The sequence below is a fragment of the Bombus bifarius genome, unplaced genomic scaffold (assembly GCF_011952205.1).
Source record: "Bombus bifarius isolate JDL3187 unplaced genomic scaffold, Bbif_JDL3187 scf7180000008019, whole genome shotgun sequence".
Classification (NCBI taxonomy): Eukaryota; Metazoa; Arthropoda; class Insecta; order Hymenoptera; family Apidae; genus Bombus; species Bombus bifarius.
Window position 1 is genome coordinate 64052 of NW_022884392.1, and position 218458 is coordinate 282509.

The window sequence follows — 218458 nt, forward strand, 5'->3', positions numbered from 1 at the left end:
TTTTCATTAAAGCGTTGCGATTTCTCAAGAATCTATGAGACTCGCGGTGTTTAGATTGGCTGTTCACCGGGTTCGATCGGAATTTTGGATACAAGCGAAAGTGTAACGATTGCTATCGCGAAAGCGGCGCTAATTAAAAATAGTGCGGCCAGGTTATCGTAATTAGATTGCGATAAATTGACCGCGGCCATTGACTCGCGGATCCCAACTCGTTCCTTTCCGTTTTTTACATTTCTTTTGTCGTTCTCGGTTCTCTGACGAACATCGTGTAAAATTGAAAATAAAACGGAACAAAAACTATTATAAAAAAAGGTCAACTCGATTTACTTTCGCACGATTACAACAAATTTATTTTCTTCTATTTCTTGCACAACCGCTGTACGATGTCCCATCGTACTGTCTGTGTAGCAAAATGCTTTTGCCATACCAATTACGAGTTAACATACTGTACGCGAGTGAATTGTGTAAATCAAACGGACAATTTGCCCCAATTTTTCATCGTGTGTACACAACATGGGCGGAGTATAGACATATAAATTCTTTCTCTCTTTTTTTGAAATATTTTCACAGCGGCCAGTGGTCGTTTGTTCGAATCAGCGGACTATTAAATTCCGCTAACTTCTGTTATCCACGGAACGAACGGACGAACGTACGAATTGGAGCATGAAGGGAGAGAAGTGAAGCATACGAACGGTATACGTATAGCAGAGGTAGATGTAACGTTGCGGAAAAGCTGTTTTAGTACGTAATTGATTAATTTCGAGCTGTTTTGGCTGGTTAGAGGAAACCATCCTGCGAGGCAGGAACCCAGGAGGCTGCAAGATGCAACGATGAAAGCCTCTAAAATTCATTAGCCACGCTGGATTATGCGTCTGTTGGCTATAGTTTCTATTGTAGAAAGTGTAAGACCGTTTAACGAACGATTAAGAATTATTATTGGCAATTATTGTTAACGTCAATCTATAAAAATTAATTAATCTCTAATAAATTGGTACAAACTAATACGTCATTAATTATATACAGAGAAATACTATTAATTTCTTGATGGCATTTGAATTATAGTTGCGTATATAACGTTGAGCGTATACAGTTTTCATAAATATATCGGTAAGAAGTAATTATTAGACAAATTTATATTATAAAAAGATAGAACCGAGGCAGAGATTTATTAAAATTAAAATAAAGTGCATTTTTGCATTCTTAAATTGTCAATACTCGCGTAAAAATCCGCAATCTGCTCGTGATTTCCACCTTCTCCGTGTTTCACTTCGATACTTTTTATACGGATATATTTTCTATAGAACCTAGAGACGTATAATTCATGAAAACTGTAGATCATGAAGAGATTATATAAACTGCAAAATTATCTTCGCTTACCTAATATATCATTTATCGTAATTGCGCTTGATGGAGATTATAATTTATTACCATATCGCTGTATCTTTTACGTTCCTCGTCATTTTCTAAATTCTACGTAACCGCGCAATTCTCGAGCATCAAAGATTAATTGGCATGGTGGAAATGAAAGTTCGTCGCGGAGCTCGAGCTGCCTCTAAATTCTAAACAGCATCGTAGAAAGCAGGGACGGTGAACAACCGCGATCGATTTCTCGATGCTCGCAACGAAGGCATTTCGCGCTTCGCGATTAATTAGCCACGGAGAGTTTCGCCTGAGCAGCTCCTCCTCGTTCGTCGTTTCGCTTCTGTCTATAGTCCGTGGATACTTTCAACTTTGCCGAACGACCTATAAATCGTCGCTATCCAACCCTTTGGCTCTCCCTTAATTCTCTTGACATTGAGTCTATTAGACTGTGTAATAATTACTCGTAAAAAACAGTTGTTCAAATATTGAAACAATTAATATTTCAATATTAGAAGTGCAATAAATGTTGGGCATTATTTGCCTAAAATGAAAAAATATATAAATTTCAAAAATAAAGAAAGAGAAGACAATAATTTTCTTAATCATTAATAATTGAATGTAATAATAATATACAAGTATCACTTAATTTGTTGAACTCATATTGCTAAAAATAAAAACCTGGCGGACTCGTTGCATTAACCTTGCGATGTATCGCCCATTCGGCCAACGTCTCTTCCGTTCTTTTGAATGAACTTCTTGGTTGAAGAAAGGCAATTGCCTTACGATTACGAGAGAAATGAAAGAATATTCGACTGAAATCATAAATCCGAGATTTATCTAATCAAATAGATAGTCTTTGAACGCGTTAAAATTGTGAAAACTTCGAAATTAGATTAATATGCGCTCGCCAGGTTTTTATTTTTAATAACATGAATTCAACAATTGAGTGACACCGTATTATACGATTACTTCGTATACTCGACATATATAGGTTTTATTACATTCAATGACTTAATGATACCCGATTAAGAAAATTATTCCTTTTTCTTTTTAGTACATTTTTAAATAAAAATTATTGTTAACGAATTTTTTAAATCTGTATATTTTATTTTTTACTTTTTAATCTTGAAAATTTCAGTTTTCTAGCTGTTCGAAAAATGGATGAAATTCCGCCTAGAAAATGCCATTCAGACAAACAGATAGACAGAACAATAAGCTAAATAAAAACCATTAAAAATTGTCCTCCAATTCCTCAAGAGCGATAATCACTTTGTGCAAACAATCGTTGTGCGTGTCAAACATCCAATCGGCACGATACAATACGTGAGATCGATAAACACGAGGGTATGCGCTATGGTCCCGGCACATAGGCACAATCTGTTCGTTTTGCTGCACGATATCTGCGTTGGATGGCCAACAACCACGGTTGCATCACCTGCGCAAACTGAACGATACAAGCTACTGTTACGAAATTTGTCTCGCGCTCGACTTCCCTCGATTCTGTTCATCGGCGTTGCTTCTCTAAAAGTGGTCTGCACGTTCTGCAACACGTTACGATGCACGTATCAACACAGGGGTTTCATGAAACGAATATCAGTTGCAACTAGTACGCGAAACCCGTATAATTTATGAAATAGAAATATAGATAAATATAAAAACGATACTTATGGTTCTAGATCTGTACGCTTTTTAATTTATGAACAAAATTGTGCAATCGAAAATTCATTTCTCAAATACCATCGTAACGAGAAGAATAGAACTCAAAGGTTCACACATAGTACTCGAATCAACGATAAAAATTTCTTCATTTTTTAAATTTTACTCATAACGATAATATCGAAAATCTTCCAGTTCTTCCTGATCAATTGGGTTGGCAACTAAGTGACTGCGGATTTTGTCATTAGGTGGCATCGACAAGATCCGCAAATGCTTAGTTGCCAACCCAATACAGCCAGAGTAGTTGTCATATTATGCTCATTCGCTGCGTCTTCCACACGCTCTGTATCAATACCGCGTACTTACACATTGAAATCTATAGATTTTGCCAATACCACCTAATGACAAAGTCCGCAATCACTTAGTTGCCAATCCAATTGATCAGTAAAGAGTAAAATCAGAAAAAGGAGAAATTTTCTTTCCTTCGTTGATTTGAGTACTATGTGTGAATCTTTAAGTCCTATTCTTTTCGTTAGGAAGGTGTTTGAGAAATGCATTTTCGATTGCACAATTTTGTTCATAAATTAAAAAGCGTACAGATCTAGCACCTTAAGTATCGTTTTTATATTTATTTATATTTCTATCTTACAAATTATACGGGTTTCACTGGTTGTATTGGATTGCCAACTAAGTGATTGCGGATTTTGTCATTAGGTGGCATCGACAAATCACGGCAATCACTTAGTTGCCAACCCAATACAGCCAGAGTAGTTGTCATATTATGCTCATTCGCTGCGTCTTCCACACGCTCTGTATCAATACCGCGTACTTACGCATTGAAATCTACAACGATCATCGTTATAGCAGTTAGTATCCTGCGTCAGTAGAAAGCAGACCCTACTCGCTAATTAAGGTAGCAATACTAATCGCTGCGTCGATGCAAATCACGATCGATACCGAGAGACTGATCTACACGTATTGCAGTTTGCATGGTGAAACCTCAAAGTCGATACATGGGTCGCAATATGTTTGGACGCGCGTAGGCGTCTTCTCGCGTCGTGATAATATGTGTATTTGCTGGCGCGAAAGTATAAACAACTTTCGTATGGCACATGGTAGCGGAGCGGCAGCTGTGAAAGCAGAAACTTTTTAGTTTCGACTCACGCAGACATAACAAGAGAGCTTAAGCTCCGCGCGTTTCGACCAACACCGTTTCACGGAGGGGTAGATATTGTTTGCCACATGAAATTGCCTCCATTCTTTGTTTGTACACTCTCTATATTCTGTCGGTTGCACGGCATGATAACAGAGTTTGTGTTGTGTTTGCGTCGTGTATGTTGCAAGTGATGTTTCCAATTGTACGTTACAAGTGATATCGTAAAGGGTGGTGGGAGTGGATGAATTCTTGATTTTTATTTTCGCCTGGAATACAGATGGAACGCAGAGGAATGGAAAGATAATAGAAACTTAGAGTATGAAAGCTTTTTTCAAAACATTAAAACGACATAAAAGAATCGTTGCTGATATGTATTCTTCATTTTTTAATGTTGACAAAATATAAAAAGATCGTTACAGGGATATATATTGTTTTTCTTAAAACGTTAGAAGGATAGAAAAATATCGTTATTAATACGCTGAAGTTTTTCTTAAAACATTGCAGATCTTTTCACGTGTCGGGATAAAAACGAAATTGAAATACCTATGAAAGTTAAAAAATCGCAGCGAAATTAAGTTTCAATATGGAACCCATATGGCTTCGAATTCCGGGGCGCAGCAACCTGTTCCCTCGGTCGACAGGTATCACGCAACGTAATTGCAGTGAAACGGGGCCAAGACCAAGGTAATTACACATCTACTAACTGCGATCGATTATGTTATCGTTGGATAAATAAACTAGACACGGAGGACGATTAACGATGCCAATCATTACCAATGGACTGTTTCAAATGATTCTACGCCTGGCAATTACGCCTGTAGAATAATTCGTATGCACGGCACGGTTAGCGGCTGCCGTGTAGCAATGCTTAAGTATATCACTATGCGTCGTAATGTAGCATTAACTGCCTCGAGCTACTCGAACGTGATATTTACATTGAACACAATAATTACTACACTGGTCGTTACTTGTACCTAAATTCCGTACTTAACGTTTCAATTTACGCGATGTACCGATTACCTGTGATAAAGTACACCGTTGATCGCTTCATTCATTTATCATTAAGGGGCAAAAGTATAAAAGACGAATCGAACAGAATTGAAAAAGAACATTACAAAGAGCGAAAGGGTACGTAGATAGTGATGTCATTGTATCCTTGGACGATACTAAATGTTATTTATACTGTTTAAAAATATTTGCACAGTTCCAAATATACTTCATACATACTAGCAAAGTATACGTGAAATATATGTCATCGCCATTGACATAACGAAATAAAAATACAACGACTGAATAGAATATTACGTGTTCCACGAAACAGCCCTAAAACGACAAAGCGTAGCGTCTAGCCCAGGTCAGTGGACAGAATGAACGAACACGGACGGTAGGATCGATATTTCTCGATGAAGTTCTCAAAACATTGCGTGTCTATGGAAGAATACGTTCATCAGGTGTGCCAGGGTGTAAAGTCGGCGTTTCGCGGAGCAAGGGGAATCTGCATACATTGGTTCCATGCGGGGATGAAATTACAATGGGCCACATACCTGTACCTGCCGTACGAAGAATGCAGGGTATTTCTCTTTTTTTTTCCTTTCTGTGACTCTACTCTCCTTCCGTCAGCTTTTCTTCTCGCGACACAACAGCCAGTTCCATTAACAGCTTTCTTTCTCTCTCTCTCCCTCTCTCTCTCTCTCTCGTTTTCTTTTCGCGAAGAAAACTACGAAAAGTTGGACAAAGTGAACCAAGCGGTTGGTGGTATCAGTTGAAAGCAAGAAAATGCCCAGTTTTCTCGTGCCTACCGACTCGTTTTTGTAAGGAGAAACAAAAGTTGTTTGAGGGACAATGCCATGGACTAAAGGAACTGTAAATACGATGATTACACTCTTGCTTTCTAGAAATCGGATTTTTAGTACAGAGATTTCTTTTTTTCCAATTTTATTACGGATGTAATTGATTAGCGTGGATTAAAAATGTCGAAATATTATTTACCCTAACAGTTATACCTTTGGCTTCGACGAAACTTTGGCAGCTATATATCGTTGGTTCTAACAGGTCCTGTCTACTTTCAGCTACTTTATATTAAAACATTCCATTTTCCAGTCATACAATGACATCAAAATAAAAATTAACAAAAATATGTTTCCTTTTCTCCCGTGACCTTCGCTTATAACCAACAACGTACATCTTCTACGATTATTACCATTATTTCCGCGTCAAGCGAATCCACCCTCGCGTATTCTCCCTTCACGTGGTCTCCAGACAGCATCCATCAGCAGTTGCTGTAGCGTTACCACCCCATCCAGCTCCCGGCAAGGAACCATCCCGGACTCCAATCACAATTAGCCTCGTACTCGGCAGAAGGTGGTTGTCAGAAGTCTTCGAAGACGTTCGAACGAACGAGACGGTGAACTACGCTGTGAACTCACGAATATCGAAGAGAGATGGGACGAAGGGTGGCGCAGAGGACGCAGATGGTAGAAATCTCGGGGAATAATGGCGAGGGGGCTACGGAGCGGAGTACGGAGAAGGTTTTTTCGAAGACGACGATGGGGAGACACGGAAGGTGGGTAGCACCTGGTGGTCGTCAGGGCCGGTGGTAGTGATGGTGCCTTCTGGTGGTAAGGCCAATGATGGTGGTGGTGGTGGTGGTGGTGTCGAAGCACGATGCAACAGATGCTACGAGAGAAGGCGCTCTTTCTCTCTGCATGTGCTATCATTTCGGATGGTACGAACTTCTTACGTCGTATCTGGAACACATACAGGTTTTTTCTGCGACACAGCCTCCTCTATTCTCCTGGGCCCGGAAATAATCTCTGGAGATTATCGACGAACCTGGGGCGCGGTTTAGTCAGCGGAACCAGCAGGATGATGGCGAAATGTACTTGTTAATGTTCAAAGGGGAAGAGCAGTAGGTGGGAGCTCCTTTTCTCTAGCTTGCTTCTCCATCCATGATTTTGTATGGTTCGTGATGAATAGTGTAGCAATTTCTATGGATCGAATTTGAAGGTACAGAAATTTATAAAATATAGATAATATGCAGGAATACCAGCTATTTTGTAGTTAAATTTGATTTTCTTGATTATGTCGATGGAAATATGAGTTTACATAAATAACTGTAATCTACTCGTCAGTATTTCGACAACCGAGGAAATTTTGTTTTAATAGTGAATGTGACACGTACGAATATACAATAGACTATAACACACAGCAATTTGAAGGAAGGTGGATCAAATACGATTTGTAAAGTGGTGGAAAGGTAAATCGAAGTACTGACATCTTTTTCTGTGATTCTCATGAAACGTTGATCGGCAATGATCGAAACAAGATAGGTACGACAGAAAGAAGAAAGGGAAGAATTATTTGCGGTTGAAAGCGAATCGAGGACTGCGAACCTTTTTCACAGGTATCCTGAAAACTGATGCTCGTGGAAAATTCGTGCTTCGAATCAGCTTCGATGTTGCGTATGTTTGAACAATGGTCAGTGGAAGGTAAATTCTGCAAATAGATTCTGTAAACTTACTTGCGGATGTCCTTTCACCTTTCGTTATCCTACCGGAACACCATGCGGGTGCTTTGTATGATTTTCGAATCATGATATATCCTCTACGAAAAATAAAATGGAAAATAATAGAGGAAAATATATAAAAAATTGAAACTAGAAACATATTAAAGATATTAAAATATCGGAACATAAAAGTGGAAAATGAAAAATATTTTAACAGTATTGCAACATCGAAATAGCGTAAATAAAAGATTAAAACTGACAAATAGAGAATGTCAGAAATATTAAAAATTGAAGATATAAAGCACAAAAAAAGTGAAAAATTTGGTTTTCAATTGTATTTTCATATACGCAAAAATCACATAATCTTTAGGCGTTGCCTTTGACGAGCCTCACCCAGCAAGGTCAACGATTTCAATCCATTTAGCGAGCAATTCCGAGAGTTCAATCGATTCACGGATTCCTTGGAAGCGTTCCCGTGCTGCAAGCCCGCCAGACGGATATAGAAGCAGGAAAACGAAAGTGGAAAGGTCGTAAACTATACGAGGACTGGCGTCTTCCTGGGGAAAGGGTTGCCAGGATTTCTTCCCCCTTTTTACAGCACGCCGTCTGGCACTGAGAATAAGTCTCTGGAGCTTAATAAAGAAGGTTCGTATAGGGTTGTTCAACCCTCCCCTACTTCTGGCACGACGTGAGATTTCTGAAGTTTCTTCGTCCCTATTTTTCCGTCTTTTCCCTTTTTTTTTCGCTTCTCCAGTTTCATCGTTCGCCGCATCCTGTGCTTCCAAGGAGGTGTGGTCGATACGCAAGAAAAGGGTGAAAGAAATTTGTCAAGCTTAAAAAGGATATTTGTCACTCGTCATGGACGTGTGTTGTTTAAAAATAAGTTCTTTCTATCTTATTTGTTCTTGGTTGATGATAGGTCTACGATCATATTGGATATACCTGATATTGGTTAGTTTCTTTCCGAAACGAAAGTAACTAACTATAAAAACCGAAAACAAAAATTCAGGATACGAAGCGGGGCATGAGAATTATAATTTTTGATCGTTATCGTTGACCATAAATCTTGCAAATTATTTTATTGCTTTCTTAGGCTCACTGTAGACAGAATATTCAAGCAATACTGCTTTCCTTGATATGCAGAATAGATTGTTTGAAATACGTTATTACGAATAAAAATACATTTATATTCCTCCCAAATCGTTACGAATTTTTCTCAAGATCCATGAGATTTCGTCCAGAAAACAGCCCATATCTACGATCTTCCCTTCTAAGGGTTACGTAATAGGAAGGTGGGAGGGATTGAGAGGAGGAAGAAATGGTCGGAACGTGGTGGAGAGATTTGGCAAAGGATTCGACAAAGATTCCCGAAGGATCGAGGAGGGCGTAAAGACGACAGATTGCTGGCTTCGATCGAGACAGCAATCGAAGAGTTTGCCAGCCGGTCGACTCGTTTCTTTCATTGCCTTTCGTTTACTCCGCTTCACGACTGACTCCTTTCTGTCGGCGAGCTTTCCACCCAGCAAGACCTTCTGGGCCAACAGAAGGCCTTCATCATCCTCTTGCTTCTCCTCCCATTGCTCTTTGCTCCTTCACACGCTGCTCCCTTATTCGATCTCGCAATTGCACATTTTTTCAAACAAATTTTATTAAAATCCGAAGCTTCATTTTGGGCTGCACAATTTTTTGACTTGTGAGTCAAAGAAGCGAGCTAGAGAAGAGTTTCCATTTATTTCTCCCAATTGTGGTTTACTTTGCTTCCTGATTTATCGATGTTCTTCGGACACGCATGCAAACTATGTTATGCAGATAAACAGGCCGAACGGACGGATCAAAGACACGGGAGAATTTGAAGCAAACAACAACTTATTGTCCAAATTGTCCCGACCAAACTCAGCTTGGTATACAATGCTTCAAAGTTTTGCGTTCTAAATAATTTTCCTATAAACCATTTTCGTATTACTTTTATAACAATTCGATAGTTTTATTACTTCCTGTGGAATATCTTTTCAAATACCTACGACGATCCTTCACAAGTAGTGAAATCGACCCTATCAGAAACTTTGCTGTCACCCGAATATGGCTGACGTGACAGTCAACGTGTTAAACCACCGAAACTAAATTCTACAAATGCTATTCTTCGACTTGAGAATTTTCATGATATTTTAGTCTTCTCAGGACTCAAGTTGTCTTATCACGTTCCATCCCCTTCCGTTCTTTTTCCAGCCGCATAACTCTCAATCTAATCACGTTTTGATGGATATCGTTGACCGTAAGTGTTACAAATTATTTTATTGCTTTCATCTTCCATCTTCCATGCTTTCATCTTCTGCAACACGAGAACCACCTTAACCTGCCTCTGTTGAAGAATCCTACCATCGTAAAGGGTCATAAATAATGCCTGAATCATGTGCCTGTCTAAAATTTTGAAAATCTCGATACCAGTTTCGAGAACGACGAATGGACGAAAGGATACGAATGGGTGCGTTTTCCCGATGCTTCGCCCTCTATTACTATAGAACTTTGATCGAGTACTTAGATGGAGGAAATTTGGTGCTTCTGCACGACTCGCAGATAAGAAAGAAGATGGTCGGAGGAACGGTAGCGAAAGTCAGGGAGGTAGAGGGCGAGGAACAGCTGCAAGACACCCCAAAGGTACGGAGAATCTTTTGAATCACTGCCTCGGTTCCTACCTCTTGTCTTCCCCTGATCTTCTTCTTCGTCATCGCCGCTGACAGCGCAACGGTCGTTTCTAACTTGAGGAGCAGAAGGAACCCCGTTTCGAATCGATTTGCGTTTAGGATAAACTTTGGCTCACGATAGGGGACGTTTCTCAAATAGCACATTGCTCCACGAGGAAAAATTGAGAAATATATACATACGTCATGTGGTCGTTGGTATTTTTAGACTGACCATGTGTCTTCTTGTGATTATTAGAGATTATGGTATTTTTACTTTACTTTGGAGAATCGCAATTTTTCATTTTCGCAGACTCCGCATTGCAAAAATATCTTTTCCGTAAATTTTTGCCTTTCTTAACTTGCCTTTTTCTCGAATTTCAATGCGTCCTTTGGATCATTTCAGACACGATCGTGTGCTTCAGTGTCAAGGAATCTCTCGTGTTAGAGATCCGTTCTATCCACTAAATAGTATGAGTGTTTCTTTTCGATATTTTATACATTTTTCCGCACTAAATTTCCCGCTACTGCGTATACATCCTGCACAATTTAATGACCGTTTTTCCAACGTTCTTCGTCCAAACAACACTCATCTTTCCTAATCCCCATAATCCATAATTCCAGGATTTTTGCCACTTTTCTCTCCCTAACATTATAACTCATGACCAAGCTAAAATCGTTTGTCCCTTTCTCTATGTCACATCGTTCTACCGACACCTGCTCGTACCTTGATTCTCTAGCTGGTTTCAGTTGACCCAGTCCTATTCGTTGTACGGCCGTTGCAAAATTTCACCGGATCGTTTGCGTAAGGAGGAAGATTTATACAAGGGGCAGTGAATCGTATAGGGAAGCAGGATCGCGTACGAAAAGATCCTGAAAGGTTTTTAGGGATGTTTATGTACGCGAACAATGGAAAAGACATAAAAGATGGTATTCATCAAACGGTAACAACGTCAAGTCCCTTCGATTTCCGTAATCGACGGATTGAAAATTATTTGTAGAGGTGTAAGTCATGATTTTGAGAATTTGAACTTACTTTCAGTCTAAAAAGCATTGTCTTAGTTTCGTAATATGTTATAACGATAAACCTATAGTATAGTATAACATCCATCTTTGCAACATTTATTCGATGAATTTGTAATAGAAATATACAGGGTGATTGGTAACTGGTGATACAAGCGGGAAGGGGGTGATTCTACGCGAAAAAAGAAGTCGAAAATATAGAATAAAAATTTTTCGTTCGAGGCTTTGTTTTCGAGAAAATCGACTTTGAATTTTCGCTCGGTACGCGTGCACTTTATCACGTCTCGTTATAACGGATCTCACTGTAGATCGTTGTCTCGACGGAAAAATTAAAAAAAAAAATTAAAAAAGAATTTTTATTCTATACTTTTGGCTTCTTTTTTCGCGTAGAATCACCCCCTTTCCGCTTGTACCACCAGTTACCAACCACCCTGTATATTGAAGTAAGGATAAGTACAGGTATAGTGTATGCTGATGGAGATCTTCACTCTAGCAGTGTTACATTACGATAGGAGTTGATAGGAAACACGTTGATACATTTATAGTAAAGGACATTACCAAGAAATTAATTTTGGTGTGTAACTCTAGCTGAAAGATACAAGAAACAGCAATAAAAATCTATTTATAACTCTTTTGTTTCTAGACCTTGTAACCCAAAAACAACATTCATATTCAAGGGCACAATAATATGGCCTTCTCCTTTTTCTTTTTAATTTTTTTTGCTCCACTAAATTCCATTTTCTTCGTAACGGCGGTGTCCAGATCACGAGTATACAAAAGAAAAAGATAAAGAGTTTTCCTAGAAGTAATTACTTCAAGACTTATAAAGCTATAGAATACTATATAATAATTATATTATACTAAATTATATTATATTAAAAGAACAGTGTTTTGTGAGAAATAGACTTACACCTCTATGATTCTCAATTAAAGTAATTAACCTCTTGGTCGTAAGATCGGAATTTAACGTACAGTGTAATAAACCCATAGTATAATATAATATTCATCTTTTTAAGGTTTATAAAGCTATGAAATACTATATAATAATTGTATTATACTAAATTATATTATATTAAAAGAACAGCATTTTATGAGAAATAGACTTACAGCTTTATGATTCTCAATCAAACTAATTAATCTCTTGGTCGTGACATCGGAATTTAACGTACAGTGTAATAAACCTATAGTATAGTATAATATTCATCTTTTTAAGGTTTATAAAGCTATGAAATGCTATATAATAATTATATTATATTAAATTATATTATATTAAAAGAACAGTGTTTTGTGAGAAATAGACTTACACCTCTATGATTCTCAATTAAAGTAATTAATTTCTTGGTCGTGAGATCGGAATTTAACGTACAATGTAATAAACCTATAGTACAGTATAATATTCATCTTTTTAAGATTTATAAAGCTATGAAATACTATATAATAATTATATTACATTAAATTATATTATATTAAAAGGACAGTGTTTTGTGAGAAATAGACTTACACCTCTATGATTCTCAATTAAAGTAATTAATCTCTTGGTCGTGAGATCGGAATTTAACGTACAGTGTAATAAACCCATAGTACAGTATAATATTCATCTTTTCAAGATTTATAAAGCTATGAAATACTATATAATAATTATATTATATTAAATTATATTATATTAAAAGAACAGCATTTTATGAGAAATAGACTTACAGCTTTATGATTCTCAATCAAACTAATTAATCTCTTGGTCGTAAGATCGGAATTTAACGTACAGTGTAATAAACCCATAGTACAGTATAATATTCATCTCTTCAAGATTTATAAAGCTATGAAATACTATATAATAATTATATTATATTAAATTATATTATATTAAAAGAACAGTGTTTTGTGAGAAATAGACTTACACCTCTATGATTCTCAATTAAAGTAATTAATCTCTTGGTCGTGAGATCGGAATTTAACGTACAGTGTAATAAACCTATAGTATAATATAATATTCATCTTTTTAAGATTTATAAAGCTATGAAATACTATATAATAATTATATTATATTAAATTATATTATATTAAAAGAACAGTGTTTTGTGAGAAATAGACTTACACCTCTATGATTCTCAATTAAAGTAATTAATCTCTTGGTCGTGAGATCGGAATTTAACGTACAGTGTAATAAACCTATAGTATAATATAATATTCATCTTTTTAAGATTTATAAAGCTATGAAATACTATATAATAATTATATTATATTAAATTATATTATATTAAAAGAACAGTGTTTTGTGAGAAATAGACTTACACCTCTATGATTCTCAATTAAAGTAATTAATCTCTTGGTCGTAAGATAGGAATTTATTCGAACTGATCAATGGTTACTTGCCAGAAAATAGTAAAGACGCGCAAAAGAAACGCTGTGGCATTACTCGCTCAATTATCGTGTTATTACGACGCCTTGTTTATTACCAAATAATGTCTGCCTTTCACTTTGCCAATGAAGCTTGATTATGCAGCGGCGTATTTTCGTCGGTACTCGATCTTGCCAGTCCATGTTCGTATATACGTGCTTCTCCTGATCTTCATCTAACATCGCCACTTTATTTGACTCGCACTTTCTCGTTCTTGTAACGAATACTTAATTTTTCTGCCAAGATAACTGCGTCGATGTTCCGTTTCTCCGTTATTTTCTGCATAATTATCTCGCCCACTTAAACAAGCTTCAATAAGAATTAAAGAAAATCACTTTCTGCATTATTGCCATTCTGTGTTATTCTGGGAATTGAGGTCTTCGAGTATAATTCGTTTTATACGTTCAAATAATTTTCTACTTTAAAGATTAAGGTTTGTTATCGAATAGAGTGATTAATTATTGATGAATTCTTGCTTCATTTTTATTCGTACGGACTCGCTTGTTTTAAGATTTAAAAAAGTAAAATCAATGAAACATTTTATTAGTGATTTCTATCAAAGTACTCTATATACAAATAAAAAACAAAATTGCCTGTGTCAAGAGACAAAGAATCATGATTCGTTTGTTCTTGAATTAACCGTTCGTGTAACTTCTTTTTTAATAAAAATTGTAGAAATAAATTAATTATAGACTACAATATATATGTAACAAAATAAATAATAAAAATTATAGAAATATATTAATGATAGATTATAAAAAATTATAGATTATATATGAATCACAGCTTATAAATATCTTTAATTTTTTTAATTTAGAAATAAATATTATAATACGACACATCGAAATAAAAAGTTCTTGAGTGGTCTTACAGATATTAGACTCACTGAGATACCAAATCCTTGAGCCAAGTCTATTAAATTAAGATATAGCTATGTACAATGTATCAAAATTTGATTCAACAACAGGTTAATAGATAATACTGACGTAGCTGATACTAAATGGTATTTGCCGCGTCGAAAAAAGCAAAGGATCCTGCACCGAACCCGACGAATTAACATTTCCAGTTTTTTGGTCATAAATCGTAATCGCTTTATTACATGTAATATTTGAAACAAAATGTAACGTGCAACACTAATGTAGCTTGATGTTAAGTCCTGATGGCCATTGTAATCAATCATACACTGTACATTATAAGTTTCAATAATGACGGATGATGAAACCCCGGAAGAACGATTATTAATGAATAATTGGACGGCCTCTTTAATGAACGGGTTAGTAATGACAATGTTAAACAGACTGTATTTTGTCCAATTTCGCCGAACATTTCTCACGTGACAGCTGTGACACTGACATTCAACAACGATCTGCAGTTTTTTCCTAAAGTGACGAGTAAACTGTGACAAATCGTAAATAAGCACGATGTGGTGAATTTCTCGAACGAAACGATGCGACATTGGCGAATTCAACGATTAACTTTGTTCATCGTAAACGAAGATTTTCGATAAAGCAATACCTTTTCTATTAGCTCTCCTTGACTTTTTTCTTAATCACATATTATGCAAAATGTTGAAAATTTGTTACCTGGGTGTTTATCACTTTGCCATAAGCGAGCCCCTAACTCGTAACTTGCAGCATGTGTCTTCATTGAGAAAAGCTTCAATTGAAATCAATTTCGCATGTACAATATGTCGACGGCATCAATGTCATTAACTAAATCAATGTGTCCTGGTGCAACTCGTCGTCGTTTCGTTCGCCACCAGAATTTCGAAAATGATTCGTTTGTTCTACTGTTTAAGGCATCTCTGACTCTGTAATCAATAGTTTTCACTTTAATAAGCGTGTTATGTATCTGCAACGAGGACTTCACACGAGAAACGAGAATTCATACGCGTGTTCACCTGCGGCCGATCAGTCAACCTGTAATTAGGTGGAAATTGACGTATTATTAAATTGTAATTATCGTTAGCTCGAGGATCCAGTGCACAACAATGTGCGTAGTAGCGGAAAACGGTGAACGTCGATCGTCCGTTGTTAAAAACGCCTGTCACTTCTTCGCGACACGCTTGGAAAAATTAGCTCTCGCTACGCCGATTATCATCATTTGCGTTAAAATACACGCTTCGTACGCGTCTCGTGTGACAGGTGATTGGACATATGTATCGTGTGATCGAATTTGACTGATGGAACGGCGCGCTCCTGGGCATCGTTATTTCTTCACCGCTCTCATTCCGCATCTTCCTTCAACGTTGCAATCTTCCACCCTTTTCATATGCTTCTGTATCTTCAGCTTTCATATTTTTTCACACGTTCAGCTCTTAGCCTACAGACTATACGCGCGAAAACTTGACCTCTCTGGTAAATTGTATCTTTCGCAGCAGAAAATCGTTCATTTTAGAACGTAGAAGTATCGTTGCTGCGATCAACAGTGTTAGTTCTTTCGAAGATAAAAATCGGATTTTCTCAAAACAGGGGAATTATTTTTCCCGGAGCTGCGAAAAGAATTTACATGTCGCTTTGAGACGGACAGCTAATTCCAGGTATGAACGTTTTCGAGATTGTTCTAAAAGAAATTGCCAATCCTCCGGATTCTTTTGCAAGATGGAAAATTCAAAATCAGGAAAATCGAAAGCGTGGATGAAACCTTTGTTTGGAAGCTTCCTGACCTACGTGTACCAGAGAATGGAACATTCGCGGAAATCCGACGTTAATCCATGGGTTTAGGAAGTCAGGGAATAAAAGTGGAAGCTAACCCGTGGAACAAACCCTGGGCATTGGTTTGGCGAGCTGTTAATCGGTTTAAGACTACGAGAAAGCGTTGCACGGCCGGATTTTCATCGATCGACGAGAAATCAATTTTTTCTGACCACATTCATTGGCCTCTCTTCCCGTTTTTCAACGCTAGAGAAGCCGATAGCTGAGGATCACTTCCGCGCCGAGGGTGAACAGCTGCCAAGGGTGTCTTCGACGAGGGTTTCCTCGGACTGCAAAGGAAATGATGGAAAAAACTCTATTACCGTACGCATCGGTGTGAAAAAATAGCAAGATGCAAAAAAGGTAGAAAACGAGGAAACGGAGGAAGAGGAGGGTCTCGTGAAATCGAAAATCACAGTATCGTTAGTTCCTTTTCGTACGGTTTGACGAGAAAAAATTTGTCTAACTATCGGATGAAGAACAAATCGGATTTAATATTATTAAATAAGAAAGATAATTAAACAAGAAAATTATTAAATAAGAAACATAAGACGAATAAGGAAACTGAAAATCTTATTCTTTATTATAATTTATTGTAAAACGTTATGTTAGCAAAATTATGTCTTTCAATCGCTTAAACTCTACTTTTATCTATTTTCACGATTCATGTACATTTCACGTATACATTTACAATACGTTTCATGTATCGACGTTACGTGGAAAAATGTTAATTGCATATGAGGTTGTGCATAGCTGTACCGTAGTATTACAGAGTCAAGATCATTTGTGAAAATAAAGTTCCTATACTCTGAAGATACCCTCAGGATTCTCACCTTTCTAATTTATTTAACTTTTCCATTACATTTTGAATTTACAATTACAGTTTGAATTTCAATTTATGTAACTCACAATATTTTCAACTGTATGCTGTCGTAATAAAATTAAACGAAACTTCAAGCTGCATTGGTCCATTAAGCCAACGAACCAGGAAAGAGCACGAGCGATCCAATGGAACGAAAGTGGCTGGCAAATTCTTATTGAGTGGCCATCTCGACCGCGTGTAAAGTATAAAACGTCATTGATAAATTAATTGCGCAGCTACGCACATTTAATTAGCATCGTTTCTCCGTTTCTCCATTGGCATAACCGTGGTACCCAGCGTGGCGATACGTAGCGGATCAGACTGCAGGAGGATTGGTGATTTCATTCAAAATATTGGCCGAGAGCAAGAAAGCAAGAACGATGATAGACAGCGACAGTGGTGGTGGGCACGTGGCACCTGCCGGCACCGTTATTGGCCTCGTTAAAGCGACAGGCTTGGTTCTAACGAATCGAGAACATTTTCCAAAACCGGCAGAACCTCGGCCTTCCACGGAGACTCAGTGTTTTTCTGCTTCCATTCACCTTGTAATCCATCTCCATCGATGATACGGAAAGAGATCCTTATTGGTCTGTTTCAGGTTGTTGCGACAACCTGGTTTTAGTTCTGAAGCAGATGTAAACTTCAATTCCTGCAGGTCGATTGAGAACTCAATTTGTCAACGATTTCTAAGCGTTTGGTCGGCTACGGATTCTCTAAACTTATAAATAATTTCTATAGGGCTATCTTGACAGGATCGAGACTTCGCAACACATAGATAACTTCTGTCCATGTTTGTCTTCATTCGTAGCAGCAAAATAATGTCATTTCTTATTTTTGTTCAATAGCACGCGTTAGATTATTCAAACACATTGTTAAGGAAAGATTTTTAACTGATCTTCATCCTTCCTCCCCCTTTAACGATTCTTGAGAAATTACGTGTTGTTTGGTTATTGGTAAAGGTTTCTTGACGTATCACGGTACAGCGATTCAATGTCAATCTCGTATGGAAATTATGGTTGTTTGAACGTTCGAACGGTGGAATATCGATTATTGCACGAATGGTAAAGGTTGATGCGCGACGCGCAAGGGTAATTTATTGGCGTCGAAGATCGTTAACGAAGAGACGCCCCTATTCTTCCCTCGCCAGAAAAATACAACGCGGAGGGAATGGGACTGCGGTTGATTAAGATTATATCCGATGATGAAGCAATCTGCAGTCATAGATGTTTTAAAGATAGCACTTAATGACAGGTCGTTAGGGGCATTCTATCAACAAGTCTACCTGCAAAAGATCCACGGAAGGTCCGACTGCATAATTTAAACGGTAATCAACGTTCTGTCCTGTCGATTTATAATCAATTGAACATTTTGTTGATTATATAACTAAGAACTTTGCATCTAACTTTCAGACAGCCACTGTTCGCGTCTACGTCCTATCCGACGTCGAATGCCTCTTCGTTTCATCCTGTCATTATTATTCAAGGCAGAATTTTTATATCGAGTTTAAGAATTTGTTGTATTTTTTATTTTTCATCTTGACATTCAACGACTGTTACAGTATTATTACATTCTTATCAAATTCTCTCTACAAATTCCAACAATTATCATCCACATCAACGTGCAAAATCTTGTTTTCCATTAATAGCAACATTCAGTCAACTTTCATGTAATTTGACATTTTAGATTCTGCCCTTTATTGGTACGATCAGCTCACGAGCTGATGACCTGACAGGCGGATGAGACGAATGTTAGAGATGCACCCAGCTCAGTTAGCAGGTATGGGCCATTTACGTACAGTAGGATAGGTACAGGCGACAAAAGCATATTTGGACTGCTGGTGCTGTGCCAGATGTACTGTACACCAGAGAAAAGCGAGAGGGAGGGTGGAACGGAGACGAGCAGATTCGCTCTAGAACTTTCAACGTCGAGAGATTAGCGGCCCTACGATCCCCCGGACACCTTTCTCGCCCGATTTCGTGGCACCAGGGTGATACCTGGCTTCCGAATATACCTGGCAGCGAATAGGAGCTTCCGAATATACCTGGCAGCGAACATGAGCTTCCGAATATACCTGGCGGCGAATATGAGCTTCTGAGCTCTCGGCGATTATGAATGGCGATTTCACAAAGTTTACGGATTCTCTGGTTGATTTCTCAAAATATCTTTCGTCGTTTAAAAAAAATGTCATATAGACGCATTAATTAGTTACGTTAGTTTGATACGTTAGCTTAGTTAGTTTCATGAGTTTAATTAATTTAATGACATGTTAGCTTAATAAGGAGTAATTGAGATCTCAAGTGCATTGGTAATCCTTATAAAGTGTATGTATACGATAAGTATGAGTAGAATTCTACCAATATACATAAAATTCTAAAATGTTCCCTACAATATCTACAATATATTCGTAAAAAATGTAAGCTTTCGTCAGCTGCTGTGTACACAATCTTCATAAGATCTTAAACTTTCATTTGTCCATTCTTCGACTTGTTCGGTCGTAAATAATCGAACTAAAATAGAGCAGCTGATACGGTAACAAGCGTATAATTTTTATTGAAATGTAATAGACGCGTAATACTATACAATATCTTTATTCGTATATTTTAACGTCTGGTAAGAACGTAATTTGGTAAGTTGCCGTTCTCGGAATCCTTTAGCGTAGGGGAAGATTCGAGGCCGCGATTTGCGGTAGCTCGATTTCATAAGGGTAATAAAATCTTTCGGGGGGCAATCAAGGTGGAATAGGGAGTGCACATTAAAGGAGGAACCTCGATCGGAAATCCGAGTTCCTCCTTACCTTCACTCTACATCTGGCACGATCGAGCCGCGATCAGGAAGACCCCCTTCTTTTTTCACCTTTCCCTTTCTTGTCTGTACGAGTTTCTGACAGAGACAGAAATGCTCGGGATTCGTCGCAGAATGTCTCCATATTTATATCGTCCATAAATTTCACAAAGAAAGAGAAAAATAATTAATTAATCTTCTCGAAAGAATAGATTTCTTAAATTCTTCGTCAAAGTATTATACAGGGTGGTTGATAACTGGTGGTACAAGCGGAAAGAGGGTGATTCTACGCGAAAAAAGAAGTCGAAAATATAGAATAAAAATTTTATTTTTAATTTTTTTTTTAATTTTTCCATCGAGACAACGATCTACAGTGAGATCCGTTATTAGGAGACGTGATAAAGCGCACGCGTACCGAGCGAAAATTCAAAGTCGATTTTCTCGAAAACAAAGCCTCGAACGAAAAACTTTTATTCTATATTTTCGACTTCTTTTTCGCGTAGAATCACCCCCTTTCCGCTTGTACCGCCAGTTACCAACCACCCTGTATAAATAAATAAAAATAAGCACATGTCACTAACATAAAGCTGTTTTGCGTACGATATACGCATACACCAATTCAACAAAAAATGTACCTTACGCTTGAACTCCCACTCGAGACTTTCAAATTCGAGATGGCCCACGGTGCCCCCTCGATCATTGTACTGGCTTACAATGGGGCCACGTCGTGCATGACGAGCTTAAGATCGCGACGGATTTCCTTGTCGCAAGATACAAAGGATAATCGAGAAGGAAGAGAAGATCGGGGAGGTGGCAGCGAGCACGTGCGCATCTGCAAAGATCGAGAATCGAAAGTCGACGTGGGGGGAAGTGACTGGTGGCACGAGCCCGACGAACATAATGGAAAAGCTGCATCTGCGAAGGAGGAAAAATGGTAGGTGAAGAAAGAAAAATCGTGGAAGGAGAACCGGTGTGTCAGACATTAAGAAGGATCACAGGTCGAAATTTTGCTAAATAAAGAGCATTTGTCGTCGAAGATCTGTCGTCCTTAGTATACATCTGCCGTATGCTACAGAAAAAATGTGCAAACTATCGTGGAACACGAATAATTTTATACGAAATGTCAGGACAAAGACACCTAATAACAATGACATCTTCCATAATATGGCAAAAATGGTTACAGCTTCGTATTACTACAGTTTATTACATGTAGTCCATACAATGATCTTTAACGTTTTTCCCACAACTTGATATATTCAAGCTTCTATTTTTTCCTCTCAAAAGTCTACAAACCCTCCACCCCGAAAAACATTAATTTCTTCTTATCGCCATCCCTCGCTTCTTCGTAGCCCCTAACATCGCTAAAAAAACGAATGCACCCCATTCCCTCGACTATCCTCCTTCCACACTGTCAACGCCACTGGAATAGCCACTTACCCCTACCTTCCCCTTCATCACAGCTCTCACTCACCCCCTAGGAGATTCTTTTCCAAAGCAGGCATCGGAGCGCGTGCTTGCTTTAAGGGTAAGAGATAAGTCACGCCGCCTTCTGCGGAATCTGTTATCTCAGTAGACAGTAGAAAAAAGGCAAATTGGTATCGATATCTGGTACGAGAATAGATATTACGTGTATATTCTGTATCAGTGCAGCCACGTGGTTGCATATATGCAAACACGGCGGATCGCAGAGGAGGAAGGAGAACAAGGTGAAGAAGAAGGAGGGTGAGGTCGAAGGGGAAGACGAAGAAGGGGCAGATGGTAGCGTCTTCTTCGCAGCCAAGTGGCAGCGGGCACGCGCCAACCGGGTCGAAACATCTGCCGCTACTTCCCAGGAGTACAAGAGAACCACCGACTCGCAGGCAACAGGCCATCTTCTAACAACCAGTCAGTCAGCCCGAGTTCCTATGCCTTTTTTCACCTACCACCTACTTCACGACCACACGTCTAACTTCTCCCTCCGCTCTGTTTTCCTTTCGTTCGTTCTCCTTTGCTTTTCTCATCGCTACTTTTCGATGTAGTCGTCTTTCTCCCGCGAAAGCGGTTTCCTTTCAGTTTTCACAGATGCTGTATGGGATCTTCTGGATGCGGCTGAGCAAAAGAGGGATGACGAATGGTGGAACAATCGCTGCGTTGATATTTCGCTTGGAAAAGGTGGTTGGCAGACGGTGGTTCTTGAGCAGAGGAGCCTAAGGACGCTTTCATCTATCAATTTTCTTAACCATTGGCACGTGCTACTGTGGGATATTCTTTAGCAAAGTTTCAAAGAAGTTTCCATTCTTTGTAACAAAAAAAAAAAAAAGAAAATAAAAGAGGGGATATGTGAATATCGAAAATGAAAATGATTTAAAATTCTTGAACGACGAAGCGAAACTCGTATGATTTTATCGTTGCAGAAAATTAAATAAAATATATGAATTTCAAAAATGAAAGAATCTACTTTATTTTAAAATCCACTAAAATGAAGAAAATAATTATCTTAATCTGGTATCATTAAGTAATTGAATGTAGTAATAATATGCTATCACTCGATTGTTGAACTCGTGTTACTAAAAATAAAAAAACTCGTTGCATTAACATTGCGATGCATCCCCCGCTCGGACAATGTCTCTTCTGTTCTTTTGAATGAACTTTTTGGTTCAAGAAATTTCTAACAAAGATAAGAAAGATAAGGTTCCCTTACGATTACGGGAGGAATGAAAGAGCATTCGACTGAAATCATAAATCCGAGATTTATCTAATCCAATAGATAGTCTTTGATGGTGTTAGAATTGTGAAAACTTCGGAATTAGATTAATAATATCAACAATTGAGTGACACCCTTTTATACGATTACTTCGTGTACTCAACATATACAGGTTCCCCTGTATATTATTATTCCATTCAATGACTCAATGATACCTGACTAAGAAAATGATTTTCTTCTTTTTAGCACATTTTTAAAGGAAGACCATATTTTTGTAATTTTTTAGATTTATGTATTTTACTTTTTATTTTTTACTCTTTAACTGCCATCCGATGATACACGTTGGATCGTATTGTGCGATGAAAAGATTTTTTCACATTTCACCTCAGCTAACCAGACAATTATTACCAGTGACTACATTGTTAATTTTTTTTTGAAATAATACTGTACTGACATCGGAAACGAGTGTACGTTCCAAATTTCCGCTTTCTATCCGGTCGAGAAGTGGGTGAAATTTCGCTCAAAAAATTTCACCAAGACAAACAGATAAACAGAAAAGTAAGCTAAATAAAAACCATTAAAACAGAAACACATTGCACTGTACGCGCCAGTTACGATCCTCGAGCGCAAGGTGGTCGTCAATTTCGAATGTCCGTGATGGTAGAAAACCACAAGGACGAGATATCGATCGGAGTAATCGAAAACTTCGACAAATCCGACACCAGGGGATCGTTATCATCGGGTTATTGTAGTCAGGCAAGAGTCCCTCGAATTGAGATCGATCGATTCCGCGTTATTCCCCCGTCTAATTTTACAGTCGCGGTCGTTTACTCGAATTTACACGGAACCAACATCGAACGTCTCGCGTTTCCCGCCAAGTTTTGCTGAATGAATCTCGTTATCAATGGAGAAAACGATAGGTTGCTGACTAGCCGCGAAGAAACTGGAGATCCCGAACGACGCGGCCATTTTTTAATCCATTTCAAACAACACGGTGCCTTTTTTCCTTTCTTTTTTTTAATACCATCGTGTAAAACGATTCTGAAGACGTTGACGTTGATCAATTGTGATAAATAATGGTAAATAATCGATGATACGATATACATATATATTGAGTATATTGATTATTATTTAAATTATTAATTTTTAATCGTAGAAGTATTATTAACGTCAAAAACAGATATTTTCTCATGTTTATATATCGTTTTGATATTCTTCTCGCGTAGTCTTTCTACGCAATCGCAACGACATGTCACAATCGATGTACCCAACAGCTGTTGGAACTTGAACGTCTCACGGATGCGTCGCATCCCGCGGCATTTTTGGAATGTCCGACAACGCTGGTAACTTTAAACCATGTAAGTACATATACAGGAGTTGGATGGAGGTTGGCACGCGAGCGGCGCAGAAGGTTCCCCGATAAAATACCGGAAAAGAATTCGTTCGAAGTGGGCCAGCGGGCTCAGTTTCCAGGCCGTGAGTAGCAACAGATGGCACCGACCTTGCGGATGCTGCGTTCGACGGGACGCGTTTTTCTTTGTACCGTGGCACGTGCCACGCTTCTTTGCCGCCACCGATCCGCGGCCAATGTTTCGCCGACCATATTGAACCGGATCAGGCTAAGCCGGATCATGTCTCCACTTTCCTTCTTCTACCGGCAGAAATGATTTTTCTTTTCTGGTCGATTGAAAAAATGAAAAGGGAGAAGGAAAGAAGAAAAGCTGCGTCGACATCTGTGCTTGGTAGATGAACGACGAGACGTGGCTTGGTTTATTCGCAGCATAGAAATCCTTACCTGATCCACCGAGCCAGCATTCGACGCGCGCATTCGCTTCGCCTTCTGTCGTCTACGAATACGAAAGCAATTATAGACCGCCGCTTTTTACGGAGACCTTATGCTACTCTCAGTTGGATGATTTTCGAAGGAGCTTTGAACATGGAAAAATGTAAATTAGAATTTATCGAAACTTAGAGACTTGGTAAAGGTTGAATAGATTTTTGGGATTTGACTTTCTTTCGATGATAAGGATGGAACGCGATTGTTTATCCATGAATTTAGCGATGAATATATCCAGTGTTCCACTATTTGGTTTTCAATCTCTCGTAGATGTTTGGTGGTTAGTTTTTAGCTTTCAGATTCTCTTTGGTATTTTAAAAAGAAGAAAGCTGATGAAACAGGGTCATAAATCAAGATCCGCTCTTAAAGTCAGACAATTAAAACCATAAGCGTTTGTGCAACGATGCATCTAGCCGGACGCAGCATCCGTGAAGCCAGAGAGCAAGAACCATCTGCCGCTGGCTTCTGACCTTTTTCTCGATTCGGTGGTTGAATTTCACGCAGGCTAAACTTTTGGCGCGTAAGAAGCTCGCGTTTCCTAGTTATTCGCGAAATCATCTTTGCGTCAAATTTCCGCGACAAGCGTTCGCTCGGTTTGAAGCTGCGTCAGATTGCCATCAGCTTGTCTCCTCTTCTTTCCTTCGTGCTATTCCTTGCACAGGTATTGGCACCTGTTTTGTGAATCAACCAGTTTACGCACACATATGAGCCAGAAATTTCTCGAATACCAAAGACTCGTGTTACCAGAGCAGTCATTCGCATGATCTTCCATTCGATAATGTTAACACAACGTGTACTGTTTTTTCCATCGCTTTAGTTTCTTCAACTATTTCATATTAAAGTACATCTTTTTAGCAACTGAGCGACGGAGGTTGGAAAACCAACAAAAATTGACCATCATAGTTTTCTCATATGATCTCCATACATAATCCTTCGGTCCCTCTCTACATGGTCTGCATGTAAAACTTTCTTATTTTCATTAATCGCTCTCCGATTAAAGATGCGTTTAATTAGCAATATATATTCACCTCGATCCGAGACAATTTCGTTGATCAAATATTACAAAATCGCGTAAACTCGCGGTAGCGCCAGCTGGTTTTGGTCCTCGAACGTGTCCCATCGCAAGGCACAGAATTTGAGCAATTTTTGGTAAAGGTGGCCTGACAGGTGTAATACGCAGGCCTCTTACGCGTCATTAAGTATGGTGAGGTAACATCAAGAAATTCTGCCATAGCGGTATATACGGTTCGAATACATATTTGAGTATGATACCGTGGATGGTGTAGAATTCGAGCGTGGTCCTCTTGTGGACACGGGCCAACAGCTGCCGCTATGCGTGCAGCATCGTTAGTTACGTAGTGTCGTTGTAAAGTGGCGAAGGACTTAAGGAACTAGCTGCAGCCTCCTCGAATATTTGAGCACGATACGCTTCCATCAGTCGGATAAATTTCCAGCTTCAGCTATGGCAGCTGCAAAATGTGCGTATAAACTCGCGATAAGGAATTCGTGAAATGTTGAAATAAGATATCCATCGCAAGCGTGTAGAACTTAAGTAGCAGCTAAATGCAATCGCTTGTTTGCACTTGCTTGTTCGGAAAGTTTTGTCGCCAGATTTCGCTTCAATATCTGTAACTTCATTCGGTGATTTCCACGAATCTACACTACCGCACAAAAGTATCCGGACATTTGCTTATTTTTGATAATATTCCGTCTTCTGACAATATTATTATATTAAACATTTTGTAATTTAAGTAACGACGGTCGATATACATTGCCGTCGAAAAGATTACAATCACTTTTACTACCAATTAATGCTGCAGGTATTGATAATAATTTAACGAAAGACTTCCCTAGGATAACAGAAGTTTAAGTTGAACTCTTGCTTGAGTTCCACAGAACACGTAGTGATTCCAAATTCCAAACTTTTCACTGCTAGTATATATAATATGTATATACAATTCCGTGGCCACGTGTTTTAATTAATTGGCCGGTTGCGTCACAGCGAAGCGAAATCACGGCCTGTCGATCGAACAAATCGGAATCCGGCAATCAGTGCGAACTTTCCTTTCGTGCGAAATCCTGGTCAAGGATCCTCGGTCGGTGTATTCCGAATTGGAACAGGTGCTCGCCAGGGATGTCGCGGGTAAAGAAGAATTTCAGGCAAACAGCCGTGATTGGTTCGTCGTGTGGGCAGCTGTTCGTAGCCTCCAATTAAGTAAGTGTTGTGTCGTAACAGGTGTCGCATGATTATCAGATACCAGAAGATCGGCCAATAAATATCGTTTGCAATATTCTAAATAATGAGTCGTAGGCTCGTCTACAGGCTACCTTTAAAACAATTTTCCGTTGTTTTGTAAATGAAATTGATTAATTAACAATAGTCGATCAAAATGAAATTAATTGATACACGACGAACAATATTGCCTTGAGGGATAATCGATTAACCAATGATCTTAGTAAATCCGCTACTCATCGCGTTTCATTCAGATCTTTAACTCGAGCGAATCTGGACTAATGTCCGGTATTAGGCATCGTATTTATCTCGTGATTGATATCGAAATTCGAAAAGTCGATGTTTCTTAATTATTAATGCAGATTTCATTGATCGTTTGCAATTAAAACATTTTAAACTCGATAAAATTCTTCTGATGGTTTTCTGGACGCGGATCTGATCACGTGCATGCCCGCCACCGATACAGCATTGGCCGTCAACCAAGTTTCTGTAGAAGCACCTGCGGATTTCTACTAAATTAATAACGCCAGGCGTGCGGATGCATGATCAGATAAGGACATCTTCGATTCGCTGAAGATTTAATTATCGAACCGACGGACGAAAAATTATTTTATCTATTAAGCCTGCTATATGCTACGCCTAAGAAATCGGTGGCTAAATTATTTTGCTACTTCCCTTAACCCTATGCAAAAAAGTTAATCGAGATTAATAGCACATAAGTGAACAAAATTCAAGATTACAATTTTCCTAGTTTTCATTGCTTGGGCTAATCGTTTGTTAATTATAATACGTCCGCTGATGTCGCGTAAAGGAAAGAAGGCACATAAAACTCAGACGGTGTAAAATTGCAAAATCAGAGACCACCTTGAGAGGGAATTAACAGCCCGAAAAGGAAAACTTGTATAGAGTTCATGCCACGAAGGGAGACACGCATGCATGCACGATCGTACCCCTTCCTGGCGATACCTGGTGCTTGTATACACCTCCTATTCAAAGAGTCGGTGCATAACACCTTCTTCCGATCAACCCAGCAACCTAGCAACCTTTGTCGGTCGGTTTTCCGTACGAGCAAAACGGAATCGTAGCACGTGCTATCCACTCACTCCGCCTGTGATCCAAATCAAACAATTCGGAAGATAAACCGATCAACTCTACCTTTCCAAATTTTTCAATTCGGAGAAAAGCAAAATATACGATTGGCGTTTAATTTCCTACGAAATCCGGACGGTTCATTCCAATAGAAGTGATTCTATGTGACTGAATTGGAAGAATTCGATACAAGCTAATTGTTTCAGAATTTTCAAACAAGCTCTTGCTAAATTTGAGTATGTTAAATTAAATGTTAAATTTCAGTGCGTAACGGCATCTGTTAAGAAGCATCTGCATACAGAGAATTGAGTTCGTCAAGTATTGAGAATTAAACCGTCGAAGGGATCATTGTCATCTCGGAAAGTAGAGAAAAAAGCATCTTCAACCGTAGCTCAATTGTTGCTGGAAGAATGGAAGACTAGGAAGGTTCACGATGAATTTGAATAGGAAAAGAAATAAAACGTAGCACGTGCAAAGATCACCGGAACACGCACGAAAATACTCGGCTCATGCCGGATACCTGGATCGTATTCAGTCACACAGGGCCGGTGTATAACACCTACCTACATATCTACCAAGCAACCTACCAACCTCGGCTATCTAAGACGAGGTTCATCGTGGCAGCACGGTGGTAGCACGTGCTCAAATCCGAGCAGCTGCCTGTTTGCTGCCCCGGCAGGAAGGATATTCGCTTTCGACCCCCTCCGCCACTTCCTTCCCATCTCGTTCTCCTGGCTGCAAGGGCCCTCCTTTTTCTTTTCCTCCTTGTCCCTTTTCGGTTTTCACGCCAGTTCTACCGATACCAAAGTGGAAGGGATACCGGTAATGCTTGCGGGTTCGTTATTCTGATTTCATCCTGGTTTCACGAATATATACGTAAATATAGATGGGTCAAGTTGAAAGGAATTATGAAAAAGAAAAGTTTACAGAGGCTTCCAACGGAGGATCGATGTACAACGCTTAAAATTATATGCACGCTTGCTCGTATTTTCTAAGATATATTTTAATTATGAAATCAAACGACAATGATGTCTGTAATGGCAATCATAGCTACACAGCTACGTATAATAGAATATCATAACGTGAAAGTTAATGCTACAATACAGTGGACATTTGTAATTGTTTATTCTTTCATAATACATACGAGGAATTTAACGTTTTTTCTTGTACCATATTTTTATAAACTATTTCATCATGGCAGAATCGAGCGGAGTTCGAATCACATACTGCGCTAATATTACACAATATAGAAAGCTGAAATATGCATTTTAGATTGTCTAGACTAAATATAGTTTATTCAATTTTTATTTTCATATAATTCATTCAATTATAAATACAGTTTTATAACTTCTATTAAGATCATAATATGTGTTTATTCAAATTTCAATGTGGCTGCTAAATATGATACTATGTACATATTTAAAATATAATAGATATTACAGAATCGTATTCAAATGTTTCATATTGTAAATTTAATCAAACCCATTCATAGTAAATGTTATATAACTATGTCCTTGTACGTAAAGATACATTGCATGCAATATATTCTCAAGATTGCGTAAACTAAAGATTTAATTCGTATATTTCGCGGGAATTATGTACAACCTATGTAAAGCAAGCGTGTGTACTTATTTAGCAAGTATATACAATGCAACGCGCCGCGTGTAATAGATGGAATTATGATAAAATTGTATAGCAACAGTTGTTTTCCATAGTTCTCCATTCATTTAACGTATGAATTTTCATAGTCTTTGCAAATGTAAAAAAATCACTATTGAAATTACAAAACCCCTAACGTAAGTATATCGACGATTGTATATAACATAACCTCAAGGCCCTTTAATTCTATGCACATTGAACATATTCCACGTAACTATAAAACTATTTGTTGATAAAACATTATTTTTATCTAGAATAAATTCGTTATTTTACTGTGGATTCATAATGATAAAACAGTAAGTAAATAAATAATGAGTGCGACTCCGCCTTACGTGAGTTTAATTTGGCGGGAAAAGGAAAATGCTACGATGCTTATCGCGCGATTTCTACGTCTTCGCTTGAAGATTAAACGTGGCAACAATTTCTGGATGTGAGAATCAACTGTTTTAAGGTATAATAAACAAGCTGCATGAGAAACATGTAAGTTACATAATTATATTTATCTTGTCAGAATTGTTTTTCCTCTTAAGAAATTACTGCACTCTTATTTTCCAATTATTAAAATGCTATGTATCTTCGATAAAAACAGCACGAACAAGTTTTCTGCGCTTATTATAAAACATTTGTAATTAACATTTTTACTACCGACGGGACGATGTTATGTGTAATTCTTTTCATTCATGAATTCAAAATGCTTACTAGTGTTTCATATTGCATCAAAAACCTTTAATTATAATTGAAATTATATCATATATTATATCTTCCATAAGCATTCTCAAATTTCCAGAAGAAAATAGAAGAGAAGCACTGGGAAAAGTGAGGGAAAAAATAGTCTATTACGATTCCTACATCCATAATTTCCGTTCGTTTAAACAGTTTGCATTTTTGCAGTATTCCTTCTCGACATGAACCTTCAAGAACTTTCGTAATAAACCTTGTTAGTATCATCACGCAATCTAATTATGTTTGTCGCAGTTATTCAATTCAGCTTAACCTCTCGTGATTACCTCTATCACAGCGAGCGCAGTTCGAAGTAAACCTATCATTAAAACTTCCTTTATCTTGTACAAGAATGAAGAAACTAAAACTACAGCGCACTTGGGAAACATAAAACGTCCCGAATTTTAATAAAAATCACGCGAAACGAAATCTTTAGATATCCGTCATACTTGAATTATCGATCAAAGTAGGTACAATGGCGCGAGTGTAATGTTGCAAGAAAGTGTTTAATTGACGTTGCTTCAACAAAATTTCGCAAGTGACAAATGGGAAAAATAATTGATACACGGCAGTACCACCAGTGAACACCAAATGCCAACGTTGTATTGGTCAGTGTGTGTACCTGCTCGGCTCTCTCGAAAAACCGCGAGGAAAAGCAAAAGAGGGCAGAGTGGCGGAGGTGCAGCAGCTGGCTTCACCGCAACATCTGGCGGCATCCGATACTTATTCGGCAGTGCCACGCGCCACTTCCACTTCTCCGCCTTTCTTTTCTTTCTTTCTTCACTCGCTTCCTCTTCCTATTTTCGCGCTTTTCCGGCCGCGACCCGCCTGTCGCACGACATCGAACACCACTTCGTCCAACTCTCTAGACATCCTTCTCGTTTCCGGCTCGATCGTCCGAACAATGCTCCATTGACTCATTTATTCATCCTCGTCCAACAATATGCTGCTTGTTGTAAGTCTTTAAAATCGAAGGCAACTGCATTATCGATATTGCTGCCACCTATCATTGATATTGATAATTATTGGACCAATGGTATTAACGACGGTACTAGACAATTGCATTACCGAGGATGCAACGTTAAAAGTGCTCGTTATTGACAACTTTAAAGTGGCTTTTATACAAAAATTTCTTTATTTATCTCTAGTTCATCTCTAGTTCTTGTGAGATATCTCGTAAATTTTGCTAGGAACTTTTCGAACAATCCAGTGGAATAAGAGGCTACGATTGTATCGATGCATATGAGTAACAACGGTGCCAACATTACAAAGCCAACAAGAGGGCCAGCTTTCGGTGAAATAACCCTCTGGAGAGTTCGTACGACGGATTCGACCGTGAATCGTTAATTCCCGTAACGAAGTATAAGGTTAACTGAACGATCTCGAAACGACCGGTGCTTGCACGCCCAGGAAGCAGGAAGGAGAAGAAGGAGGATGCAACGATAAAATCATTCGAGTCGTTGCCCGAAAACGGGCAGTCGAAAGCACCGGGAGACTTCGTGATGTGAATTGTGCACATGCAGCCGAGCCAAGGGAAAGTCATTAAACCACATCATTAACTCGATTCTTATCTTCTTGATTCGCGGAATTGTTCTTACAAATTCGTATCTTCCTACTATCTTACTGGTCAACAATAAATTTGATTACTTTATTTTCACGCTCTTTTCAATTGTATAGATACTTTTAGCTAATTTAGCTTTTTACCTTGCTCGCACTCGTTGTCCTGCTTTACACAAGTAAACATGGGCGTGTCGTGTTCTTTATTTTGACGTTGCAACTATAATCCTCGTTCTTAACGGGTTAATTGCTTCGTGCGATTGTTATTTTGAAACACCCCGTAGAAATGCACCTTACAATACAACTGTTCCCTTTTGATAATCTCGGTTAAGAGTCCAAACTCATGTGAAATTCAAACTTACAAAAGGCAGACGAAATTTTTTACAAAAAGAATGTGACAGTAAGTGTTATGACACCGAACAAGCGCTGAAAATTTGAGGCCGATCTAATCTTTTCCTGCACCGTTTTGAATGCAAGATAGGACATACATATTGCACCGAGTTCACACTACTTCTTTCGTCTGCGACACCAGACTAACTCTCACAATTGTCTCGAACAATATAGATCCTACACAACTAGCGTTTACGTTTTTTTTCCATTCTTGTAACCGTTCCTTTTCATTCAGCTATTTTTAATCTACTAAATTTTTTCACAGTAACGCAATCGTCGTTTTCCAACGACGAGACGAGGTCGACTTCGATCAAAGACCAAAGGTAACACTTGTTTCTAACATTTTTACGAAAAAGTTCATCGAAGAAAAGCTAATTCTTATCTAAATGGAAAAATCAACGAATAAGTTCTTATACTATAAGTTTCTTAGTTTGCGTTATACCGGTTATGATCTGTGACTGGAATCGAACGAAAACGACGCCAGAGCCAGTCGTGTTCTTATAAAACGCGATACAGGGTGCGCACATTCCCATGACAGGAAGACTGAAATTAGGTTTCCTGCCGAGTGCACGGACCGAAAGATAATTCCTTTCCGAGCCACAAAGTCGTACGAACAAGGAATTATTCTTTCTCTTATCACACTACTCGTTCTTGCTCTTTTCCCGACCAAGTTTCACGGGTATTAAAGGCTAGAGAAAGTTTCCCTTTGAACCAGGCGACCCATTTTCATCTTCCTCTTCCTACTTCTTAATCTAGATCGATCTACGATTGAAAACTTGGGTGCAATGCGCAACGCTTCAAAAAGTTTATCCATTACGATCAGGATTATCAGATTTCCCCGAGTTCTATTTTAATTCACCCGTGAATCTTCATTAGAGAAATCAGGTCTCTTCTTTTATTTATTGGAACGAAGTTTCTACCGTAACAATGTATTCGTTGGAGAAACGAGACTTTTCGCCATTTCTAATTACCGGACTCTTACACAAGTAAATTTCAAGTTAATTAAAATTTAGGAATTCATAGTTATATAATTTCTTCAGGGACGAATTTTTTAAAACCAGTAAAGGATTAAATGTTTCCACTGTATTTGAAGAACATAGGCAAAGACCATGACAAATCACATTCCCATATTTTGTAAAAAAAAACTGTTTAAAAATTCTATCATACTGTCGACTAATTTCGAAATTGTGCCATATTTAGTTTTAAGGATCAAGTAGCTGCTTTTGCCAGCCTCCTGAGCATTTCGAAAATATCGAATTATAAGCTTAAGTGTATAATATTCTACGGTTATAAGCAAACATTGCTTTTGGTCATTAGTTTGTTGTTATTATTTGTTGCATATTATTAATTAATGGTATTAGTGAGCAGCAGCGTATGCAGCACAATACACCTAATAGTGCTTGAATGGAACTCAATGTGTCAGCGTTCCTCAAGAGGTTAATGAATTTTATGAAAAAGATTCGTCGTTTAATGAGAAGGACAAAAAAGATATCGCGTGTCAAATAACGATTCCAATCATGGGTTAAGACAACATCGAAGCTGGATGAACTTTAATAGCGGCTACCAAGGAAATTCAATTTCTCATTTATATCGTCCGGATGTACGGTTGAAGCCACCTTCGTGGCATTCCCCTTCGTTCTATATTCATGCCCGTAGTAAAGTAACCAGTTAACGTTAACGAGCCGCCATCAAAGTGGAAAATCAAGAGGAACTCGGACGTCGATCGATTCAAATCATTTTTCATTTTCTGACATCATCTTCCTCCCTAAAGATCACGTTGATTCATAAAACTGATATACTCAAGCCTTATACTATACTTTGCCAACGCTCGTAACACGTTACGCCTGATGAATAAAAATTGCCTCAAAATACGAACTTCGACAGTCCATGTACCTTCTCCTGTGCCCTCTATTTCCCATCTTTTAATTTCTTTCTAATTAATTCCTACAAAATTTCATAGCATCTATATGCATTTTCAGATTAGTTTGAAATTTTACCAATACAATTACGACAGCCGTACCTGGTTGCAGTAAGAATGAAATTTGAAAATGTTTGTATAACATACATCCCAAATGTATACATAAAAGTTTTCTATGATAGGTGTTCAAATGCTTTCGAAAGTCAGTGTATCTATATACGATAAAATTGGCGTGAAATGCTCGGAAGAATTACAAAATCATTTAAACATTAATCGCCAACTAAATAGAAAGACAACTCGTTTAACGAAATAAAGTTTCTTTCTAAAAATTGTTATTTGAAGTTATAAAATATAGTCTCTGGTCTGGCCTGCTTCAAGAATTCCGTAAATAATGATAAAATTCCAAGGGATAGATTACGGTTACAGAAAAATTCATCCGCGGCTTCTGTTATGTATAAAAATTCAGCGTTGCCGCCTTATGTCTGCGCTGTATTAATTAAGCCACATAACTCCACGATACTCTTTATCTCGCCACGTGATCTCACGATGGTATGAAAATTTCATCATATTTTGGAATTTTTCGCCAGTCACTCGTGACATAATAGAAAATGGGCATTTCTCTTTACATTGGTATTGAGAGACGAAACGAGTGACAAATTCGAATGTTTCGATCAAATCGTAAAGAGACTAAATAAATATTTCGTAGCTCGTGGATAGGTCTAAGGACGCAAAGTCGACGTCGATGGCGGCGACGCACTGAGCGTGCTTCCTGCCGCTTGACCGGAAGTCGCGAGTCAGAGGCTCGGCTCTACGTAGGCGTTACGCTTCCTTACGCGTATCTACACCGTCTCGCTACCCAGTTTCTCCTCTGCCTCGTTGCTGCTCTCCGTGGAAGGCCCTTCGGCGCTCCTCGCTCGAGGAACCTTCTTCCAAGGTCATTCTATCCGGGCCAACCTTTCCTCCGTTTTCACACCATCCTCTTCTCTTTCGTTCCTTTTTCATTTCCTCCTTGATTTAGAAAAAAAAAAAGAAAGAACAATGTATAGTATTTACAAGATGAAACATTTAATCGCATCTATAAACATAGTTTCGCTTTACTTATGATCGTGTAAAGAATTATTCTTACCAGAAATTAACATATTGATTTCTATCAAAATAGGAATATCATGTAAAGAGCATAGACACGCTCAATTATAATCACTGTAACGAATTAACACTGACATATTATGTGTTTTACAAATAGCTGAAAAAGTACACGCTTACTTATCAGTTTCATCTTTCTCGATGGTCCACTTACCTTAATTGCCCTATGTGATATACAATATTGGATATCACATATTGGATCTTGGTCTTACTGGAACGACTACCTTCTTTAATTAACTCTTAATGGAGGTTAACTTCTCCATCTTCTGTTCTCCAATCTCTATTCTAACAGCCTAACACGCACCTGTACAAGCAGCTGAGGCACGACGTGCAGAAACGGAAAGCGAAAGTGTACCATCGAAAGTGTATCAAAGAGACAACGTATCATCTGATGAACTCGAGTAGAAGCTATCATCCATTCGAATTTATTACCTGCTACTACCTTCGCGTAACCAGGGAGGAAGACAAAAATAAAACGAAGAGAAACAATGGAGAACGTGTTATTACGATGTCTGTTAGAAATCTCTTACGAATCTCACTAGAAAGTGAACTCCGCTGATCGTTGGGCCGAGTTGATCTTACAGCTTCTACTTATTAAATAATTCACGATAAGAAGAGCGTATACGTTGTTCCATTTCTTTCGGTGAAATCCTTCTCGCGATTACGAACAAGTCACGCCGCTTAACGATGCCGTTAATTGACCCGCACGCAAAGACTACCTCCCATTTCTCTCCCTCTTCCTCGAGTTTTATTTCTCTTTCTCTCTCTCTCTCTCTTTCTTTCTCTCTCGCTTCATTCGCCGCGAAATCTACGCAATAGAGTATTTATTCTATGATCGTAGACGAGCCTCGCGACTTAACGACATCGTTTATTGTCCCCGTGGAGAGACAACGAGTTCACGAAAGCTTTCTGTCAAACGTAACCACGTTAAACCTGTTCTGTGCTACGAACGCGTAACTGTATTCTACCTAGCCAGCTAGGTAGATGTCTAGGGAAATGGATCAACTCCGCTGCAAAAACCCTATGACTAGCCACTGACGATGGCTCGAAGAACAAACTTTATCGTCCTATTAATAATCATTTTATTAATAAATTGCTAAATCCTAAAGCCATAGTGTATACTTATACATAATTGGCCAAGGATTTGGGATCACTTTCTCAGTTGTATGTACAGTGACTCTTGTTGATATTTGTGCTATATCACGCTGTTTGACAGACATTTGTATAACATTTCTATTTATAATTGTGTTATCGAATTAATTTGTATCTTGGAAAACATCTATATAAGCCTTAAGAAACGGACAAGAAAAGACTTGTCACATGTTAATTGGATGGGTTCTTGTTGGCGTATGCAGCTGGATGAACAGTGATGGAATATTTATTACAACGAAGAGAACGAATTTCATAATAATACAAGATAAGCAAATTTATAGCGAATATTCAGTTTTTTCATGCGACTCACGATACAGCAATCACACGATGATATCGCCACGGTCAGCCCTCGTATCGAACGATATGCTTTCCGCTTCTTCGACGCTAATTGGCCGCGTTAAAATCTTGCATCTGGCATATCAATAATCTCACGCGATAGCGGTAGCCCTATAATTACCGAATGATTAATTATAATTGGAGTACGATAATCCTCTTTTGTTTCTCGCTACTTTCCTACCTTTCTCTGCTCCCTTTTGGGACATTGTTAATTCGCCGGATAGTATCATCGGCCTTATTACTTACGTTCTGCTTCTCTTGACTTCTTCCATTTGTATTACGATAGGATCATTTGGGTCACCTAAGTTTCAGTTTTCCTAAACTTCGTTCTCGTGCTTTCCGTAGAATAATCAAACTTTAATATACCAACGAAGGAATGAGAAAACATCGTGTACTTTAGGTGCAGCTGGACAAAATATCAAAAATCAGAAAACTCTATGCTATTGGATTTTACTATGATACCGCCAATTTGGCAAAGTTCGAATCGTTCGAAATACGCAGTCCGTCGAGAAACAAAAAGCCGCGTTTCACGTATTCGCGTTACGGTCGAACGTAAAAGAGGAACGAGTGGAACGATGCATATGCAAATATCGGGGCGAAGCCGTGTTCTAAACGCAGCGAAGGCCGACATCACGGTACGACTTCCTTCCTCGAATCGGTGTCTCGCTGGATCATCGCGTTGAACATGACCATAGGGCGGTTAGGTATACCGTTTCACTCCGCTAATTTCGTGGCTTCACCCCATCTTTCCGACTCTTTTTTCTTTTCTTTTCCTTCGTCCGCACACCGAAATAAAAGCTTCGATTCGTCAGTGTGGTTCGCCACAACAGACAGAAGAGCGTAATTGCCAAGCGAAGAAGTGCGGCGGAACCATGGCACACAACGGCTCACCGACTTTTGATGCGATCAACACCGGCATGGACACAGTATCCACCGTTGTATCGCCACCCTAATTATAATTAGTCGACCGATAATTGCGCCCTGAATTCTAATGCGACCGAACAGCGCCGAAATTTCGTAACTGGCCGGTATCTCGACGGTTGCCGTACGTTGGAACTAACGGCGATCCTCATCTCCTTTTTTCTTTTTTTAGAGTCACAGATAGTTAGATATCTACTATGGTTGCGCAGCCCTTAGTCTGAACTAGAGCAATTATAGTCGGTGGGAAAGATGTAGTGAGAGATAGAACAAAGATCGTGTTATATACAAATGTTACTATAGCATTATGTGAAAGTTGTCGAAATTTCATTGACATTGTGTCGAGACACGATTATCGCAATTATATTGATAAAATTTCCAATCAATTCGTAAATATATATAAAGGATAAAAGATATCTATCAAATTATTACACGGTATGACAATGTTTAGTGAGACTATCTTTATCTAATTGAGATCACTATTCAGTGATAAATAGAGCTTGAAATAAATAGCTTGTAACGTCTTGTAAAAGTCGTACAATAGAAGCATAGATGGAGAGTTATAGTTTAAACGCAGTAGATTTAATGACTCAGTTTGGTTGTTGAATACTGAAGCGTAAGAAAGTGGTTGGATGTTACAGCTCCTTCTTAATTGATTTTTTACCAGTTCATCGTGATATCCTGCGCAGTTAGGCTGCTATGTACTGATTAAAGACTGAATGTTGATGAAGAATTCATTTCATCGAACAATCGGCACACTTTTTTAAATATCCATTCTATAAAATATTATTTCTTTTTATTTTTTTATCAGACACGTTTTATCAACAATACTAATTTTCATACTTCAACAGCTAGAAGAGAATATATTTTTTTAAAAATGAAACTGATCTTAAAAATTATATTACAATACGTTCCTTCTATCTTTTCCTACCAGTCGAATGGGGCTGAAGCGCGCCAGCATTCCGCCGACCAAAATTTAATCACTCACCGACGATCGTTGTCTCTGTAATTGGCTGAATTTTAGTTAAACACGGCGACCGAGGGATATTTCTGTTACGAGACGATTCACCTGTTGATTCCTGTCCAGAATCCAGAGGATTATTTCCTGTCTGTTCACGAAAACGCGTCTTTTCGAAGTGGGTATACTCAGCTAACTCGTAAATCTGTTGTTAGTCTTTCCAATTCTTTTAACCATATCAAAACTCTTCACTTTTACGCAACAATCTCTCTAAATCTCTACAAGACTAACTGCATAATCTTTTCAATTTCTTTTTTTCTTCTTGAAATTTCAATTTCTCAATAAAATTTTCAATTTCGATAAAAGGAAGAAACTAATATTACGTATGTGAATTAGTTCGGTAGATTTTTAAATAAAATTAGAATTTTACCTTCGGCGTTACGATATTCTTCGTACATTATTCAACTAACAAATTGTAAGTCTCGTGAAGTTATATGAACGCAGATCGCTCTCAATCAGAATGTTTCTCATAATGTTAGACCGGGGAAAATTCAAATCTAAAATAAGGAAGTTAGTAAATCAATTCACACATCTAATAAAATACCCAACTTTTAAACAGCGTGTTCGATCATTTACAATTTTTATAGACTATGGAATATTTCTCGGATAATCGGTTGGAGATTCCTGCATCAATTCTTAATGGCAACTCTTCATATAAAGTACCAAAACTACAATACTCATTGTAATATTTAGGAATAAGAAGAAAGAAACCACCGTTCAGGTTCCATTTCTTTGACTGTGATCTTAAATAGGAATTTACATAAATATTCGTGGTCTATGAATGCCGCTCGATAGATCGGCGTTATGAGCAGGCAAGAAAGACGTCGTTCAAAAGCACGTTGAACTTGTAACTTATCCATTGAATGGACAGGCAATTAACGTTGAAAAAAGTTCCGACTTGATCGAGGAGCAACGTTTGGAATTAATCTGTACCAGGAGAACGAACTGTTCGTTAGTTGGAAGGCCGGAAATTCAGAAATATTTAGCCGGTAACCTTCGAGAAACGAAGAGAATTATTCGCCACCGAATCGAACACCTGTCAGTCGTGGTTGCAACGTGTCCTCGATGAGATCGTGAATCGATTGCACCTCCGCTGGTTAAATAACCAATCGGACTGTTCGTGGAATTTGAAAGAGTGTCGCCAAGCGTTGTATGGCTAATTGCTGCCCTCACGGATCTGAAAACCTGTCAGTTTATGACTCTTGTACTTCAATAATTGATATTTCTCTTGATAAACCGTTCAACCGATAAATGGCTAAAGTGTTTATCGAGAATGAGATATTAATTTGTCGTAATTGGAAGTCCAATCTCTTCGATATATGTTACTGTTTAGAAGTGTCCGGTCGTATATAATAAAAAAAGATTTTCCTTTCTGATCCATTTCTTGTATCCAACGAAATAATGTATAAATAGTATTATTCAATAAACGCGATGGCGCAAGGTCTGCGAGAATCGCGGCATTTTTGCCACGAAGGAACCGTTTCACCGTTGCTCGGCTCGCGTTTTACTATCGTAGGAATTATTAAAATACCGCAGTTACAGCCATACATATTAATGAACCGGTTTCTATTCGTCACGCTTTTAATTTACAGGATCGTTACATTGTCCCGTACGTGTTTTCGTGCTTTCTATCTCTCACCGCGTTTGACACAGATTTTTCTCTTACCTTAAACGCTGGAATATTCAGCGACTGAAAAATGTAGTACTTTCTTCTTTATAACGTCTCCCTTTAAAATCTGCAATTCCGTTGTCCAATTCGACACGATCAACTGGACTTTGGTTCACGAAAGATACGATTCATTAAGAAGCAAACAGTAGTGTAATAAGTTCGTTTATATTTCTTTGAAACAGCACTGAAAGCTATTATTTTACAGAAGGTCTATTTAATCAACGACGTATGTTTCTTTTTCTATTATCCTTGCCAAGCAAATCCTTTCCGATTATTCCAAGATTCTGTTGATCAATAAACGAAACGAATATCTCATATTTCTAACACTTTCTGCAGACTTCTAGAAAACAATAAAACTCAATTCGTATAACGAAAAACCCTATCGTTGCGAAAACCGTCAATCTAGTTCTGCCATCTCGAAGTACAGTAAACAGACTTTCGTTGGCCGAGAAGTAGACCCACACGGATTCCGAAGCACCTGGCCATCGAATCCACGTTACGTCGTTATCCGAAAATAACCCGGCCGATAAAATGATCGACACCTTAATCGCTGGAAATTTCTGCATCAAAGACGAACGAAGGGCACGAATGTCTTAAAGAGCCATCGAATCTCCTAGATAGTCGTGGCTGACCAACGCTCGACCATGAAATCTTTAACCGAGAATTAACATGGTCGATCGGCTCTCGTACATTCACTGGCAATATTCGAAATGTAAGATTGGTCTCTGCGAGCTACGAGAACAGGAAAGAACGAAAGGAAGAACGAAAAGATGCGAAAAGATGGAAGAAAGATGAAGAAAAGATGCATTGCACGCGCGAATGGAAGGTGTGGACTGGAGGTGTACAGCTAAGAGCAGGTGCATCGCAAGATCTCGGTCCTCTCGTTGCTTCTTCTTTCTCTCTCGTGCCACTGTCGGACAATCGATCGATCTGAGGGACATAAAATTGATCGGGTCCGGTTCGTCGATCCTGCCATTCGTCTCTCGCTCCTTTTCTGCCCAGACTTTCCTCTTGGCTGACCGATTGGAAAATTAAACATCGGAGCGCAGACCGCTGCTGCTATTCGAACCAGTTTGCGCGATGACCGATTCGATGCTAGAATTTCGGTAAGTCGATTGTCTTTCCCTTTCGATTTAGAGAAAGAAGAGGCACTCTTGTGGATAATTCGGTGCTTTGTGTGATACATAGCTGGAATTTCGTATTCGCCGAGTTTTGTCGCGTTTGCTTCGTTCACTGAATCGCAATGCATGGAGTTTCTTTCTTGGTTTCAGGAATATGCAACGCTGATTTTCATTTTTATTCTTCGTGTTAGTTCGGTATTTTTCACTTGCTTTAGCTTCGTTTTTAACACGTTAAACATGCTAATATAGCGTAGGGTAAAATTCAACAAATTTTCTATTCGTTGCCCTAAGTGCAAAATAATCGTAGTTTACTGTTTTAGAATTTCTGTGGAATTAATCTACCGTGCAACGTGAGAGAATCTGCTTTCTTGCGATCTCTACAACACGATGCACTTTCGGTGCGACACATACATTGACCGTGTAAGGTGGAATAATTCGCAGTTGTTTTTCGGAATGTAAAGTCCGTCGATTTTCTTCTTTCTGCGTCCCCGCGACCTTCGAGAATTCGCAGTCTGCATAACGCATGCGGGCACCTTAATTGTATGTGTGTATTTTTCATTTACGATCATTAATAGTCCATGCATTAAAAGATCTACGAGGAAAGATGCTGGTATCGAATACTCCTGAAAACTCGTCCTTTTATGTTCGCAATTCTCACAAGTGAATTTGCTAGTGTTTTCCACCGTCGGATATTTACGACTTCTGTCGATTATTTTTAGCATTTTAATACTATAATGATCCTATTGGAGTGATCAAAGGGGCCAATAAGTTCTCATAGAAACTTTATGGACTTGCAGTGGTGTATTTTGAAGGATTTCGACGACTTTTCGTAAAATATGCATTGTATTCGCAGGTATACGCGATATCGAGCGCGAAACGTAATCAAGTAATTAAATTAAATAAAAAAAAAAAACAGGAGATGTGCAAGGAAGGAAGGAGAGGAAAGTTTTATAAAGAGGATATAATAGGCGCAAATTTGAAATCACTTAAACAATATCAAGCATCAAAGGGCTAATTTAAACACTTGTATTTCGATCAAATAACAAACAATAGAAGATATATAAGCGAAGAACAATGGGAGAAGATGCATTTAAATTCGACGAATCACGATCACGCAGCAATCGTTTACTCTACCAGGTGTGACGGTAATTCGTCGCTTACGGAGGCTTTCATTTCATCGACAGCCGACTGGGCTTTACAGAATCGAAAATGAGGGGGCGTGAAAACGGAAACGTAATAATCGTGGAGTGACCAAGTGGTTGGGGCGTAAATCGAGTGGTACGGGGGGCGGTGTATGATCGGGAACCGAAACGCGTTGGCCCATTTCAACTGTTGGTTCCTTGAGTATCGAACCAGCGAGAATGATCGCCACCGAAGGCAATCACACAGACGATGACGCGACTACAGCAAGCAGCTGCTTGCTTCGCGTCGATGATCACCGCCCTCGGCTTTCAGCCGTGCGTCTGTCGTGTTCTGCCGTCTTTGATTATACAGCAATCTCATTTTCAAAGAATTTCTTGCTTCTTTCGCGTAATTACGTGCGAATCGACGATCATAAGACGACAATGGCCTTTTCGTTTCGCTGCAGAATTTGGAATTTTACGGGTTCCTCTGCCTAGTGGGTGAGATCTCTAAAAAATTCACATGAAGAATAAATAGATATACATATTACATAGGATGAATATTTAATAGATTGAACGGAAGGTTGCTGCGTTTTTGAAGAGATTTCTTCGTGCTGTTCCGCTATGAAATTACCAACTTTTGCCATTAAACCAGACCAGATTAATTCAGCAATTTATCGCGAACTATTGCAACCAATGCTTGACGATAGATCGGCCACATCTCGTCAATAGGAAAGAAGACATTTTCCATCAGGATGATTGTAAACTAAAAAATATCTGTCGTACTGCACCGATTTCGCACCATCTGGGTATCGAATGTTCAGGTTGTTGAAGAATTATCTGAATGGCAAAAGGTTCAGAACTTATGAAGAATTCAACGACACCCTCGAAGAATGTTCCTCGTCCAAGCCACAAAAATTCTAACAATTGGTATTAATAAAATCGTGGAACGATGGGAGATGCTAATATGCAGAGACTAATGGAAACTGTATCGTTGATTAAATAAATCGATTCTTACAAAAACAATCCAGTGGGATATCGTGGAATGAAAACGTATGGACTTTCCGGCCGTTTGGTCTGTTTCATTTTATTTTATCGTTTGGAATATTTAGAAAAAATGAAAATTGTAAGTGACAAATGTTTATATAGAATCGGCATACTTATGAGTGACAGTGTATACGAGTTTCTTCGTGACGGTGTAAAGAGTCAGTAAAAGAATTGCAACTGGCTCTTTAAATCACTGTCAAACCAGCTCGTTTCCCTTTATTATTAACGTTCGATTAGGGAGTATGATTTAAGAGGACCGACGAAAGGGGACGGAACTGATAATTCCGTGGTAACTGAATTATGGGTTTCCCCGTATCGCGTGCTATTTTCTCGACGCACGTAAATAAGCGTAGAAAGCGGCAAAATAGCAGAAATCGTATCGCAATTTGTCCTGTGCAGTCTGGCCGTGTCTGCAATTTCGATTCGTAACCATGTAACGATCCAAGATCATTTTCTGTTCCTCTTTATCACGATCCATCGAATCAGCGTGCAACACTTAAAATACCCGGCTGTCTGACTTTCTCTCGACATCTTCTACTGTCAACGATAGGTCTGCGGAGTTCGTAAATTCCAGCTACACAGAAACAAACTGATTAAGATCGAGTTTAAACGTTTGCTTCTTGGAAAATTAAACGCTAATCATATATTCAGGGCTCTCTTACGCTTCTATACTAATCACCAGTATACTTTATCTTGGTCACGCTGCACGTTCCTGCTTATATTACTTTTTTTCAACTAACATTGCTGTTTATTGCTGTTAATAATCAGAGAAAAAAAATGATAAATAAAAAAATATTCGATCGTAAAATCTTTAAATATTACCTTTTTGAATTACTAACGATGGTTTGGTCGATGATAAGCTGAATTTAAATGGCATTTCACGATGTTGATGTAGAGATGAGTGTGCGCTAAAAGCAAGAAGCGAATAACGCTCGTCCGTACGTCGGTGACACTAGCATCGGTTCATCCATTATTCACCGTTCATCCATTTACTTCATTTACCTCGTTCACTTGGTTGTATCGCCACAAAAACCAGTAACCGGACACTCGTAACGCGCACGTCACGATTCAAGGAATGTGCCGTGGAAAATAAACGCAACAACACAGAAATCCCATTCCTGAGAAAGACCCTTTCTTCTTCATCTTTATTTTTTCATTGCTTTAGAAACTATTTTTCCCTTTTATCTTCTACTCACGAGTGAAGTCGGTTGAAGAAACCAGTTGTTTCTCAATTTTCAGTTATTTTAAAATATAAAATAAATTTTATTTCTACTAATATATAACCGGGTTAATATAATACAAATTTTAACAAAATACACATTTCTTGAAAGATTTACCCAACTATCAAGAACTATTTATTTATCGTTCATTGTATAACATATTGACAATAATAATGATAATAATTTAAAGGCACCAAAGTCTTCGGAAAACGGAGAAAGGTTCGGTATAAAATAAACTTCGACAATTAGTGGCCATTTGAATCGTTTATTGCTAATATAAATACCATTCTTTTACAGATCGAATCGACCCAATGACGGTCCATAATGCGCATAAAAAATATCGTCTAACCGAGTCTAACGATGGAATAATGCTACTGAGTTTGACAAGTTGTAATACGCTGAGAGGAATGGAGAAAAAGAAAGACCGAGTCAGACAGAGATAAAGGAGAGAAAGAGAGAGAGAGAGAGACAGAGAGAGAAAGAGAGAGAGAGAGAAAGAGTCAGAAGAAGAGAGACAAGAGAAAAAAGTGAAAGAACGAGGACTGCGACGAAGAATGTTCTCTTTTTCTTCTCAACCTTCACTTCGTCGAACAATCGTTTTATCGATCATCGAAAAAAAAAAAAGAAAATATATGATATATAATACATTTCCTTTATCGATCGCTGCACGAACATCCTCGTATTTTTATTCGTTTCAAATTCCTGGCTATATTTCGACGTTTTTATCGTGTAGATCGAACGATTCTATATACGGCAATTAACTAATCATAAAATAAAATCTAAAAGCTATTCCACGTTGCTGTTTCGACGCTTTGTTCGTTTTCACGTTTCTTCGTTTTCCGTTTCGAGAAAGTGCAAAGAACTTCCTTGGCAAGTCTTCCGGTAATAACCGTGTCTTGAATCGGTCGACTTTTGTCTACTTGTATTTCCTAACGTACTTTCTTACTCTTCTTTTTTTTTTTTTTTTGCTTCTTCTCTTTTCGGCTACTGTTTTCTCTTTACTTTAGTTCTTCGTTGAATTTCCTTGTCATTTGCTTCTAATCGAGCAAGTTCAAACTTGTTTCATTAAGTACCTAATAACGAGTGGCACGATTAATTTGTACAAATTGCCTAAAGGACAGCGCGCGTGTTGAAAAAATTCAAGACTACCTTTTATTTATCTTATTCGACCATTTTTCCCTTTCTTAAGAAGATACGCACGAGATTGTTAATTGTTCCTTAATGATTTATTTAAATATGGACAAGTTATCTTAATTTTATACATACTTTACACACGGCTCGAGAATTTTATACCAGCACTTCTCGAAATCGCTTAAAATACAGGAAGGTTGCGATCGATAAAATTCCTTTATTTCTTAATTAATCGACTTCGGTTCTGAAACATCGCTTCGATACGATGAATTCAAACGTCGAATTATCGAAATCACGTGATAAAAATCCTTTCGTCGAAGACGGAAAGATCTGGGTGACTGGAATCACTTCCGTGTTGTTCGCTGTACCATCTAATTGGATCTAACTTCACTAACGCAGGCTAATTTCATTCGCGAACGGAGAACGTCGCTGTAAACAAACACTGGATGTATTTCTTTAAAAGATTTCCATTGCACTATTTGAGCGTAAGATTCTCGCGAGTAAAGTCTATCACCGTAAATCAAGTCCAGGATTTTTAACAAAGAAAACTTACATAGATATATCTGCTATGTATGTACTTTTGTGTATAAGAAAACAGCAACGAGAGAATAACGATTGCATTCTCGCTACTGGTCACTGAACACATTTTTAGAAGCTTCTTTTAAAAATCCTTCTAACCATTCGACGAAATCAGAATTGATCCGTCAAAGAATGCACAATGTCTCTATGTTTAAATAAGTAAGAATTGCTTACTATAAAATTAGCGTAGAAGCGATTGAATCCTCGAGGTTCATAAAAGTTCAAAATTCCTTTGGATCCAAGTATCTTCCCTTTCATTTAAATTAATTAAAATGTTATTCAGAAATTAGCAAAGAAACGGTCTCGTCTTGCAAAAATTTCAGACGAACGCGATTCAATTGCATTTTAGGCAACACTTCACGAAGATTGTCGAGTTCTGATAGTTCAGGAATCTCCTTCGAGGATCACTCTAAGGAACTCTCCCTGCGGAAGCTAGGACGATCCGCGCGGTTGTTGCGGTTGTTGCTGTTGTTGTTGCGTGTAGAATCCGAATGGCCTAGATTCTGCTGTCGTCGGAGAAAACGATGCACCGGTGTTCATCGACGAAGAAGAAATGGATGGACCAGATCCTGAGGCTCGATGCGCTGAGGATTTCTGTTGATTCACACTCGCGATCGTCTGTTGGGATCTAAGAGGAACCGGAAGTGGCCGTTGGACTTTCCGACCGTGATGATGACCGGTAGTACGATATCCTTGGTGACTGGGACCCGTTGGTCTTAACCGAGGTCGTCCTGGACCGCGTCGAATCGTTGGTGCTCCTCCTCTGCCTGGAAGATGGCCCAATGTTCCCACTGATCCCAATGGACCTACCGAACTGGGACCATCACCTTCTGTTGAACCGGAAGTACCTTGTACCCCTATAACATCAAATAATCATCTTTAAAATGTTACCTTTTACGTTATTCGTTTACATACACTGCAGAGTCTGGTAACTGTAAAACTATTCAAAGATATTCAATTCTTGCACACTATTTAATCGACGACGACGTCTATTTTATTTTGTTCTATTAGCTTCTGTAAATTAAGTAGCTTGTCGTCAAGTACAAACAAATACAAACGATATTTATCCATACTATGATGTTCATCCGCCAAAGCTGCTATAAATAACATTTCTATACCGCCTCACAAAATACAACTAAATCAAACAAAGTCCATAACTCAATATAGATAAAAGGAGAAAGATTCAGAAGAAGAAGTTGAAGAAGATTGCCGAGGTCGAATTTCTTAAATACGAAGAGCCCCACGTTTCCAGAACTGCAATCATCAGAGACCACACGTCGAATCGATGAAAGGTTATCGTACGCAAGGAACGTTCTCAATGCACCGTAGAGAATCGATTGGAAGTTTGTTGGCGCGAAGATCACCGGAGAAAATCGGCGTGCTCGACGCGCGATGGAGACGATAGGTCGCAAGGTAACAAGCGAGATGCCTTAGAGGTACGAATTTCGCGGAAAAGAGGACGCGAACACCACGCGGGCTCCTGCAACTTTTCACGATTATAATGGCAGATGCAGGGTACGAACAGGGCCCTCCATTTAACGTGGAGTGGTCTGACCAGTTAATCGGTTATTCACCGGTACACCGCGGCACGGTACGAAGACAAACTCGAGGATCGTGTCACGGTATCTATTCGACTGATGGTAAGCGCAGGAGCCGGCCACGAGGACGAGCACGCGGGGCCAGGAGAGGGTAGAAGAATTTAATGAGATAGCGAGAGAGAAAAATTCTGGCTAGCGGAGGAGGAGGGTGAGTGACAGGGTCGGAGGTCAGTAGCCGAGCAAGGATGTACAAGAGGACGTTTTCTCTCTCTTTCCAGCTATTTCTCTCCCTTCTTTTCTTTCTTTCCATCCTTCCTTCTCTCTCTCTCTCTCTCTCTCTTTCCTTTTTCCCTTTCTTCCTTCCTTCCTTTCCTTTCGCCTATTCTTTTTCCCTTTTTCCCATTCGCACACAGGCTTCGCGCTCGTTCGACTCGTCGACATTCCTTGGCACGTTTTCGATCCTTTCAGGAGACGCTCTTCAGCCACCTCGGCGAAAGAGAGGAAGTTGAAGTGGCCACTCGGCAACAAAAGGCTGAAGAAGGTAGGAAAAGCACGAGGGACTCGTTTTCTCATTATAGCAGGCGCGCTTTTCTGGTTTTCCGTGCGCTCGATTCTAACGAGATTTCCAAGCAGCGCTTCTGCATGCGGATCCTCGAACGCGTACGCCAGTTCCTTCGGATAACAAAGAGCGTCCTGGAGGTGTACTTGGTGCTGCTGACGCGATCGCAGTTTGCAGAGCGTTGAACCACTTCTAAAGGAAGTAGTAAGGGGGAAATGGTAAAAGAAAAGTAAGGGCGTTGAACGTTTTCGTACAAATGTAAAAGATGTTCGCCGTGATTGAAGAGAAACAACCGTTTACGGTGTCGTTAATTTTGTGTGTTTGCCGCCGTCAGTAGTGAATAAAAAGAATTATGCACATGGTATCGTTTGAAAATGTCAAGGTGAGTTTTAACCTTTTACTAAATCAAACATTCTTTGACCATGTTATAATTGAAGAACATTTGTTTCGTCTGCAAGGAATATTTAACGCTTTCAAGACTGAGCGTTGGGAGAAAATTCGTTTATTGATTATCAATAGCAATAAATAACAATTTTGGTTCAGGAAAAGTAGTATGCACAGGAAAGTTTAACGCGAGAGAATTAGTATATCAATGTGTTTCTAAAATTAAAAACTAACTATTTTAATATCCAGAATAAGATTAACGAAAAACCAAGTGAACGAAAAATGTTGAAAACTTTTAGCAAATCCTAACTCGACATTCAGTCTACCATAACATGATCGTTCAACGAAAACCTAAAGGGAGAAACGAAGAAAGAGGGGAAAATGAAGGGGGAGCGGATGCCTAATTGGTTTAATATTCAACCTAGAGCGAAATCTGAAGGGAAGAAAGAACACCGAGGGGTCGGTTAAAATATTTTCGCATATCGAGGGTCCCGCGATTCCCGCGAGAAGCACGCGTGGGTTAGATCCGTGGCGGGAGATAGAGTTTGGTGTACGCGTACGAAGAGGAGGGTTCTCGAGAAGTTTCGAGGTAGCTGGAAGGACGAATGGAACGCGAGGATCCGCGGAATGTCGACCGTCCGGCTGGCAATATCCTTGCCCCGTCCTATCTTCCCGCATTATCCTGCCGTATCTCAGCCGTACAGCACACAGCCAAACTCTCATTCCCTGCCCCTTTTCGTCCTTTGCCATGGCGCGGCTTCTTTCGCGGTGTCTCGAGATGCTCTCTCGCCTCGAGCATCCTGGAACCGGAGAAAATTATTGCATTCTAAAGCAGAAGACAGTGAAATAGTTTTGCCGCTACCCTCCGGCTAAACGACCGTCGTTCCTGCCCAATGAGGATAATGAATCGTCAGATTCTCGTTATCGTAATGCCGACGAATGGCCTCTCAACTAAGGGAAGGTGTTTTGATGTCCCTGAGAGAGAGAAAGAGAGGGAGAGAAAGAGAGGAGTTTTCGGTGATTCTGAAAGGACTGGATTATCGGAACATTTCGAAATGATCCTTTGAGGTACGATACACTAGCGTGTACAAGTATTTGAACGTTGACTTTCCAAATTCTTCTCGTACGATGAACAAAAATAAATGATTAACTGGCTAAATGTTAAACGTAAGTATTTTTAGCAGGATTGCCTTTCATCAATAATCGAGAAAAATACATTTTTCGAAAAGTTTGATAAAAACTCGGTACCGAGGGGCTCAAGAGCAATTACATTCTACGTCTGATAACATTTCAGAGAGAAAGAACAATTGGATTGAATGGTAAGTAGCTGAATCATCGCGGAAGTAGGAAGCTCGTAGCTACAGAGGTTGTCTCAACCACTCGAACTGGTTGGAATTACTTTCCGTTACATGACACGGAAATATGATGAAAGCAATGCGGACGAACAAGATGACACGGTACGGTACGGTACGGTGAGGTACGGCACGAATCCACAAAATCCAACCCTCTTAGACCCCTATTCTCGATGCAAGCAGGACTACCTACTCGTGGCGAAAAATTATGCAAACGGTTACTCGAACGACGAACACGTCGATGCCTGGATATTTGTAATTTAACTAACGAAATTTGATCGACTCTGGGGAACGAAGATCGAACGAGATTCGATGAAAACCGTTGATTTCGTTACATTTGTAGATATGTTAACGAGAATGGGTTTCTTCGAGAAGTATAGTGCGAGCAGAATTTTAGAAACGCTGATGAGAAAAGAGAACGTCTCGCGGAGAAGAGTGCGCGTTATATCGCTTACTTTCGTGGATGCATCGATCGATATGTCTTGCTGTTATTCGCAAAATATATCTGAAACGGAATCTTTTATCGTCTCGCGATACGAAAGGACAGAAGATAATGTATTTTCATTAGAGTTCAAAGAAATCAGAAAATGCAGTGTCGTCTTTTGTTGTGCATTTTAAATTACCAATTGTAAGATAAGGTCAAATAACCAGTGCGTGAAAACCTATAATCAGCAAATAAAGTTAATAGAATAATATTGACAGAAATGATCGATACTAACGAGACAGAATCATATATCAGACTAATGAGGCATTGTTTCGTCGCACGCGGGATAAAAGCGACATTACACAAAATAATAGGAATACATTTTTTCCTTAGTGACAAATCCAAAGATTTTTATAAAAGATATAATAACGCAATATCTATATACGTAGATGGACAGTGTAAATTGAATTTGTAGAAGATATACTTTAGTTGGCAGAACTTATGCAGTTATTTAATACTAAAAAAGAATCACCGATGGAAATAATCCACGGAAACTGTAAAGCGAAAGAAACATAAGGAAAATGAATAGAGGAGAGGAAAAAACGAGGCAAAAGAAAGGGGGCAGAGTAACGAAGTGATAGTCGAAAGGGGAAGGTAGAAAAGATGGAGAGGGGTGCGAGCGAGTTCCAAAAACCTAAGAAGAACATCATCGATCGCAGCTGTCGCGTTCGCTCCGCACCTGCTATTGTCCGCTCGCCTTCCAGTCGACGACAAGTGAGAGAGGGAACGACCCCTTTCCTTTCCGTATATATAACACGAAATAGCGTACGAGCGAGCGCGCGTGCATGAAGGTGGCGTGTACGTTGCCCGCGTAAACTTCGGTCCACGTGTCGTTGCGTGAGGGCCACCTAAGTGCGGCTCGCTTTCGTCGGGCCCTCTTCTCGCTCCTCTTTTTCTCCTTCGCTTCTATCTCTCTCTATCTTGCTTACTCGTGGAACTTTCTTTCCTCTCCTTCTTTGTCGTTCGAAACTTGCATCTCGCACGACACAATGCGTTATGCAACGATAGGATCGCGGCACCGAATTAATCTTCCAAATAGTCGACGATCAAAATAACGTTTCAAATATAATTTGAAGTAGCTTGACACGAACCGTTCCGTAGCTTGGAATAACTTCAAATAGTTTCGAATAAATAATTAATAAAAATAATTATAGAAAATGTGTAAATGTATAGAAATATCATTCAGTTATCTTCGGTAAAAAATTTGCAAGGACTACTTACAAGATTTAATGTTATTATATGTCTAGAACTTTCAATCTTCTCAAGCACATTCACCCGTCAATAATCATCACGTATATACACATGTAACCTAATAACGAAAAAGAGAAAACAAAACCAGAATAAAGAGCCCCAAGTCCATCTAAACCCGTCATCCTCGTCAATTCAAACCACACTTCATTCTTGCAAAACAGAACATGACCACTGACCAACTAACAAAAAAACCAAGATATCCCCGTCCCAGAAGACGCTACATAGTACTTGAACGTATGAAAACTGCGGGCGAAAGAGTGAGTCACAAAGAGGGTGGATATCTCCAAGGGTAAATCGCGTACCCTTAGGAAGAGCGCCAACTGTTCGTCGCAACACTTGCGCGCACATGTAACCGCGAGGGAATTTCGGTGGATTTCACGTCAGTCAAGGGATATTCGCGATGCCCAGGGGTGTTTTCTTTTCGCACCGAGACCAAAATCCCATGAGAACTGAACCAAGTGGTGCAGTAGATGCAAAGGGGGGCTCTGGATCTATGAAAGAGTCAGTCGGGATTAACGGTGTATCGATTTGAGGGTGCGTCACGAAAAGTCATTTGGATCAGGCAAGGGGGACATTTCGAGTCGGCCCCCGAAAGTTCTTGCTTAATCCTCTTAGCCGTATCGTCCAATACTCTACCAGAGTCAGCATGCGTTTCTCAGCGATTTAAGCTCGAGTTTCAAAGGTGAATGTTGTTGAACCGCTTGAAATCTAACTGTGTTCATAGAAAATTCTCTTCCCGAACGTATTACGCATTCTGCAGTGTACAAATAGGGATATTAGATAATTGTTAATCTCGTTGATAATCTTCATTATTCGTGGTAACGGATTACGAGTAATGCATATTTTATATTAATGAACTCGTTGCGTTACGTCCAAAGTGCATGCTTAAATATTCATTAGGAGACATTATACAATTTCGCGTATCGGCGATGAATCTACTCATTCAACTGGATTAAGTGATCTAATCTATATTTCTGTACGTTCCTGTGAAAAATCCTTGGCACGAATTATTATACAGCTACTAATACACTTTAATTTTTTAATAGGTTTTAGCCTATGATGCTATCCACCATCAACGATAGTGGATACTCCTGCCTTTTAAGCGACAAATCTAACATACTGAATACTTGCCATGTTGTAGAGTGTGATCGTTAGCTGTACCACTACTGGTCGGAGATAAAGATACCGGTGATTGAGGACTGCCACCAAGACCTTTGGACGGTGGATGAAGCAAAAGGAGGCCTCGACCCTTTCCTCCAACGGGCCCTCCTCTACGAGAACCACGAGGTCTTCCCCTCTTGCTAGTACCACGAATCGTAGGCCTCATCCGAACGCTACTTCCGCTGCTGAAAGACATGTGATGATCGAGACGGTTGACTTTTCCAGGATCTGCAAACTGACCCGCTCGAGATTGTCGACTGTCGCCAGAAGATACTCCCACTGGACCATCCACATCGACAACCAGGCCATCGTTGCTCGTCTCGTCCTGAACATATTAAAGTATTTCGGATTTATTAATTCTATTATATTATCATTTTTGACAGATCTAATGCATCGTCAATTCTTGAACAGTACTGACACATACCTCTGATTTAACAGGACTGGTTGGTACGCTATAGTCGTCTGCGTTATCGAGGATCTGTTGATGATTATTAATCTGATATGATGGAACACCACCACTGACTAGAGTGCTTTCATTGGAATTAGCTTGAACAATGTCGCCAATCTTGTCACCGTTAGCATCAGACAGACAAGGCTTCTTTACATCACTCTGATAAAAAATCAGAAAAAAATAAGAATAAAAAGATAGAAATTAAGGAAAAATAAGAAACATTCCATTAATAATGGGAAAAATTGAGGATGAAAAAGAAAATAGCGGCACTAAGGGCGCCAGGCTTACCTTGACCGGAAGCGCGGTTAACTTCCTTTTCCGGTCCCTCTCCTTGTGGTATAAGTTCGACTCAAGTCGGGTATCCTCCGCGTGCTGCTTTCTTTCCTCGCTCCGTTGGCTGTCTGAAATATACGGACAGGCTTATATACGGGGACGTTCGTTACTTCTTTTCTTATTATTATTCGTTATTAGAGCATTAGCATAACCTAACGAGCATAATGTAATTGCATCCACGCTCTTTCCTTCCCCTATCTTCTCTCTTTCCCTTTCTCTCTATCTTATTGTGTGCCAGCTTGCGTCCCGGTACGAGAATACAACTGAAATCGCGCTTCAGCAAGCAAAAATGCAGTATAGTATTCTTTATTTACATTCAAACTTTCATTCAGCAAGATTATAGAGTTGCTTGTTTTATAATATCCTTGGCTATTCATTTTACCCATTCACACTTCAATAATTGTAAACATGTCGTAACAATGTAATAAATTAAATTGTAAAAAATCGTTAATAAATCAATTAACGCTCGAATAAAAATTAAATAAAAATATTCACATTTGGCTTCGATTTCCTCGTCGTCTAACAAAAGAGAAACGACTTCCTTGGGCTTCAGTGTGTCTGGTTTGAAATTTCCTCCACTAATTACCATACGTTGTATCTGCAAAAATTTTAAAATTACATTTCCTTTACTATTAAAAAATTTAATCTTTCGAGGATGATTCTGATGTAAATTTTCAATTTTGAATTAAGTGTACCTCGCTCTTTTCTCGAGCACGTTGCAGTATCCTTTCCTCGATAGTTCCCTTGCAAATTAATCGATATACTGTAACCTGTTTCGTTTGACCCAGCCTATGGGCTCGATCCATAGCTTGCTGATCCACCGTAGGATTCCAGTCGCTATCGTAAAAGATTACCTGTGAAATAAGATTTATTTCTATTGCAGTTAAATCATCATTCATGAAAAAATGTGTACAACTGCTTTCGTGGTAAAAAATACCATCTTTTAATACAAAAATTAATGATTGAAATTCAGATCATATTTATATATCATACGCGACGCTCTAAATAAGGACACTTCTCTTTCCACTCGATATTCGAACGAGGGCATATGCAAATCGTAGGCTTCGCTAAATTAATGCCTGCAGTCTATGTTCGTGCACTTTCGTACTTAACAGAATGTAGTTTCGGCAATGCAGGAGAACGACCCTGACTAAAGATTCTTATCGATTCTACCATTAATCTGTGGTATCACTTTATTTGTAATCAAGATATACGATCTACCGTCACAGTTTCTTTGGACAGAGGAGAAACTTATGCGAGTAAAATTATGTTGTAATTAAAATCACAATAGACTGTCTCATCGATGAATACGTTCTTGCAGGAAAAGACCAGTTTATTCAATTATTCTATCAGCAAATCGTAATGATATAGTTTTATATATGATCTAAGAATTTTCTATAAATCTTTATCTATCATGTGTATTTGTACTTTTTTAAAGTGTTTTCATGTATCACGCAAAACGATATTAGATTATGTAGGATATCAGCCTTGTTAAATCGATGATGGCAAAGTTGAATAGTGAAAGCCAATGCATATCGTGATTAAACGTTATCTCGATAAAAAAATAGAATCGCCATTTCTCACGCTATGCTCCTTCGTTTTCGATCAATTACAATCGTTCCCTAAGTTTCGTGCTATTTGTCCTGGACGTCGAAAGAAAAAACAAAAGGCGAACGCCCGACTTTGTGAAATCGTAAGGTGAATACGTACAAGGTACGAACCGATAAAGCATAGTATAAGATTACTAACCGTATCTGCTGCAGTAAGGTTTATTCCCAGGCCCCCGGCTCGAGTACTCAGCAAAAAGACGAATATGTCCGCCCTGAAACACGAAACAGTCCATGTAGATCGAACAGTCGAGTACGACACGTTTTGCATGTAAATTAATTCGGTACGCTGGTGGTGCACTTAGAGGATTTCCAGTATGAAATATATAAGCTGAATATGTTTTATCGCTTTCAAGATTTCCATGATCCGATTGTAATTTTGATAATTGGAAACATAGGTGAAAGGATATTACATTTTTCTTCTTTGCTTTTTCGAAATTCAACTCAAGTTTGAAATAGAATATGTTAACAGATAATGACATGGCTAAAATGGCATTCATGGCGGGCAGCCAAAGCTGTAGCTGTCTACAAGACAGGACCGATTCGCCAATTAATTCGCGTGTTAGTTATGCGCAAGTGAACAAAGGAATGACATGCTAAGAGGCAGCGCCTTATACATGCAACATGATGCGTAGTTGATATATATTTTAAGCAGCACTAAGAAAAAATTCATTCGGTTTATTAATGATATATTCTCATTAAATTAATAGACGACGCTCGTTTCGATCAATAGGTATTACAACTTTTAACCGGCATAAAATTACATGCGAAATATTTACGAATTTCCACAAAATAATCTAAAATTCTATGTTATCCAAAAATTAAGAAAGAAATATAACAGTTACCTTTTTTGAAAGTCTGCAACCATATCTCGTCGATCTGAGATTTTAGAAGAACCGTCTAATCTCATAAAAGTATGTTTCCTATGATACATGTACTCCTGCAATGAAGACATGATATAAAATCTTGTAATGACTATTTCTTCAAAGATCCAGATTAAGTAAAAATACCTCTAACAAATCGATCATTTTTGTCATCTGAGAGTAAATAAGGACTCGATGGCCTTGTTCTTTAAGACGACGTAAAAGACTATCCAAAACAGAAAGTTTTCCAGCATCTGTTACTAAAGTTTGCTTATCTATAACAATATTAAAAATAAAAAGAATGTTGTATTAAAATGCATATGAAAAATCTACTACAAATCAAAAAAAATTCTTACCCGGTACTATAATATTTGACCATCCATTTATAGGAGTACATGCAGAAATTCCACCATGCGGTTCTACAGAAAATGTTGACGTCATCTGTGTTAAACGAAAGCTCGAGTTCTCTTGTGACGCTGTAATAGAAAAAGCTCGTTCACAGCCAAGCCAAAGAAGTCGTTGACCAAACTTCCCACCGCATTCTTCGTGCCTTCTCCATGCGCACGCTGCGGAACTATTACTAACGTATAATTTTCGAGGACTAGCTTGTACCTGAAATTAATATTCATTAATTATATTAGATTTTCCATTGTTTTAATTTTGAATTGATTTATTGTATCAATTTAAAAACCTTAGGAAAAGTATCGCAAATAAATGGTGGAATGGTGGTCTGTTGACAATGTCTCATTATTGGTGGCCTAGGAAAATGGGGATGCTCCGGTAACAAAGTCACTTTTGAGTCTTCTTGTTCAGCTTTGGTAGAAGGAAGTATTCTCTGCAATATATACATATATATACCTTAATTGGATTAACCCATCAAATAAATATAAGAAAGAAGAAATAATATTAATTCTATACCTTCAATAATTGATTAGCAACTTTTTTACTGCTACGTAAAATTCGATGAGCGACAGTCTCGGGCATTGAATGAATAACATGAGTTGTATGCGTATATACAGGTTCTCCTTCAATTATCTTTCTTGTGAATATTAAATCCTGCAATGTATTCGTTGATGAGTCGATTTTTCTAGATAAAAGGAACATCTGGTTCATAGGTATCTCTGTTCTCTCGTCAGCATTCCAATCCTCCCAGTAATGCATCATTTTTATTCTCCTTTCCATTATAGTTGCGAGACACAATCTAAGCGTAAATGATAAAATAAATATTGTAAAATGTAGTATACTATATACAAGGTCATAAAAGAAAAGATTCATTACTTCTAGGGTAGATAATACCCTACCCTAATATGACCAAATGATGAAAAAGTGTCCTAATAAATATGGGTCAAAAAATTAATATTTTCAAAATTATAAACAATTTTTTATTTCGGTTGAGCGACATTTTCATTTAAGGAGCTGCCATATCATGTGGAAACAAAGGGTTGTCGTTATCATTTCTTCTTTTCTTGGTTACAGAATATTTTTTAACATATTCTTCTTCCATTTCCACAAACGCTTGACATTTTCCTACCTGAAAATTGTGTACTCTTTCAAAAAATCCTAGACATGTTCTAGCTATTTCACTGGCATTTTGTATTTTCCGATGTATTTGGTCTATGTTATTGATTATTGAAGAGTACACTATAAGAAAATCATCCACTTTAACCGAAACAAAAAATTGTTTGTAACTTTAAAAATATTAATTTTTTGAGCCAAATTTGTTCGGACTCTTTTTCATCATTTGGAGAGTATGATCTACCTTAGACGTAATGAGTCCTTTTTTTTAATTACTCCGTATTTAACATAAAGTGTTATGTACCTGAATATAATACCAACGATAAACACTTTATTCATTTCCATTGGGGACAAATTTATAAATCTACTAAAAGAAAAAGAATTTTGAGAAAAGCTTCCATTGCCATCATGAAGAGTCCGATGTATATATTCAGTAGCAAATATAAATAGCTTATTATACAACAAGTAATCTTTAGATGGCAATGAGAGGTGCCTCAATCCTTCTGTATATAATAATGCAGGCATTTCATAATATTCAGTGTGCATGAAAAATGGAGATTTTGCATCTCTACGCTCAAAGAGTTCTGGATGATTGCAAACCTAAAATTAATGAAATAGATATTAATATGGCGTGTGGATAACATCAAGAATATGTTAAATTCTAAATATATCGATTATTACCTTTCGGAATTGCATGACTAGATTCATAAGATTTGATGTGAAATTTTTATCATTGGATGCAGTGTCACCACCACCCACTGTATAGTGTAAGAGATCTTCTATCCTAATCTTCTTTTTCAATGCTGTCCAAAAAATACATTATGATTTTTTAATACTATAAAAAACGTAAACTCCTAATATGTAAAAACATTACATTCTTACCTGAATAAAGTAACTTTTGACGAGTAGTAAGAGGACAATATACCATCACTTCAATTTTATCAGACAATTCATTCTCTACATCTTTCTTTATTCGACGTAACATGAAAGGCTTCAAAATCATATGTAATCTTGATAAATGCTCTAAATATAAGGAAAAAGTATTAGTGAAATATTATTTTACTATATCATTAAATAAGAAATATACAACAAAAATATATTACTCTCGTCAATCCCCGTTTTATTTTCTGCATGACTCTCGATATCTTTAGAAAACCATTCGTTAAATTCATCGTGAGAATCAAATAAGGTAGGCATTATAAAATGTAACAAAGCCCATAATTCTGCCATGCTGTTTTGAATAGGTGTGCCGCTAAGTAACAATCTATTGCGACAGCTGAATCCAAGCAATAATTTCCATCTCATACTGTAAAATAGATATTATAATATCATTCCTATAAAATATAAATAAACATTCGAGTAAACACCAACCTGCTGGTACTTTTTATAGCTTGTGCTTCATCTAGGATCATATATTGCCATTTTATTCTATTGAAATACTTGTAATCAGTAATAACTAATTGATAACTCGTTATCACTACATGAAATGAAGCTTCTTTCGTATGTAGATCTTTAGTATCCCAAAACTGTCTTAGTATTTTACGCTCTTGTGGATTGCCCCAATAAGGAACTACTTTAAACATTGGGACAAATCGTGCCATTTCTTGCTGCCAATTATGTAACGTCGAAGCCGGTGATATGATTAAAAATGGTCCCCATACAGCTACCAAAAAGTAAATTCATTATATTACAATAAACAGTTTTAAATATTTTTGAAGTACACAGATTTGAGTATTTATTAAGTAACTTACAATATTTTTCAGCGACATGACACAAAAATGCTATGGATTGTACAGTTTTTCCTAAACCCATTTCATCTGCCAAAATTCCACTAATACCCTAAAGAAAATGTCAAGAATATTTACATAAATACATTTCTGATATTGCATTATATATTACAAGAATTTAATACGTGCACCAACCTGATCATACAAATTAGCTAACCAATTCATTCCTTTCAGTTGATAACCTTTAAGGTTTCCTTTAAAAATCGAAGGTTGTGGATGTTCTAAATTTTCGGGTGTATCGCTAAGCCGTAGTTCCTGAGATGCGGTTGCCGTATCGAACTGTTTTGCCCGAGCTTTTTCATTGTCAAATGCTTCTGTAGCATTCTTTTTTGCTTTTTGTTTCATAGCTTCACTGTTTGTACATACATCAAAACATGCCAATATATAACATATATTTGTTTACCAGTATGTATAAAAAAAATAACAAATTTACCTATCGTAATCATCAATTCCAACAAGTCTTGGATTTTTTTCTTCGTCTAATTGATTTAAAATCCGCAGTTGCTCTTCAGGAGAAGCTTTCCCCAATTTTCGAGACATAAAATGTGCATAAAGTTCAGTTTGTGTAATAAGAAAATTTAATTTCCTTTGTTGTCGTTTCGCCTAAATTGTGAAATAAGATAAATAAAGTGTATTTGCGTTTTGCGTTATAAATAAAACATACTATATAAATATAACCAGTGTTAATCACCTCAATAAGCTCTACATCCATTTTTCGCTGTTCTTCAGCTTCCTTCTCTAATCTTCTTCTTGTTTCACGTTCAACTCGATCATAACGTTTCCAGTAAGATTGCATTTCTCTTGTGAGGCGTTTAGCTCTCCATATAGTTTCTTTCATATTCTTTTGAGACTGTAAAATGTAAAAAAATAAATTGTTTCAAAAAATGATTTTGCATATAAACAAATAACAATGAATATAGTAATACACACTTGCATAGCTTTTTGTCTCCAATATTTCATACAATGCTGTGCTACTTTTTTACAACTAATTAATATTTCCTTATGATTATTGGTTTTTGCCCTTTGTACTTTTCCCAGTTCTTTTTTGGACATCATTACCCAAATTTTTCTTCTTCTCATAGCCATCACTTCTGGACTTTTATTGTTATGCTTTTTTCTGCCACGCTGGCGTGGTTGATGGCGCATTATTGCTTCCAATTCAGCTTCATCTAATTCTTCTTCTCTAGGAATTGTACGATCCCATTCATCATCTGGATAATCGCCTTCCTAAAATATTTATAACAGCATTTTATTTCTGAAATACATTGTATCAATTTTTATTCTACATACAGGATAATCTTCCAAAGATCTATGGCGCGGTAATTTTTCCTTTTTTATTTTCATAACTTTTTTTTCTGGCTTCTTCTCTTTTTTCTTTTTATTCCCAACTATTAATTTTTGATGTTCTAAGAACCTATCGTAATTGGATAATAATCCAGCACTATAATATTGATATTGAATATTCTAAAAACAAAAATTTTATAATATTAACAATTCTATATGTATATTTTGCTGATTTTAATTTAAACTTTAATTTCACCTCTGGTTTTTGGTAAAAACGTGCTTGATATTTTTTTCTAAGTATGTGAAACTTTAACATTTCCTGAAAATCTTCTTCTGTAATGGGGCTATCTGTATCAGATCCTGAAGCTGAGCTATCCGATGAGTCACTTAATAGGATATCCTGCAACCAACGACGTTCTTCTCCCACACTTGACATGTTATATAGCCTCAGTTTATTAATTCGTTCCTCTGTAAAATTAATAGTTATGAAATTATTTGTACAAAGTGTAGAATGACCTTTTATAAAATACTAAAAAAAATCTACAAACCTTCTTTTCGAATCAGAACATTATCGAGATAATTATCTGATCCTTCAGAAGATTCCGATGATACGGATTTATCATCCTCACTATAAATATCAACAAAGTAACAATTTTTTATAAGATTCCTTATAATTCTTACTTCATAAAATATAAAAAAGAAGCTACCTAGTAGGGTCTTGAAACAATTCATTAATTTGCCTTAAAAAGGGCTGTACATTAAGACTACGCTCCAATCTTTGCAGATGCAAAGGAGCAGCCATTTCCGCTTCCAACCTCATTGTGTTTGCTCTATCTGTCATTACCAGTTTGTATAAAATTCAACAACCTACAATAATGAAAGCATATCGTCAGTAATAGATATTGGAATCTCTTATTAGTATAAAAGAATCAATCTCTATCGTATCTTTTATAACATATCATATTCAGTAGATCTAATAGCAAAAAGAACTATTCAAAGTTGCAAGCTTCATTTAATGAATCACTCAATGAAATTTATTAAAAATATTAGTATTAGTGAGCCCGTTGTCAAGGAAACAAATATTTTATCTGTAATAGTACGAACCTAATATGACCCTGTGGTTATTTGACATTTCATAAAACATATTAAATGATTTTGGTGATACATGTTACATAGACAACAGGAAATTTTTTTTTACGTAATTCGTACGCAGCATGTAGCAAAATAAAAACATCTATCTTGCGTTTTGTATTAGTAAAGCATATAGGATTTTGCTGCTTACTGCATTGCCACAATGCTAGATTGTTTATTTTGTGTTTCCTGTAACGGGCAATACATGTTAAAGGCATGTAACCGCCGTATGGAATTGTATGTAACCAATTACATTATATAAGGTGAATGACACGATGAATCGAGCTGGTGCGGTTATAATTTCGCGAAATTATTCGATAGTTTTGGATCACCTTCGGTTTGGTTAGAAGTAGCCCCACTTATTTAGCACGTAAGATAGGGTCGACCGCGAGGAAATGATTCCCTTTGTTCACATCGAAATTGGGTGTATCAGACGGAGGGAAATACATAGTAGAAAGAAGCCTAGAGAACGCAGACATTTGGCGTGCCATAAAACCAGGGCAGGGATAGGGCATATTGTTGGCCACCATTTTTGTTTTCAGTAGGTGGCGCCAGCTTAACCAACGTATAGGAGAACCATAGCTCTGTCCATAGCTTTACCAACGTTTATTGCCACGACCTAATAATTTTATTGTTTATTTAAATTTAATATCATACATATTGTTGTATCTCATAATATTTCATACATGTTATTTTAATGTCTTAATGCAATTTGCTGTCAAAAATTTCTTTTATTGTATACCATCGGCTTAAAAGAAATTATAACGATAAACAATTGTAATTTAATTTTATGATAAAATAAAATTTCATTTATATTTGATTTTGTAATATTTGAATTATATAAAAAAAATAAGTATTTTTTTCATAGTATTCTGTATTAAAATATACAAAACTTACTTCAAAAATAACATTACATATTTAGACATTGTTGTCATCTAATATGGTCGTTTGAATATCGCGCTCTACATTGCTGCGTATACTACCCCGAATACAAATTGTATTTAGGATGCATTTATATCGGTCCGCCAGTCTGATAAAAATTATTATCAGCTATACATATATTACGATATTAAGTAAAAATGGGATACAATGAATAAATATAAACTTTATTGTTTTAAACGTAGTAAATGCGTAACCTATCTATAAATAAATTTTTTGTTAAGGTGGGGATAGTGAATTATAGTAAAACATATTAAGAAATATAATTTTATGTTATATATTAAAATTAAAATTATTATCTTATTGATGGATAATAATCTTATATTATTGCTTAGAATTCGTAAAATTTATTTAAAAATGTGTTGCATTTCTGCTACTAGGCGTCTGTTATCGAGGCTTGGCAAGCCAGCGACTTTGTTCTTCACTGTGTGAACCCCGTTCTGTTTCCGTTATTGCAGCGAGCCATTTTACTTCAGACGCCGATCATTACTTCTAGTAATTTGAGTGGTGCTGTATCGTGAAAGCAGACCTCGACAAATAAAGCAACCTATTTTTACGTATAATCAGGTAAGTTTGTAAACATATATTTCCTTATAATACTAAATATGCATTAAAAAAGTGATTTGTTCTCAAATACTTTATTTTACGGATGGAACGGCCGCGTTTCATGATAAGTACCCTCGACATATCACATCATGATGGTTTAACGATAATTCATCGATGATACAAATTTTTCAATTGCATTTCTCATAATTAAAAAAATTCATTTATTGTATTATTTGTTTATTTTTAAATTGTACGTTAATGACGTGGCAGAAGCGATCCGAATGCTACGTCATATGGATGCTCGCTCACAAGACCTTCTAGAATTAATTACAATGGATATGCGCACGTCGCAATTAATCGTTTTTCTTAGATAGCTATTATATATATAGTCTAGATATTATGTATATTGTTCCATAAATTCCATCTTAGCGTTATCGTTATCGTTAATTCGCACATCATACTGATAATTTTCGAGAGGTTCCCGCAACTAAAAAAATAATATTTCGCAATAGATATAATTATTTTATATAATCGTAACATGTTTTTATAAATACAGTTATCACATTTTTATCCGCATATAATCGTGTAAATTACGTAGCAGAAAAGGAGGACGATAAGCAATCACACGACCGCCATTTTATGAAACGAGTGCCCACTAAAAACATGGTTTGTCGCTGGAGTTTGAAATATGTATTACACTCTTTATATTAAGTCACACTTACTTAGTTACTTAAACATGAATCAAAAAGCAAGTTAAAATTTGGACAAAAGGAAAAGGATTGTAGAGCTCTTTTAATCGTAGAAAGAAATTGTAATAGGCGAAGGAGGGAAAATAATTCGACCCGTGTATCATGTATTAGTACATATGTATTGATACGTTGTCGTAAAGTACAGTCAAAATCTCGCAATAAAAGTAGAAAACTATCCTTTTAACACCACGAATGAGTATACTCTATAAGCTTATATCGTAGCTTAAAAATCAGTGCTCAGATGGTAAATATTTATGCAGCATATTGAAAATTAAGTTTCATAAATCGAAAATTGTTTTACATATTTGCCATTCCTAATTGTTTACAACATCAGACGAGTTCGGTACGTATAGTAAATTTACCGCTTTGCATTGTTTCTCCTATTCAGAATAATTAATTGTAAATACCGAACACGGCTAATGTTCATACTTCCTTAATACTTGCGTAAACTTTTTGGCTGAGTAAGCATGAAAATGAATATCGTAGTAATATTAAATCATATTTTATCTCAATGTGCAAATTATTAAAACACTTTTTATTTAGTTATACATAGACAAAGAATGTTTTATGTTATCCACAAGTGCATGAGATGTGCTTAATCTAGTTGTAAATATTCAGTCTTGTTTTTTTGCTTGAAAATAAATAATAAACTTAATATTCAGTAAGTTGTCATTTTTAGATTATTATATATCACTTAATGTTGTTAAATTCATTAGATTATGCAACTATAGATATTAATGCTTCTCAGAATTTTTTTTTAACATGCAATAAATCATATGGCTTCAAATCATATATTTGTTACATATTTGTATATAATTTATAGCATGTAACCCAATGTGAATTATATTTATACTCAAGTTATATATAAACATGAGTATTGAAGTATAATTTTTGCTTTATTTATTAATGAATTTTTATTTGTACATTAACTTAATATACGTGTGAAGTTTTACATGTTTTGTTAGTAAATATAACTTTTATTTCTGTAATTAAAAACAACCCTGTGTGATTGTTATAAAAGAATGTATGCTGAAGTACTATATTTATCGACTACATGGAATGTTAGGTTTGGAAGCAAATTTCATAGTTTTGTATTACAATAGCACCTCTATATTGCACTTGTGACCTATTGCCGTCAGTTTAATAGGCACAAATTTAACTGGTAAAGCTTTCTTTGACATAAATTTTTAAAGTTTCGACAGAAGTATAAAGTAAACTCACCAATGTCAATTTTATTAAGTTGCATTGCCATTCTCAGCCAGAATATTGGAAATTAACGTAACAGTTCTTATGTTGTCATGTGACTAAATGGCAGGTTCTTAAAGTAGCCTGTTATGTATGGTGTTTTTATATTTTCCTTTAAGAATGAGCACCCGAGTATTCGTTGGCGGATTAACATACCGGGTGAGAGAGCGCGACCTTGAGAAGTTCTTCCGGAAATATGGTAGAATCAAGGAGGTCGCTATGAAGAATGGATTTGCCTTTGTGGTAAGTCTAATGTGGTTCAATTGTTTTTTTTACAGTATGGTAGGGACAAGGGTCTATGTCGGTGGGCTTCCATACGGCACCAGGGAAAGAGACCTTGAGAGATTTTTCAGAGGCTACGGTCGATTCCGTGATGTCCTCATCAAGAACGGTTACGGCTTTGTTGTAAGTACCTAAATCAAATTTTATACACATACCCAACACTTTACTCTACTCAATTTGGTCTTGTTATTTAGTAATAGAAAGTGTAGAAACCGTTTCTACACTTTTTTGTTGCTTCATAGAAAAATTGTGAATTATTTTATTATTTCATTTGTGACCAACATGTGTAGAGGGTGAAGTGTTTTACTTAAAAAATAACTTGAACTCGTGAGTTGATCTGACCTACCTTGAGCCCTGAACACATTGGTACTGTGGCTGCTTAATGGAACTGTGTGCTGGTTTTCATCGATTAATCTACAAAATGTTTGTAAGTTACGTATTATCAAAGGGGAATCGTGTTACTTATATCAAATATTTAATTACTATTTACTTTTGTGACAAAATACCAATTATAAAATTAAAGGCCATAAAATTACAAAATTAAACAATTCCTTAAAAAATTTTGCATTACTAAATCAAAATTATTTAAATTGTTAAATTATTAATTGAATCTTCTCCCTGTATAGATTATTACTCCACTTTGTTAGTATGCACTGGTGGAATATTTCTGAATATTAATAGCTGCAGGTTCATGTATGTGTGTTACACACTAGCTGTACTTTATGAATTAATAAGGTGTATTGAATAACATGAATAATACAATATAATACTGCATGTAAAAATTGGAACTGACAAGTTTCCCCCTTATTGTGATTTGTAATAAATCTATTTTGTTTACAGGAGTTTGATGACTATAGGGATGCAGATGATGCAGTCTATGAGCTCAATGGAAAGGAGCTTCTAGGAGAAAGGTAATATATATTACATATTTGTTATACATATTTTATACATACAAATATATTAGAAGTATGAAGAATGGTGTAGGTAGCATGTTTTGCATGATTAGTTTGTTCACTATTAAGTTTTGTTTTATACATTCACATTTATATATTAAAACTTGTAATTTTCAATTGCACAGTTTGCAAAATATAATGATTATTGGAAATTACAAGAGTTCATTCCTTTTTTATATTACAAAATTACTGATAATCTCTGTCATTTATTTATTATTATATTTTAAATATATATTAAAAATGTAACATTAACCTGTTTGATTATAGTATTAAAAACTTTGATTTAATGGACATATATTTAAGCATTTTTTAAAAGATTTGGAGATTAAAATAACTTTGTTAATGTTATGTAAAATAGGTAGGATTATACATGAGAAGCAATAGCATTGATATTTATTTTACTTTAATAACCTTTTATGCGTTATTGGATAATAGTTTCGTTCTAGAAGTTTCCTAGTTATTTGCGATTAGAGGCAAAGTAGAATTCTTGGCTATAAGGGAAAAGAGTTGAATATTAAATACCTTTGTATGTAAAAAAAGTCGGTATTATTTTTGGGAATAAAGCATTTGCAAATTGAAAATCATAAATAATTGCGCTTTTAAAGTCTTATTTTACTTTTGTTTATGTTCAAGTTTTTAGATATTTTTAATGTTTTTTAAAGTATTTTGAATTCTATCTTATTGACATACTAATCTGCTGTTGCTTCTGTATAATTGCAACATATATAAAAAAAATTTTTTTTGATTATTATCTTTAAGTTTAATAAAACGGCGTCTGTCCTCCAAATTATTGATTGGGTTTGTTCTGCAATAAAAGTGCATCTTACTTAAATAGCCGATATGACTTGCCGCCATTTTGAACTACTTCCATCAATTCCCCGATATATGTGTTAAAGAGACTATATTGATATACTTTATAACGAATGCCTCAGAATTTTATATAATGTATATTGCTTCTTTGACAAAAGTTGTTTAACAAACAAAACGAGAGAAAAATACAAATATGTATCTTTCGTAATGCGTTTTCATAATTCTCTGGTGATCATGAACAATTTTTTTGTCTAATTCCTCGAAGTGGTAAAAGAACGAAGCTAAGAGGTGTAAAAGAAAAGGATGAATACAAAGTGATCCCAGTTAATTATGAGAAAGCCTAGAGCAATTTTATACGAATGTATAACTTAGATTAATGAATAAGTTGCGAATTATAAGTGGACAGCAACTAGAAAAATTAGAGAGGGGATGAAGAGACAAATACGATGATGAGGGGACAGCGCCTCAATGGCTGGACTTTGTAGATAAAGAACGAGGCGGATGATATTTGAACGGATTTCGAGAGCAGGCTGAGGAATGGAAAAGAAAATGGAAAGAAGGATGGAGGGAAGGAAGCAGCTTTAGAGTAAGAATTAGTCGAGGACTTAGGCGGGGTTTTGTTGGGTGTGTTTCAGAGTGGCGGTGGAGATAGCACGGGGTGTTTCAGGGAGGCGAGGCGACCGTGGCTACGGACGCTCACGCTCCTGGAGAGACAAGTAAGCATATCCAATGTGTCTTGTTACAGAATTACTGTAGAGAGGGCCAGGGGGACACCTAGGGGTAGTGACCAGTGGCGCTATGGTGACTCCCGTGGTGGTTATGGGGACTCGAGGCGATCTGCGTAAGACACGCTATCCTTTTTTTTATTTTATCAGAGCGATCATTATCCCCTCCTCCCCTGCAGGCAATTAAATTGAGATATGCAAAATCTTGAATGAATTTTTTCGAGTTAACTTCTATACTTTTTTTGATATTTGAATAAAATGTTCTCTTTGAATGTACATTCAATTCGATTGTATGTAATGAAAAATGATTTTACATATCGCCCGTACAGGGAAGAACGTAACCTTGGATATGATAAGCTCTAAAATAGAAAGAGAGAGAGAGAGAGAGAGAGAGAAAGAGTATGAAAGAGAGTGTGAAAGAGAACGAAAGAGAACGAGTGAATGTTGTAAAGCTTGCCAATTTGCATACGATGAAAGTTCGTCTAGGCACCGGCGAATTCTAATTAGTTTGAATTGGTTGTCTTGGATTTGACTGCTCTCCCGAGTACGTCGAATTAATGGAAGTCTTAAAAAACTCTCACTAGCTGAGAAATCTAACACATAATAGTATATTATAATGCCTAGTGAATACCCTCCCAGACATTATGTTTATTACTGGTAGATGAGAGAGGTGGATCGATGTAATTGGCGACTAATAGATGTGTGGTATTGTGTTTGTTACAGCCGAGACGATATGCGGCACGACAGGTACGCTATTGCTGCATTTTGAGTAGATTTGATTCGATTGGAACAGGTGATTGATTGTGTGCCTGAGCAATGAGTGCAGATCTGTAGTTATTTGCTGAAGGTTTAACCAACAATCCGTTATTTCTGTTCACATGACATCCCTTTTTGCAGAGATAGTGTGAACAGAAACACGAGGACTGCATCTAGCTACAAGCAATCATTGCCCAGGTACATACATCCAATGTTACGCTCTAACGATACATCTTATAATTTATTCTTCTAAATAATTACAATATTGAATATTACAACTCAAGTTTTCGTTTCCATTCTTAGAGTTTCGCTATTGTTACGTATAAAGTCAGGTCCAAGACAAACCTGCTTCTATTGAAATAATACAAAGTAGATAACATCCGTACTTTTCCCTTTGTAGATACGGACCACCAACACGCACCGAATACCGGCTCACTGTGGAGAATCTCTCGAGTCGCGTTAGCTGGCAGGTAAGTAATATCTGTACCCTTGGCTTCGCACTTACAATACGTCCGATAGCTTTTTCGTGAGTTTGATTGCTACTCGAGGTTTCCAGAATGACTACGATATGCGAATATTCTATCGAAAATGTGCGCGGGTAACCGATCCCTATATATTTTCTCGCTAGCGTTCGATCGTTCCGCATTTCGTGTTTTCCCCGAGTTGAACCAAACTTACACGCGCGGCATTTTTAGCATTAATGTTTTTATTCGATTTTTCTTTCGTCATTTTTAAGTTCGTTTATGCATATCTGAAACTCTAATCCGAGTTTACAAAAAAAGATGTACATTTTGATCAAGTAAGTCTATGGCATATTTTCGAAACAAAATTTTTTATCCTAATTACTTTCGCTCGGTGGTGAGCAGAAGTGAAAACGTACGGAAAAAGAGAAAGTACCAGACGAAAGGTGCAGAAACATAGAGGGATGAATATGGAAAATACACAACCCCCATGATATTGAAAAGAACAGGCATGTGAATCACTTGAATATCACGTATAATGTGTGTTGCACATTGATTCCTGAGTAAAAGTTAAAATGACACAGAAATCGGATCGTGCTACTTTGTGCGTACTATTTGGAAGAAGAGGTGTGTACGTTTTGAAGACGTCGAGCAAATGAACAGTGGAGAGGAAGACACGAGATAGACCAATCGGAAGGGCAATCTTGGGAAAACAATGGGAAATGCGAACTATGTGGGAAATACCAGGACGCACTCCATTTTTAGAAATCTCTGATCTTTAAAAAAAGAGATGTATATACGTATACATCTGTGTACACAAAACTCTAAATATCCATGCCAACGAATTAAAAAAAAGAGACAGAAATAGAGATCCTTTGTGTGCATGTGGACCAAGTCTTACTTGATCAATATACATTGCATATATATATATAAACATATATATCCTCTAATCGTACTTTTCGGATGATTGGTTGTCTTTTGATGAAAAAAAGTATACTTATCTATGAATTTCTCTCGCTCAATCAATTCTTCGACGTTCCTTTTTCAATTTATTATTTCATTTACGTTCGGCCAACAGTTGAGAAAAACAATAAAATTGATGTTCTTTCCGAAGAGCCATGTCCTCTTCGCCGAGGAGGGGCGACCGGTAGGGCCAATAGACTGATGATGTGCGATGATAAAGATGACGATGCACGCGATGGGCCCGCCTTAAGGTCAAGTGGCACCAGGTTGGTTTCTGAGGTGTCCCGGGTGAGAGAGATAGCCGCGTGGCACTGGGTACACCTACTACCTACCACCTTCTACTACTTGCGCAGTGATACGTGGTGAAACCCAGTGATGAGATAGGTTCTTACGTATCTGCGATCTTCTCATCGTGATCGCTGGGAGAGAAAAACGTCGTCTGCCTTCTACGATCATCAATGACTCTGACCTGTATCTTTGCCTGGATGTGTTACAACAACAATCACCACTATTTTACTCTCTCATTATATTTCCATACTTCCCTCCCACCATTACCATTGTTACCACATATTCTCTATCTGTTATATCCTTTATGAAATATTTCGTCATCATCATCACCACTCTTTGATCCTTCTGCATTACATTTATACTCTTGACATCTTATTACTCAACTTTATTATTGACCCTTTATATTACTCTTCATAATGAACAACCCACAATATAACTACTACTACTACTGTTACTACTACTGCCACCATCACCACCACCACCACCACCACCACCACCACTATTACTACTACTACTACTACTACTACTACTATTACTACTACTTATTACTACTACTACTACTACTACTACTACTACTACTACTACTACTACTACTGCTATCACTATCACATTTGTTACTACACCACGACTGTTACTGCTACTGGTACGTCACCAACCTAGCCATCTAGTAAGTCAGGCAGCGGCCACCCATGAGGGCATACACGGGCCGAAACCCGAACCATCCGCGACTACGCCACACAGATCCGTTCGACCCAACCAAGCGCCGTTGTGTCTGGCCTTTCTCTCTGTCCGTAAGCAAGGTGGTGCCTGGGCCCAAGGTAAATGCGTCACCTTAACCGAGTGTACTCTTTAGATATATACATTATATCTATTATATATCTTATATACACTTACACACTTTTGTAACTTGTTCTCTTATTTATTGATATCTTTTTAAGATATATATTATATATCTATTAACTGTGCACCATAGTTCAGGTGTTTTATGTGTGTATATTTATACACATCCTCTATATCAATATAGATCTCTACTGAGAATGTTCAGCGAGCTTGGAGCCGTGCACACGCAATAAAAAAAACCAATACCGGAAATAGGGAATCAGCTTAACAAATTACCTCTATGATATATATTAGATATATATCATATATATATTTATATATATATGATATATATCAGATATATATATATATATATTAAGTGTGCTCGAAATTAGGCATCCGTCCGTTTAATAACGATATATGTAGTAGTTGGTTTATTTTTCTGTACTTTGTGTATATATTCGTTGGTCATTATAAATCATGATTTTTAAATAACTCAGCGTTTACGTTTTTCATGAAACGGACGCTTTTTACGTGTCTTTTGAATGAGAACAAAAAACAACTTTTCTTTATGCAAGGCAATTTATTTCTTTTCGTAAAATTCAGTTTCCTTCTCTCTTTTGGGTTTGTGTATAAAACATACAAAGGAGACATTTCAGTCGTCAAGTGTCGTTGCAGGCTATCCATTAAAGGAAAACAGTTTGGTGTATCGACATGATTCCTATTGTTACGCTTTACTATGCACACAGGATACAAGAACAATATTTAGGATTTTTGAACGCATCGGATAAGAATTTGTTTTGAAAAACTGACCTATCATGCATGATTCCGAAGAAACATCAAGATTGAAAGACAAGAGTTACCTACACGCACGCACCTAACAAGAGAGAGAAAGAGAGTCCACGACATTAAGCCGTACCTGGTTCCCACAAATACAAGAAACAGTCTCAACCATGAACGTATACAGTGGATACCAAACAGAGATTTTTTCCTCGTTATGGACGATGAATCATGAAGAATAGATAAGAACCATCCACTCATATCATTAAATCGTAGAAGACATAATAGGAAAAGAATATTACATCAAGAGGAATATACAGTTTCCAAAAGGGAGATTCTCGATGATTATCATAGCAAATAAATGATTTCTCCTCTACGTTGGTTATTTTTGAAGGAAAATATTGATTGGAAAATGTTCTTACTTTCAGCATCGGCCCAATTTCTTTGGATTTTTCGAATTCCATTTTCCAGTTATGGTGTGATAGAAAATATAAAGTATATGTTCCTCATTCTGTATACACGAATTACATTTATTTTTGTCATCTTTGAAATACAGGTTTTGCAATGTAGGAGACTTTCTAAAAGAAACCGAATATTTTTTCAACATATTCTGAACCATATTCGTCTTTCATTGTTCACTGTTTGATTTCACAGGCAACTGTCTTCTCTCTGCCTTATGCAGTTCCATCTTTTCAACGATCCATATAGTTTTTGATCGAACCTACGGTTTACGATTTCTTTCAGATTTAAATAGATGATAGAAAAATTGACTTTTTATAAACTTCTTTGTATGCAGCATGATTTTGATGGAGTTTTATTGTGAGCTGCTCTGCAGAAATTATATATTCGATGATATATTCGTTTGAGTAAAAAAAATAGTATTTTCGTTAATTACTGAAAGATGCCTTTCACAGTATGTATTATTTTTCTGCAGGGTGGAGGTTTTCTATAAAATAAATGACTATACTTGTTTTAAAGATTGAATTGCATAAAAAGAAAGGTTGCATCAACCGCAGATACTAAATTCGAGCACATGCTTTCAACATATATTCTCCACACTGAAGATTATGGACAGACAGGAGATATAACATGGTTTTTTTCAATAAGGATAGAGTTTTTGGTATATACTTCAGGACAAGGAGGATTGCTATATTTAATACGTGATAGGAGAAGTATAATGGACAAAAGTGCACAGGACACATTTTAACTTATGCGTAATCTTTAGTATAGGAACACAAAACTTAGTCTTATTCATACGTGAATATTAACCGTATCTCATTATAATTTAATGTAAGACACGTTTTTTTATCATTGTAATATGCTAATTCATCTTCTTGTGTGATGCTCAGGATTTGAAGGATTATATGAGACAAGCTGGCGAAGTGACATATGCAGATGCACACAAACAGCGCAGGAATGAAGGGTAAGTTACATTTTCATTTACAATTATTTCGTTATATTGATGTAGTTTGATTAATGGCATAATTTAATGTTACAGGGTTGTAGAGTTTGCAACATATTCTGACTTGAAGAACGCCATCGACAAATTGGACGATACAGAACTAAATGGACGTAGAATCAGACTTATCGAAGATAAAAGACGTGGTCGTCGCTCAAGATCCTCGAGTTCGAGATCAAGATCACGGTCACGATCTCGATCTCGTCGCCGATCCCGCTCCCGCTCAAGGTATTATCGTCGTTCTCGATCCCGATCAAGGTACTGTCGGGGGGCGGCAATGTCTCCATCATTTTTTACTTTAATACTAACCATACCTGTAGCATACTAGATTCTAATTTTGATTACTTCGAAATTTACTGCATACTTCATGCTTAAATTTTCAAATTATTTTACACTTTTTAATGTTTAATCATATGTTAGATATGTTCAGTTCTCGCGCATAATACAAGAACATTCATCTAAAATAACTTAGAACAATTGCAACTGATATGATGACAGTTATTAAAGTAACTAGATCAATTTTGTATATAGTATATTTTAAACATATTGCAATGATATATATTTTAATCGTATCAGGAGTCGTCGCAGTTCTCGTAGTCGTAGCCGTCGCAGCAGCCGTTCCAAATCAAGGGCACATACTAAATCAAAATCAAAGTCCAAATCCAAATCTCCCGAACGTAGCCGCACCCGATCTAAATCCAAGTGAGTATTTGTTCTCCTGTATTTGTGTTATGTCACTTCTAATTTTGTGATGTAAAATTTATTTATTTGCTTTGTTTCTTGCGCAATTATCAATAATCGAATGTTATGTAAATATCTCCTACGTTTCACATGTATTTCACTTTCATTCTTTGGCATTGTGTTTGGGCTGATTTTTTTTTAAGAAACCTCTTACGGCATTTTTCATGTTTATACGAAAGAGAAAAACAGTTTTTTATAATTTTAATTATATTTCCCTGCATCCTCTTCATTTGAACTATAATTTTGCAGATCAAGAGACCGCTCAAAGTCGAAATCTAAGTCAAAGTCCAAATCCAGATCTCGTTCTAGGTCCAAGGCTGAGAGGTCAAAGTCCAGGTCGCAGTCCAAATCCAAAGCCAAGTCTCCTTCGAAGTGAGTTCAATTGATATAATTAGCGCAAGAAAAGCAAATCTATCGTCATTTTTTTAATCTAGCTCTTCTTCCAGAGATAGATCTAGTCGCGAAAGATCAAGAGGCGACAGATCGAGATCTCGATCAGGCAGCAAACATAGCAAAAGCCGTAGCCGTTCTCGATCACCAATGAATGGCGACAAATCACCAGAAAGTAATAAACAGAAAGCTGATTAAAGAAAACGTGAAACAAGAAAAGGAGAAACTTTTATTGTGAAAGAAAAATATCTGGAAAAAGGAGTTTTGTCCTCTTTTTGTTTTCTTTTTTGTCTACGATTAATTGCATTCAAGAAGCCAATTTTTCATGCCTTTGTTTTTAAGAAATCGTCGATTTTTTTGGTAACATTATTACTACTACTTGTAATTAATATATATATCGTTTTAAAGATAAAATTTCTGAAACTTTGTAAAATGTGGAACAGCGAAACAAAAAGGAATTAATTATAGTTAATAATCGGCTTAAGTATAATTAAATGATTGTACATGATTTACTTAATCGAACCAAACTGTACATTGGTTACACATAATTTTAACTGTACACTTGTCATCTTTGAAGAAACACCACACGCATTTAGAGAATTAAGATTTCTTCATACGTACCTTAAACGGATTCTACACATTTTTTGATGTATCGCCGTGTATCAAGGAATTCCCTGTAATGGCTTTTTGTATATATTCCTAACGATCACATTACTTCACAAGACAGCAACAAATGTGATGTGTATTAAAATTAGTGGTAAGAGGTATCTTATTTCAATAAAATTTCACGCTATATTTGTTTTTTCACTACTTATTGTTTCGACCTTTCTTTTATATTTTTGTTAAGGAGTTTTTAATATTTCATGTTTCTGCAGATTATATAATATAAGTTTATCATATTGTTTTAAAGTTAAGATTGGGCTATTTCGAGAGTTTATTGTGGATATTAGTCGATCTTAACACTAGGTTTACGGGCGTTTCTTATATACCTATCTCTACGAGGACCCGTCAAATTGATGGATAAACGAAAATGCGCATTTTCTTTAAAAAATCGATTTATTCAAATTAAATCTGAATAGAATAATATTAGGCTTCACGTTTAAATAAATTATTAATAAGTAAAGTCTTTTTTTTTAATTATCACGGAAATGATAACAATAATATTAACGCTATAGGGTGATCATATTTATTGAGCACATTTTTAACAATTATACTAATTTTGCTTGTGCATTTCCCGCATACAATCTTTTTGCAATATATACAATTATCGCTTCTATCTTTTTTTGCAGTAGCCCACTTGGCAACTTTTTCGCATTTTTGACGTTGAAGGTGACAAAAATGAAGCGTCTGATCTTTGGCGAAATGCGAACTCCTTTCTGGATATTTTCGATCCGGTGCACTCTTTACATAATATCCACGCGTTTATTGCTGCAAAATCTAAAATATTGAAAAAAAACTTGAAGGGACCATCGAAAACTCCCTGCTTTCACACTATATTTACGTGCCATCTGGTCAACGATGTCCACACCAAACTTTGTTTTATTATAAAAAGCAATGGTTTCTGGAACACGTTTATAATTGTCTTCTACTTGTATATCTATATGTTTGGTGCTTAGAAGGAGGACTTTTACGTTCGGTTTACTTTTATACACAGTAAGCATGCAGTTTTCTGATTCATATAAATTTGAGTCATCTTGTCCTTTCTATAAATTTGAGTCATCTAAAACAAAGTCATCTTGTCCTTTTTTCCCTTGAGCATCGAATTGATCTTTCTCCATATAAGGGAAACCATTCAAAATATATTTTGTTTGGACGTCAACAACAAACCAAAACTTAATGCCAAATTTGTGAGGCCTATTCGGCATATATTGCGTAAACCTGCATCGGGCCTTCATTGGAAATAATTGTTCATCTATTGAGATATTTTCATATGGCTAGTAACAAGCCTGGCTATTACTTATAAATCTGTTCCATATTTCGGATATCAGCGCAAATTTATCTGTTTGTAATCTTTCGGAGGCTTTCAATGATTTCGCTTCATATGCGCTCCGGGCATATAGAATTCCTAGAAAACTACGTAACTCAGTAGCTGTGATTGTCTTTTTTCAAAATTCGATGCGCCTCGATTTCAGTGCGATCTTTTACGTGTTCCATTATGTGTCTGTCAATTATCAATTCGAAAGCACTAGTTACACAACCCGACATAATATTTCTCTTAGCATAGCTAGTAGGCCCTGCGATATCCTTAAATATCATACGAACGGGCGTCCTACCCCTAGATCCGCCTGCTTTAAGTTTTATCCACTGTGTCAATTACAATTTCAATTTTACCCATTACATTTTGGGATGTGCTTGGAATGCTCATCCTTTTATCGGCAGAGTCAGAATTAGAAAAAATACGCATCCTTTTCTTGTTACGACATACTTTCAAGAAGTTCTCTTCATTATCCGAAGATCCTTCTGTCTTTCCACTTTCAGTGTATTCAGAACTTTCATTGTCAGCTTCGCTTTGGCCTAATTCATATATTGATCTTCTTCGGCGGTATCCTCAGATTGGTCAAAAAAAGAAAATACTGTGCCCAAATTCAATTATCCTGTTGTAAATACTTACAATAAGCGGAGAAAATAATGGGAAATGTCTACAATAACTGAAACTTTTGCACACTGTCTTTGAAAAACGGTTTGTTTATGAAATCAGCTAGCCCGTCAATTTGACGGGTTTCGTAAAGATAGGTATATTACATACAGATTTCAAAAACTAGAAAGCCTAAGAAAAAAATAATTATGGGTATAAATTCTATAGATGAAATGATTAATTTACGATGCGAAATAGTTAAAATTAATGCTATGGGTTTTTGAGATATTTCATTTCGAAGTTTGAAATCCGTCAAATTGATGGGTCCCGTAAACCTAGTGTTAAATAACTATGACAAGATATAATTTATTAGCCAGGTACAATTTGCTGTTATTTTTATACTCAGAGGTAAGATCGGAATACTTATTATTTTATTGAATGGATAAATCTATCACACCGTTCTGAGCCAAAAAAATCTTTATTGCACGCGCTTACAAAAACTAGGGATAAAAACAAAAAGGCATCTTAAACCTATCGATTAAATCTATCGATTGTAACTAGGATCATCCTCTAGTTACTATTTCTTATAACTAACGCATCTGCATATGGATGGCGAGCACGAACTCACGTTGTCATTTTTAACACAATTAAATATTAACCCTTTCAGTGCTAAAAGCAGAGATATCGTTGCGTGTGTGATGGCGCTTTACTAATCGCTTTGCGAGAAAACTTTATCACAAAATAAATTCATGAAATGTTATAAATGGTTAAATTTCTTTGCAAAAGTCCTATGTGAGATGTTCCATAAATTGAAAAGGTTTATGGGTTTAACTTTTCGTAATATTCCGCGATGGTTGATACCGAGATTGTGTATACGTTGTGTCATAAGATAAAAATTCGACACGGGAGATTTGCTTGAGACCGTAATCACAGATTTTAGATAACACTGCTTATAGTAAAATATTTCCTTATGTTTCATAAAATAATCTTGCATCAACAGGGCGAGAATAAAATTTTTGATAGGCCTGTGCGAAGATCACGCAATCTGTGCAATAAAGGATTACGTGGCGTATACATTAGTCATCATCAAAGCTAAGTAAATTATTTGCGTTAGCAACAATAAGTAAATATTACACATTTTCAATAACCGGATAACTTTAAATGTTTATAATAATATTAGGATGTTATTTCAATGATGTTGTACTAGCTACATGAATCACTTATTTTGAAGCAAATAATCCATGACGTTTGTTGTGCATCATGGGATTATCATTTAGTTCTCTGTTTGCATGTTTCTGTTTTTAGAAATTTTTCTACAAATAATTGAAAATGCAGTAATTATGTTTTATACTACATGTTCTACATCAAATTATGATTAAATGATGATTATTCTTATTTGCAAATACTATTTATAAAAGAAAACTGACCTCTCCATTTTTCTTAATGATTTTGAATAAGTATTATTGATATGATTTTCAATAAATATTGAAATATAATTGGCATTAATTTATTCTCCCTTTATTTCGTAATATGTTTCTTTTTGAACTCTGTAAGTATTATTTTTATTTTTTTTTATTATTTTTCTCTCAAACCTTACCAAATTACATCAAATTGGTTCGATATTTTTCGCTTAGGTACAATTTTTTCGGTCGACACTAAAGGGGTTAATGAAGAATAAAGCAATAAAAATTGCATGACAATAATACAATGCCTAGATAATGACATGAAATGGGATAGGTAATATTATATTATACAAATTATTGATCTATACAAATATTACCTAAAATTTGAGATGAAATTTAGAAATTTTAGATTTAACTTCTTAGAACCGCAATCAAACGTAAATATGAGCTTTTGTTGCATGTGTAAAGATTTATTATATTCATCACTTTTTATTTTTTAGATTGCACTTTCTATTTATATTACTTGTTCGTATAATTTAAACTACTACTGAAGCAAAATGCAATAAGCCGGTATAAAAAGTATCAAAGCCAACTCAGTGTTGCTATAAATATTATCGTCTATTGTCTGACATACTGTCAATCTGTCAATGAAACCAAGGCACATTCTTTTTTACAGTATACGTTTTTGTTGCCAGTCTGGCAATCGGACCAAACCTTAATATCTCATAAATAGGATACAATAAAGTCCACGTTGTCGAATGTCTGAACGCCAAGATTCTACATGTCAAAAATATGAATTACCAAAATCATTGCAAGGTACAGAGGATGCCGAGTTCGTCTGGAACATGATAACCGAAAGATTCCCAAATGCGGCACCGCTTTTATGTGAAATGGAGACGGTTATCGATCGAGCCGAAGATCTTCTTCAGCAATTACGAGCACCTTGTCGTGAAATTGGTAGGTCGCGATTATTTACATAAGATTTCATTCATTTTGTTTTAATTATCCATGAGTTCTAGTATTAAAAAAGATGTCTCACTTTATGATTCGATAGAAACATCTACCTCTTTCTTTACACAAGATTCAGAAGACTCAACTGTAATGTTTTCCGCTAGGGGATCGGTAATCACTGAAAATGACGTAGGTATCAGAAACCCAATACTATAAATTGATCTTTACGATTAAATATACGTGTGCCATAGACTATAGAAGAAAGTGATGCAATAAGTAAGAACGTGGCCGAGATACAAGTTTCAGAAAGCAGTATCGACGAACGAGAAGTTAATTTAATTGATGAAACTCAAAATTTGGTTACTAAAGAACAAGATATAGGAAATAAATCTAGTGACTCGCTGATGATGAATAGTTCTACTACGCAGAAGTTTTCAAGCGATGAATCTGCTTCTCTTAACGTTGAAACAAGTTTGCATAGTCTTATTTATTGATAAGATTAAAATGATGCTCTGTAATAATCGAAGGTCTTTCTGAAAAAAGGACTATAAGACAAAATGAATTATGTAAATTGCATTGGAAGTTTTAGTTCCTGTCTTCGATCATTATTATTTGAATTGATAATTATTGGACTGTAGATATTTATCGAAATTCATATTTTTATGAACGTAGTTTGAGAAATGAAATCTACATAGGAAATTATCTTATTTGCTAAACACTATAATAAATACTATACTTTAGATACTTCGTATATTTTTGTACATCGCACATTAAACGCATAAAGAAGTTTACGATCTAATAATTAACATAGCTCTTATATATCTATAAAATGAATACAAATTATATAATAATTCAATTACTTGACTAGGAAACACATCTCGATATCTATCCGATAGACTTATACATCCTCTTTTTAGAAAATTATTCAATTGATTACTGATTATTATTTTCATGTAGATACCACTAAATTGATGAAAGAGACGTGTAGCTTAGAGGAGTGGGGTAAAATAGCAGATGCTGCTATGCGACAAGACGCTGGTATTAATAATCGTTATAAAACTATTTCTTTCGTATCACTAAGTCAACTGTTCTTCCAGCCGAGGTACAATCTGTTAAAAAAACAATTAACATGTTCGAAAAACGAGCCAATTTCGAAGAAACTAAAATGGAAAGCCACAGTATAAAAAGTAATTTTATCATACATTTCCAATTTAGTCTTAAGTAAACAATTCTATAATATAATTAGATTTCTAAGATCAAACGTTTTATAGAACACGAGGATTCTTGTATTACATTACACCGCCAAGAAACATGTGCTGACGTTGGTGATTCCGTTATGGAAATTGGCTCCCATCGAACCGCAAGTCAAAAATTTATCGTCGATAAAGATGATGCGATAAATCTTTCAATTCAAGTAAACGACAATCGTCTTTGTTTTCTCATATGTACAATTTATTATACAATATTTTTACACAATTTATTGGACAATTTAAAATCAATTAAAGGGTAGTGGTGACGACAGTTCATCGAAAATCGTTAGTCAAAGAACGCCATTAAACATTTTAGAGGCATATGCAAAACGTTGCAAAATACCAGTTGAATATGAATACACAAGTGACTGTTCACATCGTCACAAATCGAACGTCTATGTAATACGTGGAAATTTCGCTGGATTTGCTGGTAATATCTTACGTAAATATTTAACGAATTCATTCGACGCGTCAAAATTGAAAAATTGCTTCATGTAACTTTACACGTTTGGCTCCGCTTTCGCCGTAAACACTATTTTTCTTAAATAGAGCAAATCTTTTTTTACAAATTAGATAACAACAATATAATTGATATTAACAATTAATAAATATCGTTGCGTAAAAATTTCAATATTGAGTTCATTCAAAGCAACTTATATGAATTAACAGCAACATCTAGAGGTTTAACCGAAGAATCAACAAAGAACGACTTAGCCGCGAAAATTTTACAAATGATTGCGAATCAGGAGATGAAGGACGAAAAGCTAGGTGCTCTCGTGGATCTTACACAGGAAGAGTACGTACAAGCCTAGTTCACAACCATTGACCCTTTACTTATCAATGTTAGATGATCATAATTAATAAGTTAAACGTTATCTACAGACTGTTGGAAATAATTAATCTAGGCGCGGACGGTCTGAGAGAAACAGCTCAAAGAAAGTTATATCAACTTTGTCTTAAAAAAGGAGTTCCAGTTCCAAAGTATTGTGTGGAAAAAATGAAAACTTATCAGGGTTTGACTTACGTTGCTACTTGCTCTGCGTTAGGCTATATCAGCGAAGGTTTAGTCTAGAAATTTGGATAACAACTTTTCTTAATTCGTTTTTATTTTCTGCATCTTGTTTATCTTTTTTTAAATAAATACAGGTCGTGGTGTGAGAGAGTGTGTGGCAAAGAAAACAGCCGCTGACGAGTTGTATCATCAATATTGCGAGGATCAAAAAGCAGAATCGAAGGTGAGCTTCCTTAGTCTTATAATCTATGCATATTACAGAGATCAGGATTCTAGTGATCTTTATTTATTATATTATATTTTCTACCTGAAGTTTTCTTTTCTTTTAATTTGTGCTTTACAATTTGTCTAACTTTATTACTAAATAACATGTGGATGGTATCCCCAGCGGGATACCATCTTCCAGTTTGTCTATTTTATTTCTTTAGTGAGGTCAGTAGGATGTTTTTTTCTTAGTCTTCTTCTTATATGGGTTTTGCTCGTTTCAGCAGCCAGCTGGTTTCGATGTGTTGCCATTCTTTCTTTGTATTTATTTGCGTATCTGCCGATTATTTGTAGTTCATCGGGATTTCGCCAACGATTTTTCCACGATACTATAATATAATCCATATAATCTCATATAATATCCGAGGAAAATCTTGGAATATATTTGAAGTCGTACTTCTTACATGGATAAGTATTCATTTATGGTATCTTAGCAACGATCCAAGGCAGCTTGCCAGTTTTTTTGAAAGACCAATAGTCGTACAGCACTTTTCCGATGATCAAAAGTATCAGAAATGCTAGGATAATATTTAAAATGTCCAAGGGATGAATTATAGGATCTTCGTCCGAGGAAACGCAAATTTCAGTGCGCCTCAGGTCTTTTATCTTTGAAAAAGATATATGAATCGTTTAAGTTAAATGTTTAAATATTCTTCATCGAAAAACGTGATGAAAAATGATCAAATAACTTACAATTCTATCAGAAATGTCATCCCCGTTGGTAGGCGAACATCTGACATCATTAATGTCTTTTATTAAATTCGTATACCTAATGAGGAGCTCCTGCAAATGAATGAAACTTCAATGTTTTCAAAGTCCTTGGAACTTGGCATTTAATTGAAAATTTCTGATTTCTTTATATTATATCAATCCACCATGATGATTCAAATTTTACCTGGAAACCTGGTGTAAAAAGACAGTCGCATCTCCATGGGTTTTCTCCAAGATACAAACTTACTGCGTTTCCATTGTGTAGTAACACGTTTTCTAGGGCATACGTAGGCAACTGAAATAATAACAGAAAACTTTGATTATTTATATTGTATTAAATTTACCGGTTCCAATCAAATGCAAGTCCTCTAATATCTTTGTTCCAGTAACGTGTCTTCAATCGACAAGGATATAATACGAACATCTGTTAATTTGTTTCCACGGAGACTAAGCAATCGAAAACGATCCACCCAACTAGACCCCTCCAATTGAACGATCGATTCGATCATATTATCATTCAGATATAAGTCCTCTACTCCTTTATACACAGGATTTGTCGTGAGTGGCCTCAAATCCTGTATCTACAATTAAAATTCTATTTTTTAAGAAGCATTCAGCCGATCTGTATTATTGTCAACATTGTTGTCGATATTTAGGATTCCCAATATTATTGTACGTAAAAGGTCAACCTCTAGTCGATCAATATATACATGTATTATTAATACAACATTGAGCACATTAAACCTTGACAATAATATTGACAAATAATATTGATCGTCTGAATACTCCTTTAGTTATTAACGAGTTTTTAATATTAAGCATCTCGAAGAATAGTATTTAAAATGTTGCAACTTTGTTTCCAGATAAATGAAGAGTAGTGGTGTTGGCGGGTAAGAAATTTGGCATCTCGGTTAATCCACGATGACTACAGTTCACCGAAACAAAGGCCGTCAGTTGCTTCTGAATATGTTTCCCTCCGTTACCAAATACGTATACTAATTCACACTCGCATACAGTCTTTGTACATTCCTCTTTCAACGTCTAAAATAGTAAATTTATTAAGTTCAAAAGGTTTGCATAGATTAACGTTGCTTCTTACGAATAAACTGTAATATAAAATTGATTACAATAATTATTTCCACAACTGGAATCAGTGACCTGCCGTCATAAGGAACTGTGCAACGTAAATGTTCTTTATCAGCGATTTTGTGACCCAATGAACCCGTTTCTTTGTTTAGAATCCACTTCGTATCCTCCGTACATTTCAAAGGATTGCCTTTTTCCAAATAAATTGTGTTTATAAATTAAATTCATAAAAAAATTTCATTAGTGTATCATTTTTTTTTTTTTTACCAGAAAGATAAATGTAATGTAACGAGGAGATGTTGAAAGTTTCAACATCGATTTCTGGAAAGCTGTTATTTCGAAAATCCAGGCTCTTTAAGTTCGAAAGATTGACGAACGTATTTTCTGGAAGTTTTTTTAATTTAGTTCCAGTTATTTCCAATTTCTGAAGGAAAATATCACTTTTGTAAGGACAAGGGAAATACTCGATGAAATACTATGAAACAACAAAACATCCGAACCTCAATCGATCGAGACTCGTTTGGGAAGGATGACACTAATTTAGTCAAGTTTCCTTCTCTGATTGTTAACTTTTTCAAGGAAGAAAATCCCTGTAGAACATTCTGAGGATCGAAGGTGGTCAGGGGCCAATAGCAAAGCACCAATGTTAGCACATTCTCATCTCTAAACAGTCATACTTAAATGCTTTTCTCTCCGTACCACAGCTATTTAAATACTCATTAGTAAGTAACGAAGCATTGGCGATAATCACCCAGTCTTCCATTTATCCTCGAGGCCATGAAAACAAACCAAACGGTGATCTTCTTCCTTAAACTTGCATTCGGTGCTCGTGTTCGAGTTCGTTTGACGTAGCTCGCAATTTTCTTCGTTCGCGTTCGCCAACGAGAGTTGCGGATTCATCGAGAAGAACGTTATCCTATTTCGATCATGCGTTAATCAATAATTGGTATATATCGCAAAATAACGAAAAAAAGAAAATATCGACGGACAATATGAAAGATGTTTTATAAAATTATTTCAATATATCTGTCGGTTGTATCATTTTTCGGTCACGTAAGTTTCGAATATTGTATTGAAATAGTGGCAGAATATTATCTAATCTTTCGCAGCTTAATTCCTCTTCAAACACGGAAGCATGTATGCGCCATAATTTAACAGACGCAAATAATAATAATCCTCCGTTACTTATCTAATCGCCATTGTTTCAATTTCTTCTCGATTTGAACATTTTGAGACGATCGATCAGGACGAGTAATAGTTTTTACGCTTGAAATCGAGTTCCGAAAGATTTTGCAGACGCGCAACAGAAAACTGACCTTCTTCCCGTCTGCAGCGGTATCCGTGTTTAATTAACCGCCAGTATAACGTTTGCTTGGCCAATTTTGAATTTTGTGCGATCAGCCGTTTTATTATCAAAGAAAGTATAATTCTAATAAAAATTGTGATCGCGCTACTTTGAAAACTGAAATTTAATATAGGAGGACCAAAAGCGCGTAATAGATTATTTAATGGACAGATTGATAATAATAGGAAGTTATAAAAATGAAAAATGAAAAATTACTTACAAAAAAACGTAACTTAATGCTTTCCACATTTTAAATGATCGTTTAAACAGATCTTGCCCTTAAGAAAAATGGAGTGTTTAATCAGAACTCAACAAGAACGTTATAAGTATTTTATCAAGAATTTTCCATCGATTCGTTAATCGTAAGTGTACACAGGAAATAAAGAACCATATTCGAATGGTGCACAAGTGTCGACCGTGGCCTGGTGATGTTAATGAGAGAATCGAAGCTGATCCTCTTCTGTCGGATGAATAACTAAGACGATGCGAGGGTTTAACTACGAGAGAACATATTGCAAGATTCGAGCGCAGACGCAAACATTCGATTTACATAGTGCGCCAATGCACATTGTGATAATTAGATCTGTTAGAATGGAAAAAACAATGATCTGTAATCGTTTACTTGAATATTATGGCTAAATGGCCATACGTATGTTACGTATTTATGTATGTGAAGAAATAAAAATATTGGTTAGATTTCGTAATACTCACATATCGAATTATGTAAAATCCTTCTACAAATTTTGTAATTATAATGTATTCTAATTATAACGTATATTAGCCCTATTAGATTTTTGGTATAATAGCATGTTCACGATTTACATTAAGATTTAAATTGTATTCGTCATGTTTCCTTTAGAAAAAGCTAGATTTGAGTAAAAGGAAAAAAATTAACCACCTTTATCTCGTTAGTTTAAAACCTTTTAACGCTTTATCAGCGGAGCACATCCTGTTTGAAATGAGCGGGTAAATTGACGAGATGCTTTCATCGTCATATTATTCTGATATTCAGGATAAAATTCTCTTTATTTTTTTCTATCATATATTTAACGTCGCAGTAAGAATAATATTTGATATTAAGCAGCTTGTTTTTAGATCATATTATCCTATCATAAAGGATAGAATTTAATAGAAAATTCACCGGAGCTATTTATAATCCAGAACCTCTTTTCTACCTATGTTATTCCAATACAAAGAACGAAATTTGATAACCAATTTATCATACTTACAGAGGCGCCACCTAGCGTTGAAAGACCTCCATTCCTCTTATGTTATCCCAATATAAGAAGTAACTTTTGAGGGAAAATTCAGTTTAACTATAAAATCGTATCTTACTTATAACCTCTAATACCAGTATGCGATCCTAGTAATACAAGTAGAATTTGAGTCGAGTTTCGTAATTATTTTATTTTTAACGGATATATGATATGAAAACATATATGTATATATAAGCATAAGCAGAGACGACACGAAACGGAGTAATAAACACGACAAAATTACTGAAATTTAATAATTCTATTTGGTACGGAGATACGATTGATAAACAGAGTATGTTTTATTAATATTATTATTATTTCATATCCGTATAAATACAAGATGTATTACGTTAATATACATTGGGAAGATATTTCATTCAAAAAGATTACTAAGAATATTTTTCGACATTTATCATTTAATTGCTATATACAACAAAATAATATAACAATCTAATAATTTTCTGGATATTCATGCCTTTTTATTGATTTGATTTGTATATGTATATGCATGTAATGCTATGCTTTCTGATTAAGATAAAAGATGAAACGTAAGAAGTTTGATGAAATAAAATAAAAAAGCATAAAGTGAAGAACAAATGACTTAAAAATAAATTACGCTACTTTAATCATATATACACAGTCGAATATTATGGTAAAGACTTACATTTTTCTTGCAAGTATGTATATATTTAATTTCATTATTTTTAATATTTTTGTTTTCCTTAAAGATATGATTAAACAATTTGAATAGTTCACAATGTTCGATTTTAAAGATATTGTTCTCTATTAATAATATTAAGAAATTATGCAAAAAAGATATATATATTAATTCTAAAAATAAATATATTATTTAACATTTATGAGTTAGTGAGAATTTTTTATTAATAATAACTAAAAACGCATATATATAATTAAAATTAATCAGCCAACCAACGAATTGGACAAATGTACATGTACTTTGATTGGTTTAGCTCTGCAGGACTTGTCCAAGACACGTGTCCTCTTTTACCAGCAGAGGTCCCCGTGTAACAGATGCTGTGTTTGCGAAAAAGAATTCACAGTGAGATCCGAACAACACCGAGGACGGTTACAAATCCATAGGTTTTCTGAACACGCACCCTAATAGAATCGCTTTCACCCTTGTGTAACTAAGTATTTGATGAAATTTCGGCGCAGAAAGTGCCCAGAATTCAAAGTTGTGGATTGTTATCGATAAGCTTAGTGGTAATGTCACAATTGGTGTTTGCGCACCACGTCTCGATTATATTTCGCGCCGAAATACATTACGCTAATATAACGTAAAATTGTTGCAGATTAATGTCAGGCATTGCGATTGCTAGGCTCGCCGAAGAGCGAAAAGCATGGAGGAAAGATCATCCTTTTGTAAGTTATCCTTTTGATATATTATTTTTTACAACTGCAATCATTAATGTGTATGTTCCTTCTGGTCAGTCTGAACATTGAATTATTTATTTAAACAAAATCGCATTAATAAATAAACATCTCTTTATAATATTATTTGATCATGAACAACTGTTTGTTATCGAGGTAGAAAATCGTTTTCGATAAAATAGTTCAACAGTTAAAAATCCTAACCTTGCATACAGAAACGCGTGCGTTATTCTGGACGTATATAGTATACATGTATATGTGTTTTGGATAAACGTCAATCTTTTTGCATGTAATGTGTATTGAGACATAATTTAACTTTTGTAAAGGGATTTGTAGCACGACCTGTTAAAAATCAAGATGGGACACTTAACTTGATGAATTGGGAATGTGCAATACCAGGGAAAAAATCTGTGAGTTGTAACACATAGTATTAGCGTTAACATTCATTTTCACGATATTATTTGAACATTCAATTTCGCAGACACCATGGGAGGGTGGATTGTACAAATTACGCATGATCTTCAAGGATGACTATCCTTCTAGTCCACCAAAATGTAAATTTGAACCTCCTTTATTTCACCCAAATGTCTACCCTTCAGGAACAGTATGTTTGTCTCTCTTGGACGAAGAAAAGGATTGGAGGCCTGCCATTACAATTAAACAAATTCTCCTTGGTATACAAGATTTATTAAATGAACCAAATGTCAAAGATCCAGCTCAAGCAGAAGCATATACAATATATTGGTATTATATTTATTTTATATGATGTAAAACTTGTGTGTATATGAAATTATTATGGGAAATGTGAATTTTTTATTACAGTCAAAATCGCTTGGAGTATGAAAAACGTGTAAGAGCTCAAGCGAGAGCAATGGCTCCACAGGAATAAAACACTATATTAAGTCTCATTAAATTCAAATATTCCAACTACATAAAGAGGTTATCATATATCTATAACACATTCTAATAATCTACATTTCTTATCTTTTTTATAAGTAACACTAGCGTATGATGTAGTTAATTTACAATTATCTGCATTTTTTCTTGTGACAAAATTCCTATATGTTCTTATGTACTCTATAGACAGTACTAATTAAGACATAGATAAATAAGATACTATCCTACTACAGGAAGGATTTTACATATTGTCACGCTAAATTTTTTGTTACCACTTATTTATAAAATCTGAATGGAAGAAGCATTTTTTTAAGTAAAAAATTTAATTCATAAGAATTAATGAATATTCATAAGTCTAAAAACTTTGTATGAGGTACATCATGTAAAGGAATAAAACAAACGCGACACAAATCAGAAATATTCGTTCATTCTGCAGGTTATAAGCTGTCAGTATCACTTAAAAAAAAAATGAATTTAAAGTCTTGTAAGGATTGTACAAATCTTAAGAAATAAAGTATTCCAATTGATTCAAATTTTGTTGTTTTTAACCAAAAGTAATCTTAACTTTGCAAAAAATCCAATATAATTACATATTCAGTTGTATGTAAATATGATAATTCGATGTTTGGATGACTTGACTCAGATCAGATTGTTGCTTTTATACAAGGATAATTTTGTGGTGGGAAGGAAATTAATCTCATTCGACATTCAGTATACTGAAGAGGGTCATCGCCAATCAACGTTCCATGTTACATTTCGTTTCACAGTATGATTATCGATCGTCGTATTTGTATTATTTCCTTCCACGAAGAACATTAATTTCTATTCATAGTGCTTAAAAAATTATCAAGTGTGAATAAATAACTCGATCAGTCAATTTTCTTTCAAAATAGTGTATTCAAATTTAATTCAAATTTACTCGTTATTCATATAATTGAATCATGACTACAATCAAGAAATCTATACGAAAATTAAACGCTAAAATTATCACAACATGTATCATAGGTTTTGCTCTTTCTTACTATGCATATTACGTGGAATTAGCAAAGGAAGAGAATGATTTGTACGAAGCAGTGTGTGATATTAACGAACATATTAGTTGCACCAAAGCATTTTCTTCCAAGTAAGTATAGGTTGTTTAGTTTTAAAACATGTATTATATAATTTTGTTGATATAAAACTCGTACAATTTTGTGCACGAAAAAAATCTAGAAAACTTGTCCACAACGTAATTCGTGTTCTAATTGATGCAACTATTTTTTAAGGTTATAAATATACGAATTTATTTAACTTCAAATTTTTGGTACTTCGTAGATTGATATATTTTTATAACTGTAAATGCACGCACTGTACATTGTTTTTGTATGTTTATTTATCGTACAGTGTTTTACATAGAAATCAGCCTTCTTCATTCTTGCGCATGCGTTCATATCGAATTTTGAATTAACTCTCTTATGATACTCAATGAAGATAATTTTGTAAGAAACATTAATACTTTTTTGTCTATATTTTTCAACTTAAAAATACTTGGTGAATTATCATTCATTTTCAAAGAGCTGTATATAGCTAATAACTAATTGACTTTATTACAGATATGGGAAAGGTTTTGGAATAATTTCAGAAACATCTCTTTTATACGCGCCAAATTCTATATATGGATTAATGTTTTATCTTTTGGTCGCAATACTAAGTACGTATCGTATTTGTGATTCAATAATAATAATGTCATAACCCTGGGCAGAAAAAATATAATTTTTCGTTTTCTAACAACATTTTAATAAATTTTTTAGGTATATCAAATAAGTATGTTACATCAGCCCTTGTCGTAATATTAGAAATCTGTGCGAACCTTGGTACGCTTTATCTGGCTTACATTTTGTACAAATTAAGCAATATTTGTCTAGTTTGTGTTAGTCTGTATCTCGTAAATGTTGTTCTTTTAACGCTTGCTGTTAAAAAGCAGCGAAAACTATATCGAAATAGTGGCACAAATAAGAAGAAAGGATCGAAATAAATATGAATCTTTAAAAATCTAATTTTATTAAAATCTTCCGAATTTTGTTGCAAAGTCGTTAAGAATGGATTAATCATGATATTAATACATAGATATTGTTTACTTAACGTCTATATCCTGTGATTTATTAAAAACTTTTCACATTGTATCGAAGGAATCTGTATGTACTATTTAATACATTTCATTTGATGATTACGGAATAAACGCTATAAATGCAACAAATCTGGACAATTGTAATTTCACTTTGTATTAATATAATATAGTAATAAAATATCCCGAAATTTAACGTTACATTCAATCACATATTCTTAAACATGAATCGCTATCGCTATCTCATTCTCCTCCTCTACCAACCTGATATGTAATCTTGGATTGTAATTGAATACGTAAGTGAAAACAATTAAATAAATCTCGCATGAACTGTGCTGTAATAAGAACCTGTCTGAAAATATTAGAACAAAACACGCTCTCGTTGATTCATACAAAACGTGTCTATTTCTCACGATATACATGGACAATATTAATATCACTATACTACACTTTACACTATACAAACAAAAAATCTTAAACAATCATATATGATAATTAATAATCGCATAATAGATTCCACTTCAATTATATCGAAGAAAGCAGTTCATTATAAAATTATTAAAAAGTCTCCAACTGAACAACTTAAATCGACTTAATGAAAATTATTCAATACTCGTGTCTGCTGCTTTTCAACAAATCCCTGTTACTACGACTGATACTGGCCAAAATGCCGGGACTCTTCAACGGAGGTGTCTCGTCCAATCTATTTAATTGCAAGTTAGATGTGTACGGTATTTTGGGGGGTGCCGTGTCAGTGCCGTTTCTGTCAGCTTCGACGTTAAAGCTCTTGCTACGTAACAACGACGATCTGTAGCTTCGTTCCGGCTTGGCCGGCGGTTGGACGTTGGTCGGTACCGCCACCTTTGGCGACGTAACCGTGTTCTTGATGGAGATATTGATCATGCTTCCGTACTGACGCGACTGGTTCCCCGATGACGGAACGATGGCGTGTGACGTTCCCAATTTGATTGCATTAGAAACCGGTTGCTGGCGTCTTGCTAGAGTCTGCGACCGTACGTATTGTCCCCCGGCATGCAGGTTCCTCGGCAAGGTTTGAGTGCTCCTAAAATGTTCCTCTCGCTCGTGATCGTTGACTAGCCGACTGGTTGACTTGCTAAACCTGCCAAGTGAACTGGATGCGACGCTGAAACGCGTCGATTCGACAATTGACTGTGGAGCAATCGTTCTCCGAGATGGCTGACGAGCCCATACGAAACTACATAGCGGCATAGAGACATGCTCCCTTTCATGCAGCCTTCACCCAGCATCCGAAGCGACCGACGTTTCGTCGCGAAATGTCTTACTTGTACATCTATTCTACATACATACGTAATTGAACAAGCAATGAAGCACACCGTTCTACGGATTCGATTACGTAAATCTGTATCAGCTTACTGAAATGTCTTTCGACGCTCATACGATTACGCCTTTCTTTCGCAGCCAGGCAATACGATACCGCTGCTCTTACTTTTAACGATTAACTTGCAGACATAGCTAACCCATATATGCAACGATTAGCCATTTAATATTCTTTCTTTCTTATTACTTAGTTTAGTTACCTGTACTCGGTTTCAGCGGTAGCTCTACCACGTGGTTTCCCAGATCTTCTCGCATCTCGGTATCCTTTTTCGCGGCCGTAGATGCTTCCTCCGAAGGGATCCTCTCCGAGGTAATACCTGTGCAATGGTGGCGTTGATTCGCTGCGTTGCCATTGTTCTTGTACCACTTGGGCGCCAGTTTTCGCTGTTTTCGAGATCTTATTCGAATTATTGTTCACGGTAGCATGGTTCCTAGGTGGTCTTTCAGGAGGCTTTTCCTCGGTATCCCTTTCGTTTATCAGAGGAATGTTTTTGTCGATCACATTGTACTGCATGTAGGTCGGCCCACTGTCGTCAGTCTGAGTCAATTGAGAAATAGAGCTGCTATTGGACCGTTTATTCTTCCTTTCGCTGCTAGCAGAGCGCAATTTCCCTACTAGTTTCCTGAAAGACTCGCCGATCTTATATTTCGAATGTCCCGAACCTTGAACATTTAAAATATATATAAATATCATCGTCTTAAGAAAGAACATCCATTTCAAATGCCTTTAATACTTACTTTTTGCGGGACGAGCAGGAGTCGAAGTCGAAAATTCAGTTGATTTTTTACTGTCGCGTGAATTCAATTCTGGCATGGGTGACGTTGATCGAGATCTCGACATTGATTTCTTCCAGTTGTCTCGCTCCACTGCCTGCTCTTGGACATTTCGATTGCGACTTTCCCAAGTTCTTTGTACGACGTGAACTGGGCTGGTAGTACGACCTGGTATCGAGTCGTTTAAACTGGTCTTTTCTTCGGACCTCGTTATCCACTAAAATGAACAATATCCTTACAATATATTGCAACACTCGATATCCGCGACAATAAATGTAAAGCTACAATCTTGGATCAAGTCGAAAAGAAATATATATCAACGTAAAATTTAATCGCTATTAGGTTCGCTATTGGCCATAGATATCAGTACACCTACTCGTTATATTTTTTGAAAAACTGTAACAAATTTCACTTCATTTTATAATAAAATAGTTAAAAAGTAAAAGCAGTGAAAAGTGTCCAATTTGTATCAAATATCATCAAATGTCCCAGTACTTCCATATGACCTGAATGACTAAATATAAAGCTCTGATATAATATATTGCAACAGAGTATAATCGATGCACAAACATAAAAGATATGAAAGATACATACCTGTTCTTTCGACCTTCGTCGAACAGGTGGAGATGGTGGAGTACGTGGTCGATCAAACGATTCTTGGTGTTCGCGACGAAGAACAGATTCATAAGTTTTTGAGTACGTCGATTCACCTTGGTTCCTTGAGTGATCCTGAGCATATCCGTTTGTATGAGCTGCTTCGACGTATTGCGGAGAACTTGTTCTTGCTTGACTTTGTCTCTCTAGATAATATACGTAAATGTTTAATAATACCAAAAATTACGTTATAAATTATATAAAATATCACAAAGTTGTAAATGATACCCCGACGAGGTATATTTTAATCCTGTAATACCTTTCCCTTGGTATCTCTCAGACCACTCGCTTATGCCGTGAAAATATCCCGAAGGTGACGCTGAATCACGACCAGTACTGCGTCGTTGATGTCGATTAGAGTTCACATTCTGATAATCCCGTTCCTTAGGGGCACAAGACTTCATAGTAATGTTAATGTAGCTGGTATTCGCGCTAGTTGGAAGAGGAGAGTCGTCAGCATCGATGGATCCATGAGAAGAACGCGACTCGCTACCAAAATGGCTCTCCAACCATTTAGACGTTTCAAACTTTCTCGCTTCATCTTCCTCCTCAAAATCCAATGGTTTTTTTGTTAAAACATCCTTCCGTGTTGGGAAGCTCTCTCCGGGAAAGCCTGTAATAATAATCGTTGAATTTCTATCGTTTATTAGAAAGTTTATCTTTAAAAGAAAAGTCCATTTCGAAAAGATTAATGGGCCGATTCTCACGGCATATTAGCGCACTTTAACGATGGTTAAATAGCAGAAAATTTCCTAAAGGGCGTTTTTGGAACTTGATGTAAATTTATATAAAATTAAAAAAGAAAAGAAGTACCAGAATGTTTATGGAAACGAGTAGTTCGCATGGCTGTAGGCGATGATGTCCAATCTCCGATTCGTTCTCCCTCGGTGGTCTCTGCGACGTAGCGCATTTCACGGGCGACCCTCTCGCCACCTGAGATATAGTCGACCACGTCCTCGTCCCTCTTTTTAACGAACCTATGCGAGCTTTCCTTTTTTTTCTCCGACGCGTCGTCACCATTTATGTCGCTTCCGTCATCGGGAACCTCGTGGTCTTTAATCTACGATTAACATCAATATCAATTATAATTATTATATAATTATATAATTCAATTATCGTAACTCGTGTTTGACAAAGTTTAGTGAAAAACCAAATAACAACAGGAAAATGTTAGTAGTATCGAATTGATTGATAATGCACTGAATTTTAAAACTCCTGTAAGAAATGAATAATGTAACTCGAGGGACCGGTGCTCTTCCATCGTACTCTTCAATTATAAAACCGTCGAAGATCACAGAAAAAGACACTATAGCCAGGAACAAGAGAATATTTGAAGAAACAAACCTCCTCATGCTCAACCGTTCGTTTCCTCTCAGTAACGATCAATCCATCGGCCTTAAGCTCCTTCTTTTCCAAGGTTTTCTCAGTGTCGATCACCTTGTTCGACTTGGTCGTGTGCTGGACGACCCTGGGACCCGTTTGAGACGCCAACTGCTTGGAAGATTCAGCAAGGGCCACTCTCAGATCGCCCCGGTTACTTCTTACAGCCTTCTGGTACGCCTGAAACCAGACGAGTCACCGTTTAGCCAGTTAGGTCCGGCCAGTTATTATCCGCTGGAAATCACCTCGCGTTCCGAAATCTCGTCCGCGATAAACCGGATCGTCCGGCTCTCGCACGCGGTCCCTTCGCGAACAAGTGGAAAGAAAGGTGTTTCTAACAGCGAAGGTCACAACACTCGACATCCGCGACAATAAATGTAAAGCTACAATCTTGGATCAAGTCGAAAAGAAATATATATCAACGTAAAATTTAATCGCTATTAGGTCCACTATTGGCCATAGGTATCAGTACACCTACTCGTTATATTTTTTGAAAAACTGTAACAAATTTCACTTTATTTTATAATAAAATAGTTAAAAAGTAAAAGCAGTGAAAAGTGTTCAATTTGTACCAAATATCATCAAATGTCCCAGTACTTCTATATGACCTGAATGACTAAATATAAAGTTCTGATATAGAGAATTATATTAAAAGATGATTCACTTTATTTTATAATAAAACAGTTAAAAAGTAAAAGCAGTGAAAAGTGTTCAATTTGTACCAAATATCATCAAATGTCCCAGTACTTCTATATGACCTGAATGACTAAATATAAAGTTCTGATATAGAGAATTATATTAAAAGATGATATTAAAATAAGAAAGAAAATATTTTAAATATAGATATTACGCAACGAGAGAAACTCGCTTGTATGTGAAGATATTCGCAACGTTTGAAGGTTGCCATCAATTTAAGCAAAGCGAACAGAATGGCCTGCATTGGTCGAGGTCATTAAAGGTCACCTAAGTAATTAATGTTTTACATATGGAATAGGTTGTTTTTAAGCTCGACACTTAATCGACATTGATCACTTGAAAAGCTCGAATTGAAATTAAATGTAAGTGATTAACGTAGATTGTCGAGTTTATTTTTTGACAAGAATTACACGAATTCAGTTTACACGCAGATCACCTGACGACTCGTAAGGATGTCCTTTATCATTCACATCCAAATTAAGAAGAAGAAGAAGAAAAAAAAAGAAAGGCTAAAATGACCTTCGCACGTTCCACACGCTTATAAAAATAGGTATTTATCATAAGAAAGTTATCCTCGTTTTACATTTTTATTGAAACGCTTGAAACATCATCAGATATCTTTCTATGTTACAAATAATTAGAAATGAGTGAGAAAAAAATAACCTGTGGGTGTAGTCCCTTGAAATACGATCAGTTTCCTATATGATCCATTTTATAGACACGAATTACCGTTTGTACCACTGTAACACCCAAACGACACCAAACATTTAACAGTTTTACAAAATACCAGCGAAAGATCCACGAGGAATCATATCTGATCTCAGGTGTTGGTCGTCGTATCGGCGCTCTGTCAAAGAAGAAGATAGGGGGGCGAGAATGAACGTTATCACCGTGTAGAATCACGTAATATCCTGTAATCGCCGGTAAACGGATCAGAACAAGGAAAGTAATCTGTGAAACGTATGTCGGTCGCGACCAGATAGGAACGTCGAAGATAGTCGAGCACGGAACAGCTGCTATGACTGCGATCGTGGCATCTCAGCTCGTTCGTCGCCATTCGGTGAAGGGAGAGCAAAGTCGAGAGATCATCGACTTCCACTTCTCGATGAGTCGTGCCTCTTTGTCGCTCTTTCTCCTGTGACTTCTCCTTCCTTAGTTCTCCTTTCTCTTGCTCTCTGCTTCTTCTCCGTAGGTATCCCTACTTCGCGTATCAGCCGATACAGCCGATCAGCCTCTCTTTCCTTTCGTTCTTCTTCATCCAGAACAATTCGACCTCTTCGTTTCTGAATCGTTCATGCGCGAACGCGAATACCTGTTGCCTGGCTTTTGCAATGCAGAAGTCAGTCCCCTCCAACGAGAGATATTTCCTCTTCTATCGTAACCGCTAGTAACCGGTAAGCCTCGTTGCACGCTCGATCGACTCTAGAGACGATCTCACACTTTCGTCCTAAAGTCTAATCCAACTAGCTTCCATCTTCTCCTCATGCTGTTCTTTCGAGCTCGGCCTTTTAACGATGTTTCCAGTTTTTCATTTTTAAGCGTCAGTGTAATCTCCGCAGAAAAACAGTATGCTTTACCTATTATCGATTCGTGTGATTATTTGCACGTTCGTTGGTATTTCACGAGGATATTCCACGAGGTAAAGATTCTCCGATCTACTCGATTTGTTACCACATAGATTTACGATAAGCAACGTGACAAATACGATTGGCTACACGATACACCTGTTGCTCGCCTCCTCTTGATGCATAGTCGCTGCCTTCCGTGTTCGTCTCTTTCCGCTCAGGCTCCATTAATCATCCGCCGACAAGCGTTCACAGATGCCTTTTGACGATGTTTGACAGACCGTCAGAAAAATTAGAAATTTCTGGCTTTGTCGATCCCTAGAGGAATTCGCTCTTGAGCGAAGAGTACCGCGGACATTGTTGCGAATAATCATACGTAAGTGTGAGACGAAGTTTAACAAAGGTGTGAAATGAAAATATACAAAGGAATTAGAATCGATGCTTATAGAGCTTTTGCACGGTATATAAACGAACGTGCGAAGAGAAAAAGAGGATACAACTAGTCTAAGTGTATGCGTATACTTTAAGATAAAGAGTCAGCATTGTCAAATTCAACAAGCTATGAGAAACTTCAGACTTACATGATCTTTCTGTACATTTCATTTGAAAAGTGTCTGCATGTACACGCCTAATCTAGTCGTACTGCATACTTTCTTCACATCTCTGTTTGTTTTGTTCGTCGCCCGTAAAATTTCTCAATTATGATGTTAAGCAGCACTTCAAATACATTTCTCCTCTCCAGGAGAAAGCTTGTACGGCACACTTTAAAGAAATCGTCATTCGCAAATTTAGTAGACCAAATAGAAACGAACACGTCCCCCGAGTTCCATAATGTACCGTTTTGTCCACGTTGGCCTTGGGCGAGTCAGAAATCGGTGTACTGGATAAATCCGGAACTCGAAATTTTTCCAGACCGGGAAAGGAAGTTGGTCAAAAGAGGGCACCGTATTTGTGATCCACGGGTACCTACCGTAGTGAATACATGTGGGATGAGCCTTGGCGAGAGGCGAGCTGACCTTTACGCGGCAAGAAAGAGAAAGAACGTGTACTACACCAGCGTATCGCGGCACGCGCAGGTGGAATTTAGATGTGGGTGTGTCGCGTCGATATATGTACCTCGTCCGAGATATCTCCCAATTGTTGACGATCTTCTGTCTCCAGCCTCTCCTCGATTTCCTCGCGACTCCTCACTACTGTCTCGTTTAATTCCTTCTGGACAATGCTACCGGCATCGGCAGAGTTTCTTCCACCTGTTGGCCATTCAACTTCTTGTGGTTGATCACCGGTTGTTCGTCTCTGAAACGAAAGATCGGTAAAATGGCAGTAATACGAAGGTTTTATTATTATATTTCAGTTATTCGAAATAGCCTTACTTCTTGCGTGGTATGCTCCTGTTGCTCGACGTCTTCAGTAGTATTCGTGGTAACCAGAGGCCCTGAATCGACCACGACCTCGCCATCCTCGAGTACAACCTGTCGCTTCACTCTCGTCTCGATCTGCCTGGTGGTCGTTATTTCTTTTTTCTTTCGAGTCTCCCATTCCTCTGAAAGCGGAAGCGAGTACTCTTTCCACTTGGACTATACAATGCCGACGTTATTGCGAAAAACCAATCTTTCTAACTGAATGAATAAGAATGGGAGGCAGAGAGAGAGAAAGAGAGAGAGAGAGAAGGGAGGTAAAAAAAGAAAAAAGACGAAGAAGAGCTGAGAAGGAGAGGGGCGAAATGGTGCGAGTAGACGTCGATGATTGCAGTGATCCGTTTCGCGACGTCGAACAAGAATAAGAGGAACTTCGCTGATGTTAATACGCTTCACGGTAAATGTTTGCCAGACCTCGGTTCGCGCGCGACACGCCTTCCTTCTTATCTTGTATCTAGTTATTTGAATCACGACTCGAACGTCCGCATCACGAACAAACAATGCATGACAATCACGTTCGAGGAATTACCTTCTTTGACCAAAGCCACGGAATTCTCAGGGTCGATCTGAAAAGTAAAAAAAGTAGTCGCATGGTTAAACTCGTTTCTCTGACTGTATATGTAAAGGGTTGTAGCAATATCTGTCCGTCTGACTGTGAGCACAGGAATAAATGATTTATACCTTTATAAGGTAGGTACAAAGACGAGAAGATCTACTCACGAGAATCGGTGGAACGCTCGCTGACGGTGGACGAGCCTCGTATCGCCGTGTTGAAATCACCTCCATCATTCGATCATGCCTGCTGGTGAATCCTAGTGCTGTTAGAGGCTGTCGTGACAGGAAGTGGAATTATTGGTTCACGAATTCCTCCAACAAAAGTCTGCCTTCTTATCCGATTACCTGACTTTTCTGGAATAATTCAATATAACAATATGCATATCTTTCTTCCAGAGATCATAAATTCGTTAAATTATATGAATTTATGCAGAAGACGACAAGGCGACAATTAGGTGTCAAGAAAAATTATTGTAGTATGGAGGAAAGACCGTTGGGGAAAACCCGGTGAACTATAGGTAGAAAGTAAGAACAGTGCTGACAGGCAGAGAATGATGGGAAATCCTTATGGGCCAGATGTTCGTGGTCCTTTAGGACATTGTGTAATTAGAAAAGGTGCATTTGACCATCTTGGGTCAACAGCTGTAAAACTCGTGTACGTCGTAATAGTACTGAAAACTCTGGTATCAAAAGAATGTCTTGGTGAGGAGAGTGGTCAATAGTCGATATTCAACAGTAAGTAGTAAATAGCAAATAGTAGATAGTAAAGTAGGTAGGTAGTAGATAGTAAATAGTAAATAGTTAATAGCTGCGAGGAAGCTGCGAATAATTGCAAGTTAATCGTTACTCATGAGTTGTAAGTTGTAAGTTGTAAGTTGAGTTGTAAACTATCAATTTAGTTGTCTTTAGCTACATCACATTACTACATTAAGTTCTAATTAAATAGTTATAGTTTTCCGTTTCAATCACAATAAATAAATAAATCTATATAATAAATAAAGATCGCTATGACCCTAATCTCTATATTATGTATAATATTTTCTTATGGATTCTTGAACCTTTATGAATATGTATAATAATTTGTTTAATATTTAGTAGCGTGTCGATTCCTCTATTAATGTTCCCTCATAGTTTTCCCTTCAATTCACTTTTCCTCTCAACTTCTCGTACAAAAGGTACATATATTTATTCAAAAATAGAATAGAATAACGAAGTAGTTGAAACGAGCCGCAATTTGCCAGTCCCGGGAATCATTGGGGTAATCAGGATGTAAGAAACAACAGGGTCATCTCGATCCGATGGAAGTCATCGAAGATGCAGCCTATTTAACGCTTCTAGCGTAATCGTGACCACGTATGTCTAGTAATCGTGTGTATGTGTATAGGCGGGGCATAATAATTCATCAGGACGCTCTTTCTGCATGGAAGTCGAAGGCCGCTGTGGCGCGCGGGTCTGTGGTCGCGGCCACCTCGATATGGGCTGCGATACGATATCGAGATGGTTAAAAGACACGCGTGTGCCACGTACGACCAGTTTCCGACGACAGTGGCGTATTTCTTATATCGTTTAACCCTTTGGTCCAAGAATATACTAATGAAGAGATAGGTAAATATATGCCTATTACAAAATTAGAATCTTCAGAGAAATTTCGTAAATTATTCAAAATATATTGAAAAAATACTTGTGAAATTTGTTTTGTTAAGTTGCAGGTGATTTAAAAAATAAAGACAGATGATGAATTGTGATTCAGACGCTGAATTCTAACTCGTGCAATTCTTTGTATAACTATCTAAAATACGATCAATATAATATTATCGGCGATGAATACCGAAACTATTCATTATATTAATAAATTATAATTAATGAAGGAAGATTGAACGAAAGCATCGGCCTACGCCATTGAACACTTGCGTCCTTGCGGTTGGAATTACGCACGAGCTCTCCCTGTCCTGGCTGGAACAGGTACGTAAGTATCACGATTTTTTCCCCTAGAATCTAGGCTTATAATGTGCCGTCTTAAAGCAAATGACGGCTACCAGAGAAAATAATCGTCGGCCACTTCAAACCGGCACGCATTGACGTTCCGGTCAGCGATAATTAACGTACTTTACAAAGTAGTGAGAAAGAGAGAGAGGGAGAGAGAACGAAAAGAGATCTCGTAAATGAAGAGACGACGTCGATCGAGACTAAGTTAAAAAGCAGGAGCGATTCGTATTGACATCACGCACCAACGGCGATTCTATATACGACCGTGTCGGTCTTTTCTCATTGGATATGCACGTGACGTCAGGCATGTGTCACACTGGTGTGCGGCTGAACAAGTGAAATCTGTCCAAGGCGGAGGACGTTTTTCTGCTCTATTGTCACAGCGAACGGAACGAAGTTTCTCGACTTCCATCATGGAAGAGGATACTAGTTAGTAATATTTTTTAAATATTATTCTAATATCGTTTCTCTTTTACATCCTTTTAAGTGGGAGAACTACGAACTACGTGAACCACGAATCTTCTGAGATGATAGTTTTTATCGAGGATCTTTCTCTATCTGTTTTACTAAATTTTTAAGTGAAAAATCGGAGATGTCACGATGAGAGTCGAAAGCACAACGGCAGACAATACATGTGGTAGAAGACTGTGAGTCTTAAATTACGTGGATCGTAAATCGAGCAGCGAACGCGATTGTTCGGTGATTGCGTTTAAATCACCGTTCGACATGTCGTCGGTGATTTAAATGCGTGGCTGAAGAACGAAAAGCGACAGATAAATAGAGCGATCGGAGAACAGGTGGACACTCGTGGGTGGTATGCCTGTAATGCGATGAACACGTGACCTCGACAAGGACGTCGCCATTTTGAGGAAAAATAAGCGCGGCAAGTTTATACGTGACATCTCCCATATCTCTCAATCATCCAATTTTCTTCTAAAAAAAAGAAAAAGTATCACTTTTATTACACATTTTGTAAAAGTTATAAAAGAAAAATAAATGTATTGCTTAAAACAAAATATACTGTTCGAATTCATTTAACTGTAAATAACTTTAATCCAAACGAAGAAACGGTGGAGTAGAGAATTAAATAACTTGATGCATTTAGAATTTCAAGGAAGAAAATATCTGACCGCTCTTCCGTGAAGTTAAAAAAAAATAAATCGCATTTCTGCTTTCGTGTTAACTGTACTCAAACCATGGCAACTGATCATTGACCAAGTCTCGTTATGAAATTAATTCGATCTAACAATCATGTAAAACTGTCGGTTCTAAACATCGGTAATCTAATTGCGAATTAACATGCAAGTGTAAACAAAATCAAATAACATCGATCTGGTATGGAGAACACGTAATGAGAGGAAAAGAGAGGCATAGACTAGAAACGTGTCTTTACAGCCGATGCACTGGGAAGATTCCCATCGGTACTCGTGCACGGCAAATTACGTAAGAAGCTGACAATGCTAGTCTCGTAACATCCTCGAGCAAAAAGCGGTTCGATGGAGCGGCCAGCCTTCTCTAAGAAAGTACACGCGTTTCAGAATTGCGGTAAGCAACGAAAGAGAATAACGTAGAATAAGATGTATTTGAATTTAGCGAAGAGCAAGAGTCAGCGGGTGAAAAAGGAAAAGAAGAGCGGTGTTTACATTCACCTGATTCTTATCGATACTCCAATGACCGCTGCTTTCAAAACCGTAGATAGATGGATCAAGTGGATAACAATTCTTCGATATCTTGTTCTTTCGATTACAAGTACGAGTGCACACGTGACAAGAAGAAGAGAAGTCGTTTAAATCGTCGTTGAACAAGTCGTCAAGTGACGAGTAAAATGCCACAGCGTGGATAATCGAAAAACGAACGGCAAACCAAATTCCCGCGCATGCTGCCGTGGCCAGCGCTCACGATACTGTTCGTCCGTGGAGCGCTTTCTGATGGATCTCCCAGCCGCTGGAGTGCTCCCAGTGGGAGACGAAGATCGCCGGAGCAGCACGAAGCACACCCGAACTATTGGTACCGATGAGATCGAGTTGAATCCAATCTGGGGCCAGTAGCCTGTTCCATAGGCAAATCGATTGTCCGAATTGATATACCATTACCAAGTTTTGTTTAAAGAAATGGGAAAAGATATAAAGTATGATGAGATATTCGGAAATGTCAAATTGAAATATATGAAATCTCCTTTTTTAATTTACTAATGAACTGTAACGAATCTGTTAATCGATATATTTTTGTAGGTGTGTATTTTAAAAATTATAGGCAAGTATTTATATTTCTAATTTCTTTATCGTAGTAATGAACTATTCCTGTAACGGAACTAATCGTCGCGAAACATGTTAAAAGTAAATTCTGAATGGAACAGGAACGAGATAGCTTGACTGTATATGGCTAAAGGATCCCTTTGTCAGAGCAAGGACAAAGATCGAATCAGGGACAATACCTGTAAGGGATATTGTGGCGAGAGACAAGGACATCCGCGTTTCGACAAAATCGGTCACGGGGTCACAGATAATTCTTCATGAAGTCTGTAAAACTGACTATAAGAAATCTATCATAGTATCATAAATGTATTCTATTTAGTAAATATCTAACTAAGAACAATATTATATAACGAAATAATATATAAATAATCCCAATGACTGTATTTCTTTAAGATTTGAACAAAGTTCAACTTCGAGTTCAACCTCTGATCAATAATAAATATTAATGGAATAATTAGCATGTACAACATTAATATGTAACATTAGCTTTCAACGATCAACAGAATGTTATGAGATTTTAATTACAAACAAACTGCTGATTTAAATATGAAATTCTCTATTAAACAATCTTTTTTAATCTATGAATATGTATCTGAGAATCATGTCTGCGTGATATTTAAAATTTAACGTCGATTAAGCTGAACAAATTGAAAGGAAAATTTAACATTCATCCTACACGGGTTATCGAAAAATATATCTGAACAGAAACGCCAAATACATTTTCAGAAGCCTATTCTTAGCACTGGGGGTTAATATGCAAATGCAACGTTCCAAGTGAATACCTTATATTGCGTGCGTGTGAAGTGATTCATCCGTGAACATAATCAAAATATTGTATCTTAATATCTGTATTCGCGCCTACTTCGTCCGGCACCAAAAATGGTTGCTTAACGAAATAATGGAAAGGGAAGAGAATAATATTTACATGTTCTATGAATGTGAAAGTGTTGATCGATTCTTCTTCGATGTACTTAAGTAACACTTTCATCGTCGTAGAGCAGTTGCGACAGTGTCGCTATTATAATTATCCTTAACGTTGCCGTCGATCGTTATACCATGACTCAATACTGCATTGATGCGCTCTGTTTACACTCAACAGTGAAACCGTAATAGGTACTACTGGCACGACTGCATAGCTCAAAACTACTGGCGTTCAGAGAATTTTGCATTTCATTTACGTAAAATGTAACGAACTGAAAAAGAAAGAACAGTTTAAAGAAATGTATACACACTTAGAAATACTAGGTATATTCATTTTTATCATTTAGTCATGGAGCAATGTATAAAATCATTAACGTGGTTTTAAATAGTTGCAAATTTAGCGACTACAACAATAAGGCTAATTCATAAAAGTTAATTCCTTCGAGGATAAAGTATCTCATTTGTATTTAGCAATTAAAAAGGCAAACAAAGATCTATTAAAATTTTACCGTAGGATTTGAGCTATCAATCGCTTTGAAGGAAACCTTAGAAGCAATGAATGATCTTGTACTAAAGCTCCCCACGCGTAATTTCATTATTCTGGTTTTCCTTGGCGCTAATCTTATTCTCTATATACAGCTCGCAATCGTAGTATCCTTGGACAGAAGTAGGTACGCGTCACTGGTCTCCGGTATTACAATCGTATCGAGTGATCATGCCAATGTCAATAACAGAAATTGCGAGAATGATAGTAGAACACTAGCGTGTCAAATGGTATAAGCAGTTAGCCAGATGCCGAACATATAAACAAGATGATACATTGTAACTTCGCACGACACGCTAAGTACATAAATCGTGGACTGAAAGTCTGAAACAGAACCATGATAGTATGGAAATCCACCTGATCGACCTCGAATTATTCTTCCGGGAGGACGAGCCGTACGCAACACGACGTATGTATGTTTCATGTATGTAGGTAAGCAAGAAGGCGGCCCACGTCAGTTGCGAGTCGGGACAAGCTTACCTATATGGATTTGGAAACGTGGCCATCGCCAAAAGCGGCCCAACAAAATCAACAGGACATGTTTGCGGAGCGGGCGTAATTGGTCCCGTGAACTGGTTCAAAAGAGGCGCGCCTTTGCAGGTGCGGCCTAATGCGTTGATCCAGCGGTGACTTTTTCCACGAACGGCAATTTCTACCGTTTCCTTCGTTGGATATAATTGTGATATTACTACAGAATAAAAATTTTCATTCGATAAAGCTTGTACGAGTATGAAGATGATACAAGAAATTATTGATTAAATTAGAGATAAAATGGTTTATTGATTTCAAATATATCACAGTGAGATAGTGAAAGTCAATGAAAGGATATGAGCAAACTAGCTTTTCTTGGTAAGGTGTTAATTGTCCATCGATGGTAATTGTCCTTCTAAAGAAATCGCACGAAAGCGAGTATCGAATGTTCCAAAATCAGTAATAGCTGTTCCAATTTCTTCGTTGTTAAAAACATTCTGAAATGACATCGTCGTCAATATCTTGACACCGAAAGAAAGCAAAGATGGACTACTGATCATTATTTTTATCACCTCGTATTTGTTCATTTATTCTCTGCTTTCTCGAATATACGATACATTTACAAACAACATGTAAATTGCCATGTTCGATATAAAAACTTCGGAATCGATTCTTTTACCCGCCAACGAAGATAATATGCAGCATGTGGCGCCAACGAACGACACATAGATGCACTATCAAATAAAGGATCATCTTCAATCCGTATAGACGGCGCTACTTGTTGTGGTCTAGTGACAAACCAAAAGTATCTAGGAACAAAGAAGCCAAAGAGGGGGGAATATAATGGTGTAAGAGGCACGACCCCAGGCAACAGAACACATCGAGCGTATTTCTGTTCATATGTTCGTCTTGGAAGCATAGGTACGCCATGTTCTCGGTCGTTGTATTCAGAGAGAAATAGTAGTTAAAGCAGGAAGAAGATAGAGGGAGCAAAAGGTGGTAGAGGTGGAAGGGTGAAAGAAGGAAAGGGGGAAGAGTGGGAAAGAAACAGATAGACGAATGACAGAAATGCATAGTCGTGGTGGGTAGCAGCAGCAAGAACAGGCAGCAGCAGCGCACAGAGGATAGATCGCATCGTCCACGCGTAATTCGGGGCGTGTGCTAGGTTGGTCGTTTTCCCTAGCTCGTGTCCGTGGTTGCGTATCGAAGATGTATCTACCGTGGCAGTGCGGGATACGCGTCATCGTCCCGTGACGGCGACGTTAAAGAGTTGCGAGACCGTAGAGCACGGTGTGGGCAGGTCGCGGCCATTTTTACCACACGATGCGGCAACCGTGCGTGCCCGTTCGATCCGCCATTCCAAACAATCGGTGTACTTCGTGCCCTCGCAGGGTACTTCTAGCTACGGCGACTCGTGGAGGCACCATCGGGAAACGATAATACGTGCCATTGAGACGTGAACGTTTCCTTTGGTCGGACACGACCAGAGACGAAAGCTCGTGAAAGCCGGCAGTGTTACTGGTGGTGTTGGTGCTGGTGTTGGTGGACGTCGTCGACGACGACGTGGAGGAAGAGGAGAAAGAAAGGAAGAAGGATGATACGATGATACGATGATCGTGTGATGATCATGGCGAAAAAGAAACGACTTGAACGGAACGACTCGATACATTGGAATATATATATTAATAAATATATTGGAGCTATTGGAGCATGCCTGTGATTCGTGTTTAATAATTGCACAGTGTTGTTCATTGATAATAGTGCTCCGTTTAGTGGCCAGTGTGTCTCTCCGTTTGTTTCGGTGTTTCACCTACGGTTTCCGTCGTCGTTGTCCGCCCTGTGCGTGCGTGTTTCGCGTGTACCTCCTCGCCACGCACATCGGAGTCTCTCTTCCTCGGCAACGCGATCGATGTGACACCGTGTGACCGCCTGTGTGAACGTCTTTTACTAACGAAAATTCTCTCTCTCTCACTCTCTCCCTCTCTTTCTTTCTCCCTCTCTCACTCGTTAACTCTTATTCTATAGAACTCTCGCATCTATAGAACTGATTCCTGGAATACGAGAAGAAACGGGGGAATCGAACCGAGAGTGTTATAGATGCGTGTGTCCCGTCGGTAAACGTCCTGTCTTGTCTTCTTGTGAGAGTGTGTATCCAAAAGACAGTGTGTGTTCTCTTACTCGCGCTCTCTCCACTGCATCTCCGTTTCCCCCCCTTACCCTCTTTCTCCATCGCCCCATCAGTGTCCCTCTTATTCATTTATTCTTGTTTTCTGTTTTTCCATCTCTCTACCGTTCCCTTATTATTCTATACTTTCGCCGTCTTTCCTAGTGATCTCTCTTCCTCTCATGGTAAAACTGCATTAAAGACGATCGTAGATAGAATGCTCGACGACACCACGGTAATACAACGGTTGTCATCGTTCACGTCGTCGTCGTCGTCACCGTCGTCGTTCTCGTCCAGTTCTACTTGTTCATCGTCATCGTTCACGGATCGTCTCCACTTATTTCCCGGCTTGTTCCTCTGTCGAGGAATCATTGAGCAAGCTGAATCGTCGTCGTCGTCGTGGTTCTGGTCGTTGTCGTTATTAAGGGCACCTCGATCGTGAGGTGTCTTGGTGGACGTGCCGATATTCTCGTATAGCGGGGCGCGACAACGGCCTCTCGTACGAGAACAGGACGTCTGCCTCGAGATGGAGATCGAGGCGAAACAACGGAACCAGAGGAATCGGAGACGAGAACGAGCCCAGCGTATGTTGGCGCAAAGAGAGAGTTTGGCGAGCGCGAAGCAGCAACAGCAACAACAGCAACAACAAACGAGACAACGGCCGAACGACGAAGAGGACAGCCACAGCGGCGAGGACGAGGACCCCGCTGCCGGTCTTGGCCTCGGACTCGCCAGGACCGGTCATCCTCGTGATAGCCATTCTCGACCGCCCAGGCCACCGCGACCCCCGAGGCCTCGTAAGAAGTCTTCCCTCGCGGCTGCCAACCAAAAGGAGCCTCCCTTCGAAGAGGACATTATCGACGGCTTTGCCATACTCGCCTTCCGCACCTACGAAGAACTTGAGGTGAGTTCAATAACATTCCTCTATTTTTCTTTTCTTTCTTTATTTCTCTCTCTGTTTATTTTTTTTTTCTCTATATATACTTTCCTTTATACTCGAACTTCTACCTACAGCTTTTAAGTTTATTTATTAAGTCTTTATTAAGTCTTACTGATTTAATGGCATAATATCTTCGATTAATTTTTTATTTAGTATGCAGTAGTTAAAGGTGTTACTGTTGAAACCATTGGGTATTCGAGTTCTTGGAAGATACCTGAAAGAATGAAAAATGTCGGGGTTTTACCTGGCTATCTATTTTCCCTCGGGTGTTTATAATGTTGCGAGTAATTTTTATCATTGTGTGAGATAATAAGAGTAGAAGACAACTATATACTGTGTAATCTGAAAATTATGATGCACGTAATTTGTGATATATAAGACGAAAATCAAGAAAAAGAAAATTGTATTAAAGATTTTGTTTTTGAAGTAAAGGATCTGATTGATCGATATGATGATTTTTTGTACAACATCAAAAAGTACTTGTTACCAATAATTGTAATTACTAATAATGTAACCAATTAATTACCAATAACGTAATTACTAATTAGTTCTTTGAGTTTTGGATTGAACACAGTGGATATCAGTACAAGACAGTAATAAGATATTTTGATTTCAGTTTAGTTTATTTACTGCATTCATTCTATTTATTACTGCAACGAGTTAACAAGTATTGATAGCAAATATGCCTTGATATTGTACTTTATACAAAAGGTCATAATAATATCATCTATGATAAACGTCAACCATAAATTAGATTCATACATATTTAATTAATTTTCAAGCGCATTTTTTCCAAAATGAAGTGAAATGTTACGTTAATTCTTAATGGATTTAGATTAAAAGACGAAGATGATAAATACTCACTCGTATTATAAAGTATTCTAAGCACTCGAGTACCTACATCTTTAATAACAACATTAGTTTCTAATGTATTGACTTTTACGCTATCTTTTAATACTGGAATACTTTCTTATTTAACGTGTAATACTCACAATCAGTGGGTATATTCCAGTCTCACCTGTGTCATTGATTCACTAGCAATGTTGTCCGCTGATGGATTGTCATGTTTCTTGCGTGCGCGCGTGCAGAGATACATAAACTTTGCTCGACCTATCGTGCGCAGTATCATTTTCATTTCTTTCTGTTTTTTCTACCTTCTGCATTGCTTCTAGCAAGCAATGTTTTTATGCGTGTGTGTATATGATATACATACATATATGCAATATTAATGACATTGAACGTTTACATGTTTTTAATATTGGAATCGTCAGGATCGTTAAATGGGCCAATTCATAATTTTTCATAGCAATATCATAAACCTAAAGTCGTTAATTTTGATGTATTCGAGTAGTTCTTCATAAGCTTGTTTATAGCTTGTTTAAAGCGATAAAAACTTGTTTTTCTTATATAATTATATTATTTCATCCTGCGTTTTAATTTCTTTGCTATAAGTCTTATAGGATAATGCATTAATATATTAGTCATTGAGTATATGGTTCTTGTGTGAATTGTCCAATTTTATCTTATCTCTTTTCCCTTTAGTTTTTGGATATAATTGCGCGATTATTTTTGTTCACACACTAGCTATGTTTAAGAGCCGTTAGGGCAATTTGTAGTTTGTTCGTTTGCACCTATTTGCACAGTTTTATGGCTTCCATTCACCGTACTTCGCTCGGACAACAACTGTTCTTTTCACTATAACGGTTATGTATGTTGTATAGTCGAAAGTTGTAGGTACACCTTCTTTAATGTGGCTACACAAACATATTCCTTGAAATATTTCAAAAAAAAAAAGAGAGAAAGAAAATGATATAAATATATATACATCCAAATATATAGAGGCAAGATTTTCCTCGCGATATCAAAGCTGAAGAGTTTTCTAAAAATTTCATTATTCCCATTTATCTAGCAGTCGGAGCAATATTGTTCGACGAGCCAAAAAATATTGCTCAAAAAGAGTAATAAAAACCAATTAGAGCAAATTGCCAACTCGCGCAATTAAAGGGTTGGGCGTTTAACTTTGCTACGTTGATTCGACGGGATTAATTTATGAACGTTTTACGTTCCGTACTATGTTGCTTATTTTCCCGTTGTGAAGAAAAAAATAGTAGGTACGTAACAACATATTGTAAGAAAATATTTTACTTATTAGATTGTACCAACAAATTTTACTAGCTCTGATACACTTTCTGCTCTATTACATAAATAAAATAGTATTTAAGCGTTCCATTATTTTTCTAACAATATAGTATTCACTAATAAGTTTGACCATCTACTGATATTTACTGCAAATTGAATGAATGTTTTCCACTGCTTCCATTTTCCAGTTATTTTATTACAAATTTGTCGTTCATTTGCGTCACCTTTTAAAGTATCTAGTTTATGCTTTAAAATCTTTTGAAAGATGATAATGATACAGTTAGAGCGTTAGTAAATTCATAGTTGTATTACTTCCTTTTTCGGACATAAATTTGCATCAGACGAATAGGAGACCTTGATGAAAGTAACATGAAACCCGATGTTGTGGTTTAATATTCGACATTGCGGGAGACACTTCTAACTCTTTCCACGGTGCAATTTTCGTTTGAACAACTGCGTGCCGGGTAAAATAATTAGAGGATCGTGTTTCCAATCGATTCAGCAGCGCTAAACAAGCATTGACGATGAAAGAGGTACCACGTATACATGATACAAAGTAATTACAAGTTGATGGATTATAAATATATACTTCGGAGGACATTCAAGATAATATTATGATAAAAATATTTTATAATATTTCTTTGCTTTTTTCTTTTTCTTATAGATATTTATATCTATGTGTAATCTGATGTTTGGCTCAATTTTTTAGATCACCTCCTTAATTTGAGCAGCGCGCGTTTCTTTGGAATCTTGCAGTGTGCTACTTTGCGAGCAGTTCAAATAAGTACAAGGACCAATTCTCGATTATCAACGCTGTGCAAACTGAAATTTATCTTTGAAAAAAGGAGATTTTCGAAAACAAATTTTCAATTGCAAATCTTATCGCTATGTAGAGTAAATATATGAATGGATAAGATTCACCCAGTACCAAATACGTCTAAATGATTCAGAAGAACAAAACCATTTTCATAATATATTACTCAAATATATATTGTACATAGTTAACCCTGAAATATTATACATACAAAGAATCTTTGTTATATTATATTGAGAAATTGAATATTTCAGTTTAGATTGCTGAACAATATGATTTTATTAACCTATTAAGGGCCAAGCTGCGAAACAATGCATAATAAGTTGTGTAACCATAGTATTACTAAAAATTATAAATAAGACAGTCAACATATAGTTTTGTTAAAATACAAGATATTATAATGTTATTAGAATAACAGATGTTTACAGAATCCCACTGTATAAATTAAAGGCCACAATAAAATTTCATTATATAAGAAAGTGTGATTTATCATAATGCTATAAGTATTTCAATTTCTTTAAACTTTATAAAAGGATAGATCTAAATGAAGAAACGGTGTTAATTATTTAATTAATATTACATTATATTACGCTAAATAATATTAAACAAATCCTTGGAATTCCTTTTTATAACCGCAATGTTAAAAAATTCAATTCAATGATGTAAATTGGTTGGAAAAGAGATTGCATATGAAATGTAGTCTTAATGCACCACTGGTCTTTAATGGGTTAATGTAATATCCATTTCAAACGAACTGAAACCTGCTTTTGAATAATCTTGTTCTGTCCATGTTAGGGGATTATCAAAAAGTACGAATAACGAAGAGCTACCACCTCTTAGAAGTGATTAAAATAAAAACAAAAGGGACATAGTATCTCATAATTAAGTAAGAAGTATACAAATATTTTGGCCGAAAATACGATTTGTTTCGCACAATTAGGCGAATATTTGGAACAAGGTATATAATCCGGAAAATATGATTGAAATTACTGAAGCATAAACGCCGTTTGAAAACGAGTTCGAGTACGGCGGAAAAGGCTGGTGTACGCCAATCAAGATTATTTCGAAATAGAAGACTTTAATTACGCAGGGCCTTATCGACGATACATCGAAGTGAACATAAATCGAACTTATTATCTCTAGTCGGCTTGAGCCAAAAAAAGAAGCAACGCTAGTGGTGTTACATTGCGTCTACGAGGCAGCGAAAGCTCTTTCACGCCACTACATAGCACCTTTTATCATGATTTATCGCGGACGCAATCGCTAATCGCTATTTTTACCGTACACTGCGATACCAACTCGACTGACACGCTCGTCTTCGTTAACGAGCTATAATTTTCATTGATAAATAAAAGCAGCAATGTCAACCGGTCGACTAGCCTATCGCGTTTTGACCATTTTCCTTCGCGCAAATTGCAAAGCATAACACTGTTTTCCAATGCGAAACAAACAGATACCGTCGATCATTTGCGATGCAGATTGTTCGGAAAAAGAAACTATTATCTCTGCTTCTCTACCGTATCAGTAGATGACCTCCAATTGCTTTCATCGCGAAATCGTAATGATGTAATGGTTCTTCCTAAATACGTATTATTCGTTTCATTTTCGAACGGATAATGTATGTATAAAAAACCATGAAATTGTCGATAAACAATCATGAAATCTGCGTATAAACGAACGAACATTTGCCATCGTATCAATGAGAATTGGAACGCTGGTAAATTAAACCTGGTGGTTCTATGAAATGAAACATTATGCCAGCCGCTTTTATAAAAATAATCATGGAACAATCAAACACAGTCACCGGAAAATAACAGGGTCATCATATGCAATGTTTCGAAATCGAAGCATAATGTACATTATGATTCATTGTTCTATTGGTCTCTTTTAAATGAAAACAACTATTCGTTCAGAAATCGCAGCGGGAGAATTGTATGCAGAGGTCAAACTGTCACGTACGAATCGTAGAGACAATAGCGATGGAACATTGTATTCTCTTAGCGAGTTCGTCATGCAAACTACTGTCGAATTATCTAAGTCTATTTTTTACGTTATTAAGCGTATTGTTATCGCATAAAGGAACCCCGACTAGGAGTTGTAAAAGAGACTCTGAAGACGGCCTGTTAATCATTCTTGGACAAAGTACAGATCTCATAATGTGAAGGAAAAGTGTTGAAATAGTTTGGACCTTTCGTCTCCCACTTTCTTCTTATCGGATGAGTAAATTTCTTTTCTACCTGAAAAATAAAAGAAAATGAGACAAAACGAGAAAGTACCTAGTGGACCTTTATTGCTTGCAGACATGAATCACTAATATTTACCATTTGCTCGCTTACTCTCACCGTTTACTCATTTATTACTCATTCGCTTGTTTCATAATAACTCACATCCCAATGTAGTTTGTACGCTGCGTTAGAATCACGAAACGAAGACAATTGGTGGCTCGAACTGAAACATCAACGACACAGCTATAAATCGCCGCAATCGTGAAACAGAAAGACACATACAAAGAAGAAGATAAAGAAAAAGAAACTCGACCCGTAACGAATGCAAATTTTCTACGCTTGTTATTATTTCTTACTATAAGCGATTTTAGGCAAAGTATGATATTATTTTTAGCAGAAATAGCATTTGCTTCACCCATATCAGCTGATCATATTATTATTAACAAGTTGAATGTCACGCCAGTTTTACAAGGTTTGACCTTGGTGCCACAATGAATTTTTTATTATGCGATATTTATAATATTGAAATTACCTACAAGAAGTATGTTACTGTGCATAGTCATCATTAATGAATTTATCTCACTGAGGTCGCCGTATTTTTTGCGATTATCAATTATCTCGTATTGTATCTTCGCATTGCTAAATAATTCTAAATAGCGCTAAAAATATATAAATAATTCTAAATATATAGAAATTATTGTAAATAACAATGCTAAATAGTTCTCTGTTGTTACGTCCCTGGACTTACCATAATTCATCCCTCGGTCATACCTATTCGAAACTGCGATAATTCTAAAGAAACTTGACTTAAAGATTTAGCATTGCCTACTTTAATGTCAGGACCCTTAATTGCCATCATATATCTTTCAAGTCGAAATGTTTCTTAGGGCTATTATTCACTAAGGTAAAAGCGAGGTTTCCCATGTTCGACAGCCACTGGAGGAAAACGCACATAATAGATTTATATTTCATGTATAAATAAAATTATTTTTATATGTTTTATACTGCATTAATTTCGTCACACCATTGTAGTAACGATGATAATAATACAAAATTTATAACTATTGACATTTGTTCAAATTATGTATTTCTACTAATCTTGGTACGTCGGTCATTGGTGACTCCCACGGCAAAGTTAAGTGCCGGTCACTAATGACCCCCATAGCATTCAACTTGTTAATTTACAGATATGATAATGCTCGAGGAATTTCTAGTAGGATCCGCTACTTTAATTCCTGCTTCGCTTTATCTGCTGGAACTACGCTACTGAAAATAACAGATTTATAGAGAAAATGACATAGTTGTACGCATGATTATAGGTGATATAATCACCTCGTTTGATTGGGTAATTACTTAATTCGCGCATTTAATAAATTATTTCCTATCTTCATATTAGAAATCAAACAACGATAAAAAGAAGTTTTCTTTAAATTAATGAAAAAGTAACATCATGCTTTTCCCTCCTTACGTATTTGGTCACTGTAATTCCATCGCGCAAATCTGGTTCCCAAACCGTGGTAATGTCGCACGTCTCGAAAGAAAAAGACGTTCACGGAGGCATACTTGTTATTTACTCGTCCATCTTGTGCATTATCAAAGCACAAAGTGCATTGTTATTGTCACGGAGAAAGTAGCCGCGATGTAAACCGCTTAAACCGGTCCCTCTTGTTCCTGAACGAGTTCGCGCTCCAACCTGAGCTTCTGGACGGTGCAGAACAGCTGTAAGCTGCGCAACGCTTAGCAGGAAATGCTTACCAGATCTTCGCTTACCAATCTTGTCCGATCGTAACGCGATACGTGTATTCATCTGTATTTATTTTATATACTTTATGTACATCTTTTCTATTCTTTTCTTTTCTTTTCTGTCTAATTAGAAGCCAATTTGAGAGCCAAATTTTTCTCACTCTATTAGTAAAGCACAATCCTTCGCTAATTAAATGTAAGAAATCGTTACCTGGTAGTAAATGAATTATCAGGCTTGGTACTCGCGTTACTAGATACCTTGTTATCTGCTCCCGGGAGCTACGAGTAAGGCGATTTGAAATGTAAACGCCACGGTAGGATGTTGATTCGGTGTCAAACAATTAGCGGAGAGCGAGATATGCATCGCTATTCCGGCAGACGACGACGACGACTAATTATGAAAAGCCGTGGGAATAAAAACCAGACCCTTTTTAATGCTCTATTACCAACGCTTTGACCTGAGATGAATCTGAAATATCCGCCAGATTGCTCATATTTTCTATGATATTCTTCCAACTGCTCGTTTCCAATGATAGAATGCTAATTTATTTCTACACGCTGCTTCACTTTAAAGATTAGTTAAACGTCACTTTTTTCTCGTCTCTTTAAGCGAGCTTTGAACAATTGGAAAGATGTAGTTTTTGTTATCGAGAACATGCAAAACGCTAGACATCGTACACAAGACGCACGAGATCCGCAGGTTAATTTGAGCGTATAAAATTTCTTCGTCATAAACACAAAAGCACATGGTTCGGAGGTTCGGTGTAACGTGCCAGCTTTTGAAAAATCCTCTGAATCGGCAATGCACGCGTCGATGGTTTTCTTTTTCAAATTGCTGGTTGCGCCGTGGGGAAATCCTTTTGGACTTTTTCGTCGTCTCGCAACATACAGGGATCGTTCGACCTCTCCCGGGTGATTGTCCTTACCACAGATTCTTTCTTATCCGACGTGTTTTCTCCCTTCCTTCTCTTGACTGGAGACTGGCCGCCACTGTTGTCGTCGTCGTTTCCTCTGATCGTGCCCTTACGTTCTTCGGCTACGGGAGAAGGACAGAGAGAAAGAACCGATGGGTCGGGTCAGGAAAAGAGTGTGTCGACATGTGGCGAGATTATTATCACATACGTAACACCATACCGTAATACTTAATTATCTTGTCCAGCGTCGCGACCGTTTAATTTATCTCCGCAAAAAATGTTTATCCTCCTGTCGAGCAATTAGTGACATATTCAATGATACACATTATCCGGCGCGCATAAATGAAAAATGATCCACTCGACCGTGCATGATGATGATGATACACAGCTCGCTTCTGAAATGCACGTGTATCCTACACCGTTCTCGCCTATCCGCTTCGTGTTCGGTTGCGTTGCTCAAAGTAATCTTCCACTGTTGCTTAAATGAAGCGAACAGTATGTATTTTGAGACACTCTTAAAATCGTATGACTATCGAGCTTTTGCTAACGATATCCTTTCGTTTGAATACAGGACATTTTTTGCCTGCACTTAAAATACGAGGATCTCTTAAAATACATCTGAAAATAAAATCCGAGGTGTCGGATAATTTTGCAGTATAATTTAAGTGCTATTCGTTAAGAAAAAATTAAATCGCAAAGTGATATCTGTTAAATTGCTTAAATTCAGTTCTAATATTTAAGAGACATCAAGGTTCTCCAGACGAATATATCTGAACGATATAATCAAAGTAAACGATCGATTAATTATTTTGAGCGGCCTATAATCAACCGCGGCGCCTCGAAAGGTCGCTGTAACGCACACAATCGGGTCACATTCTGTCTACGAGCCAGCAATTAAAGATCTGCTAGCTCTAGACCATTACAAAACGGGCACGATGTATTCGTTGTATTTGTGTGTCTGATGCATCATTTAGTTATAAATTCATCTAGACCGTTATGGCAAGGCAAGCCGTTCGTCTCGTTCACGGGACATGGAAGCACGATGGGTGAATGGAATCTGAAAATACACGACGCTCTTAAAAGGAGAACATTTATTTATAATTGATTCGGTTAAAAACGTGCTACACACCGCATTGACTTTGTAGACCGTGCACACGATCGCCGGTAATCTTTTCTTTTTTCCTACTCTCTTCTCCTCTCTTTCTCTTTCTCTCTCTCCTCTCTTTCTATGAATAGCGACGTCGTTCGAATTTGTCGTTACGCGTCACATTGTACGACGGACATTAATTACGTTAGGGTAAACTCGTCGTGTTGAAAATCAACCGAGCGTATCCCACATATTGCGATATCGGAGCGGACTGATTAGCAGGCCACTCTGTGTATTGGCTTTTCCCCATCCTCCTTCATCTCACCCTTCTTCGGTTCTGCTCTCATCCTCCATTGGTGAAATCGTTGAAATCGTTGCCAATCGATAATTAACAGCCACTTATGGATTTAGAGTGAGGTCAGTGTCACGTCGAGCTTGCCGAGTTCGTTACGTAAGAACAGTCTTTTCACACGACAACACAATTATACATACAATGGGCGCGTGTAAATATATATGTGGCTTTCTATGCATAGTGTACGGTTACAATAAAACAAGTTCATTGGTCGCAATGATTTCATGATAATCTCATTACATATTTACAACGATGATCAAGCGAAATTTCTAATTAGAAATAGACTTATTTCGTATAACTTTTCTTTCCTTACAATGGTAGAGAGTATCAAGGTTTATCGATTAACTACATATTCATTGAAAAAAGGATGTATTACGTGCACGTACACATATCGAGCATTGATTAGGAGTGTGTTGATTATCTTCATACGTAATCAACAATTATTCTTGGACTCGAGATACACAAACGATACGTCATCGGATTGAGGATGCTCTTTATGTTTAATTTACTACATCGTACAATGTAGTACGTATGTAGTTAACCTGTGAGTTATTTGACCTTATTTCCAAGTTACAGCTCATTTTTGTGCTCCAATAATCCTTCGACCGGAGCCAGTTACTGTAACTGGCTATTATAAGGACCATTTACAAATAATACTTGACACATCACCAGTGGCCTTAATGTGACTCTGTGAAACTGTGAACGTTGATTTATAGCGAATCACTTGTCGTACGCTGTTACACGCGCTGATGATCCCTCGAAAAAATAATTTGGAGCTGGAAACAGGTTTGAGCGAGGAACATGTATTTGTTCGCTGATCAAAGTAGTTGAAGGATCACTTACTCACATGACTTAAACCTTTATGTAAAACTCTCGGAGTATTCGTTCCTTGGTATGCTCCAAAAATATTCCAGTTGTCCAATACAGTACAAATTAATTTACTCGGTTCGGAATAGTCATGCGTATCTTTCGCAAAACTTTGAGTCCAATTTTCAAACAAGAAATCATCCGTTGCGCCATAATATTCAATTCTTTAATGATCGATGTGACGAAAGAAACCACGACTCTGTAAATAAATCAAAAAGCCTTTAGGGAGAGAAAAAAAGATTTTAATAGGGAGAGTGAGAGAGAGAGAGAGAGAGAGAGAGAGAGCGAGAGATTCGGTAGCTGAATGAGCTAAATCCGTTGCACGGGCATATAATTTTGACTTGGGTAGATATCGTTGGCATTCGGCAGATTACCAAGAGCTCTCTTAGTGTCGTTAGCCGTAGCGAGAGTGAGGTCAGCAATGCCACGCCACTCAATAAATCAGCTCGGCTGCCGGTGCCAACGGAGATGCCTGAATTCTGCCACGTGATCCGTCAACAGAGAGTTCAACCGGTAATGCTCGGGCCACCCCTCTTCTCACGGATATATTCACTACTGGTGAAAATCGACGGGCGAATTTCGACGATGCGCGCACGACAGACAGATATCAACCGACTTCAATCGAGCGAAACTGACTCGCGACCTAATTTTTCTTTTCTTTTTTTACCTCCAAACATTTCTCTCTTTCTTGTTTTTTGTTACCTGTTCGTACAATCTGTTTTTCTTTTTTCTTTTTTTTTCCGCGTTTATAATTGCTCAGCGATACCGTCGCGTCGTTACCTTGACACTGCGCGAAACAATTGTTTCGCGTATGTGTGCATCCATGGGCAGAGTGGGGTTGCCGACGAATTTCATTCACTCTACGTAACTTCTTCTTTTTCTTCGCTTTATTTTTTGCTTTTCCCCTTCTCTATATATCTAGAACGTTGTTGCTCATGATATACACGCCTCGTTCGTTTTAATCGAATGAACGTTGCATATCGCGCAGGGTAAACAGGGATCTTTGATCGAATTACGGCTACGAAAATCGATATGCGATTTATGGTTGAACCGGTACACAGATTGATTTTAAATGTGCTCGCTGGCAGAAAGATGGCGTAAAGGGATACGTGAAATTTCATTGGATCGCGGATGTGCTTCAGACTATTTTACGTCGCTCGATTTACGGTAATTAATGAAACACTCGAAGGCAATATGTAATTCACTCGATTAGCGACGAAATAATTTCTATCATATACTGTATCACAGGATACACCACAACCCGGTATCAGCCGTCACGTAACGAGGCGGAATATTTTAATAATAAACAGGAAAATACTCGGCCATGTATTGCGTATCCCAGTGTGTAGGTGTTTCGCATGTCTGTGCCGCTTTTTGATAGATTTCAACATCAATACGAGATTTCGGACGGTAATGCTCTTAATTAAATAAAACGCTGCCCGGCACAGCGTGAAGATTTGCATTTACATTTTTATCTCGTTCGATTAGCTTGGTTCATTTTCAGATACATGTCGGATAGATTAATTTCGAAACAGTTTAAATTGCTCGTTAACCCGCGTAAAATTTACTATTTATGTAGTGGCAATCCTGCAAACACGAGACACTGTACATATCTTTTGAGGTTATTTTTTAATTGTTTCCAGTTCCAATTATTACATGTATTACATAATAAACTTCTCCTTTGTATTTCATAAATCTCTTATGTTTAGTATAATATTTGTACCAGCTATCTTTTATGTATAAATACTTTCTTGGAGTACAAACAGTACGAAGAAAAAAGCAAAAAGATGTTGAACATAAAGGGTTCGTGTGCGCTCGCGAATCGATACGGGAACGACAAAAGGGATGTGTATCGATGATGGACGAAACACAGTCGTGCACCTGCACAGCGAGTTGACCCAGTTCTTCTCGTTATAATTTGAACACGAAGGAAGGTGAACGCTTTACTTTCAGATCTCTCGCTGTGTCTCGAATTAATCGGTTTTGTTGATCACGCTGCAATTGAAAAAAACCTCAACTTGAAACGTAATCAATATCTGCAATTTCATACTTTTAGAAAAGGAAAGAAAAACATATGATTGAGTGGACGTGATCATATAGTTGTTCGACGTATAACTTGTCCCACATATTTGTTGAATCGCGATAAGTTTATCGAATGAAATTTTGAAAAAGATACGGAAGCGAGAAAGAGAGAAACGATTAAATACGCGAAGAGGTCCGAAACGCAAAAGGTACGAATGAGAAGAAGCGGAAGTGCTTCGTAAAAGCAATCATCCGTTTCTCTATTAACGTATTGGTATTGGGGAAAGAAAGTTAAGGCGATCTTAAATCCGCAACTGCTTTATCATGGTAAATTTTTCGATTTGCTTTTTCTTCTTTTTTCTTTATGTCTAGCTAAACTGTAATTATTTTCACGCGGAAGCTATCATAGATGGTATTATCCGTAATAAACATTGCACATCGGAATAATGCCGGCACTTATTCTCAAATTATCTGAATTACGCGTACCTTCGAAAACTGCGCGTGGAACGTGTCCATCGAACAAAAATGATGGAAACTATGTAAATCGCGAGAAATATTTGCGTCTGAAAATAATCTTGCAACGTGGCCGAATGATGGCCGCTTTACCGCTGTATTTACACCACTATAAATCTTTTTACTGCCACTAGTTTCTTCTCCCTTTTTTTCTTTCTTTTTCTCTTTCTACTCGACACCATCAACACCGTTCTCTTTCTGTTCTGTTTTGTTTTCGTAGAAGTAAATTCATTTTATTGGTATGGTAACAACTAGACAAAACATAGACACCCACACTAAACACCGACTGCACTTTTTTGACTCCGCATTCCGTTCGACAGTCTCACTTACTGGTATTAGAACATGTACGTATATCATCCACGATAAGAATCTCACCTAACGAGAATTAATCATGTTCTTATTCCTTGATACCGTCACATTCACAAATCTCTATATTGTGAACATGCGCAATGTAATCTTTTAATATCGTAAGAAATACTTAATAGAAATTGTTAAAGATACAAAATTTTGCTTATAACTTTTCCTACCTTTTCATAGAATTTGTTAAAATATTAATAAATAATTTTGTTCTTATTATACATTTCTACAACGTTCTTTTACAACATAATCGTATGGTGGTCGACTAGAAATGATAGTTTTTATGTGGCGACAAATATTTAAAAAAAAAATTGTTTCGGCAGGATTAACAAATTAACGCGAAAAGAAAACGCGAAGACGGTAACTGAGAATATAAACAATGCCGTGCCATGATACATGTTTACTTTCGGATAATTTTTGGACGACGGCCAACATCGTTTCACGCTCAGCACGTCAATTTGGTACTGGCAAGCAGCCGAAATTTTCGTCAAACAGATGTCCGAATGACTGTTATTATCCGCTTGTTACAAACGAGAGCGGAGCAGAATACTTAATCTCACGGCGCTAGTGATGCCCGCCAAAAAAGAAACATTGTTGTCAAACGTAAAGGCCAACTCGTGATATATTTGATTGAATTGAAGTCGTGTTTCCCGCGTTGACATTTCATTGAAATACTCAGCAAATAACTTATCTCATAAAAACTTGAATATGCATATTTACAAAAAAATTGACTTTCAAATCACATGTTTTGAATATTTTATATTTTAGATCACTGCCAGTGCTTTGATTGAAATGGAAAACATTATTCTATTTATGAATTTTCAATGACAGTGTGAGAATTTACATGTCATCAATTTTTTCTAATACACGCGCAACAAAATACTTACATTATTCCATAGTTCGCAATAGTAAACATATTTTTTAAGCTTTTAAGAATGTATCTCAAATGTACTTAATTCTCATTTTACGTAAATTTCCTTTAACTCGAACCTACTTCAACTACATACTTTGCATGAAAGCAGACATATTTGTTTGACTAGACGCTTCACTTTTGTTTTCCTAACAATGGTCAAACTTCAGGTAGTTGTGTGCATCGGCATTCAAGTTACTTTACTCCTAAAATAAAAATATATGTAAATAAAGTAGTATAATAATAAGATAATTAAATATTTCTTTGATAATTTCGCAAAATAAGACGACCATAAGTTTAATTTATTCACAAAAAAAATGTTTTTATGTCTTTTTCTATCTGTCATTTGTCAGATATACCACATGGATGAATCAAAATGACACAGCGATTGAGATAACGCGTAGAAGGCAATTCATTTAAAATCATCCATTCGTTGAAATCGCATGTGCATATGAGTCTCGCACATTAACGTCGCGACCGAGTATATGCGAATTGTGAGTAGTAGCCAGTAGCTGAATTAGAGTCCGATCGTGTCAACACCGAACGATAGACGTGGCAACGTTGTACGAACGAGTTTAGTAGCCGGCTAGCCAAAGCACGGAATAGCCGACCGGTGGAACGTCCGTACGTCCGGGAACGACCTTCCTTTACCCATCCCGTGTCGAGGAACCTTGCCTCCCGGACTGCCAAACACTGCTTTACCTCCTTTAAACTAAGAGAACTCGTTATCTAAATACGTATTTACTCTTGTTATGGTTTTCGAATTTTTATATTTCTGTCTTAGTCTCGTTTCAACAAACGAAAAGATTTTTAATGTTATAAAAAGAACTTTATGACAAAATTGGATCTAGAAATCACGCATACTAACAGCGAGTCTTTCATATTTTCTGCAAACTTCAAGAATAGGTTAACAATAAGAAAAACTATATATATTTACATAAAGTTCTTAAAAAGTTTTCGATCAAAGATTTTTTTCTTACCATATAATTTATATTATGTCTTTTAAACCGAATCGTTACAAAATAATCATTAATAATAATCATTTATTGCAGAATTATTAAATACTTATATAATTTTTCATTGCCATGGATATGTATACATACTTATCTTAAAACGTAAATTATCTCACAATAGAGGGATACAAATTGAAATTTCTTTTTCTCCAATTAATGATTAACACTCAGATTAGTTCTAGATATTATAGAAATGCTAAAGTAAGAAATATCACAGATTTCTGCGATAAAGCAAGGATTAAAATTTGAAGAATTTTTTTCAAATATCACGTTCTATGTGTATCGTTTATTGTAATTAAGTGAAATAAATGCAAAAAGTTCTGTTCTTCCTAGAATTCATAATTGGCTTATCTGGCTATAGTTTAGCCACCAAAGAATGTAATATTATATCAGTGGTCGTTAATATCAAAAACAGGAATATTTTGTCATACGTTTTTCCTATGTATATTCATAAGATAGAGGTTTATTCAATTAATTCGCTTAGCTGCCAGAAGTATACAATATGTAATCTAACCGCAGTACATGTCCTAGGGGGTTTCACTTCGCAGTTGGCACACGTGCGCAGGTGGAGTATGGCTTTTGCTAGGTGGTAGTTTTTTACACTGCGAGTTCTAGTGGCTTTTTCCCATCATGTTTCTTTGGTACCCAACCGTACCAGAGAGGGGGGTGAGAGAGAAAGAGATAGAAGGAAGAAGAAGGTAGAAAAGATCGTGCGTGAATACACGGTTATCGAAAAAGGAAAGTAATACTCTCTCAGAGCTGAGAAAGAGAAGTCAGGGTTCAGACTTCGTTCCTTCCAGCTGGCCTGGCACGGCAAAGGAGGCCTTGTCGCGCGGCTGCTCGTTCGGTCAATGTCTTCTCTTTCTTCCTCGCTCTTCCTCATCTGCCTTCCTCGTCGTTCCCCCTCTCGTCTCTTTTTAACCCCCACTTTCTACTCGAACTCTTCCCCCTCTCCCTTACTCTCCCTTCACCAGTACCTCGCTCACTGCCTCTTTCATTCTCCCCACCATTCGTGTGCTGCATCGCGCACACGAGACATGGTGCTGTTTGTGAATCCTGCTGTCATCTTTGCAAACGCCCGTCCGTCTTAGGGAGTTCGAATTTAAACAAAATCAACCGTATCACAAACGAACATCTGACGGATATTATTTTTGTTTGTGAGCGACAAGAAAACTGCGTTTATTACGATAACGGTACTTAGGTACACGTAGAGGAAACTGAGAGAGGAAAAAGTCAGAAAGGAGGGGGTAGAGCGCCACCCGTTCAGAAATGTGCACTGACATCGCGGTTTAAAGGCACCGACGGAAAGGCGTTCTCATACGGCTTTTTCTACTGTGCGCGCACCAACATCTTCGCCTTATGCTTTCTTACTCACGAGCCTGACGATCCATCGACGTTTCCAGTGATGAAAACATAAATTATCCAGCTTGCTTTTTACGCCAGTGTAAATCTGTCGCAGAAATCGTGGTATGTTTACCATACGTGTTGAACATATAATCGCTTACTTGGTTAATCAGACTTCGTATGTATGTACATGTTGAGTTCAAGCGATACCGAAAGTACATAAAAATATTCCTTTCATAATTCGTTATAATTATAGTACAGATCACCAGAAATGGAATTTAACTTAAACCGAGCTCGTGTAGTTAGCGATTACACAAACCTATCGTTAGAATTACATTACGTTTATTACGATACCTACTTGCAACATCATCATTAGTTTTCATGTAAATAAGGATTGCTCTTTGTAATCTGTTGGTAATCTTGTATTCTTAAAAGTGTATTTCTCATACTGAAATTACTAATTGCGTATTATATTCTTTTTCTAATTTTATTGATGTATCTAAAAAATACAAAATTCGACATAAAAAATTTTTTTACTGGTATATTAAATAAAATTCATATTTTTAATTTTTATTTAATTCTTGAATAACTAGATTTTTTAAATAAAGATATAATTTAAACTTTTTTATGATTGCAGAGTGCAATAAAACTAGCTGGCAAAAATAATGTCAAGAAATTACATACATTACTGTCAATAGTGGAAGAGAAACCAAAGGTGGATATAGGACAAAATAATAGACACAACGAGCATCACATCAAAAACCATTTCAAGCACAACCATTATACACACAATTCCATACTGACACCATCTACAATTAACCAGGTAATTTTTTCATGATTAATGTTTTAGTGCAAGGTAAAAAATGATCTAATTGTGCTTGAATTTTTTTATAGGGCCTAGATGCAGGTACAAGTGACGATAGTGGTAGAGCATCTGAACAATTGCATGGCCCTGGTATACCTAGGGATTGCCAGGACGCCGACAGTTCCAGGGACCACCTCAGCGATGTAAGTAATGTTATAATTATGAATTGTTTATATTCTATGATGTTTATTCCTTCCAATTGAATGACATTAAACAAATTTGCCATTTGAATCAATTCTCATATTTGTGCAATTTTCATTGGTTCTACAGGCTAGCAGTCATTGCAGTTCGGGTAAAGGTTATATCGTAAGTGTCAGAAATATAACTTAAAATATTATATCTCTCTACATGTCTAGGATGTTATAATAGCTACCTTGTGTCTTTTTTTCTTCTCATTACAGTGTGATAGTGAAGGAGAAGACGATAAGGTAAGTAACCATATTACAAAGATTATATAGTAGCTAATAAGCAATTGTAAGTTAAAACTTGGACTATTTATTTTAGGGCTCGGATGCTGAATCGATACTCTTTGAATCTTCTACCCCACCACCTCTTGCACGTAAATGTATGTAATACTTGAATCAATAATATACATTTGTTTTATATCAATACTTGGCATTTTTCTAAAATCAACTCTTATGTTGCAGACGAATTGCCGTCATCTTCACCACACGTTTTGCCTCCAGCAAACGGAGCAGGAGGTTCACCTCCAGACACAGGTGGACAAATTTCCAATCCAGCAACGGATGCTCCAGCGCCTATACCACCTCCTGTGCCTGCGTCTGCACCAGTTCCAACAGCGCCAAGTCCTCCCAGTCCTACTCTACCCCCTCACATATCCCAACCACCTGTAAGTAAATGTTTCTAATTTAGAGTTTCGTTACTAAGAACAATATACATTAGATTGAATATATTTTCAGATGACTAGTCCGTTGGCAGCAAACCCACGTGCAATAGCTCCGCAGCAGCGGCCAGCTTCCCCTGCTCTGCCACCACCTTCCTTGCCCCAACAGCCTCATACAACAATACCTGCATTACATCCACCTAATGTACCCCTTGTTTCATCGAGTCATACAACTAGTCCTGCGGTAGCCAGTTTAGGTGTTACTCCAGCAGCACCATCAAACGGAGCTACAACTACTAGCTATCCACCGTCGATACCCATGGCTGCTTATCCTCAGACCCAACCATCTTATCCACCTCTTTATACACCATACACCGCTCTAAATCACAGTCCATACCTCCCACCTGCGGTTCCATCTCCCTCCCATTCTGCTTCTTCACGAGCAGAAGTGGTAAGTTGTATATCCTTGCATTATACTTGAGAATTTGTTTGAGTTGAATAAATATTATGTATATTTATCGTCATTATATCGATTGTTTTGATGATAGTTGAATGAAGCGCTAATCCTGATCGTTTTCATTTTTAGAGAGGAAATAGAGCTTCCCCATGTACTAACATAAGTAAACAACAACCTATAGGAAATAATACCACAAATCATAATACTCCTTTGAGCGCTGCCACCACAACATGTGTGTCTACTATAACTAATACAGTTACTACAGCAAATACCATTGCTCATAGAGACATGGTAGCCTGTAGTTTGACTGGAAGAAACAATAATTCGCCTCGTGGACACAGTCCAAATCGGGAAAGAGATAGTTATAGGTACAATCTTGTAATCATAAATATTCCTATTGTTTTTTGTAACAAATATCTTATAATAATGTTACTTGTTATAGCAGTAATGTCAGTAGCCTAAGTCGAGGTAGCATAACGCCTGTAAGTGTGCCAAACACATCTTCTCCAGCCAATTCTAGTCTACCTGCTTACACCAAACCACAGGGATGGATTGGGTATGAATGAAATCAAAACCTCTCCTGTAATTCCTTTATCTTTTACAAGTATTTTTATAATTTTTATATATTTTCATATGTAATTTACAGTAGCAGCACAACTTCACAATTGTCTCCGGCAACTGCAACATCAGTTCCAAGGCCAACACCTCCACCAGTACCACTTGGCATGCACACGTTTCCTCCGCCAATGTTCGCGGCACCCTTACCTCCTCCCGTATCCAGTTCCAGTCCACATACGTCACTGCCTTCACTGCCACCACCAACGACCAATCCTAATCCATTCTCTGCCGAGTCACTTTTTCAAACAAGTAAGTATATAAGCTATATTTCGATTTTGTTTGGGATTCGAGTAACAAAGAGAAAGAAAAAAAAAAAGAAAAAAGGTAGAATAAAAGTTTGAAACGAATGAGACACTAACCGAAACAAGGGGTGACTCATGTCGCAGGTCAGGCAGACCTGTTAAGGCGAGAGCTTGACAATAGATTCTTGGCATCCCAAGACAGAAACGTTGGAGTCGCAGTTGGGAATCTGGGTCCGCCTCCATATCTTAGGACGGAGATGCATCATCATCAACATCAGCATACTCACGTACATCAACACACCACACCTCTGCTTCCACCGACGGCTGCGACAACTTTGTTTCCGCCTCCTATAGTACGTAATATAGTTCCTCATATTTGTGTAAGAATAACATGTATCATTTACTATCATATTCATGCATTGTATCTCTTAGTTCAAGGACATCCCGAAATTGGGAGGTGTTGAATCTCCATTTTTTCGTGGAAATCTGAACCTTTCTAGTTATTCTGGCTTTAATACCGGTCTCTTACATCCTGGAATTGGTCCACCTTCAACACCTTTTGTACCTCCCAATCATTTAACATCATTTGCACCAAAGGTGGTAATCTTTTTAATGAACATAAATTATAAAAGTTTATGTATTGCTCAATGTATTTACTGCAACTTGTATATTTATTACAGAAAAGTGGAAAATGGAATGCAATGCATGTTCGTATCGCTTGGGAAATTTATCACCACCAACAAAAACAGCAAGCGGAAGCGAAGGCTGGAAGTGTCGTTAATACTAAAACAGAACTCTTGAGACCACCAGGTCATCTTTACCCAGGAGCCCCAGGAACTGGTCTTGGAATAGGAGCACCTTCAATGGCACCACCATTTCCCACTAATATACCACCAGCGCATCCTGCACCACCTCCACCTCATCCTGTCGGTTTTCTATCCACGCCAGCATCACATTTAGGTAATTTATTGTCGATCAATATATGAAATATTACTTCTTGCAAATAAACTGAATTAATCGTATGGAAATTATCTTAGGAACGGGAATGTCACCATTCGGAAGATATCCATCAACATTTGGTGCACCGAATCCAAATTTCCCTGGTCTTTCTAGTTTTCCTCCTTCGAGGGAAATGCCACCATTGGGTGGTCTAGGTTCTGTACACGATCCATGGAGAGGGTATGCATCTAATTATTTACCTCTACAAGAAAAATGTGTAAATCATTAATTATTCTTTTCTCTTTTTGTTTAGATTACAACGAGCCTCTACTGGATTTCCACCAACTACAGCGGTATCATGGAATCTAAAACCGGAACCACCTGCAATTGACAGACGAGCGGAACTCGAGGAACGAGAGCGAGAGCGGGAGCGCGAACGCGAACGCGAACGAGAACGTGAACGAGAACGCGAACGAGAACGCGAGCGTATAAGACGTGAGAAGGAAAGAGAACGGGAAGAGCAACGTGAAAGGGAGAGACGAGAGCGCGAAAAAGAAGAAAAAAGGAAACAACAGGAAGCTGCGGAACGAGAAAGAGAAAGGAGGGACAAAGAACGTCGAGAGATGGAAAGACGCGAAATGGAACGTGAAAGGTTACTTCATCAAAATCGGCAACACGTGGTTGTAGGTCGGGAACGATCACCTTTAAGAAACGGATCTGCACCTATAGAAAGTGGGGAAGTACGCGTGAAAGAAGAACCACGAAGTAAAGACGACGAAGTTGTGATGCTTCCAAGGCCGCCGGGTCCTGGGCCTGGAGCAGTGTCCGCAACAGGACCTGGACCAAGTCCACTGCCTGAGACAAGGTATCATCACCCTCATCCTCATTCATACCTTGCAAGGCATCCGCATAGCATGCCTGCGCCGCATTCCATGCCACGAAGTATGCTCCCTGGTTTGAGCGCACATCCAATGCAACATTTTCCACCTCCATCTGCGCCTACTGGTCAACCAGGAGGTCCTTGGCCTGGGGATCCTTTCCGAGATTATCGTTACGATCCTTTACAACAATTACGTTATAATCCATTGATGGCTGCTGCTGCATTTCGAGCAGAAGAAGAAGAAAGAGCTAAACTATACGCCGGATATCCACCACCACCAGTAAATTCTTTGAGAAGCAAGGATCCAAGTCCTGGTCCATTAAGTAATTTGCATATGCATCATAGAGCAGGACCTGGGCCCGGGGTGCCAACGCGACAACTAGAGCCCGCTTTGATGCACGCAGATATACATAAGAAGGAGGATGCCTCCCAATCTCGATGATATATCCTCCCCGCGTCCTCAGCTTCTGCAAGTGAACGCACTAAAGGGTCAGCATTCTGAGCATTTCCGTAAAGTTTTCAGACCCCAGTGCTGATATTTTGCTAACGGAGAAGAGGCGTTATTTAAAAGAAATTGTACATAGATTATATAATATTTATAGTTATTGACGAAGTGCGAAAAAACGAAAAACGTATAGAACATTTCAAAATAACAAATGCATTCGTGTGGCTCGTAAGAAGATCATTGTCAAAAATGCCTTGTTTATGACCATAGAAATTTCGTTTGATTACGTGATGGAAGTTAAAGGACGAATCATCGATGCAAATAAACTAAGGCATTTATTGAAATAATGTGGTCACAAAAAGAGGGAAAACAAATAATGACGTCGTTATGTGATTCTGTATAAGTTTCGGGGATCTGACTGTTCATAGCGATATAAACTTTAATCATTACGATAACTATGCGTATAGTTAACAAGAAAAAGTATCGTGTGTAATATTATAGATATTGTAGAATGCGAGACGATGCTACGTAAAGAAAGAAATCCAAGTTAAAAGCAAACTTAAGCGGATCTCTACCACTACTCAAAAATTATTTAATTATTTATTTATTGCGTCGTATAAACGAATCTCTACTACTGACGTACAGATACGATCGTAAAACAAGTTGCCCTAATTTAATCGATATAATATAACAAAGAAAAGTTACATGTTTCTTTTTTTTCCATAGAGATTAATTTGTACCGTAGGAATAATACTAAAAAACACGTACGAGGGGGCAAAAAAACTGATATCTTTGGCTTTTGGCAGCACAAGCTCGCTTTTCCTTTTTCATTTGCATGCAAATTAGAATCGCACTCTGGTGCTTCCTGTGATATGTATAAAACGTAAGATTATTTAAAAGTATTGCAGTTATTTTTCGTCGTAATTATAAGGAGAATAACAAACACAAATTGTAAATCAAATTCTTTTTCGAGAAATTATAAGCAGAGATAATCTATCTACTGCAATACATTTTGCAATAAAATAAAATGAAAAAAAATTTATATTTGTCAGGAAAATTATAGGATTTGTGAGTAAACAGATACAAAAGCAGTTTGTCCGTGCCAAAGTGCTTTAATCAAAAACACAATTAACGCTATGTAGAGATATTGCAACTTCTGATTTTGTACCTATCAAAATTGAAAAAGAAATATTGTTTTATATCCTTGTTTCATCGTCCTCTCAATTTATCAGCCATATACGTAGTTATGTTACCAGAGAGCTAATTCAAGATCTCTCTTAAGAAGAAAAACAAAATAAAATATTCGTGCCATGGACCAGGCTACATTCGAAAATTCTGGTGCCTCCAAAAATATACTTACTTCTGTTAAATAATCAGGCTCTTTAAACTGTTTCGTTCATATTGTAAAGTCACCATAAAAAATGTGTATTATATAATTAACGACCATATGCAAGTTAAAAATTGTAGATATTTTTCATCGATACAAGGTTGCAATGTGATGCAATGATTCTGTTCTTGTAGATATTGAGGAGTATAAAAGAGGATTTTGTGTGAATAGGTTTTTTCTAAAATTGATTCTTTGTAAAAGGGTCTAATAATCATAGTTTCTATCAAATCTGTCGTTTCTAGTACTTCTACCAAGCCTGAAACATTTAAACAGTTCATAAAGACCTCAGAAAAAATATTACTAGTTTATAAATAGACACACTGCCACTATACTTTACGACAAAAAGGTTTAAACTTTTTATATTTCTTTACGAGATTACGCTTACATATTACGTACTTATATTACTAAATAATATTTAGTAATAATATTTTTTCTGAAGTCTTCATGTTTTATATTTAATACTATCGTGTATGACAATGTCTCAGAATACATTCTTTTATCCGGGGTCATCGGCCTTCAGGTACCAATCAATAGCAATATACTTATCACGTGTGAAATTGATATATTTCAAAAGCAGAACTTGCGGACCACGGACGGTGTTTTAGTCATTGACGAAAACGTAAATTGTCATGAACACCGTTGTGGACAAGTATAGTGTATTTTTGAATGCATAATACACTTACTCAGTCAATACGAACGAATGAATTGGTAAAAATTGTTTTGCTTAATATATTAAGACGACCAATCAGAACGAACTGACTTTGGTCAAATTCAGCTCTTATTTTATATGTACAAAAAAGGTTGCTATCGAGAACTGCTAGAGCTTGATCTCGTGTAGCGACGGTGCCGATGTCGTGGATTATTTGGGGGACTACGCGAACGAGTTCTTGGTCTACGTCTTGGTGGCCGTGGGCTTCTGCGACGATTAATTGGTGGTGAACGTCTCCGATAGCGAGGAGGAGTATTTCTACCTCCACCACCCCATCGGGGAGGCGCTCTTCTTCCCATTAAAGGTGACATTCTCCGCATTGGTAACGGTCGTGGTTTTGGTAATAATACTGGGGCAGCAGTAATTTCCTGACCGTCTATTTGTCCTATAGATATATAGGAGAAATACTCATTAAATTAAATTATTGGTATCTATTAACAAGACAATAAGTAAGAAAAAGTTTGAAATTTTGTACTTACCACCATCCATGTGTTTCATTGCGTTCTCAGCTTCATCTGCTGTTTCAAACTCCACATAAGCAAAGCCTCGTCCTTGATTGGGATGAAGCTTATCCATTGCAAAATCGACCATTTTTATCTGACCATATGTAGAAAAGATTTCCATAATATGTTCTTTAGTAACATTACGGGTTAAATGTCCAATATGTATTTTTGTTGGTCTAGGAATTGGTGATCTTTCCCTACGTTTTCTACGTGGTGAAGGTGATCTATAATACAAATTAAATGAAATAAAAAAGAAGTTACAAGTAAGGCTATTTGTACACATGATCTCGATTAATATTTTCACCTAGAGCGTCCTTTGGGTTTCGGTTTATCAATTACAGAATTACTGCTCTTCTTTTTATCTTTTTCTCTGTCCCTGTCTCTGTCCCTGTCTCTATCCCTTTCTCTTTCTCTTTCCTTTTCCCTTTCTTTTTCTTTATTATCATGTCTACGCGAAGCATCTACACTCTTGCTTCTGCTTCGTTTTCTTCCCCTATCCCTAGAACTTCCAGAAGAACTTGCTGAACTGGTAGAGGTAGTACTTGAAGTAGAGCTTGATCTGGAACTGCTTCCACTGCTTGTGGACGATGATCCTGAGCTACTATCAGAAGAACTGTGAAATGTGAATAATAGAAATATATTGAGTATAATTTTTCAGTTTTAATTATTAATTCTATCAGAAAAATATTTGTTTCCTCACCTACTGCCACTGCTAGACGTTGAGGCAGCCCGCTTTTTTCTATCCCTTTCTCTACCTCTTTCCCTCTTATTTTCTTTATCTGTGACTTCAGAGTCACTTTTACCCGTGCTATCTTTACGGCTGCGTGCCCTACGTACACATGAAAACACCCGGTAATGATGAGGTTACGATTAAACTAAAAAAACAAGATCAAAAGGGTAAAAAAATAATATGGATTACTCACATCATAGTATGATATAAATCTTCAGATTATAGGTGTGGTTTCGGCCCTATAAACGTAAGAAAATCTTGTTGAACGCCGTGTAAATGCCAATAATGGCGGACGGTGCCGCTAAAAGATAGTCGCCAATTTACAGAACACGTTCTCGTTGTTAGTTACGTATTTAACAATACTGCATGTAAACAACATATAACATCGACAATTAAGAACTTTATTCCATTAACGAAACATAATGGAATAACATACAAGGTTTATGAAGTATATGAAACAAAGTTACCACTAAAATGACACGGCGCTCGCGTCGTTATTCCCGCCGGGTTGCGGCCATATTATCTGAAACCATAAAATTTATGAAAATCTGACTAAACAATAAAACGACCATTTTATATACTATTAAATTAGTTGCAAGATAAATGATACAACTACATTTGTTATTTGATATTTTTTTAGCACATTAACATAGTTATGTTTCAATTATATCTTGTATCACTCATATTAAATATAACGACAAATGTAAAAATTGCATATCATTTAATATCGAATCGTTTCAAGATCATGAAACAATCATAAATTTCTCTTATCATGAACTTAAAAAGTAACATAACTCACGTTTTTCCTATTTGTACAGTTGTGTTCAAAAATACATGCATGAAAAGTATTTTACCATTGTGATAAACCGTGGTTTTTAATACCGTAACTACTTGAAACTAAAAATTATTAAAGATATATATTGTTAGCGTCTTTTAATAATTATGTTATCTATGTATCCACGTGTAAATTTCGATCAACATTCATAAACTGATAAGGCTACTTATAATCGTCTTTATGAACACTCTTATAATAAGCCGCGCTTTTCAAATTCGTTCCTTATAAAGAGTATTCCTTGTAACTCATAGTTACTCAAGCTGTAGTTAAGACAGTACAAGATAGACGATGATTTTATTAGGCAAAATTAAGTAGCTCCAATAATATATCACGTGATACCTACACCTACTCCGGAAATGGAAGCACTACATAGATTTCAAGGTCATCTCTACCTTTTTTAATTGAGTTCATGTACCACGTGATACGATCATTCGAAACCACCTAATTTTGATTTAATTTCTGCCCTTTTTTAAAGTCTGATTTGACCCAATTGTAAGAATGAGCCCCCGTAATTAATACCTACAAAATATAATAATAAATGCAATAAATAATCAAATCAAAGATATTCTAGCACAATTAGAGTACAATCAGCTTGTGTTTCATGAATTTTATTTTTGTAGATTGCTGCAGCGATACGTAAGTACCGAAATGTATATGTATGTACATTTAAGTGATAATAACGAGCAATATTTATGTACAAGTACACCGAATTATAAACACTAAACATTCGTCACACCTTACGCATAATCCTCTAAAGCAATCCGTTTTAACGTTGTACCAGTCATTTGTTTACTTTTATTTACTTCTTTTTTAAGTGCTCATTATGTGAAAACTACATAATTGGAGTGAAATATGGAAAATCGTATGTTTCCTTTGTTTTGGCACAGCTCATTGTAAAGAAAAAGAAAAATATATATAATCAGAAAATAAATAGGAAACGAGCAACGCGTTTTATCAGTAGCGCCAGCAATGGAAGAAATATTCCTAATCATTTTTGTGTGTCCATTGTTCCTTTCTTTTTTATCAAAGATATCGGATATTCATCGAGGAAATGTTTCTTTAGCCTGAAAATATTCGATGTTTGATAAGCCCTTTAGCAGAACGATATGTGCTATTTAACAATAATAATTCGATTACCAATTTGTCGCAAGGTAACTGGGCACGCAATATTTCACGATTACCTTACGCATACACGGTTCGCAATTATTCCTTAAGCTTGCATAATTGATGATATTGGTCTCGCATACAAATACATAATACAGAAATCGCCATGCAATTTTTTTTTAAGCAGGGTATATTACAAACTTAACAGTAGCTGTAGATATATCAATAAATTTATGCAATATATATATTACAAAATTGTATTCCCAGTGTTAACAAAGTCCGTTATTTATGTTTAATTTTTTTCTGTTTTTCTTTTCTTTCTTCTGTTATCGAGTAATCATCCACCATTGTAAACGTTTAAAACATACTGGTCTGTCACTTGCTTTCTCGCCTAAATATTCTAAATATTCTCCTGTTATACATCCATTCGTCCATCCATCCGTTTCCTCTTGGCATTCATACAGTTCTCTTTCGTATATCTTTCTAACCATTCTTCTTTTGTTTTATTTCGTAAAAATTAATTGATCATATTAGTGGTCACATCGATAAAATCATCATTTATAACAAACAAATGAAATCATTATAAAGTCTTATATTTTTTTATTATTTACGTATAAATATTGTTAAATATGTATATTAAAAATTTGCTACACATTTCATTTTACACGATTATTTTACACAGAATTTGTTATTCTATCCGGATAATGACTTAAATCGATTAAGTAACTTTTTTTTAACTGGACACGAACTCTTCTTGCATCAATGAAGATAGGAGACTATAGTAGCAGGTTCGATTTTCATCCTGTTTACAGTGTTGCTCTACTTTCGTTTGTATTGTTACACAACGAAAAAAGAACACGACCATGAGTCAAAACCGACCCTAAAAAATGGTGCGCAACGATAATCCCTATTTTCTTTGTTACTCGTCTAATTGTGTATTTTGATCGATAAGGAAAAGAAAAAGAAAAATTAATCGATGCTGCATTTCGAGAAATTGAGTCACGACGTCACGGTATCAAAATCTAAACTGACTTTATGCTGAGTACTAAAAAATAGAATTGTGTACGCTGCTAAACGAGGGAAAATTCGTCAGCAGCTGTTCTTGCTTAGTGATTATCACTAAGCGTTCGGAATTACTTTCGTTGACGCTTTCGTGACTCGATTACTTCGATCGTCAATCGGTCCGAACGCTTCTTTCTCCCTCGGATAAATGAACACGTTTTATTTCGTGTACATATCGAATTGAATGAACACCCTTTAAAAAATGACTAAATCAAAAATTTTTGCTAATAACGAGACAGACAGTCTTATATTAACCGTAGACTCGGCGATGAACACCTTTTTTTTTATCGACTTGACGTTCTTCCGAGTTCAACGCGAAACAAAGAATCTAATGCATTTTCCGTTGTTAGTAAATCACAATGGAAATCATTAAACACCGATACCGATTTTTCCCGAAGATTCTTGTCTATCGACTATTATTATTCCACTGAATATATTTTAACATACCATCGTTCATAATACGCATTGTACACTGCGGGTATCACTAATAACATAGATGAACGATGACTGCGTTTGACGTCCTTGTTCCCTCGGGAAAATAATTGGCCTTGCTCTACATTGTTCCAAGTATGTTGGCGGTGGATGTGGAGTACTGTAAATGTCAATCGACATTTGGGCCGGAAGAACTTTATAATATCCCGACCGAAATAATATCATTTGATGTAAATTATTTAGCTGCTTCGACACGAAGATTCAGACGGATATCTCGTAAGCGGCATATGTTCTTTCCTCTTTGGAATAGGAGACGCGTAATGACGGCAATTCTTGTACAATCTCCGTCCAGCCGCAAGATGGTGCGGAGACCGTAAAGGTGGGCTATACGGATATCTCATAGTTCATATCGTAAACACTAGCACGATCCGGTGTCGGCGTCGTGGGCCGTTGTGATCTGTTCTCATTAGGCGCTGACACCATTTCCATAGAATCCGTCATTTCCAAAGCTCTAACAAAAGACATTGGTCTGCGTCGAGTATCGCCTGATGTCGGAGTAGTTGGTGTCGCCATTGTGGCTTTTCGTTTCACCTGTGGCGACTGATGCGGTGGGAAGACCGGTACTCCACCCCTCATCGCAGGATGGTACGCCGCTCTAGGAGTATTCACGTACAATTGTTGAGTAGGACTCGTTGGATTGGAACGGTAATAATCGTACGGTGGTGGAGGTCTTTGCGAGGGTGACTGATGTGTCGTTGCATTTGCCGTACCGGTTGGAGCAGGATAGCTGCCAGGAGAATTATCTTTCCACATATAGACACCACGTTGAGGTGAACCCGCTAATTCTCGGATATTGTCGACAGTATTGTTAGTTCTTGAATATGAATGATCAGTACCTTGACGAACGAGTTCACTTTCTGACAAGAACCGTCGCTGCGGGCTATAACCGGTTACGACGGCACCACTAGCAGCACCAATACCGGTATTATTTCCTTGCTGTACATCGTAATAAGTCGGTGCGTCGTTAACTCCTATAAAATCTGGCCGACGAACCTGCGTCGGCGTACCTGGATTTGATCTGTAACAGAGATACAATATTTTGATCTCCGTGCTTTTCAATACCGCACTTGGTAATTGAATACTCGACAAATGCACAATAATACAGTGAACCAAGATGAATATGCGAGTGCTGAGCATTGTAGCCATACAAATACGGCTCTGGCGAGACATACAGGAGAGAGAGAACAGCGCATCATTCCTGTTATAAAAATTAGCATCTATCCAAGAAAAAGTAAAAACGCAGCGAACCTAGGATATACATATGTATGTGGACATTTACTTGCGTGTTTGTCGGCTGATACGTGTATAAATATGTATATAATACTGGATATTCCGACAAATATGTCCATCTTAAATGTCTTTATTATTCACATAACAAATGAAAATGTTATTCAAAAAAGTTGCATGGTTGCAAAAAATATAACACAATTCTTTTTTCCTAAATGAATATCCAATTTTGTGTGATCAAATTTGATAAAATAATGGATTCCGTGTACACATAAATAGAAAACATGTTTACTTGTTCTTCGAATGCAAATGTCATAATGAGAGACTATGTTAATACTAAGAAGTTGAAAATTTAACTGTGAATGATATTTATTAGCTACCGTTTATATTCCAAATACATATACTGAACGTGTTTCATAATGAAAATAATAGAATAAACAAAATTATTATACTCAAAAGTCAGTATTTCATCGAAATTTACGACAAAAGGTTGAATACCCCGTTTAAAAAATCGATCGTCAAATTTTTATTATATCTCTCCGTGGAAAATAATTATTGTCATAATCTGTATTGTTATATCTTTCTTGCAACCATACACATTTGCAAATAATATTTTCACTTATTACTTGAAATAATGAAGATATCTGAGGTGGACAGACTTGATAGGCACCTTTTGTATCTAGACTAAAGTATGCATTTTTCTTAAAAATATATATACATATATATTAATATGTATAATAGTAATATCTACATATATATGTATGTATATATGTATATATAGATAGATAGATATATGTATGGAATATACGCAAGAAAGCATAACTTTAAACTACGATATGTCCTCGTAGGATGAAGTTCGTGTTTACCTGCAGTAGGTTGCAACGTGATGGTAGAAAGCAGCTCCTTGCAGTTACCACCCCCTGCAGTGGGACACAAACTTATCTATATACCATATATCTTGTAATATGTACATGCAGAGAAACTAATTCTCTACGATATTATTGTGATCTACATCGCGCAACATTTTTTTCGTCACGTTCCTTCGTCATTCAGAAGGTGAGAATACTGATGAGAGAATAAAGGAAGAAAGAATAAGAGCAAGAGTGAGGTGTTCATAGTGAGGGATGGGGAATCTTAAGTAAACAGGCTTCACATCATGTTGAGAGGTAGCAAACAGGACATTGAAAAAGGAGACTGTTCAATTTGTATTGGTAGCGTGCTCAAGAAATGCAATGTAAACTATTACTAAATGTGGCGCTTCCCTTTTGCTCTCTACAACGAGGTAAATTTTTGTGCAATGTGAAAACGCCGCGACGTACAATTAAGAAAAAAAAAAAAGAAAAATATACATCTAAAAGTTAAATATTCCAAAAGTACTTTATATATATATATATATATCCACGGAATAGAACAAATATTTAATAATTTTTATATCACGCAAGATGGTATCATACAATATACACTTGCACATATTTTTCTTTCTTTCGAACTATATTTAATTTGAATTTGTAATTGTTCTATTTTCGTTTCAAAAGCGACAGACAAGCTTAGTATACCTGCGAATAGGACTGGAAATTGCAAGTGGAGTTGGTACTCCAATAGCTTTAATCCGTTGCGTTGTTGGACTAGCGCCCCCTTGACCTTGGCCTCTTTGAGAAGCTGTGGCTGGTGAACCACTTGCTTCTGGCGATAAAGGATCAGGTGTATGGCTCCGAGAACCGTTCATTCCCCTATAGGTATTGACAACGTACCTTATGTATATTAGAAAAACAATTAGCAAACGATGTATCATTTGCTGTCATTTTTTATTTTACCTTGGCCTTGGGTGAGGGCTGCCTCTAGTGTGATGCATTGGATGGCGATGTTGCGATGGTGGAGGGTGCCTGGGAGATTCGCTATTCTCCACAGGTGGCAGGAAGAAATTGCTTTTGGAACCATGTCTTTGTACTGGAGGTGTGGGTTCGCAATCCGCAGATTGCGATGCGGTAGGTTCCATGTCTGTATCCGACCCATCTCGTCCAGGAGACAACTGGAAATAATAATCCAACTTGATGCTATCTTTATTGCAATAAAAAATTTATGTTCATTACCAAATTATTATAGCACGCTTTTGTACATGAATAATGCACATTTCTTAGGGATATTGGCGTTCAACCAGGATGAGTAAGGAATAGGGAACTGAACAGAAAATAACTGCCGCATCTTTTTCCAACGTTGAAAATAAAATATTATGTAGAGGAAGAATCGTCACTGGAAATTGTACACTAAAGGAGAAAACTTGGAATTAATGAACAAAAATTTGTAAAACTTGAAAAATCGTGCAACATTTTCTTAAATGTGTTGATATGCACTACATTTGCGAGCAGCGACATACATTTTATTGAAGCTCTGAAGCGCGGGAAAGAATAGATTAGCATGAACCTGAAACGTCCTAAAGCGGAGTGAATTACATATCTATAATAAAACTACATACAACTGGTGTGTTAAACATCAAAAAAGCGTTAAAGTTGCATGCTAGAAAGGAAGAGCTATTTACATTTGTAAAATCTTCTTGTATGTAGTATCAGAAGTATCAAGCAAAGTTGCACTAGCTCTTACCTTATTGTAAGCATTTGAACTGGCATTTCTAACACCATTGCTGCTATCCATGTAGGTTTTTACCTGGTTCTCACTGCCTATAGTCGATATCTCAGATGTAGAAACTCCGCACCGTTTTCCTGAATACTTTTCAGGCTTAATCAAACTGAAATGTTATAAATTTGTAATTACTTATTTATTCCATATAACATTTTGAATAAAAAATTAACTAGTACATTACCTGGGGTATTGTGGTCCAAATTGCGTATAACAGCAATTGTGTAAGCAACCATGAGAAAAAGGATTGTAGCCTCCATTAAATTTACCCGTTACCTGTTCATTTGTTGTACGTCCTCTGGAAACAAGTACTACGTGAAAGCCAGTCAGTCCAAAGATTGGAATGAACAGAAGTATAACCACTCCCATAAGTACAAGTCTATTTTAAATTTAAGGATTATAAAATACAGTCATGTTTCAGCAAAGAGATGTATCACTTAAAACTAATTGCAGCATCTCATAAGATTGCAATTATTAATTTAGGAAAAAAGGATACGCCACAATAGTATCCACTTCACCCAACTGTTGCTTACGTTCCAATACAAAATATAGGCAAAGTCCAAATATACTGAGCATATGAAAACTAAGTGACAGCAGAAAGAAGAAAAAGAATCTGTAATTCCTCCTACCAATACAATTATTTACCCATGGGCAGTGATGATCGAATGTCTGAAAATATAAAAAGAAAATTAGACTTTCATACAATAGAATCATTCAAATTACATTGAGTGTATACCTCGATACAATGATTGCACACGCTGCAATGTGAACAACGTGGAGGTCTGTAAAATTTGCATGTAACACACCATTTCATACGAACTGTAATGCCATTGATTTCTACATTTTTATATAATGGAGCATGGAAATCATCTTCTCTATCCTCGTCAGGAGGTGCTTTAAAAGAAAATCATGCTACTTCAGGAACTATGTTTTTGTAAATTGTATTTGTAAAACTTGCACTTCACATATAAACATACCTTTTGGAATAACACCTGGATCCATAAATGTTGCTAGTGTAAAATTTGCCAAAACAAAAAAGGTAATGACTCCTTGAAGAGCAGGTACCCATGTCCCCCATCGAAACACGTAATATTGACAGCTAGAAGATCCAAGTAATACATAGTGAACACACGTCTTAACAAAAAATTGGTATATTCTTAAGAACGAAAACAGGAGCGCAAACACTGCGGCCACTCACGAGAAGGTAGACATGTGTGCGGAACTTACGGAAAACAGAAGAAGAGTGTCGTGGTGCTTAATAGGGCTGTCCAGGCAAACGTAGCTGGTAGATACCTTGTCTTTACATCGCATTTCGGCATTCTGTACACTCCACTTCGTGGTCGACGATTAACGAATTATTAATGGGTAAGATTTCTGCTACCAGAAAACATGGCCGCGTCCATCGGCACTGCTTATTTGCAAATTGCGCGATCCGTATTTAGCACGGATTTCCATTCGCGCTATGCCTGTACATCCGTGGCATTTCGATAGTCTATCCGTCTATTACACGCGCGTCACTTCAGTAAAAACATCCGTAACGTAATTAATATTTAAGCACTTCTGCATACACGATCCGCGAACACACTACCTTGCTGACATAGATATATATGTATATAGATATATATAATATACATATATACATACATGTATATATCGTGGCCGGACAGTGAGCCGTGCCCCCTCTAATACAAGCGTTCCACAATACGATCCATCAAGACCTTACGGTTCACTTTCACGAATCACCATTCTTCCCTGTCTATAGATGCGCAATCTCAACTTAATGTAGTCATATGTAGCTTAACGTCGCTGCATGCGATATTTCCAAACCTTCGCAATTTCGAATTTCGTATTTACCGACAGAAAATATGTATTCTTTTTAAAAAAAACTTTCTTACCGACGATTCTAGGGAACTCTAAGCGCTAAAGGAAATTATTTCCACCGACCCATTTCCTTCCAAATGACCCATTTTTTTTCAAATCGTTATAGCAAATTCATTCAAATCTTGATTGAGTACATATTCAAACAGTATTATTAATACATAAATTGATCTTCTTACACACTTTTTTCTAATAAACTGTCTACAAAACGTTACACGATGTTCCATAAATCTTATTTCAAAATATAATAATTGATCAAGTTTTTCTTCTGAATATAGGCATTAATTTTTAAATTCCTTCATTCGATATGTATGTTCATTTGTTAATGGATTTATCAATTTTTTAATCAATGTTATTGAATCATCAAATTGATTTGAATATTTAAGTTCTTCAAGTCTCATCTCTAAACGTATGGAGAGGATGATTCTACTTATGGAATAAGAATAAATTAAAATAAATTTTCTTTTAATAAGTTTCATGTTACGAAATAATTAAATATACGTATTAACTTTAATTATACTATTCATATATGTGTTGCATGCACATAGACTATAACGTGTAGAATTTATGTATATGATCATAAATGCATTGGAATAGAAAATATTTCCATAAAAATTCTTTTCTAGAGTATCGTGTGAGAACGAGAATTAGCTTAAATTTCATAATAGCGAGCAAAAAACTGTCAAGGAAGGACCGTTGCGGCGGCACTATATTAGGAAGTATGGCAGGAGGCCAACCAGATGACGAACTACAAAATAGCAAGAAGAATCCCATCGATACGAATCATCTAGAACGGATAACATGTTTCACACACACCCGTTTGATACATTCGACATGTTTCGCTAATTTGTATCGATACAGTTTAAGCTAAGTTATCATGTCCATGCATTAAATGCTTATTGCTAAATTCATGGCTTTCGGATTGAAATACAGTCTACTATTACCGATGCTTTACCACCCACGTCGTACATTTAAGAATCAGAACAGAATTATGCCACATACCAGAGAACTTTGTTATATAAACTCGGTTATTATTTAACTTTTACAATCAAGAATCCATTTTCAAATGAATTTCGCTACTTCATAGGATCTAAGAATATTTCTCTTTTGCTTGTTAAAAACAGTGCATTTTATAATCCGCGAACACTATTATAAGAAATTGTATTAGAGCAATAATGGATATCTTATGTAAGACCATTACTCAAATTAGAGACACACAAAAATTTAAAGAAACATAGTTTATCATAGCGCTATAAATATTTCAACCTTTTCAAATTTAAGAAATATATGTGCAATCTGATAGACAGAGGGAATAGACCTAAAAAGTAAATCCTTGGAATTTTCTTTCGTAATTATGCAATTATAATATTAAAAAACAGAATTCGACGTATAGATTGACTAAACTGCAAGAAAGATTGCAGATAATGTGATATTCCGTTAACGCAACGTTGGTCCTTAATGACTTTTTTCATATCAGCGACACGAAATAATCTGTTATCTTCGTTGCTCTCCTAATCATCACTTATCGTAACGTGTCTTCTGAAACTGAACAGCGATAGAAGTTATCCTCGGCTGAAGTTTGCAAGCGACTTGCAATAACGATCCAACGCTACACATACTATATGGAAGATTTTACATAATAATTTCAAGCGAAGCTCGATCTGTATGTGCCAATGAGATAAAAATGGAAGAGATGTTATTATTAGGAGAATTGATTTTTCTAAGAATTAATTTCAAGACGATGCTGGATCACCGAGGGCAGTATCCGCATGCCTCTTTAACAAGTCGGCTTCCGAGGAACGGCCTCGTGCCAAGGGGACGATGATTTTCAGAACTTGGCACCGAAACGTAATTGCTTTTGCACGCTCGAAACGCCGTTGTCACTCCTCGGTGAGCATTGATGAGAGCTACGCGTGGTAACATCACCTACGGTGGTGGCCACGACAACCACGACGATGATGGTAATGATGATGATGCGCTGGCAACCGAAAATATTTCTAATGAGACAAATTTACGTATAACGTATCTGTTGGCCGATCTTCATATGCGCCCACGGCATTTTCAAACGAGCATCGACTGAATGAAAATGGGTTCGGTACAAACATTTTACATTCCACTGACATCCAAAGCGAAAATCTTGTATACACACGTCTTTCGTGTTTGATTAATCACCTGGTACATATTATTTATAGCTGTAAACTTATCTTTTGAGAATAGCGATTTCTCATTTGAGCATCGATTCCCTTCCGATCTCCAAAGCATTGTTCAATTCTTTATCCATGTGTACAAGAATACAGATTTGCATAAACATTTCTCAGTTTATTTATAAGTTAATGATACGATATGAATCAGATTTATTTTATTTCGCTAATTAGAGATCAGAAAACAAGATAGCCTTCGTCTTGTTACGTTATTTGTTCTCATATTCTTTAAAAATGTTCTTACTTATGAGAAAAATATTCAGCTGTAGGATCATTGATAAATTATATAATCGATTGTTTCAATTCTAGACTGAGATCTTTCTTAAAAGTTAGTAAGGAACCTTTTACTTTTTGAAACAAGACCAAGATTAGAATATAAAAGTTCCAAAAACCGCAGCGAGGTAAGAATAATTTGCCTTATGAACTATACGAAGAAAATATTATAACTTGACAGCTTGAATATTAATAGAATTTGAGGTAAACAATGCTTTGTCATTGTTTATATCATTATCGGTATGTTGATACGACTAAACAGAGTTAGTACAGACAGTTTTGGAATGTTTATGGAGTCAAGTAGAATAATATCCACGGAACAGCCGTATCCTATTCGCATTTGCAGAAAATGACCACTGACCTATTTTCTCGAATCTGGAAAATGCATGAGAATCGTTGATGAATCGTCTTGAAAGAGTCCAAAGGCTCGTTATATTTTTGTTGTTAGAGCAAACCAGGTGGAAGGTGGTGTTGTAATGGTTTGCAATGCGTGGGCAGCCGAATCTAAGAACAGCGACGTGTCTGAAAATTGCATGTAGATGTACTTTTTTATCGCATAGGAATTACTTGCTCGAAGATAGATACTCGTGGGGAGAAGATTTGCATAATCAATGCTCGTTTGATGACATTGGATTGTATCCGCGATAATGAAATCTTTACTCGGTAAACTACGGAATGTTAATATATTTGTTAAGATAAATAATATTCAATCTTTTTACACTTTCTAGCGTTTCATGAATGAACGTGATATTTACATGATACCGGTTTTCTCATCTTTTATATTTCCTCCTACATTTTCTTCTTAATCGGAAATTCGAAACGTAATGTCTATGTTATTCGAATCTTTAAATATACCGGAGGAAACCGCGATTGTTGTTGTAACGAGTGAAAATAATCCACGATCCAGTAATACACCAAAGACCACCGCGTTCCGATGATATAATTTAAGATATGTGATCAATGTGTACAGGTGATCATGCAATTCGAATTGCAATCTTGTGTGATTTAGCGTCGGCCTTCCGACATCACGGAGGACCCACTTATAACATATTTCATTTTTCGTCGCGTCGCTCTATTTTTGCGCCCACCAGTTTTCTAGCTGGTTTACCAGACGCTGTGGATGTCTTTATACCGGGACGGAAAAGCCGCGGCACTTCAGGTATCCGTCGTCCGCCGTGCGAGATATCCGTCACCATGGTAAGAGCCGCGTAAACGTTTGCCTTCGTCGTCGTCGAGTCTCTCACTTTGTGTTCGAATCGACGTTTATTCGTCTTCGCATAAAAATGATTGCCTTATTAGTGATTTTTTTTTATAAAAGTGAATAAAAAAACGAAATTTGCATGTACACAGTAAATAATCGCGAGAAGGAATAGTTGCCGAAGATTAATATTAAATAAAAAGAAAAGATTTGCTGGAGATTGATTATACATACGATCTTTTTTATGAAAAAACGTGATGCAAATTGAATTGTTGCTTTACAGGAGGAAGATGAGCAAAAAACGGCTGTGATGCGAAAAGCGTTCCAAATGTTCGATACGACGAAAAGCGGCTTCATCGACACGCTGAAGATTTCAACGATATTGAACACAATGGGTCAACTATTTGACGATGCAGATTTGAACGCTATCATCGCGGAGAACGATCCAGAAGGGACTGGTAAGGTGAACTTTGATGGCTTCTGCAGAATTGCTGGTCGATTCTTAGAAGAAGAAGATGCCGAGGCGATGCAGGAAGAATTGAAAGAGGCCTTCCGTTTGTACGATCGCGAAGGAAATGGATACATCACAACGGCTACGTTAAAGGAAATTCTTGCTGCTCTGGATGACAAACTCACTAGCGCGGATTTAGATGGTATAATTGCTGAAATTGATACTGATGGATCGGGAACAGTTGATTTCGATGGTATGTACTTGGTTCTTTTCTTCATTTTCATTGCAAAATTCTCAAATTAAATTATCATTGCCTTGAGTAATTAGATTCTACGTGATTATTATATTTTTAGAATTCATGGAGATGATGACTGGGGAATAATCATGGTTTGAAACAATTGGCAGAGCGACATCGAAGACAATACATTTAAAATATTATTTTAATATTTTTGTTGGCACTAGAGTATCTTGAAACTTGTTTAATAAAACGGTGATATACATTTTTCATTTGTTAATTATTAAAAATCCTACTCCACTTAAATCTGTAATTCGAAAGAGTAAGTTGTTGTATTTGAAAGATGCAAATAAGGTGTACATGCAGAAGACCAGATTTTATAATAAACATTTGCTCTTCACGGCAATTTATTCATTATAATTGATACATCAATAAATCTTTTCTTTAATTATTAACATTAATAACATCTCGTGCGCGATAAGTCCGTCGTATAAACCATCTTCACACGACTTCTAACAAGGCGCACTTCGCCGTAGGAACATTTATGGCTGAGTGATGTCGTTGGTGGGTTGACCTTGGTGGAAGACGAGAACGTCTTGCACGAAGATGTTGGAAACGCTGAGAGCACCAGGAGCCAACGGTCTTTCCAGAGGGAAGCCGAGAGGTTTGCCATCAAGGGAGATGGCACCACCAATGATTTCAGAGATTGGTTTGTTCTGGTAGTATTCGCTGACAGATGGGTCCTGAACAGTTTGTGCTTGTGCGTAGATTCCTTGGAAGCCACCAGCGTGTTGTTGTCCGCTGGCGACGATGCCACTTCCTGAGATTCCACCTTGGACTTGAGAGTTTGGCCAAGATTGAACTCCTCCCATACCTTGGGCTCCTTGCATGCCATATGGAACATTCACTCCTTGTAAACCTTGTCCGATTCCCCAACTTTGTGATGACACTCCTCCTTGCAGAACAGCAGACAGGCCTTGTACTCCACCTTGAATTCCGCCTTGTTGTGTACCCTGGACTCCTTGAACACCTTGGACGCCAGCTACACCTTGAACACCAGCTGCACTTTGGACTCCTTGAACACCTTGGACACCAGCTACACCTTGAACACCAGCTACACCTTGGACGCCAGCTACACCTTGGACGCCAGCTACACCTTGGACACCAGCTACGTTTTTGACGCCAGAAACAGCTTTGACGCCAGAGACACTTTTGACACCTTGAACACCTTGAACACCTTGAGCACCTTGTGTACCCTGGAGACCTTGCGCACCGGCCAGACCAGATAGTGCTTGCAATCCTTGTTGTGCAGATTGGACGACAGATTGGGCAATGTGAGATGGAGACCAGCTGTTAATATGTTGTCCGTGATGCAATTGCTGCTGTTGTTGTTGTTGTTGTGCATTCCAAATCATTTGAGCACCCTGGCCCTGATGTTGTCCCTGTTGTCCTTGTTGAGCTGCTGCTGTTGCTGCTTGTATTTGTTGTTGGATCTGTTGAGCTTGTTGTTCTATTTGTTGTTGGCTTTGAACGGCGATATGTTGTCCGTGTAATCCTAAGGATTGTGAACCACCAACACCAGCAGCGTTAACAACTCCAACTCCTTGGATACTGTATGTCATGTCTTGTCCTTGGCCAACAGGGTTCTGGATTTGAGCATTGGGATACTGTCCGTGGTATCTGGTGTAGACATTAGCATAGTGATTCCTGACAGCTGTAAAAAAGAAATTACATATATGGTTAGTAACATTATATAATGATCGCCGAGTTTTTATTATTATTGATAGACCACCATCTATTTGTTGCTGAGCATTGGCCAAATTCTCAGGAAGAACCTCAACGTTTTGTTGAACTCCACCGCCCATTTGCCAAAGTTGTCCTTGTTGTTTCAATTGTTGGTATTGGTTGGCATTCACGATTTGGTATTGTTGGGCTTGGTAGGACAAGTTTTGTTCGGGGATTACTGGTCCGTACGGCATATTAAGTGGGTTTGGAGAAGAGATTACAACGAGAAACTGAAGAGGGAAACCTTGTTGTTGACCTTTGGGAAGAGACAACCTAGCAGGGAAACTGAAGATTTGGTGTGGCTATAAAAATACGATTAATTATGATTAATTACAATTTCATTAAAACATTTTTTTTCAGAAAAGTCGATATAGAGACGATTTACAAACCTCAGTAATAAAGAATGGTTCCTGAGATCGGATAGCAGCATTAACACCTTGTTGAATTTCAGAAGTAGATGGCCAGTCAGGGCTCTGTCCAGGAGCTTGCTGGGAGTTCCTAATGATGATGTTCTGACCAGAGTGAACTAAACACGAAATATATTAAATATTGAAAATAAATTGATCATAAATAAATAATTCATAGTTAGAAGAAATATTGAAACTTACGGTTTTGGATGAATTGGTCAAGTTGAACAAAGAGATGTCGACTCTGAGAGATACTAATTGGTTTGCCTTGGTAGTCGTATTTGGGTCCAAGGAAGACACGAACAACTGCGCTTGGTACATTTTGTTCACTGTGAACCATGACTTTGTATTGGTAGGGTTGATGGTCTAATCTTTTGAGATAAGCTTTAACGTTTTGCTGTTGTTCCTGTTGTTGATCTTGTTGTTGCTGCTGCTGTTGTTGTTGTTGTTGTTGTTGGTTAGATTGTCCAGTAACGCCGTTGAGGTCGATGTAATAGTCGCTGAAAAGAGTGACCAGCTGGCTAACATCAACGTTCTGGATGGTAACGCCAGGAAGGACAAGATCGTTGTACTGGTAGGCAGGCAAAGACTGTTGATATTGTTGGTAAAGGTTCATGACCTTTTTGAACAGTTGGTAGAAGGCTGGATCGTGAACAGCAGTTTGTCCAAGTTCAAGAGCCGACGGTGTGTAGTCCCAAATGTTCTGAGCTTCAGGAGCATTTCCAAGGAGTTTGCGAGCAGCAGCCTGGAGGCTTCCATAGTACCTTGGGTTGACGCTTCTACCAGTTCCTTCAATCAAGTCACCAAGAATGTTCATACCCTGTGGTTGGTACAAAGAAAGGAAGGCGCCTTGTGGGGTAATAACATTGCCAGAGTCAATGGCATCCATCAGTCTTTGTTCCAGAGTAATAACACTTTGGATGAGTTTATTCTTTTGAGGTTGGAGTTGAAGATTCTCTGGACGGCCAGCAAATTCAAGTCCATTGAGAACGCGAAGATGTGGTTGGTAAGGAGCTTGTACATTTTCGTAGTTAATTTCAGAGATTGGACCAAGCCCGTTCGAAAGACGGTTAAGTTCGTAGTGAGCCAAAAGTTGTTGATGAAGATACAGATATTGAGCTCCATGAGCAATGGTGCTTTGTTGATCCTGTTGTCCTCCTTGTTGTAAGTATTTCCCTACAATCTGTTGTTGATACTGTTGTTGAGTCAGAGGCTGTTGTTGCTGTTGTTGCTGTTGTTGTTGGTCCTGCTGTTTCAAGACAGATATTGATTATATTAACTTTATAGTGCTTCTTTAAATATGTAGGAAGATATTCAATTATAATTTTTAAATTATTTACTTCTCCCAAAATGTATCCAGCAAGGTTGATATAGGAGTAGTATGCTGCAAGACCAACATCTTGAGTGAAGTAAGACAGTTGATGTTCATCTTGAGACAAGAGTGCAGAGTAGTTAACAGGGATGAGAATATTCTGAATTCCTCCTTCCTGGACTTTTTGAATGGCAATGTTTTGAGCTTCTTGGATGATTCTAGCATCCAAGTGATACTGGGGCAAGATTTCATAAACAGGTGGCAGGATGACTCCTTGGGTGTCTGAGCGAGTCAGTACAGCACCAACTAAGGCCTATTGGATGAACAAGAAAATGATTTAATGGAATACATGTGCAAGATTAGAGGCAATATAAAACATCTTCTCTTCTTGTAGCTTCTACATACCTTAACAAATTGTCCTTCATTAACATGAACACGGGCCCATGCAGCAGTCTTGAGAAAAGTCTGGTAGTCCTTGGCACCCAATAGAATCCTGTAGAGTAGGGAAACTTCTTTCCTAAGCTGGCTGATTGAATTAGTGAACACTGTACCCTGAGGTTGAACTAAACCAGCTTTCACAGCACCCGCATAGTACATTACTATGATTGGGTTGTTGTACTGGTGAGCATTGCTCTCAATTTCATAAGTTTCACCAAGGTTCTGAAGTTCTTGGTTCGGGATTGGCTGTGAGATCTTCTGCAGGAGTTGGATGATGTCCTGCTGTTTGCTAAGGAGATTCTGGTCAGCTGAAATAAGTGAAAGTATTTCTTTGGTATGAAAGAGGAATTAAATGTTGTGGAATTTGTTATATTACACATATGCCTTTAACTGAATATGTTACCATTATAGAAATATAATAAAACAAATCAAACAGTTTAATTAGAATCAAAGTGTCAATTATAAAATGTTACTATAGAATCAATTATACTTTCAGAAGAAAGAGAAGCGGAAGATGATTTTGAGTAAACCAGTGGTCCAGAATTATTCCCATGATACTATTACCAAAAGTTTTAAAATTACAAATTTCAGGATAGTGATTTCAAATAGTAACTTACCAGCATGTTGTTGTTTGACATTTCCACAGGCCCCTAAGGCCACCAGAGCCAACAGGACAATTAAGCACCTCATTGTATTATTCAATGATGCAATGCGATGCTGTCTGCCTCTTCGACCAGTCTTTTATACCCGAATCCTATCAAAGAAGGGATTTATCGGCGACCTGTCGACCCACCTCCCTCAAGATTTCGCAGTCTACCCGCGATATCCTTAACTATTTCGAACGTATTCGACGCATTCGATCGAAGGTTAAATGATGAATATGTATATATACATATATTATCATGAATAGATTATGCATTATTCTTCTACCAAAAATTCGGGGGTCTCTTTATCTGTGACTGTTTATCCAAACATTCTTGAGAACTTTTGCTTTCTACTCTAGTAAAATATTGCTATTTAACGAAGCTGCATTTACTTTATATTCATCCAAATAGTATTCAAATGAAAATAATTAGATTAGAAGTACATGCGCTACTTAATTATATTACTTTCACGATAGTTACTTCACAATCGTAGCTTAACTTAAGAAATACAGAAACAGGTCTAAAAAAGAAATATACAATATATACATAGGAAGTTATAATGTCATATTAGTAAGTGGATAAAGTGAAGTAAAATAAAATAAGCTTCATTAAATACCTATATTTAATAGATTTTACTATGTTTGCATCTTACTTATTCTTGCATCATCCACATATTTATATGTAATATATTTCACTTGAAATATTTAATATACATATATTTGAATAAACTTATTTTTTTATTCAAATATATAATTAATGATAATTATAGAAAAAAATAGAAAAATAAATAATATTTCAACATAAAATCTTTATTTTAAACAATAAATTTTTGTTTACAATATTATTTTGTAATTAATAACAAAATATTAAATCAACATTTTTAATACAAATCCAAAAAATCACAGTGTTGAGGGTCATCAATATCTTCACGCGCGGGATAATGTAGGGAGATAATATGTAATATGTCTTGAACTCTCAGGTGACTATATGCGTAAAGGTTATCACTCTGCTTATCTCTTAAATGTTTTTACTATATTTTTATATCCCTGGGGGGTACAAAGAAAAAAGTACGCAAAATTATACTGACTATACAATTTTCCAGTGCAGCAGACAAAACAGAGATAATAGGATACATTTGTTCTTGCTTTGTCATCGGAAAAAGTGTTCGTTTTCTCATACATACATAAAATTTGCAGTAACAAATATAAAATATAAAGTTTAATAAATGTATTATATATGTTCAAACATTTATGCATATATAAAATACTCTTTTTAATCTTTTACTTTTATCTGTTACCATATTATTTCATCCGATTAAATTTCATATAATTGTACAAAATACAAAATTTTCAAAATACTTAATTATATCATTAAATAATATTATTTGAAATATTTTTTTAGTAACAAATAAGTTTTTTATTCTTCGATAATATGATAATATGTTTAGCATTACATGTAATTGCATGTGCAAAAAAGAAAGAAAACAATCTTGTACAAGAATGATAACATAAAAAAACAAAAATATATTTTCGTTTTAGATAGTAGCAGCGCAATCAATCGTAATTTTTTTCTTTCATTTCACAATATTGTTTTACTTTTCGTTTTATTACATTGATGCAATAATTTGGTATAATTGACTAACAAATTTTAAAAAATTCAAGATGAAATTTTTTAATCAAGAAAGATATATTTTGACATACAATTTTTTGTCTATTCTCTCTAAAAAATTACAAAATCAAAGAGGTTTTTTTATTTTGTTATTGGTCTATTATAGTTTCAATATTTTATAATTTATGTTTTTCTATTAAGATGGAACTGGAAACATAAATAACATAAAGTGACATAAATTTATGTTTGATATTTGAAAAATGACTTAGAGGTCAATTTTAAACACCAAAATATTTGAACGCTATCGATTTCTACATGGTTCGCGTATAACAAGTATAGTATATAATTTAAATGTGGGCGCTACGAATCCATGAAATTTATTCCACAAATAGATTCATTTTCTGTTCAGCTTGTTTCTTATAGCAATTTATCGAAAACGGGACGATTATTCGAGCCGTTAATTACGATCCAATTGTCCTTTCATTTCTGTTAACCGCTTCTGTACATTAACGTTTGCACGTGTACATGTTTTATATGTGTATACTGTCATTCGTAGTACTGAACGTAACCTTGAAAAGCCCACCCTCGGAGCATAGGTTCAATTGTAGCGGATGAAGTACCGCTTTGTTGCTATCTATGCTGAATTAAGAAATCATATTGTTACTTCCAATCGAAAACCGTAATCTTTGATAAAACATATTCATGAAAAATCGAGAAATTATTGAGAAGTGACGTTCGGTTGTTGGTGTAGTAAGGTGCAAGGTTAGGAAAGAGCACGAAAGTTTCATTGGAAAAACAGAAAAATGTTCTTAAGAATTTAGGCGGTAAATGCCGCTGTTACGTGTCACAATTGTTTTGTTGAAATCAGTATGGTGCAACGCTCAGTCGCGCTTAGGCGCAACGTCAGGATTCTATTAATTGGTGATCGTGGAGTCGGCAAGACTTCTTTGATCTTATCATTAGTCAGTGAAGAATACGCTGAGGATGTGCCCTGTAAAGCGGAAGAAATCACTATCCCAGCTGACGTTACACCGGAACAAGTACCAACGAACATTGTAGATTATTCAGGTATATCAAAAATGTGTTTGTATGTTATTTTCATAAACATTAATTGTCTACTGCATCAATACTATTTCATTCATAACTTTTGATTTATTGCAGCCGCTGAACAAACTGAAGATCAGTTAACTGATGAAATTCAGAAAGCACATGTAATTTGTGTTGTTTATTCTGTGGTCGATGAGGATACTTTAGACAGAGCAGTTACGTATTGGTTACCATTGATTAGACGATGTTTAACAGATCATCGTTGTCCAGTTGTTCTTGTGGGAAATAAGATTGATCTTGTTGACTATTCTACTATCGAGGTTCAGTAAATTAAATGACATTTAGAATGTTTATTTTTCTTTTTTCACCATTAATTTTATTTTTTTGTCTTTAGGCTGTATATTCTATAATGAAGGAATTCACTGAAATAGAAAGTTGTATAGAGGTAAAAGGAAACTATGATTGCAATAGTATATGTTAAATAAGTCATAATAACAAAATTATAATTCATATTGTATTTGTTCTAGTGTTCCGCCAAAACATTACAGAACGTTTCAGAAACTTTTTATTATGCACAAAAAGCTGTTTTACATCCTACCACACCACTTTATAATTATGATACCCATGAGGTAACACTCATTATAAAGTGTATATGTATAATCTAACTCATTTATGAACAACTTATTAATATAATATTATAAATTTAGCTTACAGAAGAATGTAAAATTGCACTACAAAGAATTTTCAAAGTAAGTGTATATGAATATAATAATATCCTTAGAAAAATACACTCTTTCTGTATATGTTTTACATTCATATCGTATCATTTTGTACAGATATGTGATTTAGACAATGATGGCTTGCTAAATGATATGGAACTAAATACATTTCAACAATGGTGCTTTAATATTCCCTTACAACCACAAGTTTTAGAGGATGTGAAGGCTGTATTATCAAAAAATATTCAGGATGGCATTTGTTCTGGATGTGTTACTCTGAAAGGTATTTTGCATATTGTATTTTCTAACAATCAGCATAGAAATACATTTTTGTCATTTATAGGTTTTATGTATCTTCAGTGTTTATTTATACAAAGAGGAAGAAATGAGACTACTTGGGCTGTGTTAAGAAAATTCGGTTATGATAATGAGTTACAGATGTCTAAAGAATACATATATCCACTGTTAGTACATATTTAATTAATAATATTATAAATGCTTATTTCACTTATTATTATAATTATTTTCGATATGTTATACAGATTAAAAGTTCCTGTTGGATGTACGACTGAATTATCACATAAAGGACAGGAATTTTTAACATTGTTATTTCTACAACATGATCGAGATCGCGATGGTGCTCTTTCTCCATCAGAAATGGAATCGTTATTTTCACGATGCCTAATGCCACCTTGGGGAGATGAATATAAATATACTGTACCTACTAATGAAAAAGTATGCTTTTTTTTTCATTGTTATCATCTTATAATATCTTTTACTTACTTCACCATTGCTTTTCGTAATAGGGATGGATTACACTTCAAGGGTATATGTGTCAATGGGCGCTATTGACTCTTACAAATGTGCGAAAAGCATTAGAATATATGGCATATCTAGGTTATAACATGTATAATAATGAATGTCAGACAAATGCGATTCTAGTTACTCGTGAAAAAAAGTTAGATTTGGCAAAAAAGCAATCTAGCAGAAATGTCTATAGTTGTCATGTAATTGGCCCAAAAAGTAGTGGAAAGACAACATTATGTAGAACGTTTATTGACCCTAAACTTGAGGTATACGTGCTTGTTCGTACACATATATTGGTATACATATCTTATAATATACGTTTAACGATATCTATGTAACGCCTGACATGATTGCAGAAATTGACCAATGAAATGGTACCGCCAAGTTCACATGTTACTGTAAATACAGTACATGTGTATGGTCAGGAAAAGACAATAATTCTGCGAGATATAAACATACTAAATGTTCAGGATGCTTTAACTCCAGCACAAATTCAGTGTGATGTGGCAGCTCTTGTTTACGATGCTAGTAATCCTAAATCGTTTGAATATATTGCACGGATTTACATTGTAAGCATTTCTTTCGTACTGTTCTATAAAGACATTAGAATTGTTTTTCCTGATATTTGCAATTAAATTCAGCATCTTTTCCAGAAATATTTTGCAGATAGTAAGATCCCTGTTCTCATAATAGCAAATAAGAGTGATCTGTCTGAAGTAAAGCAAGATTACTTGCTACAGCCAATAAGTTTTTGCAATAAGTACAAACTGATGCCACCGCAACCATACAGCATCTCCCGTACAGTACGACGTGAAATCTTCGTTAAACTAGCGACAATGGCAGCTTTCCCGTAAGTTCAATTTTTTAAAACATCAATTATTAAGTAGAAATATTTTGTATAATAAACGCTCCTAAAATGTTGTTGTTTTAAAAAATAATTTTATTTCGTCGTAAAGAAAATATCGTAAAACTGTGACGTATTTGTTTGATACTATTCGATATCTTTTATTCAGTATACCTTACCATTTTTAAGAAAGTGTATTTTAGTATATCCTGTAAACTGAATTATTATTAAACACTAACAAAAAGATTTCATGTTTAGCCGCTTTCAAGGAGCATGGGTATTATTTTACAGAGACAGGTTGGTCTGAATTTTTGCAACACCGTAAGCATTGTAAGCTTGAGCAAATCGTGAATCACATTTCTTTTTTCATTTATATGTCATTGCACGTATACACAAACATATATTCTTCAAATGTGCTAGGCGATTTGCTCACATTAAAGGGTGTCGCATGTTTAAGACTATCATAACAAGGTCTTAAATCTTTTCAGTCCTTTGAGGCGAATGGTCCACATGTTGCTTGTCAAACCCTCACCCACTCAGTGGTGGAGTTCTTTTACAAGGTTTTTGTTTGTATTATAAGTTTCTGTTAATTTCACGGAGTGCTCACGACTTACAATACAAATATGATATCGATATTCTTTTGCATGAGCATGAGACATGATTGATCTTTATATCTTGTTTTGATTGTTTACATTATACACATATCTACAAATTCAAACTTATTTTTTTTATTTATGTGTCAAATTGTGATAAAATTCAAATATAAAAAACTAGCAGTTTTATTGTAGGATAGTATGTTATGTTTACATTGTGAACTAATGTATATATACAAACATTTTATATTGTGAAATAATGCATATATATGAATTTTTTCATACTGGAGATCATAGAATTTTAACTGATTATTATGATAAATAATTCTTGATTTTTCAGACATATAAATCAATTTGGATTATTACAAGGGGATTCGATGGTCTGGTGGAAAGCTGGTCTTGGAATTGCAGTTGCTACCGTCGCAGGTTTTGTGGTGATGCGCGTCTTAAATACAGAGAAAAGATAGTCTACCATATTCCTTTTCTTGCACATTTAACTGCCTCTTTTGGTCGAGTATAAAGCCGTCTTTGAGAAACGCGTTAAGTTAATAAACAATGTTCTTAAATCATTAATTTCTTATATGTCCTTGATTACTTCAATACGAGGATCAGAGCTTCTTATTTATAATGTTATTCTCTTTAATGTATCATTTCATCTGATCAATTAATTTTGTTGTTTGTATACATTCTGACATTTCATCCATGTATCATGATAAGCTTTGCATGTATCCAGACCTTCACTTCTTAAAGCGCATTCGAAGAATTCTCGTATTTCGGAAATACATAATTCTTGTGTGTTTGTAGAATTATTGTTAAGAACGGCTTTAGCAGGAGATTCATGTCCTACATTGCTAGCAAGTGCGCTTTCGATTGCTTGACCCTTGTATGAATCATTAATTTAATTTGAAATGATTAATTATTAATTTCTAAAGGAAAAAAGCAAGCAATAATGTTAGTACTTACCATAACAGGACCAGCTGCAACTTCAGCTGCTGTACTAGTAGCAGATTGAAAAGCAAAGGATTGATTATTGTTATTTGTCCATAATTGGGATGATGAAGCTTTTGCCTTAAATCTATATATATATATAATTTAAATTACAAAAATCTAAAGAAAATTATTTTCTAATATAATTGTGTTATATGTACATCATGTAAAAATTAATGTTTTATTTTACATTTTTTGTCCTATCTTTAAAATTATTACTTTATCACATATATATACAGAAAAAGGTTCAATCAAAATGAATAACAATCATATAAACAGGAATCAAATTTATTTTAATTTATTTCACTTGCATACATGTATACATTTTAACCAATTTATATAAGCAATGATTAAAATAATTCTAGTTCACGGTAAATACAGAACCCAAATTTTTATGAGATCTACTAAATTCATTAATATTGCCTATCTTCCTGCTATTACCTGAATGCCTTGTTTAAATTAAATCTGAAATTAAAAAACAAATTTAATAGTGGGCAATTGGCTCAGGCTATATTATGAAACATATATAGAAAAATATTATTTAAAACTTACTGTTAGATGCCTTGCATTGACGAAGAGCCTCATTAAAGCCTTCGCACAATGAAAGATCTGATTGATTTTGGGCACATTCTAAGAATTGTTTAACTTCCCAAGCGCAAGCACCACCAGCAGGTGCAGAAACCGGTGCATTTTGTACTGCAGCAGGTGCTACACCTACTGGTGCAGCAGCGGCCTCACTGGAACCTCCACTGAAGAGGCCAGTCACTGCGTGTCCAATAGTATGACCGACAGCAGAACCAATTGCCACACCTCCAGCAGTAGCAGCCATTTGTCCCATGAGGGATGGCTGTTGAGGTTGAGCTACCATTGGTGTTGATGCAGGAGGATGTGCTGGAGCGGTTGCAACTGGAGCTGAGGCTCGTCTAACCCTAAATTATAAATAAAATTGCTTTTATTGTATGGTTGCACATGCTTACGAAAGTAATTCAAGAACCACGTAACTTCATTATGATAAACGTGATTCCGTTACATTCGACGAATTATTAAACATTCAAAGACAATTTATGAAAAATTACACGTACGAATATGATTAAAAAAGGAAAAATACTCACGTCCTCGGAGGAGGATTTGCTGCTCGTCCACGTCGTGGCATGTTTTTGCGTTTTTGCACACTAAATTTCGTATAACACAATACACGTTCGTACTCTTAAGAGCTTAATCTGATACTGCAATGAAATCTTTAATGATTTTATAAGTTACGCAAGTTAGTGAAACTGCGCAGGCTTAAATGTAGCTATCGAGCTTTCCAGAAATAAAACAGGAAGTACACTATCAGAAATGTAGCGAACTTCAGTTCATTTCGAAATTAACAAGAAATGTATAATAAATCCTAAATGGTAAGTCCGAATAACATTTTAATAAAACATTTGATATATTTTATATATTTTTATATTAATTATACACAAACATTGTATTATATATTACAAGTTAATATTTTACAATATAATATTCAAACCATGATGTTGGCTATAATGTTTAATATATATAGTTATTGAATAGACCATATTCATAGGATTCACATATATACACATACATATGAATTAAAAATTGAATATTAATTAAAGAAATATTAATCTTGTATTGTAAAATGTAAAAATGACTTATTTTTTAAAATACTTTTACTTAAAAATAAAAGACTAACGAATCTCCATGCAAGTATATTACAACTTCATGAAGTACTATTGCATGATTTTATGTAAAATGTCCTACTTATAGCTTTTTTATAAAATGAATATACATATAAGTATATATAACTATGTTTATCACTGAGATATATGCAGTAAAATGAATTAGTAATTACTAATAGAATATCTATTTCTCCAAATTGCCTATTTCCGGAGTTATGTAAATCAAATATGTATTATATAATTCGGACGATAGATGTTTTTCTCAAATACGAGACTGACCTCTTTTGCTGTACTGGTGAAATTGGAGACGGCGAAGCTCGACCTCGTCTTTCATTTCTCTGGATAGTTTTTCTTCTACCATACATAATTTTGCTTTTTGATTTATTCGAAATATATTATTTTTAAATAGACTAAATCAAACGATAAAAATGATTAAATCATCTTGATATAATTAGTTTTTAATAGTATATTAGAAACCAGTCATCATTGTTTCTAATTACATTCTGAAGTATGCAGAAAATTATATATATTATCACGTATAAATAGTAATTTAATGATTTATAATTGCAAAACTTACTGAGTGTATACGTATTTTCTTTCGTTTGTTTGCTCATTTCAATCCTTTGAAATTGCTTGACAAAGCAATCGTATTTTACAAGAATTCTGCTAGAGTGCGCCATAATCTCGATTGTCGCAATCTATACAAAAAGTCAAAAATGTAGCAAAACAATAAACAGTAATTTGTATTCTTTGTAAAATACTAAACCAACAAAGAGTACAAATGAGATTCAATAAGTAACTGTTAAACAACGAGACTTAAAGGTTGATTGAATGTGCGTTTCGTGTCTTGAATACAAATTTAAAATCATAGTAATCTTCTTAATTATTTTTCCTAATTTATTAGATCATTGTTAATTCTTTTAGTATTCTATTCTATTGTATTCAAATTTTGTATTCAAATCTTTTTACTTAATTCTTAAATGACTTAGATGTTTATAGTATTTACAGAAATTAATTCTTGTGTATATTATCGTTATTGCATTATCAGATAATTTAATTTGTTTTTAGTTTTCAAAAATTTTATTCCCCGCTAATATTTATAACAAAAATATTATTACAACAAGTATGTATGTATGTCAATATTTGCGCAATTGCAACGTAAGTAACTATACATATATCCTAATACACATTTACGTATGTTAGAGAAATTTGTAAGATTATATTTAGAAACATCTATTTAACACAAAATAACTATTGTGTGTGGACACAAATTCAATTCCAATAAAAAACAATGATAAACGAAGAAAATTTTCCCAAAACTGAAATGACAATAAATTCATTTCGTTTCTTAATTTTTAATTTTTGATCGCCATTAATATAAACGGTTTACATTATCAAAAGATGTAATACTATATTTACAATAATATTTAATATTTGCAAATATATTTAATATCAAATATTTTATTCAAAACTCAAAACATTTAAAACTGTGTTTGTTATTGAGAACATCAATTTTGTCAATAATTTTTAGGAGTGCTGGTACGTATTCCGAACAAAGCTAGCAGATCTTATCGCTATGCAAACAAGAAAGAATGAAAATGACTCAGTAAAAATATCATAGAAAGAAACTAAGTTAGTATAAACGTGGGAAAGAAGTTTGGAACGGAGCGCGATGATCTTGGCCAGTTTCGGCGTCTGTGGTACAGTGTTATCGGGTTGTTATCGTCGTGCAACACGTGTCAATATAGGCGCGCGTTGGCTGCAACTGTTGAGTGCATTCACCGACCATGCGCACATCAGCTGAACGAAACTCTTCATAAACCGGCGGGAACACGTTGCACATGACTCAGTGTACACGATGCCACGAGTTGGCCGCGATAGATTACGCACCACGTATATACGCCCTTCCCTTTTTTCAGTTTTCTGCGGTGCTACTACGACCGTTTTTGTCATCGCGTTTTCTTGACACACATGTGACCTTTCCTGTTTGTTTGCGGTACGATATCCGGCTCAGTGTTCAGACAAAGAAGCGCGACCGATGCCTCAATTCAACAACATTCTCCCCCACCGAGGCAAACGACCGTTTTTGATAAAAAGACTGAAGGAACGAATAAAAGAAATGGCGTAAAATATTTTCCAGGAAGGAATGACCATCTATTTTGTCATAGAAGATTCACAAAAGATTAAGGAGGATCGTCTATCAGGCAAGCGTGGTGAGTAATTGTTATTGTTTTGGTTGTTGTGAAACACGTGCGTGACGAAAAGTGTCAAAGTAGTCCCAAACAAAATGTCATGTCATAGCCATAGCGACAATCTTCCTGTACAGTAGTTCACCGTTTGGTCAAATATAGCGGAGGACGCGATAGTTATAGATATAGATAGTAATAGAGGTTCACTAGCTCCACCTGTTTTTATTGGTTCTAATAATAGAAGTTAACGTTTAGAAAAGTTAAATCAACATGCCTGTGCGTTTAGTTAAGTCACCCTCTGCATCTCGTATTCCGAACACAAACAAACGGCTCTATACATATATGTTTATGCTACAAGAATACGCGTTCGTGTATGCTGTTCGATTAAAGATGAAACAATAAAAGCTCAGCTATGAAATCATATATTTGAAATTGAACATTAACTTCTTCAACGAATTACAGATAAACGGAATTCTATTGTATATGACTAAATTATATCTTAAAATTTACTTAGAGAAAGCTGACGTAATATCTGTTGGTGACGATGAAATATCAAGCTGGTCTAATGCGACAGCGATAACGAGAGAGACTGGTGACAAACATTAGCTTCGCGATTCGCAATTTGCGCGATGAAAAAGAGAGAGAGAGAGAGAGAAGAAAAGAACGAAGTTAAATAAAGAGTCGATGAGAAGAAAATGGGCGCCGCGCCGCGCCGCGTCGTATCTGATTCGTTCGAGGGATATCGAATTTAAATCGCACACGTCAAACGACGTGTTTGGATCACGCGTGCCGGTCGTTCGATGTTGATAGACGGAATTATAGTTGCCTATGGAAATGTTTCCAGTTGCCTATATTTTTTACTGGAGACTTTTGTTTCCTTTGTTACTGTCTATACTTTTTGTTTTTATTTCTTCGAAATTTGTTTGACGCAGCATCGCCCTTGCGTCGCAACGGACCAAAATTATTCTTCCCGGTAACGCATACGCGTGGCAATCCCGTCGCGGAATTGCGCACTTCTTTCATGGCGTTGTGCCAATTTCAAAGTTCAGGTACTAGAGATCATGGCGTGCATACAGGGTGTTACTTTATTACTAATAATTAGTTTGTACATATGTTAGTTTATTAGAAGAGTGATACAATTACGAAAAGTATATTTTTTCAGGAAATCGGTTTGAAATAGAAATTATAGATGTATAAATTCGGCTATTTATCGATGGAAATATTTTTCTTTTTTATAATTTAAGCTTTTATTTACTTGGCAGTCTTTAAATCTTGGAAATCTTTAATAAATCAAACAAGTAACAAATTTCTAATAAATGTGTAGGTATTATTCTATTTTGCATTGTGATATTACCCTTCCGACGATGTAACTAGCAAAAACAAGAACATATGACTTACTTGATCTTTATGATTGCCAATTATCTAGATTTATGCATTTTTCTCATTCCTAAGATAATAGAGTACAAATTAATTATTAGGAATAATAATTGAGTCACTTACATAAGAACGAAATGAAATGACAGTTTTTATAAGAAAAGTGGGTCAAACAGGTCACACATTTGTACGCACCTTCTTCCATTTCCTTCAACAATTAAATTTATCACTACAGAAATGAGTCTAGTCTCATTGATAAAAAAAAATGCGTATGTTACGAAGCTTCAAAGCGAACTATAAACATTTCGTTTGAAATTCTTCTACTTTTCACCTGACCTTTGCACATTTTCTCAGAACACTGATGACTTAAATCAGATACGTCATCTTAAGAACATTTAGATAACGATCACTGATTATCATTGTCATATATTAAAAACTCACTGTGTGCTAGATCATTGATACGTAAAAAATTCGACGGTCGATTGACAGTAAAGTGAAAAGTCGAAATATCGAAAAATTTCAGATAAATGATCCATACCGCAGATCAGATAATAGAAGTTTTTAATACAAGCTTCTTTTGAAATAAGACTCCCCTTCATTAGCTAGCGGTTAAATTAAGCGCGTCATTCAATAAAATAATACTATCGTTTCCCGATTGCTATTTTCTAAGCCATGCTGACGATCATGTTGGAGCAGGCAATTCATTCAACTACTACGCATAACAGCAAACGAACAGGAAAATATTACGTTACGTATCGATCAAGCACGGAATTCCATTTTCCAAGTGATGTTCGCGCGAAAATTCATTGGAAGTGCAAATACATGCATAACAGGAAAATCCACCGAGTCAGCGAAAGCATAATAACTTGGACGAAGATATCTGCATTTAAAATCCTCGCGTTCGATTCACAGAAAGATGCATTTCATTTTTATTTCATATTCGAAGTAACTCTGGAACACGTTTCTACTTCGAAACGAATATTAATTAACTTCGGTACATTGGAACTGATATCCTTAAATAGAAACGCGTAGAAACTGCTGGTAGTGATTTCGTTATGTAATTTTAGCGTCTATACAGCTAAAGATCCATATACACCAAATTTATCTCAGGAACAAGCGTCAACATGGATAATATACCTTACGCGCGGGACGCGCATGTGACGAACGTTATCGGTGCTAATAAGAAGCGTACCTAACCTAATACACAGATCGCAATTATTTCATCGATGCGCAACGTATATTCAAAATTTGTCGATTCCTCCAACGAACTCGCTGTGTTTTTAATAAAAACAGAAACAGATGATAGCTACGAATCTATTAATCATTTCTAACCTGTTTCCTGTTTCGATGGTGTACATATTTTGGTTATTTTTATCAACGTTTATTTTGCTAGACTGCCTTTGATGGATAAAAATGATTTATTATTAATGGATTTGATAAAATATTGATCTCATGCAATTTTTATCGATCAAGAAACATTTATCCTTGATCTTTAATTTTAATCGATCCATGCTTCCAAATCATATTTGACCTTTCCGCTGATCCTTAGATAAACATGTTATCAAACACTTCGTTGTCTTTACAAAGTACGTAACATGACTAACCAAGGAAGTAATCCAACGGACATTCCGTAGCAGCATCGATCTTGCGGTACCCATTTGTAGCAGGAAAATGTTTGTATTTTGTCCCTCAATTCCTCTGATACACGTGCTTTTTCCTTTTCGCTCGATAAGCGTATTGCACCAGAAATAGTTCGTTATGTTCCATTGTTAGCTCCAATTTTCCTTAATTAATCGGAGTTTATTCGAGTCAACCAAATTCTTTAGGGCAAACGACTTTTAAACTCGAGTGAGGGTTCGTTGGCCCGAACCCAGGGACCCAACAAAATATGTATTCGTGAAGTGAGAAACAAGAAGCTGCAGAATCGACGCGGGAAACGAAGTCGAGGAAGTGGCGTAGATACAGCGCGTGCGCGAGAAAAATTTCAACCGATTCGAGTTTATACCACTCTTCACTTATCAAACGAGCAACAAAACATTCATTGATTATTGCGCAGCAGTTCAATATCAAAGGTTCTAAAAGAATAAAAATGTGGAATCGTTGTTAAGACCTGAATCTTGAAACGCATTAACGCATTGAATTTTTTTCAAATTTGACATGCATTTGATAAAATATAACAAGAAATAGGATAGGAACTTTACATACGTGACGATTCCTACATCATACAGAACCTTTTTTAATTCCAGAAAAGTACAGAGAAGTAAGTAAACTAAAGTAATTTAAATTTTATCTCCTTCTTGAAAATGCAACGTTTCTTAGAAAATCTATAAAAACGTATTTTTCTTGTTATTTTCAGTATCGTTGTTATTTTCTTAAATATACAAATAGATTGATAAAAATGAACACCTTGTATATGATTGGAGGTTCTGTTTATACATGAAGCATGATGGCGAGGCTTGCACGTGAGAGAGTCAAATCGAGGACGAAGACGATTGAAATGAGGAAAAGTAACGGGGCGAATAACGGGTTGAGTTTAACGCATCTTGCCGTTACGAGCACATTTGTAAGCCTAGTTGTTAGGTTATAGTGGATCATGTAACTTCACGATCGAATGCATATTAATAATGCACACTTGTCTCAGTGTTCACATCTATTACCGGTTTGCAGACGGACAGACGATTTACATGAGATCGTAAACAAGATAGATATCGATTTGTTCCACAATATTTTCATTTTTGTTCGGCGAATTTTTAGTGGCCTTGCTTTCGATAAACAAGCTTGACGCTATCTTTGCTTGGTATCGTTAGCGATGACGTTGTACGTCTTCTCTAGAATCTTAAATATGTCTACACCAGAGAAAACGAAATAGTCATTGAGTTTCCAAGAACACTGTTACTTTATTCCAAGAAATTTGTGACACTACAATCTGTATGAACGAGTTGATGTAATAGAATTTCCGGAATCCCGTTACCCATCACATTTAAGATAAGATACATTTTTATTGTGACCTTTGATTATTTTCTTAAAAGAAGAAAGAGAGCTGAACTCGGAACTTAATCTACAACATTGTTCCTAAATGTAATCTGAAGGAGTGAAAACAATATTAATAAACGAGAACATTAGCAAAAATTGAAATATTCACGTTTGTTACGAATATCTTCTTGCAACATTATACCTTTTGTTGTTTTACTAAAATATAAAAATGGATAAAATTTTTGTTCCCTCTTTTTGATGTATATCAATTACATACCAATGTTAATAAGTGCTTATGCTTTAATGTTTTCTCTGTTTATGATAATGTGACGATTAAAACTTTTAAATAGAATTATAAACTATTACAATCTCAATATTAAAAGATTTACACATATAGCCAGAAGTCATATTGATCAATTACATAAGTTAGAAAATAAAACAAAATTATGTCACAAACACCATCTTTTTTAATCTTCCTTGAAATTTATTGTTATTTATAATATTTCCTTGTGATAAGTGAATGTGTGGAAATAAACCATTTGTTTCTTGAAACTGGAGGTTAATTATATTTCCTGGGTAATGCAATTGAGAAATTTGAGAAAAGTGAAGTTATCAAAAATTAATTTGATTTCGGATTTCATATATCATTGATATAATGAATCGTATCGACCACTCGAATGTTAATCGCCGGAGCGCGGTTCCTTACCCGCCAGACATCGAAGTATTCGATCGCGCAAGTGCAACTTCCGTTTCGGTGGGAGAACACAACTACCTTCGTGGGGGTTTGAAATGGTGGGGAATCTTCGAAGAGAGCGAGTTAAACGCGAGGCAGCTAGGTTACCATCGCGTATATACCGGCACTATTGACATGTTCCGGCAAACACGCGCTTCGAGCTCTTACGAGCATTACGTTCACTGATCAAACTCCTAACGTGTCTCCTTCGCGATGATTCCGTCTGATTTACGAGTGTACCGCCAGAGCATGCGATCACCTAAATGGCTTACATAAGTTGCGCGGTAACATTAATTACTTTGGGTAAATTGCATGCACATCTTATTCAATAACGTCGTGAGTATTACTTCAAGAAATTCAAATTGGTGACAACCTATTAAAACTGCGTAAACACAAATCGCGAAAGACACTTTCACGGAAGTTTCGGCACTCTTTCGTTTCTTCTTACGAATACGAAATAGAGTAGCCGGTTCTTGGGTCACTCGATTGCCAGTTACGTGTTCTATTCCCATTTTAAATCGATGACATAAACCGCGGCCAGTGTTGGGTAATTATTAAACATTAAGTTCACCAAGCGATAATTCTTATAAAAGCAATATTGACAAGAACGAAATTTAAATGATACAATGTGTCACACATAAAATACGAGCTTGGTGAGGAACGTGACGGTGACCTAGAAACGATTTGAAGTGGTAACTTTGTCATCTAAGTAGACAAATCTCGCAACGGTGCCAAGAAAAAAAATCGAAGTGGGGGATCAAGGAATGCGAACGTTATTCTTTCAAGTTGCTGTGTGTCTCTACGAGTCATGTTCGACCTACGATTATAAAATTTGCACTACGAAACGAGATCTTTCTAAGCTGTTGTGGATGTAGAAAATCATTTTTTGTTTCATTTCAACGAATTTTATTCGCCTATAATATATACTTTATACGAAAAATACAAAAGAAAACCGCGTAAAAATAAGATGCAAAGATGATCGATGTCGATAATAAGAAATAGAAACTGTTGGAAATATCTGGTGAAGTTTCGTTTCTACGATTCCTCTGGTTCGTGGATAAAGACGTGCCAATGATCGAGCTCGAGCATTCCATCTATAAAGCGAGTAGTTCAGGTTTGCCGTGGAGTTGACGCACTGGCCGCGATCGTTGCATGATATCTCATGTTTTTTGGAACACGCGGTTCGTGTGTGTGTTCCAGTCTCGCGTCTCGTGCTTGTATTTTACGTTGATTTTTAACGGACCTATATTGAATCAAGCGTGCGTCGAAAGTGCGGTGAAATAAAAAACAAAGTGCTGTGGCTTAATTAAACGGTGAAGATGGAGGATACAGAAGGGAAAATCACACCGAGAATCAGCATGTCCGTGATCGTGCTCGTGAGCACGCTGTTTCTTGGCGGTGTGCTGTTTGTAATCGGTTACATTGTTAGCCGGTTGTCACGGTCCAATAAACCTTCGGATTCAATAAAAAGTAAGCATTGCCATAAAGAAATTTTACTAGTAATATTTCCCCTACGATTCCTCGCCGAAAAAAACCACGCTTGCGTGTTCGCGAACCACTCACGCCGTCAAGTACGATTCTCTTTTCTTTTCGCGTTTTCACTTGCAGACCGCGATAAAAAAGAAATTTCACAAGACGAAGCAAAACGATGAATAAACATATTACATAGTTGGACGAGTTACACGTCTAACGTCAGCATGTCTAAATTCCATAAACAAGAAACAACAAAGTTTTCTGCACTTTGTTTTATCTATAATTTCACGAGAACTTACATTGATAATCGTCTTTTTCTATACTCACGCTACATTTCTAACAATTTTAATTGTCTGTTGTAAACGAATTACATGTTTGGGAACGTTAATTGGCATCACGTGTGGAATTCAGTCGAACGTGCATTTTTTATGCTTTTGAAGGAAACTCTGCGGTGGAAATGTTAGTTGGAAATAAATTTATCGAAATAAATGAAATGAGGCTGAGTGCGATGTAATAGCAGTAACGAAGCGCGTCGCGCACACGCTTTGCAACACTATTCGATCCGTCCCCATGTTAATACGCGAAGAATTGGCGGGAAATTACTCTTTTGCTATGAATGGAGTTTCATCGACTATTTGTTATCTATAATTTGTTACAGTACAAATGATTTTTGTGTGAACGCGCTAATGTATTGGCGAGAATATTATACCTACAGGAATTGTTCGTTACTTCATTTTAGATGTTTCATTGTAATTATCGCTACCATCTATTTCAGTTATCGCGCACATATTAGATAATACGTTTCAGCCTAGTCTAACAGATATCTAAGTCTTTGTATTGCGTTTGCTAAGCACATGTCTGAACGATAATGAATTATTACAATTAAAAAGATACGCATCGACGGAAGCTGGAAAGATTAAATCGTTTTATTAGGAATGCGTTATTAGGAAAGCGCAAGATCTTGATAAACTTCTCAATATTTACTCGCTTGTTGAAATTAAGAATAGCGCATCAGCGGGTGGCGAGTAACTTTTTGCTGCAGAAAAGAAATAGACAGACAAAATGGTGGGGGTAAATCAAAGAAGGAAAGCGCAGCTGCGTCAGCGCGCAATACATATTTCGTGCTGGAACATGCTTCTGCATACTCTGCGAACAAAGTGGACCAAACTGCATGCATTATACTGTTTGCATGTTTTCAAGATATTTAAAAGATATTATTTTTTTAGAGGTTAGGTTCGAGCTTCACTGAATTGTATTTCTTTTTTCTATTTATTGATTTTCGTACTATCTATCGTGATATAATCAATTACGTAATCATTAACGATTGTTTCTTTCTACTGTATTAGCACTAGATCTACTTACTAACGACTAAAATACAAAGCTTGTATGAAAGAAATCAAAATGAAAGATGACAAATAAATAATATAAGCAGAAAATCGAGCTCCATCTATATATTTTACAAAAAATTATTAAATTGTTTCAAAATTCAAAATTTTTATGAAAAATTGCGAATCGATTATTTTGACTAGTCTAGTAGTTCTAGTATTAAAATACTTTTATAGTAATTATGATCTTAAAAATATAATGCAACTTTATGAACATCTGATACAATTGTTGTTAAATTCACAATGTAGTAGTTGCGAGGCGTAATTTAACGATATTCGAGTGATGTTGAGAGCGCGATCTTGAAACCTGGTTCGTGCGAGTAAGCGCGTGTACGAAAATCCGCACTTCTCGCGGCACGATTATCAAAGCATGTCGATCACTGAAGCCGGCTATAAGCCAGCGTGTGTCATTCCTTCGAGCCATCGCTGTTATATCTTTGTCGCCATGACAATGAATTTATCGTAGGAAAGAAACAAAACGTGGTACATGCATAGTTTTCTGTGCGTTGTTCGACATCAAGCGTTGAAGAGAGCATTGGGGGGGGGGGAGGCAATGGGCACCCTTGCGTATAAATAAACCGACATCGCTCCTGTGTATTTATACGCGCGCCTCGCGTGCGTACACGTGTACTTGCGAGGAGAAACGTTCAGGGCCGTACGGACAAATACGCCCGACGAATGGACAATTGATACTGGCTTGTAGGGATTTTTTTCGAGGACTTTTTATTTATGGCAACCGGAAGCAACTATTAGACACGTTTCTGTCGTTCATCCTTAATTTCTTCATTGCCTCGACCGATACAAAACATTAACGAATTCGGAATTAGATGGATTTTCCGAGGACGTGCTGTATTTTGTTAATCTATTTCCGTAAACGTATTACATGTGTAATTATTATAGAGATTATTGAGGACAAGTAAGCCAGTTAGCTACATAATTATTTAAACAAATTTTTATATGATGGATAGATTTAGTTTTTGAATAATTTTAATGAAATAGTTAATATAAAAAGGTAATTGATATTATTGGAATAATTTTAGGTAATAAAAGTTAGTCGAAATTAAGCGTCCATTACGGATAGTCTCACGTGTTGAAAATTATGATCAAGTTGATATTAAAAACAAGAAATCTCGCGGCACGCGATTTCTGTCCCGTTGTAGCGGGGAATATAAATTTGTCGCAATGCGCTACATTTTCCGGGCCAGTGCGGCAACACACGTCCCTGAAAACTCGCAACACGCGTTGCGAATAGTGCACTGACCGTAGGCAACTATATATTTCTATTTGTCGATCGGTTTTGCTTTCTCCATTGAATAAAATATTATATGCGTAAATATGTAGTTACATATGTATGCATATGCTGCGCGATTAATCCAGCAATATATTTGTTGAAGGAAAAAATTACATAGTTTGGACAAGTTGTGTATAATATATTTCCTAGCAGATAGAATTTTTTAATTAAAAACCGAGAATTATATTTCTTGTTAAATACGCATATGTAGTCTAATACTCCTGGAATAATAGTATTCTATCTAAAATACTAAATCATGATTTCCCAATATGCTATCAAGTATTGTAAAATACGTAATTGCAAGATTGTCGACTCAAGGATTTTTTCTAAATATAAGCGAATGCTTTATGTAATACACATGTATGTAAGCGTTATAACTCATAATTAAAAATTCTTCGAATTTTTTTTTACATGCAAAATATATTACTACATTTTTGTATATTTATCATTTTACGTGGACAGAACAGAAAGTTATTTTTGTTCAAAAATTGGTATCTGTACATTGAAGATACGAATATATTTGAATAAACATAAATAGAAACTTGCATTTTATCTATTGCGTTATGATACTGGGAGACTTGCAACTGTCGCGATAGAATAGCCATTCTCGCGTAAAATTTACGTATTGCCTCTGTTCCGTGCCATTTAATCGAAATATATCATTTTTGGAACATCGTTATTTCAGAAATTTTGCTATTAGTTATTTCAAATTTTAGAGAACAGTTAACAGAGAACAGTAGTCGTCATGAATAGAAATGTTAATTCTTACGTAATTTCATACAGTTCAGAAGTCTGGAGTTCGTATTCTTTAATCGATAAATCTTTTCCTTCGCAATCATTAATGTCTCTCTTTTCGAAAACGTATAATATTATCTTCGTTTATCGTCATTTAGAATAGAGATAACGTATCATTACATGTTCTTGCCGACCAGGCAGGGAATTTCATATTGTTTCATACGATCGATATTTTAATTGTTACACGCCACGTTAAACGATTCGAAATTTGATTATCGCTTTCGAGTACATATTTTTCATTTCAACTAATTTCACGGTTATTTCACAAACAGATGCTGATTTATACGCATATGCAGAGAAGTGAAACGCTTGAAAATCCTGGCCTTTATGAATTTTTGTTGTTTCCAAAAATTCATAATTATAATTAGATTTATGTATATTCATTTGTCGCAAGAAGATGAAATAAATAATAGTAAATTGGGCTATTATTTAGAAAACTGTCGTCATCTTGGATTTCGATGACTTTTTTAATATGTCGGTAAGAATCAACATTTTGAACAACTTTTTCCTTTGCGTGTATCGTCGCTCGGTCTTCCAAGGAAACATACCGAAGCGTCAATCGTCGATCTTGACGAAATTTATGTACTATGTAGTTCTTATTAAAATATTTGACACGTATTTCTTTTCTATCATCAAACGTCCATGTTAAAAGAGATGAAAACCATTGCCAAAGTTGGGGCTGAAAAATTTGTTTCGACGAAGCTCGGAAACTACTACAAATAGAATGATTGTGTAAATTGATGAACTTAGTATTTTTTAACAACGAATGAGATCGTGTAAATTATTTTGTAAAGAATCCATTTGTCTTAGCAACGTATTAAAAATAGCATATTTCTAATCGTTTTTCCAAGTAAATGTTAACAAATTGTCTTAAATGTTTGTTTACAAACACTATATCTGTATGTACAAACAAATACAAATTTGAATCTTGGCTTTTCCATTACAAAGAATTTATTATATTTGAAATTTTTTTATGCAAAAGAAGAAGTCGAAAATATAGAATAAAAATTTTTCGTTTGACTTTTTTTTTCGAGAAAATCGACTTTGAATTTTCGCTCGATACGCGTGCACTTTATCGCGTCTCGTTATAACGGATCTCACTGTAGATCGTTGTCTCGACGGAAAAATTAAAAAAAAATTTTTTTTCTATATTTTCGACTTCTTCTTTCGCGTAGAATCACCCCCTTTCCGCTTGTACCACCAGTTACCAACCACCCTGTATATGCTAAACAATGAAAAGAACTGATTTGGTCGTCAGACACTCATTCGTGTTTAAATAATGAGTGCTATAGAAACGATTAATGTCAATTGTACATTATAGTTTTCATAATAACGGTCGCCCTCGAAGAAGCGATTAAAGCATAAATGTATTTTATACAACGCACGTTTTATTGTTAGAGCAACTATATTATGATAGTTGGAACGGTTCATTGGAAATTTGTAAAACAAAATTTCATGAAATTTTCTAATTCCTTTGACCAGTTATCTATGTAGTCACGTCGGTACCATGCATATTTAAACATTTGTTCATATCTAAGACAGGACAATTGATGACGCATCAACGATTGCAACTTTATTATATTATTCCGATGATATAAATTAATATTGAGATTTAAATTAATTGTCAAGTCTGAAAGTCAAGTCTAAAATATGGAATCCATAAGTATGGAATGGTTGTACAAGTTCTGTTGTACTTTTTGGTATTTCTAAAAATTTTAATGTTTTTAACTTAAAAGTTCTTTATTTAATTTCTCTGATGTAGATACTGCAACGATGACATTGAGGGCTTTAAATATTGTTTGCTGCACACGCACTCTTTACTATCAGCATTATAATTTGCAATACAAATGACAATTTTCTATCAGCTGATATCGTCGGTTGATTTGTATAGCTGTGAATAATTACTGATGTTGACATTTTAGAGAAATACTGCTATCTTGAAAATCATATCGAATAATTAATTATAATCAATTGTTTTGTTAGAATTCGTCTAAGAACAAGAACGAGTGTATGATAAATAATAATAAAATTAGCTGTTTTCAGAACTATCACATATTTACCCTAAAAATAACTGTAAATATTCAAGAAAATTTGTTAACATTTACCTGAAAAAACTATTAAAATTACGCTTTTTTTTTAATATAGTATTTTATAAAATAATAACAAATAATAAACAAATAGATTCTTTTGCAAAATAATTTACATCATCTAATTTGTTATTGAAAAACATTAATTTCATCAATTTATGCAATCAATTCTATCAGTAGTAATTTTCAAGAAATTCGTCGAAACAGATTTTCCAGCCCAGACTTTGGGGTTGGTTCTCAATATGCATGATTGCCGATAAAAAAGAAACGGATCAAATATTTTTCTGACAGCTACGTCATATATAAATTTCATTAAGATCGTTGGTAGACGCTGCGATATGATGATCTGTTGTTAATTTCCGAGATATGTGCAAGTATCACACAATGAATTCTACGTGTAATTGCGCATCCGTGGCAGCGTATACGTTAGTTTGGTAGCCTGCCGCTTCACCACAGTGGTAACAAGATAAAATGACAAAAGATAAAAATTAGATTTATGTTAGGCATAATTTTACCTATTCGCCGCTGTGGCGAGGCAATCGGCAACGAATACTAACGCATACATTGCCATGGACGCACAATTGTAGGCAGAAACTAAGGCCGAGTCGCGGTTACACGTGCTGAAACTTTTCTTTCGTAGATAATATCCAAACTACTTAAAATTCCCTTTACGATATCTCCAGCTTTTGCAAAGCCGAGGGAAAAATCGAGTAAATATGTATTCCACGATAACGCTACTGACGACTAACTCAGCTTTAATCTAGTCATCGGTTAATCGATCGGGAATTTTATCATCGATACTTTTGATTATATCAAATTCATTCACTAGAGCACATATTCTTCATTTCCAAATGCTATACCTATCGCCATCAAAAGGTTTTATATTTCTCTTCACTTTTAAAGCTTCCATTGTCTTTTGCATTAAAGTGCTTCACAAAATATACAGGGTGGTTGGTAACTGGTGGTACAAGCGGAAAGGGGGTGATTCTACGTGAAAAAAGAAGTCGAAAATATAGAATAAAAAATTTTTTTTTTTTTTAATTTTTCCATCGAGACAACGATCTACAGTGAGATCCGGTATAACGAGACGTGATAAAGTGCACGCGTACCGAGCGAAAATTCAAAGTCGATTTTCTCGAAAACAAAGCCTCGAACGAAAAATTTTTATTCTATATTTTCGACTTCTTTTTTCGCGTAGAATCATCCCCTTTCCGCTTGTACCAACAGTTACCAACCACCCTGTATAATTATTACAGTTTAATCACGCGGAATTATTACAGAAAGGAATACAGAGTTATATCTTATATACCTTATATATATTATAGTCGCCCTTTACATGTCATTTGAACCTTTCAGGTATCTCAGTACCCATTTTAAATTTTGCCAAAGTTCTTTGTTACTTGTATTCATATATCTGCTTTAAATATTTACTGCTGTACTTAAATCAAGTGGTGTGCATATCGTTATATATGTTAATAATAATATATGTACTAACAGAAGAGATATACTAACAGCTCTACTATCGTGCATATTAAATTTCTCCAAAGCTGTCTTTATGTAAGCACTTTGATCTAAAGTAATTTTCTTGTTACTGTTTACAACCTTTAAATAAAAGAAAAAATATAATGCCTTTCAAATCTGTCGTGCTAAATTTATTCACTAAATAACTTTTACGATTATTCATTGTTCCACTGTTGACTTTAGCAATCACAAAATCCTCTACGTAAAGTACTGCATATAATATTTCTAGATATATTTGCTTTATCAGTTAATGTAGATACAACGATCAATAGATGAATTTCGAAAATCTTTTTCTATAAAGCTTCTTCAAATATTTCAAACTAATACCTTATTGCCAGTTTTAGACCATAAAAGAAAAGATCGAGCACACACGAGATCATATTGTATATCTCTCTCGTCATATGAAATGGGAGGAAGCTGTTTAATCCTATCGCTCTTTCCCGGCTCAAATTCCTTTTCTATTTCACTTTTATTATCTTGAAATAAAGACTTATTGCCGGTATCCATTTCGATCGCAGGTTTATCAACTTTCCCTCACAATTTTACTTCAGAATTTACTTTTATGCTCGGTTTCAATATGTTTGATTTACCGCTGTCAGACTTACAACCCTTTAAGTAATTTGTTTCATCTACAATCGTGTTCCTAACTATAGTAAATTTTCCTAGTTTTATCGTGTACATAAACAGTAGAACTGACATTTTCTAAATATCTTACTCGAGGCTTCCTACCGCGCCACGATTCATATGCTGTTTTATCTTGTTTTAAAGCTTTAGTCGGAATCAATTTGATTAGAATTATAGCAGTAAGGATTGATTCTCCCCAAAACACTTTTCTCTAAACTAACACCGCTTATCATTGCGCTTGTCGTTAATCGGTTATTTCATAACTCCGTTATCGTTCTTATCATACGTTTCCAAACACTATTCAATGGAAAGATTCGTAGAACTGTCGAATGATAATTGATTCCTCTTTGTACACAATGGTTTTCCATCTCATGTGAAAATTATTCCTCCTCATTATTGTAATACAAATCGAAAACCTCTAAATTGAATCACCTTATGCAATAAAATCACGAAAACCTGAAACATCTGATTTATACGTAATTAAATTTTTATTATTAATGATTGAAGAAGTGATTCGACCACAAACACGAACAAACATGAAATTTTATCTATTGCTTTTTCAAACAGTAGTCCTGCTTGTTTACTATTTATACAAGCTTCGCATAAATTATCATTAGGTATAATTTTGTCAATATGGTTTATATCATCGATCATTTGCTTACTCTTCAATTGTAAAAATTTAGATTTTCCTACGTGCCCTAACGTTTTGATGCCATAAATCATAATTATTATTTATAGCATCATACGCTTGACAATTATTAGAATTTGCCTCTTTTTCTATTAGTTTCAAAATTAATAACTGTTACTGTTTCAACCATTCGCGATCTCGAAGAAGCGCGTCAACGAGAGTCGTAAATTCCAGTTACGATTCGAATAATCCACGCCATGAATAGATCGATCCCCTATTTCGTTTGGGATAATAGGGGTGGTTGAGTGAGTATAACGCTGTTTTTAACAGGTTACAATATTACCTATTTCCAACAATTCAATAACTTCAATATTTGATACAACTGTGAGGATGTCGACTGCCAAACTACTAGCGAGTACGGAATGAGACTCCTTTTGGCGTTGGCGATTAGACTTCTTTCGATTGACTGACTGTCTGCTGTCGTGTTATTACGGAGGAAAGCTCGGCATGGGTGGGTTTCAGGTACGAAGAAAGCGGATTCGCTGGTCACACTTTTCGTTAGGGAAGTGAGAGTAACGATCCGCGATGCCCATTTGTATGACCAACGTTAATGAATGAGAATAGATGGAGGAAGCCTTCTACCAACGTGGGTGTCACCACTCGTGGGTGACATCGTTCACGAGAAAACCCCGCTTTTACCGTTAGGTAACTACCTGCTTTCTCCGTAATTTGTAAGAGCGCACAATAAACCTAAGGATTATTCTAAGGATCATTCATAAAACAAAACACTTACAGGATTAGAGATTCCTTCAATTTAAAAGGACTACGTTAAAAGCATTAATTTCAAAGTGTTTACGTTTTATGGTGGGTCCTTGGGTTTATTGAGGGTCTGAATAATGGTACGTGGGCCTTTGGCGGCCAGACAACAAGGGATGGCCTGCGGACTGTCGCACACGACATAACAGTTACATTGTGTAACCCTAAACCTATTGACATTTCAGGTATACCTATTCCCATTATGACCGGCCAAATGATCGGTTTTTAAAACAACTTATATGTTTCTTAATATGGAACGAAGACAATAGCCAATTTGATAGTAAAAAAATATAGCTTGTTTTATTTAGAAATAACTGATATATATTTTATTCTTTTCCACCGCGTTCTTTACAAATTGTACGATTCTCAATTCCAAATTCCACATACATATTTCTTACATTTTAAACCATCTTCGAGATTTTGATTTTATAGTTTCGAATTTCTATTTTTTCGCCATTTCAATGGTCCTATCTACGTCGAATTTGGTACTATTATACAGGGTGGTTGGTAACTGGTGGTACAAGCGGAAAGGGGGTGATTCTACGCGAAAAAAGAAGTCGAAAATATAGAATAAAAAAAATTCTTTTTTTTAATTTTTCCGTTGAGACAACGATCTACAGTGAGATCCGTTACCAAACCGAATAAACCTTTCCTTTCACGATAACGTTATTTCTGCTTATAACGTTTGAGAAAAATGCCGGATCCTATTTTCTGTTCCATAGAATTGATTTTTTTTTATTTTAATTTCTGCTTTATAATTTGTCCAGCTGAACATTTGGTAAATTAAAAGTGATATGTCTACAATTTTTAACCTCATATACGCCGCGTGCTTACAGAAATGCAATAAATGCGTATAATTTTACAGTAGATAAATCGCATTTAGTTCCCAACACTCGAAACGCCTCTGCTTCTACTGTTTTAAAAAAATACTAATCGTTCAACCGGTCAAACGAGCAGTCGTGGTAGGTAAAACAGTCAACGTATTCTTCTCAGAAAACAAACAATAAGAAGAGAAGTGAACATTAAGAAATTCATTGTACGTATATTATAAGAGAAGTCGTAAAGTTAAATGGCGATACGATAATATTGTATGTAAGAAATTCTGAATGAAATTAAAAAAGAAAAAAATAAAGTAGGTTTAGTGTTAAGAGCTTACCTTTCGTCTTAGTTTTACCGCTTTTGCTTATCTCGTCTCCTTTCTCATTGACAATAATGGTCACTTCTGTGTGTTGCATTTTCTGTACAGATAATATGGAGTTTCCGGATTATAAAGAAAATCCTCGAGAACACCTTGAATACTCATGTTACTGGCACATGGATTTTTCTTTCCTTCGTTGCTGTTATAAAAACTTCCTTTTCCCGCTAGGAAAATTTGTCTCAACAAATTCAATTTCTTTGTTCAGATTCAAATTCTTGAAAATGAATCTTTCTTTATTGTTGAGACGATCCGATGGTGCAAAGTGCAAGAGAAAAGCAAGCTTGTTGTTGATATTAGATTGATAATCTCCAGTCGTGAAAACAAAGTCAGACGTGTTGTTATTGGTTGAGTTGTTTGAACTTTTTGAACGTTACGTTGAACGCTTCTTCTATTGTGGAAACAATTTCTTATTTTGTAATCTTTTCTCTCGCGTTGATGACGCTTTGTAATTGATGCATTCTTCTTGGATTTGCAGAACTGCTTTTGTTTTATACGATTGTTTTTAAATAACTAGAAAATAATCAAAATTATTTTCTGTAGAATTTTGTGTATCTGCATGCTCAGCTTGAACAAGCTTATACAACTGCTCTCGTTTCTTAATTTTACTTCAAGATCCAAAAGTTTTGTTTTAACGAAAGTCAAAGTTAAATTCTCGTCAAATAGAGTTGCTATTGCCACTATTATACCGTCATGTGAGTTATTACATCAAGATGTGACACTAGTCAACAATAAACGTGACGCTTCGTGTTTGTTCCAACTTGTCAAAAATTATTCAATGTTTCACCGGCGATGTATCACCGCTTAGTTTTAATCCCAACAATTTCCTTCGTAGAGCAGATTGAGAGTGGCAAAACTTTTTCTTTCCTGCATGATATCCAAACTATTGAAAATTCCCTTTGCAGTACTTGCAGCTTTTGCGAAGCCGGGGAAAGAATCGATCACTTTGATCACATCAATCTCATTCACTGAACCACATTTTTCATTTCCACGCGCTATACCTGTCACTATCAAGAGGTTTTATATCTCTCTCCACTTTGAAACCTTCCATTGTCACTTGTATTTCACAAAATATATAATTACAAAAATTATTACAAAAAGGAATACAAAGTTAGTAAACAATGCATTCTGGTCCCGTGACCTGTTAGTTAAAAGCAACAAACTAAATAATAATTATTTAATTTAGTTCACTCCTCGTCGAGGAACGCACGTCTGCGTGCCCAATTTTCTGCACAAATTAACTGTAACTGACCGAACGAACGAAGAAACGAAATGGCTGACCGCTCGTACTAGGTAAATAGTTGCTATTGTGTCCTCCACTCAGGTCTACTCAGGTCAAAATCCACGCATAACAGAACATTTAGAATACACAGGATTAAGTTCTTGCAATGATTCATCGCACACCCGCACACTCACACTCCTGACGGTAATCCAACATTCAGAATCAAAACAGCCTTTTCAACATTACGTTTCTGTGATTTTCAATTTATGAACTTGTTCGGTGTGGCTTCTGAACAACTCAATTACGAGAGGTACTCGATATATTACTATGTGGAAAGGTTCGATTTTAACACTTAGCCGACCGAATAGGGAGATTTCCCCTCTGTGAAGAACATCGTTGCGTGACCGAGCGGGGAGATCTCCCTTTTTAACTTTGTCAACGCCTCTTTTCTTTTTTTTTTTTTGTTGTTATTATCAGTTATTGTTTACCTGGAATTGTTAATTGCGCCACTTTTTCTGCTTTTATAAAGTACAGTGTATAATAAAATACACGAGTTTAGTGGTGTCAAAATTAATGAAGAAGTTACACTATCAGTTATTTCTAAATAAAATTATAATTGAACGATATCATACTGTAAAAAAATGTTAAAATGCATTATGAATTTTTAATTTCACGTTCAAGTCGTGTTATTTATCTTTAGCCGTCTTTAATGTTTTTAATTTTACCTATATTTTTTTATACTTTTAATTTGATGTTTTGTATAAACAATATGTGAAATCGTTAAACAAAATCATTACCACAAAATATAATTGGCCAGTTAAGTAATTTTTAGACTTCTTTGTTTTTTAAGTAGTAAACATTAGTCTTCGATACTTGGAAAAATGCGCGGTAGACAGCGTATAGATTGGCTTGTCCGAGCGCGGTGGACAGCGTATAGCACGCTGTGGCGTGCTCGGTTGGCTAAGTATTAATACGTTAGGGAATTAGGCGATCGAGTTCCATCTTTGCATAGAGCGACCAAAACACCATCGTAAAACTGTAAAATTGTCCTCCGTTGAACCGAAACGAAGGGAAAATGCGTCGTTTAACGACCAGATAGATTGTAAGTTGTAACGTTTTCATCAGCACGTAAATAGACTTAATCAAACGGTGATTGTGCGATAGCTGTTCGAGACGCAACGATATCTCTATAAATGTATTTCACGGAACAGCGAAATCGTATATAGGTACATACAGTATCGCAGAAAAGTCTTAGGTGATTTATAATAGCAATCTCATGAACTACATTTTTAGGAAATATTTTCATAGAATGTTGATAAAAATCTTTAATTATCGCCTTTGTGACATTACTCGTGTTTATAATTCTTCCTGATTTATATATTTTAAAAATAGTTTCACGGGTTTGTAGAAATTTTCTTAATTTGCCAGCTAAAAGACAAATTGTTGCATTGCATATAATATAACTAATTAGAATAAAGAAATTGCTAGGAAGAATGTCAAACGAATATTTTTATTTGGCAAATCTAAGACTTATGCACGGTACTAAACGTGCAAAATAACTAAGTTTAGAAATAGGTCGCGCTTCGTTTTGTACGTTGACACGTGAAGATATGTGCTTTGTTTTATTGTTTGTATAAATCTAGGTTGAGATTAGGTACGTTACTATTTCTTGTAGATGTATGTTAGAATCAGAAAATTAAAGCGCATTGCACGCGCCACAACAATGCGAATATACCATGACGAATACAGAGAAATTTGCTTCCCCGTTTCTTTCATCATTTTATTTTCTTTTTCTTTTTTAATCTAACGAAAAGATCAGTTTTATAACACAAATAAGCACAGCAGTAACTTTGTGACGAATTATTCTTTAAAGTTACTTCACTTCCTTAACTTTGCCTACTTTCACCACGGTAGATCGGATCGATCTTGATACAAATCGCAATTTAATTTTAAACGTTAATGCGCGACCAATACGCTGTAAAACCAATGAGTGGCGAGAATCATACACGTAAATCTTTTTAACTTAGCAATAAATGTCCGTGATTGATAGTGACCTTTTTCTTTTTTAATATGATTAATAATTGACGATAGGATGAAACTTAATCGATTTTATTGGGTCGCGAAATTCAAACGGCGTTTCATACATACCATTAATTTAATGTTTAATTACAACACCAAATTATATACTGATAGAAGAATGCAAAATAATAGAAATAAAAGAAATAGCATTAAAAAGAGCAGCAAGGTACGAAGAGAAAGCCCTAGAATCAAAAAAGGAATTAGTAAAGGAGTGTATGAAGGAAAGAGAGAGAGAGAGAGAGAGAGAGAGAGAGAAACAGAAGAGAGAGGGAGAAGGATAAGGGAATCCAAGTATGATATACATTACAGAAACGTAGCCAAAGAAAAATTACCAAAGTACTTAGAAGGGAGGATGAAGTGGAAGGACAGAAGAATACTGGCAAGATTCAGATGCGGAAACGAGACCAAAGCAAGGGAATACTGGAAAGAAGAGGGGAAAAAAGATGTAGACTATGCAGAAGGAAAGAAGAAGACCTAAGACATGTAATAGAAGAATGTGAAATAACGGGAGGACCAAAGGACATAGGAAAAACGCTAAACGAGACTGGAGAAGGTTTAGCAGAACTGAAAGCAATAATAGAGAAGAGAAGGGCAAACGACAAGAAGGAGGCACAGCAAGGAGGCTTTTAGAGGTAGAATAAGTAAGGTAGTGCAATAGAATAGAGTGGAAAAGAGGGGAGGTAGACATGTAAGAAGAGAAACAGACATAAGAGATGTAAAATCGAAAGTTCGTCTAAAGCCGAAAGACACGGACTAAGCAATAATAATAATAATAATAATAAATAATATAATGTTTAATTTTTATATTTTTGTGATATCTACAAAATGTGCTTTAGTGCACAAAATATTGAAGACATATTCATATAATATTAAGAAGAGATTAAATATGTATATTTATATATTCCGTTATGTAAACGTAAATATACATATTTATACAATTTTAAAAAACAAATATTTCTTCCGAGTTATTACGAGGAATATCTATTTTATATTAGGAACAAAATATTTTCTTCGAAGAAACCAGAAATATTTATTTTATATATTAAAAGTAAAATATTTTGCTTTTAAAACATTGAGAGAATTATATTTGTATCTTCAATTTTGTTAACAATATTATGTTTTATTTAAAAAAAATTAATTATTAAAAAAAACAAAAAGCTTCTATCGACTTTAGTTCATATATTCCCCGGTCATACAAAATTGCAATAAAAGCAAGTAACTCGATAATTGAAACTGTCCAAACACTTTTTAAAACACTTATAACATGTTTGTGTTGCTTATCAAGTGGTTCTTTGGACATTTTTCTCCTTGCTATCTGACGATTTCCCTGCTTCTTCACTTTCACTTGATTCGAGAATTTCAATTCCATCCTTGTTTTGAGGTAATTCGTTTTCATTTTCTTCACAGTTTGTGCCAGAGCACGCCTCACTTATACTTATTATTTTCTCAATATGTTATCTCCTCTTCTAGACATATTCTGATGCACATAGAAGGGCTATTATTTGTCAAAACAATGAAAGGTTGCATTTCACAATACCACTGATACCCAAAATTCTCTTCTAATGCTTGTCTCTTCCTAGGGGTTTCCTCTATAATATTTTTCTTTATAACGTAAATACGAAGGACGTTTTCTCAGCCACGTTAGATTTTTATGAATACCACTATTGAGGACAGTACACATAAGTAAACAAGAGTAGCTACAACTGATGATACTGAGAACAATAGTCAACGACCCATGGTATGTCAGAAACGAGGATATATGCAAAGACATAAAAATAACAATGGTCAAAGTCGAAATCGGTAGGTATGCAGAAAAATACAGGAGAAGAACGGCAATACATCAAAACCAGCTGGCTGCTGAAGCGAGAAAGACTTTCATGAAAAGAAGACTTAAAAAAAAAATAAACACCTCACTGACGTCACTAAAGAAAGAAAGTACATAAACTCGAAGATGGTATTTCGCTAGTGGTAGCCTTCCACATGTTATTTAGCAATTACGCTAGGAAAATTTACAGAATGTCTAGCTGGACAAATTGTAAAGTACAAAAAAAAAACAACGTTAGGTTTGAGATATTCGAAGTATCGCCGTTGCATTGTTTATGTCTACTTCTGATGTTCATTTTTTCGAAAAATTAACACTTTCGTCATATTCGTTTATATTTATTGAATTTATTAATGCTTTGATTAGCGAAGTCAATTTACTAGCATTAATGCTTAATTTACGATCGTGTCAAGTCGACGCGTATCCGTAGAGATAGCTATACCAATTATTATTTAATTCAAATTTAAAAATTTCGAAGAAAATGAATTGTGTATATATATATATTTGTCTCATTAAATGGATAAAAGTTAGTACAAGTGGTGGAAGAGAAATCTAAACGGTTTATGTAATTTTCCTCGTGAAATTCGAAATGTGTCAAAATAACGTGTGCCGTAAACCTAGCGATAAAATTTCCGGTTTATAATTATTAATATATTCGTAAACGACTTGTACAAAAATTTGAATATTTTCGTGAGTCATTATAATTACCTACGTGAGTAACTCCTACTAGAACTTATTTTTCTGTTTATTGCTCTGTTGTTCGTTTGCTGGGCTCAGGAACCGGCTGTATGACTAAAAATTTACTAGTATATTGTTGTTGTGAGTGACTAATAGTAGTAGAGGAGGAACAATAATAGGCTTCATGCAGTACCGATTACGAATTTAGTGTGTTCCAATGATCCTGGTATTTTGTGCGAAAGAATAAATCGAAAATATGCAATAAACTCTTTTCATGTTCCGCTTCGTTTTTGATAAACATCAACTTGAAAGTGTGTATGGATATGTGAATTTGGCTAATTACCAACTAAGTATGAATGAATAATCAGCAAGTATGCGCGAAAATAAGTCGAAAAAATAGAATAACTTCCTTTTCTTCTGAGACCTCGTTCTGAAGACAACTGAGATTGAATATTTTTAATTAAGAATTAAAAGGTAATTCCCATACGGCTTGATACGCGCGTACTTCCCAAATTTTCAAACTCGATTTCCCAAATTAACGAAAATATTCGAAAATATAAACAAACTTTATTCTATTCTATTCTATTATATTTTATTTTATACTTTAGACTTATTTTTCCAGGTAGAATCCCACTCTAGCTAATTCATTACTAACAATGATATAGCATGTACAGGGTGGTTGGTAACTGGTGGTACAAGCGGAAAGGGGGTGATTCTACGCGAAAAAAGAAGTCGAAAATATAGAATAAAAATTTTTCGTTTAAGGCTTTGTTTTCGAGAAAATCGATTTTGAATTTTCGCTCGGTACGCGTGCACTTTATCGCGTCTCGTTATACCGGATCTCACTGTAGATCGTTGTCTCGATGGAAAAATTAAAATAAAAAAAGTTTATTCTATATTTTCGACTTCTTTTTTCGCGTAGAATCACCCCCTTTCCGCTTGTACCACTAGTTACCAACCACCCTGTATATGACGGTATTAGATGCCAGGTAGTAAACAACCGCCGTCTATGCACAGATCAAATATTTTTTTACCACAACTGTTCAAACTCTTTTTAACATAAATTAAGATACGAATATAACCTAGAAGATGGTAAAAGTTGGAAGATTCGTGTTGGGTTTTCCCAAAGTTCGGGCGAAAGTAACCCACATAACTTTGATGATAAGAGAAAGAGAGAGATGAGTCAATGTGGAGGTTCTATTGTACAATAATTTACTAAGTAAATAACTGAGCAATTTTTAACATGTCCCAGCAGGAACTCTGAATCATTTTTGCCATGGGCTACCAGCTGTTCCGAAACTATTTGTAATCGTATTTACAATGTCGCAGCACCTGCGACAATAACGTTGTTAATTCCATTTGCGCTGTTGCAGCGACGGAGACAACAGAGTGCAGAAGGTTAATCATTTTCAAAACGAATAGATAAAATAAAAAGCAATAAATAAATAATTTGTAAAATTTAATTTGTTTTATTAGCAAGCTTATTACTGTTTTCTAAAGATACTTATTAATTTATGAATGTTTAATTCATGACTGGTGAAATTTTACTGGTAGTATTAGCTCAATCGTGCAGGAAGGTCTATGATTATTAACTGAGTTTTTAAAACAATTTTATGTTCAGTTGCGCTTAGTACGTAACGCTATCTTTTGATATGCGTCGTTGCATCATTCCTTATTTTTATTACAGGCTGATATTTTTCTAAATGATATTCTGATTGATTTTCTGCTCCTTTTATATGTATACATATTGTATTGTATATAATATTTATTATATATATACACATGTATTCACGGTGATTTATGCATTTTTTTCTGCCTATATGAAAACACAAACTTGTAATGTTAGATAACGAGTTCTCTTTTATTTATGGTAAAACGATGAAAGAATCGATTGTACATCTGCCATGTCTCCTTATAAACTTATAAGCGTTTCATTGCGATTTATCGCTAAATTGCAATGGTTACCACCTATGCAACACTTGCGATTTTTTCGAAATGTCGTAAAATGAGATATTTAGTATTTCATAACTTAATTAAGTGAGAATAAATAACAAAAAAAAAAAAAGACATATTATTTCTAATCTCTTCAAGAATCCTCGAAAGAAATTTGTTACTAGTACACCGTGTATATGATGACTCTTTCTGCAAATTATTTTCCATTTGACTATTTATACACTAACATACCACTTATGTTATTTGCGATATAAATTTTCTTATCTTAAACATATTTAGTAACCTGACTGTAACACGTGAACACTTCATATAATCTCTTAGTAACCACCAAGGCTGTTCAGCAAAATAAGGATTATAAAAAACCGAGGTTACTTAACAGGTCTTCCCGAGGAAGCAACGTTGAAGTACAATATCAAATCAGAGCATTTACCACTTAAATAAAGAAAAATATATAAATATGGGTGATATATATTTTTTTCTTTATTTAATTAATAAAAAAATAATATATATAACACGTGAACACTTCATATATTCTGTTAGCAATCATCAAGGTTGTTCAGGAAAATGAGGATAATAAAAAACCGCGGTTACTTAACAGGTCTTCCTGAGGAAGCAACGTTGAAGTACAATATCAAATCAGAGCATTTACCAATTAAATAAAGAAAAATATATAAATATGGGTGATATATATTTTTTTTCTTTATTTAATTAATAAAAAAAATAATATATATAACACGTGAACACTTCATATATTCTGTTAGCAATCATCAAGGCTGTTCAGGAAAATGAGGAAAATAAAAAACTGAAGTTATTTTTAACAAGTCTTCCTAAGGAAGCAATGATGAAGTACAATATCAAATCAGAGTATCTACCAATTAACATGTTGACGCCGGCGTGCGCCATCGGCGGCTCACACGTGTCTCTCCCGAGGAGCGGCGATGGGTCACACATGTATTTCACAAAACAGGTTTATATTATTTTATCCCAACATTATAAGCAGACATACGATAGTAAAAACATAACAATTCAATATTATAAAATTAACATAATTATTTCCTTTCTTCATGTAATCTTTTAAAACAAGTTAGGCAGAGTGCCTGTGGGGTTCGCTATTAATGAAAATGATAAATAATTTCTTCGCGAAATTTTAAAATTTTAATACTTTTAGTATCCCATTTTCTATGTACGTACCATGCATTTACGAGGCAAGACCCACATATTAATTCCATTACAATTTTTTTATACCATTTTATAGTTCCGCTCAAACAACTATAATAAGATGACATCTGATCGGATAGATCAAACCCCTTTTTAGCATCATTAAAAAAGGAAAAACAGTGTTTGGCTTCAATTTACTATTTTTCCTCTGAACAATACAATAACACATCTATGATTTTTGGAAGTAGCTAGCATACATACTGGCCTTTTGTCAGTCCATTTTACGTAACTTAACACTATTTTCGTCGTGCATGTTCTTTACGCGCGCCGTTGTTCTCCGACGAACATGCATGACTATTCTTTTCTTCTGTACGGAATTGAAAAATTTTTTGATTCTCGCTATAAACGTTTCTTATAGAAAAATGTTCACAGAATTGCGTGCGATGCTCAGAATTCGCGTCAGACCTCTACATTTTGAGAAAAATCGAAAAGAGTACAAAATTAGGGCCAAAGCTGGTCCCGCCAGCTTTACTTAACATTTATAGATATATGCAAATTGATATTGACAAACTATTGTATATCAATGTATTAGTTAAAGTCCACGGAATTTATTGAACCCAACAGGAATCGTATAGCTTTTGTAATTTTGCTGTAAATTGAGGTCAAAGTTGAAAAATTGCGGTCGTGTCGAATAGTCTAATTCGGGCGTCGCTCCACGGAGAAAACCGTGAATATCGGCGCCGGTGTCAACGTGTTAAATAAAGAAAAATATATAAATATGGGTTATCATCCATTGTGTGTATATATATATTTTCAATATGTATATTTTTTTAATATACAGGGTGGTTGGTAACTGGCGGTACAAGCGAAAAGGGGCTGATTCTACGCGAAAAAAGAAGTCGAAAATATAGAATAAAAAATTTTTTTTTTTTTAATTTTTCCATCAAGACAACAATCTACAGTGAGATCCGGTATAACGAGACGTGATAAAGTGCACGCGTACCGAGCGAAAATTCAAAGTCGATTTTCTCGAAAACAAAGCCTCGAACGAAAAATTTTTATTCTATATTTTCGACTTCTTTTTTCGCGTAGAATCACCCCCTTTCCGTTTGTACCACTAGTTACCTACCCTGTATATATATTTTTAATATATATTTTTAATTTTTCGTTTGAGGCTTTGTTTTCGAGAAAATCGACTTTGAATTTTCGCTCGGTACGCGTGCACTTTATCACGTCTCGTTATAACGGATCTCACTGTAGATTTAGAAAAAAATTTTTTAAAAATTTTTATTCTATATTTTCCGCTTCTTTTTTCGCGTAAAATCACCCCCTTTCCGCTTGTACCACCAGTTACCAACCACCCTGTATATTAAAATGCCGACTTTTCTCATTGGTTAGATTCAAACAAAAATTACATTCAGAATTTCTGAATAATGAACTCACTGTTTTTAATATCAATAATAAATACCGAAAATGTAAATACTTTTTGGAAAATTGCAGCAACAATGATACCATTTGATTATTACATCTAAGTAATTATTTTGTTAATGTTATATTTAGATAATGCCCAGTGCTAAGATGTAATACACGCTGTTTGCTACTTTCTTCCCTTGTTTATAACGTTCAAGGAATATATCTTTAGTTAAACCTCTGTATACTTTCTTACTCACTAAACAAATACGAAACATTCCCTAATGACCCTCTTTTACCGTCGTGTAACGGTATTGAGCAGTTCAAAGCCGGTTATGAGAGGGTGTATCTTACGACAGTAGTGGGAGTCGACCGGGATAGGACAACGCAGGTACCTGTTAGGGTTACTCATGACGCATCGTTTACCCCCGAAAACTGATTTCTATACTTTACAGTTTTAAGCGGCAGTATAAAAGGCCCTAGGGGTTGCACACTTAGTTCAGTACGTCTGAAGTGCTTACATGGTCTACGTGTAGTGCCACTAGTGTATACCAGAAGTTCTCCGATCGTTTCGACAGTTTTCCTATTTCGTCGCAGTTAGTGAGTTTGGTCTCTATCCACGTACACGAACGTTGGCTTCCGATTCGTTTTGTTTTGCTCTTCGTCGACCGAGATAAAACGCGAATCGACTTGTCCGTTGGCTGTTGACTAGTTATATCAATAACAAACATTACTTCGAATCGTGGAAGATATGTAAGTAAACACATAGTAATGTGGTAGTAAGAATATTTGTCACGTTCCGTAGCATATTTTGAAAGACTTCCTACGAGCGGTGAGATATGACACGAGCAGAATTTCGTGTGTACCACGTGGTGCGGCACGTGGTTCTATTACGTGACGGCAACGAAATATTGTAATCGTTTTACTCGAGTTTTTTTCGAATTTTTTAACGATAATTTTGTTGAAGATATTTTTAATGAAATTGTAACTTTTTCTACAAATTTCTTGACATTCTTCCGATACGATTTTAACATGTATATAATCTATTAGTTTACTATTGGATAGAAACGTAACTAAATTAAGGATATGGTATTCTTTCTAATAGATAGAAGTAGGAAGCTGATGAGAATTTCAACTTACCATATTAATAAACGTTGAAAACTAAATTTAGTTCCGGATAAATAATTTATCGTATATTATTTATCCGGATAAATAATATATCGAAAACAAGTAAAGACGAGTTTATACTGTTCATTTTGGTGAATCACAGCAGCTGAAACGACGTATGAAAGCGTCGTTTTTCGATGAATCAACATCGTGAATTCGGCTTTACTTGCTACATGACTAAACTGCCGGTCGTGTCTGAACCAGCTTAACCGGGCTACTATCGAACCAAGGAAGGTTTAAAGATTCGGTTTCACGACCTCCTCCGTCATGGTTTCTTATTACTCGGCAGAAGCATATCTGTTTTTCTCATAACTTCTACCCTTTTCTTTGTGTCCTACTCAGAACAAGTTTACAACGATGTAGAAATTAACAAGCAGTTTATTTATCGTTATAGATGGTACAGAATCGGAAAAAGTAAAGTTCGAAGATTCGAGGGACTTAACGAGCGGATCGACTGGAACGGCCGGCAGCAGCAGCAACAAACGCGCTAAGAACAAGAAGAGACGTGAAATGCAACAGGAGTTCACGCATTCGTGGATGGTGGGTGTGCTGAAGGGACACACCGGTCCAGTTCTGGATATGAATTTTTCCAGTAACGGCAGATTTCTCGCAAGCTGTGCCGAAGGTATGTACCGATACAGTTTAAGAAAATTTGTCCTACGAGAAGTCATTATCAGCATCTCTCTTATCGCTTTAGCGTTACATTTCTCTTACGCTCTAAAATGCCCTATATGGGAATTTATAGGGTAAGAGCAGAGACTAACCTTGCAATATAATTTATGAATTAATAATATTTTGGTATACTGGTTACATCACTAAGATTAAATAGGTCGCGTTGTTGGTTAGAAGATTTCGATTATTAAGTATTTCGATTATCTGGAAAAGTTGCACAACGTTAAGTGGAAATTTCTAGTGAAATTGAAAGGCCTCGAAGAGAGTTGCACGAGTCGTAAATCAAACGACGAGATTCATTTTGGAGATTTCTGACGATGAATGCTACGTTATTGGCGTGTGCAACAATTACCGCTATTGCGCGAGAAAAGCGATAAAAAAGTTATGTCTCTGATAAAGTCATCCGAAGGACAATCTTTCTTTTTTTCCACTTCTGTTTCTCTCCTCGACGTTTCTTTCAACTATTTCGATATACACGGCATACAACTCCGTTATAGCAGAACGATATTTTCTTTTTATTCAAGAAAATTGTTTATGTCTTCGTCGGTGACGCGGCGGACCTTTTTAATTTGCATGTGTCATCGTTACCTTGTTATTGTGCCAGTAACAATTGCCGATCTCTGTCTTTGCCTGTACCGTTTCTACAATTAAAACCTATGTACTTACATGTCTCTTGACGTTTTCTTCGACTCGATTCATGCGCAACGCGTGGCGTATAAACGTAACCGCGATAAAAATTATACCCACCTTCCTGAAATTGCGATATTAGATATACAAGATGTATTTTAATACGAGTCATAATCTTTGGAAGAAAAACACTTTCTTATGTGACAAATGACAGTATATCACTGCACCGCGGATGTTCGTACTTTTATAGAAAAATTAAATGCGCGCAAATTATCCAAAGTAGGTAAAACATACGGTATAATATTCAGAGAATTATTTAGGTTTTACATCGACTCATCAAAGTACTTGAATACCCTTGCCATTGAAAATTTTTGAAATTGAATTGAATTTTTTGAAATTTCATTATCAATTTCAAAACGTTAAAACATAATAATCAAACTAACTCGGTATTAAACTAATATTATTCATTTCTTACAAAGTATCCTGGCTTTGTTACCTATTTTTTAAATCTTACATCTTCGAATTTATCAGATTATTCCCTTTCTCGACTCTTTCGTATTAAAATACTTCTTTCTAGTCGCAAAGTCAACGAAACCGTGGATTTGCTGATATGATCATCATACATGGTAGGAAATCTTCCGTATAAAACTCGCAGAAAGGTTTTTTATCCGCTTACTTTTATTCGTATAAATTTGAATTTTCATAAATATTCGTAGTCTGCTTACTTATTATTATTAAATATTCGTGTTACTCGTTACTACAGCTTCTTCGTCTAGCTACACGAACACAGAAGTAGACGGGCAAAATGTAGGTCGTTTGAGTGAAATCAAGCTGTTCCGAGCAAACTCCTTGATTTCTTGATAGACATTATCCTGTCCCGATCGCTTTTTTCTTTTACACCTCACCAATCTGGATTTATATGTATTACCGTTTCTTTGTATTATACTTCCTTGTGTGCTCGGAAAGGAGGAATGGATGACTCTCAAGCGCTATGATTAAACGCTATTTGCCCTTTTTTCTTCTTCGTGAATCGATCCAATTATCTAAAGAAGGACGAACATAGAGAAAGTATGAAAACGATGGAAAAATCGCTCGCATCGAACGACTACTTTCACTATATCATCTTTGAAATCGGAACAGGATTAAACGCCCGTATTTCTCATTATCACCAACTGATACACGTATCATCGATATAATCGCCACTGGCTAATTGATATTCAATTTGTACAACCGTAAAGTATGTTAAAGTACTTATGTTAGATGGATTTCGTAACGCGCCATGTAAGGATTAAAATATTTAAACAGTTCGTTGTGTCGTATCCTTTCATGGTTTTACGCGATGACGATCGTGGGTGACCCGTTGACCATGAAAGATTTTCGTAAAGCGGCGTCCACTTCTCTTACCGGTGAGTTTCTCTTCTCTCGCTTCTCCCGCCGCGTTTAACCTCGAATCCAGAGACGGGGCACATCGTGCCACGTGTGTACGTGCATGCCCTCACGAGACATACCGAGAAACGTGAGTAACAAAAGGACTTCATGAAAAAGACGCCTTTTAACTGGAATGTCCACGACTCTAGTTGTAATACCTTTCGCCATCGTGTCGCTTAGAATTCTTCTTCTGCTCAGCTTATATCTTTCCTATGTATACTTTTAATTCTTCACTCTTGCTCCTTTTTTCTTTCTCTTTTTTTTTTTTTTTTTAAGTATTTCATATTTGTGATTTCTCTTCTAACACTGTGACTAGCTTCGAGAATAACTTTTACGACTCATGAAAAAATTTCGATACTTATCATAGAAACATTTTATGGATACATCGTGTGTGTATTATACAAAGCATTTTGAAATTTCGTTAGCATTGCGATGAGACGCGACTATTACGATTATATTAGTAAAATTACATTCATATGGTAGAAGAATTTTTATTCAGTGTTTACTTGTGATAAATATTTGACAGCTTTTATGGACATTTCGCGATTCAATAATCATATTAACCGTGTCTCGTTGCACTGGCAACGAAATTTTAAGAAGTTATTTAACGCTATTTTCGATCATTAAATCCTGAATGATTTTACGCATTTATCTCTAAACAAAAAATGATGCATACATAAAATTAGAAATATTTATATAACAATAAGACCCGGTCACGTTCGTTCGATTACTTCCAGCAAAATAATATGCTTAATTCCTCGCGAAATATTTGCCATTGTATTATCGTTGAAAAACATTCAGTAATTAATGTGAGTCATCAGTTACGGCCGCCTTAACCACGAAATCATGTACTGTGAATCATTCCCTCCTTCGCGCGAAACAGTAATCACCAATGATCGTGAAATACACCATGTAGCGCCGGTAGAAAGTCACGATTATTCTTTAAACATTCTTCCGTTTCCGATCGACGATTTGGGAAACAGTCTCGAAATACGAGTCGCGATCGAAAATAATCTCGGAAATGTCCGTGGGTTGGCACATAAATTTAGAAAACGGCTAGTGAACTTGCGCCGTTTCTCAAATCGTGTCTTTCATTGCACTATCATTACCTTGCTAACGCATTTGGATGAATTTCTTATCATTTCGGTATTCTTCGTATCGATGTCATTTCAAAGTTCTCCGAATCATTCGTAGCCTTTGATATATTACGTTTTCCGTTTTATTTCACCTGCGAAGCATTTACGTGATATTGGTATTATCATACAGAGTGTTCCACGCAAATGGGCTAACAATCAGCTCGATTTAAAGCTTAGAAGATTAACAAAAAAAGAAAAAAAAATGAAAAGAGAAACGAAGAAAAATAAAATGGTTTCGAATGACGTAAGATTTTAAGATCACGACTATTCTTAAATTGTGTTGCAGATTTGTTTTTATTTCCTATAAAAAATATTAACACATTTAGGTCAGAAATTGATCATATAGCTTAGAAAATCTTTAAATTTGCCGTATTAAATACAAGGAAACACGCGTTGCTTATTCTTCCGTATCTTTCTATTACTACAACTTCTGATAAATTGAAGTAAAAATATTTTTTTAAGTAACCATGTTCAGCATTATATTATACTAACTATAGCAGTGTTATAAAGAATCTTAAATTCAGCGAAGAAAAATGAAGTCGAGGCAAGGAAAATGATAATTTCAGGTTCCTTTATTTTCGAAATAAAACGATAGATAAGACACTTTGATTAAGTAAAATCATCAACATTCAAATAGCGATATCGATCGATCGATTATCCCGAATTTAATTCCACGAAGTGATATATAGAATTCGGGGCCACTGGCTGGTTGCTGCATTCGCTATCACCTTTCTGATGCGCGAACGTAACAAGCGTAGTTGTAACAACCTAATAATAGCGCGACGTGGGAAATTCTCTGGCCTTAAATCAAGCCCACACACCGAAGCAACAGACAGTTTATGATTACGCTACAGACTCGATGAAACGACTCGTCGTAAGTCGATAATTCGATGTGCGAGATTAGCGGATCGACGATCATCAAAATCACTGCTTCTGTTTCTTAAGCTTCTGATCCGCACACTTTCAATTATTTGCCGATATCGCGTCCCGCGCTTAAATTCGATGATTTTAAAAATCAAAATGCCGTATGGTGAGGTTTTGAAGGTTGAGGATTTATCGGCTGTTTCTATGATTTTTCATTTAAGTTAGAGACGAGTATAAATGAACGTAAATAAAGTAAACGAAAATGCGTTTTTAAAACGTTTTCTAAATGCTAATTTAAGTTAGTTTTACCTGGTAATTATTTCAGTAAATCAATCGACATATCAGCCTCTGAATTTTTTTATCAAATGTTGGGAAAATTACCTCGTAGCAGTTCTTCTTCTCTATCTCCCACCTTGGCCGCAGCTAGCATTCACACGGATACCGGGATTTGCTCGAATAATCAAACTATGCGAGGAGCAACGCGTGGCAGCCGATGATTTCATTAAATGACGCAACGGTACATATCGACGCCGGTCATTCCTGCGAACGGGGATACCGTTTTCCGTTATCCGAGTCACCGCTCAGATTTCCTCGTCTCTCCTTCGTCCTTCGTTCCATTTTTCGCTTGCCATCGCTCGAAAGCGCGGGGAATCTCTACTGATCGCGTCCATCTCTCTCTAGAAACTGGATTACTTGTTTATCGCTATTAAATTATTTCTATGCAATACTTATTCAACGTCTTCTTCGTAGAAATCACCGAGAAACCGATAAAATTATCACAAAGTTGAGGTAATCCTACTTTTCTCTTTGGCGTTCTTTCTTCGCCTTCTTTGGCCTTCTTTCTGAGACGTCACTGCTGACGTGGTATTATTTATATTGATTTCGTTCATAGGATGATTTTGAAGAAGGACGTATCAACGTTGTTGCGATCTATACATTTTTATTGGGTTAGTGGGGAAGCGATGTGGCCTTTATGTATGTAAAAATCAGTGAACATGCACGTGTGTCGTATTTAATCGACTATGTTACAGTGGCCCTGTAAACTATCTTTTTTTTTATTCGTTCAATGGTATTTTCAATCGATTGCTCAAGGGAACCAAGTAGTATTTGAACACTATTTTGTATCATTCTACATTTGTCGTATATATTATTGTATATGTGTTGTTTGAGAGATTTGTATACTTTGTATAAATCTACATGTAGTTTCCATTTCCCTTAATCACGTTTAGTAAATATAGGAAATTGTACAAAGATCCACGAAATACTAAGAACTTTTTTATATTTTGCTCAAACTTCTGATACTTTTTAACGCCCAAAAAATGCAATTGAGTAGAAAATTACCGAAAGTTCTGTTTCTCGTTTTGTTCTTTGATGATTCGTAAACTCGAGGTTCAACATGTCTGTGTTCTATTAGTAATCTTGAGAAATGTAGAAACACGGTAAAATATACCACGTGTAAATACCAGAACATGCCAAGAAATGTATAGGTGATACGAAAGTATGTAGTATTTATTATTAGATAGACGTAAAAATACTGAAATTGGAACTTCTAATATTTAAGGCATATAACAGTTAGGATTGGATTTAAAAGCAATCTTGTAATTTTGTAAAAAAGTACCAAAGAGATATATATTAAATATTTCGTTTTAAACCCAACTTTAATATAACATCATCTTATACATACATAATACAGCATGATTGACCAAACAAATAAACTTCATAGTTTCACAGCTGTTTCTGTCGAAATCGTAAGCCAATTTTCTGAAGTTCTCTGTCACATGACTCGCTCTAAATAAACATTTCCCCAAATTGTATGCAATCGTTTATAGTAGACACGCCGTCTCTTCAAGTCGGATACATTTTCTTTCAAATTCAATTAATCTAAAAAAAACCTTTCGATTTTTAAACAATTGCACACTCCGGATCCGTTGAAAGATTTCTTTTCCAGGCGCGTTCGTTAAAACGCAGCTATGAAGCGTTGTTCCTTCACATTCTTCTCTTTCTTCTTTTCTCGTTCGCCGTGGATATCATACGCAATTGACTTAAGTTTGACAATAAAATCATGGAAATTTTATAGAATCTTCCTGACTTCGTTTGTACCACGAATTTAGACGTGCACGGTATACGTATTCGGTATTCGTTCGAAAGAAAGGAACGGCATTTCTGCCCGTAAAAACGTAGAAAAGAAAGCGACCCTTTCCGTGACGCATTCGGCGAAAGTTGCGTATTGCTGAATAAACAAGAGGCGTTAAAACGGTTCACCTTTTATTGGCCGCCTGTTTTTTTGTGCTTCGGTCCGTAACGAGAGCGTAACGCCACTCGATTGTGCTTTTTATTTCCCGTGATTAACACGAACGAGGAACGTCCGAAGATTCTATCTGCTTAGCTGGCAACGGCTCGTAAACCAGTCGAATTTTTGCTAAGTTTTATATGGATCTTGTTTTAGAAGAAATTAAAGAACTGGCTTACATCGAATTGCTTTTTTCTCGAATATCGTTTAGGAGAACGAAGTTTCGACGAAAATGTCTAATTTTCAATTTCCTTTTCATTCATTTCTTATAAAAATGTTTGAAACATTCTTTTAACGAGTATTAACGTTGGTGCATATGAAATGTCATTTCACAGAAGTTTGAATTTGGCGGGTTATACCAACTACTTAGCCTATTTGTCAATTAACAGTCATGTTAAAGAAAAAATAATTTACCATAAATTAGATATCCATTTCTGTAATTTCTGTAAGTCGCGTATATTTAAGAAAATTGAAATGAATCTTTTTAGAATTTAATCATCTCAATTATCAATTAATTATCTCATGACTAATTTGTAATGTACATGTAACATGTACATTTGTGAGCTGACAGATTTTTCACTAGGCTATTTTGTGCATTAAGAGGAAGTGCACATTCCAAGAACTATTAAATTCTACGATTGATAATTCTTAGAAGTTACACGTTGAGTAAAATATCATGTGGAAATTACTTTGATCATATTTGTGTTTTAGAAGCTACACAACGATAAAGCTTTTATCTGAAAGAACATTTCATATGCAGCAACCTATTCAGCATCGATATTAAAGAAGAGAGCACTACCTTCGTTTTAAATTAAAAATTTAAAATCTGAAGATTCGCGTTACAAACGTTCGTCGACAAAGGTGCTTTATTGTAGTCAATATGTACAATCGCCGATGTGGACGCTTATACAATGATGCGTTTACGTCGTGTCTCCTTTATGAACAGACAAAAATCCATATATGTTATTTCATACGTCCGTGGCAAGCCTCCACTTTCATATTTTCTTCTTTCGAGAGAAATTAATCGCGCAGTACTCTCAACACGATCTTTCCATACAGCCGTGTTCGCTTCTCTATTTCGCGAAGTATTCGCGAACTATATTCGAATTTTGTACGATTTTGTAGATATCGGTGTTCAAGGCAGAAATATGACGGTCTCTAGTTCAAGAGCGATTGATGTGACCGCGAGTTTTGGATGTATTCTTGATCACATCGGCGGAAAGAAAATAAAACGAGAGAGGAAAAAGTATAAATATAAAGTTCTTTTTACTCTTGTCGTATCTAGTCAGAGGAGAAATTTACCATACTAAAAGACTATCCCATTTAATTAATTAAATTGGCAATAAAACTTGAAGTATCTTCCATTGCGAGAAAAACGACGGTCTAATATGAAATTTAATTTGAAAAGTTTATCAGTCATGAATATATTCTAAAGAATGTACAATTTATCGTAAGAAACATAATAAAAAAATCGCGTAGAGATATTTAGAAGCACTGAGGAGATGTTAGAAATAGGACAGAGATGCATGCGCGTGGTGTGTGGCAAATTCTTAACAGTATAATGTAGGAGATTTTTAAGTCTCGCTGCCGGACGATGAACTGACGCATATATGTTTTTGTATGTGACATAAAGATTGCGGCCTGGGGCCGGAAGAAGAGGTGCTGGATCCTGGGGAGACCGATCAATACAACAACTGTCAGGCGAATCATGAGACATCAGGTTCAACGAAGGGAAGCAACAGCAAGTCGCCTTCCTCAACTTCCGCGTTGGCGACAATTACCGCATCCGATGGCCCATCTGCAACCTCGGACGGAGCAAATTCGACGACGACATCGTCGTCAACGAAGGAAGACCGAGCCATCCTAAGTAGAAGGCAACGAAAAAATCGTACCAGAACTCCACGAGATCAACGTCGTGAGCTTCGGGACGACGAACACGAAGACGAGCAGTCCAGCCAACAGCAACAACGGCATCGTCGACACGTCCACTGTCGAGACTCGGAGACTTCCGAGATAAAGTCCACGGCGAGAAAAAATTCGTGTTCCAGAAGAATCCAGATTCAGAATGATCCTCACGACGAGGAAAACAAGAACAACAGCGAGCCCGGGACAAATGCAAATGGCAGCTTGAGGAAGTCTCGCGGTATTTTTCCGAGCACTCAGAGAAGGGAACTGCAGCATTTGAGTGACGCAGCTCTCGCTTCGTTGCTTCGCAGATACACGCTCACCGGGGAGCAGCTAGCTCACCTTGGCTATCCCGTGGAGTACAGTTATTTCCCTGGCTACGCGGTGATTATCAACCATTATCAGCACCCGATGGGTCACCGAGCTCGTGGCTATCATCATTTGGACGCGAACGCGCAGGAATTCGTACCTGGCGGCAGCAGTGCTATGTGGCCGGTGGAGAGCGAGGGAGACAGTGGACATTGCAGCGGAAGTTCGGTGGAGAATTCCGATCTAGAGCAAGAGAGTGCTTCGGATAGTGATAAAAGTTCAGACATCGGCGAGTCGTCGTCCTCTACCGATTCATCATCTTCGTCATTTTCTTCGTCCGACTGCAGTTACCAAGAGCAATCCAGAAGAGACCCGGCTCGGGATTTCTACGAACCGATCTTGGTCGTCGATGAAAGAAAATGTGCCAGATGTTACAGAGTGTTCTACGTGAACCAGAACAACGGTGAATACCTGTACCACGAACCATGCGTCTACCACTGGGGCAAGCTACGTAGCGGCCTCGTAGCAGGCACTCACTGTGATACATGGGAGTGTTGTCGAGGACGAGATAACGCCCAAGGCTGCACTATAGCTCGAATGCATGTGTGGACGGGATTGGCGCCGGGTTATAACGGCCCATTCGATGGCTACGTCCGTACCAGATTGGCGAGAACCGTGCCCACGGATGGCAATTATGGCGTTTATGCTTTGGACTGCGAGATGTGCTTTACGAGGCACGGTCTCGAACTAGCCAAGGTCACCGTGGTCGGCATCGACGGCAAGGTCGTTTACGACACTTTGGTGAAGCCGGACACCGAGGTGATCGATTACAATACCAGATTCAGCGGCATCACTGCAAAAGATCTGGCAAAAGCGACGAAAACACTCAGGGACGTTCAGAGAGACTTGACCAGTTTCGTCCACGCGGAGACCATACTCATAGGTCACGGGCTGGAGAACGATCTGCGTGCGCTCAGGTTACTCCACACGACGGTGATCGACACATGCGTCGCGTTTCCGCATTTCCTCGGTTATCCTTTTCGTAGCAGTCTAAAGACGTTAGCGAGGACGGTGCTACGTAGAGAAATTCAAGTAAAAGGGCACGATTCCGTGGAGGATGCTAGGATCGTGATGGATCTTATGTTAAGGAAGCTGCAGCACGACATCTCGTAGGATCATCAACGACCAAGAAAAAGGGAATTTGCCTAGAGAGCGAAAAAGGAGTGCAGTGAACGAACCGCCGGACTTCTTTTTCGCGAGATGCTCAAACAAACTGCGTGGTGAAAATCGAATTTCTTTTTCGTCGTCGAGCAATTTGAAATTCGGACGTTTGCTATTATGTAATCTCGCCGCGTAGGATTCCATGGAGAGATTAGAATGCGTAAACGTCGATGGTTCACGATCTTCGTCTTCTCAACTTAATAAGTTGAATCTGCTGTGAAAACGTTAATTGTGTCGGCCTGCGCGAGTAACTTCCGTCAGTGTTCAGTTCCAAGTGAAGTCTGTGATACGTAACAAAAAAAAAAAAAAGGAACTACATACATAATGCGGTCCCCGACTCGTTTAGGCAGTGTTCATCAAACCGGGGTCGCGTTTTTCGCTCGCACAGATGGATATATACATACACACGTATACACAATTCATACATTCAGTATCAAAAATAGATTATAGCCAACTTTTTGTACGATGCACATCGTTGCCGAGGAAAAAATTTGACTCGACTTTTTCTTCTTTTTTATACATGATATAGATTAATATAAAGTTTTCCTCTTAATGAATCTCTATTGCGGCCTCGATGAAAGATGTTAATTTCCTTTAGCCGATTTCTATTTTTCTGACAAATTTCTGCTTTTTTTAAGATCCGAGAAAATAGAAACGCATGGATCGTTTATATCGGAAAAATCGATACTCGAAAAAATTAGTTTTGTTTTTAACACTTTTCTTCAAACATTAAAAAATGCAGAAAATGTAATAAAATTGGAAAAGTCGAATCTTTTTACCCTCAGATTAGAATATTGCGTATTGCGACTCGACGTGCTATGCATCTGAAATATAATATTTTCAAAAGTAACGACGAATAGCACGAGTTCGCAAGTCTCGCAGTCGCAAGAAAAGTTCTTCGTCCTTTGTTGTTAAAGGTGGATTATGTAAATTTTGTTAGCGATGACAATCGCAATAATAAAGATTATTACTCGATGATCCGTCTAACTCAAGTTCTTGCTGATAGAGAGACTTCATTATACAACAATATTTCCTATTCACGAGACAATTTCCTCGGCAAGTGATGTTAGTGGTGATATACATTTACACACATTGTTTCTCATATGTAGTAATATGTTTCGAGTTTCTCACACTTCATGTATCATGTAAAAAAGTACATCTGGCATCTATCTGTGTATATATATATATATGTGTGTGTGTGTGTATATATGTACGTTTATGCATATATGCATATACTATATATATATATATGTGTGGGTGAGAGATAGAGTGTGTGTATGTGTATGTGTGTACGTGAGTGTAGATATAAGTATATGTATATGTATATATGTATATATGCTTACACACGTATATACGTAGTATGCATATACATACATGTATACGCGTGTACGTATGCGTTTCTTATACCTTGCGATTTGCGACTTCTTCTCATGCATATTTCATCCCGCGTCGTTTTTTCGTACACGTACTGCGAGAGGAGGACACGCGGCGTCATTGATGCTCGTAAGTGTCTCGGGCTTCCACAATGACTTGCATTTAAATTCTCCTCGAAAACGTCTAGAAAATGCCGCTAAACGAGGACACACACACAAAGATCGAGATGTTGCTTCGAATCAACTTGGTTTTTAGTTTATTTTTCCCCTTTTAATTGCTATTCTCTTTTCCTTCTTCTTCTTTAAATTATATTCTTCAGTCATTTTATTTTCTTTCTTCTCGAATTGGCAAGAGATAAGGATTTTCTTGCGATAAAATGCCCGCTCTGTCCTCTTCGTGTTTGTCGAGCAAAACAGAAACGAATGTACCTTATCGCCGCGTGCGTGCGTGCCACTCCGCTCGTTCTTCATCCATAATCGGTTATCGAATTTCTTCCCCAAGACAAAAGTAGCGAACGTGAGCCGAATCGAGCGACATTTTTATAATTGACCACAATAATCCATTATCTCGCGTTCATATGACCAATGTTTTCGTTTCATACGTGTCGTCGCATGTAAACGATCGGGAATACTCGATCCGAACCAGGATCGAATCCCTGAGAACCGTACGTCCGATTTCGCCTCACGCTATATGAATTAAGACAGCGGATAATGTTCCGTGATTTTATACTTTATTACCGACATTAACTGATACCCTGTGTGTGCCCATTTGTCTATCAAACGTATAGTAGATATAACGTACATAGCAATATTGTCCCAAACGCACGTGGTTATTTGTACAAAGTATTCCGCAATAGAATTTTGCATTTTCCTCTTTCCAAGAGCCGGGAAAATTACACTTCTGTGTAACAGGTTTTCACGATGAAATGCAATCATCCTTGGAAACCGGTGCTTTACACCAGTTGAAATTATTTTACTTAATTTTAGCTCTGCCATCTTAGGTTCATCCCGACGTTTCTTTTTCTTATTGTTGTTGTCCTTCTTTTTTTTTTTACCGTTTAATTTATGTATATTATGACTCGCGCCAAAATATCAGAAAAACGTTTTCGACCTCGTATCGGTACATCGATCTCAACTTCTTGTACATATATCATCCGACATTTTTTCGTTGCGATATTCAAACATTTATTCAAAACATTTTGAAGAAGAACTTTCTTAACACGTGCGAATCCGTTAATCGTCATTGGAGCTCGATATATTGATAAGGATCGTTTCATTACGCCCATGGTACCGTTTTCATGCTAGAAAGTCACGTGGTATGAAAAGCAATATTATTCATCGCTTTGTAAATAGCATAATATTTATTTAAGCGCATCAAGAGGCAAAGTACCTGTGCATCCTGTATGAAGAATGTTCCTCCGATTTTCTCAGCCATTACTTGCAGAAGTACAACGGGGATCATCACGGGGATCATCACGGGGATTCGTTCACGATCGATTAATTTTGTTATATTTTCATGCATCTTTTTGTATACCGAGAACAACTGATTTATTTTTCATTTGTACCGTTTGAATGACGTCCAAATACTGGAAAAATACATTTATTATATAAAAAATTATTTTTACTCTCAATCCTTTATAACTGCGCACAATTTCAAAAACTCCCCGGTTTTCTCACTAACAAATAACATTGAAGAAAGTATCCATTGCAGGTATAAGAAAATGATGAAACAGAAATGACAAAATACCTGAATACCTTTGGAGAATCGTCGAGAGAAAAGTGCATTAGACGTATGGTTCAAAGTAATTCGAAACTCCGATCGAAAGAGTAAACCGACTGGTTTTACCAAGCATCGCAATTTGACTATTTTTCTCAAACGATTTTCAAATTACTTTGAACCGCTTGTCACGCGGAAGTATTTTTCTCAGATATGTTAGAAGCAACCCTTGCCATTTTCGTATAAATGATTCATTAATCACTTCGATCCGATTCAATCGACAGTGACATAGTAATTTCGCTGATCTTACAAACAGCGTGCAACTTTCAAAGAATATCAACCATCTTGCCGGAACGATCAGGTTACGCATTTCAATGGACGATCTTTCTTATTGAGAAATTTATAAAGCTATCATTGCCCGAGGATCTCGTTCCTTTTTCAGAATATTACATCTGATGAAGTTTCATGATGAATCATCAGCCTTGAAGCGATCTCGTTCGGTGCGCGTCTGTCCCGCGTTCCGAATGAAATTCGAATCGTCGAAGCATCGCGATGGAAAGAACATTGTCTCGTTTCTTTATTGTTCGCGTTATTACGACTCATTAAAAAAAGAAAACGAAAAAAAGAAATGAAGAAAATTGTTCATCAATAGTTTGCTGAGAATAAAAAGAGAAACGAGATACAAGAGAAAAGATGGTCGCGAACAAATCCTCGCGAGGGAACGTGTCCTCGAGAGGAAACAATGGAAATGCTGCGACACTGCAAAGCATATAATGAACTCCCCTGTTTCGTGTTTCCCTCCCACTCGATCTTTCGTTCCCCTCTCTTTTCATTTTGTTGCACCGAAATAACCAGAAACTCCTTATCTTCGTTTAACGTCGTATATAACGTAGGTATATAGGAAAGTGTGCGCGCGTTAAATGCACGGATAAAAATGATTAATGTAAACTAACCACGAAGAGGCGTCAAGGAAAAAAAGAAACAAGCGAAATGATTCTTTTCCTCGACGATCGACCGAGATACGTATACATTTGTATACCGTACGCATTGTGCATCTGTAAAGATGTCGTTGGAAAGAAAAAAATTGATATTTTCACCGATCGTGTCCCCTCTGACAACCTCGAACTTTGCCTTCTATCGTAGATAGACGTGTCTCTCTCTCTCTCTCTCTCTCTCTCTGTCTCTCTCGAGACACAAGGCACACCCGAACCTCGTCCGCTAGACTTTCAAAACGCTTTTTGTTATTTCCGTCGCTTGAAAGCGACCCACGTGTATTAAGCATACATACATGTGTGTGTAGAAGCTGCTCGATTACGTAAGCTTAACCTCGGATGATCGATGAATAGAAGGAGGTCGTACCGAATATATACCGATCGTTTTCTTTCTTGAATCATCAGTCGTGTTTCGGGAGAGACACTTTTCTTGAGGTCACCGTTTATACACACATGTACATATGTATATAGTAAGACACACATTACGCACATTATATTCGCGTCGTGGAATCGTAATTCGTTTGGAGCTCGATCGATGGCAACGTACTCATCGATTAACTTCGTCGATGACTGCATCTGTTAGTATAGTGCAGTCCACGTATACACACGCGACGTTAACAGTGTCCGATGGCGAGAATCGAAGTGGTCACATCGGTCAGATACTTTTGTCTCGAAGAATCATCGATCAAAACGATTATCTGTCTACTCGTTAAGCGTTAGACGATATAGGCGAGAAAAGAATAATAATGACAAAAAGAAAGGAAAGAAATTGCGTGAATTGAAGAAGATTGCGCAACTAAGAAACGTTGGAGAGAGAGAGAGAGAGAGAGAGAGAGAGACGTAAAGACAAATCGTTTAATTGTATGAATAATTGTACGAATAACGGAGGTTTGATTGGTGCTGAAAAAAAGATTTAACCTTCTGTCCTCTAATTTATACAATCATGATTATGTAAAGTGATTATATAAAGCTATTTTCGACGTGGAATTTAAGACTTTTGTTAATTCTGAGATATAATTCAAGTATTGTTAGGGTAAGTTTGACGAAGATACGAAGGTTAATTCTTTGGTAGTCCAACGTTTATGTTCACACTGCCCAGTCAAATTTTTTTTTAGTTTCAAGTATATTGTTAAGTACAATACGTTTCAAAGTATTTTGTTCGTTTTTTTTCTTATATTTTTGCCTCGCTGCTCCCATCTTTTAAAAATCACCTTTCCTGTTATCGTCGAAAATCAGCGCTAGTCAATCTACTCAGCATGTTGGAAACGACGGAACGTTCGTTCGACGCACTGCCAAAGTTTCTACAACGTGCCTTTTTCTTTGTGCTCCCGATCATTTTGCGTTCTGTTCTCTCGCTACGAAAAACAACAGATGGAACAATGATTTTTTCGTGATGAACGATCTCTGGTGATTTCTTTTCCTACGTAATACATAGAGAATGCTGGAATGCGAAGGATCGATGAGAATTGTATTTTGCACAGACAATTTATCGATATTTACGATTAGTGAGTTTTTATTTAATACATCTTCTATGTGTCAGCACCGTTCTATGCTTTTGATTGTATCAACTTTACAATGCGGCAATACCATTCACGCAATGTTAAGGAAGCTTCGTTCCATCGAGAAAAAAGTAACGAAAAATGAGATTAAAGAGATGCGAGATGTATTTTTCATACCCGGTATATCGTGTTTTTTTGTGTTGTATCCTAAATTATAAATCAGCTAGGAAAACCAGTTTTAAGGTCAACAATTAAAATCGATGAAATATATATAACAGAGCTTGCGGAAGAATGATCAAGGACGATGAGAAAAATGCAATAACAGTCGTGTGCCACGCGATATAGATCGAAAAAGCAATATTTTACTGCCCTTACTATAACATGACGCCGATAATGCCTAAATGGATATACTTGTCCATACACGATTTTCTGTAATCTGAGCGTGCAAAAATTCAGAGAATTTCTCGATTCGTAGCTAACTAGTTATCGATGCTAAGCTAATTTCGGACAAATTTAGACCGTAAGAATTGTAATTAGCTGTTCGTTAGACTATGTAACGAGCAACCATTAACGATGACATATTCAAGCATCCAACGCGAACGTAATTACAGCCTTATAACGATTTCCGTGTTCTTTACCGCGGTTTTCACATAACACGATCGCGCAAACCTCGCAAACTGGAAGATATTAACAATTATTTATTTCTGCTGAAAGTGTTCGGAATTGATATTTTGAAAGCTTCGATTGATTCGCATACGTGTTACCGATAAAAATGTAAACACGTGTACTACACAGAAGAACAGTGTTGTTTTAATAGAATATATACATAGGCTTTTTAGATGATTTCGTGCGATTTTAACACGCTTCGTGTTGCGGGAAAATTGAAAGTTTCGACAGAACGTTAGGAGAAAGTTAAATACCTACATTAGAATATTTCATTAAAATCGCAGTGTACCGAATTTTTGCTTTTTAAACGTACAGTGATTCAGGAAAGTCTTTGAACACTTCGTACGGAAAACTTTGATGGATAATGTATTACACGCATTATACGTATATTGTACTTTTTGAAACTTCATCGACACGGTAACGAGACACGACTATTATGACTTTGTTGATAAAGCCTGAAATAAATGCTAAAGTATATAGAAAACTGCAAGCACACAGCTGAAATGTTTACGGTGTTAATGAAATTTCAAAATACATATCTTGTATAACACACGTGATAAATGTTTAAATACCTATATGGTTTCGTGAATCATCGTAGCTAATTCGAAAAACTGATTAAAAGGTGTCTTGTTTGCCGAGAGAAAGTTTTATCTTCAATGTTGATCATATTTCGTTGTTAGCTCGCGCGCCACTGAACGCCTTAATAAACAGCAATAAAATAAAATAAAATTCCACGTGGAATCAGCCTACGATTATTTCGTGCGGCGTATTTGAAACGTATGTACGAAGTCCAAATCGAAGAGATCTTGCGTTCGTCGCGAACGTTCTCTGAACCATTATATCACGTCGATGCCAATTCTTCAGAGAGAGAGAAAGAGAGAGAGAGAGAAAGAGAAAGAGAGCATTCGCATGAAAATCTCACGAAGAAAGTTCGATCGTGCCTTCTAGTGTTCGCAGTGACATGGTTACGCCTCTGTTTTGGCGAACGATCCCGCGACGATCGCGGTTCCATCAGATACAAAGGTCACACGTTACGTAATTTTGTTCCAGAAGATTGCGGACATTTGCTTCCGCGATTTCATACTTTCTCTTTCTCTTTCTCTCTCCCACACTCTCTTTTTCTCCTCTGTTATACAGCCGAGAAATTAGCGAGCCGTTATCTGTTTTACAAGGATTGCAAAACAATTTTTCCTTGACGTCGTAAATGCGATACGAAGCTTTTCGATTCGAGAGACAAAATGTTGGAATGATCATGGAACATCTGTCCGTTTTAAGCCATTCGCATGATAGAATAGACCGACGTGTTTGCTACATCACAACAATGGAATATTCCGTCAAAATACACGAAATAAATTACCACGGTTTCGTCTCGAACAAGCGAAATAACGCTTCGACTTGAATGAATCCTAAAAGATTTATACATTTGCTTCGTAACAATATAACAAAATAGTTGCATTTTTTGATAAGAATGATTCGTTCTTTGATTGCGAATGGTTTAAAATAAATAAGAGATACGTATGTATGGGAGACGGTGTGAACTATGTGAGAACAGTGTACGATTCCTCTTTTCTTTTTCTTTTTTTTTTGGAAAGATAATATTGTGATTGTGACTGGAATGAAGAAGGACGATTAAAGTGTAAATATTTGTTAAGCGACTGCGTATTCTTTTTTTCGCACCCGTTCGGAACAGCAATGAGAAACATATCATTGTCAAGAGACATTTAAGAATGCGTGTTGTGAAGAAGCATCGCGAAACGCGCTATAAATTTCCTGAAAAGAATAAAACCAAGAATCTCAACTTTAGCCTTTTCATCGAACATCTGTTTTTTCAGAGCTTGGCCGAAAAAAGTTAATTGTTTGCATTGTCGGAGCTGTTTAACAATCGAAAGATAAACAATCGTTATCCTCGACATTGGTACCTTATTTTACCGATTCCTTTACTTTGTTTTCCTTTTTTACTTTCTCTTTCTGTAAATCGTCCTTGAAGCTTAATTTCGTTTAACTTGAAAACAATATATATGGTACGGAAGATGCTAACTAAAACCGCAAACTTCTATCCTTTATTTATTCCAAAACGAAGATTGTAAATCATTTATATATACCTATACAAGCGTCTCCTTTATTAAACTCAAAGTCACGTATTTGTAAATTAAGATGCTAATTTTTATTTCCACGAAAGAATTATTTTATAGCATAAGAAATTGTTTACAGCATATATTTGCGTCATTTATACGTGACAACGTTATATTGCGACTGGAGTTTTTCTGACTATCACACGTATCGAAGATAAATCGAAGACCTTTCCTAATCAGAAAGTTCGCCAATGGCATTATGAGTCTCCTCGTGCAGGCCTGCCAACGAAACTGCACGTTTCCTCGTTACGATCAGCGAGAGAGTTAAAAGATAACTGTAACCGGATTTACGTACAAAGCGAAAGTGTGGTTCTTCGTACTGGATATGGATATACAATCTTTCACAGCGTCTAGTTACGACTTGTTATCAAGGCACGTATGTAATATATGTAAACGTATTTCCGCCCGGAGGTAGTGTCATTACGTTGACGTATGTAAATATGTATAATATGAGTACGTTTAGAAAACTAATTTGGGCAAGCAGTTATACAGAGTGTCTCGTTTTAACTTCCCCAGGCAAACGTCTCGAAAGGTACGAGAAATATAAAAAAATGTTTCAAATGAAAGTTATAGCACATTGAGGGAAACAGATACTTTTGGTGACAATGAAAAATCTTTCGGCAACCAACTTCGAATTTTGAAGTTAGAACCTATATTTTTAAACGTGTCATCTCATGCCTGTCATTTTCAAACTACTTTAATCCAATATCTAATACTTTACTTACCCTTGATACTTTATTTTAATGTATAATGCCGTACACAAGCTATTTCTGAGATATAATTGCTCAAATTTGATACACCGCCCCGACATTAACGTCACCCGATGAGCAAGACGAGAAGGTTGCACATCATGTTGCCTATAAAAGTTGCCTATAAAAGTATGTGTATATTTCACTGCAGTGAATTATGGGCTCTATTGCGATAGATGTTTGAGTTCTTTGGAAGCATTTCCCTACTCTGTTTACTGCTGTAAGCGATAGATTCTAACACGTATGAACAATTATACGTATGATACCTTCCACTGTTACTGGTTTAACTTGATAAATGTTATTCTTTAAATAGCTCCGCGTAAAAAATTTGTCAACAACATATGAAAATATGGAACGTAGGATTGCTCATACGTGTTCGAATCTATTGGCGACTACGCTGAACAAGGTTTACATTTCGTTTATAAGGGAAAATTATATGTAGTGAAACACATATATACAAATAAAGTCGGCTCTTTTTCGAGCTAGCGCGATGTACAAAGTCCGGCTGTGCAACCTTCGCACAAGTGTACAGTGGATTACGTTAATGCCAGCGACATATCAAATTTGAAGAGTTATAGTTCGGCAACAACCTATGCAAAAAATATGTTTTGGTAGAGTTTCGAAGACATGTGATGCTCGAATGTGATATGAGCTCGATATGAGCTAAAACGATGTACATAAAAATATAGGCTCGAATTAAAAAATTCTAAGTTGACCATCTGTAAAAGATTTTTCAATGTCTCCATAACGTCAAATATGCTACAATATGCTACAACTTTCGTTTGAAATATTTTTTTTATACTTCTCGTATCTTTCGAGATATTTGACTATAGAGAAATTGAAATGGGATAACCCGCGCAGTTAGTTGATCGATCGTCTAAAAATAGCTGAGATGAAAATGAGAATCTTTTTGTTTACAATACTCTAGATGAAAACTTTCCGATCGCAGAGATAGACATCTTTTATCAGAATATCTCCTGGGTAAGAAATTTTAATTTACGAAGGTGGACATTTTTTATTAATATATTTTAGATAAAAATTGTTTATTAGATAAAAAAAAAGTTATGAGGTATATTTAATACCTCGGCAAGAAACCGGTCGCCAAACAATCAAACCTCGAAAATACAGACGTGCGCCGAATTTCTGTCCAAAGATTGTTCGTTGAAGAAACATTCTTTCCTCAAATGCTCAACGATTGTCGTAACACTTGTAATACCTAGTGATACTTGTGCAAAAACAAAGACGATAAAATTACGACTTTTAATATCGGTATCTTTGGGATCTCAAGATAAGGGCGATCATAAACAATCTACTATGACGCATTTGTTTGTCATTTCCGGTGAACATTTCCTCAAATATTTCTGCAAGATCAAACAGATCTAGGAGGTAAAAGAAAAAAGTACGGTATTATTTCGTGTGTCATACGTCGAGGTTACAGTAACAAATGTTCATCTAGATATTCGTCGGCCTTTATACACCACGTTAAAATAAATTTCGTGGCCTCCTAGGGACGACCGTGAGTTTTCAACGTCTCGGACGTTCCGCCGTAGTATTGAAACGTTTTGCATACAATTATAAAAAGATTCATGGCGTCTCTTTCGAGTTCTCTCAACCAGCTTGCTTCGTTCACGATATTAACAATCTCTGGTCGATATCGTTCACTTTACGATACTCTTCGAATCGATCTTTCCGATATGATATTTTCTTACTTGATCGCCGTGAAATCTAAACCGTGTAAGTACCAGGTAAGAATCACATTGCTAATGATTACATTCATGATTATACGTATTACAATGCTAATGAAATTTCAAGAAATGTTGTTGAATACTTTCGCGAGTCTCTACGTGTAAGTATATACGTGAGTATTCGTTGCTTTTTTCTTCTTATCAGCGAGTGTTTTGAACGAATTTTTGGACGATAGAACAAGAGAAGGAGAGATATTCAGAAAAAAGCTAGTTTATCCGTATGAAGACGATAGTAGATGTTCTATTGCCTAGCACCTTACGAAATTTCCACGTGGACCTTCGTAATCTTTCGAGTGACATTCTGGAAATTTCTTTTTTAACCATTGGACAATCTAACGAACCGCATCGGGAAAAATTCGATTCTTGATATTATCGCGTAAATCCTATCGATTTCGTTGAAAATAGACGCTCCGACGCAATGTACTAGTTTCCTTCGTCTCTTCGTGGTACGATAAGCTTCCTTCTGAATCATTCTGTGTTTCAAAACGTCAAGGTCTTTTTTCCGTCACAGTTTTTATCAAATCCCGACCAGCTTCTGCTATTTTTTATAAGATGACTGCTTTTTTTATTATGAGAGATTAATTATATTTCTTCAAGTCGTGGAAACGTATCATAGAAAAGAATACAGATAGAAATTAAGAGAACGATACTTTTACAAGTTGAAGTATCTTCAGATTCTGAGAAAATTGATTGATCGATTCGATCGATACCATACGATAATGTTCACAAAATTCAAATTCAAATACATCCGTAAATCGCAGATTCATTTCTGCGTGACATCACACGAAAGTATTTTTTTAAAATATCATTGTTATCGTCGTCATGAGATCATTATCGTGGATGATCTAAGACTCTTGCACAGTACTGTATGTATAACTACTGAAGCAGAGGAATTATGGTAAACGTGTGCTCGTGCCCTCGTGCTGGACACTGGCAAGGTTTTTACGCGGGTCAGGGACATTTTCGGAGGCGTTGCCTCTCTTTTAAATTTATCCTTCACGACAGCATCGAACTGCCGCCTCTTATTAACGGCAGCGATGTAAGTACGTTGCCGCCCGGTTGTTGAACCTGCCAATTTTGCCTCGAAGAAACGGACATTCGAGGTGAATGATCGGCCGACCGATCTCCCCGCTAGAGATTTAACGCTTAAACATGTTAGAAGCTTCCAAGGTCGAATTATACAACGTATGAGATACCAAGTAACGCTAGCTGGCACCATTCGATGATTTAATTGATTTTCTATGCTGCAAAACGTCGCCAAGGACGCCAAGATGGATCAACTATACCGTTAAAATCATTTGACTTTACATTGGAAATCATAGGATTTTATAATTCCACTGATCGTTCAGCCCTGCTGTTCTTAAGTCTATAGAATTCGAAATACAACTATTGCAATGGATGTCGGATTTTTCAATATTTGGTTTCGATATTCAATATGTATAAATATTGCGTTTATTTTCTCCCCCTCTCCCCTTTTTTTGAAGATTAAGTAAGGTAAAGTATAAAACTTAATTTAAGTAAAGGATTATGAAGGAAGCGCGCGTCGCTCACCCCAGAATCTTGAGGGGTAAGGTCTTTATAAAAAAGTTATCTAATAAATCAGTAGGTAGCTCCTTGAGTTAGGCGAACGGATGGCATAATCGAGGTTGCTTCCCGTTGGAAGCTCCTCGTTGGATTTTTATGTGTCGTTTGTAACGAGGTCTTGAGGTTTTCTCCTTTTCAATCTACGCAAATCCATACAACGTACATGCGAGCTATGTCGCTTCTGCGTTAGGATGTCGCTGTTGGCGTGCACTGTATTTGTAGCATGTTTATCGGCTTTGTCTTTCGTTTCTTTTATTTGTAAATCTTTATGGTTGTAATGGTTCGTTAAGCTTTTTAGTTCAAATAAATACTACTTACAATTAGTTTTAATTATTTCATTTAATTAATTTTAACGCGCCCGTGCAGAGTCAACTTATATGCAATATTAGAAATATACATATTCCAGGCAATTGTTATTCTTTATCCATATTACTCTTTTCCCTTACTCAACTACGTTCTCAATATGCCAGCCACGAAACAACAAATTTCATATTTCGTTATCGTCTATCTGACAAGTACCTATATATGTATTTCGCAAGATTCTCTCGTTATCACTATACCCAACGTTTTCCATCGCCAAGAGGTAAACCGTTCTTCGAATCTTTTAATAATAGCTCGGTATTAAATATAATATGCGCTGCGCGATCACTATTCGAAGACGCGACGCGTCTGTTTTTTTCTTGCATTGGGTAACTCGTGACTAGTCACGAGTTCGAGACTTTCAAGAATCCAGGCTTCGAATCATATTCGAAGCGATTCAAATCTTTCGTTACATATATGGATTCGAAGCAATTGTAAGTGTTTCGGGCCTCGTCACTACTCGTGGCTCCTCCGCAAACTCGAAATCCTCGTCTGTAAAAATAGAATAACTATTAGCGCGATCGCGCTTCTGACCGTCAAATCGAGGTCTCTGCTCGTACAAGAAGATGGTGTCGGACGAACGAGCTTCGCGAAGTGCGAAGGAAGAAAAAGAGAGGATGCTGCTTTAATCAGGGCATGTCGGCGGAGATAGGAGCCAGGTTACGGAGAGAAAATGTGCAGGTTTCGTGCGGCGCAACAACTTTCTTTCTTCGGATAAGGCGCGTGGGTTGCCGAACCGGGGCCTCAAGGAAGCGTTTCCTACGGTAGAAATGGCAACAGCGACGAGGAGACGCAAGGGAGGACAGAAACTTTCTCCACCTTCATCGCTCGCGACATGCTGCTTTGAAAATTATCGCTCTTTTCTCGATAGACGATAGGAAAGTTCCGCTAAAATTTCGTCTAATCCGTGTATCTTTTCATTGCTTTGATAACGATATAAAAGTTTCACACGAACGAAAACAAAGGAAATGGGTAGACAATAACAGGATGACGAACTGTAACCGACTAGATAGCGATTAGATTCGAATTGCTATCACTGTAGTACCCTATAGGCTGAGAAAACATGATATATTTGTTTTAATATTTCATCGATGTCTAATCTTCTCTTCTTAATTAAAATGTCCCGTCTAGCATTTTTTCATAATTAGAGAAACAAGCATGGGACAAAGAAAACGATAAAACGTGTTTTCTCCAGTTTCGAAATCGTGGGCGGAACATTTTGATTAAAGGCCGAGCGATAAAAGTGTACATTGTTACAGAGAACAAAGCAACGCGCAAAAGCCGAAAATCTTATTATTTTCGACAAATAAAGCTTTTTAGCGTATTATTATTCGGATTATTAATCGGAAACGAGATCAACGTCTACTTTTAAATCTTTATAAATATCGTGATTCCAGTGCATCGTTCAATTTTCCGAGCTACTAATTATTCTCATTAGCTAAATAACTTTGTTAGCCTGTTGGACGCGCTCGTTCATGAAGCATTATACCATCGCGTGATTCTTCGTTAGCACGATTTTATCGACTTTCTTCAAAATTTCTCCTTCTAGAAAAGAACGAAATCAAGCGTGTCGAACATAGCAGTTAATTCACCATGTAAATTACATTTAAATTAATTTATTTCTTTTTCTAATAATAAGGGCGGTAACCAAATTTTACAAGAAGTTGGCTAAAATCGACCGTCAAAAACGCTCGATATCAATCAACATCAGAAGTATTTCTGTTTATAAAATCCTCCTTAATCTGTCTCATAAATTTTATTACCACGCATTGACTTCTGAAAATCAATCTAATCGCACATACGAATATTGGTGATCGCGAAGAACAAAATTATTACAGTCTGATCCGTCTTTAATCTTGTTCTTTACGATCACCAATGTTCGTATATGCGATTAGATTGATTTTCAGAAGTCAATGCGTGGTAATAAAATCGGCATTTGCAATTATCAGATCTTATAAAACTGTTTTGCCACTTGACAAACTCTTTACTTTCGGATTTATGAGACAAACTAAGGAGGATTTTATAAAGAGAAATACTTCTTTTACAAATTCTAATTACAAAATTATTACAGTCTGATCCGTCTTTAATCTTGTAATTAAAGTACATTTTATCAAAGATAAGCCAGTGTTCGAATGTTTTTGAGCGCTAGTGGTAATACACGTGGAAATGTCCGGGAGCGATCTTGTTAGAGGACAACGTAAAATTTCATCCGAATAGAAACGATCGTACTCGTATGTCTCTTCTTACTTATGATCGAGTGTAGTGTACGTAAGATGAAGTTCTTTGATCTTTGCGAAATCGAAAAATATTCTGTTTGTTCGTCGTATCAGCAAGGTTTTAAACATTTGCACATTTAAGGCAATTTCTCACTATTGACAAAGCGATTACGGTTGATGTCCTACTTTTTCATATTTCATGAAGTCCTTGCGGTTGTCAACGATGAAGAATATCCTTGTCGTTCGTTTACAGTGTCGGATGGAGGGAGATGAAATGTTGAAGAAAGAAGAAACTTTGGATTTTTACTGACTGTTGATAGAAAGAAAAACGTTGTCACCATAGACTCGCTAGAGACGAGAACATTAAATATTCCGTAGGTAGGTTAGGCCATTGTCGATTGAGAAATCAAACGGAAGACACGAACGTGGCTCATCGTTTGTTCGTGGATTGCGAAATGTAGGATCCGACGTTACATCAATTCCTGACTTGCTCTATTAGACAATACTATATTCAATGAACAGAATTTGTCCTCTTGCAGGATAAATAGTTTTTAACAACATTGCAATATTCCATTGCATTTTTCTTAAAATGCCATAAGTATCTCTGTATAATATTTATATATCGCAGAATTTTCCATGGAGCGATGTTAGCTTGCTTATTCTATGGATAAACGTAAGTAAAACATGTTATATAAACGTAAACTTGTGAATGCCTTAAAAGCTACTACAAATACTAAACAACAAGGGATTGGTTTGCTCTTCGATGGAAAATAGAAACAGATTGGCGATACTTACATGTATTAATTCCATTCCAAAATATGTAAAAATTAAATTCATGAGATTTTGAATTTCTTGTTGATTTTCTCTAATTTCGATTAATGAGTTACGAATATTTGCATTAATTCCTAACATGTATTAACTCTTGTCACGTAAATTTTTTCCTATAATATTCCCCCACAAATAAACGTCCTCCAGAGGCATAATATCCAACGATCTTGAGGGCCAAAAACTAGTCTTTGTTGCTGGTCTAGTCTAGATGTTCTTGTCACCCTCTTGAATATTTAAACAGTATTAATAACGATAACTATATATACATATATAGAGACTAATATTATAAAGTAGTATGAAATTAACATGATAACTGCATATTTGCATAACATCAAACCTATTAAATTATTCCTTTCTTCAACTATTTCATGTTGAAGTACTTTCTTTCAGCCACGAAGATATTAAAGCCAGAAAATCAACAAAAACGAATTCATTCCTTTTCCCGTGTAGTCTTCATAATCTTCATTAAAGAAAACATTAATCCGTTATTAGTTCGTATTTTATAAGTCTACGTTTATATGAGTCCTCTCATTCTTACTCATAGAATATAGTATATAGCTTGTTTCGCGAAAAAGACCACTATATTCGTTATATATTGTATAAAAATGTCCGTGCTGTTCTTAGAAAAATACAACAATATTATAATATTATTGAAATTATTGGTTTGCATTTGGAAATTATTGCAGTAATCGTGAGATTTGAGATCGTTGACAGAAAAGTTCACGTTTCATCACTGACATAATTCCAAAACCTAACCCTAACCTAACCCCAATTGTTGATTTTCCGTTTTTATTAAACAATATATCGATCGAATGAAAACACGTTATGTCGAAGGTTACGTTCTCCAAGAGAATAAGATGTTTAATTTTATATTAAATTACGAGTCGTGACTAAATTGAAAATTGATAAATTATAAAAATGTATTGATCACTCATGGTATGATGTTGGGAAAGGTTACGTTGAGCTGGTAAAAATTTACGTGTATCAAAATCGAACGC

General features: G+C 36.4%; 15 protein-coding genes, 3 long non-coding RNA genes and 1 pseudogene across 55 annotated transcripts; 11 read left to right on the plus strand and 8 right to left on the minus strand.

Moving 5' to 3' along the window:
• Positions 1–45187: 45187 nt before the first annotated feature.
• On the minus strand, positions 45188–62888 carry LOC117207072 (chromatin-remodeling ATPase INO80). Of its 4 annotated transcripts, none has more exons than XM_033446914.1 (28): positions 62685–62888; positions 62326–62541; positions 61929–62088; positions 61770–61849; positions 61478–61689; positions 61228–61401; positions 60868–61164; positions 60629–60787; positions 60371–60540; positions 60073–60289; positions 59902–59989; positions 59522–59813; positions 59254–59456; positions 59033–59173; positions 58832–58953; positions 58455–58750; positions 57554–57836; positions 57327–57470; positions 56992–57247; positions 56783–56910; positions 56618–56712; positions 55915–55987; positions 54861–55019; positions 54661–54763; positions 54121–54233; positions 53806–53991; positions 53352–53706; positions 47085–47509 (listed from the first exon to the last, which is right to left on the minus strand). In XM_033446914.1, exons 3-28 carry the CDS (start codon positions 62060–62062, stop codon positions 47085–47087), a joined length of 4905 nt encoding a protein of 1634 aa, XP_033302805.1. In that variant the 5' UTR covers positions 62063–62088; positions 62326–62541; positions 62685–62888. The 4 variants fall into 4 exon arrangements, with proteins under 4 accessions (XP_033302808.1, XP_033302805.1, XP_033302806.1 ...); XM_033446915.1 differs by having other exon boundaries at positions 62606–62888; XM_033446916.1 differs by lacking the exon at positions 62326–62541.
• Positions 62889–63744: 856 nt separating this feature from the next.
• On the plus strand, positions 63745–76053 carry LOC117207054 (serine-arginine protein 55). 20 transcript variants are annotated; one of them, XM_033446881.1, is made up of 12 exons: positions 63745–63858; positions 65951–66074; positions 66954–67024; positions 68512–68592; positions 69325–69348; positions 69499–69555; positions 69758–69827; positions 74018–74091; positions 74167–74385; positions 74704–74829; positions 75118–75240; positions 75303–76053. In XM_033446881.1, exons 2-12 carry the CDS (start codon positions 65952–65954, stop codon positions 75454–75456), a joined length of 1122 nt encoding a protein of 373 aa, XP_033302772.1. In that variant the 5' UTR covers positions 63745–63858; position 65951; the 3' UTR covers positions 75457–76053. The 20 variants fall into 20 exon arrangements, with proteins under 20 accessions (XP_033302772.1, XP_033302768.1, XP_033302774.1 ...); XM_033446877.1 differs by lacking the exon at positions 68512–68592 and adding an exon at positions 68622–68717 and having other exon boundaries at positions 63746–63858; XM_033446880.1 differs by lacking the exon at positions 65951–66074 and adding an exon at positions 66110–66236 and having other exon boundaries at positions 63748–63858.
• A 2391-nt stretch (positions 76054–78444) lies between these two features.
• Positions 78445–79339, plus strand: LOC117207078. Its single transcript, XR_004487465.1, has 2 exons — positions 78445–78756; positions 78834–79339. It is a non-coding gene; the product is annotated as an uncharacterized LOC117207078 (long non-coding RNA).
• A 603-nt stretch (positions 79340–79942) lies between these two features.
• On the plus strand, positions 79943–84490 carry LOC117207076. 3 transcript variants are annotated; one of them, XM_033446925.1, is made up of 11 exons: positions 79943–80193; positions 80291–80376; positions 80439–80658; positions 81145–81225; positions 81285–81374; positions 81459–81601; positions 81693–81867; positions 82107–82233; positions 82320–82498; positions 82584–82672; positions 84288–84490. In XM_033446925.1, the coding sequence occupies exons 1-11, from the start codon at positions 79995–79997 to the stop codon at positions 84300–84302; spliced, it is 1404 nt and encodes a 467-aa protein (XP_033302816.1). In that variant the 5' UTR covers positions 79943–79994; the 3' UTR covers positions 84303–84490. The 3 variants fall into 3 exon arrangements, with proteins under 3 accessions (XP_033302816.1, XP_033302817.1, XP_033302815.1); XM_033446926.1 differs by lacking the exon at positions 84288–84490 and adding an exon at positions 83811–83947; XM_033446924.1 differs by lacking the exon at positions 84288–84490 and having other exon boundaries at positions 82584–82802.
• LOC117207077 (protein singed wings 2) lies at positions 82797–86354 on the minus strand. Its single transcript, XM_033446928.1, has 11 exons — positions 86076–86354; positions 85262–85426; positions 85011–85173; positions 84778–84934; positions 84552–84700; positions 84277–84465; positions 83847–84005; positions 83609–83719; positions 83407–83496; positions 83118–83319; positions 82797–83042 (listed from the first exon to the last, which is right to left on the minus strand). The coding sequence occupies exons 1-10, from the start codon at positions 86102–86104 to the stop codon at positions 83134–83136; spliced, it is 1398 nt and encodes a 465-aa protein (XP_033302819.1). The 5' UTR covers positions 86105–86354; the 3' UTR covers positions 82797–83042; positions 83118–83133.
• Positions 86355–88150: 1796 nt separating this feature from the next.
• On the plus strand, positions 88151–89671 carry LOC117207069 (SUMO-conjugating enzyme UBC9-B). Its single transcript, XM_033446913.1, has 5 exons — positions 88151–88335; positions 88425–88494; positions 88830–88913; positions 88985–89247; positions 89326–89671. Exons 2-5 carry the CDS (start codon positions 88429–88431, stop codon positions 89390–89392), a joined length of 480 nt encoding a protein of 159 aa, XP_033302804.1. The 5' UTR covers positions 88151–88335; positions 88425–88428; the 3' UTR covers positions 89393–89671.
• A 306-nt stretch (positions 89672–89977) lies between these two features.
• LOC117207068 (vitamin K epoxide reductase complex subunit 1-like protein 1) lies at positions 89978–91636 on the plus strand. Its single transcript, XM_033446912.1, has 3 exons — positions 89978–90523; positions 90993–91090; positions 91191–91636. Exons 1-3 carry the CDS (start codon positions 90342–90344, stop codon positions 91412–91414), a joined length of 504 nt encoding a protein of 167 aa, XP_033302803.1. The 5' UTR covers positions 89978–90341; the 3' UTR covers positions 91415–91636.
• A 474-nt stretch (positions 91637–92110) lies between these two features.
• LOC117207067 (CLK4-associating serine/arginine rich protein) lies at positions 92111–103796 on the minus strand. Its single transcript, XM_033446911.1, has 12 exons — positions 103541–103796; positions 100071–100259; positions 99880–99916; positions 99306–99475; positions 99049–99228; positions 95636–95851; positions 95105–95351; positions 94551–94904; positions 94232–94437; positions 93602–93854; positions 93064–93526; positions 92111–92648 (listed from the first exon to the last, which is right to left on the minus strand). Exons 2-12 carry the CDS (start codon positions 100137–100139, stop codon positions 92111–92113), a joined length of 2733 nt encoding a protein of 910 aa, XP_033302802.1. The 5' UTR covers positions 100140–100259; positions 103541–103796.
• On the plus strand, positions 101273–102834 carry LOC117207070. The gene is made up of 2 exons (XR_004487464.1): positions 101273–101510; positions 101609–102834. It is a non-coding gene; the product is annotated as an uncharacterized LOC117207070 (long non-coding RNA).
• Positions 103797–106986: 3190 nt separating the features above from the next.
• On the plus strand, positions 106987–131983 carry LOC117207057 (autism susceptibility gene 2 protein-like). 4 transcript variants are annotated; one of them, XM_033446890.1, is made up of 16 exons: positions 106987–109150; positions 126124–126309; positions 126381–126494; positions 126622–126657; positions 126753–126779; positions 126856–126916; positions 126999–127201; positions 127272–127646; positions 127782–128020; positions 128095–128208; positions 128299–128519; positions 128639–128865; positions 128945–129109; positions 129193–129472; positions 129550–129691; positions 129765–131983. In XM_033446890.1, the coding sequence occupies exons 1-16, from the start codon at positions 108773–108775 to the stop codon at positions 130771–130773; spliced, it is 3777 nt and encodes a 1258-aa protein (XP_033302781.1). In that variant the 5' UTR covers positions 106987–108772; the 3' UTR covers positions 130774–131983. The 4 variants fall into 4 exon arrangements, with proteins under 4 accessions (XP_033302781.1, XP_033302783.1, XP_033302784.1 ...); XM_033446892.1 differs by having other exon boundaries at positions 128657–128865; XM_033446893.1 differs by having other exon boundaries at positions 128711–128865.
• Positions 131984–132351: 368 nt separating this feature from the next.
• Positions 132352–134634, minus strand: LOC117207058 (RNA-binding protein with serine-rich domain 1-A-like). Of its 2 annotated transcripts, XM_033446894.1 has the most exons (6): positions 134573–134634; positions 134299–134467; positions 134076–134204; positions 133680–133988; positions 133352–133599; positions 132906–133257 (listed from the first exon to the last, which is right to left on the minus strand). In XM_033446894.1, the coding sequence occupies exons 2-6, from the start codon at positions 134301–134303 to the stop codon at positions 132968–132970; spliced, it is 981 nt and encodes a 326-aa protein (XP_033302785.1). In that variant the 5' UTR covers positions 134304–134467; positions 134573–134634; the 3' UTR covers positions 132906–132967. The 2 variants fall into 2 exon arrangements, with proteins under 2 accessions (XP_033302786.1, XP_033302785.1); XM_033446895.1 differs by lacking the exon at positions 134573–134634 and having other exon boundaries at positions 132352–133257; positions 134299–134566.
• Positions 134635–135532: 898 nt separating this feature from the next.
• Positions 135533–143051, minus strand: LOC117207065 (palmitoyltransferase ZDHHC5). Of its 3 annotated transcripts, XM_033446908.1 has the most exons (10): positions 142687–143051; positions 142437–142558; positions 142196–142353; positions 141956–142128; positions 141644–141838; positions 141424–141568; positions 140640–140854; positions 140382–140576; positions 138435–138616; positions 135533–138341 (listed from the first exon to the last, which is right to left on the minus strand). In XM_033446908.1, the coding sequence occupies exons 1-10, from the start codon at positions 142776–142778 to the stop codon at positions 137923–137925; spliced, it is 1896 nt and encodes a 631-aa protein (XP_033302799.1). In that variant the 5' UTR covers positions 142779–143051; the 3' UTR covers positions 135533–137922. The 3 variants fall into 3 exon arrangements, with proteins under 3 accessions (XP_033302799.1, XP_033302798.1, XP_033302796.1); XM_033446907.1 differs by having other exon boundaries at positions 135533–138616; positions 140382–140555; XM_033446905.1 differs by having other exon boundaries at positions 135533–138616.
• On the plus strand, positions 142659–147963 carry LOC117207066 (troponin C). 2 transcript variants are annotated; one of them, XM_033446909.1, is made up of 4 exons: positions 146444–146474; positions 146782–147008; positions 147293–147713; positions 147814–147963. In XM_033446909.1, the coding sequence occupies exons 1-4, from the start codon at positions 146459–146461 to the stop codon at positions 147840–147842; spliced, it is 693 nt and encodes a 230-aa protein (XP_033302800.1). In that variant the 5' UTR covers positions 146444–146458; the 3' UTR covers positions 147843–147963. The 2 variants fall into 2 exon arrangements, with proteins under 2 accessions (XP_033302801.1, XP_033302800.1); XM_033446910.1 differs by lacking the exons at positions 146444–146474; positions 146782–147008 and adding an exon at positions 142659–142824 and having other exon boundaries at positions 147814–147958.
• Positions 147964–148069: 106 nt separating this feature from the next.
• Positions 148070–152456, minus strand: LOC117207064 (allergen Cr-PI-like). Its single transcript, XM_033446904.1, has 7 exons — positions 152255–152456; positions 151605–151945; positions 151228–151512; positions 150089–151136; positions 149870–150006; positions 149488–149782; positions 148070–149409 (listed from the first exon to the last, which is right to left on the minus strand). Exons 1-7 carry the CDS (start codon positions 152325–152327, stop codon positions 148238–148240), a joined length of 3351 nt encoding a protein of 1116 aa, XP_033302795.1. The 5' UTR covers positions 152328–152456; the 3' UTR covers positions 148070–148237.
• A 1798-nt stretch (positions 152457–154254) lies between these two features.
• On the plus strand, positions 154255–158472 carry LOC117207081 (mitochondrial Rho GTPase). 6 transcript variants are annotated; one of them, XM_033446934.1, is made up of 14 exons: positions 154255–154957; positions 155051–155256; positions 155331–155381; positions 155464–155565; positions 155644–155685; positions 155773–155938; positions 155999–156119; positions 156198–156390; positions 156462–156728; positions 156819–157031; positions 157104–157312; positions 157565–157603; positions 157795–157866; positions 158240–158472. In XM_033446934.1, exons 1-14 carry the CDS (start codon positions 154759–154761, stop codon positions 158364–158366), a joined length of 2007 nt encoding a protein of 668 aa, XP_033302825.1. In that variant the 5' UTR covers positions 154255–154758; the 3' UTR covers positions 158367–158472. The 6 variants fall into 6 exon arrangements, with proteins under 6 accessions (XP_033302825.1, XP_033302830.1, XP_033302826.1 ...); XM_033446935.1 differs by having other exon boundaries at positions 154256–154957; positions 157116–157312; positions 158240–158380; XM_033446937.1 differs by lacking the exon at positions 157795–157866 and having other exon boundaries at positions 154256–154957.
• A 123-nt stretch (positions 158473–158595) lies between these two features.
• Positions 158596–163768, minus strand: LOC117207088 (annotated as a pseudogene).
• On the minus strand, positions 159159–160211 carry LOC117207086 (coiled-coil-helix-coiled-coil-helix domain-containing protein 10, mitochondrial). The gene is made up of 3 exons (XM_033446947.1): positions 159999–160211; positions 159439–159815; positions 159159–159351 (listed from the first exon to the last, which is right to left on the minus strand). The coding sequence occupies exons 1-3, from the start codon at positions 160037–160039 to the stop codon at positions 159341–159343; spliced, it is 429 nt and encodes a 142-aa protein (XP_033302838.1). The 5' UTR covers positions 160040–160211; the 3' UTR covers positions 159159–159340.
• LOC117207089 lies at positions 160206–162173 on the plus strand. Its single transcript, XR_004487466.1, has 2 exons — positions 160206–160283; positions 162106–162173. It is a non-coding gene; the product is annotated as an uncharacterized LOC117207089 (long non-coding RNA).
• On the plus strand, positions 162249–201908 carry LOC117207080. Of its 2 annotated transcripts, XM_033446933.1 has the most exons (6): positions 162249–162787; positions 165964–166397; positions 166494–166700; positions 166805–169313; positions 191542–191772; positions 199798–201908. In XM_033446933.1, the coding sequence occupies exons 4-6, from the start codon at positions 169163–169165 to the stop codon at positions 201549–201551; spliced, it is 2136 nt and encodes a 711-aa protein (XP_033302824.1). In that variant the 5' UTR covers positions 162249–162787; positions 165964–166397; positions 166494–166700; positions 166805–169162; the 3' UTR covers positions 201552–201908. The 2 variants fall into 2 exon arrangements, with proteins under 2 accessions (XP_033302824.1, XP_033302823.1); XM_033446932.1 differs by having other exon boundaries at positions 166494–169313.
• The last annotated feature ends 16550 nt before the right edge of the window (positions 201909–218458 follow it).

Coding starts and splice junctions, on each gene's coding strand:
- LOC117207081 (XM_033446934.1), top strand. CDS start 154,759: ATGGTGCAACGCTCAGTCGCGCTTAGGCGCAACGTCAGGATTCTATTA. Junction 154,958..155,050: donor GAACATTGTAGATTATTCAG/GTATATCAAAAA, acceptor GATTTATTGCAG/CCGCTGAACAAACTGAAGAT. Junction 157,313..157,564: donor GCGACAATGGCAGCTTTCCC/GTAAGTTCAATT, acceptor TTTCATGTTTAG/CCGCTTTCAAGGAGCATGGG.
- LOC117207058 (XM_033446895.1), bottom strand. Junction 133,600..133,679: donor AAACCCAAAGGACGCTCTAG/GTGAAAATATTA, acceptor TTTGTATTATAG/ATCACCTTCACCACGTAGAA. Junction 133,258..133,351: donor AATGAAACACATGGATGGTG/GTAAGTACAAAA, acceptor ATATATCTATAG/GACAAATAGACGGTCAGGAA.
- LOC117207065 (XM_033446905.1), bottom strand. CDS start 142,778: ATGCCGAAATGCGATGTAAAGACAAGGTATCTACCAGCTACGTTTGCC. Junction 142,559..142,686: donor ACACTCTTCTTCTGTTTTCC/GTAAGTTCCGCA, acceptor TGGATCTTCTAG/CTGTCAATATTACGTGTTTC. Junction 142,354..142,436: donor TCCAGGTGTTATTCCAAAAG/GTATGTTTATAT, acceptor TTTCTTTTAAAG/CACCTCCTGACGAGGATAGA.
- LOC117207057 (XM_033446890.1), top strand. CDS start 108,773: ATGGAGATCGAGGCGAAACAACGGAACCAGAGGAATCGGAGACGAGAA. Junction 126,658..126,752: donor GTTCGGGTAAAGGTTATATC/GTAAGTGTCAGA, acceptor TTCTCATTACAG/TGTGATAGTGAAGGAGAAGA. Junction 128,520..128,638: donor CGAGTCACTTTTTCAAACAA/GTAAGTATATAA, acceptor AACCGAAACAAG/GGGTGACTCATGTCGCAGGT.
- LOC117207068 (XM_033446912.1), top strand. CDS start 90,342: ATGACTACAATCAAGAAATCTATACGAAAATTAAACGCTAAAATTATC. Junction 90,524..90,992: donor ACCAAAGCATTTTCTTCCAA/GTAAGTATAGGT, acceptor ACTTTATTACAG/ATATGGGAAAGGTTTTGGAA. Junction 91,091..91,190: donor TCTTTTGGTCGCAATACTAA/GTACGTATCGTA, acceptor TAAATTTTTTAG/GTATATCAAATAAGTATGTT.
- LOC117207072 (XM_033446917.1), bottom strand. CDS start 62,062: ATGACAGATAGAGCAAACACAATGAGGTTGGAAGCGGAAATGGCTGCT. Junction 60,541..60,628: donor TGGATGTAGAGCTTATTGAG/GTGATTAACACT, acceptor TTCACAATTTAG/GCGAAACGACAACAAAGGAA. Junction 59,174..59,253: donor TAAAACGGGGATTGACGAGA/GTAATATATTTT, acceptor CCTTATATTTAG/AGCATTTATCAAGATTACAT.
- LOC117207086 (XM_033446947.1), bottom strand. CDS start 160,039: ATGCCACGACGTGGACGAGCAGCAAATCCTCCTCCGAGGAC. Junction 159,816..159,998: donor GCAAATCCTCCTCCGAGGAC/GTGAGTATTTTT, acceptor TTTATAATTTAG/GGTTAGACGAGCCTCAGCTC.
- LOC117207054 (XM_033446876.1), top strand. CDS start 66,111: ATGGTAGGGACAAGGGTCTATGTCGGTGGGCTTCCATACGGCACCAGG. Junction 66,237..66,953: donor AGAACGGTTACGGCTTTGTT/GTAAGTACCTAA, acceptor TTTTGTTTACAG/GAGTTTGATGACTATAGGGA. Junction 75,241..75,302: donor AAAGCCAAGTCTCCTTCGAA/GTGAGTTCAATT, acceptor TTTTTAATCTAG/CTCTTCTTCCAGAGATAGAT.
- LOC117207064 (XM_033446904.1), bottom strand. CDS start 152,327: ATGAGGTGCTTAATTGTCCTGTTGGCTCTGGTGGCCTTAGGGGCCTGT. Junction 151,946..152,254: donor TGTCAAACAACAACATGCTG/GTAAGTTACTAT, acceptor CACTTATTTCAG/CTGACCAGAATCTCCTTAGC. Junction 150,007..150,088: donor TGACCAATTCATCCAAAACC/GTAAGTTTCAAT, acceptor TTTCGTGTTTAG/TTCACTCTGGTCAGAACATC.
- LOC117207069 (XM_033446913.1), top strand. CDS start 88,429: ATGTCAGGCATTGCGATTGCTAGGCTCGCCGAAGAGCGAAAAGCATGG. Junction 88,914..88,984: donor CAATACCAGGGAAAAAATCT/GTGAGTTGTAAC, acceptor TCAATTTCGCAG/ACACCATGGGAGGGTGGATT. Junction 89,248..89,325: donor GAAGCATATACAATATATTG/GTATTATATTTA, acceptor TTTTTATTACAG/TCAAAATCGCTTGGAGTATG.
- LOC117207067 (XM_033446911.1), bottom strand. CDS start 100,139: ATGATGGAGGTGATTTCAACACGGCGATACGAGGCTCGTCCACCGTCA. Junction 95,352..95,635: donor GAACGGTTGAGCATGAGGAG/GTTTGTTTCTTC, acceptor TGTTAATCGTAG/ATTAAAGACCACGAGGTTCC. Junction 93,527..93,601: donor TCCTGCTCGTCCCGCAAAAA/GTAAGTATTAAA, acceptor TAAATGTTCAAG/GTTCGGGACATTCGAAATAT.
- LOC117207077 (XM_033446928.1), bottom strand. CDS start 86,104: ATGTGGAAAGCATTAAGTTACGTTTTTTT. Junction 85,427..86,075: donor GCATTAAGTTACGTTTTTTT/GTAAGTAATTTT, acceptor TGATCGAAATAG/GATAACGTTCTTCTCGATGA. Junction 84,701..84,777: donor ACATTACATTTATCTTTCTG/GTAAAAAAAAAA, acceptor ATTTGGAAAAAG/GCAATCCTTTGAAATGTACG.
- LOC117207080 (XM_033446932.1), top strand. CDS start 169,163: ATGGAGGATACAGAAGGGAAAATCACACCGAGAATCAGCATGTCCGTG. Junction 169,314..191,541: donor ACCTTCGGATTCAATAAAAA/GTAAGCATTGCC, acceptor TTATCGTTATAG/ATGGTACAGAATCGGAAAAA. Junction 191,773..199,797: donor TCTCGCAAGCTGTGCCGAAG/GTATGTACCGAT, acceptor TGTGACATAAAG/ATTGCGGCCTGGGGCCGGAA.
- LOC117207066 (XM_033446909.1), top strand. Junction 147,009..147,292: donor GCGAGATATCCGTCACCATG/GTAAGAGCCGCG, acceptor GTTGCTTTACAG/GAGGAAGATGAGCAAAAAAC. Junction 147,714..147,813: donor GGGAACAGTTGATTTCGATG/GTATGTACTTGG, acceptor TTATATTTTTAG/AATTCATGGAGATGATGACT.
- LOC117207076 (XM_033446924.1), top strand. CDS start 79,995: ATGTCTGAACGCCAAGATTCTACATGTCAAAAATATGAATTACCAAAA. Junction 81,226..81,284: donor TGCTATGCGACAAGACGCTG/GTATTAATAATC, acceptor CTGTTCTTCCAG/CCGAGGTACAATCTGTTAAA. Junction 82,499..82,583: donor GTTAGGCTATATCAGCGAAG/GTTTAGTCTAGA, acceptor AAATAAATACAG/GTCGTGGTGTGAGAGAGTGT.